Raw genomic sequence first — 288,358 nt, forward strand, 5'->3', positions numbered from 1 at the left:
GACAAATATCCACAACATAAGATAAGATAAAATTATTAATGTCCACGAAAAACCAAAACGGTTTATGGGACTGAGCATACAAACAGAAGAGCCAGCCAAGCAAAGGCACCAAACGGTGACAAAAAATGAAACAAAACAACAAGAAGAAAGAAAGACAAGGTAAGGACTAAGGGTCCTTCAATGTCACAAAGAAATTTTTAATAGAGAGGCACATCCGTGGACAATCCATAATCTTCGAATGCCGTGAAGAACCCCTATAGGACTGATGATGCCTATAGAGACTAGTACAATGTCTGACAGATCTAGAATGTGAAGTAGTGGAAGGCCTTTTCAAACCCTGTGGAGGAGACAAGGGAGAGAAAAAGGTGGTAATAAGCTGATTAGAAGTTCGTCTCTAATAAAAGGACTGCAGGGTATTCTCTCGAAGATGGGTGGCCTCTTGAAAATAAAGTGCTAAACACTGCTGATCAATATAATTGAAGAACATCGAGAGAGAAGAACATTCTCTGAAAAGGCAATACAATCTCCCTCTGATCTCATAGTAATAAGGACAACGAAATATGAAGTGAGTGTCGGTCTCAGCCTCCATCAGAGTGCATAACTGGCATAATCAATCAGCCTGATCCATATGGTGATCAGTCTAAGCCCTGAGACGATGAGAACCAACCCTAAAAGAGCCCAAAGAGAACCGTAAAGCATGATTCCAACGCCGGTAAAGATAGGCAAGGCGAACAACAATACCATCTTGAATAACAAAAAAATGCTCAGCATAGAAGGCCATCTTAGGTCGCAAACCACCCAAGGGATGACACCAAGTAGTGGTAATATACTGCCTATAGATATCCTATCTGACATGCTCATTCAACTCCTGACGAGAGGGAAGAAAATGAGCCGGGGCATCAAGCGAAAACTGATAGGGAGGAAGACGATCAATCTCAATCTTGATCGAACCCAACAAAGAGGCGGCTTGAGCGTACCAGCATTTTGATCTAGCAGAAGTCTCAGATCTCATAATCTCCACCAAAGAACAATATGCCAAAAAAGAGTATCTATGTTAGTCAACACCTGTCTCCACAAAACCACGAAGCCGATGAAGAAACCAAATCAAGTCAAAAATAACAAGTTTCAGAGGATGAGCACCAAACTTCGCTAAAACAATGCTGTGAGGGGTGAATCTGTGACACCTAATGATACGACGCAACAACAGTGTTTGGACCCGCTCAATAGAAGCCCAATCAGAAGCAATAAGAGAAGGTCCTCAAACCACAAAACCATAGAGGACTATCGGATGAACCAAGGAGTCAAAAAGGGACAACTTGGACGAAATATCCTGAAAATGATGCCTGAAGCATTGTCTCTCCAACAAAGCCAGGGAGCCCATACCCTTACTGACTTGAGACTGAATAGCATGTCTCAAACTGAAACGTGGTCCTCAGAACTTCACACCAAGATACATGTAAGAGGGAGTAATCTCAACCTCCTTCCCCTGGAAGAAGAAATGGAGATGAGAAGTCTTTAAATAGTTAAAGACCATAACTCGTGTCTTAGATAAATTGACCATAAGTTGTCTCTGAGTACAGAAAGAAGCAAGAGTATCAAGGAGTCTCTGTAAGCTATCGGGAGAAGAGGCCAAGAGAACGACATCATCAGCAAAGAGGAGAATAGAGATCAGAACTTGATGTAAATAACACCCATCTCCTGGTTGAGAAGATTTCATAAGGAAATCCTCTAACTCATCAATATACAAGCCAAACAGTGTAGGGGAGAGAGGACAACCCTGCTTCACGCCAATGGTGCTCTGAATTGGATCAGAAAAGCCCTCCGGAGTTCTGAGCCTACCAGTAACATTTTCATAAAGTCTCAAAATAGTAGTCTGTAACATATCTGAAATCCCAATCTCCTGAAGCCGCTGAAAAAAAGCCAACCTAGGAACATAATCAAAAGCCTTACGGAAGTCCGCAAAACAACAATAAACCTTTTGAGAGCGGTGTCTAGCCTCCTCAATGATAGCCCGCAGTGTAAAAACATGATCCATAGTCTGGTAGTTTGCCCGAAAGCCAGCCTAAACTCTCGCCCTACATCTCCATCTATCAAGTTCACTGGATAACATGGTGTTCAGAGCAGTGGCATAAAGTTTGGCAAAAGTATGACCAATCATAATAGTTTTGTAATTTCCTAGATCAGAAACATGCCCAGACTTGTGAATAGGGTAAATAACATGTCTAGACTAGGAATCAGGAAACTCAATGCAAACCACTCTATTAAAGAGTGTAGGAAGGTAAGATCCAAGAACTAAAGCACCAAGTTTGAAAAGTTCTGCCTGAAAACCTTCTTCATCAGCTGCTCTGCTGCATCTCAAAGATCTGATGGCCTCCATAATGCTAGAATAGGTGAACAAATGGCAGTGGGGAGGTGGAGTGGAGTAGAGAGGAGGCTGCCCAGGAATGTCATAAAGCGTCGTGATATGGGAGGTCAGAGAACGATAGTCGAGAGTGGAGGATGGGGGGGAGCAACGAGGGAAAAGGGTATGCCAGAAGATCTAGGGATTCTGGATAAGCGTGGAGCAAAGGGTTCTACACTGAAAAGAGGCAAAGGAATGTTTCTTATGACGAAGAAAACGCAGATAAGAAATGTGCAAATGGGTAAAGGCAGGAGACTGAGCCTCAAAGGCAACACGAACAGAGCGATGGAAAGCTTTGCAATCAACATCAAACCATTTATTCATAGGACAAGTATTCCGACGATTAGTTGTGAGAGAGAGAGGGGAACGGTGGGGAATAGAAATGAGAGCAGAATCCCATATGGCAGAGGCAAGCGAATCAAACATGTCTGAGGTAGCCAGCGAGTCATCAAAACTAGCGGGTGACAAAAGACTCTTAAGGTGATAAGTAAAGACCTCACCATCACTCTCAGGGTAATGGAAGCAAGTAGGAAGGGAGACAGTACTAGTCAGGCAGACCAAGGGCGGGGAAGGATGGGGTGAAACACAAATAGAAATGCTAAGAAGAGCATGATCGGCTAGCAGAAGACGCGAAATGGTGAAACTGTGAATGGAAGAAATGAAAGGAGGAGAGGAAATGACATAGTCAACAACACTCGCACCACCACAGTGCGGCCAGCAGGTAAAGAGGTCTGATCCAGGAAGGAAGGATAAACCATTCAGGATCAACAACCTAGAAGACTCACAAAGCTGGAGGAGGTGGCGACCATAAACAGAGAATGGCCCAAGAACATCCTCTGAAGTGCGCTGCAGGCCCATAGTAGTCAGATCTAACTCAAAAATGCAGTTCAAATCAAAGCCATGATCATGTAAAGGGATCTGACAATCCTTGGTACGAGCATTGAAATCACCAAGAATAACAATATCTCCTAAAGCCTCAAACTGTGAAATACTCTCTTGAAGGTCAAAATAGGGACCACCATCCTCGAGGTCATGAATAGCATATGGAGAAGAGGTCGAAGGAAAATAACAAACAGCAATAAAAATATCTCTCTGTCTATATTTCCACCGACCAATCCGGACCCACATAAATCTGGCAAAGGCATCAGAGTGAACAACTGACGTAACCCTGAAAATATCATCTCGAACCAAACAAGCAACACCCCCAGACCCACGGACCCCACCAAATGTCTGAACCTCATCCCTACACACGGACAACCACTAATAACCATGATAACCTAGAAGAGGACACATAGGGCTCTCGTGAGTCTCAGTAACGGCCAAAATATATGAAGACCCCACCACATCCTGAAAAAGACCAAGTAATGACCACAAAGAGCCATTACTATTCCAGCAGTTGACAAGAAAAGAAGAAGATGTCTTCTTGTCAAACTGTTTTCGGAACCGTCACGCTGATTTGGAGGTTGTCCTCTCTACCCAACCAGCAGGAGGAGAATCACGGACTACTGCCTTAAGATTCCGAATAACAGCCCATTTTCCAGCATGTCTAGCCTCTGCCACAATACCCCGAGCCTGTTTAAGTTCTGCAACTTGTGCCTTAGTAAGATCTTCATCCAAATAATTTTTTGAGGGGAGAGAGAACAACTTTCTCTTCGCTCTAAGGGCACAAAGCCTATCTAGAAAAGAGAAGAATCTGATAAAAAGGATGTCCCCCATACCAAACCAACATCTATCCAAGGTCATGTTCGAGATGCCAAGTTGCTCAGAGAGAAAGGCATGCCCAGCAGCAGCAGGGTCAGAAGTGGGTGAAAGACCCCGAACGCGCAAGTTGAGCTCACGTGCCCGCCGCACTCTCTCGTCATCAATCTTATCTTGAACAATCTTGTCTATGCTCAATGTCGGAGTAGAAGTATTAGTATTGATGCAAAGTGAAGCCCATGATTTCACCTTTTGTTCCGTTTCTGCAACCATTTCGATGTGTTGATCCTTGATTTTATCCAGTCCAACAAGTTGTTCTATAACTACCACAATATTGGATTTCAGCATTGTTGTTTCGAAGATGAAGGTATTTGCGAAATGTTTGATACTCGATTCAGTTGACTATTTGAGATTTGTGAGTTCTGCCGTCAAGTTCCCAATCTAATCCCTCAATATGATGTTGTCGGCTTCTAACTTGACCACCCTGTCACAAAGCTTAAGAAAGAGCGAAGATGCATCAACAACAATGTCCTTTAGAGCTACATTGTCACTCTCTATTTTCTTCATGTGGTCAAGTAGTTGTTGGACAGTGATTGGGTCAGGTTGGGAGTTCAAAGTGGACAAACCAAGGCTTGCCATTCTATGTTTAAATCAATACAGATAAAGATTCAATAATCTGTCAAACACTTCTTGTGCAATCACAATAAGATCCAGTAGCAAGGGTTAATTTCAAGCATTATGACAAACAGTTGTCATGCTAACTAGTGCCATACGTTGCTGAGACATTCAGGCAAATAGTTCAACTACAACTTGTAATAACGGTTGACCAATTGGTTTTTAGAATCTAGTGGGTGCTATGGGTTCTTTGCAATGAATAAAATGCCACAAAAATCAAGCAATAAAACCAGGCGAAATTCCAATGCTATACTAGCAACTTGACTTGCAACTTCCACTACTCCAAGAATAAAACCTTGCAATTCTCCTGTAAAAAGTGATCTGGTGCAATGCAAAAGTGTAGGTCTGTGTGGAGCAAATGGCTCTTGTACCCGATACTCTGCAATGAACGGTATGGCACTTGCAAGAAAATGGCCCTGCAGCACACGGTACTGGCACCACCGCACACAGCTCATGAATAGGCCCTGGCACGGCCCACAACATATGGTAGGGCTAGGGCTCGGGCACGCTCAGGCTCCCACACAGGCTCACGGGAAAGGGTCACGCGCAGGCTCACGCGCAAGGAAGAAGCTCACGGCCAGGGAAGTTGCTCACGCACGGGGAATAATTATACATCCAAATGAACATCTTCCATTTGCAAATATAATCTATAATCCGAAACCCGAATATAGTTAAATTGTTTCCTAATTATTCTAAGCATATATCAATGGAAATAACAATTGAATTACTAAATAGCATATATGGCACAGTACTTTGTAAAATGCTAGACAATCATCTTGAAGTAACATCAATAAACCTCGAACGTGAAAAAAAATTAGAAAACATAATTGGGCACCATCATACATATACAATCAAAACACTACTAACAACTTAATCAAACATATAAGTCAACACAACTGCAAAAACTAGAATTAGGTTAGGAGTCCAATGCATCACACAGTGCAATCATTGTTCATATCTCAAGAGTACTCATTGGATAACATCGTGATACCATATGAATCCAAGTAACCACTGGAAATGCCTCAATGAAACCATCAAATACATCATAAGTCTCATAAATCAAATGTAAGGCATAATAAGTTTGTTGATACAACAACATAAATCAAATCACCCCAAGGGTGTAGACCACTCATGGATCCAAAAACAACATGATCACACTAAAAGCAAGGAAATCAAGATCACATCCATCAAGCTGACATGCAGATAGAAAATGGGAGAGGCGCTATAAGAGGCCCCAAACACAATGTTCCCACACATGCCCAACAATTTCAAATTTTCCTTGAAGGAATGAACAACATGGAGAATAGAAGCCTACCTTTTTGGAGATGGAAGATTAGTTTGGGCAAGATTGGTTTAATGTCAAAATTGGAGTACAATTGTCTAAAAGAATTATGTGGATTACCAAATAAGATATTTTAAGAACCATGGCCATCACAATAATAGCATCAAGCAAACAATCAACAAGTTGAAGCTATCTACTCTTGATGGGTTAGGGAAGAAATCAACATGAGCATGGGTACAATAGGAAAATACCTACTTCTGGCTCAATATGTTCTCTGAAAATGAACCAGTTGAATTTGTAGCTATGTGCTTGAAGTGGATTTCTCATGAATGGTGGCACCATGGGATGGTCACAACTAAGTGACATCATGCGTTGATTCACAAAGCAACTCATTCATAGCTTTACAGTAATGATCTAGAACATAACTTCAAGGATTTTGTACAAATAAGACAAATGGGATTGGTGGACAATTATATCTTGTTAATTTTTATGATCAGATTTATTCAACTTACTGAGTTTTGTATAAGGGTTCTTAATATTCACCAAGTATTGTGAGTATTGGCCTCCATAATATCAAGTCATATGATTTTCACCATGCACTTAGTGTAATGGCCTCTAGAACATCAATTCACATAACATTCACCATATACTTAAAAATGTTTATAAGGTGAGTGCATACGCATTCTCACAATGCTTACCATATAAACATCCACCTTGCAAGGTATGATCTACCATGATCTGCATAGATATCATTAAATATCCATCATAATAGAAAAGTAAGTTAGTGTAAGATCATCACCTTTCAATAACTTCTGCAAATACAAGCGACATTATTTGGAAGTTGTCACTTCCTCATGATGTACACAGGGAGTAGGCCCATTAAAATCATAGTCACTCACAAAGACTTTGAACTCCCTCTGAATATCAATCATATGAGCTCTTCATTCAAGATTGCTTTTGAAGAAGTATCAAACTCCCTTTTCCTGCAATAACATTCTTAGAAGAAAAGATCATTTCTCTTATAGTATGTATTGAAAATACAAAACAAATAAATGTGATTTTAAGGTTAAATTTATTAAAAATATTACAATAATTTGGCAATCTAAGACTATCTCAGAAATTGTAACCATGCCAAGTTCATTTTGAAAGCACTTCACATTTATTTCACAATTTGATGAAGATGATAAAAAAAATAGAGAACTCCCTCTTAGTCCAATATTTTACACATGTTATGGATATTTTGAAGTTCTTTTAGAATGGACATTTCTCTGGATCTATATTAGAATTACTAACTTTGGCGAAGGTTGCTTGATGTTTCAGTATGTCAAGGCAATGAGATGCTAAGTGACCATAGTTGTCACATCTAAAACTTTGTATTTTAGAATAATCTATATGTTTCATTTTCCCTTTGAATATAGGTTTCTTCTTTACTTGGGCTATGAGAGCTTGAACATCACATCTAGTAGAAGATTCATCTTGAGACATTAGCATGCCCTCCTCTTTTATGCAATCAGCCTTTAGTCAATCAATTTTAGGAAGCTTGGAATGACAGCATACTCCTTGTCTAAAAGTTTCCCATGATGGTGGCAATCCCTTTAGAGAAATCATGGTTAATTATTTCTCATCGTAGATGTGGCCAATCATAGAAATTTGGTTCCCTAGTTTTGTTATCCTCATGAAATATGAAGTGACCGAATCTACTTTGCTCATCTTAATGTTGGAGAGATTGTCTTTCGGAGTTAGAATTCTAGCGGTATTATTTATCTCAAACATTTCTTGAAGTGCTTTAAACACTTCATGTGTTGTGTCTTATTTATCTCAAACATTTCTTGAAGTGCTTTAAACACTTCATGTGTTGTGTCTAACTCTAAGATGATTGGAAGTAAATAGTTCCTAAAATCATCCACAATTAACTTCATAGCTTTGGTATTGTCGCTTTCCCATTTTTCCAATTCATTACTTCCTTTTGCTTATGGTTTGGATTTTTCAAGGTTAACTTCATTCACAATTTCCTTTCGGTGATGGTTTGAATTGATTTAAACCGTTCTCTTTCAAGGTTAACTTCATTCACAATTTCCATCTCGCAAAATCTAAATCGCCTTCAAGCTTGTCTTCTAGCCTCATATTGTTCACCATTTTGACAGATGTGGGGTTTAAGAAAACTTGATTGCATTAGATAAATCTGATTAGGATCATCTCTTAAAATGGCTCTGATACCATGTTAAGTTTTATGAACAAAGTTATTCAACTTATTGAATTTTGTATAAGGGTTCTTTAGCGCTTTTATATATTAGTGCAGGTGACTTTAAATAACACTTACAATTTATCTATTTTATGTACGTTCTCTACTATTAAAAAAATTGTATGTTAATGAAGTTGATTCACTGCACTATTATATTAGTCTTGTCTCTATTTGAACTAATTGTACAAGTCAGAGAATAAATTCAACTGCTAGTTCTTGATAGGTTCTTTCACAGTGAAGTTTATCAATTGTAAATGCTAGAGATTGATTTCAATGCGAGTAGCCACACATATATTACTTGATGGTGTACTACACATAGGCTTGTTGTGGATGTATTCTCACATTCTCAATTAATGGCCCACTACTCCGATGCTTTGTTCTAATGAGTCTGACATGTCTATCCTTCAACCAAGTGTATATGCAAATTCTTCATAAATGATTGAAGGCTTTGATAATATGTGTTTTGTCTTTACTAATGAAAGGAGGCTATAGTATCGTAACCAAGGTGAGAAGACTATATCAATTCGAAGTGTTTGATGTCTTATTGTAGATCAAGACTTAGCTTTTATAAAAGGTTGAGGACTCATATCCCCAATGGAAAGTGAATCCGCTGTGAAGTCACGTCTCATCAAGCACATGACTCCTAATTGTTTTAAACACTAGCATGCCATTCATGTTGACTATTAAGTCAGTCAACTCATTTTGTCAGACATGAAAAAATTCAATCAATCTATCTTAATTATTATCACTGTCGTATAATATTTAATATGAAGTTTATATATATATATATAATTCTAGTGTATTATACAATGATAATAATATTCAATATATTGAAATACATACACAAACATATATTTGTAATTTCAATCATATTTATCCTAATTGAACTAATTCAATAACATATCTCAATATTTGAAAAAGTACCAGCACTTCTAAAAGGAGACTTGTAGCATTAGTGTTGGAAAAATTGATAGACCCCCTCAAGGGTTGGCTCAAAGGTTTCAGCCCCAACACTCTCACGGTGGAGATCAAGAAGGCAAGTGACATGACAACCTCATCTTCTTCTTCTAGGAGTTGCACACATTCCAAACCACCACTCACAAAGAGGAAAAAGGATAAGAACTCATTCTCAAAGAAGAAATAATTGGATAAGACCAATAAACAAGAGCTTAGGAGAAGGAATCTTTTTTCAGATGAAAGAACCTTGGGAATCAGGTCACTGATGTCTTGATAAGGGAAAGATCCATTACATTGAGTTTGTGTTCAACAATGAGGAAGAATATGAAGAAGAAGAGACTAAACAAGAAACTAATCACACACTAAGGATCACCACACTTGTTAGAAGGGGAGGCACCTTTGTACTATTTGGGACTCTAAGGTGCAATGTATTGTGTCTAAGGTACACTCTATGGTCAACAAGTCGTAGTCATACTTAGTAGAAAAGTCATACTAAATTTCATTAATTCATCACTCATTGCCAACAAGGGCTTACATATGCAAGAGCATTAAGGATTCAAAGTCAATGTGACAAGAGAAAATTTACTACCATGTACACATTTGGTCCCATAGCTCAACATTGTCATAGGGCACTGCATGGTGACAAAAAAATTCTTTGTGGTAGACTTGCACGATATATATATCAAATTAGGCATTCAATGGATGAAGACTCTTGACTAGTATTCACAAAGTTTCAAAACAATTGAGTTCTCATTCAAGGTGGATTGAAAGAAGGTGGTGTTGAGGGGATTGTTTAATGGGAGCCTAAGGGAGATCTCAAAAAAGTGGATGGAAGCAATTTTTAGACAACATAATGTTTGGTTTCAATGAAAACTTGTGAGTGGACAAGAAGCGTATTAACATGATGATGCATCTCAAGCAGTGTTGGGCAAGGGCTTTGCAAACGTCCCACCTGGTATACCCCCACATAGAAGTTTTGAGCACACAATTGAGTTGGAGAGAGCCAAGCCAATCATCACTTCTCCTTGTTGCTATCCCAAGAAGTTCAAGGAAGAGATAGAGAAGACCGTCCATGAGCTCCTTGACAAGCGTTGGATTAGGCCCAACTCTAGCCCATTTACATTTTTTCTAGTTTTAGTGAAGAAGGATGTGAATCTCAAGATGTGCATTAATTACCAAGCATTGAATAAGACAATCAAGAACAAATACCCAATCCCAAGGATCAGTGAGTTGTTGGATTAACTACACAAAGCAATCTACTCCAAGATTAATCTTCATTTCAAGTATAACCAAACCAGCATAGGGAGCAAGATGTACATAAGACAATATTCATTACCACTATAGACACAAAACTTCTTGGTCATTTCAATTGAATTGAACAATACTCTAGCCACTTTCCAATTTTGCATGAACCACATCTTCAACACGTAGTTGGATATGTGTTTGTTGTTCTTTTAATGACATGCTTATTTTAAAAATCACATAGGAGGTGTATTTGAAGCATTTGAATGAGGTATTAAGAATCATATAGTCGCAATTAATATTTGTAAAGAGATTCAAGTGTGAGTTTGGGATGGCTAAGATCCTATATTTGAGACATGCCATCAGCACTCGAGGGATTCAGGTGCATTAGAAGAAGATTCAAGCAACTCTTAATTGACCCACACCTAGGACACTTATTGTGGATTCTTTGGATTGTGCATTTACTACATGAGGTTTGTGAAAGGGGCTAGGAGCACCACTGATAGATATCGTAAAGAAGAGAACATTTCACTGGGATGAGACACAGGGAGATTTTAATACATTGAAGGAGGTTATGAGTACATGTCCAATTCTGTCATTGTAGACTTCACTAGATCTTTTTTCCTTGAGTGTAATGGATTGGGTGAAGGCATTGGTGTAGTATTGATGCAAGATTGTCATCCCATTGCACTTGGCATTCAAAAGCTCTCAAGAGTCTAGTGATTGTACTCAATCTATAATAGGAGATACTTGTCATCATACATGCATTGGCCAAGTATTGGCAATACCTCGTTGGGCAAGAGTTTTGGTGTTAGACCAACCATAAGAGATTAAGACATATCTTGTAGCAAATGGACTTGAACAAGAAGCAACAAAAATGGGTGAGCAAAATCTGGACATATTATCTTGAAAGAGATTGTGAAGATGAAGAATGTGGTGGTCGATGCATTGTCCATGAGACCTCCCATATGTTCATTGTCACAAACTTCATCTGCCAAAAAGACTCACTTGCTAGTTGAGTACTCCAAGTACACTTATGTGTGTCGGTTGTTATATAGTCAGATTCAACTTGACAATTACAAGTTGGTGGTTGATGTCATCTACTACAAAGAAAAGATCTACTTGGTGCCAAAGTTGAAGATGAGGTAGAGGATCTTGAGAAAGATTCGTGAATCGCCCTTGGTAGGATACCTCAAGTCTTATGGGCAGATTTGTGAGAGGTTTGCTTAGAAAGACCTCAAGTCTTATGGATGAGGTGCTCCAATATGTCAAGGAGTGTCACATTTGTCAACAAAATAAATTTGAGCATAAATTTCCAATCGAATTAATCCACGCTTTCTTGATTTTTTATGAGACGTGGGTATCTTGATGGACTTCATCACCGAGCTTCTCAAGGTACTGGGTAACGATTTTATTTACGTTGTGGTAGATTAGTTGACCAAATATGTTCATTTCTTTGCCGTTCTAATAGAGCTTCAAATAGTTTAAATATAAGAGTTGTTCTTTCAAGAGGTGATCCAATTGTATGGCCTTCTGTTGAACATAGTCGATGGCAAAGATAAACATATCCTCAACACCTTTTCAACGAAACCTTTTTGTTTGGTGGGAATAGAGTTGTCACCAAATACGAGCTACCACTTGCAGATAAATGGATAGAAGAGAGCATGAATGAGTAGTTAGAGGGATACCTAAGGAACTATGTCACAACGTAGTAGAAAACATGGATCTATTGGCTTCATTTGGAGAGCACTACTAAAAAACCACCTACCACAAATCAATAACACCTTTCAAGCCACTTTATGGATACAAGGCTTCATCATTCGTGACTTTGGCATTAGAAAACAGTCACACATCAAGGGCCAACGACTAATTGCAAAAGTTTGGATATCATTCAATCTCTCAAGGATAACCTACAACTCGATCAAAATAAAAATAAAAAGATGTGCATTGATAGGTACAGGATTGAACAAAGTTTTCAAGTATACAACTCTAATTAAAGTCGTACATACAATCTTCCTTGAAAAGTGGTGTCGAAAGGCTCGCTTCAATGGACCATACAAAGTGGTATGTAGAGTGAGAGAAGTTGCCTATGAGTTGGAGTTACCAAAAGTAAGTTGGATTCACACGTTTCATGTTCCATATTCCATGTTTCATGCCTCAAGACGACAGTTGGTCAACATGTCGTGGTTTCCAAGGAACTTCCACCTTTAGACATAGAGGGAAACTTGCGTTGATGTTTGAAAAGATCATAGATGTCAAAGAGAGCGAGTTGAGGTCACACACCATGGAATACCTAGTTCATTGGAAGTATTTATCGATTGAATATGCCACATGGGAGAGTGAACAAATCTTGAAGCATTTGAGTTACTAATTTTTTCAGGAAAAGCAATTCTAGGCTCAGGAGGACTATAATGTTCCCAAAATATTTAAATGGTTTACCTACAAATATTAATTAAGTGATCTCAAATGTAAATAATATTTAATTAATTTAGTAATAAAATAAAATAAATAAATTATATCGACATATTTGTAACCTCTCTAAAAAATTCTCGAAGCTCTTTACAAAGTCATTATTTACATTATAGAAAATCATTATGGATTCATCTCTTCTTGTGTATTTGCAACTCCAATTGGAATTGAGTTCTTATTTATAGTTTGGGAGATGCAAAACCCTCCCTAGTTTATAGTTGTAATTTTGGTGGGTAGCCACCCTTTTCTACTTGTAGTCTTCTTGTCAACACAACTTTGTGAAGTCTTCACTTGAAGACTAATTTGATGTAACCTGAGATGAATCTTTATAATCTAAAACACAAATTCTTTGTTCTTGCAAATTCATTCTAGTTGGTGTGTTCTCCATGTGAAGCTTTATTCATTAACAATAATATATTTCCCTCTACAAACCATAGAGTTGAATCATATCAATTGAGAGTGTTGAGAGTCAAAGGGTGTTAGATGGTCCCAGGTGTTAACAATGTCAAAGGGTGCCAAAGGTTGTCGTGTGCCAAAGGGTGTTGGAAGGTCGATGCGTTGAAGGGTGCCAAGTGTTTAAGGGTGTGTATCGAAGGGTGTCAAGTGTTGAAGGATGTTAAGTGTTGGAGGGTGTCGAGTGTCAAAGGGTGTTGGAGGGTTTCAAGTGTCAAAGGGTGTTAGAGGATATCGAGTGTCTAAGTGTGATGGATGCCAGAGGGTGTTGAAAGATGAGTGATGAGTGCAGGTGGGGGTTAAGTGTTTTAGGGGGGTATTTGTGTGGCTAACTTGTGCTGGGTACATTACATGTTGGTTGGATCAATCTATAGGCTAACTGAGACAATGAAATAAGTGAAAGAAGTTAACATCAATGATGTCACTATCGCAAATTATCCTATGCCATATTATAAGTGTAACATTTAAGGCACACATCAACAATATCATAGAATAAACCAAGAAGTAAACACATACAAGAAGCATCATCTCTCTTATGACATAATGTATTAATTTAATCTTAACAGTGTACACAAGTCTCATGATAAATATGACTCGAAGTCATAAAAATAAATGAGAGATACTCGTGTGCTAATGCACACATCCAAATAACATATCAAACAATATTATTATTATCCTAGTGATTATTCAATATTAGTATGAGGCAAGTATAGATCTAAAATTATTTAGAATCATAGCATCATATGAAGCAATGACAAGCAAATCAAGATCAGCATCATATACCTAAGTCTAACATCATATCAAATCTTTCAATAGGAAGCATCAACCTGAAAACATCATGATTAACCAAAATATAATGTCAAATAATTTTTATATATGTAGTGTCAACAAAAATAACAATGAAATATCATTATAAATCTTGATACAATGGAGGCAAATAAAGGCATCAACCAATGTGGGCCTTACAAAATGGTGGTTATTATTGAATTATGTCCTTATTAGCTGCTACCAATGGCTTTGATAACTGTTTGCACTCCCTAATGTCACCTTGTAGGCTCAACTGTGCTAATACAAACAGCTAGCCAGGAAATAATTGGAGAGTGCAAGGATATATGGGCAAGGTAACAATAATAAGATGGAGCTCCCAATCTCTCATAATTACCTCATTGATGCATGAAGCTTATAGCCAAAATGCTGACAATTGGACGAACAATATAATATTGTCTTATCTCCTTTGAGCTTGGGCAGAAGAGATGTCATTGCATAGAAGATGGAAATAGTCCGCCAGTGCTTGCACAGTCAGCTTGATAAGGTCAATATGAAGAAGGATGAAGAAAACATGATATTCAGTTCTTGGAGAGAAAAATTCAAGAACAAAATGGCCAAAATTCATATAGGAGAGCTCTGTTAGTGTAGTTTTTTATTTTTCCTATTTTGCTAGGTTTTTTCTACACTTTTAATAATCTCGCTTAGGTTAATAAAGCATGTCTTATTAGGTGAATGGTTGTGAGGTGTCACCTTCCTACATATGAGCATCCATTAGCTATCTTGGGAACATACTTTGCTCTCTTTAGTCCAATAGATGGTTGCTCCTCATTAGTTGGTGTTGCCACCTCCTCCCTCTTCCTAGCCTATATAAGCATGCTACCTGGCTTGTATTTGCATCTCTTGTTTTTGCATCCTCTTAATGTTATTTTGCTTCTAGCATTTGCATTACTCTCTTGGAGACTAACTCTGTGTTGCTATTTTGATTTTGTATCATTTGCATTCATAGTTTAGATATTTATTCTTTGCACTAGTTTTCTGGGTTATTAATCTTTTTGGATTCTAACAAGCTCTTCCTTCACCAAACAATTCAAAATTTGGAAGTTGAGTCATCTTGTTCTAACATGATGTATATTTATCATGCTACTCCAAAAGAAGTCATTCAACTAAGTTCTTCCCTCAGCCTCCATGATAACCTAGAAACTGCTCACTAATCTCAGTCTATTGGAAAGCAGCAGAAAGAAATGCATCAATCCTTAGTGATAATTTCAGACTTTAAGAGGATTAACTTTTAATGTTTCTTATTATTAACCTGTGTTCTCTAGAATGTTTCAGACTAAGTGGCATATCTCTTAGTCCCTATCTTTTCTTTATATGTGATATTAGTGTTGATTCGTAATGGGATAGTAATTATGGCATTTTGAAATACCTACAGCACTACTGGATTGTGTTGTGAAATGTTGTTACTGTCACTTCTCTATCAACAGAGAGGATGTGTTTACTTGCTCTCTCAGTTACCAGATTCTTCTATTTAGGCCTAGGTCCTGGTACTGGTACAGTTTTGGTACTGGTCCTTCCAGGGTACTTCATGGGTTCTCTGTGGGTCCTCCTGTGAAAGACCTACAATGAACTTGGGCATCTAGGAAGTAGCCCAGGGCGGTAGGTCAGTTTATGTATGTATTTCTAATTTGTTCATCATAATTTTTTTCTATCAACATTAGATATTGTGTTGCAACAGCTTGGTAATATTATTCAAGCCAAAATTGTTCTATGTAATGTCCTTGGTTTATGATAGTAGTGAACAGAAATCTACTTTGATTCATTTGAAGATCAGGGATTGATTTTTTTTATTTGTAGATTTAAGGACATGACTGTTGATAGATTTGTAAAAGCCAGCCAATAGTTATGTTTGTTGATCATGTTCATGTTGATGTCAATTGCCAATGTATGTAATCTGAAACTACATCAGTAATGCAATTAATTAATTTATAACTTTATTGGCCATTATGTATTTAGAGTATGACTCTTCTTTTATATTTATAACTTCAATGTTTTAACATACGTACATGCATACATATACAGACGAACCTGAACCCGCAAGGGAGAAAAAATTGTCGTACCCACGTACCCGAACCCCGTGTCCGTACCCGAATCGGCAACTTAACTTACTCTTGGGTAGTTGGATAGTCATGAGTTATCACACTGTCCTTTTTAGTAGATGTGTTTACAGCAGTAAATATCGACCTGCTAATGCGAAATTCCTTGTACAGTTACACCTGGAATTTTATTGTTACAGCAGAAAGATGGTATGCAATTATGAACACTATAGAGACTGATGTTATTCTGTGTATTGAGCTAAGCCTCATTGCATATCTTTGTACTTGTGGTTGTCTCAAGCGCATGCTGCAGGCTACAGTTGAAAGGTTTCCCCCTCACTAACAGTCGAACATTTGTTTGAAAGGTATCCTCTTCTCAAAAAATAAAATATATATTACATGGTTTATTTAAGAAGTTACAATTATATTGCATTATGACATTTCACTGTAATGTCATTAGTTGCAGCTAGAATTATGTTGCACTATGGCATTTGATTCTAATGTTTTAAGATAGAGATTTTTTTATTTTTCCTATCGACTTTGTCATCTCTTTTCAATTCACTAATATATATGAATATGGAAATACTTATAAGTATCTAATGAATGGTACAAATGCATATGATTATCACTAAGTACACCTTTTAAAAATAAAAATTGAACCTCTAGAACCTCTACCAAGCCTAATTTTCTTATCAACATATATAACTGCAATTTTTACAGAACTTTGACCTCCATATCGAAATTCAAATGGTCCCAACTTCAAGTAAGGTGAGTCAAAAGTGATTTGGATCCATTTGTTGTCCATAGGATTGAAATTTCCTGTATGAAAAGAACAGATTTCATTGAAAATATAAAAAATATGTTAGTCTGGACAAAATGGTTTCAAAAGGCATAGATTTGGATGCAAAGGAATCTGAGTAATAATCACTAAGCACATTTAGCTACATGCAAATATAATTTCCATAAAAACAAGATGATTTTGTAGTGACATTGTAGTCAAGCGTTTTCAAATTTCACTTTGCCAGGATTCAACATAATAAACAAATTTAAATGTTATTCAAATTTACATGGTAAAATATAATGCCTAAACAATCCCAAAGGACATCTATAAATTATAACTGCCCATATACATAATATTCAACCTGAACAAAGAAAAATGCACACTAACGTATTGCTAACTATCTTAGAATGTAATCGAAGTGGCAGAATGCAGCTGGATAAGATTGGCCCCTCTGAATTGGGAGGTCTTAAGCCTAAATATCAGAGAACGTGTTGAAAGAGATGCTTGAACTGTTGTATTGATTTGTACCCCACTTCATACTTGTGGGTAAGGCCTGCTAGGCAGCACCCAAAACTATGCATCAGAAAAGAAAAATATCCTAGAAAACAATTTTGAAACCATTATATTGTTTTCTGAGTAAAGTATATAGTTAAATAAAATAGATTAAATGATCTCACTTAAGTTTATGTCCTGAACTCATAGCTGGGTGAGCTTGACAATAACTAGGTGTTGGCCTTATCTTTGACGCACTAAAGTATCCATTTAATAACAATGAAGCCATCAGTTCCAAAAGACGAAATTTTCCTCCTATGCCTCATGTGCCTGTTTGGTGATGGTCAGGTGGTACAAAATGAATAGCTTGGATGTCGTGGGCTGTTGAATATATGCTGTTGAGCTTCAGTCTTGTTGGCTGCATTTATTTGTATACTGAACGGTCCCATGGCAAATTTCATTTGGGCATTTACGATAAATTATAATGCAAAGGAATTGTCATGATGGAGTTGATTTTCTTCAATCATAAACGGGTATAATAGATTTGGCATTATGCTATTCTCATGATAGGCAACCAATATAGTTTTTAGCTTTTTGGGGAGAGTTGAGAGAAATCATGGGGGAGCTTACAGTTGATGGTCATAGAGGAGACATTACCTAAGCAACTCAATGCTATCGACTATGGGGAAAAAACCATGAATATATATATACACAAGAATCCATATGAATCAAAACGGGGGGAAAAATCATGAATCCATGAATCGGATTCTCATACCCAAATTTGAATCAGCAACTTAGTTTTGAACCCTATGGAACAATTTAATTTAATTAATTTCTGATGAAAGCTAGCTTAGACAAAACATATTGTAAAATGATAAAACTTTAAAGCCCAAGGGGATAAAGAGGATTTGGTCTAGACGTACTATGATATATTAATGTCAACCGAAATAAAATTCCATAAAGTCCTCGCATGATTTCTCTGAACTCGAATAGCTCCACTTGGGAAATATCAGCCTTTAACATCTTTGTCTGGAGTCTGGACCGTGATCCATCTTTACCTTGCTGAAAAGGATCTTACAGTCAGAAAAGATGATTCATAAATGATGTCTATTGGACGATACAAATCAACAAATCCTACAGTTTGCGGATAACTACAGCTACCTATCCATGATATTGCCAATTAAAAATTGGGCATGCTACTTCATTATAGTACAATATGACTCTTGCATTTTTTAAGTTTCTTGAAAATCTTGTTAGTTGGAGATTTTCAAAACATTTATGTTAGGTGCAAAGGATGATGTAATGTCCCCTACTTTTAGCAGTTGGCAAATAGTCAGTAAGGCCAGTCCATCTTTGTGATCCTCGTGGTCTACCAGGATGTTTAGAGGGTCCGTGGTGATCGACTTACTATTAGTAGGCCAGTGATGGCGGTTTCCATTTCTAGTAGGGGCCTAGGCACTATATTTATCGGCACTTTCTGTGATATCTATTGAGTTCAAGTTTTGTAAATTGTTTTTGGGCACCTAGTGTGGGTATTAATCATTAATTCGCATGGAATATAATCCTAAGTCTTAAAAGCAATGCTTTTAAGTGAAAGATGTGTTGAAGAAGCCTTTTTAAGTGAAAAGTCTCTTCATGAAGCTTTTCGCTTGGGAGTTAATAAATGAAAGCTTCTAATTGAAAAGTGTATTGACTAAGGCTCTTTAGTGACAAGCTATGTTACCCCGAGTTTTTGGGACGGGGGGACGAGGAAACGGGTTTCTGGGACGATTTTTTTTTTTTTGGCTGAAATAGGGGACGGCAGGGAATGGCTATATATATATATATATATATATATATATATATATATATATATGACATTTTTAGCTAGCCAATTTTATAGCTGACCTGAGCAACTTAATTTGGTGCTGCGTTTCAGCACCTTTGTAATTAATTGCACTAGGATTTGAAACCTTCGTTTTGGGCCATTATAACTTGGCCATCATTTCAAGGACAACTTTGCATGTTTGATATGTGTAAACTCTATATTTATGTTTTTTGGACAGCAGACTTCTGGGCAAGTCGAGTATCAAAATCTGCATATCCATCTCTATTTTATCTCAGAAATAGTAAGAAAGGTTGTATTTCAAGACTGAAATTTCCAGGGCAGATATTAAGATTATTGTATGTTTCTAAACTCAGAATATAATCTAAAAAACTGTCTTTAGTTGATAAACTCAGATCTAATTCTGACATAATATCTGAGCTGTAATTGACGTATTTGAATGCAAATAAATATTCAGCATGTTTGTGCCCTAGTTTATAATATTTGTTATCTTTTCCAAGCATCCCTATTTGAAGATATTACACTATAACAGCTTCAAAAGATGAAACTTTAGCATAAAATATTTAGCTAATCATGAATAACAGCTACGTAAAGTAGAGTGTGAAATGTTTTCTCTATTGTACCCCTGGGAAAACAATAAAAGTATTGTATATTAACAATTTAATAGTGAAAATTTCTGGGCAGATGCTAAGATTATTGTTTGTTTCTAAACTCAGATTAGTGTTATGTTTCTAAATATTTAACTAATCATGAACAACAGCTAGGTAGAGTGTGATCTAATATTTTCTCTATTACACCCCAGGGGAAAACAATAAAAAATTGCATATCACTAGTAATCTTTTTTTAAAGTTGAATTTTATTTTAAAATTGGAAACTTCAAGCAGTTCCCAAGATGGATAGGAAACAACTACGGAGTCTCGAGGACAGTCAACACCATCTGGAAATGCGTTGACCGTTTCCAAATTTTTGGGGATGGGTTTCCGATTTTTTTGCTTGGGTGGGGACGGCTTGGAAACGTTTCCGGTTGTCCCCAAATCTCCGAAACAAGGACGGTTTCCGAAACTCAAGGCTTAGGGCAGGAAACGCATTTCCGGGTAACATAGGTGACAAGTGTGTGAGTGAAGCTATTTGCTTTTGGTGTCTGAAGAAGTCATCTTTATTTATTATAAAAGCAATACTTTGTGTGAAAGGAATTCATTTATCGCTTATATTATTTATTGTGCATTTGATAACTTTGTTTGGAGAAGAGTTTGAAACAAGAATTTCAACATTGTTGGAGAATTGTGAATTCTTCACCATTTCAGCACTTTGAATCTATGAAACACCACGTGAATTTCGCTCTATTTGTTGAGTATTGGTCTGAGATTATCTGAGAAGTTGAATGGTATTGTTGTTTACCATTCAATCAATTGTTTGGCTGCAATTTGATATGAGAGGGAAATTAATTATTGTGGTGTTAAATCTGCTATACAATCCTTGCAATCAAATGCCATTTTGTGGAGTTTAATACAGTGGCAGAAATCTATATTTCATTGCTGCCATTTGGAGAAAGAAGAGACTAGGGCTGGGCATCTATAATTTATGCAACTCCATTGTCATTGCTACCACTGATTGGCGTGCATATGTGCTGCAAACTATTCTGCAGAAGCAGTGTTAGAAATTACAAGCTGGTGCAATTTGAATTCAAAGATGGATGCAAGGTTTGAAGGCAGCATTTGATCCTTTGTGGCTGCATTTCACATTAATCGACCTGCGTTTTACTGCTAGTCTGCGTTGGAACATATGGCAGTGTTTCATCTCCATTAGGGACTGCAAACTAGCTCTAGCATCGAAGAGCATTGGCATAGGATTACGTATTCAGCAGCAATTTGTTCTTCAAACTCCCAACGTCAAACTTCTAACTCTAGGTTCTGAAACAAATTAAATTTTAATGTATATGTGTCTTACATTGTAACAATTGCTAGTTTAAATAATTGCTATTGAATTGTTGAGTTGGTGTTCCAAATTAGTCTGTAATTTGCATTACAAGTTTTGTCATTTATATATTTGAAAAATTCAAAAAAAAAAAACACAAACTCTTCAACATTGTTTTAGAGTGAACCAGCAAGACTCTTCAGAATGGTATCAAAGTTGTTTCCTGCCATCCTGTGGGGTAGGGAAAAAGTTATTATTTTGGTCCTTCTCTTGTTATTTGAGTGACCAACACTCATGCAGTTATTTCAGTTATGGACAACTATAGGAAATCTAGTAAATATGGAAATCAATTGAATAGCAGGGAAAATCTCAGGAAGCAAACAAATGCCCTAATGGAAAGTATGGAAAAGCTTACACAAAATCAGAGAATGATGGATGCATTGTTCTCTAATCCATCAACTCTAGATAACTGTGCAAGGTATATGGTTTCCATTTTTAAAAGGCCTCCCTCCCCGAGAATGAAGGAATAGAAACTAGAGATTTTCATAAGTGACACATCCAGAAGTCTTCACCATGAGTTCTCAGCAGTTGATGATCATGGTGAAGATGATCCTGTGCTTAGTGGGGCAGCCACTAGTTCATCTTGTGTACATGATGTTGGTGACTCTTTGCAAGGACATGTAGATATGACCGATTTTCTACAAGATAGTTGCACCGAGTCTCAACATTTTGATGAGACCAGAGTTAGCGAACAGGAAAATAATGATGATATGTTCACTACCATTGATGGCAGCCTCACTCCACTTAGTGGTTATGAAAATTTCAGTGACACAGAGTCTAATTATCAAGACAGATAACTATTATTTGATCATGTTGATAGTGTTGATGACAGCCTGATAGGATGAGTGCAAAAGAGACAGTTGATACCACCACTAGTTTAGACTCTTTTGATGAGAGTGTTGTTTTTGAAGACTGTGGGAAGGATATGAGAACTGACAGCTCTAATTTTTATGGCAATTGCCATAGTGTCGAGTCAGTGCAGGAGACAACAGTTTTCTTAGGTGGGACGAATAAGGGCATGGAGATACCTAGTTATGACACTCATGATTTGAGTGTTACAGAGGAGTCTAATGATGTAGATTTATACCCTAGTGATGTTGGTTCACATGATGACATTGAGTCATGTATCAAGCAGAAGGCAATGGCAGAGTGGTATATGTTGGATGATGTTGATATTAATAATGTGAGGACCTCAGATGTTTCACGCAATGATGCTTCATGCTACAATGAATCTAGTGTATCATATCAGTAGTTTGGCGATGACTCCATGGTTATTGGATGATGCTATGTACCAAGATCGTGATTTATAGGGACTTACAGATGAGGGGGAAGTAGAGACATGCAAGGAGTTTGATATAGTAGTGGCTTCCACTTCTTCAAAGGAGGTATTGGTAGAGATACCAGTGGCAATACCTTGTTGGTAGACATGTGAGATTGTCAATGCACATGAGGAGAGTGATCACAAGGTGAGTCTGGTAAATACAGTTTCCTACCATAGTGCGATTAGTGAGATAGAGAATGTACAAGGGAGCCAAGGAATACAATGACATATTGTGTCCGGACAGCTAACGATGAGCGATGGTGATATTTCTTCATCTCTTGAACACTGTGATGTCATCTGGCAGATGTTAGTTGTATTTGGTTGGGTTGCTCCTCTGTGAAATGAACACAGTAGTAGTTGTTTTTCCTAGCAAGGATTCATTCACTTCGAGAGGTTGTCAGGATCTTGAAGCATAACTATTTACAGTTGGTAGCTGACATGGATTACCTTCTTGAATAGGGTAGCACTTGTTATGAGGCATTGTTAGGGAAAGAGGAAGAGGTGGTTTAACTCACCCATAAGCTTAAAGTGACTTTAGGGATGTTGAAGAGCACCCAGTTGGTTCTCTAGGAGTCGCAATTGAGAGAGGTAGTCGTGGAGTTGCCACATGTAAAGTCTATGCCAACCCCAGATCTAGTTCAGCAACATATAAGTGGTGGTTGGTGGTGAGTTGACTTCCACAGAGAGGGATGATGGATGTGATGAGGATGCAATTACATCCATCCTTGATATGAGTGTAATAGTTATAGATAAGATGAGTACATCAATGGAGGATTACAAAGAGCTTCATGTTTTACCAGGTCCCCCAGTAGTTAGTGTAATCACCCAAAAATGGTCTAGTAAACTTTGAGGCCCCTTTCTACATTTTTTAATTCCTAAATGCTACACTAAATCTCTTTTATCTATCATCTTTGATCAAATCTTGATTTAATCCAAAATACTTTATATTTGACCACCTTATCCTAAGTTCCTATTTAATTAAAAGAATCATGTCTCCTTTTAATTCAATAAATCCCCAAATCCCACTTTATTCCTATGTGTGCATATGAAAAGGATTATTCTTATTTTAAAAAATAAAAATAAAAGCATTTTTGTCTGCACATGTGAGGGCAAACTTTCCGAGGTGGATGGAATCTCCTTTCTCCTCCACACATCTTTTGCCTCTTAAACACTACCATTGATTTTGCCTCTTGGAGATTTTTGTACACAAATTCAACATGAGACTCGTTCTCCACAATAGATTTTGCGTCTTAATCTCTACTATTCATTTCTCTTTAAAAGGAGGCTCTCTCCTCACTCTCTCATACCTTATGCTTGCACTCTATTGTTATGTTGTGGTTTTGCACTCGCCTTACTTACATTCTTAGCTAAGATTTTCTTTGTGCACTAGCTTAGCTCACCTAGTCTAATTAGGGGGTTTTGTAACTCTTTGTTAGCTTAGATCTTGCATCTCATTTAGCTTAGCTTGTATTGCATTGCATACTTGATTCTTGGATATTGGCACTCTTGCCTCTACTCCTTTGAATCTTTCGTTCTATGGTGCACCTTGCAAAGGTTGCATTACTAGGTTCATTTGAGAGCCACCATGCTCTATTTGAATCATTGCACATCATAGATAGGAAGCGATAGGCCACCTCTTGAGATGCTCTTCATCATGGGTATTCTTGAGGATAATGGTCTATAGAAGTGTGCCTGCCTTTTAAGTATACATTTTTGGCACCCACTGTGGGATTGAACCTTGTAGTTTAGCTCCATTTTTCTTGCTTTCATCGGATTATCTACTTGCAGGTTTTGACTTTTGATTCGCAGCCAAAGATATTGTACGACACTTTCTATATTGTTGTATGACATTCCATTCTACTGCAGTATGGTACTTTACTAGTTCTACATGTCGCAATGCTCTATCCTACATCACACTGCCTTTTGCAAAATTTTGTACTGGTTTGATGTCCTTTGCTGTAATGGACAGAAGTATTGTTCTACTTAAATAGGGTATATCATACTACGCTCTAACAACTGGTGAAGTACCGCCTAATCTGGCCTTCTTGCATAATCCGAGTTTAGGGTTTTAGTTTGCATTTCAAGCTTCCATTTGGGATTTATTGGTCTTCTTACAGCCTCTAACACTGATTTTGCAGGGTTTACTTTCAATTTTCATTATGTATTTGATACCTAAAGCTTGTTGTTTTGTAGGGGCTTGCTTGTATTGCTAAAGGAGAAAATTGCAAAAAGGGCTACTAACACTTGTTTGCAAGGCCGCTTGAGCACAAAAACAAAAGCTTTCATTGTGTCTTCATTTCATTTCCTTGTCCTTGCATATACTAGTTGTTCTTTTCATAGGCACATAAAACTCACAAGGGTCCCTTGTCTATAGGAGAGTATGCCCTTTGCCCTTAAGGCAAATCAAAAATCTGGACGTTTCATTGGATCAAGAAAGTGAGTAGCATATTCCACTCTTTAGTGGTCTTAATAAATCAGCTTGAACTATTTGAGAGAAGCATTGGGGAGTAGGAGAGTATGCTCTTTGCCCTTGTGGCAATCAGAAATCTTGACCTCCTTGGTGTGATCCATTTTTTTCAATCTCCTAGTGAGATTTACTCCTTTAGAAGGCCTGCTATTTGGTGGAAAGATACAAATAGAAACGACCCAAGTCAAAACAAGCAAAACCCAGGTATCTAACCCACTATAATCACAAGGCCCTTGACAAAGGTGAAAGCCTTGGGGGACATAACACTTGACTTCATTTAGTGAGAGTACTTGTGGGATTGTGACAATGAGGAAATCATTAGGTGGGTATGTTTAAGGTATTCTTGTGGCTACGAGGCCTCCATCTCGTATCGGGTGCAAGAGGGGTGTTATGAACGAACCCTTTACTAAGAACCATACGTTAGAAGCTACCCTACTTTGTCGCTATCTTGGTGCAAGGATCGATCCTAGTGGACTACCCAGATCACCCCAAGATTTACACTCACCAAATGTGTTCCTTAAGATGTGGGTAACCCATCTATGGCAAAGCCAATATCTATTGTGGGAAACCACTTTGTGTGAGGCAAGGAAGCATCAAGTTGTGGGCCAAGCTATTGAGTATTGAGTCGTGACCTTAGGTAGATCTTGTTTCATGAGTTTTCAAATGTGTGAGGCACGTGGAAATCTTATTGAACATACACAATCGGTAGTTTCATAAGGCTTTACTTTTCAGGACCTCAAAAGTGCTTGTATTGGCAAAGGTTACTTTGTCCCTTGTCCAATTGTTTAAAGACAAGTAATTGTGCCACTATTGCTATCAAAACTTCTTGTTTTTACAATCAAAACTGGAACTAAACATTGATATCATAGTCACTTCAGATTACTCAGTCAGAAATTTTGTCAAACTAAGTCTTTTTGAGCAAAAACAAGTCACCTCTACTATCAAACTGTCGCACTGCACTAGTGAGAAATATCGTACAATAATTTCTATCAGGTATCATACTACTTCACAAGGTCTATCATATTGCTGCTTTGATGTCTGTTGTACCACCTGCTTACAGTCTATCATATTGAACTAAATTGTCGTACTACTTCTTGTGAAGTATCGTAGGAAACTTGTCCTATTGTCATCTAGTTTCCTGCACTGTTTCGCCTAGTTGCTGAATTTCGTTAAATTCAATTCGAACTTGCTCCTAGCTGATCTAGAAAGTTTATACCTGTTTCACCCTGGTTTCTTGGTCTAAAAGTTGCATTTAGGGGGTTGTTATTGGCCGAAATAGTTACCTCGATCTCTTGATTACACTCTTTGAATGGGAAAGTTGTTCACTTGCCTATCTGTCTTTGGCTATCTATCTATGGCTTTGATACTATCTTTTGACTCGAGTCACAAGTATCATAAATCACTTGGAAACTTTTCTTGACAAGTCACTTTGATACTCTATTATTATCTCTCTTTGACAAGTGAGCACTTTTACCTCTCTAGTTTGGACATCAAGTTATCTTGAGACGCCTTATCAGCTGCTTCTAGCCTTCTTCATACTTGCCTTTCTATCTACCACTATGAATTTCAATTCTTTATATTCCAAACCTCAAAAAAAGTCTAGATGATCGTGAACTCCTACATGTCACTAAAGCATTTTGAGACCTATGCGTTGAATACAAAGAGCTAGAAGAGACCAATGATCCCACTTACCTTCATCTCACTAAGCACATAACGGAAATGCACTATAAGTTTGAAAAAACGGTAGAAGAAACAATGACATCCTCGCATGAATATTCCTTATAGCCTTTACATGCATGTGAGTCATCTTCTTCAAGGTCTACGTATTCTAGTCCAAGAGATCAATTGCCTTCATCTATTAACTCTAAAGACATTTTTATAGAGCTAGAAAGCAATATTACCTTTGATCAAGAACCTCAGCCACAATTTCATGACAAGCCTATCTTTGACCAAAATGATGAAGACATGGATGCATGCTATGCACTTGAAGAAGAACACGAAGAGCCTAGGCATACTTTTCAAGGGACTTTTACTCCTTTGGGGACTCTTATGGCACAATCTTGCAAACACTTCTTGACATCAAACTGATCACATTGTCTAAACCTAGCTCATACGAAAACCCATTCTTGGAAATCTATTGTGCCTATCATCGACATAATGAACATAGTACCTCAAAAAACATGGAGCTGAAACATAAAGTCCAAGATCTTATTGATGACAAGGTAGTTGGCATTGAAAACTCTATACACTCATGCGATGAGGATACTTCTCTTGAGCAAGAGCATGTTGACGAAGCTATGTCTAGTAATGGCCCCTTTGTAGCCTCCACTTCTTCCAATACTCATGCATCTCCCAAACCTTCAAAGCTTTCCAACATGCCTCCATCAAACAAAGAACCTAATGCTTTCCATATTGACTATGCCTATCCTCAAGGGGTGCCTCTAAAAGAAACCCAAGCTAATCTACACTTGGCTGCAAACTTTTTCCATAATACTAAGACTAAAGATCCTTAGCCTTCATGCGATGCTACGCCTACTATGCCTACATGTCAAGATCAAAGTATTCCCTCACCCTCTTGTTCTACTCCATATCCACCTCAAAAATATGCTCCACTTTCAAGTGCTCCTATCAAAGGTATTGCTCCTATCAAAGTTACTCATGAGCCTATTGATGGCTTTGGCCACGTTGCTCGCTCTAAAGATACTAATATCCCCATCCATTATCCCTTTGCATCTTCTAAATCTATCCTTGGTCCTCATCATTCAAAACTAAAGCTTTCAAACCTTTTTGAAATATCCCAAAGAGATATTGACCCAATATTTGCTCTCAAGATAACATTCTGATCATAAACTTATGAAATCGCATTATAAATAAACCAGTAATGTAAACCATAGGAAATATTTCCAATAGATATTTATCCAACTTCTTGAATATAATATTCAAAACTCAAACATATGAGATTTTGTTTAAAACCAGTAGCATAAAAACCTAGTAAATTCTCATAAAACTCCCTAAAACATGTTATTGCATTATACAACAGCAATACAATAACCAACATTCAAAACCCAATCTTAAAAATAGTTTTACAGTCAGATTGGAATACTAAGAGAAGAACCTATAAGCACATACAAGACACCTGAAGTGACATCTCCACAAACAATGAGTTTGTGTCCACTGTCTGCCAGCACAGGGGGCTACGTCCTCACACTGGCTAAAAGCTATAGCTTTCCGAATAACTCTTGCAAGAGAGAACTAAAATCTGAATTATAAACCAAGCATACCAAAAGAAAGAGTCTCTTCTCCTTTTATCCTCACATCTGTGACTCTTTGACTCCCCTCTTGGCTTTTCGTCTTCTCTCTCCTTGTCCTTTTTAAGCCCCACTTTATAATATTAAATTGACCTTTTATAAATTTGAGTCCACACTCTCCAAGTCAATTTTAATATTATATAAATGTCTTTAACTTTTCTAATGTCCCAAAAAGGGAACATTACAAATCTCCCCTCCTTGAAATTGCTTGTCCTCAAGCAATTAGTACCAGAATCCCATACGAATCTACAAGTAGCTCTGTAGCCCAGTCTGAAAAAAAATCCGGCCACAATACAAAGCAAGGTCTCATTCTGCATCCCATCCATCAATCGAATCCTTGGATCCCATATAAATCTATGAAATATCACTGCACCGATAGACTGTACAATTTTGATTATCCTCGCATCCAGTCTCAAACTGAGAAGAACTACAACAACATCCTCAACAAGCCATAGATACATTCAGTCAACACTCGGATCCCAAACTCTGTTGTCATGACCAGTTGATATGATGAGGTAGAAATGTATCAAGGGGCTATGTATAACCCAGTAGAGGGTAACAACCCAACCTAAATAGATGATGTAAGAAATAAGTTGCTCAAAAGTTGAAACTAACACCACGGGCACATCAAAACCGATACCATCGTCATAAGTCCAGAGCTATGAGTAAGTATGAAGTTGAAAAGCCATTCGCTATGATTGAAATATAAACCTCATCAATACTCCACCAAGATCTATATAATGGCTAATGTATGAAATTCACCCAATTGTCGTATGGGTTGAAATTGAGAACCATGTCTTCACTAACCTTCAACTGGTTCTTTAAGGTATGCATTTCATTACTGTCATGTTGAAGCAGTTCATCGTCTTGTTGTGTCATCTTAGATTGTTCCTCTAAATTCATGTTATGGGCATTAAAAATATATGGTTCATCATACAAAGATTTTGATCTGCTATTACCTCATGCGCAACCAACCTCATCAACCTGTCTGTCAAAGCTAACCTCCAAATCACCAACGTAGAAACTTGCACCCTGTGTAACATCTTCTACGTGATCACAAGAGGGTTGCAAATCAATGATGGCTAACTGCTCTCTTTTTTCAAGACCCTCTATTAGATGATTTTGGTCTGTGGGAAATTCTTCATATACATTTTTGCATTGGTCTTTTGCAAGGAGATCCTGAACCAATTCCAAATACTTCCTTTTCTCCATATCAATCTTATTTTGCTGCCCTAGTTAAAAATCCATGTAATCGCTGAAAGGTAAGTCATTCTAAACTCAGGTGGGAAGTTTTTTATTCTCTCTAAATGTTGAGTATTTATGTTCTTATATTTGTTGATTGTGGCACCAACGGTCTAGAATATTCAACTCTTCCTTTAGGATTGCTATAACCCATGAAGGGTTGCCTATTGACTTGCCTTTCATCCCTTTTGTAATTACTCATAGAAACATCTTGCAAGGCAAATTTATTCGAATAATCTAACACTAGTGGCTGAAAAGGAACTGATTCCTTTATCGTTGAATGCTCAGGAAGCTGTGATAGTTGATGCTTTTCTTTTCCTACCTTCCCTATTATATCACCATCATCACATTGTTGCAAACTTCTACCATCTTTGTGAGTAAATGTGGCTGCCAGTGGTAACCCCTCTGGCTATGATATTGGAGAGAAATAAGCCTCAGCGCATGCTTTTGGAAGAATTAATCTCCCGATTCTCCCTGCACCACTCCCACTTAATGTTTTCTCAAACAGAGGAGTTATTTTGGAATTTATATCTCTGGTTATCAACTTAAGTTCCTGGTCAATATTCCTTGGCCAATATCATGGAAGTAACTGATTTCTACCACTTCCCTCCCCTGGGGGGCGTGCAAAACGTATTTGCGTATTTATATCTTTTGAGGAATCAGAGCCTATACCCAGGCTTGGAATACATGATCTAGGTAAGACTTGAAATTGTTGTTGGTGATGGGAATTAGTTGAAGCAATTATGCCCTACTCAGAAGAACCTGACGAGATTGCCAACCCTAGAACAAAATATTTATCATTACATGTTTGAATTGCACCGTTGGAAGTTAAAGATCCTATTGATATATTCAAGCATGTCATTGCTGGAAACTCCAAGACCTTATTATCTAATGTCAGAACTTTATAGTCATCTTGCTCTAAATTTACTTCTTCACTCTTATGATTTTCTAGAGAAACCCATCACCGCAGGCTATAAACATGAATTGGTTATGACATTTTTTCGGTTTGTTTCCATGGAAAACATCCTTTGCACTGCTTCCTTTCTGTTGTATCCAAGTTCAGTTCCATTTTCCCTTGCTTCAAGAAAACCTCTATGTTCACTAGGGTATTCAACAATATTAAGTTTTAAATGATCAGCTCCTTCCTTTCAAGAATGCCATCACCCTTTTTATTCAACATGGAAGCAAAAAACTTTCCCACCATATTGTTCTCTACTATATCAATGTCATTTGACTTGTCCATTTCATTGATTTCCCTCAGCAAAAAAAAATCACCCTCACCGGTTGAAGGTAGCTATGATGTAGGAATATGATTCTTGATCACAGTACTCGAAGCTCTGTGTAGCTCCTCATGCACATACAAATCTCCCTTCTCATGTATCGCTTGACGAGAAACTCTCTTTGTTGTGCATCACAACCACTAATAACCAAGTAATTTTCGCTACTTATAAACCAATTAAATTTCTCAAACCAATGAACCTTATGAATATGTGAGATTGAGGCAATAGTTTTTGCTTGTGATAGTAGTTGTTGTGTCTTTTTGTCTGCAACTTTAAAAGCTTTGGCATGATATTACCAATGGATTTAGGTTAGCTGGAAAAATCTCACGAGAATGTCAAATACCCAACCATTATCTATTCCGGCTTCTAGACATTAGACTCATGCCCAGTGTTGGAATTCGATAATGAACAATTAATTGGTGTTATCATGTATTGCCTATTCAATAACCCAAACACGTGGCATCCTCCTTCACTTATTCACGACAAACCAAGGGAAGGTTATGTAGTCGTTTCCAATAATTACGTCCACCAAAATGTTACATTTCACTTAGCGTCTGCCCAACTATCCTCTTTCATTGAGAATATTTTGGGAAACAACAACAAATTACTTATTGCAACCCAACACATCTCATCCTTGTTGACAACAATTTGTCTTCTACTTCAGAGACTATTCATTCAAGGAGAGTCGCGACAAAAAGGAATTTGAGTGTGTTGTAATGTTCCAGAAATCCCTTGCAATCGATTTATGCTAAGCCGTTTTTATTCCTTCTTGTGATGCTAAGTTCCTTCTAGAGCCATGATACACTGGCAAGGACCTTGCAAGTCTTGACCAATAATACAAAAGAGGAGTGAAATGTTTATCCTCAGACTACACTATCACCCGTCCATATAGGCTCTAATTTGCAGGTGCCTCACACTAGAGTCAAGGAAGTTTACAACTAAATGGGCAAGTCATGGGTATGCAACCCTTAACCTCCTGCGAAATCCAGCAGTATTCACTCTTCCTACAACTCTCAGCCACGCTGCTAGAGGATGGTTTAACTTGTTGTCTGTCGTCCTAGCCTCCATCTAATATATGGAAAAATGTACACCCAGATGCAACCCAAACAATCGTTCTTTTTGCTTGAGCATACAACGATGTTTGTCGTACATCTCAAATAACTCTAGGCTGCCTTCCACTTAAATATCCCAAACTACCACCGGACTACCACAATTAATAGGATATTCAATATCCATCTTGTTGCCATATTATTTAGTTCGTCTACATTAACCATGCACCACTTCAACGGAAAATATTAAAATGTATTCCCCGTCAATTTAAATTCCATTCACAATAGCTCAAAATTCTCCCCTCCAATGCTTCCACTGTTTGCCGGCACGAGGGGCTACGTCCTCACACTGACTAAAAGCTGAAGCTTTCCAAATAACTCTCGCAAGAGAGAACAGAAATCTGAATCATAAACCAAGCATAACAAAAGAAAGAGTCTCTTCTCCTTTTATCCTCACAGCTGTGACTCTTCGACTCCCCTCCTAGCTTTTTGTCTTATCTCTCTTTGTCCTTTTTAAGCCCACTTTATAATATTAAATTGACCTTTTATAAATTTGAGTCCACGCTCTCCAAGTCAATTTTAATATTATATAAATATGTCTTTAACTTTTCTAATGTCTCAAAAAGGGGACATTACACTTTTATCCATTTTAAGACCTTATGTTCCTCCATCTCATATACCTTCCACTCCTAACTTGTCATCCACTTCTCCCATCATACCTCAAGACCAACAAAGGCACTCATCCTTGTGCCTTTCACATCAATCTATACATCTTAACCCTCCATATCAGCCTTATTCATCCACAAATCCCAAGTCTTTTAACAGCAATTTGAATGTACAACATAAGAATAAACACACGAATCCATTGCAAAATGAGATCACTATGTCCTCTCTAATTGACATGTCAATACAAAAAGAAAAGAACTATTCAAGAAACCACAAAGGTTCAGTAACTAAAGAGTGAAATCAAAGCAAATACGGGTTCCTAAATCCATTATTGAAGAAATGTGTTTTGAAGAATCCAAAGGAAAAGAAAAATCAAAAGCTATATGGATTCCCAAGTCTCTCTTAAAAGACTTGAAAATCGAACATAAATCAAAGTTGGCATTCAAGCTTCCAAAGGCTTCCACTCCATCTTCCTCCAAAATTACTCTACCACCTCGTACATCCAGACCTTAAGCTATCTCCTCCATGATTCCTCCATCATTCCACCACCCTTCAATGTGTCTGCCAAGACTCAATGTTGATCTTGCGTACTTTCTCACCTACCCTTATACAATCTTTTCAAGCCTACATTTACTTACTATCCATCCAAAGCATAAAACCTTGTCCTCCATATGCCTTTTCTACAACCTTCTTTCCATCACCCTATTAGCGTCTTTGAGCATACCTTTCAGTGGCCCTGGCTATCATGGCAGATCCTTCAAGAGGAGCATTATCTAAAGAAAAAGGGCTTGAACTCTCCAAAAAACAAAATAGAAGAAAACAAAAAAACAAAAAGGAAAAGAAAAAAGTGCCTTGGTGAAAACCTGGTAAACAGGAACCTTGGTAGCAAAACTAAAGAGAAATAAATTTGTCCTATGGCAAAAACCAGTTCTTGTGGTACCTCGGATATGTACCATGATGAAAACCTGGCAAATACGCATTATGCATAATTCTTCCATAATCCATCTATATTTCATCTTTCATCTTTGATCTTGACAAAGTTGCATTGTTCTGAGCATTGGCTATCTTATCTATTGGCTACCCTATCATGATCTTGCTTATCCTAAATCATTCACTTCTAGCCTCCATAAAGAACTTTATCCTTGCTATTCTATCCTATCATGATCCTATCTAGCCTCATAGTTGACCCCTTGGTCTTGATCACAATAAAGAATAAAACTTGGTTATCATGAGCCTCTTGACATATCCACTCTTTTGAACTATATGCTTTCATGACATCAAGTCATTATCCTATATGCTACCCTGCTTATTAACTTCCATTGCTTATCCAAAACATGTGTCATATGGCTATCTTTCCCTAGCTTGGGTACTCTTGAGGAGTTAGTCCTTGCGGATCACTCTCACTTGCTTCATTCATCCTTGCTAATCCATCATGTCCTATACCGTGTTAGACACTGGGACAAAACGATGTGATTTTGCTTGAGAGCTAGTAAATCTTGCCAAGTGAAAACTTGGAAACAAGTGCTACTTGAGACCCTTGCACTTATGTCTATCAGTCGCTTTGCGCTCTGCACTAATCCATCTAATATCTCTTTGCCTTGCCTAGTTTGGAATTGATCCGTGTCTAAGTCTAGGGGGCACGAACTGTATAGCTTACAGGGTCTATTGATTGTGTTGGTGTTTCTCTAACAACTTTTATACACTGTTTTGTAACACTTCCCCTTGACATCGAGTGTTTCTCAACACTTATCAAATGCCTTACCTTGAGGCAACACTTTGTCTACAATCTAGGATAATGCGATATTTCCTACTTGCAAATATGATTCCTTGCAAGTTAGCAACTTGACTTTCTCACATACACTTCAACTAAAATGACTGAGACTTGTTTGACTTATTTTCTTTGTGTGTTGTCTATGCTGATTTCTCTATTGAGTGTTCCCTCCTTAATCTCTCGAGGATGTCATTGAACTAGAGGACTGGGGGCATGGGGCATGTTTTCCTTTGATTTTTGTCTAGAGGTGTCCTTTGTGGATCTTAGATGTCTTGAGCATCTTGCTTGACCCCCTTGACACTTAGATCTCCAAAGGTACATCCTTGTTTGTTCATTGTGTTTGCTCCTGCAAGACCAAGGTTATGGCTATCTCGACATTTTGTGTCTCGATGCAAGCATAATCTTGCTACACTAAACCAAGGGAATCTAACTGCACTGTCATCTTGACCTTTATGTCTCTGATGCATAGGTTGGATTCCTACATCTTATCTAATATAAATCATATTCATATCTTCATAGTTAACACTGGTGATGATTGTATGATCTTGCGATGTCCCTCATAAGGCTTGATGATAAAAACAAGGACCTACATAATTGACCCTAGCAATCGCACTTTCACATGTTCATGTTAGCTTGCATTTTAGAGCTTCATTCTAGTTTGCATATGAGTTCGGAGAGTCTCCTTCATCTTTCATGGATGTCTTGGTCAACTGCGTTCATCTTCTTGATTCTTCTTGATCATATCTTCATCTTCTTTAGATCTTTTCATCTCATCATCTTTTTTTTTCCTGTCATCAAAAGGATTAATCTTATCATCACATCTATCTACCCTTTTGGACCCCTTATATAGCATTTCGACCTAATTTTTCAACATCTCAAATTTCCACGAAAAATTGCATCCTTACCTAATTTTGACATCTTGGAGACATTTTCAAGATTGAAATCGAAATCTAAGTTCATCTTTATGGTCAAAATCGCGTTTTAAAATGTTGCTTTCTTCTGCACAAATGACTGACCCTTTTGAGGCTAATCTTTCGATTCTTCTAAGGCATTCATTATTTCTTTCATTTCTACCCTCCTTCATCCATAGTAACATGGGGACGCGTCCCCCCCCCTTTTTGCCCGACATCTCGGAGACTTCAACGCACCAGAGACTTGGGGACTCCGTCTCCCCGTCCCCAGCGGCGCCACTAGATTCCGCCACCTACACTGAGGATGGAGGACATCCTGATATTCACTATTTGCAGATTCGACTATTTATGTTTAATGTTCGATGTTCCAATTCAATGCAATGTTCAAGTATTCACTCTTTTACATCTTTATATCCTATAATGCAATACATATTTTCATAACTAGCATTTTTAAGTACCATATGCATAGATATATTCACCCCTCTTGTCCCCTGCCGCCGTCCCCCCACTGTCCCCTCGCCGTCCCCAAATTAAAGCCCCTCTGTCCCCCCATCTTGGAAACTTGTCCCCTCGTTCCACCGTCCCCCCGTCCCCCAAGGTGGTGTAACTATGCCTTCATCTCGCTTCTCCTTCATTCCATTCCATTTCATTTCACCTTTCTTCTTGTTTTGACCTATTTCTCACGATCCATCTTTCTGGTCAAACTTAGTCAAACTAGGGCATAATATCAACACTTGGTGGTCAATCCTTGACCTTAATCTCTTATTTGTCATCTTTGACCTTATTTTATCTTGATTTGATCAAATCTATCTCATTTTTGCATCTTCTCTACTTCATTTCAATTTCAATCCTGGAGGGGGGGGGGGGGGGGGAAGGGGCAAGAATACTATAACTGCAATTCTGCACACTAATTCTAATTGCATTTATCTACTTTGGGCTTGTCGGTGTTCATCTTATCGCTATGGCTGCTGATTCACTTTGACTTGATCTACCTACTTGCTCTTGACTTATCTACTTTGATGGTTGGTACTCATCTTATCGTTATGGGTTCTGATTCATCTTGACTCAACTATCTATCTTGGACTTATTGCTACTCATCTTGTTATAGGCTCTGATTTGTCCTATATCTTTGGCTACTATCTTTCATCATGGTTTCTTTGACTTAATGCATTTCGAGATCAGCCACACATTAGTCAAAGAGGGGCAAATGTAATCACCCAAAAATGGTCTAGTAAACTATGAGGCCTCTTTCCACATTTTTTAATTCCTAAATCTATCTTACCTATCATCTTTGATTAAAACTTGATTCAATCCGAAATACTTTATATTTGACCACCTTATCCTAAGTTCCTATTTAATTAAAAGAATCATGCCCCCTTTAAAATTTTAATAAAATTCCCAAATCCCACTTTATTCCTATGTGTGCACATGAAAAGGATTATTCCTATTTTAAAAAGTAAAAAGAAAAACAATTTTATCTACACGTGAGGGCATGCTTTTCAAGGTGGGAAGAATCTCCTTTCTCGTCCACAAATCTTACTACGTTGGTTTTGCCTCTTGAAAATTCTTGTCCACAAATTCAGCATGAGACTCATTCTCCCCGGAGATTTTGCCTCTTAATCTCTACTGTCCATTTGTCTTTAAAAGGAAACTCTATTCTCACTCTCTCATACCTTATGCTTGCACTCTATTGTTATGTTGTCATTTTCTACTCACACTCTTGACCACATTTACACTCACTTGCTTTACTTGCAGCCTTAGCTTAGATTTTCTTTGTGCACTAGCTTAGCTCACCTAGACTAATTAGGGGTTTTTCTAACTCTTTGTTAGCTTAATCCTTGCATCTCATTTAGCTTAGTTTGCATTGCATTGCATACTTGATTCTTGGATATTGGTATTCTTGCCTCTACTCCTTTGAATCTTTCGTTCTATGGTGCACCTTGCAAGGGTTGCACAAATAGGTTCATTTGAATGCTACCATATTCTATTTGAATCCGTGCATGTCATAGATAGGAAGCTATAGGCTGAATCTTGAGATGTTCGTCATCATGGGTATTCTTGAGAATAATAGTTTATAGAAGTGTGCCCACCTTTTGAGCATATAGTTAGCGTGCTTACAGATGATGTGGAATTGGTTTTTGGAGTCTTGATGTGAAAGTAGTGGGTTCTTTAGAGAGTTGTGTGCCATTTCCTGACACCACTCCTACTTCTTTATAGGAATTGAGCAAGGCATCATTTGATTTGGAGACAAGCTCTAGGGGGGATTTGTTTCCTTCTTCCAAAAGAAAATCTGTTACTTCATCTCATATAGTTGATAGCAATAGACAATTGTTAGTACCACAATTTCAGAGGGATCAACTTTGAATTATAGGGGAGTGGATTGATGCGTTTTCATGTATAATTTCTATTCTTAGAGCCATTTATGGAGTATCTACTTGAAACTCTGGAATCGCAGGAGGGACCATATAGAGCTTTTGAGGGTACTCTCATCCAAGGTTCTCACAGTATTCGACATTTCGTGGGAAAGAATGTAGAGACCTTGGCTTCAATGCTTCCCCACGGGGATTTTGTGGTTGGGTTTGCTGAGAGGGTTACCTAGGGTCCTACCCAACCAGTTGTTCAAAATCTAAGATTAGAGCCATCTTTTGATTCCTAGTTTGGTACTAGCAAGCCTCTAATAGAGATTGGAGCATTTTACCACAATTATAATGAGGAGTTCCATTTCTCTTTTCACCCACAGGTAGAGGACTTGGTTATGCGTCGGTGTGGGTTGGCTCCAATTTCTTACCATCCTTTATGGTATGTGTTTACTCCGTCAGCAATTGATGGGGATAGTTACTACAAGTTTGCGAGGGCACACTCGCAGGGTCAGCACATCCATGATGGTTTTGCAGAGGATGGATATCTGAGTTATGGTACAGTTGTTTTTGGGAGTTCTTGTCCCTGTTGCATCGATGGGCTTCATCCTTGGAGCAAATTGGTAAGGTGTGTAGGGAGAGTTGATTTATCAGTTGACATCGGATATCCATTATTTTTGGTTGTGGATGGAGTGAGTTACGTCTCTACTAGGATCCAAGTAGAGACAAGCTTAGCCCTATTGACTGGTTGAGTCGTCATCGTTGGCATGATGATAGCACTGTACCATAACTCTTCGAGTCGGGCGAGTATCCTAGGTCAGCAAGTGCAGTCAACCCTATCGATCTGGGTCAGCAAACCGGGTCAGCCCTACCAGTTTCAACATATGATTGCAAAAGGGTGAAGGCAAGGGTAAATCTTCATATAAATTTCAAGGGTTTTGTCACTTTTCTGAGTCATGGTCGAGTTCGAGCTAGTTCACGAGTCAAGTTACCCTTGTCGAATCACAATGGTTGGGTCTCAATTTGGGAACATTGGGTGATAGTATGTTCAAGAGAGCTCTATGGGTAGAGCTATTATCACAAGAGTTTGTAGGTGATGTCAGGGATATTTCACACTTTTCCTTGGGATGCGGGTGGATAGATGTGTACCTTTGGTTTCGGCAACGATTGCTTGAGGACAAGCAATCTCAGGGAGGGAGGACTCTAATGTCCCCTATTTTTAGTAGTTGGCAAGTAGTGAGTGAGGCCGGTCCATCTTTGTGATCCTCGTGGTCTAGCAAGATGTTTAGAGGGTCTGTGGTGATCGACTTACTATTTTTAGTAGGTCAGTGATGGCAGTTTTTGTTTCTTGCAAGCACATAGGCACTATATTCAGTCGGTAATGATATTGGCACTTTTAGTGATATATATTGAGTTCAAGTTTTATAAATTTATTTTGCGCACCTAGCGGGTGTATTAATCATTAATTCACATGGAGTATAATCCTAAGTCTTAAACGAAATGCTTTGAGTGAAAGGTGTGTTGAAGAAGCCTTTTTAAGTGAAAAGTGTCTTCATAAAGCTTTTAGCTTGGGAGTTATTATTAATTCAAAGTTATTAAATGAAAGCTTTTAATTGAAAGTGTATTGATGAAGGCACTTTAGTGAAAAGTGTGTGAGTGAAGCTACTTGCTTTTGGTGTCTTGAAGAAATCTTTTTTTTTATTATAAAAGCAATGCTTTGTGAGAAAGGAATTCATTCTATTGCTTATATTATTTGTTAAACATTTGATGACTTTGTTTGGAGAAAAGTTTCAAACAAGGGTTTCAAAATTGTTGGAGAATTGTGAATTCTTCATCATTTCAGCACTTCAAATCTCTGAAACACTAGGTGAATTGTGCTCTATTTGCTAAGTATCGGTCTGAGATTATCTAAGGAATTGAATGGTGTTGTAGTATACCATTCAATAAATTGTTTGGCTGCAATTTGTTAGGAGAGGGAATTTAATTATTGTGACATTGCATCAGCTGTACAATCCTTGCAATCAAACGCCATTTTGTGGAGTTTAATACAGTCGCAGCAATCTGCATTTCATTGCTACGATTTGGCGAAAGAAGAGACTAGAGCTGGGCATCTATAATTTCTGGGACTCCATTGTCATTACTGCCACTGATTGGCATGCATATGTGCTCCAAACTATTCTGCTCCAAACTATTCTGCAGAAGCAGCGTTAGAAAATACAAGCATTTCATCTCCTTTCAGGTTTGTGAGCAGCTTTCTAGCTCTAGGCGTGGGATTACATATTAAGCAGTAATTTCTTCTTCTTCAAACTGTTGATGTTTGGTAGCTTTAGTTGGATAAACTATAGTGCATATATATATATGTATATATGAGATATTAATTTGTTATTATATTAATTAAATATTAATGAATAGACATATCCCATGAAGGGACATGTCTATCCACATCTCATCCAATATAAGAGAAATAGCTGCACTTGGAACACACATACCTAACATTCCAGTGCTTAGTACATTTGCAGCAGATCCGAAAATCAACATGGTATCAGAGCTACGCTACAAATGTAAGAAAACAAAGAGAGGTCGAACACTAAACATGGAATAGATTTATCTCTTCAGATCATTTACAATAACAGTCCAACATTGCTTGTGGAATTCTCCAGATTCGAGGGAAGCTTATAAAAGGATAAGTTTACCATCATTTCTGATTTATTACTGTCAACAAAAGCAGATCAGAATAATAAGAAAAAGAATACAAAAAAAAATGAACTAGATTTTAATTGCATGCCATACCAAAGTGCCTATATTGACCACTTCATATTGCCTGATCTGCTGCAGATTCATATCATTTCCATTGAAAATGAGGAGATGTTTCATTTTAAATCAGTGGGCAAACTTGGATTGTCTAACATTTACGACTGTGTTTGATGCCGATGTAGAAGATGAGCGTGAAAAGGAAGACCTTAGTTATGCTTGGCTCAAGGTGACTGCTCGCCGAAGAGGTATGCAAGGTGCCCGATCTTAAAATATCTACAGTGGGTGCCAATGAGACTCACATGCAATGCAATGAGACTTGCGCTCTAAGTGTTATTCTTGTTGGAAATGGAAAGGAGTAACTGAGAGGGGAGGGGTGAATCAGTTACTACAAAAACAAATCCAAGTCCCTTTTATGATGTCAACACAATATAAAATCAAATCCTATTGTAAATTGGTTAATACCGTATATTCTAATGTAACTCGGTTAACACAGAGACAATTAGATCTTAAGATATTAATGTGATTAGCCTTTATTAACATAGTTGCAGAAACATAAAGGAAATAACTTGAACACAAGAGACACCAAGATTTAACATGGAAACCTAATTTGGGAAAACCACCAATTGCAACTAGTTACTATTTTTCACTCTTCTAAAGTGAGCCCTGTTAGGAGCCAACCCTGTTAAAGGTTACAAAACACACTCTTAGGGGTGACCCTGTTAGAGGATTTAATTCACCCTGTTAGGAGTGGCCTTGTTAGAGGTCTTTAAACACGTCAATCTAGAAATGCCACCTTGTTAGAGGATTTGTTGAATAGTTGTTAGGCTAACTCTATTAGGAGATTTGATTCACTGCTACAATTATTAAAGAGTAACAATGACTTGACATGATTGCTGATGCAACTGACTTTGCTGATTCAAATCTCAGTTTTGGCTTGATTACTTGATCCTCCTTGATCAGAATGTCCTTTGCAGCTCGGTTAACTTGGATACTCTGCCCTTTACAGATATCCTTTGAATTCACTTCCTTAATTCATCTTCTTCAATTCCACATTTCAATCCTCAACTTGACCTTTCATATATATGATTCACCTTGTCAAGTCAGCTCGAATACTCTTTTAATCAAACAATTTTCATCCCTTAAGTCGGCTTGTATTAACCAATAAATTTATCAGACTAAATATGATGACAGTCGACTAATACAAAATTGAGTACTCGGTCAACACAAAGGATCCCTTCGTTAACCGACTCAACTCAGTTAGAACAAGAGTTCTAATGTTAACCGACCCAATTCAGTTAATACTAACTTCATGTTGACTTTCCTTTGATAACCGACTGAACTCGATCAATACAGACTTCGCTTCATTAACCGACTGAGCTTGGTCAATATTGTCTTTGAACTTGGTTATAACTGAACACTCGGCATATATAGGAAACTACCTTCAATGCCCGAGTGAGCTCGGCCATCACTAACTACTCAATAAAGGCTTGACATTTTGTGTAACATCAAAGACAACATACAATTGAATAATTGTTTTCAACAATTCTAACACCTTAAAATTATAGATCACCACATGTGCATGAATCATTGTCAACGAAGCTTGTTGAAAGCTCATGAATCTGTGTTGAATGGAGTAGAGTTGGATGCATAACAGCTAGAAGCACAGAGCCAACCAGCGGAGGGACTATCATGTTGGTATGTTTTCCATTGCGCCAAAAGCTTGAGCTATCAACAAACGTCACAAACACCAAACTTACCTAGATCTACGAGAGGCGGTTAAGCCATGTCGCGAACCTCAAAGGAGGTGCTGACCACCAAGTCAACAATCTCCCCCTCAGCACCAAGGATTCCGCACTGTCAAAATGAAGGAGGCCTCACAAGATTCAAACTCGTGACCCAAGGCTTTGATACCACTTGTTGGTATGTTTGTCATTGAGCCAAAAGCTCGAGCTATGAACGTCACAAACACCAGACTTACCTAGATCTATAGAGGCAATTAAGTCATGTCGTGAACCCCGAAGGAGGTGCTGACCACCAAGTCAACATACTGTGCATAGGGCAATCATACTCAAGTTAGAGTCAACTCGCAGCTATATTTATGAATTGCTTTGTAGAAACGTTGGAACTTTCGTGCCCAACTACAAAATGTGAAAGATTATAGTTAGAATAGTTCATTGAAGGTCTAAATGAAATAAATAAATATTATGGTCTAAATGAAATAAATAAATATTATCAGCAAAGGTGATAAAGGTTAGGCAATGGAGATGTAAGGACAAAGAGAATAACATTGGAAATAAATGGCAAGGACAAAGAGAATAACATTGGAAATAAATGGCACTGGCCACCAATAATAAGTGATAGAAAATAAAGAAGTCTGATATAATAAGGAGTATGTTCCCATTGTCCAAGGATATCATAATAAGAGATATTAAAATTTACAATGGGAAACAATAAAAGAGGTGACGAGTAAAGCACTAAACCAATGATCATCATCTACTAAGAGTAGAAAATAATAAAAATAAGTAAATTAGAATGGTGAAAGGAATTCAGTGTTATATGTAAAATTACTTCAAAAGCAACCACAGCAGCAATGACAAGGACAATCAAGGATATTGATGTATAGATAAGTACTCATTATCCGTATGTATTACATTTATCTACTCACTATAGTCTCTCTCTTATTTGTATTTATATACGTATTATAAAAACTATTTGCATTGATCTTTTCTTTTTTCCTCCAAGTATGTTTTTGTAGGAAGAGGGAGATTGAGACTCAGAGAGAGCCTAGCATTTCATTAGAAGCAACCTTGAAAGAGATGGAGCAGATAGAGGATATGGTTTAGTTAACCTTAGGTGATCTCGGTCGTATTGATTTAGAGGGAGTAGAGCATGTCGAGATGAATTTTCTAGTGATCAATAAATTGTAGCAGTAAAGAGGATTGTGGTTCATGACTATCTGGGCCTAATCCTTGTGTATATCATGAGGAAGTGATGACTTCCAAATGATTATCACTTGTGTTTGCAGAAGTTATTGAAAGGTGATGATCTTAAAATAATTTGATTTTCTATTATGATGGATATCTTATGATGTCTATGCAGATCATGATAGATTATACTTTGCATGGTGGATGTTCATATGGTAAGCATTATAATAATGCGTGTGCACATACCTTGTGAACATTTTGAGTACATGGTGAATGTTTATGCAACATTTTGAGTACATGGTGAATGTTTATGCAACAAAGAGTACATGGTGGTGAATGGTGAATGTTTATGCAAATTGGTGTTTAAGAGGCCATTACACAGAATACTTGGTGAATATCAAATGAGTTAACATTCAAGAGGCCATTACTCACAGTACTTGGTGAATATCTTGCAACTTAACATTCACAAGGCCATTGCTCAAAGAGTACATGGTGGATGTCAAGTGAGTTGACATATAGGAGGCCATTACTCCCAATATCTCTATATTATATTGAGATAATATGTCGCCATGTGTTTATCCTCCCTAGCTAAGAGGGAGTGTTGATGTTTGGTAGCTTTAGCTGGTTAAACTATAGTGTATATATATATGAGATATTAATTTGTTATTATATTAATTATTAATTAAATATTAATGAATAGACATGTCCCTTCATGGGACATGTCTATCCACATCTCATCCAATATAAGAGAGATCATTGCACTTGGAACACACATACCTAACATTGCAATGCTTAGTACATTTGCAGCAGATCTGAAAATTAACACAAACTCCAAACATCAAACTTCTAACTCTAGGTTCTGAAATATATTAAGTTTTAATGCATATGTATCTTACATTGTAATAATTGCAATTGATTATTGAATTGTTGATTTGGTGTTCCAAATTAGTCTTTATTTTGCATTACAAGCTTTGTCATTCATATATATCAAAAATTCAAATAAAAAAAACAAATTCTTCAGTATAGTACTATAGACAGTTAAATTTCTTATCATACACAAGTTTTATAAAACTATAAAATTAGTGAGGAGTGTTTTAGATTAGCTTCCTTTAACTTTAGAAGTGCTTTAGATTTACTGAGTGCCCCTTGACACCACTAATAGAAAAACCCGTTCAAGGAGGATACTAGAAAGAAAGAAAAGAAATACATACCCTAAAAAACCCAGGATGGCAGCAGTGTTACGGATGAAACCAACGTATAATGGAAATTCTCATAGAAATCAAATACAAAAGACTACTATCGCTGAGAACCCACATACTACTATATATAAAATTTGCGTGCAAAGAAGCAGCTAAAGCCCTTGCAAGGGAAGACAATCAAACTAAATGACTTTTGGGGAAGCATAGGCAATAAAACAACACAGGAATAACATAAATTGAGATAATAGATTTCAGTTTAAACCACATCTGGAGATGTATCAACTCAGCAATGAATAAAACCTGACAAAAGAAGAAATTAGTTCACAAGGGATCCACCCACCCACAAGTCAGCATAGAATTTACAAAGAAGCAGCTGGTATATTTGAAAGAGTGGACAACCAAACTAAGAGACATCTAAGGGAGGCACAGGCACATAGAAATAGATAACAGCTGGAGTTTAGACCAGAGATGGAGATCCATCATCTCAGCAAAAATGTAGGACTTAAAATAAAGTTATAAAAGAAATTAGTTCACAGGAGAGATGGAATAGCTTCCATATTACAGTAGCAGCATGGGAATATGCATAGATCTTCATGTTATCAAAAAGAGCCTACCATGACATATTAAACCGTAGATGCAAATTTTGAAGATAGACCAAACATGTTGCTGACAAAAAAAAAAGCAGAGTAATTCTAGATAATCATTATCCAAAAATGGCTACACAAATAGCCTTCCACATTACAGTAGCAGCATGGAATATGCATATATAGATCTTCATGTTATCAAAAAGATCCTATCATGAGATCCTAAACCATGGATGCAAATCTTAAAGATAGACCCCACATATTTGCGACAGGAAAAAGCAGAGTCATTCTAGATTATTGTTATCCAAAAATGGTTACATGAGTCAACAATTCTAATAAACAAAGGATTTAACATACATATTCTATGGCAAGACCATGCTGATAATTTATATTGTTCAGTGGCATTGCTGTCCTGTAATTATTATACTCTTATGCAAATGATTCTTACAAAAGTAAAAATGACGTAAGAGAAATCAAAATCAAGATGTTAGTTACCTTTCAAGGAAACTTCCCCATCAATTGCATTCAAGGCAGAAAAGGCCACCTTATTACCCACAAAATCTGGAGCTTCTACTGTTTGTGACATTTCCTTTGTTTTCAACAACAATCTCCCAATTGCACTTCTGTAATAACCTCCTGTTGATGTTGGATTTGAGCAATATTCCACATCCCAATCTGAAAATAAAAATTAAAACATTCACTAAGCACCATTGTCTTTCTAGAATATAAAGAAGACTGATGATTCTTCACCTTTCCATGATGTCCTTATTTCTAGATAGAACGGTGGTTCACTTGCATGATAGATTCATTGGAGAAGACCTCATGAATTTCTATTTAAGGGCTTCTTCTCATCACCATTTTTCACAGAAGATGGAGTTACTTTTGGAGTCTATCGTCTTACAAATAAGCCTTTCAAATTTCTGATAATGACCATAACAACAAGGAGAAGCATCACTTGACAAAAAATTCCAGACTAATGGAAATGGAATGAAATAGATTATAGAGGTTTTCAACAATGAGGCAATAAAAGCTGCAAAGCAAGGCAAACATGAAGTTAACAATGACAAAGATACGCCTACAGCTTTTTCCCCATTTAGTAAAGGAATTTCCTTTAAAATAGACAATCTAAAGGAAGCATAATATTAAATCCATCATACCACAAAATAAAAAAGGGAGCAGTTGAAGTTCATCTAAAATCTTCTTGATCCAACACTTGAATGTGAGGTCATCAAAATTGATTGCATGTTTGGTCTTCTTTCTATCAAGGAGATAGGATATTTTCACTTTAAAGTTTAAGAAAGATAGAGCTGACACTGAGAGACACTGCATCAAGTATTTCTATTTTGTAGAGTGCACATAGGTCATCGCATGACATTTGCCTAATTAGAGATTGTTGCAGACGGGTTATACTTGAGAAGAAAACTTAAAGAAGCTATTGAGATTCATAAACATCCAAATGATCTAAATCAGAATGAAGTTATAAAGCTTAGTGATCCATAAAATCGCATCATTAAATTTCTTAAGAAAACAATTCATCACAACCTGTTAATTACTGACCTATAACACTTAAAGAGTATATAAGGCATTAAATGATTAATCAATTAATTAGAAGGTATCATGTTATATTATACTAAATCAATATATAGGAAGGTCATTAATATTCATTATCTTTATTATTCATTGTTTAAAAGGTTATCTACACCATAGTTTGCAAACTCTCCGAGTACTCTCAGAGTTGCTGAGTACTCTCAATTTTTTTGGCTGAGTGAGTACTCTCAAGTTTAACTCTCACGTATTTATAGATGTACAAAAATGTAGGTAAAACTGTCGATGCAGGGAAAACACTCGATTAGATACATTTTTCACATGATGTTAGTGCTATAAAACTATGCATTTTCTCTGTTGAAATGTCAATTTCTAATTTAATACATTTTGTAATTGAATTCTACAAAAAATTATGTTTCTTTAAGAGATTTTTAAATTTTAGTACTTTCTGAGTGCCAAGTTTTTCCCAAGTTTTTATCGAGTATATGCTGAGTTTTTGCTGAGTTGAAATTTTTGGGCTTGTCGAGTACTCTCCAATCTGAGTCTGTAATCTATGATCTACACAAGTAACCCTTATCAATAGTTTTACAATCTATCATTCACCTGCATGATGAAGCATTTTGGTGATTTAAATTACTGACCTATAACACCTAAGGAGTATATAAGGCAATAAATGATTACTAAATTAATTAGAAGGCATCATGTTATATTATCAATATAAAGGAAGTTAAGATTCATGATCTCTATTGTTCATTGTTTAAAAGGCTATCTACACAAGTAACCCTTATAAATAGTTTTACAATTTATCATTCACCCACATGATGAACCATTTTGATCATTTGAAATGTTGATAATACAAAATATTTATGCAATTGAAACTAGAAGTTATCTCCTTGATGAAATTTGTCTTCTTATGGCTTTAAAGTGTCCTATATGAGCATATTAGTCAATGAAATGGTACCATTCACTCAATCTTTACAAACACATGTCTATGTTGTAGAAAAGATGGCCTTTTCAAATGCATAAAATGAAACAAAATAAGCAATTTTGTTCATATATAGGAATGATCAAAAATCAGACAATAGTGAGTTAATGTTTTCAAAACAAGAATAGCAATGACACAAATATCAGATATCTAAGAAGACAAATACAGATTGACACAATTATTTACCTTGGGAAAACCCTCTTACTCGAGGGAAAAACCCAGCCACAACGAGAAAAGATTCTCTGTATTGAATATTAAAAAACGAATACAAAGCTCTCAAGCTTGATCAGAGGAACAATCTAACCAGTGATTGTTAACTCTTAATAATCTACAGGTGAATGCCCTTTTCATAGATTGAATACTGCTGCTCTGCAACCATAATATTTATGAACTTCTTGTATCCCAGATACAATAAATAAAACACTCAAAATTGACCAAGCACTGACCATATACAAGGAGTATATCTGATACAAAGTTCTCTTCACTTCAATGATACCATTACATGTTAATCATATCTCAATCAGCCATACAAAAGAAAAACAATGAGCAATATATATGCAAATATCTCCTAGAAAAGAACAATTAACAGCTCTTCATATACCGTCACAACAAGTGCCCTTCTCTTGCCGTGAGAAAATGAAGACAAGGTTTCCTGTTAACTGATGAGACATCGACAGGGACACAAAGAGTCACCTGTTATACACAAAGGAAACCATAAATGAAGAAACACGATGCCACCTCAAATCACAACCCACGTGATAATAAGACGGAGAACATGACATGAAGTCGTAGGAACATAATACAGTTACAGCTTGAACATTCAATTAAAGAATACATATAAAGAATAAGGTTGAGTGGAATCAATATCTGAAGGAAGCCATTTTAACTCTGATAAAATACGTAGCCTTTCTCAATATGAACAATAATATCTCTAAAGAAACAAAACAGCTTTCAAGTATACATAGCATACAACCACCCGCACGAATATACTCTAAACAGGATCAACAGAACCAACACAGGTATAAATGAAATCTCTTGCAGCTACCTAAACATTAACACTCCCACTTAGCATGAGAGAGATCATTCTCATTCACATGTCAAAGTGTATCTCAACCTGACAAGCACAATGGAGCTGCAACCAAAAAGTGTCAATAACAAAATCTCATTACAAATTTTCTCAACATAATATTGTCATCTCAACATGACATTCACCATGGCTACTCCCAGAGGGTGAAAATATAGAAAACTAAGTCATGAAGTCTCTCACATGACATTCACCATGGTTATTCCCAAAGGGTGGATCTACCATAGCTACTCCCAGAGGGTGGAATAAGGATTTTCACCTCAAACTTCTCTTGCAAATGAAAGAAGAATGCACTAACTAGGGATTTCACCTCAAACTTTTGTCACAAAGAACTCGTTATCAAGGGATTGCACCGCGAACTTCTCTTGTACTGAAGAACTCATTAACAAAGGATTGCACCTTGAACTTCTCTCATAGAGAAGAAACTCATTAACAAGGGATTGCACCATGAAATTCTCTCACAGAGAACTCATTAATAAGGGATTGCACCTCAAACTTCTCCCTCATAGAGAACTTATTAAAGCACATAAAAATCATCTAAATGTTCAGACTCCCTCTTAGCCAAGACTCCCTCTAGAGAGGGGAAGCATACTCACAGTTTGAATATCAATATAAATCAATTGACTCTAATGTTTGACCAAGCAAGGAGCTTTCACACTTCCCCTCTATCACACAAGCTCTATTTGAATATCATTTCTTCCTCTTCCAAGAAACTAATCATAATGACAACTTGTATAGGACCTTCCTCTTTAATGAAGTTATGTATCACCAATTCAGTCCCATGTTGCAAGCAGTGTCCCCATGTTCATTTCTACGACCTACATGACTTTGCATGTAATCTCTTATCATCCCGTTGCGTCTCGAAATGTCCTAGAACTAGGATATTAATAATAATTCATAGAATCAACCTATCATGAAGAGAAATATATAGATCAATCCTAAAAGCATACTCTATTCCTAGTGTTATAACAAAGATTCATGATCAATGTACAAAGGTAGAATCATAACATACTTATCTCTTTGTTGTCTAATCTTCCTCAAGAAGGATCACACGCACAAAGATCAATACACAACTATCTATTTTAACAGTATCGAACGATTCACAGTCCAGCATTCATATGATGATCATAGCACATAATGAATGACATCTGGTACACTGATGACAACAACTTCCCTTTACCAGATGGTGCAAAGGGGTCAGTATGCCCTTAAGCAATCTCAAAAAAAAACTGCCTGAATTCGAATAATTTGAGGCTTAAGAGTCCTGGTTCTAGATCTTTTCTTTAGACCTCATCTGATACCATGTTAATGATTTCAAAACCAAAATAGCAATGACACAAATATCAGAAATCTAAGAAAACAAATACAAATTTGACACAATTATTTACCCTGGGAAAACCCTCCTACTCGAGGGAAAAGCCCAGCCACAACCAACAAAAGATTCTCTTTATTGAATATCCAAAAATGAATACAAAGCTCTCAAGCTTAATCAGAGGACCAATCTAACTAGTGATTGTCAAGTCTTAACAATCTACAGATGAATGTCCTTTTAATAGATTGAGCAGCATTTTCTCTGCATCCATAATATACGACCTTCTTGTATCCCAGATACAATAAATAACACACTAATAATTGACCAATCACTGACCATATACACAGAATATATCTGATACAGAGATCTCTTCACTTCAATGATACCATTACACACTAATCATATCTCAATCAGCCATTAAAAAGAAAAATAGTGAGAAATATATATGCAAACATCTCCCAGAAAAGAACAATTAACAGCTCTTCATATACCATCATGACAGACTTTCTCTTGCATGAGCAAATGAAGACAAGGCTTCCCATAAAGTGAAGAGAGACCAACGATGACACAAAGAGTCACCCATTATACACATAAAGGCAATCATAAATGAAGAAACACGATGCCACCTCATATCACAACCCACGTGATAATGAGACATAGTGAAAACACGATATGAAGTCGTGAGAACATAATACAGTTACAACTTGAACATTCAATGAAAGAAAACATATGAAGACTCTGGTGGAGCAGAATCTATATCTGAAGGAAGCCACTTTACCTAAAATACTTAGCCTCTCTCAATATGAACAATAACATCTCTGAAGAAACAAAACAGGCCCTCGAGTATACATAGCAGAGAACCATCCACACAAATATACTCTAAACAAGATCAATACAACCAACGTGGGTATGAATGAGAACTCTTGCAACTACCTAAACATTAACACAATCAAGAATGTAAACCCAATTACAACACAACCACAAAGTATCAAACGACACTTATCTAAACTCAAAACAAGACAAAAAGAGTTGTGAATTTTGTCCTAACCTCTATACTAAAAAATCGTGAAAGCAAGATAAATTCATAATTTCTTCTTTATACTCAACTATTGTTAGTGATAAATATAATTATTCATTTAATAATGTCATTTTGATGGGAGGTTAACACCTTGTTACAAATCTGCAGTTGCTTGACAAAGTTTTAACAATGGATGTTTTCAGCAGAGTGCATAATAGAGTCAAGTAGCTATAGCAAAATGAAGCCATCTCAAGAATTCATGACTGAACTATTGCAAATATTTGGAAAATATCAGGAGGACCTGACACCATTGATAAGGGGTGAGGATAAACGAGATTATGAACGTGAAGCCAGAAAAATCTTGATCAATATCAAGAATTTCTGGATGAGTTCAAAGTTCAATTTTCCTAATCCTTTGATGAACTCCTGAAGTTAATTAAAATGAGACAGCCTAACAAAAGGGACCTTATTAAAGTCATAAGTAGGTCAAAATAAATGGCAGTCTTGATCTTTTGTGTGTGAGAAACATTGAGCGCCATAATTAGTAGCCACCAATAAAGTATTTTGTAATATCCCACCTGAATATTTTACCCCAAACTCCAAAATGATTTTCAGAAATACAAACAAATAATTCATGCAAAACTTCCAAATTTAAACCAGCAAATGATAATCTCAGAAATGCTATTTCATTCCACTTTTCAGCAGTACATATATCATAACAAGCAACAATATGCTTTCCCAAACGAATATCAGTCAGACTCTTCTGTAAAATAATATTCAGCACTAATCACGATCACAAAAAATTACAATCAGATAGGAGAACACGAGATAAATTGTAAGCACAAGTGAAACACCTATAATGAGGTCTCCCACAAATAATGGGTTCTCGTCCACTGTCTTTCGACTGGAGGGTTTCTGTCCTCAAACTGGTTGATGCTGAGCTTCCAATTCTTCAAGAGAAGAAATTTGAAAATCCTATCCAATATCCAAGCATGCTGAAACGAACCTGTTGTGTGGTTTCCATACCATCACCCCATTACAAATGGGGACCCCCTCTTTTTCTTTAGCTAGTAGTAGTTGTTTTACATGGTTTTAGCTGGCAACATTTTTAAGTCTCTAAGTCCGGAATGGGTTTAAGTGATTCTGGTTCACTGGGAAGCAATTTTGGTCTCAGGTTGGTGCGAGTACTTTGGTGCCACTTAGATGAATTTTTGTAGCCTAAGTCCAAGTGGAGAGTGGAATTTTAGTTCAAGAGAGAAGGGTCTGCATGTTTTGTGCGTATTCAATCTTACCGTGTATCTTACTTGGCAGATCGAAGGCTATTAACATCTCCGCAACCATTCATGCATATTTTGTTCACCATGATGGAGCTCTAATTTTTTGCAAAACTTTGAGCCTCCAGTCGAGATTTGATGTTGGAGTTTTCATAAAACATTGTCATTGATGTTAAGAGTATAAGAAAAACCAATAATACTGGCAACTTCCTTATCTCTAAGAGTAAACATACAACAATGTGTAGTAGAACAATGACTATGTAATAGCAGCACACATAAATGCAATGATATCCTAGTATCATTGAGCATCTAAAGCATAAAGCTACTTTCTAAAAGGCGATAAGATATTTATGATTTTGAAAGAGCCAGAAGAGTATATGCTGAGACCAAAATGCACCAATGTAACAGTAGCATATGGTATATTCTGCAAGGTCATGAGAAAGATCAAATCTAAAGGCTAGCTGAGGACAAGGACATTTACAATAGGCATGCACATTCTTCAGCTTTAAGAAATATCTAGCCATAGGAAGCAGCTTTATATTCTTCAAACCCGGAGCTTGATACAATATGCAGTATACAGAGATGGAATCAACAGCATAATGATCAATAATCTTATATCAATTTAATAATTATTTGAATAACAGAAGAAGTCAGTGCAAAAGAACATCAAAAATAATCTCAAGAGATAATTGGTAAAGATTTAGTCTCGATGGAGGAGGGACTCCATACCATCAACGAACAATGATACAAGAAGCTAGTTGTCATTCTTTCATACAGCTGTTTCTAACCTAAGGTATTCATCGCAAGAATACCCAACACATACAAATTAGAATTTGAAGGTGTATATTTCATCAAAAACTATGTCGAGCGCATAATGTGGAAGCCTATTGACTCATGTGTTCACAATCTCCCTTTGTGTTTTGAGATGGCAAGAGCAATACAAAGTGCAAACAGACCTGGCAAGAGGAAAGGCGTGGATATCAAAGAGGCAATGATCAGTGTCCAATATTGAATCAATATCGAGAATGGCAACATCAAATGTTATCTCATCGTTTTGTATGTGCAATTCAGTTCTAATATAACACAATTGTGGTTATCATAAGAAGAAGCCCATATTATCGAAACCTTGACAGACAAAAGTTAAAACAACATATCTCAATCTGAGGCATGTCGCTGAAGGAGTATTGAAATCGCAGATGCAAGGTATCAAACTTTGATATGCGAGAAGGAGGAATGGTATATGCTCTATAATACATTCACGCAGAATATAAAATCAAATGTGTCGCAGTCAGACAAATCGAAGCTGTATGCACCTGAACGGAGATATGCAAAGCCGGAAAGTATGGAGTGAATCACAGACATTTATCTAAAGGCTCTATTCACTGTTCTCACCCAACCTCCCCATTCACTTCTCGGCGGCCAGCACATAGCGATGGAGATTTACGGCACAGGAATGTATCGAACAAGGATGAGATTCAATGATGGATGAAGTTGAATTGATAGTGATGGAAAAAAATTCATGGCCGGATAAACAAAATGAAGATGACCACAACGCATAGAAACAAAAGAAAATTAAAACGCAAAAAATTAAAGTCCAAATGCTATCCAATCAAGTCTATCTATGAAACAGCAAATTAAGATTTGTAAAAATTAACCTTAAAGATTACCCGATAATCATAAGGTTGGTAGGTGATTATATTTTGAAAATGTGCGACTATAATCAAATATAGGAGGTTAATTTATTTTAAAAGAGATACGACTTTTCTTTTGAGAAGCCACGTCTTCCATAAAGATAGAATATAAGAAAGAGACATTGGGAGACAAGAGGACATATTCGGACATTCACATCCATATTATCTGAAGAAAGCATTTTATATTATTTTGTATGGAGGGATTAGGAGCTTAATATGGCTTTTCTAATGTAAATTATATTATTTTATTTTTATAATAAAATAAAATGTCTTTTGTTTATTTTTAAATGGCATGAGACAAGAGGACATATTCGGACATTCACATCCATATTATCTGAAGAAAGCATTTTATATTATTTTGTATGGAGGGATTAGGAGCTTAATATGGCTTTTCTAATGTAAATTATATTATTTTATTTTTATAATAAAATAAAATGTCTTTTGTTTATTTTTAAATGGCATGGAGATTTAAACTGCAGATGCATCGTCCTTTGTAATTATTTTTTGGAATTCTATATACAATTTAAATGTTGGATAAGTGGGCATGGTCATTTAGCATTTTAAATTCGATCATCACAGATATTGTGAAATATTATATTGTTTCTTATATGTGTCCGGTTTGTCTCCCTACAATAGTAGTTAAAATTCAATCTGGACTAATTTAAGATTGTGTATATATTTGATCTGTCACATCTTGATTATTTAATTGTTGGCAATAAATTGCGTAAAACATAATAAAGTTGTATGTGAAAATTCACTAAAGTTGACTCTATTGTCCGGATGAGCAAGGCATCAAATGAATTATTATTCAATTATACAAAACATTCAACCATTATCCAGCATCTAGTATTCATTTTAATTGAGTTTGAGGACCTTGCCAGCTGGAGTAACTCCAGAAATTTAAATTCGCTATAGAAAATCCTTGAACCAGACAGTCAGCGTTGGAAGTGAAGGTTTACCCGCCTGGGTGTAGCGGAGCCTGAAGTGCAGGAAAATCGAGAAGTATTCTCATTCGTTGGCCAAAACTGATTAAGAAGTCCTATTGGAGAAGTGGCAGGCTCTTGGATTTCCAATCTACGATTTTGGGAACCAATCACTGTTCTTGATTCAATTGTACACCACCATACATCCCCCCTGATTGCACTTTGTATGGTTGCCTCTGCACCCTATGACCATCCTCCCCAACCATGCAGTCTTCCAACTGCACCGTACAGCCATCCTCCCCAACCATACGACCCTCCCATTACACTGTACGACCTTCCCTTTCCGGTCATAGGGCTTCCATCCCTACACCGTATGGACATCCTGAGCAGGCTCCACACCTTGCACCGTACGGCATCTAAAGTGGTCTCCCACCCATTGTACGGTCACCTGCTGTGTCGATGGTAAAATCATAGCTAAGTAAGACAGGAACATTACAGTGGTATCAGAGCTAATGATCCTGCCATCCTGTGGACACTAAATGAAAGTTTATAGCCAAAAGAGAAGAAGATCCCATTCAGTTGACAGAATGGCAGATCAAGAACCCACTCCTGCCAAACTCATGGCGCTACTAAGGGATATTTTGAGGAATCAAGCTCAGATCAATGATACTCAGTGACTTACAGAAGAAACTCTCAGGAAATTGGCAGACAACAAGATATCCAGTGAACAAAATGGTCATAGCATGGACTCGGTCTCGGGTAAGGCAAACCCTGATCCAACACACCCTTGACCTTCCATGACGATGATAAAAAATTTATAGACATTCCTCCTGGCATACCCCCCCATTGCAGGTTTGAGCATACCATCGAGTTGGAAGCTGGCGCCAAACCAGTTATCACCACGCCATACCACCAGCCCAAAAAAATTGGAGATGAGATCGAGAAGACAATTCAAGAGCTACTCAAGAAAGGATGAATTTGTCCCAGCTCTATCCCTTTTGCATCATCAGTAGTGTTGGTTAAAAAGAAGGATGGGACGATGTGCATGTGTGGACTATTGTACGATGAATAAAAAGACAATAAAAAATAGATACCCTATTCCCAGGATCGATGAATTATTGAACAAGCTGCATGGTGCAATTTATTTTTCTAAAATAGCCCTTTGTTCCAAATACCATCAGATCCGCATCCAAGAAGAAGATGTGGAGCAAACAGCTTTTCACTGTCACTATGGGCATTATGAGTTCCTGGTCATGTCGTTCAGATTAACAAATGCACCGGCTACTTTTCAATCTTGTATGAATCACATCTTCAACAAACAGTTATGTAAGTACAATAGTTATGTAAGTACTTGCTGGTTTTTTTTGGATATCCTTATATATCTTTATTTACAGCAAAACTTGGGAAGAACACTTGAGAGATTTGGATGAAGTCCTAGGGATCATGAAGGCTAGGTCTTTGTTCACCAAGCAATCCAAGTGTGAATTCGAGATGACAAAAATATTATACCTAAGAAATGTTGTCAGTAAATATGGAATACAGGTCCACCAAGAGAAGATTCAAGCTATTCTGGAATGGCCCCCACCAAAATCACTCTCTGAGTTACAAGGGTTCTTGGGATTGTGCAGTTATTACCAGAGGTTTATAAACGGTTTCTCCCAACTTAGTGCACCATTGACAGATCTAACTAAGAAAGGTTCCTTCCAGTGGAATGAAAGAGCGCAACACACTTTTGATAAGTTAAAAGAAGCAATGAGCACTTGCCCGGTTCTCACCTTACCTGATTATACTCAAACATTCATTGTAGAGTGTGACGCATCCGGAGAAGGCATTGGCACGATATTAATGCAAGATAGACACCCTATAGCCTATGAAAGTCGGAAGCTTACACAAGCGGAGTGTTAATATTCCATTTATAACAGAGATGTTGGCTATCGTGCATACACTGACCAAGTTCCAACAATATCTAGTAGGTGTCAAGTTTGTCATTTATACTGATCATAATAGTTTGGGATATTTTGTGGAGCAACAAGATCTGAACGAGAGGCAACAAAAATGGGTAAGATTCAGGCTTTCGATTTTGACATTGAAAATGTGAATGGAAAGAACAATGTGCTTGTAGATGCCCTATCAAGATAACCTGCCATCTGTTTGCTATCTCAGATTTCAGCTGACTGGAAGGTACATTGTGAGGAAGCTCACATGTCCTGCCAAGGGTGAGTCGTGTACCTCCTTCAAGATTTTCTACTTCAATTTGGATTCTGGCACTAAAAATATCTGATTCTTATAGTAAATGATGTCATCGACCACTTTGTACCGATCATCCTGGGTGTTGCCATACATTAGCTCACAGGCAAATGTGTTTTTGGAATATTCTACCAATAAATGTGCTTTCCGGTCAGCTAAAATTTGGGTTAGTAAGTAGATAGCGGGTTTCCTAGATAGAGCATCTGCAACCATATTGTTCTTTCCTTTCACATATTCAATGTCAAAATCAAAAGCCTGAACCTTGATTACCAATTTTTGTTGCCTCTCATTCAAGTCCCTTTGCTCCAGAAAATATCTCAAACTATTGTGATCTGTATGAACGACAAACTTGGCACCCACCAGATACTGTCAGAACTTGGTTAGTATGTGTACGATGGCCAACATCTCTTTGTCATAGATGGAATATAAGCATTCTATTTGTGTAAACTTCCTACTCTCATAGGCTATGGGGTGTCTATCTTGCATCAATACTACGCCAATGCCTTCTCCGGATGCGTCGCACTCCATAATGAACAGTCGAGTGAAATCAAGTAAAGCAAGCACAAGACAAGTGCTCATTGCTTCCTTCAGCTTATCAAAAGTGAGTTGTGCCATTTTATTCCACTAAAAGGACCCCTTTCTTGTCAAATCTGTTAGTGGTACCTTGAGCTGAAAGAAACCCTTTACAAACCTCCGATAATAATTGCACAGTCCAAAAAATCCTCGCAACTTTGTAAGCGATTTTAGGGGAGGCCAATCAAGGATAGCATGAATCTTCTCCTGATGAACTTGAACGCCATATTTACTGACATGTCTCATGTACAATATTTTTGTCCTACCGAATTCACACTTGGATTGCTTGGTGGACAAAGACTGATCTTTCATGATTCTTAGAACTTCATCCAAATGCTTCAGGTGTTCTTCGCATGTCTTGCTATAAATAAGAATATCATCAAAAAATACTAGTAAGTACTTATGCAATTGTTTATCGAAGATGCAATTCATGCATGATTGGAATGTAGCAGGTGCATTTGTTAATCTGAGCGGCATGACCAAGAACTCACAATGCCCGTAGTGATAATGAAAAGTCATCTTTTCCACACCTTCCTCCCCCATGCGGATCTAATGGTATCTGGAACGGACATCTATTTTCGAAAAATAGACTACGCCATGTAATTCATCCAGTAACTCATCTATCCTTGGAATGGGATATCTATTCATTATTTTTTCATTCAACACATGGTAGTCCACACACATGCACATCGTCTCGTCCTTCTTCACCAATACCACTGATGACACGAAGGGGCTAGAACTGGGACGAATCCATCCTTTCTCTAGTAGTTTCTGAATCGTCTTTTTGATCCCATATTTGAATTTCTTGGGATGGCGGTAGGGTGTGGTTATGACCGACTTGGACCTTGCTTCCAACTCAATAGTATGTTCAAACCCTCGATGAGGTGGTATGCTAGGAGGAATGTCTATAAAAACTTTATCATGTTCACTTAAAATATTCTGCAGATCATCATCCTGGAGAGGTGTCTGTTGCCCTTTTATAGGTCCTGCCGAGACAAAACAATGTGCAACCCCAGCAACATCATCACACCAAAAATTTGCCCACATCCGAAGTGCAGAAACTTCCTTTGTACCCTCATTTTTCATTCCATGAAGAACAACCTTCTTTCCATCGACAACAAAAGTGAAATCCATCTATTTGAAGCTTTGAGTGTATTCATCAAGTGTCTCCATCCACTATATGCCCAAAATAACTTCCATGTCATCAAGGTCTACTATGAAGAAATCCTCGGTCACCATGTGATTCACCAATGTGATACTTAGCTAAGGAACAAGGTGTGTGTAGGGAACAAGAGTCCCTTCGGCAACCTTGATGTGGAATCCTACGTGGGTAGACCTCTTCGCTTGACCAGAGATGAGTTTATGAAGTTCAGAGTAACCCCATTATTGAGCATCAGCATAACCCTTTGTCTTTGAAGGGTTCCCCGTACACGAACATTGTGCACCTCAGGCTACCGGCTAGGGCGATAGTTCCTCCACACCGTACCAATGCTGCAATTCTTTCCGTACAGTTCAAACTAACCATGTTGGTGTCGTCATGATGTTGGTTGTCTTCAGAGGGTATTTTTTTGTTCATCCTCATCATCGGATACGACTTCAATATAGTGGATCTTTCCTTTTCCAACGCATTTGTGCCCAAGTTCCCATGGTCCTTTGCAGTTGAAACATAGTTTCTTCCTGCGGAGCTCCTATCTGGTAGCTTCGTCCATGTACGGCTTTCTCGGTGGAGGTTTGTTATCTTTGTCCCTCAGAAACACTAGCCTTTTGAAAGGTGAGTAACTTCTTGAGAATGACGTTGTTGATGATGCCATCCTTGCCTTCTTAATGGCTTCCGACAGGGTGGCAAGATTGAACCCTTTTACCCAACCCTTCAATGGTTTTGTCAGTCCGTCAATGAAGAGCACTATCCATCTTCTTTTAGAAATGTCCATGACCAAAACAAAGAGTTTTTGAAATTCCGCAATGTACTAGTCGACAGACCCAATTTGCCTCAGTTGTGCCAAATCTTTGAAATTGAGTTTCGAATCTTTACTGTGAAATCGATTTATCAATTTTTCAATGAATTCCGCATAGGTATTTATTTGTCATGCCCCAATGTGATGGTGTCATGATGCCACCATTCATGCACAACTCCCTCCAAGTGTAATATCGTGATTTTAATTGCTTCTTTTGGCATAGGATTAAGCTGGAAGTAAGTATCAACCTTCATTACACACACTTGCGTAGATATGGATCTGGATCTGTCAAATGGAGACAAATTTACCTTACTCAACTTTCTCCTAAGATCTTCATTAAAATATCCTCTGTTTCCACTTCCCAAATATCTCATTCTCAGATCTGTGTAATCTTTGTATGATATATCTTCCTCCAAATTCGCATTCTTCTAGTCTTCTTTTAGTTGTTCTTGCATTTCTTGAAAGGTCAATTGCTTCCTTGCAGGTGGTGCCTCCATTCCTAGGGGAAAAGGCAGTATGGAAGGTCAAGAGTGTGTTGGATGAGGGTTTGCTTTACCTGACACCAAGTCCGTGCTGTGACCATTTTGTTCTCTGGATATTTTATCGTCTGCCAACTTCTTGAGGGTCTCTTCTATGAGTTGCTGAGTATCATTGATCTGTGCCCGATTCCTTGCATGTTCTCTTAGTAGTGCCACGAGTTCAGCAGTTGTGAGTTTCAGTTTAGCAGCCATTCTATCAACGGAATGGGTTCTTCTCTTCTGGCTATAAACTTTCATTCACTGTCCACAGGCTGTCAGGATCGAAGCTCTAATACCACAGTTGTATTCTTGTTCCCCAAACAATCAATAAAAATAGTGGTGTACAATCCACTGGAGTGTTGTACGAATGTCGTACGGTATCAAGAATGCGTGTTCAAGTGAGTACGTATGGTAGGCCACAGAAGGCCATACGGTAGCCAAACTTGGCCGTACGGAAGAGGCTTAACCATACAGTTGACAGGAGGATAGTCCATACGGTGCTAAGGATATGTCTCCAACTTGGTCGTACAGTATAGACAGCAGGCCATGTAGAAGTGAGAATATAACACAGGAATATGTTTGAAGGTTGTACAGATAGGTGCTAAACAGGTCGTACGATGGATACAAAGCAAGGTCGTATGGAAGATTCCACAGGATTGTACGGTGTAAGGTAAGCCGTACGGTATAGGTTTACGAAGGTGTCTGTGTCCAATGATGTTGTGCGAATGAAGTCGGGTGATGGTGGAAGATCAAATCACTTAATACAACCAAGATAAAACTCGAATGAGAAATGGAGAGTGAACACAGAAACATTCAATTAACATTTGCAAAGAAATGGTGTTCCGATTTGCCAAATCCAAGCAAAGTATTATAGGTGACAGAATAGGATGAGGGTTGAATCCCACCGAACAAGTCAAGTAGGGAAGATCTTTCTTTTCCGAAATGGCGAACAAAGAATCCCAGGGGGAATTTGCAATACAAAGAAATAATCCAAATTGCATATCTAAAGACTACCTACAAGCCGTGCTTAAATACCCGACAAGGAAAACTTTTCGAGGGCGTACAAAGATAGCTGACGACGAGACAAACTACGGAAACAAAAAAAAAATGGGTCCAAGATAAATTAAATCATTCGGCCCAGTAACAGTAGTTTGATTAATAATCTATTTTATGACGGGGATATTACATTAGCAACAGTCTACTGGTATATTCATCTCAGTCCAAATATGTCAGGGCCTTGTTAGACAAATTTCATATGCAGGATTGCAAGCTTATATCTACACCTATGGAGAAAGGTCTCAATTTATCTGCAAAGTCTGATTCTCCTTCCGTTGATGATACTACATACAAAAAACTAGTAGGCAACCTCATCTACCTCTCTACTACTAGGCCTGACATCAACTTCGCAGTCAGCCACATCTCATGCGTGTGCTTCATTATGTGAAGGGCACTTTAGAGTATGGACTTTTGTACTCTTGAAGTTCTACTCCTAGACTCAGTGAGTTCACAAATTCACATTGAGCGAGCTCTGTTGACGATAAAAAGTCAACTTTTGTATATGTGTTAAGTTTGGGATCAGGTGTCGTCACATGGACAAGCAAGAAGCAGCAGGAAGTTTCTCTCTCCTCTACAAAGATCAAATGTAGAGGAACTATTAAGGCAAGATGTGAAGCTATTTGGCTTCATCGGATGCTTGGGGATATGCAAATGTCACCAACAAGACCAACTACTTTGTTTGTTGATAACGAAGGCGTTCTCAAGTTAGCCCGAGATCCAGTCTTCCATGAACGAACCAAGCATGTGGATGTTCACTGTCATTATATATGACAGCTGGTTGAAGAAGGGACATTAGATTTGCAGTATGTTTCTGCACAGATCAGACTGCAGACATTCTCACCAAGCGTCTTGGTCCTGATATGTTTATCAAATTTAGAGGAAAGGTTGGTATGTAGATAGATTAATCATTAAGGGAGGGTATTACGCTAAAAGATAATTGTCTATTATTAGTTAATGGTAATCTATTTGTAATCTAGTGTAAATATTAGAATGTTTCTAATATTTAGTTAGCTTTAGCTAGTTGTACCCTTTTTAGCTTTCTTTCAGCAAGAATAGAATGTTTCTATTCTTTATGATCGTTTCCTAAGAAAACATCATTCCAATCTTTTGTATATAATGACCTCTCGATCTCTGTTAATAACAAGCAAGTATTTTACCAATTACTTCATGATAAAGACGATATACGTTGATAAATATTTTATAAATAATAAGAAGTAATGTAATGTTGCCCCAATATTCCAAGTTAACAAAGTTGATGATACATATGGTTCACTAGATGAGATGTTAAACAAAAGTCTTAAGTCGGATGCTTTTAGACGTTTGGAATAGAATGGAGGGCATAGGTTTTTCTTTATTCTTTTGTGACAACTTATACTTCATTCGATGGTGGTAATATGAGGGATAGCAACAATCATGTTAGTACAAATATACACGGAGAACACAGATCGATTACAGGCTCACTCCTAAGGCAAATTGGAAGAAATGTTTTGATTCTTTAAAATGGAATGAGTGGGAATTTTACATTGTGGGAGGATAACAATAACCAATGTTCCATTCCCACTTAAACCATCTTTATAGGAGAGATGTCAGGGAAGGGACATTACTAGAGTTTCAAATTTGAATCATCCTTTGATTTAATGCATATGGGCCTTCATTAAAGCAACTAATATCAAGGAAGTTGATGTATAGATAAGTATTTATTATTCTCAAGTATAACATTTATCAACTCATTATTGTCTCTCTCATTTGTAATTCTATACATAATATATGAGTTATTTTCCTTGATCTTTTCCTTTGTATTTGAAGATGATCTTGCAGGAAAAGAAGAATGGTACACTAGGCATATTGTGCAAAACACAATCTTATGACAGTAGTTCCAAAGAAGATGTGATCTAGAATTCATTAGTCATCTAATGATAAGGCTAGATAAAATGAGGTTTGTTGGCCTAATTTTTTCACTTTCAAACTTTTTCTTCTTTAAGTGAAAATCTAGTTGATTCATTGAAGTCAAGGGTTGTGTGCATTTGATTTTGTTTGCCCTAGATAAAACCTCTAATTTCACGTTGCCCTAATATTATTTGTGCCCTAGGTTTTCAAAAATAGGGTTACATTAGTTCCTTTTAAAATACGCGGGAAGTTTTTGCCCCTCAAAAATCTTTTATTTCAAATTTTCTGCATATATCTTTTAAAAATATTTTCTCAACAATTTTAACCCAACCGCCTATGCTCTAACCGTGGTTTTAACCATGAGTCAACCTACATAGTGTTCCTTTGAAAGTCTTTAACCTTATATGTTTTAAGCCTTAACCATTGATCGTGAGAAGATCAACGAGCGTCGCTTTTTCGCAATTTGAAACTACTCGACCTTTAGAGAATGCGGGGAAGCGACATCTCAACACATGGATTTTGTGATGGCATCTCCTTTGTAGGCTACAAAAGGTAGACTTGTCAGAACAGCTCAAAGTTGTCAAACTATTGTCAAAACAAGGTGGAAATTTAGCGCTATTTCATTAGATGTAATCAGTGACTAGACTAAATTAAAAAGGATTTGTTGCATCGTCGATCATCTGAAAATCGACAGACGTCGCTTTCCCCCTTTATGAAAGTGCTTGAACTTTAGAAAATGCGGGGAAGTAAAATCATGACACCTGTCCCTGCGAATCTCGTTTAGCCTTTTGGAATACTGTATGATCGAGCAACTTTCATGATCGTCAATCCTTGGAGATTGACGGTGAGCGCTTTCTCGCATTATAGAGATGAACAAACTTTAAGAAAGCGGGGAAGCGCCTTGTTGACATGTGGAATTGTTGAGGTCATTTCTTTTGTGAGCTGCAAAAGTTGGAAAGGTGTCAAAACAATTGGAAGGGTGTCAGCATAAGTTGGCAAGTTAGCATCATTTCATTGGACACAGTTGATGACTGGATTTAAAACACAGAAGATCTTGCGGAACCGTCGATCTTTAGGAGATTGACGATGAGCGCTTCCCCGCTTTATAAAGATGCTCGAATTTTAGAGAATGTGAGGAAGCGACTTTGCGACACATGGCCATGTGGGTTCAGTTGTTCCAAAGGCTGCCAGGTAATATTGAGGTGGATTGCATACCAAATGCGTTGTTCTGATTTGCTAAGGTGTATGGCGTGTTTGCCAAGGTAGATAGTGAACTGGCTCAATGGGCTCGAAAATTTAAGGCAAATTCATTTATCATGTAAAATTCTCATGGTCGTCAATCCTTGGAGATCGACAATCGGCGCTTCCCTAGAATATGGAACTACTCGAACTTTAGAGAATGCGGGGAAGCAACTTGTTGACATGTGGAAATTTTCAAAAAAAAAGGGCAATGCAGCCTTTTTGTTTTAAAAGTTGAATCGTGCGATTAGATGAAGATCAATGGCTAGGTTCCAACTTTCACGGCGTGACTCAAATATGGCTATTAGAAACATTAATTCTGATCAATGCGACTTCATGTGAGACCAAATTTTCCATAAGATCTCTGATTTCTTCATTACTGAGCACCAAGGTTGCAGAATTCTTAGAGACCAAAAATTTTCAGAGTTCAAAGTGCATTTCTTGAGAATCTCAAATTGCTGCTAACAATTTTTCAGAGAAATCAACAAAAAAATCAGGTAAGTGTCCAAATTTATGGTTAATTGAGAAAATACAGTCACAGTAAAATAATTGTCCAATATGCCTCCATGAAGGGATTTCTCAGGGAAAGTAAATTGCCTAAAAAGGGTTGTACATGATTTTTTAGAACAAATGCCACAATCCATAAATGAACTTTCTAAGGGAAAAGAATTCATACCAAAGAACCCTAGGTTATTGATCAACAAGGGTTTTTATGACAAAGCAAATTGATTGAGAGATGCCGAGACATCCATCGGGAGTTTAGAGTTATTTCATAAATGGTTTGCAGAAAGAAAACTCAACACTCCTTTGAATTATGTATGGAAATTTGACATTGGCAAGTTAATTATCCCAAGAGTTTGGTTTGCAGAAAGAAAACTTGACACTCCTTTGAATAATGTATGGGAATTTGACATTGACAAGTTAATTATCCTAGGAGTTTTCTTTGATGATGACTTACTTGCAATAATGTCAAAGAAATATGACCCAATAACAAGGATAGTTAAAAAACATGCTGGCAATAATCTTTTTAGGGCTTCACCAAAATTGATTAGGGAGGTTTTCAAATTAAACCCTAACCATGTAGTGCATGAGAAGATTGATATGGAAGACTTGCAAACAAGATATGATGCACAGAGGGTATACCTAAGAAGAGGACCATTACAAGAGCATTTTGTCAAGATAGGTTCATTGTCATTAGTGACTGCCTCTACCCGAGAGCCATTGCTAAGGAAATTTTTTAATCCCAGGGTTCAGGCACTTTACTTCTCTCTTTGCAAAATGTTGGGAATAGATGAGCAAGATCAAATGCCAAGATCCATTGCTTTTATTATTGCTCAAACACTTCAATATGGTATGAGTTCTCTTTTCGATTTTGCTACTCTTTTGGCAAAAGAGATTCATAATGGATTAATGGGTATAGCTAAGGCTAAAGTTGATAAGCCATTCTACTAGTATTCCATGTTAATGTACATATGTTTGTATAAAGGAATTACCTTTTTCTCTAAGGAAATGAAGTTGGAATTGGAGAGGGATGGAGAGAGACTACCAGTCCAGCTCTGGAATGCTGATATGACATGGGAAGTCACAGATGCCAATTTTGTAAGATTTGACAGATATTTTGCCTCCAAGTTGAGGATTTTATTGACTGGAGATAGTCCCAGAATACCTCAATCACTATTAGAACTAATTAGACCAAAGGATTATGCAAAAGGATTGAAGGTAATCCATAATTGGGGAGATGTCATCCCATATACAGTTTCCACAGTGTTCAGAATATATGACTTTTTGGGAAAACCACATGTGCTACCATACCAAGTACCTTTAAAGATAGGAATTGCTAGAAGAAAGAGAATTATTGGGCAAATCCAAAGGTACATTCTTTCCTCAGATTACTATTGTGCATAATTTTGTTTTTGTCAAGAAGGGATGGAGACATATAGAAAAGTTTTTAGACAAATATCAGATGGCTCAATCCCATTCTCACTTTATAGACCCAGAGGGTTTCTATGAAATATTCAAAGAAAGAACAAAAGCCAAAGCCCAGAAGCACCTTGTATATTTTCCTAAAGATATCGTTAGTAACAGGTCTTCATTACAGGAACAAGAGGTTAGGAAGGAAAAGTGGAAAGTGTATAGCAAGAAACTGGATTTTATAAATGCTTTTGAGCCAAATTATGATCCCCTTGCTAATAAAAAACTACGGGGTGCAAAGATAGATATGCTTATGAATAATTTTGTTGGGTTCATGCAAACTTTAAATGAAAAGCACATTTTGACCCAAACTTATCCAGACAAGGCCACAGAGGTTGAAAGTAGGTTGGCTAATAGATTAATTATAAACCCAAGCCAATATACATTGCAAAGAAAAGCTAGATACGTAGTGGCAAAGAGTGTACAACTTGTACCTCTTTATAAAAGGAAACTTTCAAAAAGCTCACCTACTGCACCTGCTCCCAAGAGATGGAAATTAGAACAGGGTTCTTCTAGGGCTGAAGAATATTCTCCTACCCAAACTCCACTTTGAATAGATGATGAAGTATCTTTGAGAAAACAGTTGAGACAAATGGGAGGGGAAAAGGACATTGTAATAACAATAGGAGACATAGAAGAGGGAGTGCCTAAGGAACCCCCTATGCCAACATTGGCTCTCACTGTGGGAGATTTCAAAAGTAAAGAGATAGATCCTGTAGTGGAACAGGCATCTAAGAAATTCATAGATAATGAAAGCTTTGTAAGATCAAGAACATTTACTCAATTTTTGTGGAGAAGAAGTATAAACAATTTTGAGGGAAAATGTTAAAAGCCTAAACCAGAGCAACCTAGCAAGCAGGACTCTGAAATTGAGCAAGAGGTTAAGGCTAGTCTTATTGGGGAATTTGCACAATTTTACCTGAGTAGGACATTGCCAACGCAATGGTTTTTGACACAATAAGGAAATCAAAGGACACCCAGTTCAAGACTAAGGAAGAAGTTTTACAAGCCCATAAAGGATTAAAGTATAGTGATTACCATCAGGCCTTAGTGATGCGGTCCATCTAAAAGGGAAACAAGGCCAGGATTCAAGTGGATTTAGATTCTGAACACACAGGAAGTCTCATGGTTTATAGAGTGGAAGAGGTGGATGGTGAAAAGGTCTCCAGATGACCCAAGAAATGGTAAACTTTGGAGTTGTGGTTGCAGCTAAGGACAAAAATAAGTTCCTAGAATTAAATGCTAAAATTTGAAAAGTTGTTGGAGGCATATGAAGAAAGATGGAATAGAATACATCAAATGCAAAGGATGATGACTCAAATGGAGAAACAATTGGGGAAGAGAAAAATAGAAGAGTCTAGTCAGCCAAGGATTACCTATCCTCCTCGTCCTCCAATTGCACCTTTCAACACAATTCCACGCATACGGATGCCAGCTAACCCACAGGGACCCCAAGCATATACAGTTGAAGAGCTTGAAGAAGAAAGGGCTAAAATATGGTCAATACATGTTGAGCTAGGGGTGCAATATGAAAATAAATTAAGAGACTCAATTATGTATCTGATAAATAGGATAGGCTAGCGTATATTTTATGAACAACTGTAAAAATTAATGGATGTATGGAATGAGCTCAAAAATAATGAGGCCACTTTGAAGCCAACTGTAAAAAAACGGAACAATAGGGACAGTGATGTCACTATTTTATGTTCCTCAGTCATTGGTCTTTCATGTGAACAAATTGAAAAAACAGTTTACATGACTATTGGCCTCTCTGATTTTGATAGCAAGAGAATTGCACTACAGAGGAGAATCATAAATTACTTCTCAAAATATCTTATTGAAAGTTTTGAGCTTTTCCCTCATGTGCTTGAGGGTGTAGATAAATTGAAAGACAAAAGAATGGGGCAAAGAGTTGGATGATTTGATATGCATCAGGCTAAAAAAGGTCATAAATGAAAAGGACCATATATGGTTTGCCAAGACAACTGAGGAAGTTGTGAAGGTGCAACTATTCTTTGACTCCGTTAAAAAGGATTTTGATGAGATTGAGAAGTTAGGAGAAGAAATCCTAAAGAAGCAGCAAGAAATTATGAACTTCAACTGGCCAAATGATACACTTTTCAACAAATGGATGGCAGATCTTGCTCAGACAAATCAGTTGGCATCTGAAAAAACTGATGAAGATGAGGCGGATCCAAATGAGCTGCAATTAATTGATGCACCGGTTAAATCAGAAGAATAGAAAAAGGAACAACCAACTGCAGTAACAGATGTGGAAGTTCAAACTGACAACTTAACGAAAAGGCAACCATTTGTAACTATTGATCTAGCAGTCCAACCTAATGATTTGGAGGGAGAGCCACGAGTCACAATCAATTTGCACGAAGCGGAACCTGATGCAAATCAACTGGTCCCACAATCAAAAGAACAACAACTGCATCCAGGCCAATCATCACATGAAGCCCCTCAACAACAAATGGTCCCACAACAAGAAGATTCATGATGTAGACATTCTGTTGAAAGAAAGTAAGAGAGCACATTTTTGTCTTATTATGACAATGACCTTTGTTTATAAAAAAAAATTGTCTTAAGGACAGCCGTCTTTCTTCTCTAGGCCTGAAGCTTGTTGCATCTCATATTGAAATCCCAAAGCTAGAGAAAGGGTCCGAACTTTTATGTAAATTTTAGTATTCATGCTAGTCTTGCATTCAGTCCAGTAGTTTTTGGTGTTAACTTTGTGATGTATTTTTCTATGCAAATCTAAGAATACATTGACATTGAAAGATCAAATTGTCTTGTCTGGAGTCATTATGAGTTTACATTAGTACTGTATGATTTCCAAGCAATATTAATACAAAAGGGAATGTTCTACCATATCTGTTTTCACTGAATTTTGTCTGCATTGTTATGTGTTGGTTATATTGAGATTGTATGAGCAATGTTTATGCAATTTAATGCAACAAGGATAGTTTGTATATCAATTTACTGTTGTTTTTAATTCAAGGAAATAAGTAAATGCTTCATTATGTTGACAAGATTTCTAGTCATATAAAAAGGATATTTATAAGAATACGGTTTAGGGTTAATTGCTGATAAAATTGATTGTAAGGCAATTAATTACGTCATAATTGTTGGGTAGACTCTGAATGCCAAGGGATAAGGTACTGATCATTTATGTAGTTGCATGTTGAAGAAATCATGGGGTTGCATCAAGCAGAACTTTCAGAAATCAAATCAATTTTACTTTCATGTATGAAGAATCTAATTGTTGATCATCACTTGTTTGCAATTAATCTCTGTGTTATAGTAAGCTGTTGTAACCCAGAATTATTTGTAAATCTAAGAAGAATTGTGATCAATATCTGCTATAGGGGATAAGTGTGATGAAAGAATATTAGTGAATGAGTGAACTGTGAAGATAATATCAAGTACAAAACGTCTTTATCCCTCAGGTGTACCCGCCTTGGTTTTGCAAAACCTAAAGAGCAGAGAATCCCTGTGATTCTATTAAAAGTTGGGTCCAAATCTAAAGATGTCTTAGTTAAGCATCGGAAGTAGCTAGCCCTTAGACCAAGTCTTATCCTCAGAACCTTGGTATCAAGTATTTTGTTGCTTGGTAGTTTTGAAACACCAACAAGGTTCTTGAAGCAAACATGTTTGATGATTGAGATTATGAGTATTATTCTATATTAAGAGCGAGTCTGACACTTCTTCTAGGCAATGCAAGAGCCTAGAAGATTGATACTCGGGAGTCTAGAACTACAATTCTATGACTGCATGATTTTGATGCGCCTACTCCTAGATACATCATGAGGAAGTAACGATTTGTCACCAGGAAGTTAAAAGATTAATATCAAATTCAGAGGGAGTCCGATAGGCATCCTTAGGCGAAGAGAGCCTCTAAGCAAGTAACTACAAGACCTAACTTCCCAGGATCATTGTTCAAAGGGAGAATTTTGAAGTGCAATCCCTTGTAAATGATATATTCTCTATGAGAGAGAAGTTCTAAAGTGAAATTCCTTGTAATTCATTATTCTCTATGAGAAACAAGTTGAGGTGAAAGCCTTTGCTGCACCCTCTGAGTTGGTTCATGGTGGTTACTATTTTGCAGATGTGGATTATGTCATGAAAGGTGACGATCTTTCATTGATGTATTTTCAGAGGAATGCAATTGTAAGGTGACAATCTTATCAATAGCTCGACATGTTATCATGACAGACTACATTAAGTTGTTGCCCCGAAGTGCCAGTAGTCATGATAACAAACGTATCATGATTAGACTTCATTTGCTGTCCCGAAGTGTCAGGGATCATGATACTTGTCATGATAGAGACCATGACATTGTGATTTCTTGTAATCTGATAGATTACCTTGAGTTGTTGTCCTAGGGTGTCCGAAATCAGACAACTCATATCCTACTAGGATATAACATATTCTTTTTGGTAGGCATCAAGGATTTTTTTGATGCCAGTGCACATACCAAAAGAATATAAGTATTATGAATATCATATGATTAATATTTCTTGTTGAATCATACTTTGGGTGACAATGAAAGATAACATCCAAGTTGATGGATATATGTTGATATCCTTAAATGCTTGAGAGCATAGTGTGTTCTACAAATCCTCCCTAGCTAAGAGGGAGTGTTAAGGTTGTAGCTTCAGTCGGATTGATTCGATCTTAGATACATTATTGTTATTGGTGAATCATCATTTCCTAGATATACTTATTCATGTTAAATAATATATATTATTGGATATAATATATATATTATATTTTATTATATATATATATATTGTTAGACATTATTATTTTTGTTAATATTATTATTAATTAAATAATGATTAAACCATAGAGACATGTCTCTTGTCTCCTCTCATATTTATATGAGATTCAAATCTGCATTTGGAACACACCAATATCATGACAGTGTTATTAAATTAGCAGAAAAAATCCTTAAAACATTAATACCATCAAGAGTGAAATATTCCATAACTACTTTTAGGATTTTAACCCAAAACGGCTCAATTTGAGACATTTCAAAGAAATCCAAATTAGTCTTAATCACAAGATCTCTCTCCTTTTGTTCTTTAGGAAATTTAATCACAGCTGACTTGGAAGTTTTGACTTCTTTGAAAACTTTCATACCAGAGATCGGTAATCTAGTTACCTGAGCTATTAGTTCTTTAGAAATCTTATTGCTCCTATCACAAATAGTAACCATACAATTTTTCCAGCTCTCTGTGAAGCTTTTAGTGATCGCCAAGTTCATGCCATGCAATTTTTCCAGGTAAGGCGTAACACCTCCTTTCTTAAGCTTCCTCCATACCAGATTGTCATTCGTCCATTCACAATCTTAGAATTTAGTGGTCTTTATACGAGGGGTCTTTATATTTATTATCTCCCACTATCGTAGCATTTAGCGGGGGTTTGATAACTCAATGAATTGATATGTCTTTGTACCCTTGTATCACTGTTGGTTTTATTTAATTGTCATTAATGTTTGCATCCTTATTGCTGCCTCCGCACTTGTCCTTGTGATCTTGCTGCTGAAGATCTAGATTGTCGCTTAAATCTTCTTCTTTTTTGCTTTGTTGTCACATTAATTTATCAACACTAGGCTTGTATTGCTGTTACTTTTGTTTTATTCCCTATTTGTCTTGGCCTTACTTATCTTTTACCCTGCGAGATGGCATGATCATCCTCTGATACCACTGTAATATCCCCATTCTTGCCCTCTGGAAATTGGGGCTGGTTTCTTATTACAAAAGATTTCTTCTACTTAAATGATATCAATATAACTACTGAGCTCAATGATGTAATCTAAATTTCAATAAAATCAATCTTTTTATCTTTATCGATCACTGAATGAGTCTTGTCTTATGTGTTTGTCTTCATTTTTTAATTTACCTTTGTTTTCCCCTTGATGCTTCTCTCTCTCCTCCCTCTTCGATGCTTGTATATCTCTTTTATTTCCTTCGTAGTGAACAAGAGATCTTTTTAATAGATCATGGCCCCTTTATTATTTTGGCTTGAGTGAATTTTATTGTCTTCCTAATATCATTGATATTTGTTTTTTCTATATAATGTGTGTATGATGTTTGGCTTGGATGTATTTAAATTTCTCCCTTCATTTTTCTATCCCTGAGTATGGAAGCCCACGACCATACTTAACAATTAGAATTCTTGCTCAGAAATATTAACTCTGTCCAAAATCTTTCGCAGAGTATCACTATGAGTAACGCAGCTGCATTTCTCCTATGTGTCAATGGTAAATATTGACTGACTTGTAATTTGATTGGATGATTGATGTTGGCTCAGTATTAAAGGTTCAATCCATCTTTAATTGTTGATACGTTTTGTCGTTTCTATCCTTCTCATCTGCCTATTCCAATAATAATCTCAGATGGTGTTAGATTCCCTTCCTTTCTTAAACCCTCCATTAGCCAGTGACTATATACTCCATTGTCGGCAATCCCATTGTCTTCAATTCGCTCGCTAAATATATGGGTTGGTTTTCTTTAGTACACAATAATGCTTATGTAATGGGATAGTCTCTTACCCGTATCAACTCTGCTGAGTCATATCTTCCTCCTTATCATTGGTTAATTCTCATACAGATGATTCATATATATTTCCTCCTTGCCCCAATGGTGATTATGAATGTCTTTCTTATATCACGCACTGGAATGAACAGCAAGGTGGTCAGACCTGCCACTTGGTGATCGCCCCTCCATACTATTTCTTCAGGCTTGTTTATTGATTGTACCACCATAAACCATCGTGCACTTCATTTAATGAATTTGTATTAATATTCATGTTGTTCTTAATATAATTGTGGTACAACATTTTCATTTATTCTCATTATTTAAATATTGTAATTGTTAAGTTTGATGATCAGATTGATGTGTTATTCATAAATACACACACACACATATATATATATATACTTTTAGCAATATTGGATAGAATTCTTTTAATCAGTAAGTCCGATCGCAGACTGTGATAGGATATGTATGGTAATTGGTAATAGATATCTCTGCAAAAAAAAAAGCGATGACTTGCCACTGAAGATTGCATTTTATTTGTGTTCGGGTATTTTGTTTATCGCAGGTTTTACACACTATAAATATGAGGACGTGGAGTCACGTCCATGATGGATAGTGACTCCATCGTGGAGCCACGACCATCCTGGTCGTGACTTCCCCGATATACAACTATAAAACAGTACATTGTTAATAATGCAGTAGGTCAAACAATTGACTAAACTAATCAGCTGATCAATATTATTTTTATTTATTATGCAATCTGTCACATTAGAATGTACTTTAATTAATATAATGACAATTTTATATATATATACATGATCTTAATTTCTCTAAAGTTGCATAATAATAATATTTATACATATATATATATTGTATGAGTTAAGTATATATATTATATTTCATATATAGTAAATATACATACATATCTTCAATACGATTTATCGGACTGGAACTACAATAACATTAACAGTAATTATATAACTTTGTATATTATAATTACAGTCTTATTATTATTATCATTTATATTATAATTTATATTTAATTATATATATTATCATTTTATATTATTAACATATTATTCTATTAATTATATATTACTAAAAATAATATATATATTTATTAATTTTAATTATTGTACTATTGTATTTAATATTTGTTAATGAAGTTGGTCTTCGAAATATGGGACATCACGGTCTCTTCATCTTTTATTCTTTTATTTAAAATGTCTTTTTTACACTTAATGAGAAAAAAAGGCCCCCTTTAATAATAAATTGACTTCTTAATATGTGCCTTAATTTTTAATACTCACAATCTTTTGGCATTAAAATAGACAACCAATTGAACTCGGAAACCCATGTGTGATAGAAGTCAAAAAGCTCTCAGTGAGATGCTCCAAGTCCAATATTGAAATGGCCAAAAGACTTAGCCCCACTAACTTACTACAAATAGTAAGTATCTAGAAACCCTACCTAATCAACTCTAATTGGCCTAGAACTAGAAGTGCCTATGCGAAATCTCATACTACCCCAGTAAAGACCTAGTTAGCCCGCGTAACCATGGCAAAAAGGGCTAACAATGCATTAGGAAAGAATAACCAGAAAAAGGGGACATTACAGTCCTCCCTTCATAAACATTGCTTGCCCTCAAGCAATCTGCATCTGCATGTTGTGACCATAATGCTCGGATCCCATATCTACCTTAGAGAAGTTGCTTCACCAAGCCGTTGTGCTACTCTGATACAAAGAACACGTCCAAAATGGTGATGGAACTCACCAATACCCCATAAAAGCAATGAATCAATCATACTAATACCAAGATCCCACACTATCATGTTGTCACTACAAAAATATATGAAGTAATAGGAATATCTCAAGGAGCTATCAATATTGGACAACTTCCCATCTGTAAGTGATCGATCGTGAAAATGCATACCACCTATCCTACACTAAACCATAATTGTCCATCCTAAACTACTAATGTAGGAATCAAACTGCTCAATAGCTGAAATCAACAACATAGGTACGGAAAGGCCAATACCACAGCCACCAGTCTGAAATGCCCCTAAGTAGTAGGTGTCATAAGTAAGGAGGACCTAAAATCCCATCTCCTATAATCAAAATGTAGCATTCATCAATGCTTGACCATGATCTATTCAGTTGATGAAGCACAAAATCCATCCAACTCATATGTAAGTTAGAATCTCGAACCACGTATAAGTTGATTGAAAAATGAGCAACAATAAAAACTCTAGAAATCGATCCACCACTCCAACCTCATGACAAAGACTAATCACTAGGAATTGCATTTGGGTCCCAAATCTTGCAATCAATTCCATCCTCGTCATGTGAATCGGAAAGATCTTCCTCGTCTAGCTCAAAAAGTGGATTATCAAATGTCAAATCAGCATCCACCTCAAACAAACAAATGTCAAGCAAATAAATGTTATCCATCTCATACTAAACTTCTAGCTGTTCAAACAATTGTTACTTGATCTCTTGGGGCAGTTATTCAAGTCATAAGTCTACTAAATGTTATCAAGTTCCTTGATCACCTCTTTGAAAAACTCAATCCCTTCCCTGCTCTCTTGTTCGCTAAACTGACTAGTGACCAAAATCTGATTTTTTGTTCTTGAAGGGCAAACCCTGGTGTTATCCAATGTTTCCTGGGCAACATTAAGCTCCTTGTTGAGCTTCTTAATCTCATCCTCTTCTTTCCTCAACTAATCTACATATATTCAGCAAACTTTAAAATGAAATCCTTGTCTGAAAGTAAACAGAAATAATCTGATTTCAAAGATTCAAAGGCTACTTTGACCCCCTGTTGTAGAACAAGATTTAGAGTGCAAAGAACATTAACAATAAGGAAAACATTCACAAACTAAAAACTATGTTCACATATAAGATTAGACAAAAGAAAGTCTAAGAGAGTGCAAACTAAGTGCAAGATCACTCCAAAAGCCTCCTTGATTTTGTAGATGCGTCCTTTGATGTAGATGTATGCTCAATAATATTGCTCAAGCTTCAATGAAAAATATGGATCAAAGTGGATTTGTGGATGGATTTTGCCATTATGATGGTATTTTGATAGTCCTTAAGCTCTCAAAATAGCATCATAACATTAGCATGGAAGTGGATGATTGGAATAGGTATGAGTTTGGCTTCTCAAAATGGCATGGTAACTTTACTTGATGGATTGTGATTAAAATGGCTTGGGAGGGGATTCCTTAAATAGGCAAAGGGCTTGAGGGATCGATGGCTAGAATGGAAGGAAAGGAGAAAACTTATGGAGGGCTCAGATTGAATGAGAGGAGAGCACATGGATTGTGCTTCCTTATAGTCAATCAAGGAGTGACACATGTCACAGAGTCATTGGTTAGAGCAAGAGGGGTTGAGGGGTCAACAAAGGAGGCTCAAAGTTCATAAAGACCTTCATAATGGCTTGTAAGAGCAATAAATGAGCTTGTAAGAGTCATTTATGGCTTTGTGGGAGCACTTATGGCTTGGTGGTTGGGATATTTTGAGGGGATAGACTTTAACTTGGCTTAGGAAAGTCTTAATCTCATTTAGGATTGTGCAAATGATTAGGGGATGGGTTAGGCTTGGGTTAGGATTAGATTAGGGATGTTAGAGATGTGCAAGTGGATGGTATTGATGAGGGTGGGTGAGTTAGTGGCTAAGCTTAGTTAGTATGGGTGGATGGGGTGGATTAGGCTAAATGGAGGATTAAGGATAGGTTAGGGGCTATTAGATTTTGAGAGCTTTATTTATTAAAGTGATTTTAATAAATTTGAGATTTTTGGAATTAGATAGGAGAATAGGATTTAATTGATAAATAATGAGTTATTTGATTTATCAATTAGGACTATAGATGATTAATTAAATTAATCAGCTAGGGGATGGAAAAAGATTAATTAAATAAGAATTTAATTAATGATGCGTTTAGAGATAGCTAAATAGGATTACCGAATCAGTATAATCAAATTTAGGTGTCTACATTTTGCCCCTCTTTGACATAGTGTTGAGACAACACTATTTCAAAGAAGTTTGAATATAAACGACATGAGGAAGATGTTTTAGCAACAAAGTTGCCCCAGTCTCGGATAAGAAGAGGAGAGACTAGACTACGAGATGCCCCTTCAAGAAGGCGGCGGAGAGAGAAGACGAGGCTCGACAGCTTCTTGAAAAACATAAGAATTCGAGACGAGCAGAGACACAGATTGGCAAAGAGAAGGGGCTGAATTAGCTCAAACTCTCACTACGGGAGAATGATAAAGGGAGGTCAAATTCACAAAAGGAAGCAAGCTGAAGACGTTCCAGGATTGGGGGGAGAGCGCTATAAAAGGAAACCAGGAGGAGGGGATGGATGATGGGAAGATAAAGCTGATGCAACAGGGTTTCAAGGGTGGGAGAGATGGATGTTGGAAATGGAGGGGGGATAATGGAGATGAAGGGAATCCATTGAAGTGTTTTGAGCGGGGGGATACTGCAAAGAGAAGTACCAGCACATAGTTTGAGCACTAGATTTAATATAGGAAAGTTGGGTAAGTACCAAGGTTACCAAGAACAACAAGGCTGGTTCACCAACGTTCCAAAGGACTGACGAACTGACTCAAAACAAACACGCAAGGATTGCCCCGGCATCGCACACGAAGCCCAAAGGAAGCAGCGTGGAACAGTCACTGGGTAACCCACAAGCAGAAAAATAAACAAAAAAACCTGATCAAGACCTTACGCGCAAATTGCCCCATTCGCAATATACAATGCTATGGGAGATCATGGCAACCATGAGGAGGGAACAAAAAAATTGCTTGGAAAAGATACGTCAAGACCCAAAAGGAAGAGTCAAAATCAAAGGAAAGCGAAAATCCAAAAGAGAACCGTTTACCAACGAGATGGGTAGGACGAGGTACTAACGGACCAAGAGCAGACTGGAGGAAAGCTATATCCTACAAGGATCGATCGGAGAGCACCTAAGTTGATGGATCTGGATGAGTGATGCGTCTGGCAAGCTGAACTAAGAAGGATAACACAGAGCAGATCTAGGTAAAGGATGCATGGGAATAGCGAACCAAGAGTGGTGCGATGTGTGCAAGATGCTAATCAAGGATGAACGAACACGAAAGCGAGGATAGATATAACGATACTAAGTGAAAGAGGATGGACAAGCTAACAGACCAAGATATGTTACAAGTGTACAAAGTGGTGTTGTGTGTGTTTTTGTGAGATGGGAATGTTTTGGAAGGGTGGGATGACCGAGAGGGGTAGTTAGGGCGCCGGGGTGGGCTATAAGGGGCGAAGAGAGGGCTAGAAGAGGTCATTTGCAGTCAGATTGAGGAGGAGATATTGTTGGTTAGGAGCTCTGCAGCGGAGATTACGATGGCGGGAATTGGGCAACCAGAGCACCGAGTGGACATAGTGCGACGAGTACGAGTACGAGGGACGCTCGATCGATCGGTAGGGTCTAAAACCTCTGTTTTTTTTGAGTAGGCATTTGTTAGATCATTCTCGTGAGAGCAGAAACGTGATCTCGCAGGCATGGGTCCAGCGGGATCAGTGGGATCGCGATCCTGCAAAAATAGCGTCAGGTGGGAGTTGTGGGAGGCACCAAACAAGTTATTGCGGGAAAGCGATCCCGGAGTGGGAAATTATGCGGGAATAGGGTAGAGTTAGCGGGATCGCGTCCCCGCAAAGAGGAACACGATTCATGTAGCGGGAACGCGTACCCGCAGGTTAAGGTCTTTGTACAGCGGGAAAGGGGGAAGAATGGGCACAGGGTAGGAACGCAATCCCGCAGGACCAAGGATCGGCGGGATAGACAATTGGAGAGACCGCGGGAACGCGCTAGTCGAATCGGGGCAAAAGGTCAAGGGTAAGAGCAGAGTCAACATCGCGATCCTGCCGAAAGATAGTTTCGCGAGAACAAGGGAGGTGAGGCTTCGCAGGAACGCTGTTTCCGCGGGAACGCGATTTTTGCAAAATAAAGGCAGAAAAAGCGGGGGTTGAGGAAAGGGAGGGTGGGAGGATAAACAAGGAGATAGAAAACTGACGTTTGGATTTGTTTTGGTGATGTGCGGTGGTCCTTGGATGCATTAGTGTCACAAGAGCGGCGAGCGGCAGTGTTGCGCGCTGGCGAGACGTTGACACCGGCCGACTAGGCGCGGATCGAGGCGGTCAGGCTATGCTACCTGGCGAGGTTGCCCCATACCCGCACCTACATGACGATGGTCACAGCATTGTGTGAGAGATGGCACAGTGAGACAACGACGTTCCACCTACCGATGGGGGAGATGACGGTGATGCTGGAGGATGTGTATCGCATATTTAGATTGCCAATGCGGGGGACGCCAGTCATGGCGACCAAAGAGATGACAGCAGAGGCGGCCGTACAGAGACTGGTGGGGCCTGGAGTGGAGTACAGGATCCGACGAGGACAGTTCGCACTAGACGAGCATCTGGATCACGTGACGGTGGAGAGGCGGATCTACTTCTATGTTCTAGGGTTGGTTTCGGGGTACATTGCCCCAGATACAGGTGGTACAGGGGTTACGCTAGCATTGATTCCAGTAGTGATGCAGATTGTGGATGCGGAACACCCAGCGGCATGGGGTTCATTGATGTTGGCCGAGCTATACCGGGACCTACATCAAATAGTATACCAAGGTGGTGGCCGATAGGGGAGGAGTATTGGGTTCCCTACATTATTACAGGTATGGGCGTGGGAGCATATTGCAATGCTCAAGCCATTGGGGCGTAGAGATAGGCAGCCAAAGGAGCCAGTGGCATACAGCTGGGCTGAGCCATTGACATACCACCACACGGATTCAATGGACTACTGGAGAGTGCGGATTGATGAGATAGTGACAGTGGTATGGAGGCCATACATGGGCCTGAAACCGTGGGCAAACAGGGCAGGTGTGGAGGTGGGGAGGTTACAGACGGAGGTGGGCCGGATGGAGGGGAGGTTGGATGCCGTGACTTTGGAGCGGCAGAAGGTGCAAGCGACACTAGACGCCCTTCAACAGGAGCGAGATAGGCTGGTGGTGGAGGTGGTGACCTTACGGGCACAGGTGGCAGTGGGAGGGGGTTTGGATGAGCTGCGGAGACTACAAGCAGAGATGGAGGATTTGAGGGAGAGGGCTGGATTCTACCGGGGGAGGTACCATGCCACAGTGCCAGCATCACAGATTGAGCATTACAGGCGACCGACTCGGTCAGGGACAGCAGGTACCCACACAGGGATGCAGGGAGGAGGGGAGAGTGGATGGAGCACTAGGGGGGAGAGTACAAGCGAGTCCCAGCGCACAGGGCATAGTCAGAGGGCAGGGCCAAGCCAGCGGCGGGGGATGAGGGAGGAGGCAGAGAGCTCCGGGACAGGGGGAGGACTGATGAGGCCACCACCTCCACTACCAGCAGCACCAGGGGCCGGAAGAGGGGTAGAGGAGGAGACTGGTGATGCAGGGACGATGGGTTGACCATCAATGAGCAGGTGACCTTTTGGGATACTAAGTACTCTCTATATATATATCGGCTTTTTTGAGACACATGGAGATTTTGTGCAGGCTCAGACCCGTTTGTATGATATGGACATTGTACACTGATGGACTGTTATTCTTTCATTCTTTCATTGATATATAGATCGGATGATTCTGGTGATATATGTGTTTATGGACTGGTGATGTTATGTATAGTGGTTGATAGTGATGTTTTGATGGTATTGCTGACGATTGGTGATGCAGGATGCGATTTGTGCTATGATTTTATGATTTTGCTGACAGTTTTTGATACAGGATGTGATTTTTGATGACATTGTATACACGATATAATATGATTTTGATGTGTTTTAGCTATGATAGTGCAGATATGATGTGATGTGATTTTTATCTATGATATCACAAATGTGATGTGATTTGATGTGATCCTTGATGATATGTTTTTATGATATTTGTAGATGTGATGATGATGAGATTTTCTGTATGATAGATGTGATAGGTTTTTGATACGATCCTGATGATGTGATGTGGCTTATGATGGATGTGATGTGATCCCAGAGAATTGATTGCTTTGGAGAGTATCTAATATGATGTTGTATGATGATAAGTACAAACTATAAAATAAGTGACAAATGTAAAATGAATCACGAACTAAAGGATAAACAATAGATTTTATGATATGAAAAATGAAGATAATGTCATGACATCTAGGATATGTTAACACAAACTAAAGATGGATGAAAGATTGAAAAATGAATCACAAAATAAAAGATAAAAAATAAAAAATAAAATAAAAATAAAAAAATAAAAAAATGAAGTACAACTTAATGATGAACTACAATGCTAAAATGAAACCTAGCCTAATGATAAATGCTAAAATGAATCATAAGCTAATGATGAGTGACTATGCTAAAATGAATGATAATCTAATAATGAATAACTATGCTAAAATGAACCAGAATCTAATGATGAATGACTATAATGCTAAAGCTTAAATAAACTAAAAGAGAGAACAGTAAATTTATGATATGCTAAAAAGAACACAAACTAAAAGATACACCTGAGATTTATGATAAGCATGTGAGAATAACATAAAAAATCGAATGCAATGATATTCCGAGATATGGTAAAGGGATACAAGCTATGATAATACAACATACTAGATTCTAGGAGATGCAAGATAAACAATGATGGTGGAATAGGATAACCAATGCTTGACTTATGATAGCGTTCTATGATATGGAAAGTGATCATAGGAGATACTGACACTAAGGAGAATAATGTTGGAAAAAGAGTGACCAACAAACTTGCAGTCAGGAGGATAGCAGAGATTTTAGCGCTAGGATAGTAACTCATGATAGGGATCACATCATGATGAGAATGAAAAAGAATTGATGTTCAAGGTTTTGAATCAAATGATTCTGAGGGTGGAAAAAGTGATAGTTCAAGGGAGAGGGGTGATGACAAGGAGGAGGATACCAAGGGTTCTGAAAAAAATAAAAGTGAGGCGTAGGGGAAGCTTGAGCATGGGGTACTTTGTGAGGAAGTACCACTATGTAGTGTGAACACTTTATTTGATATAGGATTGTTAGGGATCTGCCAAGGTTACTAAGAACGTCAAGGCCTTTTCCCCAAAATTCCATAGGACTGACTCAAACAGGCACGCAAGGATTGCCCTAGCATCACACGAGTCTCGAAGAGATCAGTGTTGGAATGATGCTGGATGATCCACAAGCAAACGAGATTACCCAAGTGCATCATGTTTTATCAAAAGATGAAAACATGTTTGAAATATGCAAGGATAATATCAAACTAACTCACAAGCAGCAAAAGACTGTGATCGAAACCAACCTCCTTAGTTGTCCCAGTCAAAACACACCATGATATGAAATGATCATGGCGATCTTGAGGAGGAAACAACAAAAGATACGTGGAAACAATCAACCAAAAACAAAAACAACAAAAGATTCCACAAAGTGAAAAAGGAACCTTTTGCCAAAGAGATCAACTGATGAGCTACTGACAGGTTGTAACAAGACCTGGATAGTATGTACAAGTATGATAAGTTAAGGACATGGGAACTCGCGATAACAAAACACAGTAGTAGGTATATGCATGACGGGGGAAAGCTCAGGATGAGGAGATAGCGTTGCTATGATACATGGGTTTGTTTAGGTGGGATTATGTAAAGCGCGATTTATGTACAAGGGTCCGGATATTGCTGTATTCACATAGGTATGGTACATGGGAGACAAGGGTTAGTGCAGGGGTATGAGACACATGTTATATGGGTTGTATATGCTACATATGGTAAAGTACAAGGATAAAAAGCACTTGATAGGGTAGATCTAGCAGAGTACAATGGTAGGATACATCGAGTATGATACATGGGATGCTATAATACAAGAATGAGGTGGGATGTTGCATAGTGCAAAGTGCTAGAGGATGATGTTACGAAGCATGGTGAATAACAATAAGGAACACCTTGGAAAAGCGGGGGGGATGAGTGATATATTATGGAGAGGTGATAAAGGGGTGTGTGTCGATGATAGATAATGGAAGAGTTGTAGTACACCTGGCGCCTATTTGCTAGGTTTTCACCAGGGACCTATCCAAGGCGCTTGAATTGCCAAGTTTTCACCATTGGACGCTTTATTTATTTTGTGCCTTTTTTCTTTCCTTGATTTGCAAATTCTGTCCTTAGGCGTAGAATTTCTTGAGGTGAATAATGTTGGTAGGATCATTTAGGACTTCACCTTCAAGGGTAGATAGTTAATAGACTCCTGAGCCAAAAGATGCTGTGACCACATAAAGACCAAGCCAGGGGGCTCGAACTTGCCTTTCTTTTCTCTGTCAGCTTGAACCTTCATATTCTCTTTAAGGACCATGTCACCTTCCTGAAAACTGTGCGGATGGACTTTCCTGTTGAAATTGCGCTTGAGGCGACTTTGATAGACCATAAGGTGGTCATAGGCCTATTGCCTTTTTTCATCAAGTAGATCAAGTTGAGTAAGTCGAGCCACTCTATATTCTTCATCAGATATTTGTCCTCAAAGAGAAATGCGAAGTGATGGGAGTTCAACCTCAATAGGTAGGACTGCTTCAGCACCATAGACCAGGGAGTATGGAGTTGTGCCAGTGGTTGTACGGAATGAAGTGCGGTATGCCCATAGGGTGGGATTAATTTGCAAATGCCAATCACAGCCGGAGTCATTGACAACTTTCTTGAGGATTCTGAGCAGGGTTTTATCAGTTGCCTTTGCTTGACCATTACCTTGTGGGAAATACGGGCTAGAAAAGCAGTGGTGGATGTGAAGGGAAGTGCACAATTCCTCCATATTTAGGTTTTCAAAATTACCTCCGTGGTCTGTGAAAATGGTAGTTGGGATGCCAAAGCGACATATGATATGATACAATATAAACTTGGACACCTGAACTCCCGTGGCAGTAACAAGGAGAACTGCTTCGACCCACCTAGTGAAATAATCAGTGGCGGTGATTATCCACTTGTGCTCTTCTGAAGAAAGTGGCGCAATAAGACCAACAAGATCAAATCCCCAACAGGCAAAAGGCCATGGTGGTGCAATGGGTTGCAAGTCCTGTGCTGGAGCCCAGATTAAATTAGCATGTTGTTGACAAGGTAAACATCGTTTCACAAATTCACATGCATCCTGTTCTAGAGTAGGCCAACAATATCCAGCCCGAAGGATCTGCTTTGCTAGCACCATCCCGCTCGTGTGAGCACCACAAAGTCCAGCATGTACCTCTTTGAGAGCCATCGCAGCCTCATTTTGATCTAAACATCGAGAGAGAGTATCATGATAACCATGACGATATAGGGTTTGGGCGATGATAGTGTAATGGGAAGCTTTGCGAATAAGGTTTTGGCGTTGGGTTCGTGTGAGGTGAGGAGATATGATACTATTTAGTAGGTAAGCATGAATTTCATGGTACCATGGAGATTGGGGACCAACCAAGATACAGACCTGTGTTGATTCATCATTCTCATATGCAGGTTCATGCAGCTGCTCAACCAAGAATTCATATTGCGTAGCTTCGTGTGGTATTTCCAAGAGAGAACCAATAGTAGCCATAGCATCAGCTGCCTTATTCTGGAATCTAGGTATCTGTATGAACTGGATCTGAGTGAAATGCTCCTTTAATTGATCAACCAGATCCTTGTAAGGTAGTAACTTGTCATCCTTGGTTTGATATTCATTCAAAGCTTGTTTGATGATAAGCTGAGAATCACCATAGACCTGAAGCTCTGTGATATTCCATTCAATGGCAATTTTTAGTCCCGCAACAAGGGCCTCATACTCTGCAATGTTATTGGTACACCGAAATTGTTGCTTGAAAGATTTAGGAATATAATCGCCTTGAGGTGTAACCAAGAGTATGCCCACACCGGAGCCATGAGATGTATAGGAGCCATCAAAATATAACTTCAAGAGTGATTGTTTTTCTATCAAACAGAGGTATTCGTCTGGAAATTCCATGATGAATGGGTGATCTACAACTAAGGGTGCATCAGCCAAGTGATCTGCAATAGCCTGGCCTTTGATGGCCTTTCTGTCAACATATTGAATGTCAAACTCACTAAGAAGCATAACCCATTTTGCCAAGCGTCCGGTGAGTACTGTATGAGAGAGCATATATTTCAATGGATCAATCTTTGATATCAGTTGTACAGTATGACTCAACATGTAGTGACGTAGCTTCTGGGTGGCAAACACCACTGCTAAGCATGCCTTCTCCATTGGCGTGTAGTTGAGCTCATAGCCCACTAATGTTCGGCTGATGTAATAAATGGCTCGTTCCTTTCCTGCATCGTCAAGTTGTGCTAGCAGAGCACCTAATGCTGTGGGAGTAGCTGTGATGTACAATATGAGGGGGTGCCCCGCAACTGGAGGAACCAAAATAGGTGGATTAGCTAAGTATTGCTTGATGAGCTCAAAATTGCGCTGGCAAGCTGGGTCCCATTTGAAATTTTGATCTTTCTTAAGCAGGTGAGTAAAAGGTTGACACTTATCAGCAAGCTGAGAAATGAACCGCCGGACTGATTGGAGTTTTCCTTGCAAAGAACGAAGGTGCCTGAGTGTCTTAGGAGGAGCCATATCCATGATGGCTTTGACCTTCTTAGGGTCAATCTCAATACCGCGCTGTGACACAATGAAGCCTAGGAGCTTTCCTAAAGTAACACCGAAGACACACTTCTTTGGATTTAGCATGAGACGATATTCTGCCAGTCGGTTGAACACTTCCTCGAGGTGAGATAAGTGATCCAAAGCATTGAGAGACTTGACTAGAATATCATCCACGTAATCCTCAAGTATCTTATGGATTAGGTCATGGAAGATGACCGTCATCACGCACTGATAGGTTACCCCGGCGTTCTTTAACCCAAATGGCATCATATTGTAGCAGAATGTGCCCCAAGGTGTAGTAAACGCAGTCTTATGCTGATCTTCTTCTGCTATATGAATCTAATTATATCCAGAGAAACCATCCATTAGTGATAGGAGTTCATGACCTGCGGTAAGATCCACAATCATGTCAATATTTGGCAATGGAAAGTCATCCTTCGAACAAGCTTTATTAAGATCCCAAAAATCGGTGCAAATTCTGATATCACCAGAGGGCTTGGTAACAGGTACCATATTAGAAATCCATTCAGAATAATCTATTGGTCGAATGATTTTGGCCTCTAACAACCTCTCTAGCTCTGCTTTGACTAATAAAGCCACTTTGGGGTGCATTTTTCGAAGTTTCTGCTTGACGGGCTTGGCCCCTGGATCCACTGCCAGATGGTGTACAACTAGTTTGGGGTCCAACCCCGGCATATCCTGATATGACCATCCAAAGCGGCCTATATTTTCACGGAGAACTTCAAGAAGATCTGCTCGTTCAGGTGGTAAAGAGGCTGTGATGTATGTGATATGTGGTATCTCTGCCAGACTGATATTTATAGGCCGAGTTTCTTCTGTCAAAACTGAAGATATAGGAGGTCGATGCTCTTGGGGGGGAAGGATGAAATCTCCATCCTCAGGTGCCTCTGAGAGGTTTTCACCGTTGGATACGTCCTTTATTTTTGTTTCATTTTTTGAGTCACCCAATGGCGCTCCAGAGGAGTTTTCACCATGGGATGTTTTTCTTTTATCCTTTTGCTTTTTTGTTCCTTTTAGAATTTCATTTTTGCGACTAGAGATTTCCTCCTCCCCGAAGTAACCTGCAGGATCCAGTTTGTAGACATACGCCGATGGTGGAGGCAGCCATTTATGTGGCATTTCTGCCCCCATGAATTTAAGGAGCACGTGCTCGGTAGAGAACTCGTCAACATGAACGACACTTGGTTGGTCCCAATCTATGAGTTCGGGGTGAGCGAGGGGGAGGTCTATGAGATTCAAGGATAACTGGCAGACCACAGAGGCTCCAAGGATTATTTTGTCAAGGAAAATATCGTCGTAAGCTTTCTTTTCAACTTCCTCAGGGATGTCTTCAACCTCAACGAGAGTGTTTTGGATGTTCATAAAGGCGTGGCCTTCCGTTGTAGTGCCCCCAATTGCGAGGAGTCCATAGCCCAGGCCTTTGGTTTTCTGCCCTTGGTGTGCTTCTATAGGCTATCTCATACCTGATTCCTGGTAGCCTAAACCACCTCCTTGATAATCCCATTGCTCTATGGCCAAGCGATGTGACCAGGGATATTTCTGTTTAAAGTGATCGAGAAGTGCTTCGCTCTTTGTATAAACATGTGTTAATGTCTGGTGTGTTTTCTGCTCCATCAAGGATACCTTTGGTGACAAATGTGGTAAGGCCCAACTACTGAAGTCGAGAGGTGGTTTCTGGTATAGGCCCTTGATGTATTGGGCGTCCTTGAGTATGTGGGTCAAGTGGTAGAGCGCCAACAGCAAAAGCATCTATGAGACTATACTCGCCACAACCTTGGTAGTTGATCTTAATTGTGGAGAGAGTGGAGGCTAAAATGGTGTCTAAATCATGGCAGGTGCCAGAGGAGCTGGCCATGGTGGTGCCAATTTCGATCCCAGGACAGTGATTGGTGTATGAAGTTTCAACCGCACTGCAATAAGCAAAGGGTTCAGGATCTGCGTGGATGGTTATCTCAGTGCCATTATGCGAAAATTTGACGCACTGATGATATGTGGATGGAACGGCCTTCATGGCATGAATCCATGGACGACCGAGGAGGATGTTATATGGAAGATTAAGATCAACTACATGACAAGGTGTTTCTTGAGTGGCTGGGCCGACTCTGATAGGGAGCAAGATGGTTCCTTCATAAGTACGCTCCAAATTGTCATATGCCTTGATGGTGATCACCTCATTGATGATATCTGCTTCAGTATATCCTGCCTGCTTGATGAACTTTAGAGTACATAGGTTTAGAGCCGATCCATTATCTATCATGACACGTTTAATTGCAAAGTTAGAAACCATAATAGCGATGCGAAGTGGGAGGATGTGATCGAGTTCAATTGTTGGGATATCAGTGTTTTGAAAGATAAGGCACATGAAGCTGAAAGATGGCTAACCAAGTTGCGAAACTCAGTGGCGTTTATGTCGGAGGGGACGTGTGACTCACGTAGAGGTTGTCAAGGATCTCTTGATAAAGTGGGCTTGTCCGTAAGAGATCTAGGATGGAGATCTAGGCTGGCATGTTTCCAAGGTGTTTCAAGATGTTATACTGTGGCCCTAGTGAAGGTGATTCTGATGGAGATGTTCGAGATGGAGGTGGTCGTGCTGATGGTGGTCAGATTTGTGTGGATACAGGTGGACCAGCTATATTGAGTCGCGTCCAATGGGTAGCAACTGCACACTGAGTGTCTAGGCCTTTGATATTGATGACATTGATAGATGGTTCAACTTGGGATATGCAACCAATTAAGCTACCATAGTCTAAGTATGCTGAGGTATAATTTTGAGACGTGTCTCGGTTGTCACCTTGTTTACCCGAAGCATTGTTAGGTTTGTTGACAGGAGGGTTTGCAGGTGCCTTTCTCGGGTTCGTGTTATGAGGAGGGAAAGCATTTTGATACATCATTAATCCTGCATTAGGTGAGGGTTGTGCCCCCACTGTGATCTCTTTCCGACTTAGTTACCGGATTCGCCTGGAAAAGGCCGGATCCGGGCTCGGGTCCGATTCGGATCCAGATCCACGTATGGATCCGTGAGGATTCGGGCAGGATTCTTAATCCTGCCTGTGGATCCGTAAGGATCCGCGGCCCGCGGATCCTTACAGATCCACAGGCAGGATTACGAATCCTGCCCGGATCCTTGAGGATCCACGTGCGGATCCGCGTGAATCCGCAGCAATGAAGGAGGAGAATGCAAAAACGTGGGCCCATTATCATTTTTTAATGTTTTTTTTTTGCCCTAAAGGCCCTAAACCCTAAAAACGACCCTCTAAATCACAATGCAAGTTCATTTGCTCTCTATTTTGCTCTCTATTTTGCTCTCTCATTTTGCTCTCTCATACTTGCTAGTTTGAAGTGAAGTGCTTGGATTCGAAGGAGATCGGTTGTGGAGCTTCAAATACCTTGCAAGAAGTGTTTAAGGTATGCATTTCAACCATATTCTTGAATTCTTTCATAGATTATTGATTTATTTTTAGTTTTCCAAATTTTCAAGTTTTTGTGCAAGTGTGAAGTATGGTTTTCTTTCACTTTTTCTAGATTGCAAGAATAGAACAATGAGTAGTCAAGGCTCAGTGGGTGGGGGTGGGGCTGCATCACCAAGCTTCAAAATTGATAAGGGGTCTCCTTTATGGAGACACACAACAAGAGTTGCACAATGTCCTGGGGATGGGGCATACATATGGAAATGTAATTTTTGCAACATACAACATAGAAGCTCCTATTCCCGAGTGAAACTACATTTTTTGGGCCCTACGGGTGAAGGAATTCACATGTGTCAAGGTAGTGATAAGAAGGGATTACCAGCTGCACAAATAGCAGCATTAGCAAAAGAGCAAGATGATGCTGATAGAGCAGTTGCAAAAGCAAAACGTGGTGCTTCCCAAAAAACAAATATACCAACACCATCATTTGATCAAACAAACACAAGAACACATCCTTTTTTGCCTATGCCAACTACAAATGATGAAGATGAAGACCCATCTCCACTCACCCGCAAGAGAGGCCCACTAGATAGGGCATTCCAAATTGAAAAGAGAGACATTGCTGATCACAAAATTGGACGTTGTTTAATTGCAAATGGTGTTTCATTTAATTTTGCTAGATCACCTTATTTTAGGGAGATGGTGGAAGCAATAAATGATGCACCCCATGGTTACAAACCGCCTGGTTATGAGAAGTTGCGCACTACCATATTACATGATGAGAGGAAAATTGTAGAGGCTCAACTTCAACCAATAAGAGATTTTTGGGTTCAATCGGGTGTGTCTATTATTTCGGATGGTTGGAAAGATTGTAGAAACCGTCCATTGATCAATGTTATTGCTGTATGCCCTAAGGGGGCAATGTTCTTGAAGGCAGTTGATTGTGAAGGGCAAGTGAAAGATGCAGAATTTATTTCACGCATTTTCATTGATGCCATAGAGTCAGTGGGTCCTAATAATGTTGTTCAAGTGGTCACGGACAATGCAAAAGTTTGCAGGGCTGCAGGGATAATTGTAGAGTCTAGATATGATCATATCTTTTGGACACCATGCACCGTCCACTCTCTCAATTTAGTGATGAAAGCAATTGGCACCGAAATAGATTGGGTGAAAAGGATATATGAGGAAGCTGAAGAGATTCAAATGTTTGTGACAAATCACCACATGTCACAAGCAATTTTTAGGAGTTTCTCGGACTTGGAGTTATTGAAGGTAAATTTTTATATTTAATATATAATTGAATATTATTGGATTCCACAATTATTAATTTTTGTTGTTGTTTACATTAACATGTTTTAATTTTTAAATGTTTTACTAACTTGAGTTTAACATGTTCTTAGGTTGCTGAAACCCGCTTTGCCTCTCACACAATCGTCTTGAGACGACTTGTGAAGGTAAAAGAAGCATTGAAGCATATGGTCTTTAGCCCCCAATGGGGCATTTGGAAGAATTCCAATACAGCAAGGGCTTTAAATGTGAGAAGAATGATACTAGATGAGGATTGGTGGGGTCTTGTGAGTTATGTGTTGGAAATCACCGATCCAATAATGGCAATGCTTCGCTTCGCAGATAGTGATGAGCCATGCCTTGGGGATATTTATGATTCCATGGATAGTATGCTGGAAAAAATTAAAATGGTAAGTTTTACGCTCTTTTACAACAATTTTTTATTTGAGAGATATCTAGATTCTAAAGTTTAAATTGACATATTCACTAATTATAATTATTATTCATATTTCATATCTTAGGTCATACAGAGGAGGGAGAATGATCCTGAGGACACCCTTTACAAGAAGGTGGAAAAAATTGTTCATCATCGATGGAACAAGATGACCACACCTTTGCACCTCCTTGCATATGCTCTATCCCCGAGGTACTGTAGTTCTTATCAAATGTTTGTGCTTATTTTATCCAATGTTTGTGCTATTGATATTTGATAGTGTTCAATTGTCTTTTGTTATCCCCAAGTACCATAGTGCAGATGTACTTCGCCTTCCAGGTAGAGTGCCACCATTTAGAGATGCAGAGGTTGCAGATGGATATAAGAGGGCACTAGCTAAGATATTCCAAGATCCAGAGATTGGGGCAATTGTGAGGAGTGAATTTGCTGCTTTCAACTCAGGTGAGGATTTCGACCCTATTGCCATAGCAGACCAAAGCAGGATGGGTGCCATCAAATGGTGGTACCTTCATGGGCAAGCCTTCACGTACCTCCAACCTCTTGCCATAAAGGTCCTATCCCAAGTAAGTTTGTAAAATTAAGCTTAAGGTTAATATTCTCAATTCCTTGAATTTATTATTTAATTTATTTATCTTGATTGTTGTATTGATAATTTTTAATTTCTCTTTAGGTTGCCAGCTCTTCTGCCGCTGAGCGGAATTGGAGTACTTACTCCTTTATCCACTCAATCAAACGCAACCGGTTGGCTCCAAAAAAATCAGAAGACCTTGTGTTCATTCACAACAATTTGCGCTTGTTGTCACGGAAGGATCCTAAGTACAAGAAGGGGCCCGAAAAGCTTTGGGATGTAGCACCCGAGACTCCTGATTTAGATATGACCATCCGAGATCTTGCTAGATCCACTTTGATTGATGTGGATGATGAGGAGGAGGATTATGAGTTAACAATCCCCTCTACTACTAGTGGTTTGGGTTCCTCTACTAATACAGATGCAGCACTTGCAGCTCACCAGTACCCCTCTGATGCGGATTTTCTTGAAAATCCATTTGATGATTAAATAAAAAACTTTAGTGTTGACTCTTAACTCTTTTATGAGTAAATCATGTTATAAACTTTAAGTTTAATGATCTATATTTTGAATGTTACAAGCTTTCACTTTCAGTAATTCAATGTGAATGTGTTGATTTTCTTTATAATCGTGAAAATAGATTAATTATCGATGTCATTGATCAAGTATACTAGATTCATACTATGAAATGATTTAGTTTTAGAATTATGTATATTTCTCTTTTTTTTAGTATATATAATGCATATATATATATATATATATATATATATATATATATATATATATATATATATATATATATATATATATATATATGCACGAATCCTCCACGAATCATAATTGGGAAAAAAAAAAAATCCCGAATCCACGGATCGGATTCACATCCCCGAATCGGATTCGTGTCACGAATCGGCAACTAAGCTTTCCGATCAATGAGGTCCTGTACATAATCCTTAAGTTGCATGCATTTAAGGGTAGTGTGCCCTTTGACACGATGGAATTTGCAATATTCATTATCTTTGTACCAGGATGCTCTAGATTGATTAGGTTCCAAGGGTTGTGTTTGTGGATACCGAACAAGGTTATCTTTGGCCAATTTTTCGAAGATTGTATCAAGAGGTTCCCCCAATGGGGTGTATGTTCGTGGTTGCCTCTAAACACGGGGTTTACTTCCTACCGACAATGTGATAGCATTAGTTTGATTATGAGGAACAGGTATTTGCTGATGAGTTTGCACGGGTGGCTAGTGATACACAGGAGGTTGTTGTTGATAAGTTTGTTGTTGGCAAAATGTGGTGGGAACACTGGTAGCCACCCCAACAATATGGACCTGTCGAGTGTCAGTGGCACCATCTGTCACTGTATTCTTGTTTTTGTTCCAATATTGGCTTTTGTCATTGCTCGAACTGCAGTCCTGGGTGTTTTCTTTGTACAATCTGATGACACCATCCTTAATGAGGCCTTGCTCGAGGCCCATTCATTTCTCTTTGATGTCCTTGTATGTTTGCAAACAGTTCATAACCATATGATGAGCGAGGCTAGGGTGTGCGTTGTTTATGAACATCTTGACAAGATGGCGCTCAGGGATGGTACAACAGATCCTTGTTGTGAGGATCTGCCAGCGTTGTAAGTACTTTGTAAGGCTTTCCCCTCCCTTTTGTTTGGTGTGGACAAGGTCTACTACAAATAATTCAATTTCAACGAGATGGGTATACTAAGCAACAAAGGCCTCAGAAAGTTCTACAAAAGTTTTAATAGTACCTTGAGGGATACGACAAAACCATTCCAAGGCTAGTTCTACTAGGCTTTTGGAAAAGAGCCGCATGAGGAACACATCATTATAAGCTACCTCCTGACAATGCATATAGAATTCCTTAACATGTGTGACTGGATCACTCTTCCCCCTAAATTTGTCAAACTTTGGCATCTTGAAATGTTTAGGAAATGAAGTCAAAGTGATAGTCCTATCAAAAGGGTATGGGCAATCATTTTTCAAATTTGAAAGTTTTGGTGTCCATCCCATCCTTGAGGGCTTTGAGAGCATTTTTCATCTCTTCCCATTCAAACTTTACAGGTGGAGGAGTGGGTGCCCCCAGTCCAGGTGCCCCCGGTGTAGGATACGTGCCAGAATCTGAAATGTGATATGGAGAACTCTGATGACCATATGGTGTCTGTGAAAAAACGGTTTGCATAACTGGCGGAGTGGATGCTATGGTTTGTTGGAATGTGGGTTGTGCATACTATTGCATTTGCTGAGGTGGATGTGGTAGATAACTATGAGGTTGCTTCCCTATGAGGTAGTTCTGTGTGGGTGCTTGGACATACTGCTGATGTGAAGACTACGGCTGAAATGGTGGTAATGCAGATAATGCTTGTGCTATGCTCTGGGAATATATACCATGCCCAATATATGTGGGTTGTGCGCCTGTTTGAGAGTAGGACTGATTTGAAGTAGGCGCAAGGTAGTTAATTTGCGGCAAAGTGTTTACTGTAGGGAACAATAGTGGCGGTGGATTTGGGCTATTGCCTAGAAGTGGCATGGAGAAATAGTTGGTGAGGGGTGGGAGTGAATAGCTATGTGAAGCAGTGGATGACAGCGTCAGAGGTGCGGACGTGACTGTAGTGCTAAGGGGAAGACTAGTGATAGGTGCCTGTGTCGCAATAATATTCCAAGGTCCCAAAGGAAATGCGGCTGAAGAGCTTTGGCTAGTTACAAAGGGGTTGATAGTGATGTTTGGTGGGATGGAAGATGAGGTATTGGACCCTAATGGTGGTATTTGAGTAGCAAATGGACTAGATGTGATATGGGGTGAAAGCGAAAAGGTAGTGCTGCTAAATGCAAATGGAGGATTTGGTGGAGCGGAAAAATGAGTGGTGGAAACAGTTGCAAATGGTATACTTGAGGTTGGTTGAGATGTAGTATGCACTAATGGTTGAGTGAGAATGGGATGAGCGTTCTAAGGAATGGGAACCGGCACCTAGGTCGAGGGGATATTTGGGTCTATTGGTTCTACCTGAGGTGGTTGCCATCCAAACAATGGGTGAGTAGGATCTGTTATGTTGATAGGTGGTAGACGTCCAAACTCAAAGACACCAACATTGTCCCACAAGAAATTTGCCATGATGGTTTCCTTGTTGCGCTCTATGATACGATGGTAGCATGACCAGGTTGGTTCATAAAAGCCTCAATATCTATGGATGATCCTGGTTCCTCTGGGATTTGCGGTGGTGGGTCTGATGGTGTCAGGGATACTACAGAGTACGGCTAAGCTCGGGAGGTGTTACCACTATGACTAGGATCCATGTCTTTTTTTCGTGTGTGCCTACCAAAACGTGTGGTGGGTGGCATGAAAGGATGCTTTTCCTAAAGATGCAAATGCAGCGAGGGATGATACTAAGGGTGTCTAAATGATATGGTGCTAAGTGCAAGAAACCTGTGTTTTCCTAAAATATGAATGTGGGAAATGTGATGGTGATGCAAATAAGTGTGACCCTAACCTTTGGCTCAAGGTGATGTGGGACACCAAAAACAACCTATTCCTAGCAAAATGTTGTGTTTCAAGGATACTCAAGATGATGAGAGATGTGATGCAAAAATGTTTCTGAGTGAGGAAATAATGCTAAGATTTTATCAATGCAGGTGGAGGATTCTTCTTCAACAACCTAAGATGAGAGGAGATGGTCTAACTTCAAATGCTTGAATGGGATAGTGCAATTCCTAGATGAGAGACTAAACCTATAAGTGTGTAAGTGTGTGCAGAAAAGGAAGGACCTAATCAGAATGAGTAACAGTAGAGTTGTCGATAAGGCTCATATTAACACCACGTCGAAGGGTTAGGTTTTGGATTTTGTAGTCCCATTCAATTTGCAATGCTACCTCAGCTCTGTCTTTCTCAATTTGATCCAATTTGGCAATCCTAGGGTTAGGGGTATGTTTCTTATGCTCTGCTTCGATTTCCTTATAGGCTGGTATTTGAGGAAGCTTAGCCTTCTTAAACTTACTCTTGGGATGGCTTGACATGAGATATTCCCAAGGATTAAAATCACAACCGTGGGGTTCTTGGAGGTAGTGACTACGCTAAGTGCCCTAAGCTAGGATTGACCAAGTTTGACAAACATTCATTCAACAAGTAAAAGATCAAGCAATAGATAGGAACAACCAAATAGAAGTTTTGATTTTCAGAATGTGATACTTGCGCCAAGGAGTGTGTATGTTTTTACAAATGTTTCGAGCAATCACTTCAAGCACATGAACATCCTAGATGGTTGGCTACAAAGCTGACAGTTGGTTTATCTGAAGAGTCCTCGATATACGCAAAGTACGTGAGGCCCAAATCCGTAGATGAAACCAAAAAAATGTCACAAAGCCGAGAGGAGCGGTAACCCACTTCTCCTCTTTCACTTCTCAAGGGTATAAAGTTCCTTGAGGCTTAGCCCGAGTGAAAAAATCTTGATCCCAAGAGAGGTGTCTTTGGATTCACCTCCCGATCTTTATACTCCGCCGGAAGGCTGGAGTTGAAGTCGTCCCAAGGGGTGATGAAATCCCCAAGCAGGCCCCCTAAAACTAAAAACAAGGTTTTGGATCCTGGTCTTATGCACCCAAGATGGCCCGCAAAAGCGACAAGGGGAGAGAAGATTTGGATGACCTTGGGCTAAAAAGCAGAATTCTTTCACCAACTAATTCTTAGATTGTCTGATCTATTGAAAACACAAGTGATTAAGATATAGATGTTCAATTCCAACTTTGAGATGCATCAACGAAAGTAACATCGGTCGAAGAATGCAAGCAAGAAGAAGAGTTATGGTCTGCAAATTAAATCTCGCGCGCCCGGAGGCCCTCCTCATCAATTGATTTTTGTTCAGTTTTAAAACCCAAGCTTGAAGTGTGATCGATTTAATCTAGATTTTTGGATATTCAAGAAATCTTACAAATTAAGACAAACCCTCAAAAACCCAATGAGTAGAGTTTGATTGTGGAACACTTAATACCTTTTTCAAGTGGACCCATCGCCCCGAGTATGGTGCTGAGATTGCAACCAAAGGGTTTGAATTGATGGGTGGTTAGAAAAATGGTGAGTCCAATGATACACTACTCAATTTGATTTTTGTTGATTTGTTTTTAACTTAACAAATTTCGTAAGTGTTCAAAAATCAAACTTGCCTAAGTTGCATGCAAAAGAGAGATTTGTTTGTTCTTTTTAAAGCACCAAATGAAATGTGCAATTTGTACCTAGTGATTATGCAAACAAGTCAATTTCTTCTAACTTAGAAGCATTCAAAACAATGACTAAACACAACAGCCAAAGTTAGGCAACATTCCCGCAGAGAAAAGGCGAGAAACAACGTTCTCGCGAGGGTACCCGCGTTCCCGCACACGGGTTTGCGATCCCGCAAACTTTCTGTTCGCGGGAATGACAATCCCGCCACGATTTTGGATCGCGGGAATGACATGAAAGACTGTCAAAAAAAGAAATTAAAACCACGAGCCAAAAACCCGAGAGCTCTTTTTGACAAAGTGATCCCGTGGATTTATGGCCTTACAATGTTCCCACAAGCAGGAATGACGATCTCGCAAACAAAGTTTTATTACAATTTTGAGAAGTTTAAGACAGGAAAAAGTCAGCGTTTCCGCAAGCGGGAATGACGATCCCGCTATTCTAAGGCACGTTCCCACTGAAAGATTGGTCGACGGGTTCGTTGGTAGGGTTTATCGACACGTGCGAGTTGATTGGAACTGATTTGTTGGCGTTCCCACTGGTCTTTCTACGTTCCCGGGGCTGCGGGTTCGCGATTTCGCCGGAGTATGGCGCGTTCCTGCGACTACGGGGATGCAAAAAACTAGGTTTTTCGAGAGTTGACTGTGTAAAAACCGCTTAGAGGGTTGTGTGCGCGTTCCTGCAGCGGTCAATTGTACCCTTCAATCAAAAACCACAAGATGAAGACACAAAAGTTGAAGCATAAAACGTTAGTTTCTCATGGTTAGCCAAAACATGAAAAAGCATGTGAAACTAGCATTAAGTAAGATTAAAATGACCCTTGTCGGGTCCCACTGGGCGTGCCAAAATGTAGAACAAGATTTAGTATGCAAAGAACATTAACAATAAGGAAAACATTCACAAACTAAAAACTATGTTCACATATAAGATTAGACAAAAGAAGGTGTAAGAGAGTGCAAACTAAGTGCAAGATCACTCCAAAAGCCTCTTTGATTTTGTAGATGCGTCCTTTGATGTAGATGTATGCTCAATAATATTGCTCAAGCTTCAATGAAAAATATGGATCAAAGTGGATTTGTGAATGGATTTTGCCATTATGATGGTATTTTGATAGTCCTTAAGCTCTCAAAATAGCATCATAACATTAGCATGGAAGTGGATGATTGAAATAGGTATGAGTTTGGCTTCTCAAAATAGCATGGTAACTTTACTTGATGGATTGTGATTAAAATGGCTTGGGAGGGGATTCCTTAAATAGGCAAAGAGCTTGAGGGATCGATGGCTAGGATGGAAGGAAAGGAGAAAATTTATGGAGGGCTCAGATTGAATGAAAGGAGAGCACATGGATTGTGCTTTCTTATAGCCAATCAGGGAGTGACGCATGTCACAGGGTCATTGGTTAGAGCAAGAGGGGTTGAAGGGTCAACAAAGGAGGTTCAAAGCTCATAAAAACCCTCATAATGGCCTATAAGAGCAATAAATGGGCTTATAAGAGTCATTTATGGCTTTGTGGAAGCACTTATGGCTTGGTGGTTGGGATATTTTGAGGGGATAGACTTTAGCTTGGCTTAGGAAAGTCTTAATCTCATTTAGGATTGTGCAAATGATTAGGGGATGGGTTAGGCTTGGGTTAGGATTAGATTAGGGATGTTAGAGATGTGCAAGTGGATGCTATTGATGAGGGTGGGTGAGTTAGTGGTTAAGCTTAGTTAGTATGGGTGGATGGGGTGGATTAGGCTAAATGGAGGATTAAAGATAGGTTAGGGGCTATTAGAATTTGAAAGCTTTATTTATTAAAGCGATTTTAATAAATTTGGAATTTTTGGAATTAGATAGGAGAATAGGATTTAATTGATAAATAATGGGTTATTTGATTTATCAATTAGGACTATAGATGATTAATTAAATTAATCAGCTAGGGGATGGAAAAGGATTAATTAAATAAGAATTTAATTAATGATGCCTTTAGAGATAGCTAAATAGGATTACCGAAGCAGTGTAATCAGATTTAGGTGTCTACACCTGTAAATTAGCAACATAAAAATCACCTTCCCTTCTGTTTTTTCTCTTTTCCATCTGAGCCTTCCTATAGATATGTTCAATAATCCTATGAGTGTCATCATAACACACTAAAGCTGCAACAACCATATCTTTAATAACTCTCAGGTGATTCCTTAAAGCATGCTTCTCATCATTGTCATTTTGAAATTTTGTCTTTGGTTGGTCCCCTAAATCACTGCCATGTATAAGTGAGTTGCTCTTATAAAGAACACATGATTCATCACTCCTCATCAGAATGTCATCAACATCATTGTAGGCTTCAAATTATCTATTTGATTGATTGGTATGCAAGGACAAGGTTGTTGTTATGTCATCATTCTCAAATAATTCTCATGATTTTGAGATCCCAACATGCTCTCACATTGAGTAAAACGATCCTCAACAGAATGTGTCAATTACAACCTCAAAGTCACCACTGAAGAGATTTGCACAACCCATACTTTGAACAATATCTAAATCCATTTCACCACCAATATTTGTGTTATTTTGTGCAGGTAAATCTGTGATAATTCTATCTTCTTCATTGCTGGTCCGAATTTCTTATGTTGCCTTATCCTTATTACAATACCCACAAACATGATTCGGTGTCCAAATTTGCTAGCATGTGAAACAAACTTGCTCTCTTCTCATTTTGTTCTTACTCATTTTCGGAGATCCTACAATCTATAAGCCTATTAATTCATTTTTAGTCATGTGCTCCTTGAACTTTTCAGTTTTATGCTCAACCAATCTTTTGGAGAGTTTAAATGCAGCAGGTGATATAACATGTTCCTTCCTCCAAATGGCCAACAAATCTGATAGTAATTGTTTAAATATATCATCATTTTCATCTAGGATTAAGGACACAATAGTGTGCATGCAAGCCTTCACAATGTCTGGATGATATTCCCTAGTTTCAGCGAACAAGTATTGAAACATGTGAAGAATCAAATCATTACATTCAAGATCAATCATAATGGAAAATGATCTGGCACTTGTCATAGTTTCTAAGATCTTGACCCTTTTAACAAAAGCAGGGTCTTTGTCATCATGTATCCCCTAAAAGCTTTTCACAATTAGTTGCAAAACTTTCCTCAATATGTCATCATTATATGCTGTTATAGGTACAGTTATTCGAGGAATCTCACAGAGATGTGGAGCCACTGCAAGCCTAACATCTCTATGTGGATGCTCCGTAAACTTATGTTGAGCCAAAATGAGCATTAAGGGTTGCACAGCCCAATTAAGGAGTCTACAATCTGCATGGTCTATGTTGGACAAATATGTTTCTAATTCTTTTAGCTTACGTAGAGCATCATCTATGGACTCCAGTTGTAACCCAATCATATACATAAAATTGGCCACTTCCCATTCTTTCTGCAAGTTCCGTAGCTGATTTCCATTGAATGTATCATTGAATTCTTTTGAGAAGAGTTTACTTTTTAGACTTTCCATTGTATTTGTAAAGTTTCTTACCAGATTTCAAATTCGTGGCTTGCTGACGCACAATTTTATTACAGGTATGAACACTGTTGACAAAGGATAGGTTTGCTCTAGAATCTGTAGAAGTTAGTAAAGAAATAACAGAGATAATATAATATTCTTGAACTTGAAATGTCCTTCGATCCTTTGATGTGCTTCCATTAATTGATCTTGATGCCTTGTTTATTCAGGCGGATCAAGTATACATATCATGTGGAAGGGTGTGCGGGTGAATGGTCATGTCTCTAAATGGGGACATAAACATTCATCCGCACACCTGTTCAGTGTTAACTAATCATGCCCGATTTGTTACAGACTTAACACAAGTCTAACAATGTATTACCAAACATTAAGATCTGCAGCCTGATATGAAGTATAGATCAATAGTGATCTAAATATCAAAGGAATCAGAATAAGTTTTGATCATGTCTTAAATGATCTCAGAAAAAAAAAATATATATATATATGATCATCGGTTTCAACTGTGCATTGATTCACATACAGCAATAATACATATGCATATATATATAACAGTATGTGCATCATACTGTTGTACATATATACATATGTATATATATGCTGATCACACTTAATGTCAGACTGAAGCTACATGCTTTAACATTATTTATTTGTCACTAGAGGAACCCCCTGTTTATACCAAACTTTTGCTTTGCACATTGAGTTACACTTTGAGGTATCTTATCAAACAGTTTGCTTAGGGGTTTTATATGTACAGTTTCAGATTTGCAAAAATAATAACTACCAATGACAAATATTTCTAGTCATTAAAGTAATGCAGAAACTAAAGTGGTACATGACAGAATATCTCAAGTATAATTATAGATGGGTTAGAATCATAAATAGAGCTCAGCCAAATTACTGCCTACTAAAAAATAGAAAGTTACAGAAAATAGCTGACATGGTTTCCAGCAAACAAATGATCACTTTCACTGGTTCAATAACAACAAAGTACAAATCACATAAATTTTGTCTTGACCATAATGGAAGTAATTGCAACCATTACCAATAATAGCTACAGCCAACTCCTCTCACTAGAACAGGGTCAAAGGTTCCAATACGCATAACTTCAGCACCAATGATTGCTTGACTCAATAATTCCTAATTATGAACAGAAGAGACAACGAACACAACTTCAAACTATCCAGCAGCAATGATGAACAAACTGATGGCATTTATGATTATAATTTTCTGGTGTCACCCTTGAACACAATAGCAAAGGTCAAAGAGTATTTAAGATACTCTAGTGCTAGTTTCAATCTGCTTATGTAGTCAACTTCCCCTTGAAATCTGTTCATGAGCATGTAATGTGCAGGTTCTATGGTGTTGAGAGAATTTGTGATGCCATTAGGAACTGCAATTTTTTTCTCACACAAATTTATATCACCCAATAATTCAAGACTATATATCTGCCAAACCTGTACCATCTATCAATACAGATGCATAAAGATGATCCTGGCTCTCAATTTATATACAAGTTTGTTTCCTTTAATATGGGTATGAGCCAATTGCTATGGATTTATTGACCCATTTGAGTTGCTTTGTCTCATATCTAATGCTCTTCTTGAAAGCCTCTTCTTATTACCTATAGTCTTGACACTACAATTGATTTTCCAATGTTCAACGTGACTGGCCTGGTAAGTATTCAAGCCCAACGAACTCTCAAACTTTGCCAAACTCCACTTTGTCGTTACAACTTACAACTCTTTCTACCTGGTTAGAACATGGTGTTGGCAACACTGGAAAAGTTATATTGTATTTATCTTTAGAATAATAAATAAGGGGCTCACAAATTATATATTGACACTATGTTGTGTCGTCGGTAGAAATTGTGCATCGGCCGACGGGTCCCTTCGGTAAAAGTCTTGTTATGTAGCCGACGGGTAAACAGTTTGTAGCGGGCATAATGTATCTGGCCGACGGACTCCTTCGGGAAAGTTCTTCGGAAGGTATTTATAACCCCTTCGGGAAGCATTGTAAGGAAGATATGATCGAAGCATAATGTACTGTTTGGCATATGCGAATAATAATAAAAGTTCTGCTGTTTGCGTTCGTGTTTATTTTCTGTGTGCGTTTCTTAATTAATGTATGTACATTAATTAAGAAACGCACACAGAAAATAAACACGAACGCAAACAGCAGAACTTTTATTATTATTCGCATATGCCAAACAGTACATTATGCTTCGATCATATCTTCCTTACAATGCTTCCCGAAGGGGTTATAAATACCTTCCGAAGAACTTTCCCGAAGGAGTCCGTCGGCCAGATACATTATGCCCGCTACAAACTGTTTACCCGTCGGCTACATAACAAGACTTTTACCGAAGGGAACCGTCGGCCGATGCACAATTTCTACCGACGACATCATCCCCCTCAAAAAGAAAAGTCGTCTCCTGACGACTAGCAAAATTAGGAGACAACCCACAATCAAGAAAAAGAAATACTAGAGAGAAGAAGGAGGTGTCCCAAAAGAGTGCTGTTTACGACGCAACTCATACACCTGGTTAGTCCAGATGCGCAGATCTATCTAAATCTGTGAATTAACTTCTACGGCCTCCTTCAGTAGAAGCACAACATCCATAGCCTGCCTCTTGGCCAACTGTAACTCATGCTCTGCTACATCTTTATCCCGGATAGCTGCGTCCTTCTCCTGTACCACTGCTGCCATATCCTTCAATAGTTTTGCCCGCTCTGCTACCCATGCTGCCTGCTTGTCGGCCAAATCAGTGGCTAACTTTTCTCTTGCCTCTTTTTCAACCGCTAGAGATCTCTGAGCTGCAACACTGTCTGCTGCCCTATCCGCCTCCGCGCATTGCCGTGCATAGTAAACCTCTTTGTACAGTCCCACAATCTCATGTGCCAACTTCATCATCGAAGTGTCACTCGGTCCCAACTCTGGCTCAGTGGCCCAATCTGCCAACATCTCTGGTGTCTCAACTGCCGGCCAACCTCTATCTACAAAACAAGTTTGAAATCGCTTAGGACAAATCCCACGAATATACGCTCAAATCAAATGCCACTCCCTTCACCGAGTGAGAGCCTGAATCGCCACATCATGCCCCTTCTTCAATGCAGACTTCATAGTCCTGAGGTAGTCCCTGCACCTATCCTCATCCGACGCGTAATCCTCCTTGGCGAAGTCCTCGAATGACCATTTGGGATCACTATTGTCCTCCTCATCAGCGGGAGCCATGCCCACATCCGGTGCCGCCTCCTCTGTTGTCAGCGCAATCACGGCATGTGGCATTCCCTCCTCCTGAGAGTGAGGTTCTGGTACAGGTGCTACTCTGGAATAGCTGGGGGACTGAATGGACGGGCCACGCCTGTCAAGGACGAGTCGGAACTGCTGCCTCAAAAAAACACTGGCTCTATCCATGACCTCTGGTTGTTCGGGCTGCGCTAGGTCCGTACACTCCTGTACTCCTCCGTCTGATACGTTCTCTACTGGAAGTGCCTGAGCTTCCACTGACTGTGCTACTGTAACAACTGTTGTTGGCTGACTTATGGCAGGCGCCACGAGTGCTGCTATCGGAAGTGCTTTAGGAGCTGAAGAAGTCTCTCGGTTGACGGGTGCGGTCAGGTGGGCAAAGCCAACCGCAAATCTTGCCCCCGGTCGGACAGGAGAAGGCCATACCCCGTGTTGCCATGGTGCGGCTAGTGTGACTGCCTGGTGGGATCCTCCAGTCATCAATATCGGTCGCCGAGTCTGCCCAAATCCTGGAATGTGAGCCATGTGTAGACCTCGGGGTAACAACTCGGAAGTCATAGGAACTGTAGTACGCAGAAATGGCAAGGGGGTAGCCGTGACAATCTGAACCGCTTCATTATCCTCGCCCTCCCCTTCTTCTTCCTCCACACTATCCTGCTCAGAAGATGTCTCCTGTGGGCCGCTGTCAGTATCATCTGCCATGTCCATTCGAGGCCTCTTTTGACCTGTTGAACCCTTCTGCCCAGAGATTGTGTCCAAGTGCTTCCATTGCATGATAAGAGGTTCTCCTAGAGCCAGTGGTCCCGACTGTGCCACTATCTCCTCCGTTGGAATCAACCGTGCTACAGCATCCAAGAATAGACCAATGGCGTAATGGGGCATATAGAAGGTCTTGTGCTGCAGAGTCATGAATTCATGCATCCGTTCAGCCAACACAGACACCCAATCATACACTTTCCCAGTCATTATGCCGTTCATCATGGACACCTGCGGAAATGTGATATCCGATGCCCTAGAGGATCCCGTGAGCCTGTTTTTGACCAAGTCCATCAGACATCGCCATGGCCCTTCCGGAATGTCGATTTTCTTTAAACCCCTTCCCTTTGATGTCTCGGCTAATGCCGCCTATTCTGCTTCAGTCAAATCTCCACATACTAATTTGATTAAAAATAGTTTCCCATCCTTTGGAATTTTCTTCGGCTGAATCTTTCTGCCCTGCTGCCCTGGAATGCCAAAAACCCGTGTGAAATCTGCTGCTTTGAATGATACCACTAAGTTCCGTCCCAGATACTGAAATGTGCTCCTGCGAGAAGCTCTGCCATATGTCTCAATCATGGTACGCAGATACCCTTCATAATCTCGAATGCAAAAAACCGGCATCTGAATGGCCCATTCAACTTGCGCTCTTCTGATGCTTGCTCTGACTGGATGGTCATCAGGGGTTTCTTGCCACCATTTCCGGCAATCCATTCCATTTAATCCCTCAAATTGTATAGTCTGTGGTGTGACTTCAGCTGCTGCAGGTGCTACAGTCTTATGCTTCTCCTTGCTACTGCTCGAGCCTTCATTCAAATTACCTATACCTACCATGCTCGTGCCTTCCACAAGTTTGGACTGTGCTAATTGTTTTTTCCATTGCCGTTTACCTGCAGACTCCATTAATTATATTTATCTTTTCCTAACGGTCTTCCAAATCCGTACGGTGATGAAATTGAGAAATCCGTACAGCAGCAAGAGCACAAGTCTATAGAGTGGTTGCCCCAAAAAAGTCCGTACGGTGGGTTATGGGAATGGTGTGGTTACCATACGGTCATGCCATGAGGACAATTTGGAATCCGTACGTTACCACTTACAAGTTGTACATTCTATTGTAAATACCTGCCGCCATGGAAAGAGCAAGAAAACCTTGTGGAGATTTCAACTCAAGATGATTAGTCAATGCTATTGTCCTCCTCTGTTGCACTGCAGGATCCGTACAAGCTCAACGTCGAAGAGAGCTCATCAATTTTATCTGCAACTCTGTCTTTGGTACCCCCACAAGGCCTATATATTATAAAGCCGTGTCTTCAAACCCGTACTTCACATTTGCAGACCGTACTACACATTACTTTATCTGGAAAGCCGTACATTGCAAACCGTACTATACATTACTTATCTGGAAAGCCGTACATTGCAAACCGTACTACACATTACTTATCTGGAAAGCCGGACACCATCCTGCAGGCATTGAAAACCGTACAGGTTAATACCCGTGGAATTTCTTCCTTTAGGACACAACGCCTCAAGATCTGATCGGGTCCCATTTTATACAACAATCCATTAATCAGCTGGAATGTTCCACTCCGTATCACCAACTTCCGTTTTTCATTTGGTAGCATTGTATTTGGAAACTGTCCTGTTGACAAGTATTCGCCGATGCTTGTATACCATTCTGGTAGTGCAGCAATCTGAAACTCCACTTTGTCGTTACAACTTACAACTCTTTCTCCCTGGTTAGAACATGGTGTTGGCAACACTGGAAAAGTTATATTGTATTTATCTTTAGAATAATAAATAAGGGGCTCACAAATTATATATTGACACTATGTTGTATATGGACCTGTAGACTCAATGAAATGCACTGCCTGAAGAATTTGTAACTTCCAACTCCATTCTAGCTGCTCACAACCCACAACAAATATTTCCTCACAATGAAAGCACCACAAATACTAATTCCCAAACACAGAAACTTAATGACCATAGAAGAATCTCTTAGTTGTCGATTCGTGACACGAATCCGATTCGGGCACGTGAATCGGATCCGTGGATTCGGGATTTTTTTTTTTTCCCAATTATGATTCGTGGAGGATTCGTGCATATATATATATAATTATATATATGCATTATATATACTAAAAAAAAGAGAAATATACATAATTCTAAAACTAAATCATTTCATAGTATGAATCTAGTATACTTGATCAATGACATTGATAATTAATCTATTTTCACGATTATAAAGAAAATCAACACATTCACATTGAATTACTGAAAGTGAAAGCTTGTAACATTCAAAATATAGATCATTAAACTTAAAGTTTATAACATGATTTACTCATAAAAGAGTCAAGAGTCAACACTAAAGTTTTTTATTTAATCATCAAATGGATTTTCAAGAAAATCCGCATCAGAGGGGTACTGGTGAGCTGCAAGTGCTGCATCTGTATTAGTAGAGGAACCCAAACCACTAGTAGTAGAGGGGATTGTTAACTCATAATCCTCCTCCTCATCATCCACATCAATCAAAGTGGATCTAGCAAGATCTCGGATGGTCATATCTAAATCAGGAGTCTCGGGTGCTACATCCCAAAGCTTTTCGGGCCCCTTCTTGTACTTAGGATCCTTCCGTGACAACAAGCGCAAATTGTTGTGAATGAACACAAGGTCTTCTGATTTTTTTGGAGCCAACCGGTTGCGTTTGATTGAGTGGATAAAGGAGTAAGTACTCCAATTCCGCTCAGCGGCAGAAGAGCTGGCAACCTAAAAAGAAATTAAAAATTATCAATACAACAATCAAGATAAATAAATTAAATAATAAATTCAAGGAATTGAGAATGTTAACCTTAAGCTTAATTTTACAAACTTACTTGGGATAGGACCTTTATGGCAAGAGGTTGGAGGTACGTGAAGGCTTGCCCATGAAGGTACCACCATTTGATGGCACCCATCCTGCTTTGGTCTGCTATGGCAATAGGGTCGAAATCCTCACCTGAGTTGAAAGCAGCAAATTCACTCCTCACAATTGCCCCAATCTCTGGATCTTGGAATATCTTAGCTAGTGCCCTCTTATACCCATCTACAACCTCTGCATCTCTAAATGGTGGCACTCTACCTGGAAGGCGAAGTACATCTGCACTATAGTACCTGGGGATAACAAAAGACAATTGAACACTATCAAATATCAATAGCACAAACATTGGATAAAATAAGCACAAACATTTGATAAGAACTACAGTACCTCGGGGATAGAGCATATGCAAGGAGGTGCAAAGGTGTGGTCATCTTGTTCCATCGATGATGAACAATTTTTTCCACCTTCTTGTAAAGGGTGTCCTCAGGATCATTCTCCCTCCTCTGTATGACCTAAGATATGAAATATGAATAATAATTATAATTAGTGAATATGTCAATTTAAACTTTAGAATCTAGATATCTCTCAAATAAAAAATTGTTGTAAAAGAGCGTAAAACTACCATTTTAATTTTTTCCAGCATACTATCCATGGAATCATAAATATCCCCAAGGCATGGCTCATCACTATCTGCAAAGCGAAGCATTGCCATTATTGGATCGGTGATTTCCAACACATAACTCACAAGACCCCACCAATCCTCATCTAGTATCATTCTTCTCACATTTAAAGCCCTTGCTGTATTGGAATTCTTCCAAATGCCCCATTGGGGGCTAATGACCATATGCTTCAATGCTTCTTTTACCTTCACAAGTCGTCTTAAGACGATTGTGTGAGAGGCAAAGCGGGTTTCAGCAACCTAAGAACATGTTAAACTCAAGTTAGTAAAACATTTAAAAATTAAAAAATGTTAATGTAAACAACAACAAAAATTAATAATTGTGGAATCCAATAATATTCAATTATATATTAAATATAAAAATTTACCTTCAATAACTCCAAGTCCGAGAAACTCCTAAAAATTGCTTGTGACATGTGGTGATTTGTCACAAACATTTGAATCTCTTCAGCTTCCTCATATATCCTTTTCACCCAATCTATTTCGGTGCCAATTGCTTTCATCACTAAATTGAGAGAGTGGACGGTGCATGGTGTCCAAAAGATACGATCATATCTAGACTCTACAATTATCCCTGCAGCCCTGCAAACTTTTGCATTGTCCGTGACCACTTGAACAACATTATCAGGACCCACTGACTCTATGGCATCAATGAGAATGCGTGAAATAAATTCTGCATCTTTCACTTGCCCTTCACAATCAACTGCCTTCAAGAACATTGCCCCCTTAGGGCATACAGCAATAACATTGATCAATGGACGGTTTCTACAATCTTTCCAACCATCCGAAATAATAGACACACCCGATTGAACCCAAAAATCTCTTATTGGTTGAAGTTGAGCCTCTACAATTTTCCTCTCATCATGTAATATGGTAGTGCGCAACTTCTCATAACCAGGCGGTTTGTAACCATGGGGTGCATCATTTAATGCTTCCACCATCTCCCTAAAATAAGGTGATCTAGAAAAATTAAATGAAACACCATTTGCAATTAAACAACGTCCAATTTTGTGATCAGCAATGTCTCTCTTTTCAATTTGGAATGCCCTATCTAGTGGGTCTCTCTTGCGGGTGAGTGGAGATGGGTCTTCATCTTCATCATTTGTAGTTGGCATAGGCAAAAAAGGATGTGTTCTTGTGTTTGTTTGATCAAATGATGGTGTTGGTATATTTGTTTTTTGGGAAGCACCACGTTTTGCTTTTGCAACTGCTCTATCAGCATCATCTTGCTCTTTTGCTAATGCTGCTATTTGTGCAGCTGGTAATCCCTTCTTATCACTACCTTGACACATGTGAATTCCTTCACCCGCAGGGCCCAAAAAATGTAGTTTCACTCGGGAATAGGAGCTTCTATGTTGTATGTTGCAAAAATTACATTTCCATATGTATGCCCCACCCCCAGGACATTGTGCAACTCTTGTTGTGTGTCTCCATAAAGGAGACCCCTTATCAATTTTGAAGCTTGGTGATGCAGCCCCACCCCCACCCACTGAGCCTTGACTACTCATTGTTCTATTCTTGCAATCTAGAAAAAGTGAAAGAAAACCATACTTCACACTTGCACAAAAACTTGAAAATTTGGAAAGCTAAAAATAAATCAATAATCTATGAAAGAATTCAAGAATATGGTTGAAATGCATACCTTAAACACTTCTTGCAAGGTATTTGAAGCTCCACAACCGATCTCCTTCGAATCCAAGCACTTCACTTCAAACTAGCAAGTATGAGAGAGCAAAATGAGAGAGCAAAATAGAGAGCAAATGAACTTGCATTGTGATTTAGAGGGTCGTTTTTAGGGTTTAGGGCCTTTAGGGTAAAAAAAAAACATTAAAAAATGATAATGGGCCCACGTTTTTGCATTCTCCTCCTTCATTGCCGCGGATTCACGCGGATCCGCGCGTGGATCCTCAAGGATCCGGGCAGGATTCGTAATCCTGCCTGTGGATCCGTAAGGATCCGCGGGCCGCGGATCCTTACGGATCCACAGGCAGGATTACGAATCCTGCCCGGATCCTCACGGATCCATACGTGGATCCGGATCCGAATCGGACCCGAGCCCGGATCCGGCCTTTTCCAGGCGAATCCGGTAACTAAGAAGAATCTGCTAAAATTGAGAGGAGCCCAATGGGAGAATTCCGGAATCAGTCATCTCATTCTTCATGTTGTTGCCGTCAATCCGTATTCAATATTGTTTTTCTTGGTGAAAAAAGCTATGAATTCAACAGTCTTCCCAAGCTGATGACTTTCAGTCTTTTCTAAATTGAGTCACTACCGAGAGGATTCTACTAATAAACCTTTTAGAGGCTTCAAATACAAAACTGATAGATATTCTTGGCTCCCGATTTCCAAACTTAGCACTGCAACTCTTTTGATCTTAATTACAACACTTGGAAGATGAAAAGGCCTGATTAAATGTTCATGACTTCAATAATATTTTGTTGTGCCATATTAAACTTCCAATGGTCTCCAAAAAAAATCTACTTCAACGAATTCATGGCACAACCAAAATTTTCCAAATTATAGTCTTTGAAAGATTATTTTGGCTTAAATATGCAAATATTCTTCCACAACACATTAATAAGTGCTAGCGTAAATAATTAATTATTATTACACTTTACTTAAGTTTACTTAGGTTAAATGCATTATTTTATTAGTTATCATATAGACACCTAGAAGTATGCGTAGTTATATGAGTTGTCTTGTTGACAACACAGGAGTTTGCATATTGATCTGAGTTGTCATGTAGACAATATAGTTGTTCGCACTCCAATTGAGCACATGGTGTCTACAACATCTCTTTAAGAGATACACCTATGTAAGTTTATCCTCTCACCATTGCAGAAACTCCTATGCTCAATGGAGGTTAATCCACTCTTGGTGGACATGTGCTTAGTTGTGAGGCTTATCACTTTGCTGACTCCTAGTCATTCTAGATGCCTTTATATACAGGCACTTCTAGTGTGTATTCAAATATGATATTCTCATTACTGTTATTCTAATCATACATTATTGGTCCATATTGTGCTAGTGTTTGAGCTTCTTGATCTTCGTGTTATTTTTCCCTAAGGCAAATTCTTACATAGTATCAGAGCAATAGGAGATCTCTTCACATAGCTATTGGAGACCATTTTTGCTTCACCTCTCAAAGGACCACAATTCAAATCCAAAGTATTTGCAACTATTGAGAGTGTCTAAAACCAAAGCGGACCTCACCATTGTATCTAGAGCGTTGATTTGGCGAATTTTGACTATAAATTTGCCTACCCTAGGCCATAGTCAAATTTGAGGCAAAAAAATTTTGCAAACCGGAACCCAAAGACCTAATTTGCGAAATTGGTATGATCTTTTAGATCTGTGCAATTGATTTTCAGATCTGCATTTTTTTCATATTTAAGTCTGTATTTTTTCAGATCTACATTATTTTTTCTGAAAAATTTTGGCCATCAAGCCTTTAGGAGAGCATTTACTGCAAGAAGCTAGGCAGTCAAATCCTAGCCCCCTGCTAGCATCAATTTTCTACAAATTGCAAGCGGCCAAGCAAATCTAAACTGGATCGGACATCACATAACCGGCAGTTACAACAACCCGGTGGACTACCAGATAACCAGCAGCATTTACAAATAGCGGGCTTCAATACCTCTAGCAGCCTCCAAGTTGCTTTACCCCCTACGACTTCCCATTTTTAAACACACAGGCCCCCTTTGGCACGATGAATGTGGGATTAAAAAACCCACATCACCGCACCACCTCCGACACTCCCCGGCACCTCCAACATCGCCGCTGCGACACAGCCGACACCATCTCCGCCACTCCTCGATCGCCAATCTTTTGCCGGCCACCGTCGGCGACCTTTGATCTCCCCCACCGGCAACAATCAGCTCCGATGACTCCGTACTCGGCCAAGTCTGTCGCCAACTCAGCCTTGGCCATGTCTGTGGCCTCCATGCGGCGTCCTCTGCTCCCTCCATGCAGCGTCCTCTGCTCCCACCACACAAACCTCCGGTGCCACATCAACGCCAAACACACAGCAACATGTCAGACGCCCACGGTGACAAGTCAACGTCTACGTCAACACCACGTCACCTACAGTCAGTGCCATGTGGAGACACGTTATTGCCCAGTCAATGCCACATGGCCTGCCACGCAGTTTTCCATGTCATCAATTCATACACTGCTAACACGTCACTGACCATATTGCCACATCAGACGGACGGGCTTTTTTGCTGACATCATCATTTCATGAGCCTAAATTTGACAGTCGTTTGACTGTCACAAGCAAGTGGAATTGCACTGTCACGATGGCCGTTTGAACGTCAATTTTAACAGTGTTTTCTTGAGCAAACCCCTCACCATATGCAGTTTTGATTTGACAGTCCAAATTCGGAAGGCCATATCTTAGTCATCCGGACTCCAAATCAAGTGCAATTTTTTTGATTTGGGCTAGAATTTCCTGAACTTTTCAATGGTGCTATTATTTTCTGGGTTTGGAACTTTGGTGCACGGATTTGTCAGAAAAATCATTTTTTGGCAATTGTACCTGTCCAATCCTGCATTTTGCGGCTTCAACTGCTTAGTACGGGCCCATCTGGACACATATTCAGGTTCCTTTTTTTTAAAGTGCATAATTTTTCGTCTACTTTCCAGATCTACAAGCAAATTATAGGCTAGTGTAAATAAGTCCTCTTTTGCATTGTATTGCTTTGATTAAACTTCAAAATTGTTGTATATCTGAGTTATATTGCTAAGTACCAGATTTGAACTCCAAGAGGAGGTTGTAATCAACAAAATCAAAAGTCCACTTTTGTCTATTTTGACAAGTGGCCTATTGTAAACGCACTACATATAAAGTGTCTAAAACATTCATTTGGGAGGGGGGGTTCTTTGATTGAGTGAAAAGGGGGGGGGGGGGGGTGTCTTGTGTTATTTTGTCTCCTTGCTAATGTGCTCTTTCTTTTGCATTATGGGTTCTTTTTCTAAGTTAACACCACATAATTATGCTACTTGGAAAGAAAAGATAAAAGAACCATTAGTTGAAAAAGGTTTACTGCGTTACATAATGGTGCAGCAAAGAAACCTGATGATGATGTTGATGAGTCTCATAAAGAAGATTGGGCATCAAAACAAGAAATGGCCCTAGCAACCTTGTTAAAGAATATCTCAGATCCTATATATCACATCAAGAACATTACCAATCCAATAGGAGTTCGAGATAAACTTGAAGCATTGTATGGTATATTAGATGAAGATATGGCCTACACCATTGAGGACAATCTTCTCAAATTGGATCCTAGGAATTTCGATACCATCAAAGATTATCTTACCCAAGTAGACATGTATAGGGCACAACTTAAGGATTGTGGTGAACCCATCAAGGATGGAAAGTTGATCAAACATGTGATGACTCATCTTCCTCATGAATATGCCGCTTTTGTTTCCAGTTATAATAGTCACAAGTTAACAATGGGTAGTGCCTTCACTAAGCCTTCATTCGAGTCATTTTCAGGAATGTTGGTCTTAGAACATGAAAAGTTAGTATGGGAATTCTCCAGTCTTCCAATACCAAAGCCTTGGTAGCTAACCAAGGGAATCAAGGTGGTAAAAATTCCAACAAGAAGCAAAAGCAGTGGAAGGCTAAGCCACAAGACGACACACAACAATCTTCCTCTACACATCTATCTTCCTCCACACACTAATCTTCTTCACAACAAGGCAAGTCTTTTTCCAAAAATAATAAGAAGGGGAACAACTTCAACAAACGGGAGAAGAAAACTTGTGCCTACTGTAAGAAGAATGGTCATGATGAACACGAGTGTAAGGATAAGCAAATTGATGGGTTGTTAAACTTAATAAGGAAACATAAAATTGATGTACCAAATGCCTATAAGGATAAGGGATCTTCAACCACTTCAAAAGGTAAAGGACAAGCTTTGGTAGCAAGTACAAACAATTCTAACGAATGGGTTCTTGATTTAGGAGCTACACATCATATGGGTGCTTCAAGGGAGCATTTTTCCTCTTTGAAACCATCACATGTATTTTACATCTATGTGGGAAGTTGAAGGAAAAGGGAATGTTGAGTTGGACAATGGAGTCTTCAAGGATGTTCTTTATGTTCCCAACCTTAGCACCAACCTTCTTTCAATCTACTAGATAACTCACTATGGATGTGGCAACAAAGTGGAGTTCCTTCCTGATTCAGTTGTGGTGAAAAATATGAAGGATGATTCTATGGTGACAATTAGAAAGGCAAATCATGATACAAGACTTTATTCTTTTTCTCATTTTGTGCCTAACTCCACTTCCCTTGCCTTGTTGACCCACTCAAATACACAAAGTAAACTATGGCATGAGAGGTTTGGACATCTCAATTACCGCTACCTTCAACAACTTACCAACAAGGATATGGTCATAGGTCTACCTCAAGCCAAGTATTTAGAGGGTGTATGTACAAGTTGTGAAGCAGGCAAGCATCCCAATGAAAAGTTTGACAAGGGGAAGTCTTGGAGAGCTATTGTTGTTCTTGAATTGGTTCATAGTGATGTAGCTGGCCCATTTCCAATACCATCATTTGGAAAGGCTCGCTATGTTCTCACCTTCATCGATGACTTTTCACGCTACACTTGGGTCTTCTTTCTAGCTCATAAGAGTGAAGTGTTTGATAAGTTTATCACCTTCAAAGCTCAAGTTGAGAAGCAATCAGAGAAAGCCATCAAAATTCTTCACACAGATAATGGAAGGGGATATGTGAACTCAAGGCTTATAGACTTTTGTACTCATGAGGGTATTGATTTTCAACATTCAGTTGCATACACTCCACAACAAAATGGTGTCATTGAAAGGAAGAATAGAACCCTTAAGGAGATGACCACTTGTATGCTACAACATAAGTCTCTAGATCAAGTCTTTTGGGCAGAAGCCATGTGTTGTGCCAGTTACATCCAAAACAGAAGTCCCCATAAGCCCTTAGATGTAATTACATCTTTTGAGGCTCGGTGTGGCAGATAACCAAGTGTAAAACACTTTAAAGTTTTTGGTTGTCCAGCATGGGCAAGGGTACCTCCACAAAAACGAAAGGCGTTGGAACCTCAAAGTAAACCTTGTATATTTGTTGGATATCCTAACCACATTAAGGCATACAAACTCATGGATCCAAAGATACATGAAATCTTCTTTGAAAGGAGTGTTCACTTTGAAGAAACTTGTCCAAGTTTAGTTCCTTCAATTCCTTCTTCCTCCTTCATGGAAAGTGATGATAGTGATGATAGTGACTTAGAAGATGATATTCCTTCAACTTTGACTCGCAAGACATCACCTTCGTAGGGTCCACAAACAGTTGAGGATATTCCTTCTTCTTCCACTAGACCTTATTGGGCACAGCAAACACTTGATTCAACAAGTTCATTAGTGGGCAATCCTTCAGATACTAGGAGGACAAGGTCACAACACAAATCATTTCCACATGCTTATATTGCCATTGCTTCTAATCCACAGTCATTTAAGGAAGCATCAAGGGTTCCTGAATGGGACAAGGCCATGGAGGAGGAATATAACTCTTTAATGAAAAACAACACTTGGGACTTGGTTCCTCTTCCTAAGGGAAGAAAGTTGGTTCGGTGTAAGTGGATCTATTGGACCAAGTTTGCAACGGATGGAAGTGTGGATAAGTATAAGGCTAGACTTGTTGCCAAAGATTTCTCACAGGTTCCTAGTATTGACTATACTAAGACCTTTGCACCAGTAGCTAAGATGAACTTCATTCGTTTGACACTAGCTATTGTTGTAGCTCATGGTTGGGTTGTACATCAAATGGATGTGAAGAGTGTATTCTTGAATGGTGATCTTCTTGAAGAGATTTATATGGAGCAGCCACAGGGATTCATACAAGATTCTACTTTGGTTTGCAAGTTGACAAAGTTTATCTATGGCCTTAAGCAGGCTCCTCAGGCTTGGCATGCCAAGATGGATTCCTTCCTACTCTCAGCAGGATTCACCAGTTGTCATTTAGATTCAAATGTCTACATTCTTCAGAGGGATGACTCACACTTGATACTCGTGCTTTATGTAGATGACTTGATCATTACACAAAGTACTTCATCCATCATTGCCAGTGTCAAGACTTCTTTGCAGGATAGATTTGCTATAATAGACTCGGGTTTACTTCATTATTTCCTTGGTATTGAGATCACACAGTCTTCAACTAGGATCACACTTTCACAACCCAAGTATGCTCTTGATTTACTTTCTCGCTTTCACATGAGTGATTGTAAACCTGCATCTACTCCCTTTCTTTCAAGTGTTAAGTTAGAGGCAAAGTGTTCCACTCCACTTGTTGATGCTACATTATACAGACAGTTGGTTGGGAGTCTCATCTACTTGACACATACACGCTCTGACATAGCTTTTGCAATTGGCATGGTTTCTCTCTTCATGCAAGAGCCACATGAGCTTCATTGGAAGGCCGCCAAACATATCTTGCACTACATACAGCGTAGACATACACATGGAATACACTATGCAGGAGATACTAGACTTCAATTGGTCCGATATACAGACTCAGACTATGCAGAGGATCTTGATTCTCGCAAGTCTACTTCAGGTTACATGTTTCATCTTGGTTCCAGCCCCATTTGTTGGCAAAGTAAGAAGCAAAATACTATTGCTCTTTCTTTAACTGAGGTTGAGTATCAAGGAATTGTTACTGCAACTACAAAGGCTATTTGGTTACAACATATTCTGAAGGAGTTTGGATTTGACATACCTAAATCCACAATCATTCATTGTGATAATCAAAGTGTTATTGAGATCTCAAAACATCCAGTTCGGCATCAGCAGACCAAACACATTGAGGTTCATAAGAACTACATCAAAGAGTTGATACATGAGCAAGTCATTGCATTGCAATATTGTCCTACAGCAGCGCAGGTTGCAAATATCTTCACTAAACCCTTCACTGAGGTCAAGTATCTTCATTTGTGAGATCTCTTGGGGGTGCGGAATATTTCACCAAGGGGGGTCACATAACTCTTCTCTTCTTTATTGTACTTATCTCTCTTTTTGGGGGAGGGTTTTTCCCATGAGGATTTCCCTTTTTCTCCATTTTCAGAGAGATTGCATCATATTATATGTAGAGCATTGCATTATATGTAGAGCATTGCATTTGTACGTGGGTACCTAACATGGCCTAGTAGCTGAGACCCATCATGCATTTTCATCATAGCTTTTGTGAACTTAAGTACATTCCCCTAAGTTGCACTTAAGGGGGGGTGTTAGTGTAAATAATTAATTATTATTACACTTAAGTTTACTTAGGTTAAATGCATCATTTTATTAGTTATCATATAAACACCTAGGACTATGCGTAGTTATATGAGTTGTCTTGTTGACAACACAGGAGTTTGCATATTCATCTGAGTTGTCATGTAGACAACACAATTGTTCACACTCCAATTGAGCACATGGTGTCTACAACATCTCTTTACGAGATACACCTATGTAAGCTTATCCTCTCATCATCGCACAAACTCCTATGCTCAATGGAGGATAATCCACTCTTGGTGGACATGCGCTTAGTTGTGAGGTTTATCACTTTGTTGACTCCTAGTCATTCTAGATGCCTTTATATACAGGCACTTCTAGTGTGTATTCAAATATGATATTCTCATTATTGTTATTCTGATCATACATTATTGGTCCATATTGTGCTAGTGTTTGAGCTTCTTGATCTTGATGTTATATTGCCCTAAGGCAAATTCTTACAATAAGAATTTGAGATGCTAAACATTAGCAATGTCGGCTCCACCAACATATGTCACCCCATCAATTCCTTTGCTTAAGAAAAGGAGTTTAAATCAAACATTCATATTATCATAAAAATAAATCTAGCCTATTGACCAATAATATGATCAACACTTCACCTTATATATCACTTTATGAAGACAACCTCAAAATTGGGTCCTGCAGTATGTGCATTCCATATTTTGAATGGGCTTGAAAAATATTAAATTGCAAATGTATTACAAACCCCAAACAAGTTGATGGAGTACTATTCAAATCAAAAAATCCTTGTTTTCCCTCAACGTCTCCACACACCTTATGATATGGATGGCAATTAAAGATTGCAAATATTGCACAAGAAGTAGTCAACCAATACTGAATCAAAAGCAACACTTAATGAAATTACTCACCAATATTGAAAGTGTTGGAACGGAAGAGACTGATGGAAAATTTTTAAAATCTAATTGCCCTTTTTCTCCATTGTGACAAAGAGGCAAGATTATTAATCCTCAATCAAATCCAAAACATTACAAATTTTGTCTAAATGTACTTTTGATACTCTTGAAATCTCCCAGGCTGACAGGAAAACCAGCTCTAATACCACTGTAATATCCCTAACAGGATATGATTCCAAAATTTCTCAAATGTATCGAAGAAATTTTAAACAACAATTGCATGTAATAGTTTTACAATTATCCAGCAATAAACTCAGCAAATACTCAAATGAGCAGCCTCAGAAATGTTATTGCATTATAATATTCAACAATACAATAACAAGCATAGAATCCAATCTTAAATACAGTAGTAACAGCCAGATTGGAAAAAACTAGGAAAGAACTTGTAACTCCATATGTGAACTCCATCGTGAATTCACCACAAATAATGAGCCAGGTTTGCGTCCAATTCACTAGTATACCTTGAAGGTTTCTAACCTCAAGTTCCAAATAGAAAGCAGGAAGCTTCCCCAATTTCTCCAGAAGAAATCTGAAACCAAAACTGTATCCAAGCATGCTGAAATGACTCAAGCTTCCTTCTTTTAATGCCCAATGTTGTAGCTCTTCATTTTCCTCAGGTTGTCTCTTCATCTTTTATTCTTTTACTTAAAATGTCCTTTTTACACTCAGGAGAATTAAAGGCCCCCTTCAATAATAAAGTGACTTATTAATATGTGCCTTGATTTTTAATAGTCACTTTATTAAATAACTATTGAATATTTTGGCATTAAAATAAACAACCAATCGAACTCAAAAACTCATGTGTGATAGCTTGTCGGAAAGCTCTCGGCAATACGCTCCAAGTCCAAGACTAAAATGGCCAAAAGATTGAACCCCACTGACTTACTATAAACAATAAGTATCTAGAAACCATTGCTAATCAACTGCGATTGGCCCAGAACTAAAGTGCCTAGGCCAAATCTCATACTAACCCTTGTAAAGACCTGGTTAGCCTGCAAAACCATGGCAAAAAGGGCTAACAACGCATCAAAAGATCATGGCTAGAAAAAGGGGACATTGAAAAAAGAGATAGTCCACCACCAAGATCAGGACACTGCTCTACATGAATAGGGATCGCCTTCACATAGATTCATAGTCACTTCACATATAATCCACACAAGCCAAACATATCACTTGCTATTACACTTGTTAGTTCCCCACAAATAGATAGACTGCTCGCCCTACTTCTACAGCACGATAAGATCCACCAAGTCAATCAAACCATTTGAAATAGGTTGCACCAAAACATTCCCACAGCAGAAAGGAATGAAATGAGGACCACTTTGATCAAAACAACACACCATGCTTTGGGCCAATATGCAACACCTAACTCTAAAGCACTCGGTTCCAATGGATGTATTCAGCATGTTATAGTTACATTTAATACATAGCATTGCTCCTAAATCTAGGATTCAAATAAGAGAACTTAATAACACTGTACTATGCCCTTAAAGAGTGGTTTTGTAGTGTCTCTCGTGTTTGCAATCTGTACCTTGTTATATTTTGATTTGAGAGATACTTGTTACTCATGTTATTTTTACATTTGACATGACCTGATGGTCAAATGATATACTTTGATTTCCAGTATCATAGATGTTAGATTACTATGTTGTTCAGTTGATCATATTTGCATGATGATGCCTTTTTGAGATGACAGTATGTTTTATGATGATATCTGGTTGTCTAATATCTGGACATATCCCTTGATTACATTTATATGTTGGATTTGATGTTATGGTTATTTACTTTATTCTTGCTTTGACTATGTTATTATATGCAATTGCACTTGATCGTGTTGTTTAGTGTGCAGGATTTATGTCACTGGCAGTGGCACATGGAGTTAGTGATTCAGTTGTTCATATTTAACCAATGTCATCCCTATATGGTCGACGTATCCTATTTAATTGTTTAAATTAAACCCTCCAGTGATTTAATAAATCCAAACTCATTTGCATTATGTGATTAGACCCGTGAGCGTGTTTGTGCATTTAGAGATTCACATTTGTCACGAAAGTTATTAAGGAATTTCGTGATTTTGGTTAAAGGGAATTTCGGGCTTTATTTTATTTAATTTAAATCCCGGCAACTTTGTTGTAGATGAATTCCAATTACTTGGAATGGCCTGTTTTCGTTTGGGTTGATTTAGGTTTAACTAGGTGACCTGGTTATTTACCCTAATCCATCATTCACTTGAAAAGTGAATAAGTATCCAAAAAGGAATTTTATTCCTCAATTCTCAATTTTTGAAATAAGAAATTTGAGAGCAATTTCCAAATCCTCTTCTGTAGGATGCGTTTCTATTCGTTGTAGGAGCTATGGACGTGAGATCGTCGTGAGATCGGTTTTGTCAGATCCAGCTCAAGGAAACCTTGGATTGCCGTCATTTTCAGCCAATTCTACGAGATTTTTATTTTATTGTTCAAATTCTCGTTTTTGCCCTTTTGGCTGTCAAGTAGGGTTCTCTTGTTTTGTTGTTTCAGTTTCGTTTCTACTTCCGTTTTTGGTAGTTGTTTATTAGGAGGTTGAGAACTAGTGTTCCCCTCTATTTCTGATTGCTAGCTCTACTCGGTTGGTCAGGTATGAGCATTTCCCTGATTTTCGAGATGAGGGTTTGGGGTTTCGCAACATTATGCTGGCCATTTCTGCGCATGGTGTTCGAACCCAATTTTTATTGGATTTCTGTGGCTCATTCATCCTTGGGTTGAATGGGTTAATTTTTGTCAACGTTGAGTTTTTTGAGGTTTTTGCCTTGATTTGCGTGTTGCCCAATTTTTTCAAGTTTTCTTAGCATAATGTGGGCAGTGGATTTGGATTGTCTATAGGATGTCAATCCAACCACTATTGCACTTTTATGTTGCATTGAGATGGGTGTCGCATCCATACTCCCGAGCTTGTATTTGGTTGAGTGTTATTTTGCTTTTGTTCTCATCCAGCCCTTGTCTTAATGATCTTCGTGTCATTGGTGCGCCCACACACAAGCACATGCGCGTGCAGTTGTCGAGTGCTTGCGAGGCCCAATCTCCCGATTGTTATCGGTGGAGTTATGTTCATTGGGGTTGGGTTGGGAATATGCATTGCCTACGAGCACTTATCGTATGATGAGCATGGGTATGTAAGGTAGCAACATGGAGGGGCTTCTCTCGCAACCTTGGTGACTATTTCTCATGTTGGGTGAAGTTCTAAACAAGTGATAGTTAAATAAATTACTGGGTAATAAATCTAAGATAATAAAAATGTGAGCACCTGGAGTTGATCCAAGGACACTTAAATGTGAGCACCTGGAGTTGACCCGAGGACACGGTGTGATGCACTTCCTAGGGGAATTTTGATTCCACGTGATATTTAGCTTGGGCTACATGACGCCAAGCAACTTACCCTCCATGGAGTCCCTACATAAATGACCCATAGAGTGTCTAACCAAGACCTGTTGTACTTGCATTGTCTCATGATCTTGGTTTCAGTCCTCTTTACTATCTAGCGTGAGTGTAAGCCAAGGACGGTTGTCTTGTGTGTGTTTGTGGTTGGATCACTTTCTCCATCAGCACGACGGGAGGCCTACGAGTTCCACGTAGTTGGTAGGCATAGCTACCTATACCACTACTAGGAACTAGTGTACAAAGACGGTCTATTTCCAGTTGAGACCGATGCTTGATGTTCACTTGGTATATTCGGGTTTCAGAGTATGTTTCCTTGTGATTTATGCTTTAATTGGAATGCTTGGATATCATATTTAGATGATGTTAGTTTCTTTGATGCATTCCTTTATTATGATGTTTTAGCATATGGTTAGATGATGTGATTCACTATTAGTTGGAGTATCTAGGCTTTGTTGGATTAGCATGATAGATCTTCTTGTTCTTATGATGTTATTACGTTGTTGTAGTAACACCCTCATAAGATAGCTCTGACTATCTAGTTGGTAGTTTGGGATGTTATGCTCGGGGGATGGCTAGGGCCTTTGAGATCTCATGATGCTATTACAGTTCGGAGGAACTAAACACGAGTTTAGTTGTTTATGTTTTCTTCATATAATGTTGGTTTATGAACCATGTATGTACATTGCAATGTTTTTTTTCTGCATGTTCCTTCATATGATGTTATGGATTAGATAGATGGTTTTTGCTTCCTATTGTATGGTGTCGTGTTATTCTTGCATTCGAGTGTCCTTGCCTCAAGTTTGTGCATCCGGTACTCCCCGGTGTGGAGGTTCTAACTCTTTTCTTTCCCTCTGAATGTTCGTTAGAATGTTTCCTTGCATTCCTGGGCGAAGTTGTTTCAGCATTGAGCGATATTCATAAAGTATCGCACACCTTAAGGAATTATGTCATATGATACTTGAAAGTGTCGCAAGGCAGTTATAAGTTCTATCATACGATACTGAAAGAGTATTGCACGGCTATAGTAAACTCTGTTGCGCGGTCCCTGAAAGTATCGCCCAGCAATTATGAGAAATGTTGTACGATACTGGACAAGTATCGCATGGTTGTATTAAAGTATCACCTGGCTATAGTGAGAAATATTGCATGGCTATAGTAAAAACTAAAAAGTGTTGCCTGGGTTTGAGAAAACCTACTCGAGCGACCAATGAGCACTTTTTGTCTTTACCAGAACTTTTTGAGAGATGACTTGGCTACCCTTTACGGAGTTCTCGAACTCTACCGTTTGACTTTTCGATTTCAGGGTCTTTCGGATTCGAATGTGATTCGTGACCTCGATAGCATTGTCGTTTTGGTTTTAGTGTTGCTTGGAGATTCATTGGAAGCCTGGATTGGTTGGTCAAGTCTTTTGTTGCGATCTTATGATCAATTGCATGTTGATGTTGTTCAACTCCATGCTTTAAAAATATATATATTGGCTTTTATTTATCCTTGTTCCAAGGATCTCCGGCGGGGCATTACAGGTTTAGGGATTTGGAACACTTATTTTGAATTCTTGTTCTTACTATTTGAAACTTTAATATAATCAATAAAATATGGGCAATGAAAGTATTGTTTCAAGACCACCATATATATATTAGGTTTTTTGCCTCTTACCTATACAATTGATCTTTGCAATGTCCCCCCTTTTGGTAATGGCTTAGAGATTCAAAACAATTACTTTGACTTCTCGATTCTTCTTTCAATTTCAAGAATTCATACCACTTATATAATTCATAGGATATACATAGAGACATTTACTTATTTCATCACTTAGAAGATAATGGTTCTTATCAAAATCATTATTGTATCTGATAGAATCATTACTATATCTGATATAACTTGGTTAAGATGGTCTAATAACTTTCTTCCATTTAACAATGGGGTATATGCTCTGATTTTATTTTAGAAACTACCTATTGTAATTGAATGTGTTCTCTCCAATGCAACCATTCAAGTCATAAAATTGATTCTACTTGATAATCACTGTGTATGATATGTTGGCATGCTTATGTTATGCTTAAGATACTGCTATGTATGCAAACAGTCAACTGAGTTCCAACAACTGGGAATTACTTCTAATTTGTCTTTTGTCTATGAAACCAGTCAAAAGAAAGTACAACGTTTGTAAATAATGATTTCTGTATGATATGTTGTTGACAGAATTTTCTGACATATCATGTATTTGTTATGGATTGGATATTCAACTATGTTGCCCAATTCGTTCCTTACTTCTGATTTATTTGTTTCTAATGTCAATGTTGGTTGTGTACAACACATTAACTATAATCTCTAATTCCAATATGTTTGTATCACATATAGCCTTGTTGGATACTGTAACTTGCTGACTGCAATATTTCTTGTATATGATTGGGGGCTAGTTCCCAACTGTTGTTATACAAATTTGATTTTTGGTATGCAGAAGTCCTGTAAGTCTATTCTCAGACAGGAGATGCCTCCAATATGAAAGTCAATATCTCTTTCTACATAGATGCTAACTTGGATCTTTGGTTATAAAGTGCATGCTCATTGGATTCTTCTTCTACCAATCAATATTCTCTTTCATCCCTTCGGCTATTAATATTCATAAGTATTAATTAAGGGAGTGTCTTCTTCTATTCAATCTGCAACTATAGATCTGTACACAAACACGTTCTGAGATATATATCCTCGAGATATCTTCGGTACTGAGCCCGAAACAACTATATATTGTTTGGTCATGATATGCCTTTTCGAACTGCACTGTTTCATTATCACATAATAATAATAATCTTCACTAGTCGGTATCTCCTTAATTCAGTCAATTATTGTCTTTAACTCATTCATGCAACATTCCTAATATCATTATCTAAGTCTCGTAAGAAATACTTTGATTAATATTTTATCTGGAATGATCGGCTTCTGTCAACCAAAATGATAATTATTGGTAAAGTAATATGTTTATCAGACATAGTCGATTGTTGTTGAGATTTGTAGTTGGTGGTCACCTTTATTTCGTGTGCTTCCCAAAGTCCTACCGTCTTAGCGATGATGTATGGGTAAAGACAATTTAGTAATTTACTGAATCCTTATACTGATTATGGCTTTCATTCAACACATGGAGGTACACGTAGTTTTGATTGGTATCTTATCATATATTAAATAAGAGCGATCCATGAAATAGCTATGTACTTAAGTATGTATCTTCCCATTATTTCATGAATTATGTATTTATTTATTTATTTTATATTTATCGATATTATTATTGATTATATATCATTATAATATCATAATATTATGCTATAATAATATATTATATTTCTTGTCTATTGTTTCATAACAGCTTATATCTATATTTACTTTTACTCATTTATTAATTATTTATGTTTTATTATTTATGAAATATTATAAATATGGAGACATGACAATCCGCCCTTCATCAATTGCTTGTCCTCAAGCACTGCAAATCTTTGGTGTAAGGTGTCTAATATGTAACTCTATATCATCAAGCGATCCTCAAATAACAATTTCAACTTGAGGTTAGAAATATAATACATTCATGAGTATAAACTTATTAGATTAAAAATGTTTGGTCATATTATTTAAATTAAAGAACAATTCGAAAAGATAAACTTATCTGATTTGTTGTAGCACTTGTGTTCTCCCAGTTGAGTAATCTTTATAATCTCTGGTAGAGACTTTATCTCTTCTCACATCTTATTGATACCCTTTTTAGTATGCATTTGTAATCCTTAGGGGAGACTTTATCTCACCTTAGGCCTCTATGGAAATCCCTTTAGAAATATCCATCTCTACTGAATCCTCAGGAGAGATTTTATCTCATCCTAAGGCCTCTAAAGATATGATCTCTGCTCTATAGTAAGGTGCCCTTGCAGTTCTCCCATAACCATAGTGTAGTAAGGTGCCCTCAACTAGTTCTGCAATAGGGCACCCTTAGCGGTTCTCCTTCACTTACAGCACAGTAAGGTGCCCTCACTACGGTTCTCCCTTAACTACCACTATAATGGTGTGCCCTTCAAGATTCTCCTTCAATTGCAATCTGGGTCTCTTTTGCAATAATAAGCCCTAGCGGTTCTCCCTTAATTACAATGCAATAGGGTGCCACTATCGCAGGTCTCCCTAAGATGCTACTATAATAGGGTGCCCTAGCTGTTCTCCCCCAATTGCAGCCTTGGGAAGGTGCTATCAATAGGGTGCCCTTACGCGCTTCTCCCTTAATTGCCATTCTTTCCCTTAATATATTTCATATCTTTAAATGTCCAAAACAATAATTGAAATAAATTTATAAATTATCTACGTCTACACATTACCAAATTTGTTGGCATGACTATGGTGAATCTCATCGAACTAAATTTATTTTTCAACTCTATGAAAAATATCCCTATCTTTTGCTTACCCATTATTATCATGTCTTTAGTTTTAGAGAAAGGCTTCATATCTCCTTGTAATTATATTACCCACAGTATGGCAAGATCATGCTCTGATACCACTGTAATGTTCCCCCTTTGGGTAATGGCTTAGAGATCCAGAACAATTACTTTGACTTCTTGATTCTTCTTTGAATGATGAGACTTCATTTCACTTATATAATTCATAGGATATAGATAGAGACACTAGATATATTTATTTCATCACTTTGAAAATAATGGTTCTTATCAAAATCATTATTGTATCTGATAGAATCATTAATATATCTGATATAACTTGGTTAAGATGGTCTGATAACTTTCTTTGATTTAACGATGGAGAATATGCTCTGATTTGATTTTAGAAACTACCTATTGTAATTAAATTTGTTCTCTCCAATGCAACCATTCAAGTCATAAAATTGATCCTACTTGATAATCACTGTGTATGATATGTTGGCATGCTTATGCTATGCTTAAGATACTGCTATGTCTGCCAATAGTCGACTGACTTCCAGCAACTGGGAACTATTTCTGATTTGTCTTTTGTCTATGTTATCATTCAAAAGAAAGTAAAAAATTTGTAAATAATGATTTCTGTATGATATGTTGTTGATAGAATTTTCTGACATATCACGTATTTACATTTCTATCTTCCTTATCCACTAATGTGAATCCTTCTAAGAGGTGAACTAACATCTTATATCTTATACTTTGAGATGATATGACATGTTGGAAGAGACACACCTTATGTCTCTTAATAATCACTTTCCTTCATAACTAATAGCACCATTTCCTTTCTATGTTAATCGATCGATCTTATATTCCGATCATATTTCTTTATTAACATTTTTCTGATTGTACCCATTCACTATCATTAATAATGACATGATCAGTATTTGCTGAATAATGATATTGATTTTGCTTATCGATAACTAATCCCCTTTAGTAATCTTGACTAAGCCTTGATCGACAAGATTAGATGTTGGGCTTATGATTAATATTTGTTTATCTTTCCAATGAACACCTGTTCTCGCGTATTGTTAAGATCAATTTATAATGTTACTTGATCAACTGCCTTTATACTTACTTTGAAAGATGTCTTGCCCTTGCCTTTATACTTACTTATTAATTGTTATAGTGTTGATCTTTATTCAATTAGTTAGTCCTTTATATTGGTTCTGAGATCATTGTCTTTCCTTAAGTCGATATTATCAATTTTCACTACATCTGTAATAGTATATCTTCCTATCATAGAAGATGGAGTTGACCAGTCTCAATGTCCTATTTCTCAAACAACAAAAAAATTTATGTGGTCACAACTTCTCATACTTGATGGACCGATCCAGCAACCCAAAGTTAAATTCTTATGAATGCCTATATAGGAAAAACATTTTGTAATCTTGGTTTCATATGATGAGTCTCAAGCCATTTGGTGATAGCTTAATATCAGTGATGCTGACCTACAGCAGTTGACTTGTTAATATTTTTGGCAGCCAAGTAAATTTTTATTTTTATAGTCAGTCATCCTTTATTGGTTAACCGTTAGATTTAGGATTTCATATAAGTTTAAATATTAAATTGTTTAGAGTGAAAATATTATTATATTATTAATAGTAGTATTTATTATTGTTTCTCTGATCACCATCATTTATTTGATAAGATCTTATTGTTGAAATATTATTATTATAGATTATTATATCAATAATAGATTTATTAATTATTATTGAATTTGATCTCTAATATAGGAGACATCACAGATATGCTAGAATACAATCCACAGATAGGTTGAACTTAGGATATTACAATTCATGTTACATCTGTTGAGGCCTTCTGAACACACCACAAACAAGTCTAAAAGATAGATGCATATAATAACTGTTACCACCGATAGTGTACTACTTTCAAAAAGTTTTAGTTGATACACCAATCCACCTTTGATGAACTTGACGCAGCAGGTAACATGAGATATTTTCACTCTGAACCTTCCTTGTGCACAACCAAAAACTCATGGTATAACATCGATAGCTAAAAGGATGTGTCCAAAACTGTCAACCACCGACCGATACCGCAGAGTGTCGGCATGGAGGTTTTGACATCAATGACAACCAAAGTCGGCACTTCTAATAGACATGCATGCAAAGAAAGATCATGTAGAGGGGTGATGGAACCACAGAAGTGGAATACTCAAATTACAGCTATTTACAGTAAAATTTCTCTCACAAGTAACCGACTCTTCATCTTCTGAGAGGATTGGGTACTTATCGCTTAATTTCTTGAAGAAAACAAATAGCCTAATCAACATTGATAGCTCCATTTACCTTCTCTCTCATATACACCCTAGGTACAAGGAAGATCTTAACAACATGGGACCGAATTCCACTTGATGGAAAAGTTGTACCATTGGAAAATAAAGTGGTTAATCCAGATGACCTTGATGATTTTCCCCCAATCGTATTGCCTACAAAGGAACCTAAGCTTGAGAGTGGTGAATATCAAGAAAGCATCATGGCTAAGAATTTGGAAATTGACAACATAGTTGATGAAAGAGTGGAACTACATCCGTAGAATGCCATGATATGATAATTTGGATTTCTGAAAAAAAAAATCGTATGTGGATCAGCATTTTGACATGCAGTATGAGCTCGAGTCAAGAATCTTGATTGTTGACATTATATTCAATCTATTACACTAGAATTTGCATGTTTAAACTTGAAAGTTAAATGTTAGGACTCAATGTGTGTGTGTGTGTGGAATTTGGCATCTCCAAATACCCACCTACTTTTTTCTTAAATGTCATGCTAGGACCAATACCTATCTCCCATGCCAATATCAGTATCAGTCCCTTGGCAACTATGGCCGTAGTCATCCATTGATAATCAAAAGTGTCACCTAAATCTCAAGGAACATGGTCGAAATTGCAAAAGATAAAGCACTTTAAGATCCAAAAGCACTATATTAGTGAACTCGTCCAAAAGTAGATTATCAATTTATAGTTGTCCTACTTCACAAAAGGTCGCAAACATCTTCCCCAAGCCCTTCACAAAAAGAAAGTTCATCTAAAATCTCTGTTGGGGATTTGAGAAGCTATTCCTTGGGAGCTTACCTAGGCCTTCCTCTGTCTTCACTCTCTTCTTTCAAAGAAGTATATGAATGAGAGTTATCACTCTCTTTCTTTGATTTATTTTTTTGTGCATAGGTACCTAACATGGCACTGTTTTATCGAGGCCCAGTTTACCCACTTGAATTGCACTTAATAGAGCAAGCAAGTCGAGGGGGTGTCGATGTAGTAATGCATTTATTATATAGTGTTGTAAATTTATTACATAGAAGGTTAAGCTTAGATAAATATTTACTCAAGTTTAGTTATGCTTGCCTTTTTGGGAATGAGGTGTCATATGCTTCCTTCGGAGCAAGTAGTAGACATCTTCACTAAGCCCATCACAAAAAGCAAGAACATCCACCTATGAGCTTTCTTGCGGGGTTCAAGAGGCTATTCCTTAGGGGGTTACCTAGTCCTTCCTCTCTTTTAACTCTCTTTTAAGGTGGTAGATGAAGGAGTAACTAGTATAGCACTATCCTATTTGGACCCGTTTTGCCCACCTAAATTTCACTTTGGCGAGGTGGCAATTAAAGGGGTTATTGGTGCAGTCATGAATTTAGTATGAATCATTATGAATTTAGTACAAAACAGCTTAAGATTACTTTAATAGTGTGCTTACTCGAGTGTGGTTATCCTTTCCTTTTTGGAGTGGGAGGTGTCATTTGCTTCCTTAGTAGTTACACTTCCCCTGAGTGGGAGGTCACCTCATTTCATAGGAGTTACACTTCTTAAAGAGTGAGTTATCATCCTCTTCTCCTCATATTTTCTACAAATGCAACTTTCACTGCATTCTAAGTCTATATGAAAATAACTTCAAGGCACTTGTTCCTAATTAGATATTTCCAAATTCCTGCAATTATCTGAAATCTTACAACCATGTTGAGGTTGTGTCTGGCATGCACAGCCATCCAAGTAGTCCGTGCACTTGTTGATTTCTGTATTTTAGTATAAAACAATTTGAGATGGCATTTCTTTTCTTAAAAGTTTTATTTTTAAATGATAGCCAAATCCAAAATCAATTAGGGTTTTAAAACTGGATGAGTAACATTTTAGGTTGAATTGAGTTGGAATTACAGCATAGCTAATGAGAGTGAAATGTAGATTCAATCAAGGGTTAAATTCCTAGAGGCATCAAATCAAGGAATGAAGCCCAATGCAATGCTGGGGCAATTTTAGCAGGATCTCAGCTCTAAGCCAAAGGAAGACAAAATGTTCCAATTTGTAACAAATACCAGGTATACTAAAGGCATGTTCTTACAAAAGCAAAATTATGCTTCATAGAAATGCTGATATGTTCCATTTATAATACCTTAACTGCAGAATACTCTGTAAGTGAGTGGTCTAGCGATAAATTAGTTCACTTAATAAAGTGGTCTCCATGTTAATGCAGTTTCCTGTGGGTTATGCTGATATTTCCCATTTTGAAGTAGTTTTAGCGTGAAATTGTGTTAAGTGAATGGTCTAACGATAAGATTGGCTATTTAATAGAGTGAACTCCGTGTTAATGCAACCTGAAGTATATTGTAGAGTAGACCAGTTTCTCCCTAAATATAAATTTTGATGTAGCGAGGCGGCAGTTTTCAATAAACCCTAGGTTACTGTTCGGATCATGGCTTAGGCGGAGCCCCAATATGGAGTTCAATAACCCCTTGCACGAACAAAGAACATTTCATTTTTAGTTTTCTAATACAGGGGTTTGACCTCACGACCAATTTATAGAAGGAATAAATTAAAATTGATACGTCTAAGCTAACTGTGAAAATTATACCAGACAAGTCACCTTTTGCATACTATAGGTTTAATTTTAATAATGTTGAACAAAAATCCCAACAACACTATTCCACATTGCCTTGCGATTTCTTACCTCCAAATATAAGTGGAGACTTGAGAGGCTCTGGTATACAAAATTGCTCCAATTTAGAGACAGTCTCAGCTATCCTATCGTGCTCTTCTTTGCTTAGCATGGCGCCTCTGTCTGTTCCTTCCACCTATAAAAAATACCCAATTCCTTGATTTTTTAATTTCCTACCTGAAACATAAATTTGCTACAACTCACGGACCTTAATTTAGAAAAGGATTCTACCATGACCTGTAATATATTTATAAAACATCAAGTTGCTTTATGAAATATGATTATGATGATGCGGGAAGAGAATGAGATACCATGGAAAGAAGAGAGTCTACAAGATCTTCTGCACTGTTTTCAGTCTCTTGTGCTGCGGCAGAAGATACTTTGAGCTTTAACACATACGTTGCAGATGTTCTAAATTGAGCAAAGCGAATGAACCCAAATGTGTGCTTGGAATTAGGCTTCCCAATACAGAGCCCATTGCTATGGGGAGTGGAAGTTCTAAGGATACGCGCTCTGGTTGGGATATAAGTTTGCAGGGAACGGTGGCAAGAAAATGAGCTGGAAATTACAGCAGCCATGCTCGCATAGGTTGATCTTCTACCCAATTGTTCTTCGTTCAAGTGGTGCTTGCAAAATATTCTTTGTTATAGAAAAAATCTATTTAATTGATTTTATTGGATGTTTATTTCGCAACGTGGATAAGCCGTGGAGAGGGAAAAAAGTTTGAACTTTTTTTCCCAAGGGGAGACGATGATAATAAGGTCAAGGGATATGCTTATAAAATCTTTATGGTAAGTTTTAAATATATTTTAATATTATGTAATTACTTATATAATAATAATTACTTATATAACAAGTCTAATATGGTGGTCTTATTAGTACATACATTTCAAGCGTTGATTAAGAGTTTTTCTCTTTCAAGTAGTTTATTTAAATTTAATTATAAAATCAATATATTGTGTAGCAAGATTTTTAATTTAATAATTTCTATAATATAATATGGGTAGGATTTCATAGATTGTAAAATATGATAGTTTTTAAGAGTTATATTTTTAATAATCTGATTTATATATTTTAACTTATATTGTAAAACATGATACTTTTATACTTTTTAAGATTTTAAATATTATATTTTTAATATTATATTTTACAAAATAATTTGTTTCATTCAATTTAAAATATTATATACACTTATATTATACATTTTTTTAATAAACACTATTATATGTATTATTATAATAAAATTACTATATAATACTTATATTAACTTAAATATTCTATTCAATTAAAAAATGATATGCGACCTTGTTTTATCCCTCTTTTTAATTAGAATTATGAACATAATTTAAACTATAATTATAATTGTAGTTGTAATTGTAATTTCTTCTCTCTTCTTGATGAACTTACCAACTCTTACTATCGCAAGTTGTCTATCTATGGTCCTAGTTGACATTACAAGATCATCATCCACCTCGTAGAGCTTCTTAATCAAGATCTTTGCCTTTTATATTAGGATATATATATTCGTGTGCGACCTCAGGGGAAGTTTCTACTTTATTTCTTAATTTCGTAATATCAATTATGAAGTTGAAGGTCAACATTAGGCAAAATCTATGTCTCAATTTCATTCTAGAAGGAGGCATACAAATGTTTTACAAAAGAAAACACAACTTGTTAAGGTAGGGGAAGATGTGGGGACATTTTAATTGGTTTGTATGTTCCTCCTACTTCTTGATGGTTTCCTCAAACTAGTGCACATGTTCTTTATATCTCCCTTCCACTTATATCCACTACAAATCTAGGGCATTCTTGGGATTCTACTATTCATTCTTAAATTGTAAGTCCTTTCCCCATGACTCTTAATCAACTTATCATAGTTGATCTTAGCTAGCAGTCAAATCTTTGTTCTTCTGAGTTATGTCAAAATATCTTTGGGTAAATTCCCTTTTTAGGGATTCGCACTCTAGCTCTAGTTGATTGGCATGCTACTGCGGAGGGGAAAGTTGATTTCTCACTAATGAGAGACATAGCTGATGCAGGAGCATCTTGCATGGGAAAATTATTGGGAAAAAAAAAAATTGAAAAAAAAAAAATCGAAAAAAATAAATAAATAATTTGTGGAGGAGAGAGAAAGTGACGAAAATTAGAGGAGAAATAATAAAAAAAATTTAAAAAGCGAAAAAGGAGAAAAGAAAGGAAAAGGTGATTTCTATTTTCGAGGTGCATAGGTGGCATAATAGAAAAAATAAAAAAAATGGTTGTCATTCCATTTATCGAGGTGAGTGGGTAGAATTCTAGAAAGTTATGAATATTGTAGAAAGTTTTGGAAGTTGTAGAAGGTTGTGGAAGTTGTAGAAGGTTGTGGAGGAATTCTAGAAGGTTGTGGATAATTCATGCATGGGGTGGTAAGTGCCTATTTAAGCAAGTCATATGAGCATTTCTAAATCAACCTCAAGGGGAAGCTTGAGGAGTAGAAGCTCGAGAAGAAGGTGAAAGCTCAAGGAGAAGCTTGAGAAGTGGAAGCTCAAGGAGTAGCTTGGAAAGGTGAAAGTTGTGGAAGGTGAAGCTTGGAAAGCTTGGAAGTTGTGAGAGAGAAGGAGGAAGTGAAGAGTGAGTTTTCCTGAGTCTGTAGATAGAGCACCGAATGTGAGGCAGTTTACAGCAAGATTATGGTGGAGTTGTGAGTGTAGATAGAGCGCCGAATGTGAGGCAATTTACACTTGGATCTTGGATTAAGCTTGTGAGAAGAGCTAGTGACTGCGGTTTAGAAACAAGGAGGTTGCTTGGTGGCTTGCGAGCACAAGTTGAGATCTCAGAGGTTTCTACCAGAGTGTGGATCTGGACTAGCTTGGGTTTGGATTGGATCTTGAGAGATCTTGGAAAAATGTTATTGTAATTGCTATTGAATTTTCAGGTATAATAAAATTGTCTCCATATTGTTGCTTTCTTGATTGTGAGTTGGTAAGGGTGGTGTGGCCCTTCGTTAGTGGTATCAGAGTGGTTCTACATTAGTGGTATCAGAGCGGACCTTCATCAGTGGTATTAGAGTAGTACTCCATCAGTGGTATCAGAGCAGGAGTTCCTGAGTGTACAAGCAAATCATCGAAGTGTGAGGCAGTTTGTACCAGGACCTTGGTTGGGTGAAGTTTATCAGAGCAGGAGTTCCCGAGTGTACAAGCAGATCACCGAAGTGTGAGGTAGTTTGTACCAGGACCTTGGTTGGGTGAAGTTTATCAGAGCAAGAGTTCTTGAGTGTACAAGTAGATTGCCGAAGTGTGAGGCAGTTTGTACCAGGAATGGTTGGGCAAAGTTTATTAGAGCTAGTGGATTGCAAATCCGTTGTCCTAGACTTGTGATGTGGTTCCTGATTGTTCGTGCAAGGTGGCAGGTTGCGATCTGACTTGCAAACAATTTGAGGTTGTCACAAGGAGCATGGGAAGGATTTGTTGCAGAGGGTTTACGAAGATATTAGAAGATGGCTCCAAGATGATTGGACCCTAAGATGATTGTGAAAATCCATGATATAGTGGAGAGGAATTTTTCTAAGATGATTTCTCGGTTGGATGCTAGATTGGCTGATCAAGCTAAGAAGGTCAAGGTGGAAGAGGGTGATTTTGCTGATCAATTTGTGGAGCCTAATGCAGAACTTGTAGAGCAACTAGAGGTTGTTGCTAAAGATATTCTTAACGTTGTTGATGTTGGCACAGAGGTTGGTTTTCATGATCAAATGGTTGAGACTGACATGGAGATTGTGGAGCACTCAGTCGTGAATGATCTAGTTGATTTTGGTGTTAACTTGTATGTTGCATAACACTCGGCCGTGAATGATCTGATTGTTGGAGGTGAGTTATGTATTGCAGAACATCTTGTTGTGAGCAATGAGATTGCTGGTGTTGAGAGTTTGGCATGTGTTGATGGAGATCTACATGTGGCTGTTGATGTGGGGTTTGTTGCTATGGGTGTGAATTCACTAGTTGCTGATGTGGATGAGAGTTTTCTGTTGAAGCATTATGTTCAATTTGTTCCTGGGAATGAGCATGATTGGATGGTTGAGATGCCGATGTGGAGGAATTGCATGGTGGTTTGGTTGTCCCTATTGAGGTGGAAGCCTTTGGTGAAGATGAAGATGGTGGTAGATCTTTCTTTTGGCATCAAAGTGTGGGACACACTTTTCTATCTACCGGGGGAGTCTGATGCAGGAGCATCTTGCATGGGAAAATTATTGGGAAAAAAAAATTGAAAAAAAAAAAAAAAAAAAAAATTGTGGAGGAGAGAGAAAGTGACGAAAATTAGAGGAGAAATAATAAAAAAAAATTAAAAAAGGGAAAAAGGAGAAAAGAAAGGAAAAGGTGATTTCTATTTTCGAGGTGCATAGGTGGCATAATAGAAAAAATAAAATAAAAATGGTTGTCATTCCATTTATCGAGGTGAGTGGGTAGAATTCTAGAAAGTTATGAATATTGTAGAAAGTTTTGGAAGTTGTAGAAGGTTGTGGAAGTTGTAGAAGGTTGTGGAGGAATTCTAGAAGGTTGTGGATAAGTCATGCATGGGGTGGTAAGTGCCTATTTAAGCAAGGCATATGAGCATTTCTAAATCAACCTCAAGAGGAAGCTTGAGGAGTAGAAGCTCGAGAAGAAGGTGAAAGCTCAAGGAGAAGCTTGAGAAGTGGAAGCTCAAGGAGTAGCTTGGAAAGGTGAAAGTTGTGGAAGGTGAAGCTTGGAAAGCTTGGAAGTTGTGAGAGAGAAGGAGGAAGTGAAGAGTGAGTTTTCCTGAGTCTGTAGATAGAGCGCCGAATGTGAGGCAGTTTACAGCAAGATTATGGTGGAGTTGTGAGTGTAGACAGAGCGCCGAATGTGAGGCAGTTTACACTTGGATCTTGGATTAAGCTTGTGAGAAGAGCTAGTGACTGCGGTTTAGAAACAAGGAGGTTGCTTGGTGGCTTGCGAGCACAAGTTGAGATCTCAGAGGTTTCTACCAGAGTGTGGATCTGGACTAGCTTGGGTTTGGATTGGATCTTGAGAGATCTTGGAAAAATGTTATTGTAATTGCTATTGAATTTTCAGGTATAATAAAATTGTCTCCATATTGTTGCTTTCTTGATTGTGAGTTGGTAAGGGTGGTGTGGCCCTTCGTTAGTGGTATCAGAGTGGTTCTACATTAGTGGTATCAGAGTGGACCTTCATCAGTGGTATTAGAGTAGTACTCCATCAGTGGTATCAGAGCAGGAGTTCCTAAGTGTACAAGCAGATCGTTGAAGTGTGAGGCAGTTTGTACCAGGACCTTGGTTGGGTGAAGTTTATCAGAGCAGGAGTTCCTGAGTGTACAAGCAGATTGCCGAAGTGTGAGGCAGTTTGTACCAGGACCTTGGTTGGGTGAAGTTTATCAAAGCAAGAGGTCTTGAGTGTACAAGTAGATTGCCGAAGTGTGAGGCAGTTTGTACCAGGAATGGTTGGACAAAGTTTATCAGAGCTAGTGGATTGCAAATCCATTGTCCTAGACTTGTGATGTGGTTCCTGATTGTTCGTGCAAGGTGGCAGGTTGCGATCTGACTTGCAAACAATTTGAGGTTGTCACAAGGAGCATGGGAAGGATTTGTTGCAGAGGGTTTACGAAGATATTGGAAGATGGATCCAAGATGATTGGACCCTAAGATGATTGTGAAAATCCATGATATAGTGGAGAGGAATTTTTCTAAGATGATTTCTCGGTTGGATGCTAGATTGGCTGATCAAGCTAAGAAGGTCAAGGTGGAAGAGGGTGGTTTTGCTGATCAGTTTGTGGAGCCTAATGCAGATTTTGCAGAGCAACTAGAGGTTGTTGCTGAAGATATTCTTAACGTTGTTGATGTTGGCACAGAGGTTGGTTTTCATGATCAAATGGTTGAGACTGACATGGAGATTGTGGAGCACTCAGTTGTGGATGATCTAGTTGATGTTGGTGTTGACTTGTATGTTGCTGAACACTCGGTCGTGAATGATCTGATTGTTGGAGGTGAGTTATGTATTGCAGAACATCTTGTTGTGAGCAATGAGATTGCTGGTGTTGAGAGTTTGGCATGTGTTGATGGAGATCTACATGTGGCTATTGATGTGGGGTTTGTTGCTATGGGTGTGAATTCACTAGTTGCTAATGTGGATGAGAGTTTTCTGTTGAAGCATTATGTTCAATTTGTTCCTGGGAATGAGCATGATTGGATGGTTGAGATGCTGGTGTGGAGGAATTGCATGGTGGTTTGGTTGTCCCTATTGAGGTGGAAGCCTTTGGTGAAGATGAAGATGGTGGTAGATCTTTCTTTTGGCGTCAAAGTGTGGGACACACTTTTCTATCTACCGAGGGAGTCTGATGCAGGAGCATCTTGCATGGGAAAATTATTGGGAAAAAAAAATTGAAAAAAAAAAATTTGGAAAAAAAAAAAAAACAAAATTTGTGGAGGAGAGAGAAAGTGACGAAAAATAGAGGAGAAATAAAAATAAAAATTAAAAAAAAGGGAAAAAGGAGAAAAGAAAGGAAAAGGTGATTTCTATTTTCTAGGTGCATCGGTGGCATAATAGAAAAAATAAAAAAATAAATGGTTGTCATTCCATTTATCGAGGTGAGTGGGTAGAATTCTAGAAAGTTATGAATATTGTAGAAAGTTTTGGAAGTTGTAGAAGGTTGTGGAAGTTGTAGAAGGTTGTGGAGGAATTCTAGAAGGTTGTGGATAAGTCATGCATGGGGTGGTAAGTGCCTATTTAAGCAAGGCATATGAGCATTTCTAAATCAACCTCAAGGGGAAGCTTGAGGAGTAGAAGCTCGAGAAGAAGGTGAAAGCTAAAGGAGAAGCTTGAGAAGTGGAAGCTCAAGGAGTAGCTTGGAAAGGTGAAAGTTGTGGAAGGTGAAGCTTGGAAAGCTTGGAAGTTGTGAGAGAGAAGGAGGAAGTGAAGAGTGATTTTTCCTGAGTCTGTAGATAGAGCGCCGAATGTGAGGCAGTTTACAGCAGGATTATGGTGGAGTTGTGAGTGTAGACAGGGCGCTGAATGTGAGGCAGTTTACACTTGGATCTTGGATTAAGTTTGTGAGAAGAGCTAGTGATTGCGGTTTAGAAACAAGGAGGTTGCTTGGTGGCTTGCGAGCACAAGTTGAGATCTCAGAGGTTTCTACCAGAGTGTGGATCTGGACTAGCTTGGGTTTGGATTGGATCTTGAGAGATCTTGGAAAAATGTTATTGTAATTGCTATTGAATTTTCAGGTATAATAAAATTGTCTTCATATTGTTGCATTATTGGTTGTGAGTTGGTAAGGGTGGTGTGGCCCTTCGTCAGTGGTATCAGAGCTGTACCTTCATCAATATCTAGGAATTACATGACATTTTGTATAATATGTTAAAATCTTCTTTGTCATGTCTCAAAATTATAAGGAGTGGAGTGGTGATATTACACATTATTTTTCTTTTCAAGAATTTTTCACTCGAGAGCAAGCAGACTCAATCAAGAATTTTGCACAAGGTCTGGTAGCTTGGCTCGTAACCTTTTATTGTATTGTTAAGATTGTAGTTATAGACCAAATCATCTTGGTTCGAGAAGGTGACATAGTAGTGACACCATGCCTAAAGAGGCTAATGGAAGTTGGAAGGCATCTCATTTGAGTTAGAGAGGTTATTCCAATTATTGGAGCCCCAGATTTATATAGAGTCCATTCCAAAGAAATGAAACCAACAACCAAAAATGAATAAATAAATTGAGTATTTTTTATTGTATATCATAGAATCATAGACAACTTCAAGTGACAAGTATAATTATGTGTTTGAAATGGACCTCGTGATACTCTACACATAAGAAGAATCCAATTAATTAATGACAATAAGAAAATGTCCAAGGTAGATGGACATTAAAGTATACAAACAACTCATAATCCTGAAAGCCACTCATTTACAAGAGTAAAAAAAGAAACTATAAAGACTAAAGAAAAATAGAAATTTGGAAAAAGAATTCTCTAAACAAGATAAGGAACATTGAATGATGAGTCATGTATCTTCACAAATTATGAAATTTCTTAGCAATGATTAGAGAATCCCAAGTAACTATTTGAACATGAAAAATAAATAGGTTCGAGAAAGAACCCATAAGATCTTCTCCACAAAGAAATAGATCAAGGTGTGACCCTAGAAGAAGATCAAACATGATGGCTAGAACATTCTATGAGCTTTTCCATAGATAATCTAGCTTGAAGGAACACTACAACAAATAGTAAGAGAAAACTACAAAAAAAACTACTTCATGCAAGATTGTCATGAACCCAAGATGCTCCTACATTATTGACCTAGATGTGGCTTGAGTGACCACATACAAAGTAGCATATTTCCCGCATGTATTCCTAATTCATGTGAATATATGCTCATCCTAGGACTCTCATGATAATCTTTGAAGCCTAACCTAGACATGGGTCATCTTGTGGAGATCCTTTACAAGGTCAAATCTATTCATCCATTTATATATAGAGTTATGCATCCATTTATATATAGAGTCAAAGTGTGCTTTCCCAAGATCCTACAAGTATCTTGACTATGTCCTCCTCTAAAGTGAATCTAAACAAAGAGGCACCCCAACGTTGCAATAGTAACCAAAGTCCCCTTCAAGTTACATCAAACAGTAACCCTCCTTCTTACCATATCAATGGTTGACTTGTAACGCCCCACCAAGGAACCCAAAAGAAATTAACCTAAAGTTTCACTAAGTTTGCCAAACATTTTTTTTTAAAGATAACAATTAAACAACAATAGACAATACAACGGAAGCAATTATTACACGAGATAAAATATAGTGGAAGCAATAACATACACACATACAACCATCATAAACAAATTACATCTCTTGAGGGTCCCATGACATTGAATCACATTTAAGTTTAATTAATACTAAAACCAATATATAACAATTCCACATCAAAGAATAATCACAAGTAAAATTCCAATTCAATAATATACAATTACATAGGATGCCACTTGGCATAAATAGAATGCACAATTATCCACTATACAAGTCATAGGGTATGAAAGGTTGAAAGAATATACATCATAAAATAGACTACATCATCTTGTAAGATCTATGAAATCAAATACAATACAATAGAGTATAACCATCCATCATACTACACAAGAACAAAATGAGAGGTAATATAGAACAGGGAACTCCAGTAATGACATTGAACTGTCAGACCTCAATGGTATAAGAAAATGTACTACCACCTAACCTCATGGAACCTAAATGGTGCACTCCCATCACACTAAGGAGATAAACTCAAGTCCCATACGCATATCAAAACACAAGTCATAACCAACATCTAGGTTCAAGGAAACACCTAGAAGCAAACTATCTCAAAGGGTACCAAGACATAAGTATCAACTAATCATAGAGGCAATAAGACACATAGGGAATCTACTATGTAAGTGAGCAAGTGTCATCACATGAGCCAACTCCAAGGTTACCCTGGCATCTTCTCTAGACTTTGGCCCCCTAGTGTCTCTATGTGGCATTAATATCCTTTTGTATAGACAAAGCATACTAACAAGTCAACTCTAAGGTTACCTTGTCAGTCTCACTAGACTCCGACCCCCTAGTGACTTTATGTGGCATTGATATCTTATTAATTCATTTTAAACCCATTTAATGAAATGTTATCACTTATTAAAACAACCTACAATGGGTTACCTAGGCAACCACTTAGGGCTCAGCCTCCATTGCAAGCCACTTCCCAACATGACATACAGATAACCTACGAACATAAACCACACATCAATTCCTAAACAAGTGATTGGAAAGTACTGAAATATCACTGATCAAAATCACAAATTTCACCAGTAAAATCATCCTAACAGGATTGATCCAAAATCAAGTACACATATACCAAACCATGACATAACATGACATCACTAATAACAAATCACATAATCACCTCAGTCCTATACAAGCAACTGGGAAGCAATCCAAAGATAATTGATCGAAGACTCAAAGGTTATACCAGAAAAGTCATACCATTCACTCCAGTTCTACACAAGAAACTGGAGAGCACAACAAAACATATGATCAAACTCATCATAGAACACACATGACACATCACCATGGTCAGGTATAAAAGATCATAACCATAACATCATCACAAGACAAAACCCCCAAGACTCTAGTAAACATCTTGATTGGTCAAACACTAAGTCAAACTTGAAACCCATAGTAGTAAACCACATGTCATAAAGAGTACACACAAAAGTACGTTTCATAATTCATTCTGTTTTGAAAACACAAAGATTTAATTTTCACTTATAGGTTTCCAAGTTCTCATTTTTCATTTTCAAGCACAAGATTCGACATACAAGTAGGGTTTCAGCTTCTGTCTTTTCAAACTATTATAATTACAAAGATTTATGTATCATAAACTTTCCTTGGTAATATAAATCATTTTCATATAAAATTGTACCATTAAGAAAAACTCGAGTTTATCAATCTTTCCATTTTTACAAAAACAATAATTATTTAATTAAATCAACCTTGGACTTAAACTAAATAATTCAAAAATAATCATATAGGTTTAATACAGAAAACCATTCCCAAAACTCATCATTTAAACTAACATATAATTTAAATTCACCTTAACCAAATTAAATAATTAATATTAACTATTAAAATAATAATAATTAACTATTAATAGATAATCTCAATTTATTAATAATTATCATTACTATAATAGTAAAATAATATTAAATAACCAATTTAATATTATAATACCTTTCAATTTAATTAATTAAATTTGAATTGCTTTAATAATAATTAAAATTAACTATAATTCTAAAAATTATAAAATTATAAAATATAATAATATAATTTATACAACAAAAAAAACTATAAATTATTTTATTAAAAAAAATGTTTATAGCCCAAGGGGCTCTCATGCTAAGTGTGAGGTTGTTGTGGAAGCACTCAACGATGTTATGGCAGTGTGAGTCGTTGTCAAGCAACAAGCTACATGTTAGGTGGGTGGGGTGGCTCATTGTCCCTCCTCACAAAATTATTTTTAATTTTGTTTTGTTTTATTAAAAACCAAAGCCACTGGCATAAAAGAAAGGGAGGAGGGAGGTGGGGTTGGTAGTCCGCCTCCCCAAGACAATGAAATTTATTTATTTTAAATTTGGAAACATACACAGTACAAACAAAATTAAAAACCATTACTATTTCCAATATAATTATTACCACGGTAAATAAATTATTGTCGTAATATATATAAGATTTCTCCATTAGATCTGATAGAAAAGAAAATACAAACAATTAAACACATTTGTATAAACCATTCTTGATTCTCTTTCCCAAACCCTCATCTTGATTCTAATAATTCAATTACGGATCCCTACTTCATCAAACAAGGGTTTCAAAACTAAACTTCATTTACAGATGTTTCTAAAATGAAGAATGATATTTCAACAAACAAGGGTTTCAATTCTAAATTAACAAACAGTGATTTCAAAAGAATAAAATTTATTCATAAACATCTTTGAAAAATGAAGAACAAATGAAATTCACAATGAGGGTTTCTAATTTCCAATTCATGCACAGATAATCTCAAAACGAAGAACATATGAAATTTATGACAAGGGTTTCAACCAATTTTAAAATTATGAAAATAGATTCATCCAGACACGAAGAAGACAAAAATTTGAAGAACAAAAAACTACTATGCAAATAAACCCACAAGATTCTACCTAAATCTGATGCTAATACGACAACTGCATGGAATATGCAAGTAATCCCTGTTCTTCTCAAACCCTTATTCTCAGAAATTGCTCCTCCAAAACCCCCGGTAATCAAGAAATGAACTCTAAATCTCTAATAAAGAGTTTTTCTCCAATTTAGAGCTTTGATTGTGCAATCACGCAAAAAGCCTTTTTATCTTTTATTATTTTATTATATTTTAATTGTCATGCACAACCTTTTTGCAATTTAATTAAAATATCTTTATTAAATTAATTAATTTTCTTCTCTTTAATTAACTCTTGAAACATTTTAATAAAATATTTATTAGTTTAATTAATAATAATATTTAGAGTTTATTTTAAAAATGAAACTCCTAAATATTTTATTATTAAATTAAATAAATATGATTACACCAAAATTAGAATTTTAACAAAATCTTTTAAATTTGATTATTTAATTTAATTAATTTCTCAATTAATTAAATATTAAATTTTCTTTATAAAATTTTCATTAAATTAAATCATTAAATACTATTTTAATTTGATTTAATTATAACAAAAAATCACACTAGACCCACAAGACTAAATACTACAACTCAACTAAAGACAAAGAATAAAATCGAACTCTAGGGTCAGAATCACAAATTCACGTCCCTTGACGAATTCAAATGGATAAACAACTCAGGTACTTGTCCTACTTTCTAGGACAATTGGCTTAGGTTAGGATTTGGTCTCAAGAATTATCCCCCCATTTATACCAATGAGATATTGTGATAGGGCATGCTCATCATGGCAATTCAAGGAAGTCGATGTCTGGTACTTGCAATCTGCATAAAATCCACACATGTACATACACATATAATCTAAACTATATAGAAAATGGTGGGGAGTGGTGCATCGTGTAGATCCCGACTAGCAGGTGACTACAACTCGCTCCCTCAACCACATAAGGAATGCCAATCATAAAGTAAAACATACACATACACCATACACATGCAAGTATGGGGTGAGTATCCATAAAACTACATATAAATCATTCATATAACTAACAACATGCAAGAACTAAAAATTGATGTATGAACATACATATATCATCATAGAAATAATCTTGAACAAATGAAATAACTTAGTAACTCATCACATAATCAACTGAGTATGAAATAAAATTTAATCAATCTGGTAACCAAGTATCACTAATCATAAAACATAATCATAGAACAAGCCTAAAAGAATCCGGCAAAACAAATCTGAAAAGTCAACTAGGGGTAGGCATTACATGACTTTAAAGAGAAGAATCTTACCACAATGGTTTAAGTCATGGAGAAAATAGCATGATCCATTACCACAAGTGAGATTCTAATTTTAGCTCCTTCATTCATCCTCAATTACTTTGGCATGGGGTTGTTAACTTCCTATCCACATGGCCTAAAAACAAGGGGCCCCTTCCAGATACTTAAATAAACAATTAAAGGAGAATATGAAAATACAAACAAATAAAGAAAGATAGAGATAATCAATCAACTCTCAACAAAATAATCAATAGTTAATTGCTAGTAGTTATATAATTTTATAACTAATAATGAAAATTAATTAGCAACAATTTGATATTACTAACTAATCATATTCATAGACACTCTACAATGACAATAAGGAATGAAGTATCATAATATGATCATGTGAATAAAACACAACTAACATGCATTTAAAAGATTGAAACCTAAAAATTAACTCTTAATTAAGTTAAAAAATAACTCCAAAGAAAAATAAAATATTTTTTTTAAGTACATAAAATAATCCTAAATTGACATCTCTTCATTATTTTAGATAGATGTATTTAAAATGTCTATACAAATTTTTAATTTTTTATTCAAAAAAATGTTAGTATTAACATTTTGTTAAAAAGAATGAAAACATAATATAAGTTTAAAAATGCTTAAATATAGGCAAGTGGCCATCAAATTTAGGTCCATGTCTTGTTCCTTGAGATTATATTAGTTTCCAAGACATGGGTAAAAAAGCAAAAACACATAGACCAAAATATATGGAAAACATAAAGAGAAGAAAAAGTTCAATAAATCTACAGTGTTCCAGAAATAATGAATACTAAAGATAATACACAATGATTAATTTATTTGAGAATTGGCTTCCTTGCTTTAAAAAAAATCATTTTAGTAATTTCTTCCATTATTGTAAAAACTCAATCATTTACAACACTCTTAAGCAGGTAAAGATATAAGTAGACATGTTGCAAGTAGTTTCACATGTTATAGAAAGTTGTATTAAAAGATAGGTTATACATAAATTAAGATAAAAAATATCTAAAATAATGTCGAAATCTAACAAATATGATCCATGTTTCAATCAATTAAGAAAATTGATATCAAGATAATATCTATCCTGCTACATTTGAAAAATAATTGTATTTGGAAGATAAATGAATTTAATAATTTTAAATTAAGCTCCTAATAGTATGAATTTTGATAATATTATAATATACAATAGATTAGAAGAAAGATATCCAAAACATCATTTTTCATAACCCCCACCCATGGCCTTCTTTGATTAGGCTTTGACTAGAGAGAATATATTAATATTAATAATTACGTAAAAAACTATTCTTATTTATTAATATTTTCTTAAATTTTATAAAAAATAATGTATTACTAGAAATTTTAGTTTTATAAATTACTAAATAATTATACGTGATTAAAACTTTTTTTTTCCTAACGCTAATGGTCATTCACCATTTAACCAAAACTATTAATAGGAGCCTGGAACAGGTTAATAAAGATATCCAAAAAAGGATGGAGAACCAAGATGCTAGAGTAAGTAATATGGAAAAAACGATCAAGAAATTGGCTGACCAAAATTGCAACATTTTGAAGACTATGGCTGATAACTTCGATACATTGTTGAACAAGATGGATCAGCCTAAAGGACTGTCGTGCCTGCCCCTAGTTTACATTTTTTCGAGCTACATTTATGATATGATTGCCAAACTCTTTTAGGCCAATTTATGTTTGATGAGCAGTATTATTATTTTAGAGATTATCAGAGGATGTTTACACTCAGTTTATTATATGATGAGATTTCTTGGTACTCTATATTTCGTGCATGTATGATGATTATTCAATGGTTTTAGTTATCGATGATGATTAGTTAGATGGCTTATTATTTCATGTGCCTCTTATGGATACTTACCCCATACTGCATGTGTATGGTGTGCGTGTTGTTTTATTTATGTATGGTGTTTCTGATATGGTTAAGGAAGGGAGTCGTAGTCACCTGCTAGTCAGGATCTACACGATGCACCACTTCCTACCATTGCCTGTTTAGCTTAGAATATTGTGTTTGTACATGCGTGGATTTTATGCAGGTTGGAGGTACCAGGTATCGACTTCCTTGAATTGTCAGGATGAGCGTACCCTATCGCACTGTCTCAATGGTAAGAGAGGGGAGATAAACTCTTAAGTCCAAATCCTAAACCCTTTAGCCAATTGTCCTAATTGATAATTAGGAAAAGTATCTGAGTTAAGTACCCTCTGAATGCATCAAATGATGTAATTTTGTGATTATAACCCTTTTGTTTGATTTGGTATGTATTTTTCTATGTTGGGTTTTCGTATGTTGCTTTATGAGTCCTTGGTGTATTTTCTATAAATTAAGTCTAATTAAAAAGACTAATTAATGATTTAATTTAATAAGAAATTATTATGATATCTTTATATTTAATTAATTAATTAATTAATTAAATAAAAGAATTAAAGTTGGAAATTAAAGTTCAAGATATATTTAGAACAGGATAATATTTATTTAATTTAATAATAATATATTTGGAGTTCATTTTAAAATAAATGCTAAATATTATTGTTATTTAAATTAATTAAATATGTTATCAATTAAGTTCTAAAATAAATTAAAAAGTTGAAAGATATTAATTTATTAAGAATTCTAGATCGCATGATCTAAACATGAGTTAAATATAAGAATTAAATTAAAAGATTAAATCATAAAAATTAATAATGTTATTTTAATTTCTTAAAAGTGCACATAAGATTTAAAGTAATAAATTAATTAAGAATTGAAGTCAAGTGAAATTTTAAATAAAGTTATTTAATAATTCAACTTAATGTGCATGAAAGTTGAATGCAAAAGAATAAGAAAAGATAATAAAAGTTAAATTGGAGTTAACTGAGTTGTGCAAAGAGTCTTCTCGGGTAAACGCACAATTAGTGCCTCGAATTGAGGAGAAATTGCTTATCACAACTTTGGGGGTTCATTTTTGAGGGAGACGAATTTGGACGGGAATTTTTGGAAGACAATTTTTGGAAGCAAATTTCAGAAGGCTGATACGAAGAAAGTCTTGGAGGGGAAGGTTATTGAGAGGAGCGAATTCGCATACAGTTCCTGGAGATTGCATAATAGCATTAGGATCAGGTAGGGTCTTGTGTTTTTGATTATCCATTAAATATGCAATTATCCCTTCCTGCCTTCTTCGTGTCTGGGGTTTGTAGATCTGAATTCTCTGTGATGAAAGTTTTAAGCTTTCAATATTGTGAATTTATTAATTGTTCGTCAATAATTTCTATATCCATGGAGACTGGATGAATTAATTAGAACCATTGTTTTCTTGATTTAGAAATTAAGATTTAATTTAATAAGGGTTTTGTTTTAATGAAATTGAAAGTTCTAGATATATATATATCCTTTAAAAAAAAAAAATTTGTTTTATTGAAAATTAAATAAAAACTAATTTTTTTAAAAATAAAATTGGATTTATTTTATTATATTTGAAATTTAAAAAATATATATATATATAAAAAAATATAATAATATTTAGTGGGGGGGGAGGGAATCACCCCGTACCCGCCCCCCACTGTCGGCAGGCCGACAGTACCTGCGTCGCAGGTACTGCGACGGCAGGTACAGGGTACCTGCCGCCGCAGGCCCTGCGACCGCAGTGTCTCCTCAGCCGACGGGCTATAAACGTATACCTAACTTGCTTTTCTTTTTTTTTGTTATAAAATTTTTAAAATTTATAAAAAACAAATTTTATTATTATATAAAATTTTTAATTAATAAATTTTTAATATATATATATATTTTTTAAATTAATAAAGATTTTAATTTTTATTAATATTTTTTTTAATTAAATAATAATGCATTTAACATAGTTTGTAAATTTTAACTTATTAATAATTTTGCTTAGATATTAATAAGTTAACAATTAATGGTTAGATTAAAATAAGTAACTAGATCAAATGATTATTGATTAATTTAATTAAAATTAGTTTAATTAAGTTAATTAATAATGAATTTTATTTGACTAAATTATAATTTGGATATTGATTTAATGAAAGTTATTATAGAAAAGGGATAATCGTAAAGGGTAGTTGAGAAAACCTAGTTACTTGAATTTGACATTAAACTGAAACATAAACCTTACCTTAACTCAAACAATATACTTTCAGATCCAATTTCTAAGACTTTGATGTTGTCTTTGTACTTTGAATGTTTTGGGATTGGTTTAGCGTGGACCAGTTCAGGTTGTTACCAGAGGCTCGGGGTTGTGAATGTGATGTCATGATGATTTGGTCTCGATCTTTCTTAACCTGACCATGGTAATGTGATGAAGTGCTCTATGACATGTTTGTGTTACTGTTTGTTGTTGCTTTCTAGTTTCCTTGTGTGAAGCTGAGGTGTATGTATTTGAGAATACCTAACTTAACCATTTTTGAGTCTCGATCAATTATATTTGATAACCATTTCTGAGTCTCGATCAGTTATACTTGTATTACTTTCTGGATTGCTCATTAGAGAACCATTGGATTTTGTGACTTATCATTGATGCCTTCAGTTGCTGATAGAGAACTGTCGTGATTACATGATTACTATTTGATGTTATCTGTTGCTCATGAAGAACTGATATAATTTGTGGATTATCTGTTGATGATGTTTTTCAGTTGCTCGTATAGGACTGAGATGTTTTTATTATAATTCTTTGTTTTACGAGTTCATGAGCTAGGGTAGGTTATCTATGTGTAGAGTCGGGAAGTGGCTTGCAATGGGGGTCGGAGCCCTAAGAGGCTGCCTCGAGAAACCCATTGTAAGTCATTTTTAATAAGTGAAAACATTTTACACTAAATGAGAGAAAATGAACCTAACAAGATAATTGTATGTTCTCTCCCATGCCATGAGTGCTAGTATAGATTAGGATGGGGTAGAGAAAACGCTTGGTTACGACCTTGCATTCCATAGTATGCCTCGTCAGTACGAGAGGATACTAGTGGCCGCAGGATCAGTAGGGACCCGGGATTCCTAAGGGATTGCTCGAGTAACTTCTACATGACTTTTGCGATGACACTTTCCCGCTTGCATATTAGGTTTCCTACGTGTCTTGTGGTACCTCTGGGATTTAGATGTCGATCTTTTTAGGAACCCTTGAGTTAGCATACTTATAGGATTTCCTGGACTTAGAGAGTATTTATGATTATAGGTTTTGTTATCCTATTTGGGACTTGAGACTATCTCCTCAGCGCGGTGGGAGTGGACCATTTAGGTTCTACGCGGTCGGGTGGTAGTGCTTTTACTCTTACCATTGAGATCCGTTTCGTGGTCACCGTGGTTGGAGATTTCGTGATTGGCATTTACCTACACTATGTTCTTGGATTAGTATGATGGATGGTTAGATTTTATGATAGATGTTTTATCATTATGGATGTATGGATGTATCATGTATGGTGAATAGTTTCATATATTTTTACTGTACTTTGTATCATGGATTTGAGGATGTTGTATCTTGATCTTTACATATGTATATTCTTTTAAGCCTTTCATACCCTGTGACATGTACAGTGGATGAATGAGCATTCCGAATTAATTTGCCAAGGAGCATTCGGAACAAATGTATATTATGGACATTGGAGTTTCTGATTATTCTTTTATATGTATGTGATAGTTGTTAGACTTAGAATTAATTAAATTTAAACGTGACTCAACGTCTTGGGATCTTTAAGAAATGTAACTTGCAATGTATGTTTGTCGATGATTACATGTTATTGCTTCCGCTACTATTTGTTTGATGTGTATGTCATACTTTCTTACTTTAAAAAAAAAATGCTTAGTAAACTTAGTGAAAATTTAGGTTAATTCTTTTGGATCCCTTGGCGGGGCGTTACATCTGGTATCAGAGCCCAAGTTTCTACATTGGGAGCTCTGGGTATATTGGAACGCCACTAGTGTTAACTAGTTGAATAAAAATGCAAACCTTAAACTAAAACTTGAAGCTAGTTGAACTGAAATAGTATATAAACTATTAGTTACCTATTTTATTCATACTTCAACACTCAAAACTTCAAAACTGAAATTATACTTAAACTGAAATTATAGGTAAACTGAAAACTGAAAATATCTTGTTTGCAAAACATGTGTCTTTTATCTATGTATTTCAGTAGTATGTTTCATGGTTATTTTAGCATCTTGTGTCTTGGATATTATTGTAGGATGGTATCTGGGACGAGATCTTCCGTTAGGGGCCGTAGCCTTGGCCGTGGCAGAGGCCGTGGACGAGGCAGAGATGTTAGTGTTCATGAGTCTATCCATGAGAGCCCCATTCAGGAAGAGAATAGGGAAGAGCATGTCAGTGAGCATCAGGAAGAGAACCACGAAGAGGGACATGCTGACTCTGAGGAGGTTGATCTGAGGCAAATGATGTGAACCCTTATTGATCGCTTACCTCCTGTTCTTGAGCAGGATAGAGCACACCAGGTTGGACATGAGCATAGACGCAGATCTAGGAGTCCTCAGAGGGATCGACATAGATTCATAGTATCTTCTCAGATGAAGGATCTTTAGAGGTCCAAGATCAAGCCCTTTAATGGGCAAGGTTCTGGGTATGTAGTTGAGCAGTGGCTTATTGCCCTTGACAGGATTTTTGCTATGCAGGACTTTGACAGTAATGTCAAAGCGAGATTTGCCATTACCAATCTAGAGTTATTTGGAGCCACCTGGTGGACTATTGAGGAGAAGAAGTTGGGCATTGACATGGGTAGTGTCACTTGGGAGATTTTCTTGGAGAGTTTTCATGAGCGATTCCTACCAGAGGAATGGAAGCAGCATAGAGCAGATGAGTTCCATAACCTGAGATAGTTCACTATGACCGTTGTAGAGTATGAGCGCAAGTTCTATGAGCTCATGCCTTTTTCGGGATTTAGTGAAAACCCAGCACAGTTGGCACAACATTTCATCCGAGGCTTGAACAACCGTTTTATTGGGGGTGTTAAGGTATTTGAGTCTAAGACCCTCAAGGATGTGGTACATCGAGCTATCCTGGTAGAGCAAAGTGTCAACTTTGGGCAAGGAGGATTTGTGGGAGCGCCTACTATAGCAGGATCTAAGGGCAACCACAATTCCGGTGGAATCAGGAAGCCTCCTTTCCCTAGGAGGAATCAGTATTCTCAGCAGCATTCCCAGCAGCAGCCTCAGCAGCATAAGGGATTTTACCCTCAGGCACAGAGTGGTGGCGGTGGATCCAACTCTAGGATCAATCGCAATGCTCAACGTAATAGACAGAATCAGCAATCTCGACCTGCACAGAGCAACCAGTCTTTTGCTAGCAGGGGTAGCCACCAGCGGTCGAATGCACCACCTATAGGGAGAGGATCTGGCAGAGGCACGGGATGTTATTCATGTGGACAGATTGGTCATATTGCAGCATACTGCCCACAGCGAGCATCTCAGTATTCAGGACCCAGGCCAGCAGCATCTGAGCCTATAGTCGGAAATACAGGTGGATCTCATAGAGTATTTGCAGCGGTGGATCACCGTCAGGCAGACCATCAGGGGACAATAGTTGAGACTACAAGAGCTATCCGAGGTACACCTCTCTCTGTATTATTTGATTCAGGTGCTACAGATTCTTTCATTTCTCCATCTCTAGTTGATAAGTGTAAGCTGGAGTCGGTTAAGCAAGATCATGGTTGGCAAGTGGAACTAGCCTCAGGCGCTAAAGTTTCCACAGATTCTATAGTTCATAAGTGTGGACTTAGCATAGGAGGGTTCGAGACTTCAGTCAATTTTCGAGTTATTCCTCTTGGCTCCTACGATGTGGTCTTAGGTATGGATTGGCTTGGCTCTCATAGGGCTAGTATTGACTGCAGAAAGAAGACCATTATGTGTCAGGATGACCAAGGGAAGGATGTTGAGATTGTGGGGATACCGAGGCCTATATCCCTACGGATGATCTCTGCTATGCAACTAAAGCGAAGTTTTCGTAAGGGATGTCAGGTATTTGCCGTTACGGTAAATGAGCTAGATGAGGAAGAATCTACGAGGAAGACCCTAGATCACCCTATTTTACAGGAGTATGCTGATGTCTTTCCGAGTGAGATTCCAGGCATGCCTCTGAAGAGAGACATTGATTTTAGCATCGAGCTCACTCCAGGAGCGGAACCTATCTCTAGAGCTCCTTACCGTATGACCACTCAAGAGCTAAGTGAGTTGCGTTTGCAGTTAGAGGAACTTTTGGCCAAGGGTAGTATTCGACCTAGTGTATCACCATGGGGAGCTCCGGTGCTCTTTGTGAAGAAGAAGGATGGTTCTTTGCGCCTTTGCATTGATTACAGACAGCTGAATAAGGTGACAATAAAGAACAGGTATCCTTTACCAAGGATTAATGATTTATTTGATCAAATCAAGGGGGCTACAGTGTTCTCTAAGATTGATCTTAAGTCAGGATACCATCAACTTCGCATCAAGGAGGCTGATATTCATAAGACCGCCTTCCGAATGCGCTACGGGCATTATGAGTTCACAGTGGTACCCTTTGGGCTGACGAACGCTCCATCAGTTTTCATGTGCTTAATGAATGGGGTGTTCCGTTCCTATCTTGATAGATTTGTTCTTGTGTTCCTCGATGATATTCTGATATATTCTAAGTCCCAAAAGGAACATGAGGAACATTTGAGTTTAGTTTTGCAGTGCTTGAGAGATAATCAACTATATGCCAATGCGGCAAAGTGTGATTTCTTTCAATCAGAGATACAGTATTTGGGGCACGTTATTTCAGGCAAAGGTATCTCTGTAGACCCTGCGAAGATCCAGGCAATAGTAGATTGGCCTGCACCCACTACTGTGTCGGAAATTCGTAGTTTCATGGGTCTAGCTGGGTATTATCGCAGATTTGTTCAAAACTTCTCCAGAATAGCACACCCTATTACCTCCCTTCAGAGGAAAGGAAAGAAGTTTCTTTGGACAGAAAAGTGTGTAGAAGCATTTCAGAAACTCAAAGAGCTTCTGACCAGTGCGCCAATCTTAGCAGTACCTGATCCAGAAGGTGATTTCATGGTGTGTACAGATGCTTCCCTTGAGGGTATTGGAGCAGTTCTAATGCAGAATGGTCGAGTGATTGCATATGAGTCACGCAAACTCAAGGATCATGAGTTGAATTATCCTACACATGACCTTGAGTTAGCAGCAGTAGTTCATGCCTTAGTGAGATGGAGACATTTCTTGTTGGGACATAGATTTGAACTACATAGCGATCATCGTAGTCTTCAGTACATATTCACGCAGCCTAATCTGAATGCTAGGCAAAGGCATTGGATGGAGTTTTTGTGCAAGTATGACTTTGAGGTGAAGTATATCCAGGGGAAGGAGAATGTTGTAGCTGATGCTTTGAGTCGCAGGAAACATGTGATATCATCTATGACTCTTAGTGTCGATTTGAGATGTCAGATACTTCAGGTACTCCCCACTGATTCATGGTATCTGGAGGTGTGCAGTGAGATCAATTCAGGGAGACCCTTGGAGGGTAAGTTTTCAAGCTATGTCCTAGAGTCAGATGGCCTTTTGAGACTTTCAGGAAGGATCTATGTGCCGCTACTGGATGAGCTTCGCATATTGATCCTATCAGAGGCCCATCGTGCACCTTACTCGGCACATCCAGGTGTCAAGAAGATGCATGCAGATTTGCGACGTTTATTCTATTGGTCCGGGATGAAGCGCGACATTGCTGATTTTGTGGCTAGATGTCTTGAGTGTCAGAGAGTCAAGGCAGAACACCAGCATCCGGCAGGACTCTTGCAACCGAATCTCGTTCCTTCATGGAAGTGGGACATCATCTCTATGGATTTCATAGTAGGATTACCTATGACTCTTCGTCATCATGATGCTATCATGGTCACCATTGACCGGTTGACCAAGGTGGCACATTTTGCACCAATCAGGTCTTCCTACACTGCAGCTTCAGTAGCAAATGTCTTCATGCGTGACATTGTGAGACTACATGGTATTCCCCAAAAGATCATTTCTGATAGGGATCATGTTTTCACTTCCGCATTTTGGACATCACTACAGCATGATCTTGGAGCACAGTTGAACTTCAGTTCAGCATATCACCCAGAGACAGATGGGCAGACAGAGAGAGTGAATCAGGTTCTCGAAGATATGTTGAGGATGTACGTGATGGATAGGCAGACTCATTGGGAGGACTATCTCTACCTAGTGGAGTTTGCTTACAACAACGGGTATCACAGTTCTATTGGCATGGCACCTTTCCAAGCCTTATATGGACGCCCTTGTCGTACACCTTTGAGTTGGGATAGCCTTGAGGATCGCATCCTGTTGGGCCTAGAGATGCTTCGTGACATGGAGCAACAGGTGGTGCGTATCCGAGAGCACTTGACAACGGCACAGGATAGGCAGAAGAAGTATGCTGATGCTCATAGGTCAGATAAGTAGTTTGCTGTGGGAGAGAAGGTTTTCTTGAGAGTGCATCCACGGAAGAGTCCGATCCGTTATGGAAAGGGCTCGAAGCTAGCACCTCGCTTTGTGGGACCATTCGATATTCTTGAGAGGATTGGTCCAGTTGCCTATCGTCTTGCTTTACCGCCCAGCCTTGCTCGCATTCACGATGTTTTCCATGTTTCAGTACTTAGACAGTATATTCCTGATGTTGTACATATTCTTGATTGGAATGCATTGCAGGTAGAGGACGGGCAGCTGGCTTTGGAGCCAATACATATTCTAGAGCAGCGGGAGTTGACCCTCAGGGGTCGAACCATAGAGCAGGTAAGGGTCCAATGGGACCCTACTGATGACTCTTCAGCTACATGGGAGGATGCATCTAGATTACGGGATTTATATCCCTATTTGTTTATAGGCTTCCAAGAGTAAGCCTAAGTCTAGGGGGGGTGGATGTAGTGCCTGCCCCTAGTTTACATTTTTTCGAGCTACATTTATGATATGATTGCCAAACTCTTTTAGGCCAATTTATGTTTGATGAGTAGTATTATTATTTTAGAGATTATCAGAGGATGTTTACACTCAGTTTATTATATGATGAGATTTCTTGGTACTCTATATTTCGTGCATGTATGTTGATTATTCAATGGTTTTAGTTATCGATGATGATTAGTTAGATGGCTTATTATTTCATGTGCCTCTTATGGATACTTACCCCATACTGCATGTGTATGGTGTGCGTGTTGTTTTATTTATGTATGGTGTTTCTGATATGGTTAAGGAAGGGAGTCGTAGTCACCTGCTAGTCGGGATCTACACGATGCACCACTTCCTGCCATTGCCTGTTTAGCTTAGAATATTGTGTTTGTACATGCGTGGATTTTATGCAGGTTGCAGGTACCGGGTATCGACTTCCCTGAATTGTCAGGATGAGCGTACCCTATCGCACTGTCTCAATGGTAAGAGAGGGGAGATAAACTCTTAAGTCCAAATCCTAAACCCTTTAGCCAATTGTCCTAATTGATAATTAGGAAAAGTATCTGAGTTAAGTACCCTCCGAATGCATCAAATGATGTAATTTTGTGATTATAACCCTTTTGTTTGATTTGGTATGTATTTTTCTATGTTGGGTTTTCGTATGTTGCTTTATGAGTCCTTGGTGTATTTTCTATAAATTAAGTCTAATTAAAAAGACTAATTAATGATTTAATTTAATAAGAAATTATTATGATATCTTTATATTTAATTAATTAATTAATTAATTAAATAAAAGAATTAAAGTTGGAAATTAAAGTTCAAGATATATTTAGAACAGGATAATATTTATTTAATTTAATAATAATATATTTGGAGTTCATTTTTAAATAAATGCTAAATATTATTGTTATTTAAATTAATTAAATATGTTATCAATTAAGTTCTAAAATAAATTAAAAAGTTGAAAGATATTAATTTATTAAGAATTCTAGATCGCATGATCTAAACATGAGTTAAATATAAGAATTAAATTAAAAGATTAAATCATAAAAATTAATAATGTTATTTTAATTTCTTAAAAGTGCACATAAGATTTAAAGTAATAAATTAATTAAGAATTGAATTCAAGTGAAATTTTAAATAAAGTTATTTAATAATTCAACTTAATGTGCATGAAAGTTGAATGCAAAAGAATAAGAAAAGATAATAAAAGTTAAATTGGAGTTAACTGAGTTGTGCAAAGAGTCTTCTCGGGTAAACGCACAATTAGTGCCCCGAATTGAGGAGAAATTGCTTATCACAACTTTGGGGGTTCATTTTTGAGGGAGACGAATTTGGACGGGAATTTTTGGAAGACAATTTTTGGAAGCAAATTTCAGAAGGCTGATACGAAGAAAGTCTTGGAGGGGAAGGTTATTGAGAGGAGCGAATTCGCATACAGTTCCTGGAGATTGCATAATAGCATCAGGATCAGGTAGGGTCTTGTGTTTTTGATTATCCATTAAATATGCAATTATCCCTTCCTGCCTTCTTCGTGTCTGGGGTTTGTAGATCTGAATTCTCTGTGATGAAAGTTTTAAGCTTTCAATATTGTGAATTTATTAATTGTTCGTCAATAATTTCTGTATCCATGGAGACTGGATGAATTAATTAGAACCATTGTTTTCTTGATTTAGAAATTAAGATTTAATTTAATAAGGGTTTTGTTTTAATGAAATTGAAAGTTCTAGATATATATATATATCCTTTAAAAAAAATTTTGTTTTATTGAAAATTAAATAAAAACTAATTTTTTTAAAAATAAAATTGGATTTATTTTATTATATTTGAAATTTAAAAAAAAAATATATAAAAAAAAAATATAATAATATTTAATGGGGGGGAGGGAATCACCCCGTACCCGCCCCCCACTGTCGGCAGGCCGACAGTACCTGCGTCGCAGGTACTACGACGACAGGTACAGGGTACCTGCCGCTGCAGGCCCTACGACCGCAGTGTCTCCTCAGCCGACGGGCTATAAACGTATACCTAACTTGCTTTTCTTTTTTTTTTGTTATAAATTTTTTAAAATTTATAAAAAACAAATTTTATTATTATATAAAATTTTTAATTAATAAATTTTTAATATATATATATTTTTTAAATTAATAAAGATTTTAATTTTTATTAATATATTTTTTAAATTAAATAATAATGCATTTAACATAGTTTGTAAATTTTAACTTATTAATAATTTTGCTTAGATATTAATAAGTTAACAAAAAATGGTTAGATTAAAATAAGTAACTAGATCAAATGATTATTGATTAATTTAATTAAAATTAGTTTAATTAAGTTAATTAATAATGAATTTTATTTGACTAAATTATAATTTGGATATTGATTTAATGAAAGTTATTATAGAAAAGGGATAATCGTAAAGGGTAGTTGAGAAAACCTAGTTACTTGAATTTGACATTAAACTGAAACATAAACCTTACCTTAACTCAAACAATATACTTTCAGATCCAATTTCTGAGACTTTGATGTTGTCTTTGTACTTTGAATGTTTTGGGGTTGGTTTAGCATGGACCAGTTCAGGTTGTTACCAGAGGCTCGGGGTTGTGAATGTGATGTCATGATGATTTGGTCTCGATCTTTCTTAACCTGACCATGGTAATGTGATGAAGTGCTCTATGACATGTTTGTGTTACTGTTTGTTGTTGCTTTCTAGTTTCCTTGTGTGAAGCTGAGGTGTATGTATTTGAGAATACCTAACTTAACCATTTTTGAGTCTCGATCAGTTATATTTGATAACCATTTCTGAGTCTCGATCAGTTATACTTGTATTACTTTTTGGATTGCTCATTAGAGAACCATTAGATTTTGTGACTTATCATTGATGCCTTCAGTTGCTGATAGAGAACTGTCGTGATTACATGATTACTATTTGATGTTATCTGTTGCTCATGAAGAACTGATATAATTTGTGGATTATCTTTTGATGATGTTTTTCAGTTGCTCGTATAGGACTGAGATGTTTTTATTCTAATTCTTTGTTTTACGAGTTCATGAGCTAGGGTAGGTTATCATGTGTAGAGTCGGGAAGTGGCTTGCAATGGGGGTCGGAGCCCTAAGAGGCTGCCTCGAGAAACCCATTGTAAGTCATTTTTAATAAGTGAAAACATTTTACACTAAATGAGAGAAAATGAACCTAACAAGATAATTGTATGTTCTCTCCCATGCCATGAGTGCTAGTATAGACTAGGATGGGGTAGAGAGAATGCTTGGTTACGACCTTGCATTCCATAGTATGCCTCGTCAGTACGAGAGGATACTAGTGGCCGCAGGATTAGTAGGGACCTGGGATTCCTAAGGGATTGCTCGGGTAACTTCTACATGACTTTTGCAATGACACTTTCCCGCTTGCATATTAGGTTTCCTACGTGTCTTGTGGTACCTCTGGGATTTAGATGTCGATCTTTTTAGGAACCCTTGAGTTAGCATACTTATAGGATTTCCTGGACTTAGAGAGTATTTATGATTATAGGTTTTGTTATCCTATTTGAGACTTGAGACTATCTCCTCAGCGCGGTGGGAGTGGACCATTTAGGTTCTACGCGGTCGGGTGGTAGTGCTTTTACTCTTACCATTGAGATCCGTTTCGTGGTCACCGTGGTTGGAGATTTCGTGATTGGCATTTACCTACACTATGTTCTTGGATTAGTATGATGGATGGTTAGATTTTATGATAGATGTTTTATCATTATGGATGTATGGATGTATCATGTATGGTGAATAGTTTCATATATTTTTACTGTACTTTGTATCATGGATTTGAGGATGTTGTATCTTGATCTTTACATATGTATATTCTTTTAAGCCTTTCATACCCTGTGACATGTACAGTGGATGAATGAGCATTCCGAATTAATTTGCCAAGGAGCATTCGGAACAAATGTATATTATGGACATTGGAGTTTCTGATTATTCTTTTATATGTATGTGATAGTTGTTAGACTTAGAATTAATTAAATTTAAACGTGACTCAATGTCTTGGGATCTTTAAGAAATGTAACTTGCAATGTATGTTTGTCGATGATTACATGTTATTGCTTCCGCTACTATTTGTTTGATGTGTATGTCATACTTTCTTACTTTAAAAAAAAAAATGTTTAGTAAACTTAGTGAAACTTTAGGTTAATTCTTTTGGATCCCTTGGCGGGGCGTTACAAGGACTTGACTCCTCTGTTGTGAATGCGGACCAGGGACCGAGCAAGTGCACAAAGGCCAATTCCAAGAAGAATGAAGGAGTGGAAGTGAAAAAGTTGGATGAAATGAAAGCTTTTGCAGAAAATATGAACATTCTGGCAAATCAAGCTGTAAACTTGTTGGAACTCTATAGCTATCTGGGTGAGCTGTCCTTTTGCTTTCTTTTTGTTGTCTTTTACTGCATAGTTGTACTTGGCCTCATGTTTCTATGTTTGTGTATTTGTTCTCTCAGGCCTTTTATTTTCTAAACTTTTATGTTAATTCTTCTTTGATACTTTGTTAAAGGTTTCAGGTCCTTTAAAACCTATTTTTATATAATCAAAACAATTTAACCAAAACTTGATATTTTTGAATGATCTACCACTAGCCAAGTTGGTCTATTCTTCTCTACATGGTTAGTGATATCTATCAAAGGCTTGATAAATCTGCTTGTTGATTAGAAAATAGTACGAGATTGGAGCTTTAGAGTGGGTAAGCTTTATTGTGAACTTAATAGGATTATGATCCATTTTATAGTATGATTTAGTAATAGATTTGATATTCTCAATGATATTTTTTAAATTGTCAAGGTTTGTAAGTTTAATAAGTATGATATTTAATAATAGCTTCCATTTTCTCAAAAATACTTTTTAGTTAAGGTTTGCAAGTTTTATAAATATAATACTTTTTCTCATTTTTCACAACTCGTGTAAATCTAGTAAGTTTTGCTATTTTAAAAATTTCAATTTCTTTTTTAATATTATATAACAAAAACTTGTAACTATTATTTTTATGGCTGTGTTCTAATTCAAAAATGTATAGTTCAATCTTTTCTCATTTTTATATAGCAAAATTTCCATTGCTATTGTTAGAATTCTAATATTTTGGGATGAATGATATCAATGGTATTTCATTACAAATACATGGTTTTTACAATCCTTGCTTCATTACAAATATCTAATTTTCCAAAACCATGTTTTAGTAAAATATACAGTTTTTCAAATACAATGTTGGGTTTGATCATTATTTGAAAAACTTAAAATCTAAAAGGGTGTTTTATAGATTAATTAGAGACTGGTAAGATCATGAGGAGCCAACAAAACTTCACCAACACTGATTTTTTTTCCAAACATATTCATAAATCTTGTGTTTTCATTTGAGATGGGATAGAGAGGAGAATCCCTAGTGCACCATCATATTTACATTTATGATAATGTCTTATCTATGTCATGTACCATCATATCTTATCCACCTCATTTCTATTCATCAACTATAGCTTTAGTATTGCCTTTGTACAACCTAAAATTTCTTGGAAAATGTGATAACACTGGAAACGTGTTATCTTTGAGTTCATGGCCTTCACCCATTGTGCACTCTATGCATTCTCTTTGGCCCAATATTAAGATTTTTTTTCATTTCTTCAAATTCATATATGTAATCATTATCACATCTTTCCAACATGTGTCTCTGCCTAGAGTGTTTGTGCTTCTCATATGCTATTGTATTACTTTGAGTCTGCTAGATTCGGTATGCCTAATAATGTTGTATGTGCATTATCTAACCTTTTTACAATTTAGATTACCATTGTATTAGCAAATTGGTTGGCTATATTTTATGAAATGTTATTCTTTAAGCTTTTAGGTTTGACGTCTCATAAAACATCTTAATGGAATATATGAAACCAATAGTTATACAACCTAAAACTTTAGCTACAATTTACATATATGTGCAAAATGGACAAATAAATAAAAATTTGAAATATCAAGATATAATTTTTTGACTTAGTTATTAATATTTAACTTGGGATAGGAAAAAAAATAACTTTCATCTTGGTGCTATAGTTTATACATAAACGAGTTACTTGTTAAACTAATTGAACTCAAGATACAAATATTCTTTATAAGCATGTTAGTTTTTGCTAACAAAAATAAGATCTACAATAATTTGGAACATTTTCACAAGCTCTTCTATTATATAGAAGAATTCAAAGGTTGTTTGCAAGCATATTTCTAAGACCATAAAATTATCTTTAGTTACTAGTATATAGAAATGAATTTATCCACTAGAAGATTGTAAATAAACCAATTCAAAGGCCCCTAAGAAACTTTAAGATTGTTGAACAATAACCATGTGAGTAGTGGGGCCCATTCCTAAAAACTTTGTATCCTGCGTAAGCTTGGTATAGAATGGATGAAATCACTAAAATTCATGTAGCCAAATAATTATGCTCCAGCTCCAAGCCATAGGTTTCTCTTAAATTCCCATTCCCCTTCCTTGAGAAGCTTTGATACTTGACCATGTTTTAAATTTCTCTAACCAAACCGAAGATTCTACAAGGGTTGGAAATGATAATGGTGTAATAGCATGCGCTAAGGCTCAAAAAAAAGTTGGGGTAAATTTCATGAGATATTTTATCAACCTTGCAATAACCTTTCAATTTGACTATCCATTAAACTTCTAAAGTCAATATAGATGAGGTAACCTTTCAAATTCCTTCTTGATGTATAAAGAAGAACAAATTTGAACCTAATAGTATATTCATATGTACATACATCATATTTACTGAGATTGTGAATTTATATCATACATCTTATCTATGGGATTGACCAACTTAAATGTGAATATATATCAACATCAATTGCATCCATCGATGTATCTAATCTAAGGTTTATAATCTACAACCATATGTGAAGCTCTTCAAGTATTATTAGTATCTTCTTTATTTCTTTGAACAAAGAATCATAATATATCATCAAAAGGACCAATGTGTTAATGGCTATGTTTTCCAAACAAGTTGTCCTCTTTTATTAGAGATTGTATGGTTGCTTCATTAGAACTTAACTAGGTACAACCACGAAAATAGATTTAGTCTATCCCTAAGAGAAAACTTATTTGGCTTGTATTACATAGAGATGTGAATTAAGTGGAAACTCAAAAAGTAGAGCAAATTCACTTGTCTAAAGTGTGTGTATTAAAGGATGAATACAAACAATGTGAGAAGAAGGCATATATAACTCTATTATAGGTAGGTTAAGTTCTCTTCATTTTATCTAGCTAGCCACAATGTAGTGGTGTTGTAGATTGGTTAAAAATATGAAATGTGCATGTTTTTGGCATAATGTAATTATAATAATGCAACCAAAAAGTAAAAGTAATCCAAGCTTGATAGTACATTCTCACTTCCATGAAACAAAAGCCTGGATGCAACTTGGACCAATTTAAAAAGCCAAAAATAAATAAATAAAATACTGACTAGGATACAAGTAAATTACTTCATGTTGTACATTGCTTTGTGTATTAATGCAATGGTATTGATGTAGGACATATTAGGAGAAGGTTACACACAAGACCCTAGTCGATTTCTTTGAATTTTTTTTTACTAACAAATATGGTTGCTGAATCTATATTTTACTCTTAAAATGGGTGGAATAATGTAAGTACAAATCAAAGGAAATGTAGATAAATTTAAACAATTGTTTTGGTAAACAACACACCTAATCATTATATTTCTATAAATTCTCTACACTATAATTATATAGCAATGAAACTGTAGCAGGAAACTAATCCCATGAAAAGAAATAATGTCACCCAAGAAACACCATAAGTCTAAAACAAGGAATTAAAACTATACATAATGGTGACTTCATAAATACAATTGCAGTCTAAGAAACATAAACATGAGAATAAACAATAGCTCCTGCAAATCCCTCCTCTGTGACATAAAGAAGATTATAACTGATGCAAAAAAACTTTATATTTTTTCTTGGAAAATTTGACTAGGTGGAAGTAAAATATCTAAGTTTTTTAATAGATTTTAAAGATGGTGCAACTACCTCTTAAGACTTGTGATAGGCCTTTGAAGATTTCCTCCTTGATGATTTTGCTATCAAGCAAGTTCTCAAGAATGATAAATTGAAGAAAACAACCTTCCCAAAATACCTTTTAAACCTACAAAGAAACTAAGTTTTATGTTAATTTGCTTTCTCTACTCACATTTTTCTAGATCTAATTTTTACCATGCAAGCCAACAGAAAATCTCACATGAGAATATTTTAATCTAAAATGCATCAATTTGTTTAATCATATCTTGTAGACTATAATGTAAGATGGTATTATTTCAACAACACAATTTCCAACTTAGAAAATAGTTCTCCTAGATGCAATTGAAAACTATAGTCTTATGCCTTTGTGAAAAGCACTAATAACTATAATCTTAACACTACATGCAAATCTCACTCTAGTTGTATGTCTATCCTTAAGTCCAATTATAAGCTTACTTATTATTAACCTTGATTCTAATCTCGATAATATCTCTTACTCTAATATTAGTAAATTATTTAATAACTTATTATGAATTGATAAATGATTTATTCTATTTGTATAATGCATATTTACATAAAAAAATCTATAGTTTACTTGTTTTTTAAGTAAAAAGTTTTTTTAAATATTTCAATAAAGAATTTCCTATTAATGGGCCTTTTAAGGGTTAAACCTTAGCAGTTGGATGATGATAGGCTAGTTTGGTCCCCTCTAGAGGTAGGTTGGATTAAGGTTAATTTCGATGTTGCATCCAAAAGTAATATGAGATCGTAAGGGACCAAATAAAGGTAAGATAACCATTATTATACATGTCACTAAATGGGTGAGCTAATTTTACATCCTTTGAGAATGCAAGAAGAGTTGTATGCCATGTTTGAATGAGAAGATAGGCAAGAGAATTTTAATTTTAATTCCTCTTAGTGAGAAGGCATAGAACACAAGAAACACGTGACTTTCCATAATGGGAAATTACACCTAAAACATGATATATGTGTAAATGGTACATGAAAGAGAAAGATGAATGCACATGATAGAGGCAGTTGAATTCATGGATTAGGGTTGAATTTAGAATGAAAACAAATGGTATGTATACCTTTATTTTTTAATAGAGAATGTTAAAATTTAGATTGGGAAGCTTACAAGCAAGAGTTCTAGGTTGTGTGAAATCTTAGGTGAAAGGTGGATAGAGAAAAGGTGTCGACAAAGTATGAAAGAGAAGTATGTAGAGTGAAGCCAGTGACTTGAGTACACGAGGAGTAGAAGTGAAAAAGACCAAAAGAGTTGAGCACAAAAGGGATTGTGTTTGAGTTTTAGAACCAAGGAGGACCATAGTAAGCTACAAACTTGTCAAATAAGTATAAAGGTGATCTAAACCAAGATCAGTCAAATAGTTACTTTCTTAGATCAGCCACATTGTTGTTTTCTAACCACTAGAACATAAAATCCCATTGAGGGTGGACTATAGAAAGTATTATATATTAAGTCCTTTAATAGGGTGACACATTTGGTTATGGTCAATGTCATTTAATTAGGATACCTTGAATTGGGTTAAAGACTCTAACCAATCTTCACTAAATCCCTTAATCAGGTGGCACTTGGTAGTGTCTTTGTAATATTACAAGGATAAGCTACTAATTGGACACATTCAAGAAGAGTAAAATCTTCATGAGAATCACCTTACAACCATGGTTTTCACCCTAGTCAAGTTTCTACAAGATATACCAATGTTATGTGATGTTACCTCATATGTTGATTGTTCTTTTGTTCATCTACTAACTGATTAGACTAGAGGTGTTTTTGTCAACAAACAAGTTAAGTGTTGAAAGTTGAAGTTATTAGCATTATACTGATTCATCCTCTCTCAATATAATCACTAGATTTTGGACAAAAAATTAGTGTCAAACCTTGGGTCCTCTAAAGTCAAGATTTTAACAACTTGAGGAAAAAATCATAATGATGAAAAGAGAAGCACCAAAGTTTTCAAAGGAAAACTATTCTCTATGGTGTGGAAAGATGAAGTTGCAACTAGAATACTAGGAGATGCATACCAAAAGCATGTTGAACCAAATATGTTCAACCTGCAACACCACTAGATGCAAATCAAATAAAGGAGAAGGAAATCCATTTTTCTACCATGATGCACTAGTAAGAACACTCATGTATGTTGAGCGCACTAATGCAAAAGATCTCAAAACTACTTATGAAATATGGAAAAAACTTAAAATTATATATGAAAGTGATAAACACATCTAAAAGGAAAATTTTGATAGCTAGAGAGGAAAATAAAAAAATATAAGGAAGGAGGAAGGAGGAAGGAGAGAAAATTGAGCAATATATCAAGAGAATAAAAGACATTGTGGTTGGTATAAGAGCAACTGGAGGTAAACTAGAAGAGGACAATGTAGTGAGAAAAATAGTGAGAACTCTACAACCTCAATATGGTATAAGGGTCTTAGCTATTCATGATCTAAGATCACTATAGAAAGGTGAAGTTTCACTTGATACCTTGATAGGAAAGTTGATTATGTTTGAACTATGTAACTATGCCAATAGTCTTCAGAAAGGTGAGGCTACATTCAAAGCCTTTCTTACACCTATTGTACCTAGATGAGGAAAAGAAATGGAGAGAACTTCAATGCTCAACAAAGACATTGAAAGTCTCTTTGCAGAATAAGCTAAATAGGAAGAGCTAGATCCTCTACTAGAAAAATGATTGGCTCTAGGGAAAGGAAAGTATAAGGGTAAAATTCCTTTCAAGTGTTATAATTATAGAAAAATAGGACATATAGATGTCAAATGTCCTTAGCCAGACAAAAGGGAAAATTAGAAGAAGAGGAAAAACATCAAAAAAAGAGGGGTAAGAAGCATTGTTATCTTCAAGATGAAGGTAGGATTGACGAGGAGCCAACCTTTTCTGATGATGATGTGGAGGAGGTAGCTTTCGTGGCAATAAAGGAAGAATGGGTGGATAGAGCCTTAATATTGAACACTATTAATAGTGAAAACTAGATCATAAACAATGGTTGTTCTCATCACATGCCTAAAGACCAGATAAAATTCCTTAAAGTAGAGGAATGTGATGGAGGAATAATGAGATTGGGAAATGATGCTCCATCTACTATAATAGGTAAGGGTTTCATATCCCTAAATTATTCTACAAATTGTGAAGATATTTATTTAGTGGGAGGATTGAAATATAACCTATTGTGTGTATCTCAACTAAGTAATAAAGGTTATAGGTTTGAGTTTGATGAACGATCTTGTAGAATCCTAGACAAGATAGGTAAACTAATAGCAACTAGTAAACAAAGAAAAGGGAATTTGTTTTACCTTGATTTGAGAATAAATAGTTGCTTAATGGAAAAAATTGATAATAGTTGGCTATGGCATAAAAGGTTGTGTCATGTTAATTTTTATAGCATTGAAAGGGTACAAAGAAAGAAATGTGTGAGAGGATTACCTTCAATCACTAAACTAGATAATGGTATGTGTAAGGACTGTTAGCTAGGCAAGTTAGCCAATTTACATTTTTTTGGTAAATCATTCTCTTTTGAACAAATTTTAGAGTTAGTGCACTCTGACCCATGTGGCCCCATGAGGACCGGAAATGTATTAGGTGATAGGTATTTTATGTTGTTCATAGATGATTTTTCTAGGATGAAGTGGGTTGTTTACTTGAAGGAAAAGTAAGAAGCTTTCCAAATGTTTATGTTTTCAAATCTAGGGTGGAAATGGACTTAAGTAAAGTTATCAAGTTCATGAGACTAGATGAGCTGAGTTCACCTCACAAGAGTTTGTGAGTTAATATGAAGAGAAAGTTATAAAAAGGCATATGTCAGCCCCTAGAACACCTTAGCAAAATGGTGTCGCTAAGAGAAGTAAAATAATAATAATTGATCATCCAAGAATAATAATGAATTAGAATAACATTAAATAGTTCTACTGGAGAGAAGTTGCAAGTATAATAGTGTACATCTTGAATAGCATTCAACAAAAAACAAATCTTATTGGTGTCTAAACGCCAAGACAAATAAGGTAGTGGAGTTAGTTAATGTGTAGGTTGATGAGTTCCCAAAAAAAATGATGAAGGAAGCAACAAAGAACCTAAAGATCATAAGAAGTTTGCATATACCCCATTTACTACACATGTAGCAAAATAAATTGTATAGGATACACAAGAATAAGTTTAGGCCAAATTTGTCTAACCTAAATAAGTAGTCATTGAGGCACCAAAAAAAGAATTGGTGTTGGAAGTGAATGTGACAAGATACCACATGGAAGATGAAATCACTACAGATAAAGATGTTGGACTAATGACAAAAAGGAAGGCAAGAGAGACTACATGCCTACTTGCACAAACTAAGCTCAAGGCCACAAAATAAGCCTTGAAGAATGAAGATTGGATAAAGCCCATGGAAGAGGAGATTGAACATATAGAAAAGAATGAGACATGTCCTCCACCTAGGACAAAAATATCATAGGCACAAAATGGGTGTATAGAATCAAGATGGATGAGTATGGAGAAGGTAATAAGAAACATGGCTAAACTTGTTTGCAAGGAGTATGCACATAAAGAAGGAAAAGGTTGTGGGAAGATCTTTTCACTGGTGGAAATACTAGAAGGAGTCAAGATACTATTGGCATAAAATGTTTAAAGTGTATCAAATGGATGCAAATTGTATTTTCCTCCATGGAGTTCTTAATGAAGAAGTATACATTAAACAACCAAAAGGGTTTATATCAGAATATGATAAGGACAAGGTATATAAATTGAAGGAAGCCCTAGATGGACTCAAATAAGCACCAAGAGCATGGTATGAGAGATTACACTCATATCTAATTAAGATTGGGTTTGTAAGAACTAGTGACAACAACAACATTTACTTGAAGAAAGAGATAAAAGTTGGGTTGCTTATTGTTAAAATATTTTTGGATGGCATCATCTTTAGAGAAGATGATAAAGTGAGTGAATAATTTTTTAAAAAAATGAAGAAAGAGTTTAATATGTCAATGATTGGATAAATAAAGTTCTTTATAGGATTACAAATATCTAAACTTAAAGGCATCATCTTCATAAGTTAAACAAAGCACTCGAAGGAGTCCAAATTGGTGGGTACCCCAATGGTGAAGAGTTGTAAGTTATCAAAGAATGATGAAAGCCCATAAGTGGATGAAATACTATACTTGTTTATGACCTGTAAACTTTAATACATAGTACACAACAAACAAACACTTGCATAAGCAATGGAGATAGTGGCCAAATTTGCTGCCAATCCTAAGGAGTCACACTTGGTTGCTGTAAAAAGAATCTTCAAGTACTTAAAGGGCACCGAGAAATATGGTTCATGGTATCTTCACAAAGGAACCTTTGAACTTAGTATCTTCATAGATGCTAATTAGGTAGGAAACATAGATGACAAAAAGAGCACAATTGGAGGCGTATTTTTTCTTGGAAATAGTTTGGTAGCATGGACTAGTAAGAAACAAAATTATATATCTCAATCAACATAAAAGGATGAGTATGTAGCTGCAGTAGTAAACTACACTCAAATTGTTTGGAGAAAATAGCTAATAGAGGAAATCCAAGAGAAAGTGGAAGAACTAGTCGTCATAAGATGTGATAACACAAGTGCCATCAGCTTATTTAAAAACCCAATTATGCACTAAAATATAAAGCACATCACTATCAAGTATTACTTTTTGAGAGATAAAGTGCAAGAAAAATAGTTATGGTTGGAATATATTTTAACAAAAGAACAATTACTAGATATTTTCACCAAATCTCTCCAAAATGGTACTTTTGAGTATCTTAGAGGAAGTTTAGGGGTCCTAACCCTATCACACTTGAAGTAGATCAAACAAGATTGGCATCAATCCATAATATTAAAATATTTTACCTAAAGTGGATTGATGAACAAACATGACTACTCCATAAGGGTAGCAGTTTCAAAGACATAATAGAAGACATGCATCTTTGGCATTATTGTCAAAGAGGGAGAAGTAACAAATGGGGAGATGAACAAAAAAAGAGAAGTGCATCTATAGAGGTAAGGAGATACACCATGATAAGAGTAAGAGGAAACGAAAAAAAGGAGTAGTAAATTAGCAGAAAGGTGCAAACTGGTAAAGATTTAAATTAGGGGGAGATGACAAAAAAAAGGAGGTAATCTAGGTATTGAACAATGTTATCATTTTCTAAGCATGTAGTAGTCAGAGAACTATTTTGAGTTTTGAGAAGATTGTGTTAAGGCATAATGTAGAGGTAAATTCTCCCAAGCTTTCCATCAATGCTAAAGGGGAAATTTTGGCATAACTGAATAAAATGAGTCAAGTTATGAGATTGATGGAGCTTATTGGTGAGATAGGTAAAAACATAAAACATTACAATTTATAATCCTTTAGTTGATGTTGCAAGCATATTTCATATAACATATAAGATACCTATCTATAGCTATATCAAGTGGCTGCAACAAAAGAGTTATGATATTTAGTTAACGGGAACAGAGGGTATATGCAAATATAAACACCATAGAAAAAATCCAAATGCCTTAAAAGTGCATAGGAGGGCATACATGTCAATGATTGGGTGGGCATGAAACATCGCTAAGTAGTGTGGAAACATTTAGAAGATGAAAAAGACATAAGAAAAAGACATGGCTACATAGAGCCAACATGGAAAATTTAGGTAGATGGGATAATTAGATTAAACTTAATAAAAAAGCCACTTCCATTTTCGTTGGACTAGCAAGAACAAGTTTGAAAAGAGAAAAATAGAAAATGACCAAGAGGATGAGAGGTTATGCATTAAAGAATAGGTTGCTCTAGGTGCAAGAATCCATTAGCATTTCCAGGAAGCATGTGTAGGTGAAAAAGTCTATTTTCATTTGTTTATTTTGATGCTAGATAAATTTGTTGTATCTCTTCCTTTCTACTCATGATAAAGTTCTATTCCACCATACTACTCAGAAAAATAATTCCTTTCATTTAAAAATAAATAAATTTCAAACCCTTGCTTGCTCTGGGTAAAGAACCATTGCTTCAATAGATTTATGTTTTTCTAATTGTTAAGGAGAAACAAAAAAGAAGAAGCTTCAACTTGGTTACAAATCCATTATTATAAATATTGATGATTACTTGGCATGTTTATCATTTTCCATTCAAGTAACATCACAACTTGTTTGGTTAATATTATGGAAGTGCTCACAAAGAGAATCAAACCCTTGTCTGATCAACATTACATGTACTAGTTATATTAAGGAAAAAATAATATACAAGCCAAAGGTTCAATAAATTTCATATTGGTAAAGTATAGCCCATTCTCATGAATAAGGAACAATCCCATAACCTCATATTTACAATGTTGTCCAATAACTAGGCTACTCCCTTACATAGTACATTGTTTTCCTAGAGAAAATATATTTTGATTTTTACTATTTTAGATTGGTTCCATTCTAGTATTATTATTAAAAAAGGGGGTTCTACTTTGTTATTACTGCCTTAAGAATCCTAATCCAATTTGAATAATGTGAAACGGGTTTGTTCCCATTCACATATACACACCTTAATTAAAACATAGTGTATTATAAATTATATCAGGTAATATCACATTCTCTACCATAAAATATTTCTCAACAACTATTCAAAATAAAAATTAGACTATGATAACACAATAAGTTCGTAAGACACTAGTCACTAAACAAGAAAGATAAAAAAATTAATAACAACACACTGCCCTATATATAACATGTGTGAAAATGAATTTTCATTGCTTATACTATGACCTAGGAAAAGTGTATTTTGAAAATGTCCTCACATAGAAAAATAGTTACATGTTGGTGGCTAAGGGTATTTTGTTATTTGCAATCTGTTATATGTTTGGTCCTATATATGCATCAAATCTAATATTGTTGTAGCTTGGTTAATACTCAAGGAAGAATGTAAGTTATTATATGTTCCCTTGTATTCTATGCTAATCACTTGAAGATAGTCAAATAAAGTAGTTTTCACATTAAACTAGATACTATTTCTTTTTGAAAACCAATTATAAAGCTAGATAAATCTTAGTATCATGAGCTTTTAGTCTTGCACCACTTAGGTTGTGACTCCTTACTATGTTGTACAAAAGTTGTTATTGTTTCAAATAGATCATAAAATGTTATAAGGCCTCTATGCTAAATGCTTTCCATATCATAGATTAGCTTTTCCCTACATTCTATTTAAATGTGAATTTTCGTATTCTTGTATTCTAATCAATATGAGATGAACTACCAAGTTAATAATCAAGTTATTCATGTTATCTTATATTTTCATACTTCACAAAATGTTGTTTAGCAAGATGACATTTTTAAAATATTCCACATGAAAAAGAAAAAAAAATGTATAGGGAACTTAATAACTCTGAGAGGAATTGATACACCTAACATCAAAGGTAAGGAGAATAGAATTCATGTGTGTAGGTAAATTTTAAACATCGCTAAACTATAACCTTGAAATTAGTATTGCTAGGATTATAGTGGAAGTTTAGGGATGTTTCCTAATTCACTTGAGTGAGTGTATGATGATGAAGAACTATTAGGGATGGATGGAAACTCAAAAGGGTAATATCCCCACAAAATGTATAGTAAATAACTTAGAAAACCAGAACCACATACCAAAAAGTGAGTGCTTAAAGGGCCTTGATCCTAAGGATACAAGTATGTAGGAAACTTGGTAGGTGAAGGATACCTCCAAAGAAGAGGCACCTTGGAAAAAATTATGTGGTATTTATTTCTAATTCATCACAGAGAAAAGTTCTTATTTATTAAACTTAGCAAACAAATGATTCTTAAGAGGTACCAGTTTATGGGGCTTTGTTTCACATATTGCCAATAGAACTAATATCACCTGAAAGAGTGGAAAGCAAAAACTCTCTACTCCCAAGCTCCTTATATATTGGGTCTTGATTGTGTAGGAATAGAAAAATTTGGGTGATGGGGTGATTGAATTTATAATAAGGTGGGCAAAGACTTCAACAATTCTCTATGCATCTTGGTTTGCACAATAAATTGCTCTAAATGGATTGGGAAAATATCCTAGGATGTAACCAAGGGTACAAGGAAAGTAAATAACATAAATGAAATAACTATAAGGTTAGAGATTTAATCTACCTATAGTCTACTTTTTTGCTATTATTATCAATGATACATGCTTGGATGGTAGGACAAATTAAATACATGCTCAATCAATCAATCTAGCATAAATAAGTGATGCAAATGAAATAGTACCAAAGTAAACAAGATCATTTAGTTTTATCCAAGACAAGGAAGATAATAACAATAAAATAGAAAATATCATACTTCTTTTAAAGATAAATAAATCCCGTAGCAAGCACTCCAAGATTCTTCTACTCAAATCATATCTTATAAATATCAACATGCACTAGGTGAAACAATGGGTGTTATAGAAAACATTGTATTGGTTTCATTCATAATAATGATGATCCAATGAAATGGATGATAAAATAATCAATTTTATCAACCCTAGAACAATTGGCATTCTTCTTATTTATATGTGAGTATCTACAAATTTGGGTGAGAAACCAACTTCCAACCCTAACTAACTCACATACTTCCTTTATTACCTAAACCTACAAGATATACTGCTATCTTCACACAAAAAAAATACAAAAGAGGAAATTACACTTGAAAAGCCATAAAAGGAGGACAAAAATAAGTAGGGAATGGAAGATAGGATTTCCAAATGGAAATCTGATCCATAAATATCAATCTTTACATTCTCTTTTTATCAAATCTCTGCCAGTTATCTCCTCGAGGCACCCTCTGATTGATAAGAGCACTCACTTCTCTGACAATATTAAATGCATCGAGTACATGGGGAACATGTAGTTGACAAAAAGAACTTCTTTATCTACCACCATTAATTTCCTACTGTGTCATTAATCAATTTGTTAGCGAACAATAGTGATAGAAGGCCAGATTCAGAGGGAATCCCAACACATCCACTAACACATCGAAAGGACTTTTGTTCCAAGACTCCCAGGCACAAAAAGCTTGATGTTGACTACCACATAATGTAAGCTCACTCGACAAAGTCACAAGGAAGAAGGAATCCTAGACCTAGATATGTACTTCATAGAGTTGTGGTGCTTTTGAAAGCAAGTAAAACTCCTTCTAATAAGGCATTGAATCTAGCCAAAAGGATCCCTCCATGCTAAAAATCTTGCATGTAAGAGGGTCCTCATTATGCACCCTCCTATTCCATGGCACCAAGAGGGTCATACATAGAAGGGGAAGCCTCATCGATCTCGAAAGATCAATATTTTGGACCCGCTCTCACAGAGTATCGATCGTGCATGCATCCTTCCATTTGCTAAATCTTTGCTTCTAGAAGTTCCCTTCTTGGGAAGCCTATGTTGGCAACTAGTCCTTCCATGGTTTGGATCTTGAGACTCGACTAGCCTAGAACCCTTGGAAATTCACCTTCTCATCTTTTCTTGGAGGTGCCTGCTTTACAAGGCAATAACCATCTTGTAGAATTTACATCGGTCCTTGTCCCACCATGATACTCAAACAATTTTATCGGTCCTCCAAAGCTAGTACTCATTACTACCTATGAAGATTGGACATGCATTAATATCATGATCCCTTTTTAAAAACACTTTATTTCTCTATCAGGCTCAAGATTTTAGAGTTTTCAGAATCTTATGCCTTCTTGTCCTTTTGAAGGAAAAATATGCCACATGGGGAAAGAATATAAAACTTGAAAGCCTAAACAAGTAAATTAACTTTTGATAAAAGACAAAATAATGGTATTTGGAAGCTATACCTTGGAAGTATGAAAGCTATCTCTCTCCAGTGGTAAGGGACGAAATCCCCAAATCCCAAGAACCTGCATTTGAAATATTGTGAGTGCAAAATAGGTAGTTTCAAACATAAAAAAACATCAATTATTTTCTCTCCACCAAAAATTAAAAAAATGTTGCCTGAATAAAACTTCTGGTGAGGTGGCTTATGAAGGCAAGTTATCCTTATTCGATTAACAAGACCACTATTCAATATTCACTTGTGTGACACATGGGATTTATAAATGTTGGGCACTTTTTTATGTGACACCCATTTAAATTTGAAATAGTAGCCAACTTGTTATAAATGATGAAAGACACTTATCCTGAGGAGGGATGTTACATCTAGGTAGATGATTAAAGGCAAAAAACTAGCACTTAACAGTCAACCAAATTGCAATGGAATCACCAACACAATGCCAACAAGCTACCACTTACTCTACTAGGATTGAGGTCATGCCTATGCATGTAATGGTGTAAACATACCCATATTTTTATGTCTTTTAGATTCAAAACCCCCAACCAGACATCCATGAAGGCATGCTTATAACTTCTATGCTGAACACAAAAAAAATTAACTTGACCAATGAGATCCTACCTCATGCAAAAATAGGACAAAATATGGTGCTAGAGAGCACCCAAATGGTGAAAACCACTCCTTTAATAGGGAAAACAACCAAGAAAACTAGAAAGAAGTAGAACTACACAACCAAGATGAACACACCAAAAGGAAAGATAGAGCTAAATAAACCTTCCCCATGGAAGAATGTACCTTGCACTATGAATTTTGAATGACCCCAGGGTTGCCCAAAACCTAGACTACCAAGTCTATTTTGTTGGAAGAATGCTAGACTATTCTGCACACGAGGAGGGTGGAGCCAAAGCAACTCCTCCCTATGAAAAATGACCATAAGAAAAAAAGACAAACCCAACCAAAGAAATATCTAAGAGACCACCAAATTCATGCCAAGAAGTGATGGGGGTGTAATGTCCCCATCTTTTTAGCATATCAGTAGAGTTCTTAGCCTTTACATTCTCTGAAGGCTAAGTGGAGAAATAAGGAGAAATTGATTATATTAATTTCTTATAAAGTCAAAAGTAAAAAAAGAAAAAAAAAAGAGTGACTTTATATTTAATTAATTTAATTAGGGAATGCATTAATTATTGGAAGGGGGAAACTTCTAGTAATTTAATTTTCTAGAAGCACAATTAATTATTGTATTGCAAGAGAGAAGCTTCTAGCAAGTGCATTAATTATTGGAAGGGGGAAACTTCTAGAGAATGCAATTATTAAATATTTTATTTCCTTCTATGAGGGTCAAGGAAAATTATAAAAGGGGGTGAGAGCTTCATTTTTTATCATCCGATTTTGTGAATTGCATTTGATATCAAGTTGGGAGAAGAAACTAAGGTTTCTGATTTTAGCCAGCCATTGGAGAACGTCAACTCTTTAGTGTTGCAACCATTTAAGGTGGTAAAATATCCATTGAATTTGGTATTTGGGAGAGCTTCAATTTAGGAGTTCTATTTTGTGCTTAAATTGGAGAATAAATTTTGATTGCTACAGTACACATGTAGGATGTCGCGCTATAGTATCTATGCTTGATTCATTTACATTCTCAAGCATCACTATTATCATTGTACTTCATCAACATATGATTTTGTTGTAATAATTCAGAATAAATTTTTTTGGCATCATTGTTACATCTCATTTCCATGTATTTGCACTAATAATACCAAAAGAATTGCATTTGAATATTAGTTCCTTGTGGGGTTACTATAGTGGTATCAGAGCTTGCTTGCAAAGTGTTCGACGAAATGTCAAACAACTGAAGTATAAAGATTTTTTTTTGGCTATAACCTGTTGGGGTTATTACAATGGTATTGGAGCAGTTTCCTACTAGCATGATAGGGTTTATGCAGCCACCATTCAATTTAGTTTCAAAAGAAAAAATAAAAGGGCTCTATTTACACAGGGAACTAGCATAGCTGAGAACATGGCTAATAGACATTCTCAAAGCCCACCTAGAATTATGAGAGATGATGAGGCTTTACAACATCAGGATAGGCTTCTACAGTTAATAGAGGCAAGTACATAGGCAATGATGTCTATGATGCAACATTTGATTGGGGAAAATAGGAGAAATAATCATAATAATGACCAAGATGATAGGAGCATAGCAGGATCACAACATAGGACTCAGTCTAAGACAACTGATAGACCCATACGTCCTACATTCAGGGAAGAAACTCCAATACTCACACCTGGTGCTATGGTAACAGATATTGTAGATGAACTTTGACAAGCGAAGAATGGATGGGATTCATTACCAGCATATGTATAGGATGGATGGATATTTGACAAGTACTTGAACTACAGAGCTGCTAAGAAAAAGTAGGCAGATAAACATAGTGAGTTGCAATAGGTCACCAACAAGTTGGCATTACCCACATTTGATGGAAGTGGGAAAATGACTGCTCGTGCTTGGATTCATAAGGTGGATACTTTCCTATCTCTGAAGACTATGATAGAATTTGAAGCACTCAAGTATGTCACTTTACACTTAGATGAGGTAGCTCATGATTGGTGGACACATGGCATGATCACATTGCAACACAATCAAGTAACCACTTATCAGGAGTTCATGGATAGATTGATAGAAAGGTTTGATAAAAAGGATCTTGAAGTTTATTTCTGGGAGTTAGCCTAGTTGAGATAGTTAGGAGGCTTAGAACAATTTATCAATGACTTTCAAAAGCTTGTAGTGATGGTGCCTGACATTGCAGAATGGAGGTTAGTCATTTTATTCACAGAGGGATTGACTAAACCACTCAAGGGGTGGGTAAAAGCCTTTGATCCTCCTACACTATAGGAAGCCATGAAGAAATCTCGCAGTATGGAACTTGTAGCTCTGACAAACCAATTTAGTTCAAAGGATTCCTCGTCATTTAGAGATAACAAAGGGGAATTCAACAAGGGTAAAGAGAAGGTTAGTGACTCAAAAGGCAATTCAGTTGCACCTTTGGATAAGGGGATGCTTAATGACCTCCATAAGAAGAAGCTATGCTTCTTTTGCAAAGGTCCCTATGAGTTTGGTCATGACTATCCTATGAGGCCTAAAAGGAAGGCTAACTGGGTGATGTGGGCTTATTACGAGGGTTCAGATTTAGATAGCTCAGAGCACCATGATGAGGATCTTGATGAGGCAAAGGGTGAATAGAAGGTATATAGTGCTGAGAAAAAAGAGGCTCCAGAGCTACATTTACAGGAGGCACGTCTATCTAGTATTCAAAGAGAGGGATCTTTTAGACTTCGGGGAGTCTTGGCTGGACAGAAGGTTATTACTCTATTGGATATAGGTTCCATGCATAATTTTATTGATGCACAATTTTTGGAGAGACGTAGACTCATTATTGAGGAGTTTGAGGGATTGAAAGTCAAGGTAGCTAATGGATATACTCTTCATTATGACAGGATGGTGTGAGATCTACCTTTGCGCTTGAACAACTATGAGTTCAAGGCGGACTATCATGTAGTCAACATGGGTGACATGGACATAGTACTTGGGATGTAGTGGCTACATTCTTTGGAGGAGGTTACCCTGAGGTTGAAGGATATGGAGATATAATTCAAGGTGGATGGCAGGACTCATATGCTAAAGGTTATCCGTAATGGTGATGTTAGGACGATCTCATTTAGGAGGATGGAGAGATTAGCTAGGCATGATGATATAGAGCGGGTGGCAATATGAACCTTGATGCCTACCTGGGAGAAGTAGCATAAGACTAAATATCATCTAGATATTCAAAAATTGAGAACCAAGTATGAGAAGGTATTTAGCGAGATTCCACTGGGTAGGCCACTAGACAGAGGCATTGAGCACATTATCGAGCTAGAGGAAGGTGCTAAGCCTGTCATGATCACACCATATTGGCACACAAAATGACTCAAGGATGAGATCAAGGGACCATCAAGGAGTTGCTAGCAATGGGACACATCTGACCAAGTAAGTCACCTTTAGTGTCTTTTGTTGTTTTGGTAAAAAAGATGGATGGTACTCTACGGATGTGTATTGATTACATGGTGTTGAATAAGAGAACTATAAAGAACAAGTATCCCATCCCATGCATCAATGATTTGATAGATGAATTGCGCGGGGCTTGTTATTTTGCAAAAAATGATTTGAGATTAGGCTATCACCAGATCAGAGTTCGAGAGCAGGATATTGAGAAAACTAATTTCAAATGTCATTGAGGGCACTTCAAGTTTGTAGTCATGCCTTTTGGTTTGACTAATGCACCTACCACTTTTCAGTCCACTATGAACAAGGTCTTCCACCATCAGTTGAGGAATTTTTTTTTTGTGTTCTTTGATGATTTTTTGATCTATAATAGGACTTGGTAGGAACATTTAGAACACTTGGAGATAGTATTGAGCATTTTATAGAGGGAGTCCTTGTATGCCAAGGAGTCCAAATGTGATTTGGGGATGACAGAGCTATTGTATCTTGGACACATCATTAGTGCAGATGGAGTGTGAATGGATCATAAAAAGATCTACTCTATTATTGATTGGCCACCACTAGAGAACCTTACATAGTTGAGGGGGTTCCTTGGTCTATGTGGATTCTATCGCAGGTTTGTCAGTGGTTACTCGTGACATGCAACACCTATGATAGATTTGCTGAAGAAAGGGGCATTTGTGTGGACTTAGGAGGCACAGGACTATTTCATGTAGTTCAAAGAAATAATGACTACATGCCCAGTATTAGCATTGCTTGATTTCATGAAGCCATTTGAGCTTCAATGTGATGCTTCTGGAGAGGGAGTTGGTGTTGTACTCATGCAAGACAAGCATCCTATAGCTTATGAGAGCAGGAAACTCAGAGGGTGCGAGAGATCATTTAGCATATATGAAAATGAGATGTTGGCCATCATGCATGCCTTGGCCAAATTCAGACAGTATCTTGTGGGTAGAAAATTTTGTATTAAAACAGATCATAACAATTTGAGGTACTTTTTGGGACAACGGGACTTGAATGATCGTCAACAAAAGTGAGTAAGGTACAGGCCTATGATTTTGATATCACATATGTTAAGGGGACACAAAATGTTGTTGCAGATGCTTTATTTTGCAGGCCACACTTCACTTCTATGATTCAGATATTAGAGGATTGGCGACACTTGATTGCAGCAGAATATGCCATAGACACATGGGCCTCTGAAATAGTGGAGGGAACAATGATTGACACCAGGTACACTCTTGTAGATGATTTGATCATTTACAAGAACAATATTTACTTAGTCCCAGGATTAAAAGTGAAGTAGTTGATTTTGAGAGCACTCCATGATTCACCTATAGCAGGCCATCCCAGGTATTTCAAGACTTACAAGTTAGTTCAGGAGCAATTCGCTTGGAAGGGGCTTAAGGCTAATGTTTTGCAGTATGTGCATGAGTGTCTTGTTTGCCAACAGAACAAACAAGAGCACACTTATCCAATAGGGCTCCTATAGCCACTTCCTATTCCTGACAGGAAGTGGGAGTGCATCTCCATGGATTTTATCACGGGCTTGCCCAAGGCCCAAGGGCATGATTGTATCTATGTGGTGGTGGATAGGCTGACAAAATATGCTCACTTCTTCCCTATCACTACTACATTCTCAGCATCTTAGGTGGCTTATGAGTTGGAGCTTCCTACAGACAGTAGAGTGCACAATGTGTTTCATGTGTCATGCCTCAAAAAGGCGTTGGGTTAGAATGTGGTGCCTTCTGTAGTATTACCCCCCTTCGATGATGAGGGAAAATTGATATTGATGCTAGAGGCTATCATTGATTTCAGGGAAAGGAACTTGTGGTAGAACACTATAAGGGAGTATTTGGTGAAATGGAAGGACCTGCCAGTTGAGGATGTGACATGGGAGAATGAGGACATTTTTCAGCATCCAAACTTAAAGTTGCTTGAAGACAAGAAATTTCAGGGAGGGTAGACTGTAATGTCCCCAACTTTTTAGCATATCAGTAGAGTTCTTAGCCTTTACATTCTTTGAAGGCTAAGTGGATAAATAAGAAGAAATTGATTAAATTAATTTCTTATAAAGTCAAAAGCCAAAAAAAGAAGAAGAAGAGTGATTTTATATTTAATTAATTTAATTAGAGAATGCATTAAGTATTGGAAGGGGGAAGCTTCTAGTAATTTAATTTTCTAGAAGCACAATTAATTATTGTATTGCAAGAGAGAAGCTTCTAGCAAGTGCATTAATTATTGGAAGGGGGAAACTTCTAGAGAATGCAATTATTAAATATTTTATTTCCTTCTACAAGGGTCAAGGAAAAGTATAAAAAGGGGTGAGAGATTCATTATTTATCATCCAATTTTGTGAATTGCATTTGATATCAAGTTGGGAGAAGAAACTAAGGTTTTTGATTTCAGCTAGCCATTGAAGAACACCAACTCTTCAGTGTTGCAACCATTTGAGGTGGTGAAATATCTGCTGAATTTGGTATTTGGGAGAGTTTCAATTTAGGAGTTCTATTTTGTGCTTAAATTGAAGAATAAATTTTGATTGCTACAGTACACATGCAGGATGCCATGCTACGATGTCTATGCTTGATTCATTTCCATTCTCGAGCATCACTATTATAATTGTACTTCATTAGCATATGATTTTTTTGTAATAATTCAGAATCAAAATTTTTGGCATCATTGTTACATCTCATTTCCATGTATTTGCACTAATAATACAAAAAGAATTGCATTTGAATATTAGTTCCTTGTGGGGTTACTACAGTGGTATTAGAGCTTGCTTACAAAGTGTTTGACAAAATGTCAAACAACTGAAGTATAAAGATTTTTTTTGGTTATAACCTATTGGGGTTATTACAGGGGGAAACAAAATGACCCAAAAAGAAAGAAAAGAAAGGAGAAACCATGCTAAAACCAAAAAAGACACACACTTGCAAATGAAAAAGAAGAAGCAAAGGGGAAAAATGCCGACCTGGAGCATTAGAATGTAGAGATGTTTTAGCACCAAGACTTTTCCTTATCTGAATATGAACCATAACTAGCTTGGACCAAGAAAATACTTACATACATGTAGAATGATTACTTGCAAGTGGAGTGACAACCCAAATGAAAACTTGTGGCTTTAGAGCATAATTATGATTATCAAACAAAGTGATAATTAATACCTTTGAGAATCTTAAAGAACCCATCGATCATGATAATTGAAAGGGTGCATTAATTGTACTTGTCCTTCATTCATGAACTTTTCCATGCATCCAACTTAAGACTACAGGAACCTTTCCTCATCATCAAAGGCATGCAAGGACAACTCCTTTCCGATCCAGAAGTTTATTTCTCAAAGACCATGAATTCCTATTGTTAGGCATAAATCCTCACTTCCTTCTCCCACATGAAAGGGTCCAACATCCTGGAGAGGGATGTGGGGACTTGAAAACCAAAAACCAAAACCAAAACAAAAGGGCTTCCTCAAATGAGCTAAGGCAAAAAATGAAAAGAGGGGACCCAAATTTTTGCTCACAAAAAGTAGGGATGGGCACACATGGCATAAAAGTACCTATACCTGACTCAAAATATAAGAGGGGGTATAGGACTTAGTCTAGACCCGAATGGTGCCCAAGAGTGCAAGTTTCTAATGAAAGAATTTATTATTTCTTATAAGCATTTGCCTTAGGGAAAAATTCACCCAAGAACTAAGAACTCAAACACAAGCACAACTGTAGACCAGAAAGGGAGAGTATGATCATAATGATGATATATTCATTCAATATGCCATGTGAAAGTACACTAGGAGTGCCTGTATATAAAAGCCTCTAAGATGCATCTAGAATGCCTTGTAATTAGCATCATGATAAGTCATACAACTAGGCACATGTACACCAACTATGGGTTATCCTCCATTAAGCATAGAAGTAAGTGCAATGATGAGAGGATAAGCCTACAAGGGTGTAACACACAAATCAATTTTGTAGACAACATGTGCTAAAATGGAGTTGCGTACTTCTATGTTGTCAACATGAAAACTCAAGAAGGTACACAAACTCCTAAGTGTCTCATAAAATAAAATAATAAAATAATAAATTAACCTAAGTAAACTTAAGTAAGTGTAAATAGTAAATATGTATTTACACCAACAGCTCCCCTTAAGCGCAACTTAGGGGAATGCCCTTAAGCTTACAAAAACTAGGATGAAGTGCATAATGGGACCTGACTACTAGGCCATGTTAGGTACCCATGTACATAATAAAAATGCAATCTCTCATAAAGCAAAGAAAGAAGGAAAACCTCATGGGAAAAACCCTTCCCTAGAAAGAGCGATGAAAAGGGATGCATGGATGGATGGAGTAATCAAGACACCCCCATTACGACATACATGCAGTATATACAAAAGTGAAGAAGGAAAAGAACTAAACCTCATAACAAGAAAAAGTCCCCCCCATAAGAAAGAAGATGAAGAGAGACAAGGTAGTCCCCCCCCCCCAAAAAAAAAAAAAATGAAGAATGCTGACAAGTGAGTGTTGCTCCAAGGAAGAAGCTGGTCCATGAATGCAGAATGATGTTCCTCCCCTTCGGAAGAAACAATGGCAAAGATACAATCCTAAAGATGTATGGTGGTCCTGAAACTTGGTCAAGTATCCCTATGCAGATGCTGATGTTCGCCCCTTCAAACTGTGCTGAAAAGAATGAATGTAGATCTAGCAAGGATGTCTGTTGAACCTATTCCAACAAACCATCTGTCTCCTCAACTGACAAAGAGACCTCCAACAATTGTTGTTCATAACGATCCACAATCATGCCAACCTATAAAGATTGATCATGTAGAGAATGGAAATGAGGGTCAAAGTGAGCCCTCACAACAATTGTAGAAGGATCACTTTCATCAAAGAAAAGATGTAAGTCCTCATGGTTGTCTCCCGAGTCTGTGGTGTGTGACTCCATGAACAAACCTGCAATGTCTGCCATGTAGTCATCCTCTGAAGTTGGAGCTGGAAACATGTACCTTGGTTTGCTAGACCTTTCACTGTGGCAATATAAGCATGTGGACTAGACTGATGATGTGACCTCTCACTATAACTGTTGATAGAACCCCACATGTCTGAATCTACTGAAGCACTATCGCTAGTGTCACTATCAATTTCCACTGTGTATGAACTGTGGAGAGGATTAGAGGATAAGATGGGTGAACTTTCCTCAATGTGAACATCCTTCTTCACAAAAATCTCATGAGTCTCTGGATCCATAAGTCTATATGCCTTCACATTGTCTTCATATCCGATGAAGGTACAAGGCCTAGGTGTTGGTGTCTTACATCCCCTGGAGGATAGGTTTGCCCATGCTAGACAATTGAAGACTCTGAAGTGACTCACAACTAGTTTTCTACCACACCATGCCTCAAAAGGAGTCTTCCCATCTAAAGAATTATGAGGAGACCTGTTAAGTATGTGAGTAGCACTGCTAATGGCTTCAACTTCAAGTGTTGGATCAAGAGACTTGGCTTTTATCATGCAACTTGCCATGGATTTGAGAGTTCTAATCCTCAGTGCTGCAACATCTGTCTTGTGTGGACTAAATGCTGGTGGATTCTAAAGAGGTCTTCTGTTCACATATCTGTTCTCATTATCCACCTGTAGAACCTTGATGGCTTTCCTTGATTTGTGTTCAACATGAGTCTTAAAGGCTTGAAGCTCATGAGCCACTTCATTCTTGTGATGAGGGAAGTAGACTCATGTGAATCTTGAAAAGTCACTACAAAAGGACATGCTAAAACCATGTGAACCAATTGGAGAACAACTGGTGCTTTAGAAGATAACCTTTTATCACACTTCTTCTCGAGATGCATATCCACTAAACATGAGGAACACTCTCCCTTAGAAAACTTGATGTTAGGTAGATCTTTGACCATGTGTTTTGGGAAAAGTTGTTGAAGATGGTGGAAGTCAAGATGAGCAAACTGCTCATGCCATAATGTTGTTTGTGAATTAGAGTGAATCAACAAAGCTTGAGAAGGAGACTTAGGCACAAAGTGGGAGAATGAATAAAGCCTCTTGTCATGATTGAATTTCCCCACTGCAACCAGTGAATTATCTCTAAGATTGTACACCAGCACTGAATCTGGAAGGAACTCAACTTTATGACCATCTCCAAGGTGAGTGATTTGGTAAATTGATAGGAGATTGGAGCTAAGGTTTGGAACATAGAGGACATCTTTGAGTTCTCCATTGTCCATTTCCACATGTCCTTTTGCTTCAACTTCCATTTTAGTATCATCTCCCACGAAGATGTGTAGTACCTTTGACTGCTTCAATGAACAAAAGTCTTCCTTTGAAGAACCCATATGGTAAGAGGCACCTAAGTCAAGTATCCATTCCGAAGAAGAACTTGTGTTTGCCATAAGTGCTTGCCCTTTTCCCTTTGAAGAGGTTGGAGTTAAATCCTTGAAAGTACCTTGCACTTGAATTTTGTTCTTCCTAAGTAGGTTTTCCAACTCATTGATTCTTTTAGTCTTGCAATGATGCTCATCATGATTTGGATTTTTGAAATATGTACAAAAAAGTTTGTCCTTCTTTTCATTACTTCCCTTCTTGTTTGAAGAATAATTGCTTTTTTGTGAGGAGGATTGTTGTGTCTCAGACTGTGATTTCTGCTTTCACTGCTTCTTGTTGTTGTTGCTTTTCCCTCCTTGACTTGATTGGTGTTCATCACTATCCACCAAGGCTTTGGTCTTTGATGACTTGAGAAGTCCCAAATCCATCAAGTGAGATTGTTCAACAATCAACATTTCTGCAAATGCATCAAACGTTGGCTTTTGGTAAGCAGATCCCATGGTCAACCTGTGAGTATTAAAAATTGAAACAAAGGAAGCATACTCTGAAGGTAGCCTCTTTAGGAGGTGATGAATCAACTTTTCATCCTTCATGGGATTTCTACAATCTTTAAGAAGTACCCTATACTCATTGGCTTTGTTGATGTAATCCTGAATTGTGTCAAAGTTCTTTAGATCCAAGAGAAGTAGATCATCCTCAATCTAAAATCCCTTTTCTTCATCCACCTTACCATACAATGATTCAAGTTTGTCCCAAGCTGGTTTGGATTCTATACAACTGACAATGTGAAAGAAGAGATCTCTATGTACACAACTCTTGATAATTCCTAAAGTCTGTTGGTCTTGTTTTTTTCCATTCAATGAGTTCTTTAGCATTAGTAGGTTTGGTAATTGTACCATCAACATAAAGACTATATCCTTTTTCCATTAATCTACTCCATGCAATATCTTTCCATGTAGAATAATTGCGTAAAGTTAGAGGTGGACATTTAAATGAACACATGATGCAGAAAATGAAAAAAGCACACAAGAGAGACACAAAAAACACAATACACCCCCTGCCCCCCCTTTTCCCTCAATCAAAAGACCCCCCCAAAAAAGATGTTATTGGCACTTTATAATTTGTGCATGTACAATGGGCCACTTGTCAAAATGAAAAAAAGTGGACTTTATGAATTTTCTTTTACAACTGCCTTTTGAGGCCCAAATCTATCACTAAGCATTTTACCTTAGATGTACAACAATTCTAAAAAGTAATCAAAACTTTACAATGCAGAAAAAGCCCTAGTTCTGAAAGTGATAATTTTGTCCACACAAACCTAGAATCTATTTTAGATCTAGAAAGTAGACAAAAAAAATGCATTTTCAAAAAAAATGGAACCTGAAAAGGTGAACAAATGAGCCCATACAGAGCGTTTGAAGTTGTAAAATGGAGGATTATGCAGGTATAGTCACCAAAAGCACAATTTTTGTAAAATATGTGCACCAAAACTAGAAAAGAACACACCAATAGAAAATTCAAGAAATTCTACCCAATTTCAAAAAAAAATGCACTTTAATCAAAGTCCAGATGTCCGAGTTATGGGCTTGCAAAGTTAGGTTGCCAAATCGAAAAGTAATCTAGGGAGGGGTTTGGCAGGAAAATTATGTGCTTAAATTTGATAGTCAAATGGTCATCATAGTAGTTAAAAATGGCTTGCGAATGATGGTCAGACAACTATAATTTTTAACCTAGAAAAATGATGACATCAGCAAAAAATGGCCTCCTGTTGATGTGTCAAATGATTGTACAGCTGTATGGTATAGACTGTACACGTGGCAAGAGTCGTACAATGTACATAATTATTGATGTGGCCAGATTGCACGTGGTAAACATGGCAATTTTGAGCTAACATGTCTTTTGTATGTGGGTCTGCATGGCAAGGTTGGTTCCACATCTATTGTTTATGTAGGTGCCTGTGTGGCAATCTTGCTAGCATGGTGGTCTTTGAGGTGGAAAGTCCTATGATGTGGTGAAGTCCATGTGGTGCAAGGTAGGCTGGAGAATGTCACGTGGCAGCAAACATGTTGCAGATGATAGTGGTACCTGCGGTGGACGTGGCGATCCACGATAATGATAGGTGGCGGAGGGTTATAGCACTGTCACTGACCTGAGAAAGTATTTGGCAGGGACCAGAACTCTTGGGCAAGAAATTTGATTTTGGCCAAAAAAACCAAAAACATTGCTGAGAGATCTTACACCTTAAAAAGCCAAAAAAAATGGTGGTTGGAAGTAATTCTGTGTGCTGAAAAGGACTTAGGCGGGCCAGGAAACTTATATTGTCGTCGGTGCTGAGAATTTTCTGTCACCTGCCAAAAAATATTTCAAATGCGCATGGTTGAGAATATATTTTCACATTGCCAGATTTGCAAGGATGGTTGCTAGAATTAGTACAGTGCCTGCCAAAGAATACTGTTTGCCCAAAATATATAGAATATTCTTAGATGCTAGGGGAATATTCACTACACACAAACAATCTCCAATTTGCAAATTCGAGGTGTCACTACCCAATTTTGCTAAAAAAATTCTCTGCTACATGCCTAGAGGGCAATTTTTTTTTTGAAAATACAGACGAAAAATAATTGTAGAGATAAAAATTACAGATTTGAAAATGAATTAAATTGCAAATCTGAAAAAAAATGACCATACTCGAACTACAAATCGAGGCCTCTAGGTTCCAATTTACAAATTTTTTTTGCCTTACGGTTGAATTTGAGCCAAGGTAGCCAAGTTTATAGTTGATCTTCATCGAATCAATGTTCTAGATGTAATGGCAAGGTTAGATCTGGCTCTAGATGCTCTCAATTTCTACAATACTCTAGATTCAGGCTGAGGTGTTGAAGCAACAATGGTCTTGAATGGCTATGTGATGAGAAAATATCCAAGCTCTGATGCCATGTAAGAATTTTCCTTAGGGAAAAATTCACCCAGGAACTAAGAACTAAAATACAAGCACAATTGTAGACCAGAAAGAGAGAGTATGATCAGAATGATGGTATATTCATTCAATATGCCATGTGAAAGTACACTAGGAGTGCCTTTATATAAAGGCCTCTGAGATGCATCTAGAATGCCTTGTAACCAACATCATTATAAGTCATACAACCAGGCACATGTCCACTAGCTATGGGTTATCCTCCATTAACCACAAAGTAAGTGCGATGATGAGAGGATAAGCCTACAAGGGTGTAGCACATAAATCAACATTGTAGATAACATGTGCTAAAATAGAGTTGCACACTTCTGTGTTGTCAACATGACAACTCAAAAAGGTACACAAACTCCTATGTGTCTCACAAAGTAAAATAATAAAATAATGCATTAACCTAAGTAAACTTAAGTAAGTGTAAATAGTAAATATGCATTCACACCAACATTTCTTGTCCCTTTGGAAAACCATTCTAGATAGATGAATAAGGTGTTACATTGTTCCCTATCACATATGGATAGAAGTTGGGTCCAAATGACCCCCTTATTTTTTTACGATAGAAGAGATAAGATGGATAACTAATAACACTATCCTAGATGGAAAATGTATCCTGAATAATCAGTGACTAGCTTTGAAAAATAAACAAAAATATATATCCTTTGCACTCTGAGTTGACATATTATGGTACATTTTATTATTACTATTTATTATTTAGGTGAATCTCTTGAATCTTTTTTAAGGAAGTTACTCACAAAGAAACTCCTCACACTTCCTAAAGTTAGAGACTATGAACCAAGAGTGAAGCCATCTTGGTGGAATGATAATGATTATTGTGAATTTCATAGAGGAAAAAGGACACAAAACAAATGCTTTCCAAAGGTTGAAACATGTAATTCAAGACTTTATAGATAATGATGAGGTAAATATTGAAGGATGCTAATGAGTCACATATTGCATTCAAAGATCCAACTCTTGACCATGAGAAAGGAAGTTCTTCTAATATCAAGATGACATTCAAGAAAGATATAATGAGAAATATTATAAATATATTAACCAGATATATAAGTGTGATCCATATCAATACTATGCTATATGAAATTACTGTAAATGAGAAACATGAGTTTAAACTTGTTAATGTTTCTACTAGAAGTCAAGAAAAAGTCACTCTTCAAGGTGCCTCATCTAAACCTTCCACATCTAAAAATAATCTTGTCCATGTACCTAATGTTAGATAATTGGTGGGGGGGGGGGGGGGGGGGTGGGGGTTGGGGCAGGGGGGTGGGCAAATCTATTATATCCACTTATCCTTTGATTCTTTCAAACTTCTTAGTACAAAATTAAACTTCATAAACTTTCATATCAATAACATGGTAGCCACATTCAACTTCTCAAATCAAAGTTATAACTTCTTTACTCCAAACTGTTATCTCACTCTTCCTACTTATACCAAGTATTAGAGTAATTACTTCACTTATACTAATTTGCAACATCAAACAAATAATATGTAAATAAAATTTTCAACACATAAGCATTCACACATTTGACACATATATTTAATGTTGAAACCCTATAAAGGAAAAAACCACTTGGGAAGTGGGAAGTGAGCTCTCTTAGGAGCCAACCTTATTAAAGGTTACATACGCAATTTTAGTGTCACCTGGTTAGAGGATTTTAACCGAATATTATCTAGACCTTATCACTCCTTGACATTTCTAAAGAGTGGCCTACTCTAAAGGACTTATAAACATCACTAATTGATGCTACCATATAGGATTTCAAAGACTTGTTAGGTCCACTTGGTCAAGATATTTTATCTTCTATAATGGTAAGAAAGTAAAAATTGAATGATTTTCTAAATTTAGCACTACATTTCTTTTTTGTATATCTTCTTCACTCTATCTCTTCCATGATCTCTTATTGGCTGATTCAAACACTCACACAATCACTTAACACTTTCTCTTGCTTGATCTCGACACTTCTATTCTACTCAGTTCACCTTTTATCTTATTCTTCCTTCTTCACTTTGCATAGTTAACAAAAATCAACCCATCATTAGCAACTAATCAACAACCTAAAATAGTCTCATTCATCTCCTTAAATAGGTATCTTCTACCATTTTAGATTCTTCCAAAAAAAAATTCTTAGTTACATTCATAGATCTCAAATTCAATGATTTTAGTCACTCAAAAAATAGTTACACTTTGAACTTTGTGCTCATCTCCATTATGTTAAATCTATTTCATTAGATCTTCATTAAGTTTCTCTAGTTGTAGATTTATTGATTTGATCTTCTCAAACATTTTTAATTTTCATCAACATTCGGCCTCAAATTAATCTTTTCTTAACTTGTTCTTTTTGTTTAGGCTTAGTAAACATTACAATTTCACTCAAGAAATACATCACTTGGTTAACACTAAAATTACTTGGTTAATACTAAACTTTAACTCTTCTTTGCCAAGTGCTTGATGATAACTATAGTAGCTCAGTTAATACTATGTTCCTTTATTCACCAAGTAAGTTCTCTTGCATATACATGATCTTTATCACTAAATCAGATCATTACATGATTGTAAAACAATAAAACCAACATTTACTATCATATTCCAATTCATTCAAGTACTCATTGAATACCTCATTTTTATCAACTCTTTCATCACCATACTTTCTTCAAATCCTCTTTATCAATCAAATCCTCTTCATCAATCAAATGGTCTGGTACTCTACTAAATTAGCATAATGTCTAACCAACTAAGACTTGACATCAATGAAAGCATAATAATTGACATGACTCTTTTGAATATAATAACAACATTATTAATTGGGGCTAACAATCTCCCTTTCTCATTAATGAAAACATATAAACATAATATTTTACATTACAAAACATTACACATAAGATAATCAAATATATGCATTAGTAACAATACAATTTTTTAGATCTCTGACTTCATTCAAATACCATGCAATATTTTTTAGCATTAGGATCACTTGGTATGTATCTTCACCAACTTCATCTTCATAAATCATCACAAATTCTCCCCCTTTTGGTACAATTCTCTTTTTATCTTCTTTCCTTATTCATTCTCTTCCTTACCATTCATTCTCTTCCAATCTCATCATATTCTCTCCTTATTACTTTAGTCACTTTACTTTTAGTCATTTGCTCCTTTTAGCATTCTCTCCCCCTTTGAAAATAATGCCAAAGGTAAATGTAAGTTCCAATGTGAAACTTATAAAACTATGTATCATGCATGTATTGTTTACATTAGTTTTATTACAATCACTTACACATCTTCAGGAAAAAATTCCTAAAGAGTGAACCCTTGCATCAAACCACAAAGATATATTTGATCATCCATGAATTGACACAACATGAATATTTTATTAGTTAATATTGCACAGGGGAAGGATCCCTAACTTACCTCCTATATACTCAAAAGCATTGTTATGCAATGGATTACTAAATATGTTTGTAATTTTTTCTTTATATTTCACATATTCAAGCCTCACTTGCTTCTCTTGTACTTTATCTCTCAAGTAGTGATACTTGATAAATATATGCTTGGTTTTTGCATGGATTAGCAGATTCTTGGATATGATTATGGCACTAGTGTTATCCCAGTAGATAGTGACAGATCTAGTAAATTCTTCTTGCATTCTTTCTAATAATTGCTTAATCCAAATAATATTTAAAAAATTAATTACAACAACAACATGCTCATCTTTAGCAGTAGATTGTAATATGCAATTATGTTTCTTACTTAACAATGTAATTAGTCTTTCTCCTATATCATCAACATTTCTAGCCCAATCAAAATCACTATAGACTTTAAGTTCAAAATCACCATCTTGTTTGTACCACAATCCAAATTCTTTACCTTCTTTTAGATATTTGAATATCCTCTTTACAATAGTCATGTGTATTTCCTTAGGATTAGAGGAAAACCTTGCAACAATTCCAAATGTATGTGCAATATTAGGTCTACTATGCACAACATACTATAACTTCCCAATCATTTATCTTTATTGTGTCTCATTTATCTCAATAGTAGTATCCTCCTTAGATAATTTGCATCTAGTCATGTCATAGGTGTACCATTTGGCCTTGACTCATATATTCTAAATGTTTTCAAAATATTCTTAACATACTTATATTGAATCACATATATACCATCTTTTATTTGATGAACTTGTAATCCTATGATTTTTTTTTATCTCACCAAAAATAGACATTTCAAATTCTTTGCTCATTAGACTAGTAGATCATTTGCACAACAAATCATTACCACCAAATATGATATCATCCACAAATATTTTAGAAATCAATGCCACGTTTTCAAATTCACTCTTCAAATACAAATTACTATTTCTACTTGTTCTAACAAATCCAATATAAATCAAGTATGGATGCAACCTTTCATACCATGTTCTTGGTGTATTTAGTCCATACACAACTTTTCTCAATTTGCAAACTAGGTGAATTTGATTTCGCTCAAAAAATCTTTCAAGTTGTTCTATGTAGACTTCCTCTTCAAGTACTCCATTCAAAAATTTTGACTTAACATCCATTTTATATGCCTTGAATTTCTTGTGAGTAGCATATGCCAACATAGTTCTGACTCCTTACAATCTAACAATAGGGGAAAAAGTCTCACCATAGTCAATTCCTTCTTCTTGGGCATAACCTTTGCAAACTAATATGGCCTTGTTCCTTACAACTTCATTTTTTCATTCAGTTTATTTTTTAAAATCCACTTTGTTCTTATCACATTCTTATTAGTTGGTTTTGGTACTAATGTCCATGTTTTTTTTTTCCCCAATATGATCCATCTCTTCATTAATAGTATTAATCCAGTCTTCATTGTCAAGTGTAGTTTTCACACTTTTAAGTTCAAATTCAGAAATCAAACATTTATTATCCTTCAACTTACTTCTTTTCATGACTCCAACACTTTTATCTCTAATGATTTGTTTAGGTGAATGGTTCCTTCTCACATATCTTTCTAACAAAGGTTTTGTTCTCTAATTTCCAACATTATCTCCACTCGGTTGGGGCTCAACATCTTGCTTGAGTTGTTATGTTTGTGACTTGGGTGTTGAAGGCTAATGCTTGGTGTATCTCTACTATTTATTGGGTATTACACCAGAAGAATCTTCAAATACATAGAAAAATATGTTGTAATCATCAGGTTCCTTTTTGTTTTCCTCATCATTCTTGTTTGAAAGCTCATCGATTCTTACTTTTGTACTTTCAACCATTGTGTTAGTAGCCATATTCAAGCATCTATAGACTTTGATCTTGGAAGAATAACCAAGGAAAATACCTTCATCACCTTTAGAATTAAATTTCTCATTTGTTTCATCTTTATGAATATAACATGTACTTCTAAATATCTTGAAATAAGTCACATTAGGTGTATGACCATACCAAAGTTCACAAGGTGTCTTGTTTGTTCATTTATTTAGTTGAAATTGGTTGAGAGGGTAAATTGTAGTGCTAATGGATTCTCTCCAGATTATTTGAGAAATTCCTTTTTCAATTAGTAGTGTTATTACACAATCCGCAATAAACATGTTCCTTCTTCTAGCAATCCAATTTTGTTGTGGTGTCCTCGGTGTTGACAAGTGTCTCTTAATTCCATGCCCATCACAAAATTTAGTGAATTCAACATACATCAACTCTCCACCTCTATCAAATCTTAAACATTTCATATTTTACCAATTTCTTTCTCACCTCTAGCTTTATACCATTTGAACATATCAAATGCCCGTGACTTCAACTTCATAAATATGACAATCATCATCCTAGAATAATCATCAACATAGAGTATGAAATATCTGTCACCATGATAACTTTCTTGTCTCATTGGTCCACAAAAATATATATGCACTAACTCCAAAATGTCATTAGAAGTATGTGTCTTACTTGAAAATCTTGAGTTGGTCATCTTACCAAGCTGACATTGTTTGCACATAGCATTCTAAGGTTTATGTAAGTTTGGCATGCCTCTAACTCTTCTCTTTCTATTGACCTTGACCATATTCTCAAAATTTACATGTCATAGCCTCTTATGTGACAACCACACATCTGCAACTTTTCCAAATAAACATATATCAATTGTAGGATAAAGATAAAATATATCACTTTTTATTTTCTCTCTAGTGCCAATCATATTTCCATCATCACCATAGATCTTGACTTTCATGTTCTTAAATTCCATCTTGTCAGTTGTATTATTCAACTAAGCAACACTCAACATATTATATTTTAGTCCTTGAACCTAATATACTTCATCACATCTAATTTTTTCTTTCAACATCAATTAACCTCTACCTTTTATTGGATATGGAACATCATTCCCTAATTTAATAATTTCACCATCACATTCTTCAAGTTTGTCAAACTTACTAAAGTCTTGATTCATTTGGTGTGAGCATCAACTATCAATGATTCATGTGTCATTCTTACTAACATGTGAAATAAGAGCTTTATCATCCTCACACCTTTCCTCATTAGGGTCTTCTTTAACAACAACATACACCACTTCTACTCAATCTTTCTCATCTTCAATGTTTGACTTGATGTGCTATTCCTTGATAATGTAGCATGATTTATTCCCTTTGTCCTTGTAGCCTTTTTTCTTTCTGTATTTTTTATCCTTCTTATCATTTTTGCCACTCCTGCTCTTATTAGGACATCCTGTGGCAATATGACCCACTTCATTGCATTTAAAACATATCAAAGGTAATTTTACCTTTGAATTTTCCTTTACCTCTTGCTAACCTCCTTGCAAGAAATACTTCAATATCATCCATATCATCTTATGATTCTAGCTCACTTTCATCTTTAGTGCTCTTTTATTTCTTTGAACTACCAATGATTAGGGAAGTTTTGAAATCATTCCAAAGTGTAGGAACACTATCATCAAAATTACTCAATCCAAATGTAGTCAAATGACCAACCAAAGCACCAAGAGTGAGGATATTACTAGACATAGCTTTGACTTCCTGATTGCAGAAACTTTAATAACATAGATAGGTAAGAGAGTTCTACGAACCTTACTTACAACTTTAGTACCACTAATGACTCCTCTAGTAACTTTGATTACACTCACAAATTACTTGATTTGGTTCACATACTACACAACATTCTCACCTTCCATTCCCATGTCATCATATTTACCTCTTAGACTTTCTACTCTTGCTCTCAGTACATTCTCATATCCACCATGTACAAGTGCCAACATGTCCCACATTTCTTGATATCATCAACATGTCCCACATTTCTTTAGCATTAGTACATTTCTTGATATCATCAAACTCAACTTCATTTAGGGAAGATACAATCTCAATCATCATACTATTATGCTCTTTCTTCCATGTCATCTCTTCTAAAGTCATAAGAGGGGTAGGAGCAACATATGCATTGTCTAGCTAGTGTATAGCATTGTATCCAATTGTAGATAAATGTATCCTCACCTAGTCTTTCTATGAGGAGAAGTTCTCCTTGCTTAGCTTTGGTACCTCTCTCTTATACATTTTCAAATCTTAAGCTCATGTCCCTTCAAACCTTTTCCTTCAATCACTCAACTTTGATACCAATTGTTACATAACTTAGAGAGCGGCAGGTGAATCAGTTATATCCATTTATCCAATAGGCCTTTTAAACTTCTTAGTACCATATTAAACTTCATAAAATTTCATATCAATAACTTAGTAACCATATTCAACTTCTCAAATCAAACTTATAACTTCTTTACTTTGAATTGTTATCTCACTATTCTTTCTTATACTGAGTATCAGAGTAATTACTTAGATTATACCGAGTAACAACATCAAACAAATAATATGTAAATACACTTTGCAACACATAAGAATTACCACATTTGACAAATATATTCAATGTGGAAACCTTATAAAGGGAAAACCCACCTGGGAACTATCAACCCAAATATTTCACTCATTTGAAGTGAGCTCTGTTAGGAGCCAACCTTGTTAAAAGTTACATGCACATTTTTAGTGTGACCTAGTTAGAGGATTTTAAGAAAATATCATCTATCCCTTATCACTCCTTGACAATTATAAAGAGTGTCCTACTCTAAAGGACAAGTAAAAACATCACTAAAAGACTTGTTAGGTCCACTTGGTTAAGAGAGTTTATCTACTAAAATGGTAAGAAAGTAATAGTCAAATGATCTACTAGATTTAACACTACCTTGCTTGTTCATATCTCTTCTTCTCTATGTCTCTTACTTCTAATCCCTTATTGGTTTATTCACACATTCACACTATCACTTAGCACTTCCTCTTGCTTGATCTATGCACTTATGATATGCTCGATTCAACTTCTATCTTATTCTTCCCTCTTCACTTTGCATAATCATCAATAATCAACACATTATTAATAAATAATCATAAACCAAAAATATTCTTTTTTTTCTCCTTAAATAGGTAACTTCTCCCATTCCATATTCTTCCAGATTTTGCTGCTTAATCATGATCGTAGATCTTAGATTCAATAAATTTAGTCACTCGTAAAATAGTTACACCTTGAATTTTATATTCATCTCCATGCTATTAAATCTCCTTCATTAGATCTTCATTACATTTCTCCAGCAGTAGATATTATAACTAACTTTGACTTCATCTTTTGATCTTCTTGAACATTCTTAATTTTCATCAAAAGTCAACCTTATATTAATATTTTCTTAACTTGTTCTTTATGTTCAAGATCCGTGAACATTAAAATTTTACTCAAGAAATACATCACTTGGTTAACACTACAATTACTCGGTTAACACTAAACTTTAAGTCTTCTTTTCCACACACTCCTAGTGACAACTGTAGTTTGTCAGTTAATTATGTGTTCCTTCATTCACCATGTAAATTGTCTTTCATATGCATGACCTTCATCACTGAATCAAAACATTATATGATTGTAAAACAATCAAACCAACACTATAATGTCATAGTCCAACTCATTCAAGTACCAATTGAATTCCACACTCTTATCAACTCTTTCATTGTCATACTTTCTTCAAATCCTCTTCATTAATCAAATGATCAGGTGCTCTACTAAATTAGCATAATGTCTAACCAACTAAGGATTGACATCAATGACAACATAATAATTGATATGACTCTTCTAAATACAATAAAAACATTATCAGTTGGGTCTAACACCTAATTCCATGTTTGAAGTGTCAAAATAGTACAACCTTTTGGATCAATTGAGGAGACCCTCCACATTAATTTCTATATCAAAGTTTTTGTAGTTGTCATCATCCCATTAAGAAATTCTCGAAAAGGCTTTGTTAGAAACCAGTGTACCTACAAATATAGATCTAGACTAATTCCAAGATATGGTGAGACATTTGAGTGGTCCAAATTTTATATATTTTACTAAACATGATGATATTTCAATTCACCAACCTCACAATGCTTCCCTCCATATTGAAGTCCTTGTCCAAAGTCACAAAATGAAAAGAATTTTCATATATGAAGGAGCTAACTTGAATATATTGTAAGGTCACATCCAAGTAAGAACTAGAAGGATCGTTAATTTGTCTACAATATAATTTGATTAGAACTAAATATTAATTCTGTCATTAGAGAACATTATATGGCTTATGCAATAACATGATTAGGAAGGTTCCTTATGTGACTTGCTATTGTTTAAATAAGTTTTACTTATCATTTGTAACCATCTGAATATTAGGTGCAAATGTGTATGCGATACTTTGTATAGTAGAATCTTTCTTATTTAATTAATGTGCAAAGTTAGACTCAACTTATGATAAACTATAGATTTTGTTCATAAAATTGACACTGATTACAAATAGAAATGGTTGGACCTCTTTACATATGACACGATAGTTTATGAGACTGGTAGCATTAGACCTAATTCACACTATTCAGAATATCTAATTTATGTTAACACTGCGATTAGCTAACATGAGTTACCTTACGGGTAAATACTTTATATTGTTCATCTTATGTTGTCATGATAATTAGATAGTTTTGTAATTGAAATTATGGCCAATTGAATTAAATAGATATTTTGTTGTGATGAATTCATTTTACATAGGGTGACTGTGAAAATGGAAATCAAGTTTGGGTTATGAGATTATCATTTTGAAGTGAATTATGCATCATTTAATTTAAAAATAAATAAGTACAAAAATGGTTAGAATGTAGATAACACAGTGAACATTAGGGATACTTGTTATGTTATTCTAATAGATGTTATGAGTTGATTCCTATAATTAGTGAGAGTAAGTACCTATGCTTGAAGAATTTTTAAGAAATTGTCAATCAATTTAAATGAAGAGATCGTTGATGTGAATAATAATCTAAATATGGGAGTGATGTCATAAAACATTTGTGACTTCTAGGAGAAAGTCAATGGGCAAAGGGGTAGTATGTAATACCCCATCTCATTATAGATTTGGACTCTATGGTAAGAAATTGATGTGTAAGGTGTTATGATACATATGTTATGAATTATTAATGTGGCCACTATTCTTTAAAATGTTGTATTTAGAGAAGTGGTTATAGTAGAATGAATGATACACATTTGTAAATAACTTTTCATAGGCATATGATTCTTAAGAAAATGATGTTAGAATACAATGTTGGTCTAATGTGTTAATCTATGGTTCAATCAAGGATATGTATAAATGTTTACAATTACATATTTATAGGTTTGGGTTACTGATGTTTAATTTGAATTGTGCAGAGGATGATTATGAAGACCTTCAAAGAATCTATGCCAAATCATGTACTGTAATCAAAGTCCATCTCCATGTGAAATTTTTGTAAAATCGGATGTAATCTAAAGTTGGACTTAAGAGGCATTAAAATGGACCCTAGAGTGCATTTTGGGTTAAAATAACCTAACCCACTTATACTACCTAAGGTTGGGGGTTAGTTGAGGGTCAAATCATGGTTAAAATTCACATTATGACACCTCAAAAGGGCCCCACTTCAAATGTGACGAAAATAAATAGTGGGAGACAATGGGTTATGACAGATTGATAAGAAAGCCATGTGCCTTCATTAAATAAGGGAGGATTTTGGAAGAAGAGGGAAGAAGACTTTGGAGGATGGACCATTATTTTTTTTCACCATTGTTGGAGATAAAAAGGGGAAGTTATATGCAGAATAAGGGAATGGAGAAGGGAGGAGAGGATGGTAGAACAGTATGAGGAGGAGAAGATCAAGATGGAACTTGAGAGAGAGATGAGTCTTTCTATCCCTTTTCTTTTGTAGTATTTCTTTTTGAGTTGGATTCATGTAGGTCTGAAATGTGTAACAAGTGTAGTTAAAAATGTTGTTCTTGTATTAGGAACTCACTCTTATGATAACATCTATGATCCTTAGATGCAGTGAGTTCTTGCTCGGGGTATGGCCAGGGCACCAGAGGCCTCATGATGCCATTAATTGGTAGGGTGGAAAACGAGCATTGTTTGAGTATTAGTAGTTTTCTTTATTGTATCTTGCAAAGAAATGAAAATGAAACTTATAAAAGCTAAGCCTTGCTACTTGATTTAAGATTGTGTATATGATTCAATGCAAAAGAGAAGTTTGTGATCTTACATTTGTGATGTATGAAAGGTTTCCTATTTGAATGCAAGAAAACAAAGACAATAAAAGAAATAGTTCTATGTCTTATTAAGATGCATATTTGAAAGACTGTTAAATGGAAATCTAATGCTCTTTTGAGTTCAAATCAATTAGTTAATCAAAATTTCATTTCCTTATAGTGTGGATCTAAAATTTGTAGTTGAAAATAGTTATCTTAATCATGTCTTCCTTTAAAGAAATTTATTTGTTATTTTGGGTAGGAAAATATGGGCATGACATATATGTACTTCAAATGAGTCCGTGCATTGGGATTTTTTGAAAATGTTGTAGATCTTAAGAAGAATATCACAATTAAGGCCTATGATGAGGAAAAAAGATCATCCAAGGGATCAATCATATTACAAATAAGATTTTCTCATGTGGTAAAATATGTATCTTGTCAAGTACTTGATATGGAACTAGCATACAACATTCTTTTGGGACATCCTTGGATTTAATATATGTAATTAGTACCATCTACTTACCACATAAATTTTTGAAGTTCACATATAATGGATAAGAGCTAGTAGTAAATAGGGGCCCTAATCCTTTTTAGTATTGCAATACTATGATACCATCATTAAAATTTTTAGTATCACACAATATATCTATATTCACATCAACAAGTCATGATTCTAGCAAGGAAGCATCCACTTCTAAGCCATGCGATCTAAAAGTTGACATCAAAGAAAAAAAGAATGGGAGAATACACATTGGGACACAAATTTTGCATAAAAGAGTTACCCTCATTTCCTAGATCTTATGGGAGATCATTGATCACAAACAAAAATTAAATTCTACTCCCACCACTTTTTTAGGCACTTTTATAAGTAGGGTCACCATCATTGATGATGAAAATGACAAGAATGTTGATCATGTAAGATAACTAGGGTGGGGGGGTGAATCAATTACCACCATTTATCTTACAAGCCTTAAAAACACCTTACACCAATTCAAAACACTTTATTTTTTCAAATCATTAACTTAGTAATTATATCTAGCATCAAAATCTAAAATGATATAATATTTGCAATAAGTTATCAACTGAATATATACCAAGTATTAGAGTTATCTTCCAACTTATACCAAATTTCAACAATAAACAATAAACATGAAATAAACTTGTACACATTTAACAAAAGTATTTAACGTGGAAACCTTATAAAGGGAAAATCACTTGGGAACCGACAACCCAAAATTTTCACTCTTTTGAAGTGAACTCTATTAGGAGCCAACCTTATTAAAGGTTACATACACATTATTAATGTGAGCTTGTTAGAGGATTTTCACAAAAGATCATCTAGACCCTGTTTGTTATTTGACACTTCCAAAGAATGATCTCCTCTAAAGGACTTACAAACACTCAATAGAATGTCACCATATAGGATTTTAAAAGAATATTAGGTCCACTCAGTTAAGAGGTTTTTATATTACAATAATTAGAGAGTAACAATTAAATGATCTATTAACTTTATTACTACCTTGCTTGTTTGGATCTCTGCTTTGATCAATCTTTGTTTTTTGATCCCTTACTAGCTGATTCACACACTCCATACTTCAACTTAGCACTTTCTTTTCTTGATCTTCAAAAAACCATTTTTCTTGGTTCTCCTTATTTCTTCAAATTATTTAGCATCAACTTAACCAACTCAATCAATGACATCATGTCAATTAGAAACAATAAACATCATGTTCATCCATTATATATATATATATATATATATATATATATATATATATATATATATATATATATATATATATATATATATATATATATATATATATATATATATATATATATATATATATATATATATATATATATATATATATATATATATATATATATATATATATATATATATATATATTTCTATTCCTCTAGAATCTACTTAGTTTTTTTGCATAACCATAATCATTATATCTCTATCAAGTTCATGTACCTTGAATCTAGATGCTCAGTAAATATACTTTCAACTTGAACTTTGTGCTCCATTTCCAATTGTTAAACCTCCTTTATTAGATCTTCTTTGAATTTCTCTTGTCATTGATCTTGTAACAAACTTCATCCTTATTTTCAAAAAATTTCAAACAATATTTATTTTCATCAAATATCGACCTTAGATTAAACATTTTCTTAAACTTCTCTTCATTCTCATGCTCGGTTACCATTACATCTTGCTCAGTCAATACTAGACACAATTAACACTAAAATTGCTCAGTTGACACTACATTTTCTACATCTCTTCTTAATATGCTCAGTGACAATTGTAGTAACTTGATTAATAATATGTTCCTTCATTCACTGACCAAAATATCTTGCTTATACATGATTTGAAAACTTAATTACATAATGTAAAATAATCAAGCAACATTAAACTATCAGAGTCCAACTCATTCAAGTGCGCATTGAATACCATCCACTTATCAACAATTAAATCATTGTAATTTCTTTAAATCCTCTTCATCAATCACATGATATGGCACACTAATAAATTAGCGTAATGTCTAACCAACTAAGCCTTGACATTAATGATAACATAACAATTGACATGAGTCTTTCATATGCATTAACAAAATTATTAGTTGGGGCTAACAATATCCCCCTTTGGTATTGATGACAACACACAAACATAAGATATTACATTAAATAATATTACATTATGAAACATCAAATGCCAACATATCTTCAACTCTCTTCTTCATTTAGGTTTTCTGCAATAGGTTCTTCAGTTCCATATTTATTCCCCCTTTGGGTTTACTCCTCTTGTTTAGCATCATCTTTAATCAACTATGCAATGGCTCTCCCTTAGGATATCATCTTCCATATTTTTGACTCTCCCATTGACAACAATCTTACAATCACTCCATTCTAATTCTCTTGATTTTGATTATCTTCTCCTTTGACAATAATGCCAAAGGTAACAATAAGTTTCATTGAGAACCTGATAAAACCTTGTAGTAATATCTTGTACCTTGCATGTACAAATTTTATCATGTTCATTAAAATAACCTTCACAACCTCTGCAAATAGTCCCTAAAGAGTGAACTCTTGCATCAACTCTATAAAGATATTATGATAATTCATGAATTGATGCAACATGCATCTTCTCCTAGTAAATCTTGTATAGGAGAAGGGCCCCCAACTTACCTCTCAAATATTCAAAAGTATATGTAAGCAATAGTTTTGTCTTCTCCTGAGACTTCACATACTCCAGTCTCACTTATTTCTCTTGAACTTTCTCCCTTAAGTAATGATACTTGATAGATATGTTCTTGGTTTTTGAAAGAATCATAGGATTCTTTGATATTCTTATAGCACTTGTGTTGTCACAATAGATAGTAATAGGTTTTGTGACTTCTTCTTACATACCTTCCAACAATTTCTTAATCCAAACAATATTTAAATAATTAATAGTAGCAAAAACATACTTAGCTTCAGTAGTAGACTAAGATATGCAACTTTTTTTCTTTCTCAACCATGTAATCAATCTTTCTCCTAAAAGAAAGCTCCAACACTAGTACTCTTTATGTCATCAATATTTCCTACCTAGTTAGTATCAATATAAACTCTAAGCTTAAAATCACCTTCTTGTTTGTACCATAGTCCATAGTCTTATTTTCATTTTAGGTATATTAATATCCTCTTAACTAGAGTCATATGTGTCTCGTTAGGATTAGATAAAAATCTTGCAACTATTCCAACTGCATGTGCAATATCAAGTCAGTTGTGTACAACATAATGCAACTTCCCAAATATTGACTTGTATTGTGTCTCATTCACTTCAATGGTATTGTTATCCTTAGATAATTTGCATCTAGTGACCATAGGTGTTCCGAATTTCCTTGATTCTTCAAAATCAAATGTATTCAATAAACCTTTTATGCACTTAGATCGGGCCACATATATATCACCTTGTGTTTGATGAAATTTTAAACCAATGAAAAATTTGATCTCGCCAAATATAGACATCTCAAATTATTTTCTCATTTGATCTTGTGAATGATTCTGTCTAACATCCAACATTATCTATATTCAGTTAGGACTCAATATTCTTCTTAGGTTGATCTTTCTATTACTTGAGTAGTATAGGCTATTACTTAGTAGCTTTTTGTTGTTTCTTGGTGTACCATTGTAATGACTTAGTTTAGTGATTGGGTACAACAACATATCTATCATCATATACATACACAAACTTACTGTAATCCTCAACTTCCTTGTTGTTTTCTTCATCATTCTTATTTGCAAACTCATTGATTCTAACATTTTTACTTTCAATAATTGTGTTAGTCACTTTATTCAAATATTAATAAGCCTTGTCCTTGTAGAGTAACCTACGAATATATCTTCATCACCTTTTGAATGAAACTTCTTATTTTTTGCATCTTTATGAATATAAAACCTACTTTCAAATATTTTGAAATAACTTACATTCAATGTATGACCATCCCAAAGTTCATATTGTGCCTTGTTTGTTCCTTTCTTCAACTTGGTTGAGGTTGTAAACAGTAGTGTTTACAACCTATCTCTAGAAATTGTGTGCATCTCCTTTTTCAACTAGTAGTGTTCTAGCACAATCAATAATGGATATATTTCTTCTCTCTACAATCCCATTCTATTGTGGTATCCTTGGAGCAAATAGTTGTCTCTTAATTCCATTTTCAACAAAAAAGTTAGTGAATTTACTAGACATAAACTCACCACCTCTATCAGATCTCAAACATTTCAATTATTTACCAATTTCTTTTTTAACTCTTTCCTTATACCACTTGATAATTTGAATAGCATCAAATTTTAGCTTAAAAACATAATTGTCTTCATTCTATAATAATCATCAACAAATAGTATGAAATATCTATTACCGATAGTAACTCTCAACTTTCATAGGTCCACACAAATCAATATGTACCAACTCCATAATTTTATTAGATGAATGTATCTTACTTGAAAAACTAGATTTAGTCATCTTACCAAGTTGACATTGCTTACACATAGGATTTTTAGGTTTATGTAGGTATGGTAAGCTTCTCACTTTCTTCTTTTTGCTTGCTTTGACCATATTCTTGAAATTTACATGACATAGTCTCTTATTCCACAACCATACATTTTTAATTTTAACAAATAGGCATGAACTAATAGTAGGATCTAGGTAAAATAGGTTACCTCTAGTTTCCCCTCTAGTACCAATCAAGTTTCTATAATCATCATAGATATTTACCTTCCTGTTCTAAAATTCCAATTTGCAACCTGTATTATTCAGATGTGCAACACTCAACAAATTTTATTTTAATCCTTGAACCCAATAAGCATCATCAAATCTAGTTTTATCGTTTATCATCAATGATCCTCTATCTTTCACAAGACATGAAATATCATTTCTAATTTTAATAGTTCTACCTTCATATTCTTTTATCTTATCAAACTTACTAATATCACTAGTCATGTGATGTGAACATCCACTATAAATAATCCTTGTATGAATTTTAATAACATGAGAAAAAATATCTTTATCTTCCTCATACATTTCCTCTTTTGGATCTTATTTAACATCAACATATACCACTTATTCACCTTCATTCCCTTCACCAAAATCTAACTCTATTGCTCCTCCTCAATAATATAGTATGAATTCTTCTTTTTGTCCTTAATGTTATTGTTCTCTCTATATTTTTTCTACTTCTTGTATTTCTTTTCACTCATGTTCTTTTTAAGACATCTAACAACAATATGACCAACTTCATTACATTTAAAACATATTAGAGAGAGTTTACCTTTAAATTTTCCTCTGCCTCTTGGTAGCATCCTTGCCAATAGAGATTTAATCTCACCCATCTTGCTATCATATGAATCTAAGTTACTCTCATCCTTGCTACTCTTTTCCTTCTTTAAACTTCCAATGGTTAATGATGACTTCAAATCATTTTCAATCTTAGGCACACTATTGCCAAAGGTACTTAACTCAAATGCAGTCAATCTATTGACCAAAAAATCAAGTGCAAGATCATTATTAGGCATAACTCTAAATTCCTAAAGAGCACATACTCTTATAGCATAAAGAGGAAATAAAGTTCTCAGAACCTTACTTATAACTTCTTCATTTTTGATGACTCCTCCAACAACTTTGATAGCACTCACAACTTACTTGATTCAGTTGACATATTGATTAATGTTTTCTCCTTCCTCCATTCGCATCTTATCATACTTGTCTCTTAGACTTTTTTCTTTGGCTCTCAATAAATTTTAATCTCCACCAAGCACAAGTGTCATCTTGTCTCACATCTCTTTAGTAGTAGCACAATCTTTTCCATTATCAGATTCAACACCATTCAGTGCAAAATCAATCTCAATCATTTGAATACTATGTTCTTTCTTCTAGTTCATCTCATCAAATTTCATAGGAGGGTTAGGAGGGGTGTACTAGTTGTCCAGATAACATCGTACATTATCTCTAATCCCAAATAGATATAGCCTCATCCTTCTTTTCCATGAGGAGAAGTTCTCCTTGATTAGCTTTCGTACCTCTTTTATACATCTTCAGATCTTTAGCATAAGTCCCTTTACATGTTTTCTTTAAGCACTCAACTCTGATACCAATTTTTAGATAAATAAGAGGGGGGTGAATCAATTATCACTAGTTATCCGAAAGTTCTTAAAAATACTTTATACCAATTCAAAACACTTTAATCTTTCTAATCATTAACTTGATAATCCAATCTAAGATCAAAATATGAACTGATATAATCTTTCCAATAAATTGTCAACTTAATATGTACTGAGTATTAGAGGCATCTTCGAACTTATACCAAATTTTAGCTATAAATAGTAAACATGAAATAAAATTGCAATATCACAACCATTCACACAATTTGACACACGTATTTAATGTTGAAACCCTGTAAAGGGTAAAACCACTTGGGAATCAACAACCCAAAATTTCCACTATTATAAAGTGAGTTCTGTTAGGAGAAAACCTTATTAAAGGATATATTCACATTGTTAATGTGACCTTGTTAGAGGATTTTCAAAAAAGATCTTCTAGACCTTGATCATTCTTTGACACTTATAATGAATGACCTTTTCTAAAGGACTTACAAATAGTCAATAAAATGTTACCATATAGGACTTAAAAAGAGTACTAGGTCCACTCAGTTAATAGATTTCTTGCTTCAAAGATTAGAGAGTTACATTGAAATGATCTATTAGGTTTAGCACTATCTTGTTTATTTAGATCTCTACTTCAGTCAATCTCTATCTTCTGATCCTTTACTAGTTCATTCAGACACTCCACACTTCAACTAGCACTTCCTTTGCTTGATCTTCACAATATTGTTCGGCTTGGTTCTCCTTAGTTCTTTAACTTCTTTAGCATCAATTTAACCAACTCAATCAATGACATCAACTAAATCAATAATAATAAACATTGCATTGATTCTTTAAATAGAAAACTTTTTCCATTCCTTTAGAATCTTGCAGGTTTTACTGCTTAACCATATTCATTAGATCTCCACCAAGTTCATGTACATTTAATCTAGACACTTGGGAAATATACTTTCACCTTAAAATTTGTGATCTATTTCCAATTTTTAAATCTCCTTCATGAGATCTTCTTTGAATTTCTCTAGTCAGTCATCTTGTAACAAACTTCATCCTTATCTTTAAGACTTCTCAAACAAACTTTATTTTCATCACATGTCAGCCTCAAATTAAATCTTTTCTTAAACTATTCTTCCTTCTCATGCACAATTAACATTACATCATCCTTGACCAACACTAGACTCGGTTAACATTGAAGTTTCTTGGTTAACATTACACTTTCTACATCTCTTCTTTAAATGCTTGGTGAAAACTATAGTAGCTCGGTTAATACTATGTTCCTTCATATACCAACCAAACTATCTTTCTTATACATGATTTCAACACTTAATCAAATCATGTAAACAATCAAACCAACATTATAATGTCAACCCCAACTCATTCAAGTGCTCATTGAATACTATATACTTATCAACACTTACATCATCAAAATTTCTTCAAATCCTCTTCATCAATCAAATGATATGGAACTCTACCGAATTAGCATAGCATCTATCCAACTAAGTCTTGACATCAATGAAAACATAACAACTACTATGAATCTTTCACATACATTAAAAACATTATCAGTTGGGGATAACATATCAATTTCTTTATAAGGAAAAAAAACAAGAGATTATAAATTATGAAAATATTTCTCCCGAACATAATGAAAAGGGTATACTTTATTAGCAAAGAAGTGATACAAAGGAAGTGGACCTATAGGTTTGTAAAGATAAGGTGTATTAGAACCAATTTTGAAGAATCCAAATCATTAGAGAGATTCAATAGGATTGGGATATAGATAAAGATCAAATGAGTGAACACAAAAAAAAAAGAAAAAAGGTTCACACCTGAATTTCTCAAACAAATCAAAGATGAACAAGATGACCATGATGATGAAAATGAGTCTAATTTCTACAAGTGGGAAGAGACACTATATATCTCTAAAGAAAGTAAATATATGTTGTAACAACCTATAGTAGCTCTTACCATGAGGGGGAGAGTTCACAAAAAAATTATTAGAGTTAATTCCATATTATCTCAATCACGATAATCACAAGGAAAGAGAGATTCATTACTAACGAGATGTCGTGGAAGAAATTATAGAAATATATCTTATCAATAAAACCTAAAACCTTGACCACTTCTCTATAATTGATATTATTTCCTTTGCACATGACCCAAATGATCCATTACCTCTTGTATATCCTAACCTCATAGATTGGGATTGACCTCCTATTCTCGATTTAGATATATTGATGATGCAATCATTAATTATCTTGGCATCCATGATCATTTACCATCAAGAGATCATAAGACATGGTTTCATATTGAATTTTATAATATTGCTTACTTCAGTGAAGGTGCCAATCCTTTCAGTTGCAAAAATGTGAAAATAATGAATAGATAGAATGGTAAAAACCACTTTGTGGAAGTATTACATCCTACAAAAATAAAAATAAAAGACATGTCCAATGGTGAAAAATATTTGAGGCACCTGAGGATGAAATTACTGACACTCTTCCTAATTATTCTATTAGGAGAAATTAATAATACCCATTGAACCAATTGTTCTTATCAACATTGGAACTAAGGAATCTAAATGTATTATATAAGTAGCCACATCTTTGACAAAGTTGGAAAGGCAAGATTTTCTACGAATTTTTAAAGATAAAGAAATCAACTCTGCATGGTCATATGTTGATATGCGTGGTTTACATCCTAATCTAATAATGCATCATTTATCTATAGATCTAGGGGTTAAACTAGTGAAACAAAATCTCAGAAAGACACATCCATGCATTACACTACTAGTGAAAGTAGAATTGAAGAAATTAGTAGATCAATTTTATCTAAGAAATTGATTATGCAAAGTGGGTTTCAAATATTGTTCCAGTGTCAAAACTAGAGAAGTCTATTTGACTGTGTACATATTTCTTGGATCTTAACAAGGCTTGTTTGAAGGATGATTTTCCTTTACCAACATAGATATCATTGTAGATATTACTGTAGGACATGAAATTTTATCTTTAATGGATGGATTCTCTGGTTAGGACCATATCAATATTGCACCCAAAGACCAAGAGAAGACTTCTTTCACATGTTCTTAGGGAACATATTATTGGAATGTTATGCCTTTTGGACTAAAAAATGCAAGAGTTGCTTAACATAGGAAAATGACTAAAATATTTCATGATATGATGCATACCATAATGGAAGATTATGTAGATACAATTCTAGGTAAAGAAAAAACAAGGGAAGATCAATTGCAAGCATTAGACAAGATATTTACTAGAAAGGAAAAGTGTAATGTTAGGCCAAATCCAAAGAAATGTACATTTGGTGTTACCTTGGGACAATTGTTGTTATACATAGTTTCTACAAAAAGGATAGAAGTTGATCCTAAAAAAAGTTAAAGAAATCATGTAGATACCACCTTAGAAAGACATAAATCTATTGAGATCATTACAAGGACACATTAAATCAATTAGAATATTTTTCTTATAGTTGGCAAGAAAAAATCATCCTTCTATGCACCTACTTCATAAGAATGTACCATTTTAATGGGATGCTATTTGTGAAGAAACCTTTGATGAAATCATCCAATATTTGATAAATCCTCCTACTCTAATGTTACCTATACTAGGAAAATTACTTTATCTATACATAATAGCTATAAAAGTATCTTTGGGAGCCTTATTAGTTCAACAAGATCATGAAGGAAAAGAAAAGGCTATATATTATACCAACTTTACTTTAATAGGATATAAGCTTAAATATACATTGATTGAGTTTGAATGCCTTGTTGTAGTTTTTTCCTCACAAGAACTATAAAATTACATGTTATCTCATTCGATTAAACTTGTCACAAAAATAGATCCTTTAAAGAATCTTCTCTATAAATCAACATTAAAGGGAGATTAACAAAGTGGTTCATTATTTTGAGTGAATTTGACATAGAGTATTTAGATAGGAAAGCCATAAAAGGACAAGTCATTGAAAACTAATTACAAAAAATACCACTATAAAATGAATACCCTATACATATTGAATTCCTAAATGTAGCAATCTTGACATTATCTACACAAGCATGAAAATTATTCTTTGATGGATGATATGCCCAACATAGTTCTAGAGATAGAGTATTATTTGTTACACTTCAATGATTCACAATACCAAAGTATTATAAGTTATTATTCCCTCACAAAAATAATATGAAAGAATATGAGACACTAATGATAGCACTCAAGGTAGAGTTATAATGAAAAATAAAAGACATTGAATATATATGGATATTGTCAATTAATCATGAATCAAGTCAATGATGGTTGTCAGATAGAATATGACAAGTTATTACCATATAAACATATTGCAAAGGAATTCAAATAGTATTTTTTAATGGTCACCATTGAGAAGATCTTGAGATAGGATAATAAAGTTGGAGATGGCATGCCAACTAATGTCTCACTCTTTTTATATCTTAATCTTAGACATCTTGTATCAACGAGATTTTTATGGTACTCTCTAATGATGTATTAAACATGAAAAATCTCAAACTACCTTGTGAGAAGTATATAAAGGTATATGTGGGTCACACTCGAGTGGTCCTTTATTGGGTAAGAAGCTCACACATATGAGACACTATTGGCCTATGATGGAGACAAATTCCCTCCAATATGATAGAAAGTGCAAAATGTGCCAAAGACATGGGAATATTATTCATGCAAAATATTAGGAGATTCATCCTTTTACCAAAAAATGTCCTTTCGGTCAATGGAGATTCAAGCTCATGAGAGAAATTAATCCAACTTCTTCCAATGACCATAGCTACTTTATCACTAAAACTAAATATTTTACCAAATGGGTTGAGGCCATTTGATTGATAACTATCAGTGGAAAAAAAAACATCCATGCTCCTCCTTAACTATATCATTTCTAGATATAGTATTCCTACATCCATTATCATAAATAATGGTAAATAGTTCCAAAACTATGATATTAATGAACTATGTAAGATGTTTCACATCACACATCATTATTAAACCATTTATTAACCTTAAGGAAATGGTGAAGTTGAGGTGTCTAATAAAATAATTGTAAAGATTCTTAAAAATCCTATCAATGATGCTGGACATAATAGGCATAACCAACTTAGTCCAATATTGTGGGCTTACTAGACTTCTATTTGAGCCCCCACCAGAGCCACACCACATTAGTTTGTCTTTAGTTCAAAAGCTATACTTCCCTCAAGGTTGAAATACCATATATTAGAGTGCTATTAAGAGATCTTATTCCAGATGAAGAATATAGAGTATCACAATTATGAGAACTAGAATTATTAGATGAGAGAAGACATAAAGCATTTGATCATTTGAAGGCTTATCAACAAAGAATGTCTTGTCAATACCACATAAAAGTGAAACCTAAAGAATTTTAGTTGGGTGACCTCATCCTTAGGAAGAATCTAAAGAATGAATTAGATAGGGAATAAATTAAAGGAAAATTTGAACCAAATTGGCTAGGTCCTTTTGTGATAATTGTTGCATATGGATATGTGGCTTATCAATTGTTTACATCTAAGGGTGATTTGTTGGATGAACACATTAAAAAAAATACCTTAAGAATTTTTATGTATAAGATCTCAATGCAAGGGATGAACAATACAAAAAAATTGAAAATGTACCAAAAAATAAAACCAATTATAAATAAAAAGCACAAGAGAAACAGTTGGTGAAAGCTTGGAAACATGTGTTATTTGTGATAAGTTATCTTCTCTATCTATCAGGGTTATTTTGATGTCCTATTCCATTATACATAATCACAATAAAAATTTCCCCATCCATCACATAGGTGTATGTTACTATGATATATATTGATGTGTAAGATGGTGTTGATGATGAGCAAGATTAGCAAACTGAGTACTAAAAGGAATGTAGGAGAATTAGATTAGTTGTTATTTTTTCATTGATGTAAAGCCTATTAGATTGAAGGATATCACTAATTCAATAAGATAGATACTGATTTATGTAAGTTTCCAAATCATTTGAAGGATGTGTGTTGAGAAAAGAAAAGGTTGGTAAAGTTGGAAGATGAAATGATGAAGTAATGTTAAGTGTTTGAGCTTAAATGGATAATTGATGAAACAGTCTTTGAAAAATAAATATTTTTTTGATTTTTGTACATGATTTAATGGAGATTTATAAAGATGAACAAGTCAATTACATTGATTGGTAAGAAAGAGTTGAAGTTGTGAAGTAAAAAGATAAGGAATATGAATGTGTTGCCAAGTTGGACATAGTAGTCGGTAAGCAAAGATATTGTTCACTAGAAGTTTGCCCAACTCAACTTGAGAAAAAAGTTTGTAAGTGTTACCAAGAAATAAAGTGTAACCAAGTGAACAGTGTTAACTGAGAAGATGAGGTTATTTGGTAAGTGAATAACACAAGCTGACAAAATATTTTTTTTTAATTAAATCAAATATGGACACCATCAAGTCATAATTTAGATTAATCTAGAATAGTCTAAGGAACATAATAATTTTTTTAGTGAAATCTACAGATGAAGTTGGTTAGGTAAGATTAGATGGAAGAGACTCAAGGAAAGGTTCATGATCCAAGAATAATACAAATTCCAAGGTGAATTATAGTTGGCACAATGCATAAAACATTTTTTCAAGTATCAAATACATTAAATGTAAGTTCAGATGTGTTTAAATGAATGAGAGGGATTCAAGAGAACCCTAACTAATGTGATTAAATGACAAAACAACATCTATATAAAAGATGAGCAAGAATGTTAAAGTGGTTGATGGTTGTTGATAGAAGAACAAGAACAAAAGGGTATACCAAGAAGAGGAAAGTGCAAATCAAGTGAAGGAAAGTGTGTGTTGATCATCCAATTTAAGAAGAGTGTGAAGAAGAGCATTGAGAAAAAATGAGGTCTAAATTGGAAAAGGTAGTTGCTATATTCACAAATCATTTCACTTTTACTTTCTAACCATTCTAATAGAAGATCTCTTAATTGAGTGGATTTAGTACTCCTATTTTTAAATACTTTATAAGGTGTTATTATAACAAATGTCCTAAGTCCTTTAATAAGGACACTCATTAAGGAGTGACATATATAGACAATCTTTGGTTAAAATCACCTAATATGGTAGCATCAAACAATTTTGTTTGTAATCTTTAATAGAGTTGAATCTTAATCGAGCTCACTCTAGAAGAGAGAGTTTATTTGTGGGTGAGAATTCTAGTGGTGAATTTTACCCAAATTTGGTATCCATGTTAAATATTAGTGTTAATATGTGATGATATGTGTTTCATGTTATTTATTTTGTTTATATGCATTAAGTTGTAAACTTATGTTGGTTGGTTAAATAATTAACCAAGTTATTTGATGATAAATTAAAAAGGGCACAATTTTTTTGAAGGACTTGTAATAACTGATTCATCTCCACCAACTATCCAACAATTAGTATCAAAGATATGTTTCTTAGAGGGAAAAGTTTGAAAAACTTGAGTTAAAGATCTGAAGATGTATAAGAGAGAGGTGCCCAAGTTGATAAAGGAACACATCTTCTCATGGAAAAGAAGAATTAATTTTTTTCTATTTGGAATTGGAGACTATGCTTTACACTATCTGGACAATTGCTATACTTTAGCACCACTTGGACCTATGACAGTTGAGAAGATGAAGGAAAATATGGAGCACAACACCTTGGTGATTGAGACAACTTCTTCCCCGACTTATGTTGAATATGATGATATCAAGAAATGTGTTGCTACAAAGGGGATGTCAAAAAAATTGCACTTATTTATAGAAGTGATCAAAATATACTAAGAGTGAAGGCTGACAGTCTCGTAGGAAATTTTGATGACATGAGAATGAAAGAAGCTAAGAAAATTGTACACTACTGCAATAGAATCAAGGAAGTGGTTAGTACTATAAGAGGATTTGGTGGAATCATAAGTGAAGAATATGTAGTAAGAAAATTTATTATATCTCTTATACTTATATATGCTATTATAGTTTCTTCTATTTAACAATTGAGATCCAAACTTGCCAATGTTACTACTTTTGATGCTATGATCGATAGAATGACTGCATATGAGCTTAATAATTATGATAAGAGTGTACTAGAGATTGAAACTACTTTGAATACATCTCTAACAATTGATAGTTAAAGAAAAGAAAGTGAAAAAGTCTATCATTGTTTAGGTGGAAAGAGCTATGAAAACATATTATCTAAGGAGAAAAGAAAAAGAAGAATCAGAATGATGTAACTAGATTGCTTCTAGCCCTTTTCTTCACTAAGGACTCACCTATGCTTCTCTCTAGCCTACTAGGGTTCCCCTTTTCTCACCCTAATCCCAAGAGTATTGCTATCTTATCCTCCACACTTCACTATCCGCTTACACTATTATTTTTATAACTTGCATACATCATAGAGACATTTCAACTTGTTCTCCAAATTCTCAATTTCAACAAACATGGTCATTCTTCTTTCAAAATGGAGTGAGGGATTCAAATTGATGGATTTTAGACTTCCCCTATACTCTTGATCTCAAAATATATTGGTTTTTCTATCGATTCATTCAAACTTGGCAAAACTATCCTAATTAGGCCTCTGAACTTGGTTTTTTGACTATAACTCCAAATCTCCCTTAACAAGGTGGAAAATCAATCTGAATAGGTTTCCACAATCCATTAGACTTTTTTGACAATTTGCTTCTGGATTTGATTGTGTTTGCTATTTTTTGGCATCAACGTTTCGGATCACACTCTGTGGTCCATCATCAGGATGAGAGAATGCAAGAATGAAAAAATGTGTGGACCACAGAGTGTGATCCGAAACGTTGATGCCAAAAAATAGCAAACACAATCAAATCCAGAAGCAAATTGTCAAAAAAGGTGGAAAATGATTACAAATTTGAATACCCTTTTGTAAGTACTTCAATATTTTATAGATATCTGGTTCTCAACTTGTTTGTACATCTTTTTTCTATATTTATGCCTGCAAGTACGAGTTTCAAGAATTTCATGTCAGAACCTACTAGGGTCTAATGAAATTCTTAGCAATTATTGTCTTCAAAACTTCTACTCTCACAAATAGCTTCCTCATACATGCCTCCTCCTTCTGCAACTCTTAGATTGAACATCCTAGCACATTCAATCTACCAAAAATAACTTGCAAGCATTGTGATCACCTAGCCATTTCACCAAAGACTTGCCTAGGGCATCACTTGAAAAATAGTAAACAAGCTTGTCTAGACTTTTCCTTGGCTATGTACAGTATAAAAGGGTTTCACAAAAATGTCAAAATAGGAACAACAAACTGGCTATACACAAATGATTTTTAAAATATGAACAAATGAACTCCTATAAATCTTCAATATAAACACATATTAATGGTATTAACATGAAATAAAAGGATCCAATACAAAAATAAATCGTTCAATCCATTAAAGCACTCATGCAATCAAAAACACCAAAACCGTCAATTCTGGAACAACATTTTCATGGCTTTCAATTTCGAAGTCACTTATTACAACATCCAACCCTTGGAATCGGTCTCCTTCATGATCTTATAGGTTTCTCAAAAGGTTTTAGATAGTTATCATAACTATCAACACCATTCTCATGGCATGCAACATTATTGTGAAATATTGCCATGCAACTTCTAAAAGTTGCTAACAACATTTTGCATTTCTTAGCAACTTTAACATTTATCACTTGGAATCTTCCAAATAGGTCTACTATGATCTCTTTATGATTTCTAAGCATGATTTATCCTTTAGAGAATCAAATCACATGTATTTCTTATTTTTGACCACTTTGACTTGATTGACAACTTTTGCAACAAATTGACAACTTTCCCAACATTGTACCAAATAATAACATATGACCTCTAACCTATGCAATAAGATGTAAATACACCATAGAAGAAAAATTAAACTCAAATCCAAACTTTCTCTAAACCTCTAGGGCATAAGATGAAGGATTTGAGGAAGATAAATCCATAAAGCCCGAAGAATACTTGCATGCAAGAACTTGTCAAAGAGAAGAAAAAACAAAGAAGAGGTAAGGGTTTTTCTCTAAAAATATGCAAATTATATTATTAGACTGAAAATAATATGAGATAATTAAAAAATATCAATTGTTATAGAACGATATCTAAAACCTAAAAGGGAAACCCTAAGAGGTAAATGATATTTAATAATTACTAATTAATTATTAAATGGGAATGCAAAGTGCATAAATTGAAATCTTAAGAAGGGAGTAAAGGTAATTTAATAAATAAATAAAATTAACCCTTTACTCTAACAACCCCCCTTAAGATGAGAAACAATGTAGCTACAAACAATGCAAAAAGAGCAAGGAAACTACAATGCAATGTTGAAAGAAAACTGGGGTCCACACAACAAGGTCTGATGAGGTACCCAATCACAACTAGATCCCTATGAAACAAAGAAATAGAGAAAACCCAATAGGAAAAACTCTACTCCAAAAAGAGATAGCTAAAAAAGAAGGAAGGAAGGACTCATCACTAAGACCCCCCAAGGACAACTTCCTTCACCTCAAGCATAGTGTAAGAATTTGCCTTAGGGAAAAATTCACCCAAGACCAAGGAACTCAAGCACAAGCACAATAGTAGACCAAAAAGAGTATGATCAGAATGACAATATAATATTCATTCAATGTGGATTTAAGTACACTAGGAGTGCCTGTATATAAAGGCCTCTGGAATGCTTCTAGAATTCATAGGAATCAGCAACATGATAAGTCATACAACCAAGCACATGTCCACTAGATATGGTTTATCCTCCATTAAGCATAGAAGTAAGTGCGATGATGAGAGGATAAGCCTAGAGAGGTGTAGCACACAAAATTATGTTGTAGACACCATGTGCTAAATTAGGAGTGTGAATAACTGTGTTGTCTACATGACAACTTAGTTAATTATGAAAAATCCAACGTTGTAGCTACCATGTGCTGAATTAGAGTTGCTTACTCCAATATTGTCAACATGAAAACTCATAAGAGTATGCAAACTCCTAAGTGTCTCACCTAATAAATAATAAAATAATGAAAAATAATAAAATAACTTAAGTAAAGTGTAAATAGTAAATACTTATTTACACCAACACCTCCCCTTAAGTGCAACTTAGGGGAATGCACTTAAGCTTATGAAAGCTAGAATAAAATACAAGATGGGTCCCGATTACTAGGTCATGTTAGCTACCCATGTATATAATTAAATGCAATCTCTCATAAAGTAGAGAAAGAGGGAAAACCTCATGGGAAAAACCCTCCCCCAAAAAGAGAGATGAAAAGACTAGATGCATGGATGGATGGAGTAATCAAGACCCCCCCATTATGACATACATCAAGTATATACAATAGATAAATGTGAGAAGAAAACTATCCCAAAAGAGGAAAAGGCCCCCCCCCCAAACAAGAGTGAAGAAGAATAGAGATAAGGTAGTCTCCCCCCCAAATGAAGAGTGTCGATCAAGGATAGCTGCTCCGATGTAGAAGCTAATCCAAGACTGATGAATAGTGTTCCTCCCCCTTGGAATAAACAATACCATAGGTACAAATGAGATGCTTCCACTGTTTGTGGAAAGAATCAAGATGATTGACGATGTCTCTAAAACCTGCTCAATTGTCCCTATCAAGGATGAATCTAGAACTTGTCCCAAAGAATCTACTGTCTCCTCAAATGATAAAGAAACCTCATGCAACTGTTGTACATAAGTATCCATAATCACATCAACCTATAAAGATCAATCATGTAAAGAATGGACATGAGGGTCAGAGTGAGCCCTCACAACAACTGAAGAAGGATCTTCTCCATCAAAGAGAATATGTATATCATCAATGATGCCTTCCAAATCTGCTATGTATGACTCCACAAATAAACCTAAAATGTCTACTAAGAAGTCATCCTCTAATGCTAGAACTGGAAAACTAGGTGTACCCTATTATGTTGGACCTATCACTATGGCAATATATGCATGTAGAGTATGCTGATGTCATGACCTCTCACTGTAACTGTCGATAGAACCCCACATATCTGAATCTATTGAAGCACTATCACTGGTGTCACTATCATTTTCCACGATGTATGAAGTGTGGAGAGGAGTAGAGGATAAGCTAGGTGAATTTTTCTCAAAGTATACATTCCTCTCTATGAAAATCTCATGAGTCTCAAGATCCATAAATCTGTATGCCTTCACACCATCTTCATATCTAATGAAAGTATAAGGCCTAGGTGGTGGTGCCTTGCATCCCTTGGAAGATATGTTTTCTCATGCTGGATAATCGAAGACTCTGAAGTGTGTCACAATTGGTTTTCTACCACACCATACCTCAAAAGAAGTCTTTCTATCTAAGGTAGGATGAGGAGACCTATTTAGTATGTGATTGGCACTGCTGATTACTTCGACTTCAAGTGATGGATCTAGAGATTTGGCTTGTATCATCCAACTTGCCATTGACTTAAGAGTTTGAATCCTCAATGCTGCAACATCTGTCTTGTGCAGACTGAATGTTGGTGGATTTTGAAGATCAATACCCTCAAGTTTGCAAAAGTCTTTAAGTCTTTTATTCACATATCTGCTTTCATTGTCCATCCTTAGAACTTTGATGGCTTTCCTCAATTTCTATTCAACATGAGCCTTGAAGGCTAGAAACTTATCCAACATTTCATTCTTATGATGAAGAAAATAGACCCATGTGTAGCGTGAAAAGTCAGTAATGAAAGTAAGTATGTAGCGACCCTAGTTGACTGATGCCACTGCAAAAATATGTGCTAGTACCATGTGAACCAACTGGAGAACTACCGGTGCTCTTGAAGACTTCCCTTTATTAAACTTCTCCTCTAGATGCATATCCATTGAACATGTTGAACATTCACCTTTGGAAAAGTTGATTGTAGGTAGACCTTTGGTCGTATTGTTTGAGGAAAGTTGCTGAAGATACTGGAAGGCAAGATGTCCATACTGCTCATGCCATAATTTGATTTGTGAACTTGATTGAGTCAACAAGGCTTGTGAAGGAGACTTGGGCACAAAGTGGGAGGAAGAATACAACCTTTTGTCATGATTAAATTTCTCCACTACAACCAATGAGTCATCTTTTAGACTATGCACCTTTACTGAGTGAGGAAGGAACTCAACTTTGTGACCATCTCCAAGGTGAGTGATTTGGTAAATTGAGAGGAGATTAGAACTTAGGCTAGGAACATAGAGAACATCTTTGAACTCTCCATTTTCTATCTCCACATTTCCTTTCCCTTCAAATTCCATTTTGTATCATCTCCTACAAAGATGTGCAGTGCCTTAGACTACTTCAATGAAGAAAAATCTCCTTTTGATGAACCCATATGATATGAGGCACCTGAGTCAAGAATCTATTTCACTGAAGAACATGAATTTTCTATGAGTGCTTGCCCTTTTCCCTTTGAATATGAAGAAGAGGATCCTTTCTCCTTATAAACATTAGGAAGCAGAACATTATGTTTCTTCATGATGGTGGTCAATTCATCAATCTTTTTATGATAACATTGTTCTTCATGACCCAACTTCTTGCAATAAGCACACTTTTTCTTCTCCTTATTACTGTCCCCCTTGTTTGAATTCGAGGAAGAATTGCCTTTATTAATTTGATGATGGTGTTGTCTTTTCTGCATCCTCTAATTTTTTATTCTTCCACTTCTTATTCTTGCCCTTTCCTTTATTTGAAGATTCACTAGCTGAATTTTGAGAACCCTCATTATTTGCCACTAATGCCTTAGACGTAGATGACTGGAGAATTCCCATTGATTTCAACTTCTTTTCTTCTTCATCCAATAGTATAGCATAGCGATCAAAAGAGACTTTCTAATAGGTAGACCCTAATGTAGTCTTTAAGGTGTTATAAGAAGAAGCAAATGTGGAGTACTCAGATGACAACTTATTATAAATGAGATAGATTAACCCATCATCTTTAATAGGACTCCCACAATCATCAAGCTTCGTTCTTAATTCATTCACCTTTATGATAAAATCCTGTATGGAATCAAATGTCTTTGGATCTAAGGAGACAAGCTCATCTTCAATTTTGAAAACATCTTCCTCAGACACTTTACCATATAGGTTTTGGAGGGTATCCCTAGCTTCCTTGGATTTGCGAGACTTCTAAATCTGATATATAATATTGTCTTCAACCCCCAAAAAAATATCACCTAGGGCCTTCCTATCCATTGTTTTCCAAGCTGAAATTTTAGTTGTTGGTACTTGATTACCTATTGGTTTTGGAAGGGTACCATCTACATATTGAGAAACTCCTTTATGCATTAAATGACACAACATTTTAATGGACCATGTAGCATAGTTATGTGGAGTTAATTTTGGAAACTTAAAATGTCCCATGATGCAGAGAATGAAAGAAAATAGTAGGAAAAGAGGAACACAACACCAAGAACACCCCCTCTTTTCACTCAATGAAGAAACCTCCCCAAAAAAGATGCTTTTGGCACTTTATATGTAGTGTGTTTACAATGGCCACTTGCCAATTTTGGCCTTAGTGGACTTTTGATTTTGCTTGTTTATAACCTCTTAATAGAGTACAAATCTAGATCTTTACAATGTACATTAATTTTAAAGCAATACAAATCAATGAGAGGACCTATTTCTAAAAGTGATACTTTTGTCCATACAACCCTATAATTTGATTGTAGATCTAGAAAGTAGACAAAAAATAATGCACTTTCAAAAAAAATGGAACCTATTTTCATCTCCAAATGAGCCCGTATGGAGCAATTGAAGTTACAAAATGTACGATTGGATAGGTACAGTCACTAAAAAATGCAATTTTTGATAAATCCGTGCACCAAAACTAGAAAAGAGCTACAACACTAATTTTTTTAAGAAGTTCTACCCAAAATTAAAAAATCACACCTGATTTGGAGTCCAGATGACTGAGATATGGCCTCCCAAAATTGAACAACAAAATAAAAAATCAATCTGGAGAGGGGTTGGATCAGTAAAAGATGGGGTTAAAGTTGACAATCATACGACCATTACAACAATTCAAATTTACCCCCAGATGACAATTAAATAGCCATCAAATTTAGGATAGTGAACTGCTGATGCCAGCGTACTCAACCCCTATGGTGACATCACGCTAATGTAATGACAATGTCAACACCATACGAAATAGTACAAAAAAATTCAATGTGTCCACATGTATGGACTGCTGAGTCAGATGTCCACAAGTATGATGAGTTGGACTCGTGATTGGGTGTAGTGAGGCCGAGTTGGCACTGTACACATGTCACTAATTGGTATTTAGCCACATGGATGGAGAGCATGGTGCCATGCGGCAAGTTTATTTAGGCACCGTAAGATTAAAATGGAGCCGTCACCAAAGGTAGATTGTGGTTGTCAAAGTAATTGGATGACTGACGAATATGTGTTCATGACGTTGGGTTTTAAAAATGATAGTGGACAAGTTTGGAGTAGCGTCTGTTGGGATTAAAAATTGACAAGGACTTTAGTCCCACACACCTTGTGTCAGTGTAAGGGGTGTTTAAAAACAATACCCTATGCAAATAAAATAAACCAAAGCGACCACTAGATTTGGATGTCACTCGCTATGTGCCAGAAGTTTGATGAATTTCGGTGTGAATTTGGTTGCCAGTAGGTTTGCTGTCCGGTGTGTGAGATTGTGAGAATTGTTTAGCCAGAAATATTGATGTGGCCGCTGATAAAATATGCCGAGGGAATATTCGGCTTGCAAGGGCCAAGTGGCACTGCCTGGTTCTTGTAAAAAAAAAATTTCTCTGTAGGGGCTTGTAGGGCTGGAATTTTTTTTTCTGAAAAATAACTAGAAATTTGAAAAATAATTGTAAAGACTAAAAATTTAGATCTAAAAAAAATTTGCAAATCAACAAATGACCATACCCAAGTTGCAAATTGGGCCTTCGAGTGTCGGTTTGCAAATTTTTTTTTGCTTCAAAATTGACTTTCGGCCATCATAGGCAAATTTATAGCCGATTTTTATTGAATCAAAGTTTTGGATGCAATGGTGAGGTCCGATTTGGCTCTAGGCGCTCCCAATTTTTGTGGATTCTCTAGATTTGGATTGAGGTGCTGAAGCAAGAATGGTCTCAAATGGCTATGTGAAGAGAATCTCCTCGAGCTCTGATACCATGTAAGAATTTGCCTTAGGGCAAAATTCACCCAAGACCAAGGAACTCAAGCACAAGCAGAACAATAGACCAAAAAGAGTATGATTAGAATGATAATATAATATTCATTCAATGTGGATATAAGTACACTAGGAGTGCCTATATATAAAGGCCTCTAGAATGCTTCTAGAATGCATAGGAATCAACAATATGATAAGTCATAGAACCAAGCACATGTCCACCAAATATGGGTTATCCTCCATTAAGCATAGGAGTAAGTGTGATGATGAGAGGATAAGCCTACAAAGGTATAGCATGCAAAATTATGTTGTAGACACCATGTGTTAAATTAGGAGTGCGAATAACTATGTTGTCTACATGTCAACTTAGTTAATTATGCAAACTCCAGTGTTGTAGACACCGTGTGCTGATTTAGAGTTGCTTACTCTAGTGTTGTCAACATGACAACTCATAAGAGTATGCAAACTCCTAAGTGTCTCACCTAAGAAATAATAAAATAATGCATTAACCTAAGTAAACTTAAGTGTAAATAGTAAATACTTATTTACACCAACAGATAGAATGCAACTAAAGATACCACGAGGATGCAAAAGGTTTAGTGAAGATGTCTACAACCTTCTTAATAGTGGGAATATACTCCAAGCTTAGAGTGCCATCCTAAATTACATGCTTGATGAAGTGCATGTGAAGCTTAATGTGCTTGGTCTGTTGATGCTCAACTGGGTTATGGGAAATGTATATAGCACTCTAATTGTCACACCACAAAAGGGTGGGACTATCAAGAGGAAATCCAAAATCTGTCATCAACTGTCGAAGCCACAAAACCTCTTGACTAGCTAGCACAATTGCCTTGTACTCTACCTCAATAGATGATAATTTGCGAGCATGCTTCTTCTTGCAAGACCATGTGATAGGACTAGAACCAACATAGAAGAAAAATCCAGAAGTAGACTTGCGATCATCAATAGTACCAGCCCAATCTGAGTTTGTGTAACCAACAATTGGAGGATCACCTGATGTGTAGTGAATGCCATAACATGTAGTACCCCTAATGTACCTCAAGATATGTTTGGAATCCTGTCAATGACACACATGTGGATCACGTGAGAATCAAGAGACAAGTCCAACTGCAAAGGAAATATTAGGATGTGTGTGTGTGTGTGTGTGTGTGTCAGGTACAACAAACTACCCACAAGCTATTTGTATAAAGTGGAATCCATTGTAGGAGTAGTTCAAGTGGTAGATAAAACAACACCCGAATGAAAAGGTGTGGGAGAAAGCTTGCAATCAAGCATGCTAAATCTTTGAAGCATATCAAGAGCATACTTCTGTAAGAGTATGACTATCCCATCTGAAGACTAAACAACCTCTAGATCTAAAAAATAGAGCAAAAGTCCAAGGTTTGTCATCTTAAACTTCTCTCTCAAGGCTCCTGAACACTCTGTATCATGGATGATGAGTTACATGTAATGATGAGATAATATACACTAGCACTTGTACTTGTGAGAGGTTCAAGGGAAAAGCCAATAGCATAATTTTATCAATTAGTTTGACCTATGTTCTATGTTGTGATGAATATATAGATTTAGATGTTCGGACTCTGAACCCTAGGCTGAAGAAAAATGACCTAAGAATTTGGAAGATTCAATCCACAAATATATGTATAGAAAAACTAATTTTATATTTTATTAGATGCATTATTTATGTTTTAAAATTAAAATTTATTTAAGGTGAATTTTATGTCAATATTCATTTGAGTAAATTTCATCTGATGTTTATTTTAGCTAAATTCAATCTCAAACTCAAATATTGTAATTTAGATCAAGACTCAAAGAAAAAGTGTTGCCACATTTTTTTTGTGTAGTACCAATTCATTCATAACTTTCAATTTTGAAGATACCAGAATTGTTTTAGGGTGAAATGTAATGATTAACATGACGACATTGCAACTTAATCTTATTTGGCTCAAACAAAGTATTATGGTCATTCCCCTTAACTCTTGACATGTAAGAAATACTTGTCGGGTACCATCAGTGTGTGTTTCCCAAAGAGCATTCAATGTTTGTATGGTTTTCAGTGCTTTCAAGATGTGATGATTGAGAGTTTCAAAGATTTTTATGTCAGGTTGTCATTGATATTGCTTATATGATAGCGATTGTCATTGATATTGCTGATATGATAGCGATTGTCATTGACGCGCATAGATAAAAAATCGCCATATGTTCCATGATTGGATTATTGAGTTGCTATTAAATTCTCCTATGATAGCGATATTCCTGAGGCGCATAGATAAAAATCGCCATAGGTTCCATGATTGGATTATTGAGTTGCTATTAAATTCTCCTAGCAATACATTCAAGTACCATCAGCCAGGAGGATTGAAAGGGTATTTCACAGTCAATCCTGCAATTGTGGAACATGTGCTCAAAACCAATTTCGAGAATTACAAGAATGGAGAGCAGTTCAACCTCATTCTTCATGACTTTCTGGGCAGGGTGATTTTCAATGCCAACGGGGAGGCATGGAAGAGGTAGAGGAAGGTTGCCAGCTATGAATTCAACAACAGGTCCCTCAGAAACTTCGTAGTGCAGACGGTGCAATCAGAGATTCTGGAGTGCCTCATTCCTGTCCTCTCCAAGGCCTTAGATGAAGGACTCTCCCTTGACTTGCAAGATGTTTTACAGAGATTCACCTTTGACAACATTTGTAGAATTGCTTTCACTGCAGATCCTGCTTGTCTCCATCCCTCTCTTCCCCAATTACCTCTTGCAACACAATTCAGCAACGTCGCAAAGTTAAGCTTTGGGAGGTTTCTTTACAGCCTGCCATTTCTCTGGAGGGTCAAGCATCTCCTTAACCTCAGTTCTGAAAGGTGGTTGTGTGAGGTGATTGACATGGTCGATGAGTTTGCTATGAATATAATTTGCTTGAGAAGGAAAGAGATTGCCAAGAATCAACTCAAGCGAAGAAATTACCACATAGCACCCGACATAGCACATTCTCAACACACGTCGCTAGCTGGCTACCAGGAAAATAATGGAAAACAATTACGCATCCCCAATGTTTCACAAGAATTATCGGAAGAGTGAAAACATTCAGCAATTTGTGCTATGTGAAAATAATAATATGGACGAATATAATTAGGTGAATGACAATTTTTTGTTCACCAAGTCATGTCTACCTTTTATCTGATTTTGTCAATTAAAAAGTAGAAAATTCTATTTGATTCTCTCTTCATTATTTTAATTATCAACATGTTACATTGTTCTATTTTTGTCATACTTGCATGTAGTTTCTATGTGGTTGGGAGGTTTATGATACTCTTAATTTTGCTTGTTCATTTTATTTAATGCATATTTGTTCTCTAGCTTTATGCGGCATGAGTATAGGTCAAAAGCCTCCGCCAATGGCCCAGATGTCATGGAGCTCCTGACGATATGTTTTTTGGGAGCTCTAACAATTTTGGAATCACCGGGTTGAATTAATTAACAACACATGACGTGGAGAATCATTTAACAGCACGTAGTGACTTAGTTGTCTATTAATTGCGTGAGATAACTGACTGTATGTGAGACAAAAAAAAATCTATTTTAGAGCTATTGCTCCATAGGAGAAGCCTATCGGCTTAATAAAAAAAAAGTATCAATAAGGTAGCCCCATGACCTTGAATGTAAATTGTAGGATTAGAATGACATTGAGTGAACTATGAAGCAAGCAAGAAGGAATCCATCTTCTCTTACCAAGCTCGAGGGGCCTGTTTAAGACTATATAAATACCTCCGAAGCCTACATGCCAATGAAGAGTCTTGCACAAAACCATGAGGTTGCTCTATATAGATTTCCTCATGAAGGTCTCCATGCAAAAAGGCACTCTTCACATCCATTTGAAAAACTATCCATCCCTATGAAACTGCGAGGTAGAGTACAAGGTGAATAGAATTCATTTTGGCAATAGAAGCAAAGGTCTTAGATTAATCAATAATCTCAACCTATGAAAATCCCCTTGCAACAAGATGGGACTTGTACTTGTCAATAGAACTATCTACAACATACTTTGTATGGTACACCCACTGGCACCGAACCAATTTTCTTCATTTTGGAAGAGGACAAAGATCCCATGTGTTGTTCTTCCATAATTCTTCCATAGACATCATGCATAATTCTTCCACCATCCATCAATTCCATCTTTCCTCTTTGATCTTGACAATGTTGGTCTATCCATGAGCATTGGCTATCTTATCCATCAACTTCCCTCTCATAATTTTTCTCATTCACTCAAAGCCTTCATATCTAGATGCACTCTTATTTCTCTATCTTGTCACTATCTTGTTCAATTGACCCCTTGGTCTTGATCATAATAAATAAGAAAAACCATGGTTATCATAGGCTTCTTGACATATCCACTCTTTTGGGCTATATGCTTTCATGAAATCTAGTCATTATCCTATATGCTAGCTTTCTCACTAGCTTCCACAACTTATCTCATATGCTATCTTGCTTATTGGCTTCAACTACTTATCATATATGTTATCTCGCTTATTGGATTTAACTACTTATCCTACATGTTATCTCCTTTCATGACTTTCTTGGCTTGTCCAAAACCTACTTCATATGGCTATTCTCCCTAGCTTAAGAACTCTTGAGGATTCAGTCTTTTATGACCACTTCCATCTTTCTCCATCCATTCTTCCATATCCATCTTATACACTAGCTTGCTAGTCCATCCTTCCCTACACCTTGTTAGACACCGGAACAAAATGATGTGATCTTTCTTAAGATCTAGTCAATCCTTCTAGTTGGTGGAAACTTGAAAACAAGCACTACTTGAGAACCTTTGTAATTATGTCTATCATCATCTTTCTTTGCACTCATGATCCATTCATCTCATATTTCTTTTTTTTTTTTCCTAGCTTGGAATCAATTATTGTCTAGGTCTAGGGGGAACAAACTACTTATGCTTATTACAATCTCCTTGTTGCATTGGAGTTTCTTTGGAAACTCAATAGTATTTTTCAACACTTCCCCTCGACATGAAGTGTTTCTCAACACTTATCAGATACTTTAGCTTTAGTCTAGGATGTTGTGATCCTTCTCATTGGCAAACTTGAGTCTTAAAGATATAGTCATGTGACTTACACACACTTAAAACACTAAAAATAGCTAAGACTTGTTGACTTATTTTACTTTGTGTGTTGTCTATGCTAGTCTCCTTGTTGAGTGTTTCCTCTCTAATAGTTTCTCGAGGATGTCATGGACTAGAAGATTAGGGGCATGGGGCATGTTTTCTTTTGATTTCTACGTATGGGTATATCTTGTTGATCTTACGTGTCTTGAGTGTCTCGCTTGTCCCACTTGACACTTAGGATCTACAACATATCATCCTTGTCTATTTTTGCAAGACCACACTTAGGGGATATCCTAGCATCTATGCCTTCATACATGTGTAATATTGCTACACTAGACTTAGGGAATCTAACTGCACCGTCATCTTGACCTTTATGTATTTGATGTATAGGTTGGTTCCCACATACCTATATGATATAGATCATATTTATATCCACATATTTTATGCTAGTGATGATTGTATGATTTTTTAATGTTCCTAATAAGGCTCGATGATAAAAACTAGGACCTACTTATATAAGCCTTGCAATTGTACCTTAGCATACTAGCTTTCATTCTAGGGTTCATTCTAGCTTAGCTCACATGTGAGTGTCGAGAGAGTCTTCTTCATCTTTTATGGATGTGTTGGCTAACTAAATTAATCTTCTCTTGCTTCTTCTCAATCATATCTTGTCACCTCCTTTTGGGTTTTTCTCACCTCTTTTCTATCATGTCATCAAAAGGGTTAATCTCATCATGACATCTATCTAACCTTTTTGACCTAATTTTTGAACTCCTCATATTTGTACAATAATTGAACTCCTACCTAATTTTGATGTCTTGGATCCATTTTTAGGATTAAAATCAAAATCTAGGTTCTTCTTCATGGTCAAAATTGCATTTTAAAATTCTTCCTTCTTCTATGTAGCTAGCTGACTTTCTAAGGCTTAATCTTTGACTCTTGTTGGGGAAACTATCATTTCTTCATCTCTTCATCATTTATCCTCTCTTCTACTCTTCTCTTTTATTCCATTTCATTTTATTCCACCCTTATCCTTGCTTTGATCTAATTCTTATGCTTTATCTTTCTTGGTTAAACTTAGTCAAACTGGGGCATCTCTTCATTGATTGGTGGCCACTCTTTGGTCTTAATCACTTATTTGTCCTCTTGGACTTTACATTATCTTGATTTGATCTTAGATCCATTTTATTTATGCATTTCCTATATCTCATTTTGATATTGATTGGCTATGGCTATCTATTTCTTAGGAGCATATGCTTGACCATTTCATTTTCTCTTGATCTATCTGCTTGCTTTTTGGCTACTTGGCCAAAATATTAGTGCTCATCTTGGGTATTGCTATTGTCTATTGCTCTTTCCTAGTGCTCAGTCTGATTGTGCAATTAGGATTTGCTATCTCTTTGTACTTTGTTCTTTGGAGTTAGATATTTCTTATTTGCTACTCGCTTTGCTTCTCATTCTTTGATGCAATGTATTCCCAGATTGATCACACATTTTTCAAAGAGGGGCAAAGGTAATCATCCAAAAAGGTCATCTAGAGTATGAGCCCCCTTTCTAGCATTTTTCATAATTTATCTATCATTTATTCTTTGATCAAATCCTAGAAAATCTATCTATTCGATTATAACCTATGGTTTGGATATCATATTCTAAGTCTTTTACTTAATTGAAAGAACTTGCAGCCTTTTAATAAAATAAAATCCACAAATTATCTTATCCTAAGTGTGTGCACATAAAGCATTATTCCTATTTTAAAAATAAAAATAAAAATAAAATACTTGGTGTCTCACATGAGGTGCACACTTTCCAAGGTGGGTGGAATCTTCATTCTCCTCCATCAATCTCTCACCCTTTTTAACTCCACCATTGATCTTGATTAGGTGAGATGCTTGTTCACATGGACCACTCAAGATGTATCATCCACCCTTGATTAAGCCTCTCTTGACTTCTAATCCCAACTATCTATTTTTCTTTAAAAGAGAGGGCTCTCCTCATTCTCCATTCTTACACTCTCATGCTAATGTTATGCTGTAGGGTTTCTAGGTGCTTTGGGTCTTTGCAGGACTTTGGAGTACTCTTGCATTTACATCTCATATTTTTTTTCTTCATACTTGCATCATGACACTCTTAGTTTAGATTTCTTTTATGCTCATAGCATAGCTCACCTAGTCTAAATAGGGGAATTTGTAATACTTTCATCTTGCTAGCTTAGTTTGAAGCTTGCATATCATTCTAGTTTAGCTTGCATTTGAAATGCATTGCATAGTGATTCTTGGATGCTATCATTTGTTCATTGATTGGTGGTTGCTCTTTGGTCTTACTCACTTATTTGTCCTCTTGGACTTTACATTATCTTGATTTGATCTAGATCCAACTTATTTATGCATCTCCTCCATGTCATTTTGATTTTGATCTTGAGTGGGCAAGAATATTCTGTCATCGCTGCAAATTGCTTTTTCGCTATGGCTATCTACTTCTTAGGCTCATATGCTTGACCTTTTCAGTTTCTCTAGATCTATCTACTTGTTTTTTGGCTACTTGGCCGAACATATTAGTGCTCATCTTTGGTATTGGTATTGTTTATTGCTCTTTCCTAGTGCTCGGTTCTCCTATTAATTGACTGTACATTTAGGATCTGCTATATCTTTGTACTTCATTCTTTTGAGTCAAATATTTCTTATCTTCTATTTGTTTGGCTTCTCATTCTTTAATGTAATGTATTCCCAGATTGATCACACATTTGTCAAAGAGGGGCAAATTTAATCACCCAAAAATAGTCATCTAGACTATGAGCCCCCTTTCTAGCATTTTTCATAGTTTATCTATCTCTTATTCTTTGATCAAATCCTCAAAAATATATCTATTTGATTACAACCTATGGGTTGGCTATCATATTCTAAGTCTTTTATTTAATTGAAAGAACTTGCACCCTTTTAATTAAATAAAATCCCCAAATTCTTTTATCCTAAGTGTGTGCACATAAAGCATTATTCCTATTTTAAAAATGAAAATAAAATACTTGTCTCACATGAGGTGCAAACTTTCCAAGGTGTGTGGAATCTTCATTCTCCTCCACACATCTTGCACCCTTTTTAACTCCACCATTGATATTGATTAGGCGAGATGCTTGTTCACATGGATCACTCAAGATGTATCATCCACCCTTGATTAAGCCTCTCTTGACTTCTAATCTCAACTGTCCATTTTTCTTTAAAAAAGAGGGCTCTCTCCTTATTCTCTATTCTTACACTCCCATGCTAACGTTATGCTATAGGGTTTCTAGGTGCTTTAGATATTTGAAGGACTTTGGAGTACTCTTGCATTTGCATCTCATATTTGTTTTTTCATACTTGCATCATGGCACTCTTAGTCTAGATTTCTTTTGTGCTCATAGCTTAGCTCACCTAGTCCAAATAGGAGAATTTGTAATACTTTCATCTTACTAGATTAGTTTGAATCTTGCATATTATTCTAGTTTAGCTTGCATTTGAATTTCATTGCATAGTGATTCTTGGATGCTAGCATTCTTGCTCCCATGTTTTAATCTTACATTCTATTGTGCACTTTGCAAGGGTTGCATAAGCTAGGTTCATTTGAGATCCATCATCTCATTGCCTTTACGTGTCATAGATAGGAAGCTATAAGTCACCTCTTGAGATGCTCTTCATCATGGGTATTCTCAAGAATAATGGTTTATAAAAGTGTGCCAACATTTTGGTATACAATAGCTAGAGCGAAGAATTGCAATAAGAGTGTTCTTTTTACTCACATGAAGTTTTTGATAGCCTATTTTACAGCAAGGGGGTCAAGAAAGTTTCAATCGGTCTAGATTGAAAGTTGATTATTGTTGGGGAGTCTCTCATGACCTATGTTACAAGGACTTTTGAGGCCTTGTTCTCTCTGGCTAGTCTTTCTATAAGGTTTATTTGTTGACTATGTGTTGTTAGTGGCCTAATGTTGTAATTTGTTACACATTAGTTTTTGTTGTTGATCTCTCAACAATCCTATGGATTTAGCTTTGTAAGGGTTAGCCCCCTTGTTTTGGCTGCTTATTTGAGAAAAATATTTTATAAAAGAAATGAATGTAGAAGAAAGATCCATAATTAGAAAGAATGTTGTGTTTGAAAAATGATAAATAAAGTCCAAAGTGGGTCATTGAATAGAAAAAATGGGACTTAGGATAACAAGGTGTAAGCTAAGAAAAGTGGCCTTCCAAATATCAAGTGGGATTTTCCATTTAACATATCATTACAATTTTATGGGAATAAAAGTATTCCTAAGGAGGTATAATCTAGATATTGAATCTAGAAAGTGTATGAGAAATAAAATTTTGATTAATCCATTAGATTTAGATATATAGTCAAGGTAAAAAAATGACACACAAGTGTACAATATTTTTATTTTGGTGGTATTGACCACATCAACTATGACTATGGTATTGTCTACTAATATTAAGCACTTTAAGTTTGGATTTAAAAACAAACACTTTGAGTGAGAATTAATCTAGGGCTCAAGACAACCTAGAACTACTCAATAAAACCTATAATTTATGGAGTTGAAAATTGAGTTTAATGACATGAATTTATAGACGAGGGGATGTAATGCAAGAGAATTCACCCATATGTTTGAGGAATAATTAGAATTACATGGAAACATATTGAAGTCCCACTTCTATATTATCCTACCAAGTCAATGCATAAGGTCATATAAAGATATTGTCATTATAAGGAATCAAGTTATTCCCCCATATTAGGGGCATACAGGGTAAAAACATATATGTTTTATTGGAATCTTTTTAAATTATTTTTTCAAATTTAAATATTTCATCACAAAATTTTGGAAATATTGTTGCAAGTGAGGTTTAATGGGAGGTTGTATTGAAAATCTTAATTTGTGAAGTTAGTGTAATATCTTAATTGTTGAGTGGGCAAGTTCCATGAGCAATTTATTTGTCATGGTTGAATGCTTAGGAGTCATATTGATGTAATATGACGTGTCTTATTCAAAATTATTATAGGATTCTCATTAAAGTTTGATTTGTTGCAATCATGATACGTGAAACATCAGAGCATCATATGTGGACTTTGACACCTAGTTTGGACCCATAATTTTGATCACTTAAAAAAACAACTTTTGGTTTCTAGTTCTTCTTTTTTGTACAAATCGTGTTTGAGATACAAATAATATGTTCTTATATAGGTTTGAGGAATGCCACGATACATGTTCTTATCTAGCTCTCATCTCATAGAAATTTTACTTTGATTTCTTTATTTCCTACATTATAATTAATTTCTATATTAGACTCCTTCCATTATTCATCTGTACCAATCAAATAGCCACATATCATGCCCACACTTTTTCTCAAATGACTCAAGTGTTGAATAAGCTTAAAATCTTGAATTTAATAATTGTAAAACCTTTGATGCTATTGAAAAGTGAGTGTTTAAGAGACATTTTCCTTAAAAAAGAGAACAAATGTTACATTTAGATACTTCAAATAACCATTTAAGCATGTCTATATACATTCATATGCACTTGTAATAAAATTTAAAGGAAGAATAAAAGCTCAATTTCCTACACTTAAAATTATCATGAAAGAATGTCACCATAGAAATATCTCTTTTCTTTCCCAAAGCTATGGAAGAAAGAGAAAATTTAAATGATATTTCAATAAGCATTTATAAAATAAATAAATAAGGCAACTCCTACTAAACTTTCAAAGTGTAATTTTTCTATGCATTTATTATATTCATGCCGACATATTACCATCCAAATGAAATTAAACAAGGGTTGTGTGTAGCTTTGATCGTTACCTATGGTGGGGTAGGAGAAGAAGTGTGTGTGGATGGATTTATTAAGTTGTAGAACATTTCAGTGTCTTGTAAGGGAATTGGAAAAGAAGAATGCAACCTAACATTGAGAGGTCGTCATTATAATGTGTCAAGATGAAGATCAAAACAATAAAAAAATTGTAAGAAAACTTAGGTGCAGAAACAACTTCCTACACTAATCCCTTAAGGAAAGTATTGTGAAAATTCCTATTAAATCCTTACAATTTCAAATTCGATATTATGTAAACAATAATATTGTAGTCAACCATGAATACAGAAAATAGACAAAGAAAGAAAATACATAAACACAAAGATATGTTGGTGGGGAAAAACCTTTCAGTAAAACAACCCCACCCCTCTAAAACCTACACAATGTCTTATCTTCAACACAAAGGTTACAACACACTTGCAATGCAAGTTCTTTTAGGACACATAAGACTAATCCAGTAGCAACCAACAATACACTTTTCACTCTCACCTATAAATGCAACCCTAAAAATGCTTTCATCATGCGCTTTCCATTTTAGGGCAACTTCCAAAGAACAATTGTAGTAGGGTTTTACCATTCTCCAGAAAAGTAGGAACCCAATCTTTTTTTAGGGCGATGCCTTAAACCCCGCGTGCTAGATGGAGGCTCGAGTATACAATACTTAATGATCAATTGCCACATGTCTTCATGCCTTCAGCCATCATCAAATCTTCTAAAGGTCTACCCTTACACGTCATAGGAATCCGTCATAACCATTTCAGTCATGATCTCCTTACACACAATTCAAGATGCCAACACATGCAAGTGGAGTGACACATCAACATGCCAACTAGACATGTACACTCACACTTAATACATTATTTGCAAAAAATACATTTACAAAACAAATAATAAGAATAAGAATTATCCAAGGTTGGGACATCTTATTCCTAACAAAAATGACAGAGGATAACTAAGGATGATATTAGGAAAAATGGAAACCACTATATTTTTGGTTTCATCTCTATGTTCTAAGAGAGCTTCAAATTGGAATGGGGTAACATGCCATTAAAGTTTCCATCAGCATAACTGGCAAAAGAGGAAGAGGGAGGGAGTTTAAGTCATATACAAGTGATTTGGTATAATAAAAAAAGAAACCAAATTAAAAAAATGCTTTCTCTAACCATGAGAATTTAATATCCAAAAAAGCCTCAAGAAGAGTTAGATAGGTTCAACTTTCCCAGCATACGATGAGTAATAGCTATAGTAGCACTGCAAGATAATTTGAAATATACTAAGGAATGGATCATTGCAAAAAGGAACAAACTCTAAAGAAAAAAATTAAACTTGCACTCTATTAAGCATCATTTTTTCCCAAATAGGGATGATCTGTGTTAATTTCACAAACATTTTAAACATGGTACATATAATGCTAAATCTTTGGGAAATATCTCATATGTTGTTTAGGAAACAATGGTTGTACAATACAGATAGAGAAATATAACATCCCACTGTAATTGTTAGTGTAAAAAATAATTCATTAATCTTTTGTTGTCAGAAACTATTAGGATCTTTGATCAACAGTAGCATTTCCCAACAATCAATATGTTAATGAAATGTCAAAGGGGAAATTTTGGTAAAGTAGTAACATTAGTAGAATTTAGTACAAACATTTTAATCAAACTTCAAAAGTTAAAATTAATGCCACAAACAAAATTCTATTTGCCAATGATCAAAGAAAAAAATCAGCCAACATTTTTTTGTTAATGCATTAAATTAAACAAAAAATGCTTCATAGAATTAGAAACACACAACATATAGGCTATATGTATGAATAGGGTTTTCAATATGAAGGATAGTACTATGACAATAGGTCACTACAGAAACATAAATCTTGCAAATAAAATCACAAGGCAAATTTACAAAAATAGACTGATATTTTTCATGCGTAATAGAACAAGTGATGCCATCTAGATATATGTTGTGTTCGTAGTCACTTGAGTGTACAAGATAAGAAAAATAAATAAGTGATCCCACATATAGGTTTTGTTTCTTGCGACTAACACTCATATAGTTGAACATCAAATGAATGGATTCAATTATCTTCAAACTTGCACAACTAATGATTCTTTCAAGCAAATCTTCTCTAAGGCAATTGAATCCATATAGATCCAAAATCTGAAAACAAAAATAAAAACCACAAAACCTAGGAAGTGAAATATTTCAAGCCTAAGCGAGAGATGGCTTTCAACTCAAGGCACGATTAATTGGAAAAGTACATGGTAAAATGATTAGTCCCTGCCTATGGCGGCAGGGACTAATAATGCTCATTACAAATAAAATGACAAAGTAGGATCTCCGTTGTTCATTTGGATAAAATCAATTATGTAAAGTGTTAAATAGTCAAAGTTGATTTTTTCCCCCAAGCTTAATTCTTCCTTTAGTGTGTGATCTTTTATAATCCCTGCCTGATCATAAATGATAGAAACATTTAATCATATTAGATAATTGTCAGATTTATATTGTTTTCAATCTCTATTTATTCTATGAGAAAATGTGCATGACAATTGTGTAGCACCACTGATTATCTCTATGATCAACGAAATGAAATCAAAATCAACTTACTCTGTTAAGAAAAAGTTAAATAGATGTGGATTTGTTTATTGTACACAATCAATTAATAGTTTTATCTCCACATCTGCAAGTATAATTTCTTGGCATCAATATGAAAAACTTGGTGAGGATATGTAGTATAATTTGAAGTTGTCAGTAAGAAAAGCTTTGTAGGGATATAAGGAATAGCCATATCTAGTCCGAACGGCTTAAACATCACACATTAAGCTTGATTCTTAGACAAAAGTGTTAAATAGTCAAAGTTGACTTATTTTTTCCAAACTTAATTTTTCCCTTAGTATGTGATGTTTAATGTTTAAAGGTGGCCTATTCACTCAAATGTAATGCATAAGAGAGTCTGATTTCTACTACAGCAATTAAAAAGTGGGTAGTGATTGGGGAAACAATTCTCCATTAACAAGTACAAAGAAAATAAGTTTGTTTTAAATTGTGATGCATAAGAGAGTCTGATTTCTACTACAGCGTTTAAAAAAATTCCCATTGAGATGGAAAAATGAATTGTAGTTAGATTGTTAGTGACTGTGGAAACAACGTTGACCATTAACAATACAAAATAAGTTTCGTTTTAAACTGTCTAAAACATGGGGGCATTCCGAGAATTGAACTCGGGACCTCTCGCACCCTAAGCGAGAATCATACCACTAGACCAAATGCCCTTGATGGATGTTTTTCTCAGTTTATTGATTCACGAAAGAAAATTAAAAAAGCATTATAATGTTTTGTCAGAAGTGGGGTTTGAACCCACGCCCTCGTTAGAGGACCAGAACTTGAGTCTGGCGCCTTGGACCACTCGGCCATCCTGACGATATGGTTCATAACTCCTCTATTATTATATAACTTATGTAATGTAATTTATGGACAAGGTGCTGGGCTTCTAAGGTTTTCATGAATGAACGTGCAGTGCAGCCAAATTCAACTTCGTTAGGAGCTTCTTTAGTCTTCAATAACAGAGGCGCGACTATTTTCAGACAAAATGTACTTTTAAATCTTATGAAATCTTCAGCATATTATCTTATGAAAATTTCAGCATATTATTTTTTACGTTTTCCATCCCTTGTACTGTGAATCTACAAAAATCTGTTAAAAAACAGTGCGTTTTTCACCTAGGATTTTTTTGCTTTTAGTACAATTCTGAAGATTAAGTGGTGTATGAATATAGTTTGATCCATTGGACTCTCCTACCATTTAATGATTCATTGTATCGATTTTTATTTTCCTTACCAAAATAACCTTGTAAGTATACACATAGATACTCTTCTGTGTAATAGGAGATGCACTGAATAAGTCATTTTTACATTAGTTTTGTATGCTACTATTTAAATTTTAAAAAAATTGCTTCTCCACTATTTATTTCACGCAGTAATGTAAAGTTATATTTAATAGAGTATAAAAGGGTTGCAATTTAATTGGTTTGATAAAAAATTTCAAGGTGATATTATGTTTCTTAATTACTTTAAATTTACATAGATTTAAATCTTAGAGGTGTGATATTATTTGATAGTTATTTTCATATACTTTAACCATCACCATCATTTTAGCTATACTCAACTCTTGTGCTATCAAGACTCTAATTTTCTATGTACGTTAATCCATTTTCTATTATTTGAGTACATTCTATGCAATTCTTCAAATATTTTATAAATTCCCTATCAACAACAACACGAGCAAATAACTTGTAGTAGAGTCAACAAAAAAAAATCCTAAATATAAAAGAGACCATCTCCTCACAATTTAAGAGCTAAATCTTTTTTGTCTTTCCTATTAAAATCTTTATTATTTGAAATAAATCAAACATCAAATTAAACACCACAATTTGATTAAATTAACATCACATTGATTATCTAATTGTAGTCCACATGAAACAATTGTAGTCCTAAATTAACATCACAATTGTAGTGCACATGAAACAAAAAAGAATACCCTTACTTTTTAGTCCTCAACATTTAATCTCCATGAATGATATTCTATATGACATGTTATCATGATCATATCTCTTTTTTATCTTTCCTCCAATTTTTAAAATCCTTCATATGCACAATTTCATTGCTAGTTATATTTTACAATGATACAAACACAATTATTCCTACATTAAAGGGAGCTTTGACAATTATTATAGTTCATCAAACCCTTTTGCTTAGCTAGTGTCATGTACCAATTTTCACTTAATTCAAGTTTTATTCTTCTCCTCTTTAATTTAGAATTTAAATATAGAAAGAATACAAATTAAATTAAATCATAAATGAATTCAATTAGAATTTAATAAAGTTAAGTGAATGATCAAAATCATGACATGAAAAGATGTGCCTATCTCAAACATGTGATATAAAAAGGAGAATATAGTTTTATTTGGAAGGGGGCCAAAGGAGAAGATATGAAAGAAGGGGGAATGTGGACAACAAAGGAGTGATGGAAGAAGATTAGAAGGGGAAGAATTGATGAAAGTTTATAACACTTTCACTTAATTCAAGCTTTATTCTTCTCTTCTTTAATTTAGAGTCTAATAACATAATTTAAATATAGAAAAAATACAAATTAAGTTGAATTATATAATAAAGTTTAACTAAAATTTAATTAAGTTTAGTAAATGACCAAAAACATGAAATGAAAAGATGTCTCTCTCTCAAACATGTGATATAAAAGGGAGAAAATAATTTTATTTGGAAAGGGGTCAAGGAGAAGAGATGAAAGAAGGGAGAATGTGGACCAAGGAAGGAGTGATGGAAGAAGATTAGAATGAGAAACATTGATGAAGGTTTGTAACTCTTTCAAAAGGGGAAGAGTTATGAAAGATCTTTCAAAGAGCGTAAATGATAAAGGTTTTACATGACTCTTTTAAAATAAGTAGTTATGAAAGGTTGTGACGCTAAAATGACATAAAAAGATGAAGTGTTCTGACTCTCTTGAAAGGTTGTAATAATGAAAGGTTATGACTCTCCAATTGTGAAAATATAAATAGGATGAAGAGTCATTTGTTGAAGACATGAAAGAAGGGATCGCCATAAGAAAGATAATAATAGTAAGTTTCATTCAAAGGTATGAGATAAATCTGATATGTATAAAGATGGTATAGGAATTAGCAAAGGATTAATTGAGGAAGAAGAAGGACATAGCATGTAAAGGGGCAATAATGATGAATGGTTCTAGCCCTTTGGAAGGGTAAGAGGTGCGACCTTTCCTCCCAAAAGATATAAAGGGGGAAGAAGGATAATTTTTTAAAATAAAAAGAGAAAAGGTTTTTTAAATAAAAAGAGAAAAGGTATTCAATCAATCAAAACAAGAGATATAGATATCTAAATATAAGCAATAGATCAAACTATTATACCACAAACAATAGATTTATACACTAATATAATGCAAATGATATGGTTAACTATGATTGGTCTCTCTCTCATATATATATATTAGTATACTCACATTCCAATCCTTAATCACTTTCTATAGCGCCTTAAGTGGACATGTTTGTAGTTTGTAGGAAGAGGTGGAGTAAATATTCTCACAAGGTAGGTGACTTCCAAGATTAGATATGGACAAGCTCTTGAACCCTTGAGGAAACCTACTTGTAGATTGGTGTCGAGAGCCTTGTGACAAATAAATCCCCATCCTCGCTGGGGCTTAAGTTTGTTAACCTCAAATGTATTATGAATCATTCATTGTTTCTTAAATCAATTTGATTTAAATTATGAATCATTCATTGTTTCTTAAATCAATTTGATTTAAATACATAGCAAAGTATGTTAATCATTGAAAAACGACAGTTTTATAATAGGACATATTACAGTGAAAAAGTGAATTATCATTTCCAAACACAATCCAAATCCTCATAAGGGACATTACAATTATTACATCATTAGTACTAAATTTCACTATTTAAAATTCTAACTAAATATTTAGTGGTGTTTAAATTTTTTAACTAATTTTATGTTTATCATCTCTATTCTAGATCATATATATTTAGCCAAATATACATATTTATTTAAACTAATTTATATATGTGCAATTTTTTTTTCTCACAAAATTATGTGACTTCCAAATTTCCTTATCAATTCATGCATGTACAAAATGATAAATATGTATTTTTTTGAGTAGAGGATTTTATATCATGAAATATAAATATAAATGGAAGCCTCTTTGAATTATCAAACTTTTTTGTAGTTTCTATCCCATTAAAGTTATTTGAAGAATGATTGTGGTCTCATTCCCTATCTCACATCTCCCATATTTAAATCTACTACAATGAAAAAATAAAAACCTTAATTGTGCACAAACAAATAATTTTATCCACAAGATCATTTTGTAAAATCTTAAGGAAACATAAACTTTAAATTATACTTCTTTCAGTTGTCAAGCGATTTTAAAAGTTATTTGAACCATAATCTTAGTTTTAAATATTTTAAATATATAACATCATTGCTTAAACCAGTTAAGCTACCAACCATTTGATAAAAAGTTAAAAAGCGTGCATGAAAAAAGTACTGCCATCCGGACGGATCAAATAGGAAAATAATTTGTTCTACTTTCTTCAGAGACTTCCTTTGAATGTAACAGTAGCATAGAACAACAGAGCAATCAATATAAATTGATATAAAATGGCTTATTCACCGCATCTCCAGCTACAGAGGAGGGGGTCTATATCTATATTTACATAGTTATTTAGTAAGTAGGATAAAAGATGGCACAAGGAAGAGGCATTCAGTGAACGGTTGATAGCAGAGTCCGCCAGATCAAACCGGATTCATGCCTCAGTTTATTGAAAAGGAGTAATAAATAACTAGAGACTAGAGAAGCTCCTTACGAAGTCGAACTGGCTGCACTGCACGTTTGTCCATCAGAAACTTAGAAGCCCCTCTCAAGGCCTTCTGCCATGCCTGTTATCAAAACCCCGGCATTAGAACACCAAATACAATCAAATTAGTATAATCTGGAAGAAAATAAAAAGTCTTACTTAGGTTTTATTTTCTAGACCACTCTTAATAATCCTATCCTATGCCTTGAATAGGACTAAAATAGAGAAGTACAGGACAAAACAGCCTGGTTGGCATTAGGCTAGTTTGTAGGGGAGGGAAAGGTCTTTGGAAAAATTAACAGTTAGATTCTTACTGTAGGAAATAAAATTACAGAAAAAAATCAATTGATCCATAACAGGGTAGGCAAGGAATTGGTTTTAGTTTATGGATGCAAATGAATTCGCCACTGAATTAATACCATTTGTCAAATCAAGTATACTTAAAAACAAATGCTGTTCTTTTCCAAGTAAGAACTAAAAATAATTTTTTAAGTGATATTACCTGCCTGTCCAAATCGATAAAGACACTGGTTTTCTATTTGTCTTCTATATAATTCAAAGTTGTACAGCTTTGAAATTTTGTGCAATAATTCCGGTTTACCAGGTCTTTGGAAAAATTAACAGTTGGATTCTTACTGTAGGAAATAAAATTACAGAAAAAAAAATCAATTGATTCATTAGCTAACAGGGTAGGCAAGGAATTGTTTTTAGTTTATGGATGCAATTGAATTCGCCACTGAATTAATACCATTTGTCAAATCAAGTTAAAAACATATGGTCTTCTTTTCTACGTAAAAACTAAAAACAATTTTTGAAGTGATGTTATCTGCCTGTCCAAATCGACAAAGACACTGGTTTTCTATTTGTCTTCTATATAATTCAAAGTTGTACAGCTTTGAAATTTTATGCAATAATTCCGGCTTACCAGGCATCTGCACCTCCTTTTAACTTCAAATTAAGCACCCTTTTTCTTCTTGTCGGGCTGAGCGATAGGAATTTAAAGCGCAGGACAGTGATAGGTTTGATAGGTTATATGATCTGGTCCCAAAGTAATGACAATGCTCAAACAGTTGTAAGTTAAGTTCAATGTAAGGAGGGGTTTCAGATTAGATAGTGCTAATTATTTGAGCTGGATCCAGAAAAAAAGAAGAAAATTTAAACAGATTTGGACTGAGAAGAGCTTAAACAAGACAGCTGTTTGTTATTTGAAACTGTGAATCTCATAGTTAATTAAATAGCACGTTTCCTGAATTGGGTTTAATTGTGTGAGGTTTTTGTAGGTCGAAGCTCATAATGCATAACTGATTATCTAAGATCATTTTTATTCACTGATACAAACTACAAAAATATTGTAAATTTCCCATTTCTAATGCTTATTTTCAACTGTGGGCTATATTTGGCAATTTAACAGTTCAATGCTCCAGTTATTACTTACCAAAGCATTATCCTCTGTTAATCCTGAAGGAGAAGCAAACAAATCTATTCAAGTTTCAGATCCATTCTTCAAAAATATTGAGCCTTGAATTGAGAAAATTATAACAGTAGCTTGACTTACAGAAAATTGATCCAAGATATAGAAAATTGATCCAAGATTTCAAACTTCCAGTCTATAATACAGATATGAGTATTTTTAGAATCAAATCTATACTAATTTTTATCATCAAAATGTCAGTCCAATGTTGTGACCCATCATTAATCTGAAGAAACCAGAGAATTTTTAAGCTAGTATGTTCTGACCGTAAGCCCTGAATTGAGCATGTTATAACAGGGCGCCGGTTAGAGAAAATTGATCAATCATGAAAATGAAGAAACCAAAAGAATTAAAAATGTCAGTTCATTAAAGAGTCATCGAAATATTTAAGAAACACAGAGACTACAGAGAAATGAGAAAACAGATCTAAATGGATTTTGTAGTCACTCTTTGTCAAATATAATGAATATGTCCGATGGAAATAAGATCACATATAAAAAACAGCTCTGAGAAACACGAAACAATCTGGTCACTTTTAACTTTGGAAACAAAAATATTATACATGCAGCAAAGAAAAATCATTTACCTTTCCGGCAGCTGTAGAAAGCAAAGCATAAGTTTTAATCTGTGCAGCCGTTCGGTGGGAGCTCTTGAGGCTCCCTGCGGATCTCAACAAACCCGTCTTACGCACAGCATTGTTGCCATTCAAAGGTGTCTTCCAAGTGACAATGGAGTCCAGCTCCCTCGACGCAGAGACACTATTAGTATTATTATTCTTCGTATGCTTGGGGTTCTCCGTTCGAACCCCCTCAGTCACAGCTCCCACCCTTTTCTTCAAGCCATTCTTCTTCGGCTTGGGAGACGAAACCCCGCTCTCATTATAAACATAATCATAAACCGAAACATCGGAGAATTTCACCAGAAGCTTATCCGATGCATCCTTCGCTACATGCTGAACTTTAGGGCTCGCCATTACGTTCCTCAATCAAAAGAATTTCCAACTCCTCCTACAAATCAGTGATCTTGCTGAGCCATCTCCATCCGCTGCTTTAAATCGCACCAAATTTGAAATCAAGAGCGGGGCTTCTTCCCTCAATTATTTATGAAAAACATCACGCAGAAATCCTGAGTAGGCTCTGAAATTCAATACGCAGATTCAAATTGTGGAAACGTATATTTTGGGTATTGAATCGAAACACGAGGAAAGTTCACGGGAATAGATAACAAACAGGCCCGTTTTTGGGGATTCTGCAGAAATGATGTGCTTTAAGCAGTTGTGATGGGATTAACGGCCATAAAAGAGTGGGATTATCATGTGTGCCGGGCGTTTGAGGTGAACGTTGGGGGCATCTCAGCTGTTTTAATTATTATTATTATTATTTAAAAGCCGCACTGAATATTATGATTTAAAATCAAACGGTTGTAAATGCAGATCAACGGCTCTTTCTGGTGGAATGGCGAGACGCCATAACGGTACGGGCGATGATTTCTATGCTTCGTTTAGGAATCTTTACTCACCTAGCACGCCGGGAAAGGAACGTGGGCGAAACATCATAGGTTCAAATTTGGCAGGCCCCACTGTCCTCTCTATATTTGACATAATCAGCGCCTACCTAAAATTTAGCTAAATTTTTGCAGATTTTAGTTCCTTATTATAGTATTTTTTTTTGATATCCACAAAGACATTTTAGGTCTCTGATACGGGTCCACATGCCTGAAACCTCTTCGGCTAAGAGCCAATGACTAAAGAGCATCCACACTGCCAAATTCCCTTGGGGCATGATCTCGACCTCATCCCTTTTTGATGTCTTTGGACCTTGCACTTAGCAAGATTTGATCCCTAGTGGGCTTTTTGTGAGCCATTCAACTTCACCATTGATCCCGGGTGGGCTCTTTGCTGCCAAATTATAGTATGAAGATTAAATAATAAATAATAATAAAACAAATAAAAGGGATTTGGTTTTGTAACTTTTCATGGTCTTTCTCAAATGTAGGTAATCTTAAAGTACAAGTTTGTAAACACAATATTTTGAATCTTGGCAAGAGTACCCTAGAGATTATTTTAGTGGATAATCTTCGTCATTTGGTGATCTTGTCTCATCGATTGATCATCATTTGGCGAATAGAGCATGTAAAGTTGGTCAACTGCGTCATCAAAAATTACAAAATTTGGGTCCAAAGTGCCCATTAGTTTTCATGTGATTGGTCGAAAATCCTGATCCAATCACCACTGTAATATACATTTTGGATAAATTTTTTGCCATCCTTTACATATTGTTTTCTTATTGGACAATGTTATGTAGTGCCTCTCGTGTTTGCAGTATGTACCTTGTCTATTTTTGATTCGAGAAATACTTGATACTCTTATTTTGTACCTTATGATGACCCGAGGGTCGGATGTTATACTTTGACTCAGTACCATAGATGTTATACTGCTATGCTGTTCAGTTTATCATTTTGCATGTTGATGCTATTTTGAGATGATAGTAGATCTATGATGATATCTGGTTTTATGGTTTATTTGGACATATTTGTTGGTTATGATTATGAGATGAATGTTATGCTATGGTTATTCACTTCATTCTTGTATCTTTACGCTTTCTGCGAACGTGAGTGATGTAAATGGATTAAATAGGCATTTTAATACATGTTGCTTCGGCTATGATATTATATGCAATTGCACTTGATCGGGTGTTTTAATGTGCAGGAATTATATCCCTAGTAGTGGCACATGGAGATAGTGATCCAGCTATTCATATTTTGCCAATGTCGCTCTTGTATGGTCGACGTATCCTTATTTAGTTGTTTTAAATTAAAACCTTTTGGTGATCAGTAAATCCGAACTCGTTACATTATGTGATTTGACTAGTGAGTGGGTTTGTGCATTTAGAAGTTTGCATTTGTCGCAAAAGTGTCAAGTGATTTTATCTTATTTTGGATTTTTTGAGTTTTCAATCTTTTGGATTTAATTTCTAGCAGTTTTGCCTTAGGTGAATTTTCGTTTCGGATAATAACTTATTTTTCGTTTGGGTCGATTCGGAGTTTAGCTACTCTAGTTGTTTAATTACCAAAATCAACTATTCACTCGAAAAGTGTTGGAAAAGTGAATTCATTATTCACTTCTCACTTTTTAAGAATATAATTTTGAGAGCAAATTTGGAAATCCTCTTCTGAAGGATTCTTGTTTCGTTTGTTCTGGGAGCTATGAGCGTGAGATCTTTGCGAGGTTGGTCTTGTTGGATTTGGCTCTGGGAGTTTATGCTTTGCCGTCATTTTCAGTAGATTTGGCGGGTGATTTATTTTATTGTGCAAGTTACTATTTCTGCCCCTTTTTGTTGTCAAGTAGGGCTTTCTCGTTTTATTGTTTTCACTCCGTTTCAGCTTCCATTTCTTGTAGCAGTATGTTAGGAGGTTGAGAACTAGTGTTCCCCTCCGTTTTTGCATGCTAGTTCTGCCCGGTTGGTCAGGTATGAACGTTTTCCCTATTTTTGAAATGGGGGTTTGGGTTTTTGAACCGTTATGTTGGCCATTTTTGCATACGGTGTCTAATTTCTTTTATTTTTGGATTTTGAGGGTTTTTGCACCCAAAGGCCCAATGGGTTTTAATTTTGGATTTTTTTTTCAAAATTTGGAGTTTTTGCCTCGTTTTGCGTATTGCCTTGTTTTCTTGAGTTTTCTTGGCACAATGTGGGTCGTGGACTTGGATGATCCGTTTGGATATTTGTCAGACCACTTTTGCACTTTATGTTGCATTGGGATGCGTGTAGCATCCGTCCTCCCAATTATGTTTTTGGTTGATTGACTTTTTGTTTGTGTTCTCATCCAGTCCTTGTGTTGATCTTTGTGATGGTGGTGTGCCACACACGAGTACATGTGTCAGGTGACTTGCGGGGCCTGATCTTCTGTGGTATTTCTGGAAGTTTAATCAGTGGGGTTGGATTGGGAGTTTGCATGCCCACAGGCACTCATCGTTGGATGAGCATGGGTAGGGTAGGGTAGCATATGGAGGGGCTTCTATCCTGCAACTTGGTGACTATTCCCCGATTGGCAGAGGAAGTTTTATATAAGTGATAATTAAATTAAAACATTGGGTGGTAATAAATACAAGATAATAAAATGTGTGGGTTGTGCGCCTTCTGTCATGAAGAGTTGCTACCCTAGGTTGTGCGCCTTTTGTTGAGAAGAGTAGCTGCCTATACTAGCTTGGGCTTTTGGATGCCAAGTGACTCTCCATGATGTCAGCCCCTACTTAGTAGCCTATTGAGATGTCTGACCAGGACCTATAGTTTATGCATTGTCTCTGTCTTGGGATTCAGTCATCATACTGCTTGGCGTGTGTGTTAGCCATGGATGTTGTTTTGCGTGGTTGTGGTTGGATCATTATCTCCATCAACATGGCGGGTGTGGACCTACGGGTGCCATGTGGTTGGGAGGCATAGGTACCTTCACCACTGCTAGGAACCGATGTACAGAGACGGTCTTGAGCCTAGTACGACCGCTGCTGAATGTTTTCACTTGGTACTTCGATCTTCGGAGTATGCTTCCTTGTGATTTATGCTTTCATTAGGATGCTTGTTTATCATGTGTAGATGATGTTAGTTTGATGCATTTCCTTATGATGATGATTAGCGTATGTTAGATGATGTTATCTTATGCTTTACTACTAGCATGTTAGATTTCTTTATGATTGTTGTAGCATGTTTAGTAGTGATGTTCCTGTCATGACAGCACCGATGATCCGATCGGTGGCTTGGGATGTTATGCGCAAGGGATGGCTAGGACCCACGATGGTCTTATGATGCCATTAACAGATGGGAGGAACCACATACTTAATTTGTTTGTTCTATAATTTGTGATGTTAATTAAGTTTAATTGTGATATTGCTTTAAGTACACTATGATGTTCCTTCTGTTCTTTCCCTTTGATGTATGATTTAGATGGTTAGATTTTAGCTTTCCGTCTTTTAGTTTGTCGGGTGTTTTTGCCTCAAGATGTCGATCTGGTACTCCCTGGTGTGGAGGTTTTTATCTATGTTTTAGCTTGTTGTTTTTCCTTAGAGTTTTTTTTCTTTTTCCTTAGGCGACCATGTGTCAGCATGGTGCGATACAATATAGTGTCGCATGCCCATTTGAGAAATGTTGTATGATATTTTAAAGTATTGCACACCCTTAGAAGAAATGTCGTATGATACAGTTCCAGTATTGCACGCCCTTTGGAGAAGTATCGCCCAACCCCTGATTGTGTCGCCCTACTTCTGGAGAAATGTCGCGTGATACTGGTAAAGTATCGCACAACGCTGATAAAGTGTTGCACGATTTTTTTGAAACTTGCGCGGGTGGGCAGCGGGCACTTTTCAGTCCCATCCGAACTTTTCAAGGATGGTTCGGGGTACCCTCTTAGGTGTTCTTCAATCCCTTGGCGGCGCAATTTGGAATTCTGTTGTGTCTTTTTTGTAGTTTTTTATTCGGGGTTTAAAATATATCATTCAAGTATAAGGATAATTCCTTATACTTAAGATATATTTTAATAAATGCGACGATTCATTTGAGATGGGTCTCAGACCTCTATGGGCTAAGATAAAGATTCTAGGAAATTTCAGGGCTTCAGAATTTAAACTTAGCCAATTTTCAGGAGTTTGTTTTGATCTTTTAGCTTGGTCGATCTCTTATGTTTTCTTGATTTTGTTTTTGGTGAGTAGTGGCGTTTGGGGATCCGTTGGTGGTTGGATGTTTGTTAGGTCTTTCGTTGTGGTTTTTGTGATTTGTGTATGTTGTTGTCATGTGCACTTACACTTGTTTTAAAAAAATTAAAATTTTGGCTTGTATTTTCATCCTTGTTTCCAAGTATCTTTAGGCGGGGCATTACATCTGGTATCAGAGCCCATGTTGCAACATTGGGATCTCTGTGTTATGCTTCCACTATGGTTTTGTTTGATGTTGTGTGTTGCTATGTTATGTTTTATTATTTGATATCTTGTTCATTCATGGTTTTAACTCTTATGCTTATGTTCCGACTGTTCTAATATCACCTTGTTGTTCCTACACATAGACCTGGTAGCTGTGGTGGTACCCGTAGTGGTAACTATGGAGATGAACACCATGAAGAGGAACGTCAGGGAGGAGGGGGAGAACAGGGTAATAATGCTAATCAGGATGGCATGGGGGTATTGATGCCAGTACTCCAGGAGGTTCTTGCTAGGCTGGGCCCTCGTGTTGAGGAGCGCCAACATGATCAAAATTGGGAAGAGGGATCTCATCATGGAGATTCCCATCACTCTGAGCATAGAGAGGAGGAACGTGAATGTGAGCGCTCTCTTACTCCACCTGGCGGTAGAGGGCACCGTCAAGGTGGTCCAGACCACAACAGTGAGGATTCCATCAGATTGGATATCATGAAGTCCCTTCAGAGTTCCAGATTGCCACCATTTGATGGCAAGGGAAGTGGCCTCAAGGCTAAGACTTGGTTGTTGGACATGGAGCGCTACTTCACCATGTATCCATATTCAACCAACATGAGGGCCCGTTGTGCAATTATGCATTTGAGGGACCACACATCCATTTGGTGGAATATTGAGAGTCAGAAGCTTCAGGTTAGCATTGCAGATCTCACCTGGGAGATCTTTGAGGAGAGGTTCTGAGAGAGATTCTTATCTCCTTAGTTCAGAGAGGCCTGTGCTAATGAGTTCCATGCAATCCGTCAAGGGAACATGACTGTGGATCAGTACGAAATCTGATTCTTTGAACTCAGGTAGTATTCATGCTACAACAATGATGATTTTCTCTTAGCACATCATTTTATCTGAGGCCTTAAGGATTCCCTCATTGGAGAAGTCTGTATGCATCAGCCTAGGACTCTTGATCTAGCTGTTGAGAAAGCTTGTATTGTAGAGGAGAATTTGGCTAGAGGATTTAGTAGCAGATTTGGTTCTCAAAACCAAAGTGTAAGGTATTTCGGACAAGATTCTCCGTATTCTTAGTCCACTGGGAAGGGTCAAGCCCAATCAGAACCCCCTCAAGGTGGTAAGAAAGGCCGTTATCGACATAGGGCTAAAGGGGGGCAATATTCTGGTACCTCAGGAAGGAAGGGAGATAATCAGAACAAAGGACATAAATCTCAGCAGGATCGTCCTCCTCAGAATATTTAGCAAAATTTTTGTAGAGGTAGTGCACCATATCCTAGTGCTACTCAGGGTAGTTGTGGGACAGGACCCAGCTTTTCTGCGAATTGTTATTCTTGTGGCCAACCTAGCCATAAATCTTATGATTATTCCATCAAACCATCTACGAGACCTAGTAAGGGTGTAGTGAGATCTGAGCCTACTATAGGAGATGCAAGTCAAAATCATAGAGTCTTTGCGGCAGTTGACAACCGTCAAGCTGAGCATCAAGGTACAGTAGTCGAGGCTACAGGTACGTTACACAGTATTTCAACTTTAGTTTTCTTTGACTCTGGTGCTTCAGATTCTTTCATTTCACCATCTCTCGTTCATCGATGTGGGTTAGTGGCAATGCATCAAGTTGATAGGTGGCAAGTTGAGTTAGCCACGGGTTCCAAGGTGGCTGTTGACTTGTTGGTTAGGAGCTGTTGTTTGAATTTGGGAACCATCACCACCATAGTGGATCTATGCATTCTACCTCTAGGATCGTATGACATTGTGTTGCGCATGGATTGGTTAGCCGCTCATCAGGCAAATATCGATTGCCATCATAAGGTGGTACAATGTGTTGATGACACAGGTGGGCAAGTGGAACTTTTGGGAGTTCAGAGACCAGTCTCGCTTTGTATGATCTCAGCTAATCAGCTAAAGCAAAGTATGTAGAAAGGTTGCCAGTTGTTTCTTGTGTCTCTTAGTGATCTCGAGGAAGCCGAGAGCCATACAGTGACACTTGATGATCACCCACTCCTTTGTGAGTATGCCGATGTGTTTCCTAAGGAGATTCCTGGTATGCCACTAGAGCGTGACATTGATTTTCAGATTGATCTTGTACTAGGGGCAGAGCCGATTTCATGAGCTCCTTATCACATGACTACTCAGGAGTTGAGAGAGCTCAAATTGTAGTTGGAGGAATTATTGACCAAGGGCCATATTCATCCTAGTGTATCCCCACGGGGTGCACCAGTCATCTCTGTGAAGAAGAAGGATGGTTCTTTGCATTTGTGCATTGACTACCAGCAATTGAATAAGATGACGGTGAAGAACCGTTATCCTTTGCCAAGGATAGATGACTTGTTTGATCAAATGAAGGGAGCATGAGTGTTCTCAAAGATTGATCTGAAGTTGGGATACCATCAGCTTCGTATCCAAGAGGTTGATATTCATCGAACAATGTTTCATACACGATATGGGCATTATGAGTTCACAGTTGTACCTTTTGGGTTAACCAATGCGCCATTAGTGTTCATGAGTTTGATGAATGGGGTATTTCACATGTACTTTGATCAGTGTGTCATTGTATTTCTGGATGACATATTGATCTATTCAAAGACTGTAGAGGAGCACGAAGTCCATTTACGTCAAGTATTGCAGTGCTTGAGAGACCATCAGCTGTATGGCAACCTGAGTAAATGTGGGGTCTTCCAATTAGAGGTGAAGTATTTGGGACATATCATCGCTGGTGATGGAATTGCTATGGATCCAGAGAAGATTCGTGCTATCATGGGTTGGCCAGTACACACGAATGTCTCAGAAGTTCATAGTTTTATGGGACTGGCGGGTTACTACTGTCGCTTCGTGAAGGATTTCTCACGAGTAGCTCATCCCATCACTTCTCTTCAGTGCAAAGGGAAGAATTTTGTTTGGTCAGACTAGTGCGAGGCAACATTTGTTACTCTTAAAGAGTGTTTGACCAGTGCACCAGTCCTTGCAGTGCCTAATCCTGAAGGTGATTTCATGGTTTGCACAGATGCTTCATTGGAAGGCATGGGTGCGGTGTTGATGCAGGATGGTCAAGTGATTGCATATGAGTCTAGGAAACTCAAGGACCATGAGCTTAACTACCCCACTCATGATTTGGAACTTGCGGCCCTAGTGCATGCCCTTGTCTGTTGGAGGTATTTTCTTTTGGGACACAGGTTTGAGTTGCATAGCAATCATAGGAGCTTGTAGTATATCTTTACTCAACCAAACCTGAATGCACGACAACGTCATTGGATGGAGTTCCTATGCAAGTATGACTTTGATGTTCATTACATCAAAGGGAAGGAAAATTTCATCGCAAATGCCTTGAGCAGGAGGCGACATGAGGTATCAGTGATGTCATTGGGAGTGGATTTGTGAAGCTATATTTTGGAGGCTTTGCCTAGTGACACTTGGTATCAAGAGGTGAGGGAAGAGATTGAGTCTGGACATACCCTTGAAGGGATATTTTTAGGTTATATGCTTGAGTCTAATAGACTATTGCGATACTCAGGGCGTATTTATGTACCCTTGTCAGGTGATCTTCGTACCTTGGTTTTGTCAGAAGCGCATCGTGCACCGTATTTTGCACATCCTAAAGTCAAGAAGATGCATGTTGATCTCAAATAGTTGTACTTCTGGGTAGGGATGAGATGCGATGTTGCTGATTTTGTTGCTAGATGTCTTGAGTGCTAGAGAGTGAAGGCAAAGCATCAGCATCCGATGGGTCTTTTGCAGCCACATACCATTTTGGAGTGGAAGTGGGATATAATATCTATTGATTTTATCATAGGGTTGCCTATGTCATCGCGAAGACATGATTGTATCATGGTGACAGTGGACAAGTTGTCCAAGGTAACACATCTTTCGCCCATGAGAGCATCCTACACAGCTTCTTCGGTAGCGCATGTTTTCTTGGTAGATATTGTTCGTTTGCATGGGATTCCTCGTCGGATCATTTCAGATAGAGATCCAGTGTTTACTTTTGCACTATGGACATCTCTCCAGCATGCTTTGGGCACATAGCTCAATTTCAGTTCAACTTATCACCCAGAGACCGATGGTCAGACTGAGAGAGTAAATCAGGTTCTGGAGGACATGCTTCGCATGTATGTTATGGATAGGCAGGTGAAGTGGGAGGACTATTTGTACCTTGTTGAGTTTGCATACAACAATGGGTATCATAGTTCTCTTGGTATGTCACCTTTTTAGGCCTTGTACAGTAGACCATGCTGTACACCTTTGAGTTGGGATCATTTAGAGGATCGGGTTCTTTTGGGTCCAGAGATGCTTTAGGATATGGAGCAGTAGGTTGTTTGCATTAGGGAGCATTTGGTTTCTGCTCAAGACAGGCAGAAGAAGTATGTAGATGCCTATAGGTTGGATCGTCACTTTTTTGTTGGTGACAGGGTGTTTTTGAGAGTTCGTCCAAGGAAGAGCCCCATCCATTATGGGAAAGGCTCTAAGTTCTTAAATGAGTCCAAGAATTTCAACACTTTGCTTAAGGACTTACTAATGGGAGGAAGTTTCTTAAAGAAAATGATATCAGATGGATCTCTTTGGATGGACCAACACATCGAGTATTCTCTGAATATCCATCATTTCTTGTACTAATCCACTATGTGTGAGATAGATTTCATCAGTTGTATTTGAGTCTAACTAATGTTAAGATAATCTTAACTTAGGAACTATTATCCCCATGCTATAGGACATGAGAAATATTATGAATAAGGTTCAACAAAAAGATATATACACTACATAATATAATAAGTTGTGTAAAATGACATAAAATAGCTTGGATACTCTTTATTGATTACAACCATTAGATGAATCAAAGTTTGCAAAGTGGATAGAAATCACAGATTTAAACAATCTTGGGAACTTGTATGTGTCAGGGTACATGGAGTTGACATACCAATGCAACACTATGCTTGCATCAACCCTGAGTCCAACCCCAACGAATCAGGAAGCGAAGTAGAATTTGAATCAAAGAAGGCACTTTCACGTGTTAAAAGTGAAGACTTCAAGAAGATCATTGACTCATTGCTTGATTCTATCAAGTGAGTGAGTTTTATACAATCTTTTGTCAAAAATTAGATACAAATTCCCTCCAAAGAAACTTCTCAAAGCAACGTCTATTATTTTTCCTCAATATTAGTCTCTAAACTATGTAAGTGATTTTTGAAGAAGGATAACGACTTTGATTAAGAATTTTTGCAAGACTAAAGTAATCAATGGAGTAGCTATAGATGGAATTTTAGATGACTCTTGACTGAGTGATCAATCATATTGTTTTACAAACATAATGAGGGAGCAATATGATCTTAAGGAGAATCCAAATGAAGAGGAAGTAGTAACAAAGCTTTAGAAAAACCTTGGTCAGAGCAACTAATTGAGAGAGTCAATACCAAAACATTTCAAGCTTACTGATTTATGTTTGACAATGATATTGGGTTCAGTGGAGGATGAGAGAGCTTTCAGTACTTTGGGCTTCTTGACATTAAAGGTTAGAAATGAACTATACAAAAAATTGGAGAATTGTTTGACGCTCTATAATTATAGGTATGAGGTAGATTGCTTTCCTTATGATAGGGCTTTTAGGATTTGGAGAAGCAAATGTCAAAGAAGATGAATGACCAACATTTCAAACCCAAGTGGCAGTGGTAGTGGTTCATGTCCTGATATTGGAAGCAATGACGATGAATTTGACTTTGGCATGCATACTGATAGTGAATATGAAGGAAAAAGAATGAATAATCAAATATTATATTTAATAAATGAGGAGGATTTTGATGATAGTGATGCTGAGCCAATCTAGCTAGAGTGACAACTATAGCAACTTCTCAAGTTCTCTGTGAGTCAAGTAGTAGGCTAGTAGCTCTGGTCTTACCAATTTCAATTCAAATTAATTTATGTGCTATGGTCTTGCCAATGTCTAAGACTCTATCTACTACTTAATTATGTTTGTATAATTTAATTTATACCCTTAACTATCCTATTATAGGTGCTTATTACTTTTAATTTTTTTAAAACATGTTGATATTTTCATTGAAACTAGTTTTTAGAGTCTACACGTGTTGAGATTTTCATTAATTCTAGTGTTTATACATATTGAACTTGAGATTTTTATTCATTCTAATTTTTAGACATTTTTAGATTTTTATTGATTCTAGTTTACTTAAGAAATTGTAACATAATGAAATTTACATGATAAACTTTCTTTAAAAGAATTGTATTATAATTTATAAATTTATAAATCAATGTGTAACATAATACATTTAACAATTACAAATAATTATACAAATTTAGAGCCTAGAGAAGTATAATATTAAAACCCTTTCGAAATGAATCAAGGACTTTGAATTCCCTTTTACAAATACAAGCACTAGTACATTATAGGTTAAATTCTGACTTAAATTTTTGACCAACTTAGGTAGAGAGTTATTCAATAGCTTTTTTATGGTTTTTGTGCCTTAGGTGGTCAAAATTTTGACCAACTTAGGGTTTCCCAAGTTGTTCTAAGTTTTGACCAACTCAGGTTCAAATAATAAAATGGAAAATTTTGTTTGTTACTTGTTTATTTCATTTTCATCTCCATGTGCTATTGGAGCTATTGGTGCTAAGCATCTAGTGTGTGACATTCATCGAAGAAAACCCTTTCTGTCACCCAATAATCCAAGCCATTGAAATGAGAATGACAAGTTGGGCCTTCCTTCCTCTCCCACTGGTCCTAGAAGCTCATCAATGGCTTATTGAGCTTCAGAGGAAATTGGACCTTTTTGCATATTGAAGAATGACACTTTACTTTCCTTGAATAGATTCTCATGGAATAGAGGTAATAATATATTCACTACTTTCATTTGAGTTTAAGACTAGTGATTTAACAATATTGGTTCTAATAATGATTTCCCAAATTTGATTGTGTCAGATATGTACACCATACTAAAAAAACCCACTTCAAATTGGCAATAGGGATATTTGCATTTATCTTTAGTCTATGCTTCCACGCACCCCATTGTTGCCATCATTTTCAGCATGACCTTTATAGTTAGAAAATGAGGCAAACCCCTACGTTGAAACAACAATCAATGACATCTTCTATACTATGAATGATATTGCATTTTTTATGCATGTACATATGGCTAAGTCTATCCAGACTAGTAATGGAAATCACCCATATTTAGCTCCTCTCTGTGTCATTTCTATGTTTCCAACATGGGTTCCTGAGAACTTCTACCTGTGTGTATGGAGAGTTAACATAGTAATTCACCATAGCTCCTGTATCAGGTTTAGCAAATGATTCTTCTTTAATTTTTCCATGTCAACATATAAACATATAAGAAGTCAACACAAAACTTCCCACTGAAATACAGACACCTCTATAGAATGCTCCCATCAAGCTCTAATTTATCTTTCATTTAATCCACACATTTTCTTGTGATCTTGGGAAAGTGTTATTCAATTCATTAAGTACCTCCCCCTTGTAAGCCTATGCATACATATGCCCAAGATGGTATATCCTTCCTTGATCATGTCTACACACGCTTATTTGAGAAATCAATGTAGCATTTCCAACTGCTGTTGTCACATATTGTGACCAAAATGGTGCATAGTTCCTTTTGTTACTCAAAAATTTCCATGGTGGATGGGCCTTCATCCCTCTATGTGTCCACACAAGCTAAGAATTCACTTCATAATGGAAAAAATATTCATCTTGGATATGTGCTATCCCTATTCACATTGCGCCATGATCTCCTTGAATACACAAAATTTAACTATAGAGATCCACATATAAATATTTATCACCAATATTTTCCATCACATTCCTTGATCTATGATCTATCATCAGAATCTAAGAGAAGACAAGGAATAAAAAGATTAAAACTTGATGACATTCAAATTGCAAAAGTTATATAATTCTTATTCAATAATAATAACTCTTACCATTGCAACTACAAATTTACTATTTCTTGAATCTCCTGCTGGAGTGGTTTTCTCTTATACAAACACAACGTCCAATTTGTATAACACTGGGGACAAAAGCATTGATATGTTATGCTTCTCAACGAATTCTAAACATTTTATTTTTCTTCTTCTTTATCTAACTTATTTATTAATACCTTATATGTATCTCAACTTAATAATATTATACTAAGAAATTATTTTCCTTTTGGCAGCTTGGGATGCTTTTAAATTTTTTATTTACTAGTTTAAAAGATTTCCACAATACAAGTACCAAGAATTTTACCTAAATAGAGAGAGCTACATAGGGAATTTTACTATTCATAAGCAGTCTTCATGCAGAGGGAGAGAATTTGAACTCAAGGCCCCAAAGGAACTTCCAGTACTAACTAAGCTATTGGCACTGAGCATTTGGTGTGGGCTAGGGACTTATGACTACAAGAGCTAAATACCCATCTCTCATACATGCCAGAGAAAAGTTTAACAAGGATTGTGGGAGTTGTTGCTTGAACTTGTGGGAGGCATGTGCATCATGAGATCAATATTCCTGTATGGTCATGTTTCCGTTCCCAACCTCTAACATGTCAGGATCTGATTCATCAATTGAAGAACACATATCAATATAAAAAGAAATTAAATGTTATAAATTATAGTTTTGCATTATCCTAAAACTATTGCATATTTGAACATACCATTCCATCTGCCAAGGCTTGCATAAGCAACCCACTTATCATTCTTCACATGTTATAACTATGTGTCCCATGAGATGTCCTTTGAATATGAGGAATTTTTGCAAATGGTTCATATGCCTGCTCTATTTTTAACTTAAAAGAATTCTAAATACATATTTACCACTGTATTACTTTTCTAATTGCATGTTCTAGGAAAAGTACCACTCTAAAAATACCCATCATTGCTTACATATTGTCCAATGCAATAGTGATATCTCATAGTTGATTTTTAGAAACTCTTTGAAAAACCTTTGAGGATTATCATGTAGAAATGCATAGAGAGCTTTAGCTCAAGGCACATGCAGACATTGAAGGATTTTGAGACCTCTTTAATAGAAATACTAAAGTATTGTTGGCTATTTTTTCTCCCCATTCAACCCATCATCAATAACCGATCAGAGATATCTTCAATGGGCTAGATTTGTTGTTGTGGGTTAACATGCGATTTGGTTGGGGTTAATATTTTGTGTTAACTCGGTCTCTTCATGAACTGAGTTGGCTTGATTCCTTCATTGACCGAGCTAGTTCAGGTTTTTCTTTGATCGAGTTGGCTCATTTTCCTTTATTTACCGAGTTGCAAGCTAACATGCATTTTTTGTCAGGGTTAACATCCCATGTTAACCATTTTTTGCTATTTCGGGGAGTGACTTTTCTTTCTTCCACAAAATCCCAAAATCCCTACTGCCTTGTCAATCGTGCATTTGAGAAATGTGCCAACCAACCAATTTCTTCCATGTGGCAGATTCTTATCATGTTGAATTGCTTTTGATCACATGGTTCTCATATTTTTCATGTTGCTACCCTTTGCTCTTGTGAAGATGCGATGACCATCAGATCTATATGCATATTTGGATATTTTGAAGTGCATTACAGTCATCCATTGGAGAATGAAGGGATCTTGATCTATAGTTGGATTTTAATCACTTGTTGAGGGGATTTTTGTAGCATCTTGGCTGTTCATATTCAAATGAAGATCTACATCAACAACTCACATATTTTCTAGGCAAATCAGATTTATTCCACGTGGGTCAACTCTGTAATTTTTGCGATGGGTTAATATTGCATTTTATTCCATCCCACATTTTTTGAGAACAATGCGAATTTATTTGTTGCAACCATGACATGTTACTAGGACTATTCTTTAATATTGAACGATATTCTTGGGCCTTGTTTGCATGAAACCTTTACATCTCCATGCCTCTTTATTGATTGTAATGATAAAATCTCAAGGAATTTGATTTCTTATGATTGGGTACATTAGTTTTTCCCTTCCCGTCACTTCATTACAACAAATTGATTTCAAGATCAGATTTAGTTTTGAGATTCATTTATTGCTGCTCTCTACAACTTGACTCCACCTTGGTTGGGGTTTGAACTTCAAGGTTAAATTAGAGTTATGCCTGGACACTTTAAAAGGCAGTTGTAAATACTTTTTCTGAGTTCTTCTTTGTTTTTATATTGAAACAACAATATTCTCTACAAATTTTGCCTTCCATTAATGGAATCTCTCTTCCTTACCTTCTCTTTCCATTTTTCTATCTAGTGTATGCATATACCTTGTAGTAAATTTTCTCTCTATTTTCATAAGCTTACATGTTGTGTTTAATTTGTTGGCAATCATTGTATAAGTGAAAATTATCTTTCCTTTCAATATTTCACCAGTTTCAGATATGCATGTCACTTTGAGAGATAGATTGAAGTCAAGTCTAGTGTATTTTAGCCTTTCATTGATATTTTGTGTAGCTGTGGGTAGAGTTGTAACCATAGTTCAATCTTGATGCATCACCCCTTTTCCCTTCAACAATTTTATTTTATGTATTCCTTCTCCCTTTTCCTCTCAAGTGGTAGTTTAGGTACATCCTTATTGTAAGGAAGTTGGCCTTCTCTAGAGATTCAGCCTCAAAGCACAACTCCCACACTTGGAGGTTGTTTCCATGTTACACAAGGTTGCTTGAGGATCATACCTCAAGAAAGGGTACAAAATTTTGTGTCAACAAGTACCTCTAATTGATGAATCCAAAAGGATTCATAAATTTGGAATGGATTGAAGAAGCCATGGAATTGTTATGTGAAATACACCAGGATTTTAGGTCATTCATTATGGATCTACTCTTTCCATTAAAAAAGTGGATTAAGAAATGGATTGATGAGTATCTAGATGAATATTTTAAATTTCTTGATATTCATAATTTGTAACAAAGTATTTTTTGCTAAGTACACCATACAAGACTTGATAGAAGAAACTAAACAATATGAGAAAAGTAACAAATCTAAAATGTTCTCTAAAGTTGAGAACTATACTACCATTTAACCCACTATGAAAAAATGATTTCAGTCAAGGAAGAAGAAATGCTAAAGCAAGGGCAAGTTTTTCATGAGGTCAATGCATGGAGTGAAGGTTATAACCTTGCAACTTGGGGCCCTAAGATTGCAAATAGTTGGAGACCAATAGGAGATATACATGACGACTGGCACAAGTATTAAACATACATGACACTTGATTGTTATGGATTTGATTGCTTAGATGAAAAATTCCCTCTTTATATATAATTCTTACTACCAAAGTTTCATAATTTCAGAGATCTTCTTGGCCCTTAATTTTCAATATCAATATACAATCTGTAATGGTTCTCTAAGTGCATGAAATTCTCAATTGGAATGATGTTGGGAATCTACTATAATAATGTCTCTTCCAATTTGAATACCCCTATCAATTATTTATCTAAAATGTGATTGAGAAAACATAATTGCCACTTAAGGATGAGGAAAGAGAAGTTTTATTACATGGGTTCTTCCTTACAATTGTCACTTAGACCTTACACTTGGTGAAAATTAAAATAAGTAATAAAGTTTTCATTTATATAAACTAATAATTAAATTGCCAAAAATTATGTAAGTTGTTGAATTGGATGAAGCCATCAATTTTAGCAATTGGTATGTTGAATAGATAATCGAAATGAAACCATTCATTCACTACTTCATACACCCACCATCAACATCATTTTCTATCATTGTTTGTAAATATTAAGAATAACTCAATTTTCAATTATTGAGGTGAGTATATTTGTAATTTTGGTAGAGGGATTTTTGGTGGACAAGGATGGTGGATGCATCATGAGTATTTTTGTAATTCATCTTAGAGGGAAAACTATTATATTCTTTTCTTCAACCTTGTCTTGGATTATAGGAATAACCAAAATTGTGCCAATGTCCAGTGCCTCTTTTATCTAAGATACATTAGATCCACATTACCAAATATTTTTCATCTTTACACAAGGTTTACCTTCCTTGGTGACATAAATACCATACTTTGACTATTCAGTAAACCAATTGCAAAAAATGGTGGCTTCATCGACTTCAACAACTTTAACCTTATTGTTTTCACTTTAATTTTTTGCACTTCAATTGTGTTTATTGTCCATGGATAACTCATTGCCTTTGCATTAAGAGACTCAGATTCTATATTGCATATGGTCTTGAATTGATCCATCACCATCTTCTTTTCATCATGAACCTCTACTACAACTTCATTGCCCTGATTGCTTGTCAAAATAGTACTTGTTGTCTACACTTATTTTCCCACCAAAAATTGCTTTATTGATTCAAATTATGTACATCACAACACGAACAACCTTCCTAGGTTGAAGAACATTAAATTTATAGGTCAAGCCTCTTGACCTTACATATTCACGTCTACTTGTTCGATCAAAACACAACTATGACTGTTGAACTTCCAAATTTGCAAGAAAAGTTGCATGATAACTTTTTGACAATTTTTGCAACTTTTCAACATTTCTAAAAAAATGACTTCAAATGCCTACCAAAACTTGATAAATCATGAAAGAACTTTAAAAAAGAAAAAATTGAAGATTTTTGGTCAACTCATAGTGTTGGCCAATGTTGACTACCCTACAACTTTCCCATAGGCCTTATTACAACATGTAAGAAATTTGCCTAAAATGAATTCTAGGATGCTTGAGATTGACTTATTACCAGTGTCAACTTGGACAATTATTAATCACCTAATCTATCCAAAATTTGATGTTTGACCATCTTGTTTAGGACCTTGGGTCCCTACACCACTGCCCCACTTTGGCTTTTTGTACATCAAATATATAAGAATTCTAATTTTTTTGGAAGATTTAATAATTTTGAGTTTATTGGAACCTTGTCCAACTCTTTTACTTCTCCATCTTTCATTTCTACAAATTCCTTTTCTGTTTTGTTTCTGTGTCTAGATTTTGGGAGGTGATACTTGTAATAAAATCTTTGGCTTCTTCTAACTTTTGTCCTTTCTTCCTTGCCAATTTCCTTAATAATAAATCTTTAACCACAAATAATGAAATTTTAAGTAAGCGGACAAATTTTTGTTGATTATAATATGGGTGAATATGAGCGAGGTGACCAAAATTTTGTTTCAAAACCATATGTGCAGATATAAACATTAATTACAACATGTCCAATATTTTTGTAGATATACACATTAATTAGACCAAATTTTTCTTTCAAAACCATACATGCAGATATAAACATTAAGTAAAACATGTCCAATATTTTTGTAGATATACACATTAATTACACCAAAATTTTCTTTCAAAACCATATGTGCAGATATAAACATTAGGTACAACATGTCCAATAATTTTGTAAATATATTTTCTTGTGAAGAAAGACCATGCCTAGCAATATGAACCCAAAACAAAATAATGAGACAATTGCTAGACTATGGTCTTAGTTCTGAAAAAAAGTTGATAAATGTAATTGTCCTTGCAAAAAGTGTAAGGGCTTAAAGAATCAAAGAATTCTAATCACAACAGTCCAGAGTCATTGTAGGCAACATGGTCATGTTGAAGGAGGCCACAGTTTTTTTCGATTGGTGAATGTGGATTTCCAACTAGAGGAACATGGAGATGTGAATATCCAAGCTAAGGATAACACTCCCATGGAAGAAGATGATAATGTGCTAGAGGACATGATAGAAGAAGATGGTATTGGTGTAGGTAATGAAGATGCTAACAATGATGGTAGTAACACATCTGATAATGATGATGATGAAGGTCTTGGTATACCTATATTTGAGAAGGCACATAAGCCCCTATACGAAGGCTCCCAAACAACTCTTCTCTCTACTATAGTGTTGTTGGTGAACTTGATGTTTATGAATGGTTTATCCAATGCAACAATGTCACATATGCTAGAGTATGCCATTTTTTTCATCTTCAATGTTAGCATACTATTACTATTAATTTTATTAACAATTCATATTTTTTGTTGTAGGTTGATAGGTGATTTTTGGATACCACCATCAAACAGTCTGCCTCATTCATATCGAGAATTATCTACCATTATGAATCAAATTGAAATGAAATATCAGACAATACATGCATGCCCCAATGATCACATTCTATATCATAAACAACATGAATTTGCAACAGAATGCCCTGATTTTTATATTAGTAGATATTGATCAAATAAAATAACAAAAAAGGTGCCTCACAAGGTTCTTTAGTACATTTCATTATTCTGTGTCTTGAACGATTATACAGGTGCACTAGCTTGACATAATTTATGGATTACCATGCATGCAATAGAAATCAAGATGACATTATGTGAATGCTTGCAGATGGTTTTGCATTTAAAGAGAGAGAAAATATGGCCACATTTTAAAGAAGAACCTTGTAATCTTAAGCTTTCATTGGAAACAGACTAAGAGGGAGCACATAATGTTGTCAATGATTGTATCAGGTATTTTTTCATTTAATAGTTATCTAAATTAATTTATAACAATGCATCAAAATGGTCATAATAATTATGTAATATTTTTGTTCATTAAATTACTAGATAAGTAACAAGTTAAAGATATGAACAATTATATTGAGCCCCATATTGAAAAGTTGTTGAAATTATAGAATGGGGCCACTATGCATGACATCTCTAAACCGATAGGACAAAGACAATTTCAATTCTGTGCAATGCTTATATGAACAATACATGATGCCCCTGGGCTAACTCATTTTTATAGTATGTTATATTGTTAAGGTCACATATTTTTGGTCTATTATAGTGCTTAAACATTAATTTTGTATGCTTAAGTTGCACATGATCTAATTGTACATGACCTTTTAGGTCTTCAAACAAAGAGAAAATTTGCATGTCTAGTTTGTGGTCCAAAGATGAAATATTGCCATTCAAGAAGTTTAGGAAAGTAGATGTTTGATGAGTTTAGACACTTTTTCTACAATAATCATAAGTATCAAATTATTGAAAAACACCTTTTAATGAGAAATAAGAGACAACATCAAGGCCATGAAGAATGACACCTTATCTATAGAAGTTGGAATATGTTGACTAAATCACTGAGGTAATGTCCAATTTTGGTCCAAAGTTTGAAATTTACATTTTGATATTGTCTTTTATTTAGTAATGATGTAATTGATGCTCATGAAGGTTGTCAAGGCATCAATGACCAACTTCCTAAAGGAATAAAAAGTTATCCTACTCAATTTAGTAGGTTACCATACTACAAGGATCTCACAATCGTGCGTTTGTTTGATGCTATGCATATTGGAAAGAATGTAATAGAGACAATATGGAAAATATTAGATGGAAGGTGTGATAGAGAAAAAATTTCCAAAATTTGTAATGACATTCAAGAATCCAATCATATACTGAAAGATTTCATTGAATCAAATAACAACGGAGACCGCATATATACAAGTGCCCTTCCTTGGTTATTAACGAAGCAACAAAGTGATGCATTAAAAAAAGTCATAAATTTTTTTTTTCCCATAGGATTTGATGCAAATATAAGTAGACTTCTATTAAAGAAAGGTGATTTTGGGCTAGGGTTGAAAACACATGATTGGCATACCTTCATCAAGGTAAGTCATGTTATCTATTTATAATATATTTGTAAAATTGCATGTACTACCTATTATATTATTTCATAATATATTGAAAAGATCATTTTTTAATGATTGAAGTATGTCCCACCTCTATCCCTCCCACACCAGTTTGACAATAGTATTAAACAAGTTACATATGATCTTGAAAAATACACAATGTTAGAAGTGTTATTTCTTAGATTTGTTGTACATTATTATATTTATGACTTGCTTTAATTTTTACGTAATCTATTGTATATTTTTATCTAAAATATTGTTTATATGTTCTTGTGTGTTGAATCTCTTTTAGGTGGTTATAATCTAAAGAAATTGATAAAAAAGATATAAATATTGGAAGAGAAAATTTTTAGAGTTTATTTGTGAAATGCAAAAGTGTCTACCTTCAACTTTTTTCAATGCTCAAGAACACTAGCTCATACATCAAGTTGAGGAGATTGAATTGTGTGGACCTGTACAAAATAGGTCAATGTGGATGGTTGAGAAGTACTTAAAATTTATGAAAGAATTCGTTCGACAAAGAGCACATCTTGAGGGTTCTATGGTAGAGGGATATATGGTATACCAGACCATAGTGTACATTAACGAATATCTTTCCAAGTTTGCATCAAAGATCCATGTAGAACACATTTTGGATCCCAACTCCTTTAAAAAATTCAAAGGGGAGTACTTGACAGAGAAAAGTAGATTGAGAAAAGTAAGAGGTAGTTATATGATGCTATTGTAGTTAATTAATTCTTATCCATCATCAATATAATTTGTTTCTAACTAGTCTAGTTATTTTCTTTATAGTTGGTTGTGAGTGAGATGTACTACATTTGTATATTGCAAAAAATCTTTAATTGGATGATGGTATGGATTCAACAGTATCAAGAAAATGGTCGCTCATTAACATGAGACATTGTTGCATCACTGGTTAAAGAAACTCATCATAATGGAGATCCCAATGTTACGCCAATGGTACTTGATCTAGCATATGGCTTAAGAGATAGAAAGGTACATAGAAGATTACTAATCATGACCCATAAGTTCAATATGAACTCATAGATCGATACAAATAATCTTGACATGTTTCAATAATTGCATATCAAAAATTGTAAAGCTATGTACTACCATGGAAATAAATTTTGCATAAAAAAGTTGGACGAAATGAAGAAGACTTGTGATTCTGGGATAAGTGCAACCTTTGAGGCCACCAATATTTCATCTAGAAATGACATACATCCTCAATAGTATGAAAATTGATACTATGGAATTTCGGATGATATACTTGAATGCGACTTTAATTTATTCAAATTAGTTCTATTTATTGTCAATTGGTATAGGTTATGGTTGAATCAAAATGATCTTGATATGATTGTTATTGAACATGATAGTGGATTTACAATGATTAATAGAACGTCATTTGAGCCAATTGGAGATGAGCCCTATGTTCTTCCAAGCCAATGTGAGCAAGTGTTTTACTTTGGCATTCTGCATAAACTGAGTTAGTCATTTGTTGTTAGACATGGTCCAAGAGGAAAGCTAATAAAATGTAATTTAATGGAAGGAGAAGATACTGAAGAATCAAAAGATGATGATCACAAATGACTATTACACAATGATGAAGAAGATGATGATTTTTGTGATGTTGACGATGATGGTGATGATGATGATGAAGATCATGATCATGCTGATGAAGATGGTGATGATGGTCATGATGACGATGGTCATGATAATGATTGCGATGAAGATAGTGGTGCTGACGATGATGATCATGTTTACATTAAAGTTAAGTTTGTTTATTAGTGGCACACACACTTAATTAGATGGTTAGAAACTACCTAGCTTATCTTGCATTCTACATTATTAACCAAGTAATTCAGGTTATATCGAGTTCTACAATTGCTACCAAGTTCTAGGAACAATATTCAATTTGCATTGAGCAATATCTATCAAGTTGATGATTATCAGTGTAAAGCAATTTTTCTAGTGTTTACCGAGTTTCTCAATGCAAACTGAGTTTTCTAGTGATTATTGAGTTCACAACTTTAGTAATGTGAATCTAGTGTTGACCAAAATATGTAGTGCCAACCAAGTGATTAAGTTTATATGTCAAGTTTCGCAATGTTCATTGAGTCACTAGTGCAGACTGAGTTCAGACTACCTAGAAGTAATTAGCATGAGCTAAGCTTCTATGTCTACCAAGTACATGATGATGCCGAGCATTGAAAATGGATGCCAAGTGTCAGAACCTCATCAAGTTTGTCTTCAGAACCCGATTACTTGAAAATGGGCTGACTTTGTATATTTTGATGAAACTTGCATTGCAACCAACTTTGTTGAATTGTAAAATGGATTAGTATATATGTAATATATTGTATCACATCCAATGAATGTAATGAATTAATATAGAAATATATATAAAGTAGAGGTGTGAAAGAAGAAGGCTACAAGCAGTATAAGGAGCAGCAAAGATTTATCTACCACAGCAAGGTGATTATTACACTCCAAAGAAATCTCATTCAACAAATCAAGTTGTAGATTAGAGATAATCTACTGGTTCATCCTAACAAGTGGAACAGTTAAATCATTTTACAAGGTAGACTTAATAGTCTTTTGTAAATCTCTTTACTGAGTGCATACTTCATCATATGTTTGTAAATCCTTTTGCAAGGTGGACCTAGCAGTCATTATTGCTCCTAATAGGGTAGATCATCAGAAGTGATCATTGTAAGCCTTAACAGGCCAACTTTATACTATAATACTAAAGCTTGTGGGTATCATCCCCACCCTAGTTTTACTTTCTATTTGGAAGGTTTCTAGGTTACCATATTGTGTGTCAAAGTGTTATGAATGTTTTAATGCTTTTAGTTTTTCATGGATGCAATTAGATCATAATACACATGAGGGATTAATTAATGAATTAAGATTGAGTTTTATTGGTTACTGATTCACCCCTCCCCTCTCAGTGACCTATCCTATCTTATATTTCCAATAGATAAAAGTGACAAGTATGATGATGGTGATGATGATGAGGACATGGATGGAGATGATGATCAATGAAATGTCTATTGATGTATGATGGATGTCAAGTATGATGGGGTGATGATATATTTATAGATTTTTTTTTGACTTGTATGTTTTAATAATTAAGTTATTATGTGTTAAACTCTATTTTCATGGAGTATATACAATGGTTTTGCATAGCTACAATTATAAATTAGAGGTAAGAAATTAAAAAATATAAAATGATTTTGATGAATGCATCATGCAATTTTTCTCTTCTATGTAATTTTAAGTATATAGAGAATTGTAAGTGGACAACTTTTCACTGATTACAATATGGGTGAATTTGAGTGAGGTGACCAAATTTTCCTTTCAAAACCATATGTGCAATTATAAACATTAAGTACAATATGTCTAATATTTTTGTAGATATATATACATTAATTAGACCAATTTTTTGAAACTTAAGATAAATAATTTACATATGCAGGCTATTCAATGCCTTTGACTAGGATCTTGCACAATCACATGGATCAACAAGTATAAGTCAATAGACCCTATAGATACAATTTTTTATTTGCATATCTTCTCTTTACTGTCAACATCAACTTTAGTCCTAGCATGTCTCTCATATTATGGATTGCAAGTATCACCAAATAGGTATTTGTCTGATCTGTCTTCCTCGAGTGAGGAAAATGTGGGAATAGAAGACAAAAGTGAGACATCTAGTAGGTCTAAAATAGGGAAATCGACTAGAGGTCAAAATATTAGAAGAAAATTCAATAAATGAATGCAAATTTTTCTTGCTGAGGTGGGGTCATGTTCTTATGATAATGAGAGTGAAGGTGATAGGAAGGTTCCCTTAAGGTACAAACATCTTTAAAAAGAATGGGTACCCGAGAAACTACCTCCAGTTAACACTAATTTTTTTGTTAATGAAAGGATACATCACATAGATTCATCTTCATTACACGGTTTGGGCCTATTTTCCACGGATGGCATAAAGGTCGGTTAGAATAAAGTTGTTGTATTGATGGAGTATGCAGGACCTTGTTACAATTACAACAATTGGATGTGGATTGTGCAATATAAAAAAAAAAAGTGTGAGTATGCATTGTCACCAAATTATAAACTATACAAAGAAAATGATCAAAGTAAAAGGCTCGCTATGTATATTGATGGAAGGCCAAAAGAAACAAGGCATATTGCAGGATTTATAAATAGTTCTCGACCTATGTCAACTAATAAGTAGCTAAATTGTATATTCAAGGAACGTGAGGGAAATCATATTTTTGCATGTGTGATAAAATCAATAAGTGTAGGGGAAGAGCTTCTGATATATTACAATTTGAATTGTGTAGATACAAAAAAATTTGCTATCATGGGACTAGTAAGTATAACATTTATACCAATTTCCTCCAATTAATATTGACTCCAATACATAATCTACTATTTTATTCATAATATCTTTTGGTAAGTCTATTACTTTCATTTCCCTATTGATTGCTAAGAATTACTAATCTTTTTCATAGGGTGACATGGATACACCACAACTCACAAGCGAGGATGTACCAGCTCACACACCTTCTTTAGCAAAGGTAAACCTTAATTATTGTAATTGTACAAATTATATAGATAAAATGTCATATTATTATGTTCTTTTCTTTATGGCTTTGGAGTTATTTTGATAGAATTTTATTGATAATGATGTCACAACTTGATACTTATTGATAGGGAAAAGTAAAAATGATAGTAGATCAAATGCAGTCAGAAACAAAGGTGTTATTTCTAGATGACATCGCCTATAGCATTGACCCCATATTCATGGCCCACAAACTGATACAAAAATATAGTGATTAAATTCTTAAAATTATCCTTGAGAGAAACATAAATCAGGAGACAGAGCCACTAGAAGAATAATTGATACATAGAGTCAATTCTTTGAAGGTAAACAATAATTAATCTTAATCAATAATAGAAGTTCAATAGATGTTTATATTTTATAGTATCTTATGGATCATGATCTAAAATATTGTATGTTCTTCTATAGTATTTTGTACACCTACGACACTGCGTGGTCAATATGGTGAGGGTTGTGGCGCACAACCTTCATGTATGTAACACTTTCTCTTTAAAATAATACTGATAATTACACACTACTAAAAATTATAGTATTATTACACTATTGAGTTTATTTAAGGCAGATTCAGTTATGATTCAGTGCTATTCCATACTTGGGTCTATGTTTGAACTAGTTTAGGTTGTGCTTGATGATGAAAGGTGAGAGTGTTATGACCATCGAGTTCAACTAAGAACTTATTTACTGTTAATAGATCAATTTGTAAGTTGCATATTATATCAGGTATAAGATTTATAATTTGAAAAGTAGCTTCACATTCTGTGATCAAAATTTACAACTGAATGTGGCTTTTATGTGATATATGATTTCTTATTAGAATTACCCCATAATCCATAGGTCCCATGATCAAAACCTAGCTCTCATACTTGATAGTTATCAACAAAGGATTCCATAATTCTATTATGCTTTTTAAGGTTTTCTTTATCCTATTTTGCTAGCAAAATCCATATTGATGACCAAGCTATATTTTTCCATGTGGTCATGGTTATTTTCTTACAATTATTTATTGCACTTAAAGTAGCTCCAGTCTCAACAACATTTTAGGCAATAGTTAACATAATTAAGTTAATAGATTTCTAAGCTTATGATTGCAGTCAACATCATTTGGTTAGAAGTTAATCTTATGTGCACTACTTCACAGCTTGGGGAGCTAATGGGTGGGATTTAATGAGAGGAGCGAATGGAATTTATTGAGAAAAGGTATGTCGTGCAATGGGTTGTCTTTTTTCATTCTTTGTAAAAAAAAATTATTTGAAAAATACTTTTTTTCTGCATAACTTGTTTTTGATGTATGGTTGTAGCACTACTGAAGAGCCACCTTAAGTTAGCAATCATTGACAATATCTTAATTTGAGTCAACTACATTTACTTTGTTATTAGAAAAAAATAATTTCATATTCCATAAAACCAATGGAAGATGAGAGTTGGACTTCTTTTTTAGTCTATATGATACTTTTATAAAGATAATTACGTAGACTTGATTGTGGACTGGGTCATTGCAAGAAGAAATATTTCATTATTATCTCTAACTGTGACTTGGTCTCGAACTTTTCACTTGTTATAAGAATTAATATCATATTATAGTATATTGTGTTAACTAAGTTGTACAATGTGAGAATCTTTATTGCCAAAAATATAGAGGATGATAGATAAATTAAATTCAAAATATGAAATTTGTTCAATTATATTCCAATACTAAAGATGCTTAGATGTTTGAAAATTCCCAAGGCACAATTTTTATTGGTGTGATTATATAAGTGTTGTAACCCAATGTACTTTCAATAACATTCAAAAATAAAATTAGAGGTTTGAGATGGAGCTACCAGTGACATGGCCTCTTATTGTGGAAAGAGTTGCCACAATTATGGAAGTCAGAGGAGATTATTTCCAAGGTGATTGAGGAGTCTTTTGTGTATCATGGGTGTGTTAATATTGTAGATTATATTCCATGGTTGAAGTGGCTTGATTTGCAACGGTATGAGTGGGAAATGATCAAAGTAAAATCACATTTGGACTTGTATATGTAGACAATATTGTAGAAGCACATGAATATTCTTATTAGCGGACTTCTATGGTGGGCAGGTCATTTTATGAATGTGATATCAAGCATGGTGGGTACCCTTTGTTTAGAGTGTAGATTCAATCATGTTTGTTCTGGTTTACCTTTGAAATATTCTACTTGTTCAATGTCCAATCTTAATTCTAAAAATGTATCAATGATATTCATATTAAGTTCATTTTTGAATACATTGAATTTGTTTTGAATTCTTTGGTTTCTATAGTCACCTTCACACTTGCTTTCATATAGAGAATAGGAGAGGGATTCAAGACATTCTCTATTTATATTCAACTACTTACTACACACAGTGAAAGCTGCCACAAAAAAGTAAGTATAAGGTGCCTATGGAATCTAATAAAAATGTTTTGGACAACTGTGGCCTTTTTTACAGTCTTGCACGTTAATGGTTGTTGGTGTTGTGGAGGCCATGAAAGAGATTCCCTTTTGCATTTCAAGGAATTTATTCATGATGCTTCCCATCAAATATTGAAATCATGGCATGGCTTCAACTTTTATGAGTGGAATGGAATCCAATACCATCCTCTCACACACCATATTATTCACCTCAATCTCCATGGTTTGGAGGATGCTCTTGATGATGGTATGTCTCTATCTAGTCAAGCTGAGAATGTTATTTTACCATTGTTCAATCTAGAACACCTGGAGCACCTCAATTTTAGCTTCAATGAATTCTTTGGAGTTTTCATCCCTACTGGATTGCCTAGGTTTAGGAGTTTGCACTACTTGGACTTAGCATAGGTTGGGTTTAGTGGAGATGTTCCCGCAAACATAGGGAACATCTCTACTTTGCAGTACTTGCACCTCTTTGGGTTTGGGTTGAGATTGGTGGATATGTGGACATGGAGGGGAAACATGAGAGATTTAAGGGAGCTTATCTTGATAGAAGTGGATATGTCAATAGTGGAAAGAAATGAGTTGGACGACATATCCAGCTCATTTCTTTCCACTATTGACATGGGTAGATGCAAGGAGTTGGGTCTCAATTCTGCGAAAGTCCACAGATTGAGATTGTACTCCTTTAGAATTAGGGGTAATAGGTACCCATTTTAGGATAGGGCACTTGATCCTAGATTTAAAAAATAGGCACTCATTTTTTCAAAAATTAGGCACTCGTTTTTTCAAAAATTGGGCACTCATTTTTTCAAAAATCAGGTACCCATTTTTTATTTTCAAAACACGGGTACCCATTTTTGAAAACATAAAAAAATTGTATTTTTTAGAAACAGGTAGGCATTTTTTACTTTTAAAAAATAGGTACCCATTTCAAAAAAATTAAAATTTTGTTTTTTGTGGGGATTTTGTATGCCGATTTGACATTTTCAAAACGGGTACCTATTTTTTGAATTTCAAATAATGGGTACCTGTTTCTTACAACATTGGGTGGGATTTTTTTCTCCCACCTTGAATTTTGGTTTGGGATAGGCTTGGTGAGACCAAGCTTATGCCTTGACCTCTCAAGATTTGGCTAAGGCATTGAACTGACAAATTCACGCCTTGCCATAATTTTTAGAGGGTCTTCTCGATCAAATTTTTTTATGAAACAAAAATCAATTAGAGCTCTCACTATCCTGATTTCAGAAATATAAATTTTATAGTGCTATGATTTTATTTACTATTTTTACATTATTTTTTAATGAAAGGTGGTACCTGAATGTAAAATAGTGAAGTTCACTAAAACTTTAATAACTTTTTTATTTTATAATTTTTCTTAAATTAATTTATATGTCATCAATCTACATGCAATTATTTTGAGGTTAAAAAAAAGAATTTTTGATCAAATTATGGTGTCCGTACATGAGAGGTTTTAAAATTTACCTTTATAGCCAATTAATAATTAATAATAAAAAAATATTCAATAAAAAATTAAGGAAAAATATTATCATCAATCTTAGGTGTATTAGGTAACTCCTTTTAAAAGGATTTATGAAAATTCATTCATTTGTGTCAAATTATGGTGTCCGTACACGAGTGTGGTATGGTCCTGAAATAGGCATTTTGAAAAAGTGGTTTTTAAAGATCTATACCACAAAAAAAAAATCTATCATATGGGTATACAAATAACTTACATATTCAAAAACTAGATTCCAAAACACTAAAATTTTTATTGGTGAAGTTTTTTATATTCAATCTCTAAATGCCTTAAATTTTGACATCAATTGACAAAAAAATTCAAAAATAAGAAAAACACTTCCACTTTTTGCCCAAAAGTGAGACCCAACTTCTTGCACTTACCCACATATCCACTTCTATTAAGATAGACTCCCTTAAATCTCTCATGTTTCCCCTCCATGTTTGTATGTCCACCAATCTCAATCCAAACCCAGAGAAGTGCAAGTACTACAAAGTAGAGATTTTCCCCATGTCTATGGGAACATCTCCACTGAACCCAACCTGTGCTAAGTCCAAGTAGTGCAAACTCCTGAGCATGGGCAATCTAGTAGGGATGGGAACTCCAGAGAAGCTATTAAATCTGAGATCAAGGTGCTCCAGGTGTTCCAGATTAAACAATGGTGAAAGAACATCGCCTATTTGATTAGATAGAGACATGCCATCATCAAGAGCATCCAATTTTCATTTAAAAAAAACAAACCCTGCTAGTCAGAAATTTGACCAATGTTGGTATGCATTCGTCTCAATTTTGACCAAGTTTGATTGAACTTTTGATGAACCCATTGACTAGGATGTCATCATGGGTTTGGCATCTTGGTAAATAAAGGATTAGAAATGGTCAAAATTTTGACCAAACTTGGTCAATTTTTCGATGAACCCATCCATCAATGTTCTCAGTGACAAGTAGGACATTTTTGACCAACATGTGCATTGATATTTTGACACCCAATAGACTTGGTTGACATTTTGATAGAAAAAATAGCGAAAAAATTATTGGTCAAAAGTTTTCCCAATATGAGTAAAAAATTCAACCAATTTTGGTCAAAAAATGAGTCAAAATGTACTAGTGAAGGGAGCAATAATAGCTATAAGTCATTTTGTCATTGTGTATATAATCAGATTAGTACTACATTATGTGTGTACAATCACATTGACACATTGCCAATTGTACAATTTTTTCAAGTAGGAGTAGGGAAAAAGTTTCAATCTACTCTAGGTAGTACTAGTAGGTTGTCCAACTATCTTGATAGCCTAGTTCTTGATTCCTATAAAAAATTAATAATTAACATTAAACAAAGTTGAAATTAAATTCAAATTTTGAAAGTAAAGATCAACTAGTAAAAAAATGTTTATGCTACTATCATTTACTAACCTGTTACTTGTGTGTGTTATGACTGACACTAATAGATTGAGTAGATGACCCTGCTCCAAGGATATTCTTTAGGTTGCTCCATTTTGCATCATTTGGGAGCTCTATTTTTTTAAGGTTGTACATAAATAGTTGTAACCTCATCAACAATGAATACTTTGAAGAGATATTTTTTATATGAATCGAGGAATTTATCTATAATTGCATTCATTGTTGATAATGGTTTGATGCAACTTGCAATTATTTCTGGAGTGGTTTCCTCAAGAAAGTTGCCTAAATTAGAGTTCATGGTGTTGTGCAACTATTTCATGTAATCTTCTTTTCCAATGAATTTTCTGTCTGAGTGAACTAGATTTGGTAATCTAACATTCAACAATTGAAGTATGTTGTGATTCATCTTCATCAAGTCTCTGGAAGTAGATTTCATAGCTTCATCTATTTCTATTAATTTTTCACAATTTTGACAAATAGCTAAGGCTATTACAGAGGCATCACATCAGTTTTTTATCCCTTGGTTTGTCAATTCCCTATCACTAGATCTCTATACTTTATACAAAATTTATTTTTCAATATTTTCTAAGGAACTGGTGAAGATGATTTTTTATCCTCAATACTTTTTTTTTAGCATTTTCAAAGACATCTATATTATTGCTATTTAAATTAATCCATTCAAACAACTATCAGTGTTATGCATTAGTTTCTCTCAAGTTTCTTATTTGATAAGCTTAACCGTGTTTATTATACTATCCTTGACATGATGGTCTTTAGAATATGTAGTTCTATTTTGTGCAATTGCATTCTCTATGTTTTTCTTCATTTTAGACATCTCCATTTCACTCTTTTTCCATATTTCCTCTACTTTCCCTTGCGAATTAGTTTCTTTTTTCCTCTCATCCTCCAATTCCTTTTTCAAATATTGGATTGTCTTTGCAATAGTTACCTCTTTTTTCTTCTCATCCTTGAGTTCTCTTTTCAAATCATGGATTGTCTTCGTAGTAGACTCCTCCTTTTTCTTTGCATTATCCAATTCCTTCTTCAAATCATGGAGTATATTTGTAGTATGAGTAGACTCCTCTTTCTTTGCATTCTCCAATTCCTTCTTCATATGGTGGATTATGTTTGCATATCTTTGAATTCTCCAATTCATTCTTCAAATCAAGGAATATCTTTGTAGTTGAATACTCTTTTTTGTTAATATTCTTCAAATTGTGGATTGTGTTTGCACTAGAATCCTCTTTTTTCTTCTCATTCCCCAATTCCTTCTCCAAATTATGAATTATCCTTGTATTTTACTCCTCATTTTTCTTTTCATTCTCCAATGCCATCTTCAAATTATGGATTGTAATTTTAGTAGAGGAGTACTTTTTCCTTTTATTCTCCAACTCAATCTTTAAATTATTATTTTCCTTGACAATAGAGTCTAGGTTAGTTTTCAATTTATTTTTTACCTATGCACTATTCTCTACAGAATTGAACAACTAGTAGAGGCTTTTTAATTCTCAAATATTTTTTTGCACTCATCCAATTTTTTAGTCATATTTTTCAATTGTTCATTCATATTTTCTTGTTAGACAATTCCTTCTGTAGAAGAAGAATTCTTTATCCTATTTTGCAATTCTTTGAACCTATTGTCTATTGCTTTCTCCTTGGCCTTCATATTATCAAGGTCCACCTATAATTTTTTTATTTTCTTTGCAGGCCTTTTGTTTTCCCTTTTTTCTTTCAGAAGCATAGAGTAGACCATTTTGTTGGTCTCTCTTGATATATTGATTTTGTCAATATTTTTTCACTTTTGAGAAATCCATTTGAAGATTGGTAACTTGTACATCATTACAATTTATTAGCTTTTCTGGTGGATTATTATCTATAGCCAGGGGAATAATAGTTATGAAGTTCATCATTTTGGTGTTTGGGTCATATGTTGGAAATGTAATGTTACTATTAGATCCCTGATGTTCAACAACTGCATCACTTTTCAATGTATTCATAATTTGCCTATTTCTTTTGCTTGTCTAATCAAAATTTGTTACAAAGTCATTTAAACTAAAATCTAGGTTTATTGACACCATTGAGTGTTTAAAAGGTAAATTATTAGTTGTATTTTTGTATTCTCCTCAAACTCCAGTTACACTTACTCCACCTAAAATTGTATTTTGAGGATTGCCAACAACCTAAAGATGATTCATTCCAAATCATGGTGTTTTAGAACTATTTTAAGGTTTTTTCTAGAAGCTACTAGTGCATACATTGGTGTGCTAGTAGTAGTGCCAATGCTAGTGGGATAAACTTCAATTATATTTGAAGATTTAATAAATTTTGTATTGGGATGACCTTTAGAACTAGACATATAATGTTTTTTTCCCTTTCTAAATGAATCATCTTCAATCTCATTAGATAGTCCAATGATTGGTTTACTTCCACTTTTGGGTGAGCCTAGTGCAATTGGATTCCAAATCCCTTCACCACTTGCACTAATGGGCCCTATAACTGCATAACCCATGTTTTGTATCATAGTTTCCCCTTTACTATATGTTTGTTTAATAGAATCACTCATTTGAAGTTTAACAATATGCTTGGTTGACCTAGGATCCTGAGTACCTTGAATCTCTTCATCAAAGATGGAGTCCTTATGTATTTGACTATCATTGTCACTACAAGTGCCAAATTGATATACTATAGATGAATGTTCTTTATTCCAATAATTGCTTAAAATTCCATTCTCCTCAATTTCCTCAAAAGCTGCTGAGGTCTTTGGTTCCCCCAAATTTTGCCTCATTTCCCAAAAATCATTCATTTTAGTTTGATACCATAATTGAGATATGCATGGCTCTTTAATTTCTTTTGGCATGGAATTCTTAGAAGGTTGAGATGATTTCTTGTAGAAATTGAAGTATGTCATAGGATTTGATCTATGTGAATCTGATATGTGCAATATCATAATTTGGGATGACAATTCTTGCATTGAATTATTCTTTGCTGCATGTTTCTCTATCTCTTACTTAACCTCATCCCACAAATCCATGTTTTTAAAATTTTCTATTAATAACATCTTCTGATGTTGATATTTACTTGAAGATTTCCAATTGGCAATAAGTCTTATTTTTATTATGTTCATTGGATCATAATTCCAGTGATTGACAAAATCAAAGCTAACAAAATTTACCAATTCATTTGTCACTTTGAAAGCCTTTCTCTCAAATGTGAGGCCTCCAATTGCGAAAGACAAGGAAGGGAATATCATTTTCTTTTGTTGTTCACTGAAAAGTTCATTTGTGCTCTCCACCTTTTGTACATATTCTAGTGCAAAAACCCTTTCTATAACATGCATTAGAAGTTTGCACAATTCAATCATTGAATCATAAAACCTTAACACTGTGTAGTTTTTCATGAAGAACTAGTCAACCAATTGAATTTGACTTCCCAGTTGAATGCAATCTTTACAAGACACATGCAATCTAGGCATCAAAGTACCTATAATATTTTGGTAAATAGGTGACAAAAATAAGTCTACAAAATGGTTGTAGTTTTTATTATTACTAGTCATCCTCATCTTATGTGTCCACTCATTTACTAGACTTGGAGTCTCTGATTTCTTGGGTTTTCTCATCAAACTTATAGACCTCGATATCAAGCTTGTTGTTCTTAGTTTCAAATATTGGACAATGCTTTGTTAAAAGAAGGTAGCACTATTAGAATTCTTCTAGAATAACTGAGAGGGGGGGGGGGGGGGGGGGGGGGGTGAATCAGTTATCCAAGGTCCTATGATGTCCAATTCAACTTTTTCTTCTAATCCTTAATGGCACATAATTGAGCTTTCATGCATGTAATTAAACATTAAACAGTCATGAAAAGTAAACATGCATTACACCATAACACAAAGAACTTTGATGACCCAGAAACCCTCCGGGAATAAGAAGATAAAACTGGGGTGGGGATGATGCCCACAAAATAACTATGCAATAGATTTTAACCACTTCTGATGGTCTGCCCTATTAAAGGCCTACCCTGTTAAAGGCTACAACATGCTGTTAAATGTGACCCTGTTAAAGGCTACAACATGCTGTTAAATGTGACCCTGTTAAAGGATTTCTACACCCTTTTAGGAGTGTGCCTTGTTAGAGGACTTAAGAACATTCAACTTGGAATGTCACCCTGTTAAAGGATTTACATAGAGCTGTTAGGCTCACCCAAGCAAAAGAATCTTTCATCCCTCTCTAAGGATCTTCTATCCTCCTCCTAGGGATCTCCTATCCTCCTCCTAAGGATCCTCCTCCTGAGGATCTCTTTATCCTTCTCCTAAGGATCCTCCTCCTGAGGATCTCTTTATCCTTTTCTTGAGGCTTATCCACCTAGCTGTTAAGCTAACCTAGCAATGTAGGATTTCAATATCTAATACAATGGTAAGAAAGTATTAGAAGGGTTTTAACTTGATACAGATTGCAACTTCAACCTTGTAGATTTCAGATTCCTCTTCAATCCTTTTCTTTGCTTGGCTTTCCTCCCTTGCAGTGCTAACAACTTGTTCATCCTTCAAGATCTATCTCCTTGAGTTCTTCCACTCGTTATGCCAATGCTCTCTATGGTCACTTGATCAACTCAGAGTCTTGATGCTTTGAACTAACTCCTCTTGGCTTCTTCACATGATCACACTTATGACCAATTCCCTCTCATGCATGTGCATTTGATCTAACCTATAACTCCTTATATAGAAGTTCTGTTCTTCATCACTCAAATCTTATTTTGATCTTGAGAAAATAGAATTGTTTTCCCTCCAAATTGTTTCTTCTAGAAACTTCATGATAAATCCATTAGCATTCCCCTTGAAATGGTTTTGCATGGTTTACATAAAATTATGTGACATCTACTCATCATCCTTATCATCCAACTAATTCACAAAATTTGATGTAAAAAACTTATTGCTGTTGATATGGAAAATCTTTAACAAATAATGCAGCAACTCAGCATCATTGATTTATTGATGCTTGGCTCCTTCTATGTTATGTGGCTTCTATTGTTATTTTACTGGCACTTGACACCTATAGCATTTTTTCTTTGCTTGGCACTTGAAAACTCAACACTTGAATATCACTCAGCTCCTGTATCTTGCTCGACACCTGTATCTTGCTCGGCACTTGATCTTCACTCGACACCTAAAGGCTACTCGACACACACTAAAGTTGAACTTGCTCAGCTTCAACTAAGAATTTTCTCAGCTCTAACTAGCTTGCTTGACTCTCTCTAATGAACTTAGTTAAGCTTTACAAATGACTTAGTTAAACCTTACATCTTTGATGTGTCTCAATGTGTCCATCCTCTATGTCTTAGAGTATGTCATCAATACAATATTTCATCAATGACTTAGCTGATCCTTATACTTCATTACAACATCATAACTTCAACCTTTCTCTGGGTACTCTACTTACATCTTATTGATTGCCACCTCCTTGTCAATCAAGCAATTGATAGTACTTGGATCACTTAAGCAATTATCATTCCTACAAGTAGCAAGTTTGACATCAATGACAAAATAATGATTAAAAACATTCTTTATTAGTTCCATTATTCTTCATTCATGATCTTTTCAATCATTTCCAACAAGCACAAGTAACTTATGAACCTAAATGTCTTCATCTTTCTTATAGTTGTACTTTATTTAATCATTAGTAATTGTTCTTGTATAGATTCAACAATGTGCTAAACATAATTATATGTTACTTCTACCTTATCAACTAACTGACCTTGACAATGGATATTAAAAATCATTTCAAGAACATTGGTCCCAACTTCCTTGTTATAGTCCAATCCTAGAAAAAATTATAACAAAGAAATATAATTCTAAACCCATGGCACAAAAATATCATACTGATAAGGAGGCTTATGATCTATGTTCAGTGCAACAGTAACACTAATATGATCAATAGATGACTCTAATTTATTAAACCCTTAATATATTAATCTTGAAGAACTCTATCTAGTTTATCATAAGCTTGTGTGAGTGTATCCAACTCAATGCACCCATTAAAGATTTATAGTTTTAACCCTTCCCCTAGGTCTAATAGAGTACAAAATTTGCTCTTAGTTATGGATAAAATTTCCTCTTGAGTGTTGGTTTACAATTGCCTTTCTATTTTCATCATAATTTTGAGTGTACAACATTACAATTTTAGGGCAAGGGAATATTTTGAGTACAACAAGGTTTGTTAATCCACTAACCAAAGTAACTAGTTTATTTGTATGTGCACCAATACTTTTGTTATATTTGAAATAATTTCTCCCCTTATGTGGATCTTTCCACTTATGATGCAACAAGAATCCAAGGATGCCCCTATTGGAGGTAATCTTGATCCCTACAAATAACCATGCAATAGAAACAAAAGAACAAGATACACAAATTCAAGATCTGATACCCAATGCAACTCTTTATTCATAAAATAATTGTTTAGATGCAATGTACCCAACTATAAGGCCTTCGATCCCTTAAGATCTAACTCACAATCTTAATCTCAACTAGTCCAAATCCACACTCTAGTAGAAAACCCCAAGGAAATCTTAGCCCACCAAGCAATCTCCTAGTTTACCAAGCCTCAGCTACTAGCCCTTTAAAATTTTCTCCTCCACTTCATCCTCTTCTCCAAGCTACATGTCTAATGATTTACTCCTCCGAATGAATGAATTCCTAAAAAATCCACAAGACCCCCTACTTATACCAACTAAGCCATAGGTCAACCTAAAACATTACATATTAAAATAAACCCTTACATTAAATGTCCATGTAAACCACAAGTCAAATGCAACACAAATTAATTACCCATACAAAAATTAAATGCCAAGGTCAGCTCACACTATAGACAACTTGGTCAACGCAGAGGCTAAGACCAAACGAGTGTTAGAGAAATCACACTGAGCATTAGGAACTTCACCAAACATAATTGAGCCTGTTATTGATTGAGCCAACTCAATCAACACTACAACCAAACCATGAAGACCAAAATGAGCTCACAAGTATACATTGAGTCCCTTCAATAACCAAGAAACGTGAGCAACACTACTGCTAATTTCCTCCTTCACAAACCAAGTCCCTTCAATGACCAAACAACTTAGGTAACACTGCAACCAAGCTATACTAAGCTCCTAGTATGTGTCGAGTTCTTGCAAGCATCATCAAGATCCTTTGACAATTGAGTGCCCCCAAGCTATGTCGAGTTCCTTTGATAACCAAGCACCTCTAGGATCATCGAGTTCATTCATCCAATGAGTTCTCAATGAAAAATTGTGAAGAGGTGACCAAATAACCTCTACCAAGTACCTCTTCTTTGACTGAGTATCAATCCAAGTAGCCTCCAAAGCAACTATAGAGCCTCCTTCCATAAACTCCAAAGTAGCCATTGAGAAAACCCAAGATGCTCCTGCATCAGACTCCTCGAGTAAATAGAAAAGTGTGTCCCACGCTTTGATTTCCACTCCAATAGGAACAAGAAGATCAACATGTAAATCATCCACATCTGCATCCATCTGTTAAACACTAGAATCTCAACCATCCAATCAACATGTTCACTCCCAGGAACAAAGTGAACATAATACTTTATCAAAAAATCCACATTGATAATAGTAACTAGTGAATCCACACCAACAACAACAAACTCCACATCAGTAGCAATATGTAACTCCTTAGCAACATATGCCAAACTCTCAACACCAACAATCTCATTGCTCACAACAAGATTCTCTACAACATACAACTCACCACTAACAACAATCAGATCATCCATGAATAAGTGCTATGTAATTTCCATGTCAGTCTCAACTGACTGATCATGAAAACCAATCTCCATCTCAACATCAACAAGGTTAGGAATATCCTCAACAACAACGTCAAGTTTCTCTACATTTCTACATTAGACTCAAAAAATTGATCAAAACCAATCTCTTCTACCTCAACCTTTCGGTGTCATCTTCTCTCACGAACAAGTCTTCTAACCAACCAAACAACTATCTTTTGGATTGGTAGACTCCATCTCCACAAACATATACATAATCCCTTCCTCATCCCATCCTTAACTTGATCAACCAAACTAGCTTCAAACTAAGAAGACATCTCAAAAAGCCTCCTCTCTGCCACATCACAGAGATTTGCAATCATCCTAGGGTCCAATCTTGTCAAAGCCATCTTCCAAGATATTCGCAAAAGCTTTGCAACAAATCACCAACAAATCAATCTTCCCCAACAAGATCAACCTTCCATCTTTGCATCCATTGATCCATCTGCAAGTCTTCTACAATTACAAGTTAGAACTATTAGTATAATTAATTAATTATTATTACACTTCACTTAAGTTTACTTAGGTTAAATGTATTATTTTATTATTTATCATATAGACACCTAGAAGTATGCGTAGTTATATGAGTTGTCTTGTTGACAACATAGGAGTTTGCATAATCATCTGAGTTGTCATGTAGACAACACAATTATTTGTACTCTAATTAAGCACATGGTGTCTACAACATCTCTTTATTAGATACACCCATGTAAGCTTATCCTCTCATCATCGCACAAACTCCTGTACTCAATGGAGGATAATCCACTCTTGGTGGACATGTTGCTAATTCCTTGTCATTCTAGATGCCTTTATATACAGACACTTCTAGTGTGTATGTACATATGATATTCTCATTATTGTTATTTTGATCATCCATTATTGGTCCATATTGTGCTAGTATTTGAGCTTCTTGATCTTGGTATTATTTTTCCCTAAGGAAAATTCTTATAAGAACCATGAGTTTCCACTCACAACCAAGAGATTTAGGACTCCAGAAAGAACAATCCACCACCAGATCAAGATCTTCTCAAATCAACTTATCTCAACCCAAGGTCTTGGTGTAAACTACCTCAATTTCAACACTTGGTCTACACACGTAGGAACAACTGTGCTCTGATACCACTTAATGCAACAAGAATCTGAGGATACCCCTATTAGAGGTAATTTGGATCCTTGCAAATAATGCACAATGGAAACATGACAACAAGATACACAAATGTAGGAATTGATACCCAATGCAACTCTTTATTCATAAAACAACTATTTACATGCAATGTGCCTGACTGTAAGGCCTTCTAGGTTAGGGCCAAATACAAAATAAATTACAAAATAGTTTTGCAAGATCCCTGAAGATCCAACTCAAAATCCTAATCCCATCTAGTCTAGATCAACACTCTAGTAGAAAACCCTAAGGAAATCTCAACCCACGAAGAAATCTCCCAGTTTACCAAGCCTCAACTACTAGCCCTTCAAAGTTTTCTCCTCCACTTCATCCTCTTCTCCAAGATGGATGTCTAATGATTCACTCCTCTGAATGAATGAATGCCTAAAAAATCAACAAGAATCCCTACTTATACCCAACTAAGACACAAGTCAGCCTAGCCCATTACATATTAAAATATACCCTTACATTAAATGCCCATGCAAGCCACAAGTTGACTAGAACACAAATTAAATACCCATACACAAATAAAATGCCAAGGTCAGCTCACACTATAGGAAACTTAGGCACCACATAGGCTAAGACCAAATTGAGTATCAGAGAAACCATGCTGAGCATTACAAACTTCACTAAGAATAATCGAGCCTCTTATTGACTGAGTCAACTCAATCAACATTGAAACCAAACCATGTAGACCAAACTAAGCTCCCAAGTATATGTTGAGTCCCTTCAATAACTAAGAAACTCGGGAATATTATTGCCAAGTTCCTCCTTTGTAGATTGAGTCCCTTCAATAACCAAGCAACTCAGGAAACACTGCAACCAAGCTATACCAAGCTCCTTGTGTGTATTGAGTTCCCACAAGCATCATCGAACTCCTTTGACGATCGAGTGCCCCCAAGCTATGTCAAGTTCCTTCGGTAATCAAGCACCTCCATGATTATTGAGTCCATTCATCCACCAAGTTCTCAACCAATAACTGCCAAGAGGTGATCGAATAACCTCTACCAAGCACCTCTTCTTCAACTGGGTACTAGTCCAAGCACCCTCCAAAGAAACTATAGAGCCTCCTTCCATGAACTCCAAAGTAGCCACCAAGAAAACCTAAGATGCTCCTACATCAACTTATTAAACAATGGATGTCTAAATCTCATGACTCCCAAATCTCTATGGATAATAGGATAAAAATAAATCACAATATTCATTGGTGAACCTTGGGGTTTTTAGCACTTCCCTGAGTTATATAATGTCTTTCTTTTCCTTTTTACTTGCACTCATACTGGAGGTTTTTTATTTTATTTTGCCCATACCTGCTACTGGTTATTACACAAAATTCTTCTTCGAGTCCTAATTTAAAACATTGTAAAGTGTAAATCTATTACAATATAAGATTTCTATTGCTACAAGTGCACTGCAAAAAAAATAAAAAAATTTAAATACCTGGAATTGAGATTCGATAATACCAGTGCTAGCAGATATTCAGATAATTGGTGCTCTCTAGTGATACTCAAGTTTCAAACTTTCAATCTTCAAAATAGAAAATAGAATTTAGTCATAGTCTTTGAAAAGTTGAAATTTGAAAACCCTACAATATCAGACTCTCAAGAACTTTGAACTTCATAGTCTAAAAACATAAAAGAAATTTTCTAATAGTTAAAAGTTAAAACATAAGTAATTAATAGTTTAAAGTATTGTAATCTATACAATGTACATGTAAGTTACTGTCATCAATAATGTACATAATTATAATAATAAAAAGTAGTAATTAATTACATAATACATTTGTACATTTTAAATAAATTAAATAATTAAAATCAAACTTAATAATCGACCACCCCCATCTGATATGATTTTTGGGTCGATTTGTCGAATGTTATCATTTTTGTCAAGAGTATTTTGGAATCGTGAGACTTGTCATAGAAATTTGTCCTTGACACGAGTCATGATTCTAGAAGATTCTTGACAACAGAGATAGCATTCCCAAAATATACCCAAAAATTATATCGGGTCATCGATCTTAATAATAAAAAATCCTAAACTTAATAACTTAATAACTAACACTTAATCAAACATTGTGATGATCGAGCATGTGTCACAATTCCTAATGAATCTAGGTACATGGGAAAGCATTCTCCAAATCGATCTGAAATTCATCTCAAGTCATCAATCTTTATTTTAATCAATAGTCAAACATAAGAAAGACTCTTAGACTACAACTATTATATTCTTTCTTGAGTGATTTTAAGACATGTGATTTCAAGTAGAAATCTAATTGAAATTGGATCTTTTAAAATTAGGCTTGAAATAGAGTTGTGATTGTTGATCTATCATTCATTGGACAATCCAGATCAATTTATTAAACCTTTCGCATAACAAATATTAAATTATAATTTATCTTATTGATGCAAATTAAAATTTAAATCACAAAGTGCAGTTACACACATTTTAACTAAATGATTTAGTTAAAACATACAAATTATTTGAATTTCTTGACAATTTCCAAAATCCCTGATTTGGATTAGAATAAAATTAAACATGAAAAATAAATGAAACATCAAATTTTTGAAAATATAAAATATAATTTGTAATCATTCATCGATCAATAATTGCTTGATAATGACAATTTAATTTAAATTTTAATAATCATGAATTTTTTTAGTTAATTCGAAATATGATAAAAAATAAAAAATATTATGATGATCATGATATTTAAATAAATTTAGATTTGAAAACAGGAAGTAATGAGTTAATAGAATTAATATTCAATTTTTTTTTTGACTGGTAAACGACCAAGGCCTTGATTATATTAACTAAAACAAATGAGTTACAATAGAGTATCTCCATTCAAATGGGCACTGGTAGGAAAGAACAGAGAAAAAAATATCCAGTCTAGTCCGGGACCTTTGGTCCTATATTATTACATTTTAAAAGGGGCATACCCTAGTTAAATAAATTCACATACAACCGTTACAATGTGAGAAAGTAATTACAATTGAATGCCAAAGGAAGGATTCTTGATGAGAGATGAATTTAATGAGGATTCCATCTTTTGAATAACTGATCTATTAAAGCAACTTCATGACAAACTGCTTTGTGAGAGTTAAAACTGAAAAGAAGGATACCTTGGAAGATATAATTCTTCCTAACACTTAGAAAGAACTTGCTGCCTTTAACTATCGTATGCTGAATAAATCTCGATGACACACACCACTACTAAACCTTTTTAGTTAGGCCAATACATTTAAGAAAATAAAGAAAATTTGATGCTTATACACATTACCTTAGTACCAGTCATAAGATGTAGAGAAATACTAAGCATTTCCCTGCACAACTTAAAAGATTAGCAGACAACAAGCTCTAAAAAGCCATAGAATTATAAAAGTAATCAACCTGATCATAAACAAATCTGAGAGATACACTAAAAAAAAATGGAAAAGACCCATCCTTAATCAACCTTAATGGCTTAGATAATACCATAAACTTAAATTATACTGATGATCAGACAAAAAAAGTACTTAAAATAGGTTATTCTATAGAATGACAACCAAATTAGATACAAAAGGCCCTATATCCCAATATCAGAAAACAATAGCAGAAGTAATCTAAATACTCAAACATCAATATTTAATTAAAAAAGAAACCTACTTAAGGTAGATATTAATATCGATTCAAACCAGATAAAATCTTAGTTCATGTCATAATCAATACTTTAAGCCTAAACAAGAAGAAGAAATAGAGCCACCTCACAAAATGCTAACAATATACATGGCTATCCCAAAAGAAACAAAATAATAGCAACACTAAACAAAATCCAGCTTCTTTAAAGGATATGGCATATAGTTAATAGAGTACAAATATATACATAGAAAATTATAATTATCTACAAATAACGAAACCAAATTACCCCTATCTATCATGTCCAAGAACAAGTTGAAACAAAAACTATACCAACACAAACAAGCTATAAGCCTAATAGAATGCTATCTAGAATAGAAGACCTAAAAATTGAACTACTAAAAACTTGAAATGTACAGAGATGCATTATTAAAAAATTCTTCCGTTGTCAAGGAATAAGGTCCAAAAATTTCCCATTCCAAATATTACAACTACTTATTACTTCTTCCAGAACACCATAATAACTTCAACTATATCATAAGGATTTTCTAACTAAAAGAAGGGGGGAAATTCAAAGAAGTACTTCTCTCTGTTGGATTTCTCAATGTTAGGGGTATAGAAGTCTAACATATCCAAGTTATTGAGATCTACTCCTAGGTGAACATATGTCTTAAAAAGACTAAGGTCGTTAGACATCCATTCATGATCCGGATCTATTGTAATTTTCCTCCAGCAAAGAAGGAAGTGAAAGCAGGTTTCCACCTTTGGCCAAACCCTGTTGAAGAGTACATGATCCCTAATTATAAGAGCAGGCCTCCTGGGAATAATCACCACAAAAAGACTCCCAGGAGGGTGATTCATGTACATTTCTAGGAGGGGGACTTTCAAATTATCATCCAAAGTCATAATTGCCTCTATAATACCTTGACACCAGGTGGAATAAAAAATATTCAAATAGAGTCTTACCATAGCTCATTTATAGATTCTAGTTTTGGCCATGTATCTGATAAAAGTACCTATAATATCATTGTTCGTCCTCTTGGTGTTTTCATAGTCGAAGACACCTTCACCAATCGCTTTGCTAATTGCAATCTTAGTCATCCCATCAACTGGTTTGAGAATGTGACTCCATCTTTCCAGTTTTATACTTCCTCAAAAGGCCATGGTGAGAACCTCATAAGTATGGAAAATACAGATATTTGTATCCATATTAGACAATTCTTACTGTCTGATAGAGACCATACCCAAAACTATAAATGAAAAGACCAGACTAAGAAAGCTCTAGAAATGCCTACACCATTCAATGACACAAATAAATAATGACATGAGTAGACTTCAGCTGAAAACTCATATGCAAATTATTAAACATAGTGGCTAAGATAAAAATGTGATGTACAAGATATGTGCTAATGCTCCCTCATCATTAAATAAAAGGCACCTAAAAAGAAAGATTTCCTATTTATCGGAAAGGAACCATCCCAAATACACATATATGATATACCACCTTCGGTAAGAATTATAATGCAAAAACTATAAGTAACTAAATACCTTTTATTGACTACCTAGAAACATAGCCCAACATTCTAACCTAAGAAATCAAACAAAAAACCAATTCAAGACCCATTTCTTAATTCTAGTATATTACCACCATCTGCTCCTGTGTTAGCCAAATGATCTGCCTCCTAGTTACCTTCTCTAAAGATGTGACAAATACTGACATCCTCAAATATATTAATTAAATTAATAATTTCTTCCATCTTGGAATTAATTATCCAATTTGGAGTTGATCTATTCCTACTAGACTTTAGAACTATTTGGGAATCACCTTCAATATATATTTTTGATAATCCTAATTGGATACATAACTTCAACCCTTCTTCCAGTGCTCTGAGTTCTGCTAAGTTATTGGAAGTGGGGTTGATGGATATGGCTTTGCTAGCTATCCATTGACCTTTATCATCATTAATGATGATTCTTGCTTTAGCAGTTCCTAGATTGCCTCTAGTAGCTCCATCGAAAGTGAGTTTTGTCCATCCCTTCAGGGGAGGGTTCCATATACACTTTCTCCTAGCTTCCTTACTATGCCTAAGATAGATGAGAGGAGGGGTTATTAAATTAGACCATAAATTTTTAATTTGACCATCCCATGTGGAAAAGGAGCCTTCTTCTATTCTAGATTTCCTAAGATGAGAATTGAATATCTCAACTATGTTGGCTTCTAATTTTAACATATTTTTTTTGATTTTCAACTCACTATTGCCAAAGATTCTTTTGTCTCTTTCCTTCCAAATTTCCCATGCAAGAATGGAGGGAAAAATGTTCCAAAGTTTACTATAGATACCTTTACAAATGTTGTTAGGCCATCCTCTGAGTAAATTAGTAAATGATTTGGGGAGAGGGGAGTACCAACCTAGCCTTTGAATTATCCATTCCTTGCATATATGCAAGTAAGGGCAGTTATATAATAGGTGGTCTACAGTCTCACTATCAAACTTACAAAGGGCACACTTGGAAGGACCTGCAAAACCTATCTTTTGGAATTTGTCTACTGTCAAAATCCTATTCTGAAAGGCCAACCATAAGAAAAATCCAGCCTTCAGTAAGTAGGTAGGATCCCAACAAAATCTCAGTGGGATATCCACTACCTCCTAACTCTTAGAGTTAATCAACATTTGGAACCCATTCTTAACACTATATTTCCCATCATTTGATGCTGGCCAAATCACTTTGTCACTCCTATCAAGCTACTTAACCTTCCTTGTAAAATCTTTTCTTATGCCTCAATGATAGATGGATCTTTTTCTATTTCTTTTATAGGTTTCCAAATCCATTTAGTATAGTCTTCCTTAATGATCTTGGTTTTATAATCACTCACCTTACTGCGCCATAAATTGATAAGTTTTTCTTTAAGATTCCCTGGAATAATTTCCCTATCAATAGGAGGAAGCCCGTCCAAAGAGTCTTCCCAAAAGAGTGCTTTGTCACCCTTACCAACATCCCAAGTTAAGTATTTTCCAACAAGATGGTGGCATTTGACCATAAAATTCTAGCTCTCTGATCCTTAGGGAGGGTTTTTTTTTTGAAAATAGATGTAGGGTCTTCTATATTTATATATTTGTTATAAAAGATCTTGGCCCATTTATGTTCTCTCTCCGAGTACAGGTGCCATATTAACTTAGCCCCTAAAGCTTCATTTTTCCATTGAAGGTTCTTAATACCTAGTCTTCCACACTCCTTGGGTTTACATATATTGTCCCATTTAATGAGTGCCAATT

The 288,358-nt window shown here is 36.0% G+C and overlaps 6 protein-coding genes, 1 long non-coding RNA gene and 2 other non-coding genes across 10 annotated transcripts; 3 read left to right on the forward strand and 6 right to left on the reverse strand.

Annotated features, from left to right (window-relative positions):
• Positions 1 to 6,679: 6,679 nt before the first annotated feature.
• Positions 6,680 to 131,335, reverse strand: LOC149542352 (Plastid-lipid associated protein PAP / fibrillin family protein). Of its 2 annotated transcripts, none has more exons than XM_089797328.1 (4): positions 130,996 to 131,335; positions 130,697 to 130,820; positions 45,681 to 45,860; positions 6,680 to 7,039 (listed from the first exon to the last, which is right to left on the reverse strand). In XM_089797328.1, exons 1-4 carry the CDS (start codon positions 131,260 to 131,262, stop codon positions 7,002 to 7,004), a joined length of 609 nt encoding a protein of 202 aa, XP_089653454.1. In that variant the 5' UTR covers positions 131,263 to 131,335; the 3' UTR covers positions 6,680 to 7,001. The 2 variants fall into 2 exon arrangements, with proteins under 2 accessions (XP_089653454.1, XP_089653453.1); XM_089797327.1 differs by lacking the exon at positions 6,680 to 7,039 and adding an exon at positions 16,654 to 17,099 and having other exon boundaries at positions 130,996 to 131,334.
• Positions 17,284 to 19,166, reverse strand: LOC149542353 (uncharacterized). The gene is made up of 2 exons (XR_016355457.1): positions 18,477 to 19,166; positions 17,284 to 17,614 (listed from the first exon to the last, which is right to left on the reverse strand). It is a non-coding gene; the product is annotated as an uncharacterized LOC149542353 (long non-coding RNA).
• On the forward strand, positions 88,833 to 91,141 carry LOC149542354 (uncharacterized). Its single transcript, XM_089797325.1, has 3 exons — positions 88,833 to 90,347; positions 90,476 to 90,772; positions 90,884 to 91,141. The coding sequence occupies exons 1-3, from the start codon at positions 89,208 to 89,210 to the stop codon at positions 91,070 to 91,072; spliced, it is 1,626 nt and encodes a 541-aa protein (XP_089653451.1). The 5' UTR covers positions 88,833 to 89,207; the 3' UTR covers positions 91,073 to 91,141.
• On the forward strand, positions 91,063 to 91,900 carry LOC149542355 (uncharacterized). The gene is made up of 2 exons (XM_089797326.1): positions 91,063 to 91,379; positions 91,487 to 91,900. The coding sequence occupies exons 1-2, from the start codon at positions 91,299 to 91,301 to the stop codon at positions 91,871 to 91,873; spliced, it is 468 nt and encodes a 155-aa protein (XP_089653452.1). The 5' UTR covers positions 91,063 to 91,298; the 3' UTR covers positions 91,874 to 91,900.
• LOC149542356 (uncharacterized) lies at positions 106,392 to 111,650 on the reverse strand. The gene is made up of 5 exons (XM_089796511.1): positions 111,384 to 111,650; positions 107,583 to 107,879; positions 107,348 to 107,472; positions 106,977 to 107,253; positions 106,392 to 106,869 (listed from the first exon to the last, which is right to left on the reverse strand). Exons 1-5 carry the CDS (start codon positions 111,648 to 111,650, stop codon positions 106,483 to 106,485), a joined length of 1,353 nt encoding a protein of 450 aa, XP_089652637.1. The 3' UTR covers positions 106,392 to 106,482.
• Positions 131,336 to 223,482: 92,147 nt separating the features above from the next.
• Positions 223,483 to 224,310, forward strand: LOC149542357 (cytochrome P450 94A2-like). Its single transcript, XM_089795721.1, has 2 exons — positions 223,483 to 223,716; positions 223,813 to 224,310. Exons 1-2 carry the CDS (start codon positions 223,483 to 223,485, stop codon positions 224,308 to 224,310), a joined length of 732 nt encoding a protein of 243 aa, XP_089651847.1.
• Positions 224,311 to 235,362: 11,052 nt separating this feature from the next.
• TRNAP-AGG (transfer RNA proline (anticodon AGG)) lies at positions 235,363 to 235,434 on the reverse strand. The gene has a single exon. It is a non-coding gene; the product is annotated as a tRNA-Pro (tRNA).
• Positions 235,435 to 235,498: 64 nt separating this feature from the next.
• Positions 235,499 to 235,582, reverse strand: TRNAL-CAA (transfer RNA leucine (anticodon CAA)). The gene has a single exon. It is a non-coding gene; the product is annotated as a tRNA-Leu (tRNA).
• Positions 235,583 to 239,271: 3,689 nt separating this feature from the next.
• Positions 239,272 to 242,482, reverse strand: LOC149542360 (uncharacterized). The gene is made up of 2 exons (XM_089797329.1): positions 241,619 to 242,482; positions 239,272 to 239,643 (listed from the first exon to the last, which is right to left on the reverse strand). The coding sequence occupies exons 1-2, from the start codon at positions 242,003 to 242,005 to the stop codon at positions 239,554 to 239,556; spliced, it is 477 nt and encodes a 158-aa protein (XP_089653455.1). The 5' UTR covers positions 242,006 to 242,482; the 3' UTR covers positions 239,272 to 239,553.
• Between the last annotated feature and the right edge of the window lie 45,876 nt (positions 242,483 to 288,358).

The sequence above is a fragment of the Cupressus sempervirens genome, chromosome 8, assembly GCF_028749045.1.
Source record: "Cupressus sempervirens isolate cs-2001-9-10 chromosome 8, ASM2874904v1, whole genome shotgun sequence".
Taxonomy (NCBI): domain Eukaryota; kingdom Viridiplantae; phylum Streptophyta; class Pinopsida; order Cupressales; family Cupressaceae; genus Cupressus; species Cupressus sempervirens.

Coding starts and splice junctions, on each gene's coding strand:
- LOC149542354 (XM_089797325.1), top strand. CDS start 89,208: ATGAGTAGTCAAGGCTCAGTGGGTGGGGGTGGGGCTGCATCACCAAGC. Junction 90,348..90,475: donor CGGACTTGGAGTTATTGAAG/GTAAATTTTTAT, acceptor ACATGTTCTTAG/GTTGCTGAAACCCGCTTTGC. Junction 90,773..90,883: donor TGCTGGAAAAAATTAAAATG/GTAAGTTTTACG, acceptor TTCATATCTTAG/GTCATACAGAGGAGGGAGAA.
- LOC149542355 (XM_089797326.1), top strand. CDS start 91,299: ATGGGTGCCATCAAATGGTGGTACCTTCATGGGCAAGCCTTCACGTAC. Junction 91,380..91,486: donor CCATAAAGGTCCTATCCCAA/GTAAGTTTGTAA, acceptor ATTTCTCTTTAG/GTTGCCAGCTCTTCTGCCGC.
- LOC149542356 (XM_089796511.1), bottom strand. CDS start 111,650: ATGTGGCACCGGAGGTTTGTGTGGTGGGAGCAGAGGACGCTGCATGGA. Junction 107,880..111,383: donor GCCGGGGAGTGTCGGAGGTG/GTGCGGTGATGT, acceptor ACATGTTCTTAG/GTTGCTGAAACCCGCTTTGC. Junction 107,473..107,582: donor TGCTGGAAAAAATTAAAATG/GTAGTTTTACGC, acceptor TTCATATCTTAG/GTCATACAGAGGAGGGAGAA.
- LOC149542352 (XM_089797327.1), bottom strand. CDS start 131,262: ATGGCTGCTGTAATTTCCAGCTCATTTTCTTGCCACCGTTCCCTGCAA. Junction 45,861..130,696: donor GTCTCCACTTATATTTGGAG/GTAAGAAATCGC, acceptor TTTTATTTTCAG/ATTGGGATGTGGAATATTGC. Junction 17,100..45,680: donor TGGGGAAGTTTCCTTGAAAG/GTAACTAACATC, acceptor CTTTTCATACAG/GAAATTTCAATCCTATGGAC.
- LOC149542357 (XM_089795721.1), top strand. CDS start 223,483: ATGATAGCGATATTCCTGAGGCGCATAGATAAAAATCGCCATAGGTTC. Junction 223,717..223,812: donor TTCATGACTTTCTGGGCAGG/GTGATTTTCAAT, acceptor TTCGTAGTGCAG/ACGGTGCAATCAGAGATTCT.
- LOC149542360 (XM_089797329.1), bottom strand. CDS start 242,005: ATGGCGAGCCCTAAAGTTCAGCATGTAGCGAAGGATGCATCGGATAAG. Junction 239,644..241,618: donor TTTCTACAGCTGCCGGAAAG/GTAAATGATTTT, acceptor TTTTGATAACAG/GCATGGCAGAAGGCCTTGAG.